The sequence below is a fragment of the Mus caroli genome, unplaced genomic scaffold (assembly GCF_978045245.1).
Source record: "Mus caroli unplaced genomic scaffold, Mus_caroli_1 scaffold_3, whole genome shotgun sequence".
NCBI classification, from domain to species: domain Eukaryota; kingdom Metazoa; phylum Chordata; class Mammalia; order Rodentia; family Muridae; genus Mus; species Mus caroli.
Genome location: NW_028227258.1, coordinates 36,670,503 through 36,958,860, shown reverse-complemented (window position 1 = coordinate 36,958,860; position 288,358 = coordinate 36,670,503). Strand labels below are relative to the sequence as shown.

At 42.6% G+C, this 288,358-nt stretch overlaps 3 protein-coding genes and 1 non-coding gene across 5 annotated transcripts in view; 1 reads left to right on the top strand and 3 right to left on the bottom strand.

Annotated features, from left to right (window-relative positions):
• The window catches only part of Synpo2 (synaptopodin 2), a 158,745-nt gene extending 75,851 nt beyond the window's left edge, over positions 1 to 82,894 (bottom strand). Inside the window, exon 1 of one of the 2 annotated variants that reach the window (XM_021158903.3) lies at positions 82,531 to 82,894. In XM_021158903.3, the coding sequence (XP_021014562.1) occupies positions 82,531 to 82,635 (105 nt within the window). In that variant the 5' untranslated portion in view covers positions 82,636 to 82,894. The remainder of the gene's footprint in view (positions 1 to 82,530) is intronic. The other variant, XM_085835553.1, reaches the window with a different exon arrangement.
• Positions 82,895 to 124,095: 41,201 nt separating this feature from the next.
• Positions 124,096 to 233,241, top strand: Sec24d (SEC24 homolog D, COPII component). The gene is made up of 23 exons (XM_021157473.3): positions 124,096 to 124,299; positions 126,382 to 126,541; positions 135,950 to 136,073; positions 147,335 to 147,483; positions 150,715 to 150,990; positions 151,308 to 151,441; positions 156,909 to 157,020; positions 162,970 to 163,097; positions 192,852 to 192,990; positions 195,936 to 196,051; positions 201,928 to 202,052; positions 207,864 to 208,055; positions 208,604 to 208,697; positions 214,692 to 214,808; positions 215,489 to 215,659; positions 218,175 to 218,271; positions 218,375 to 218,520; positions 221,941 to 222,079; positions 222,714 to 222,832; positions 226,331 to 226,510; positions 228,339 to 228,530; positions 230,073 to 230,162; positions 232,422 to 233,241. Exons 2-23 carry the CDS (start codon positions 126,424 to 126,426, stop codon positions 232,560 to 232,562), a joined length of 3,099 nt encoding a protein of 1,032 aa, XP_021013132.1. The 5' UTR covers positions 124,096 to 124,299; positions 126,382 to 126,423; the 3' UTR covers positions 232,563 to 233,241.
• Positions 233,242 to 235,831: 2,590 nt separating this feature from the next.
• Positions 235,832 to 253,004, bottom strand: Mettl14 (methyltransferase 14, N6-adenosine-methyltransferase non-catalytic subunit). Its single transcript, XM_021157474.3, has 11 exons — positions 252,797 to 253,004; positions 250,645 to 250,733; positions 249,805 to 249,892; positions 247,767 to 247,847; positions 247,340 to 247,427; positions 243,336 to 243,426; positions 241,949 to 242,090; positions 241,167 to 241,259; positions 240,242 to 240,358; positions 239,011 to 239,221; positions 235,832 to 237,438 (listed from the first exon to the last, which is right to left on the bottom strand). Exons 1-11 carry the CDS (start codon positions 252,860 to 252,862, stop codon positions 237,134 to 237,136), a joined length of 1,371 nt encoding a protein of 456 aa, XP_021013133.1. The 5' UTR covers positions 252,863 to 253,004; the 3' UTR covers positions 235,832 to 237,133.
• A 4,522-nt stretch (positions 253,005 to 257,526) lies between these two features.
• Positions 257,527 to 257,656, bottom strand: LOC115030799 (U6atac minor spliceosomal RNA). Its single transcript, XR_003836372.1, has one exon. It is a non-coding gene; the product is annotated as a U6atac minor spliceosomal RNA (small nuclear RNA).
• Positions 257,657 to 288,358: the final 30,702 nt, after the last annotated feature.

Sequence of the window (288,358 nt, the reverse complement as noted above, 5' to 3'; positions counted from 1 at the left end):
CTGCAATGATGATAATGGACTAAATCACTAAATCACTGAAACTATAAACAAGTCTCCAACTAAATACTTTCTTTCAAAAACGTTGCCTTGATCAGTAGAAATGGCTTTCTACTTTACATTCTTATTCTTTACAAAGGCCCATGCTGAAGGACTTCTGGGATGGTCATCTTTTCATTGCTCTGAGATTTAATGACCAGCAAATGGCTCATCAGTCAATGGTCCATGGAAATCTTCCTAAAGCCTAAGAGAAATGAGTAATGGACTTGAGGTATAACACATCTTCTGTAAGATCCTCTCATTCTTACACAGGCGTGCAAAGGCTTCGACTTCAAAAGCCAAATATCTTTTTTTTAAAAAAAAAAGAAATTGAACAGCCAGACTCTTAAGGTAGGACTCACTGCTCTGGGGTGTTTAACTCCAGGTTATTGCCAGTTATGTTAGACTTAATGTTAGTTTTGTGCCATTTCTGGCCATTTCTGTTTTCATTGTCATTGAGACTACAAACTACAAAGCCCCACCCTGCCTCCCAGATGATGAACTGCTGGGTGCAGAGCATTTGAAGCAACAAGTCACCTCTCCCAGCTCCATTGTGACCTAACAGAAGTCCAAGGAGTGCAAAACCAACTTTGTTTCCATTCTTGCCCCTCCCATTCCATTTTGGAGTTAGACAGCCTCCTTTTATCAGGGTGACCTAAGCAATGCACTCGCTCTGAATATGCATCCCAGTGATTCCTCCCATCTGAAGTTCTGACAGGGGACCCACCTAGGAAGCCACTCCTCTGCTACATATTCCTGTGGCCACAATCCTGCCTGGTCCACAGGCCCAGCAAATGACGATGACATGTGTTTGTGGGTCTTGGGTTGGCCAGCTGTCCCAGACATCAAGTGTATTTCTGGTAGCCTGTCTCATCCTCTGGGTAGTTAAACCACACCAAAGAAGAGAATTAGATTCTCTGTGAGGCTACCTGTCCATGAGAAGCCAAAGAGGAGCCTAATACAGGGTCAACACTGGCTCTGAGGCCTCCCAGGACAGCCAAATGTTTGATGAGAATGGAAGGAAAAAAAGCATCAGGTCTTAGGGGTTGTACGCAGGGCTAATGACGAGGAAGGCGTGGAATCACCCAACACTTCCATCATTGTAGGCCCAGGGGTTCCATTTGTTAATTGGGTATAATTCACCATCAGAACATAGCAGAACAGTCTTTACTTCAATCATCAGGCACACCATTAAAATTAGAAAAAGAATAATTCAAATGAAAAACAAACGAATTCCCATAAGCGGGGTGGGGGTGGGGGTGGGGGGAAGAAACGCTACTGAAATCAGCAATGACATTTCCAGACCTCAGAACACCTACTGCATTAGAGGTTACACATGGTGGGGTTTGGGGAGGTGAGTTTGAAGAGAAGTGTGTTTGAAGAGCAAAATGTGGCAGGGGTGGGCGTGGGGGTGGGGAGGAATCTGCTGAGCTGCACTGCAGCGTTAGTGAGTGTGTGGACCCAGGACTAGAGTGCTCAGTCCCCAGGTGTCAGAAAGCCATGCAGACAGGCACCAAGCTGCCCTTGACGATAGATCCAACGGAATGTGTTTAGAACCCGAGTTGGCAGCCAAACAAAAATCAGGAAGCCCCAAATAGTGAGATAGATATGTTTCAAGGAAAGTTGCTAAATAAAATTTAGTCTATTCAAATTAAGGCATCTTTCCAATGACTGGTCTTACATCTCTGTTTTATTTAAGATTGTATTTCTACCTTGTAAGGATGGTTTCCCTTTGTGAGTCTTGTTTTTGTTGTTGCTCTAGGCAGTTCTAGAGATTTGAGCTAGAATCTTATGCATGCCAGACAAAACAGGGCAGCCAGTAATGGCACTTACTGCAAACCTGATGACCCAAGGTTGATCCCTGAGTACTCCCCCATGGGTGGAAAGTGCTGCATTGCTACTGTCTCAGAAAGACAAAGCTGGGGTGAACGAGATGGCTTAGCAAGAGAGGTGAGTGCTGCCAAGCCTGACAACCTGAGTTCAAACCCTGGGCTCCTCTTGAGAGAGACTCAACTTCAGCAAGTTGGCTTCTGACCACATGTGTATCATGTTACCTGCTCATGCTCTGTCCCTGCAACATGCACACAGAATTTAAAAAAGTTCAAGAAAGGCAGAGAAAAAGAAAGAAAGGAAAACAAAAGAGTCGTTGGAATAGGCCAGAACTCTGCCTTGAAAATTCAGGTTAAGGTCTTAAAATCGATGCCTTGCTGATGGAATTTTATGTTTAAACACAGGGAGTTACCTTGGCCCTGCTGAATCTTGGAAGTGTCTAGGAACATGTGAGAGTCCTGTTTCCCCACGCCAACCTCCCAGCTCATTACTGCTATGCCCATTGCTTTGGCTTTGGTTTGTGTCCCCCACTGGAAGCTATGTTCTACAAGAACCAGGGCCACATCTCTCGTATCCCCATCGCCCTGTACAGTTTCTAGTACATAAATAATACTCTATAAATATTTGATGAGTAAATGATTAAACAAGGAAATCGTCTTATTCTTTAATGGTTACCAACAAAAGGGTGAAGTCTGCTCGTTCTTTAACAGGTAGCTATTTGTGCTTGCCCGTAAACACAGAACACCCAGGGAAAGGAGTTGTAGAGAGATATACAGTGTGCACTGTGTGTGTTGTTATGTTTCATAATCTTTTCTCTCGGCCGTCTCTGAAGACAGGCATCAGTACAGATGAAGCAACAAATTCAAAAAGTTCAAGTCATATAGCAAAAATGGATGGTCACATCTGCATTCAAATCCAATTTTTCAAAACCCTTTTTCATTAAGCCGCACTGTCAATACATGTGGTACCAAAATGCACATGGTACTGCATTTGATGAAATATTTCATCTGCTTACAAGTTTGTTTCAGCTTTGAAGGGAGAGATCACAGATATTATTCATTTTTCATTTGTAGCATTCAGCATCGCTACACCTCACGTCAAATTTAACATCTAAATTAGATACAGGAGTGAATAATAAATGAGTTAATGAGATATAGAGTTGTGGTAAGTTTCCTGAAGGACAGGGGACTTTGCAGCACCAAAGCTCATTTTCAGGAACTGTTGGTGACAAGCAGGCAATCCCTGGGAGATGTCTGTTTATGGCCCCACCTGAGTACACTTTGGGACTCCTCCACAAAGTCTCTGACATTTTGTCCACCAGATCTCCAGTCTCTGTTTACAAGATCCCCAAATACTGGGAGGATCTGACCCGTGTCTGTCTCAGAGGATATTTCTATCTTGGGCCATTAGTGCCAGGATACAGGCCTCTATGTCATTCTCCTTCATGACTTGGAACATCAGCTCCTTCCTTTTCCTGCAGCTGAGGTCACTTCTAGCAGTGGCTGACAGTCAATCAACAAGGTGAACCCTCGATTGACAGATTGATGACCAAACTGGCCTGGAACTCACAGAGATCCACCTGCCTCTGCCTCCCAAGTGCTGGGATTAAATGTGTTCACCACCATGCCTGACATCATAACTTAATTTTAGTCATAGTTTGACTCTCTGGCTCCTGCTTGCCAAAAGTTCAGCTGGTCTTAGTTGCTCTACAGAAATCTCAGCACAAGTTGTTCACGTCCCCAGAGACCCACACTCTGCTCTCACACCATCTCAGGCAGTCATGACCCAGATTCCTTCACTTTTTGACAGAATCCTGCAATTTTGATAAAGCCACCAAGCTAAAGTATTCTGACCTACATTTCCCTTGAATTTAAACATTAAATAATGCAGGTAAGAGCATTAGCTCCGGGACTTTCCATTCAATTTCCCAAACTCAATAGAATGGCTTATTTAGTGACCCCTTTGTGTATGATCCCATCTATCTATCTATCCATCCATCCATCCATCCATCCATTCACTCATTTTGCTCAGTTGAGGAAGCCAAGTTACCGACTTGCTAGTGTTCATCATAAACATGAATGGAATGCTTTTCTGAGAAATTTTTCATCAAATTGAGCCTCCTTTCAGTGGTGGAGTGAAGCCATTCAGGACTTAATGACATTTTTTCAATAACTATTTGCTAAAATTAACATTTGTTTTCACAAGGACAACAGAGTGGTTACTAAATGAGAGAACTTCAGTCATCAAGTGACTGGATGACTCTGATGGGAGGAGGAAGAAGTATATGATGATCCTCCTAGAAACAGATTGGTCTAGAGATGCTGGGGGGTGGGCCAATGGGAGGCTCCTATAGTTCCAAGCACTATATTCTGGGAGAGAGGGCACTCAGAAAGCCTGCACTTGAAACTCTTCATCTCTGTCTAAACAGAAGCCCTGCCTTTTCCATAAATGGAAGAATGGTCACTTACTGATTCTCATATCAGCATTTAAGTTCTTCCGGGTGCCTTTCTTCACTTACTTATATGTGATGGCAAGGAAAGCATCCTTGGAGTTTCCTACAACTACTCTAGACGACTAGATGCAAATTCCCAAATGTCAGTCAAAAGTAAACCAGGATCCAAATGTGCAGCCCAGGGAAAACCCCATGTTTAGACTCAGGTTTTACTTATGCTGTATAAGGCCATGCTGGGAGCCTCTGCTTTTAGGGAAGTGTTCTGTTCTTTCTGAGGAGGCAGGGCTGCTTCGCTTCAAATTCACTTCCCTTGCTGTTAACGCCTTCTTAACCACGGAGCAAACAAAGTGAACTCTTAGTCCAGGGACTACCTTAAAATCAGTACAATGTGGAAACCCAAAGGAAAAGAATCTGCAACTAAACATAAAAAAAAAACCCCACATTTTACAATTTTGCAATTTTAGCAATATTGGCAAATATAGCTTATACAGTGATTGCCACAGCTTCTTGAATAAACATGATTAAAATAAATTTCATGTTAAAACTGAGGCCATCTGTTACCCAAATCATCCTATGATATTTAATTTTGAACTCAAATTCTCTCATTTAGTAACAACTGTGTTTCCCTTAGGAAAGCAAATGTGAGTTTTTCATGAGTAGTTACTGGAAAACAGTTAGGTACTGAGCTAAATACTTCATATTTTACAAAACTTTTCTGAATTTTATCCTTTTCCTAAAGTTATGATAATAATATGCAGCTTTTATGCTATGGAAAACACAGAAGTCAAATAAAAAGCCCACACATAGTGGTCATACATATTGCCTGGGTCTCCACAATACTTTGATCTGACCAAAAGTTTTGCTGAGTAATATCACGAGCTCATGCCCAGTTTGGGAGATGAGAGAGGCCATATGCGCTGTCTCCAGTCACACTGACTGTGTCTGCTTAGATGGTAATCTAACTAAATAGTCATAGAAACCTTCTTCTCTTCAAGTGAGTCACTGCTAAATAAGGAAATGGATCTCTGGCTGGCAAGTGGCTCAGATGGTAAAAGCCCTTGCCTCCAAACCTGACGACCTAATTTAATCTCCAGATCTCACATAAAAAGCCAGATGTAGTGACACACTTCCTCCGTCCCAGAATTCCTAGTTTGGGGTGGGAGTTAGAGACAGGAAAAGTGACCAGAAGCTCACAAGCCAGCTAGGCTATTGTGTAATGCAGCAACAGGAGGAAGAGAGAACTGATTCTTGAAAGGTGTACATACATACACACACACAGACATACAAACACACACACACACACACACCACAGGAAGAATAAATAAATGAAGGCAGGAAGAAAGATCGGATGGACTTGGATCCTGTCCATTTTAACAAGTGAAATAAGAAGGGTTAAAAGGAGTATGCCTGGTTCTCACCAAAGCAAAATTCTAAAGAACAAAAAACAACTTCTACCTGACATTATTTGGACATTCTATTCTATGCCATGAAAGAAAATAAACGTTATCCTGCTCCTAGAAGAAACTCATAGATTATCTTTTATTCTATATGTATTAATTTGCCCCACGAACACGATTTAAACGTCTTAAACTTCTTCCAATAAATATCCAAGTGACTCCTTAGAGATTATGTTTGTTTGCATTTTCACATGAAGCAGCCACACAGATGCTGAGAAATCCGAATGACTTCGGCTTGGCATAACTCAGCAAAGTTGCTCTCATTTTATGAGTGGAACCTGAGACCCATTTGCAATACCCAGAAATGGACAGCAGCAATCCACTGCTGCTTCCTGGCCTTTCAGAGGTGTGGGTAGGGGAAGCTCTTGGAAGCTGAGAGAGAGCAATACCATTATCACATGAAAAAAAAAAAAAGGTCTTTTCTGCCTCCCCCCACACAGCCTGAGCGTTTGTTCAATGTCGAGGTAAGGTGGAGAGGAAAGCGCTTGTATACTACCAGCTAGAAATGGAGTCTGGAGAGAAAAGCGGGCAAAACTGGGTGCCAAGTTTCCTCAGAGAACTGTGCTCTGCACAATGCAAGGTAGCATGAGTCAATACTAAAGGCACCCCAGAATCTGTCAGACATGAAACCATAGACCATTGCTATTATTAGAAATAACCACATATGGCTGTTACCATGTCTCAGACTTGGAAGGAGCCAGTGACATTTCACATAGAAAGTTTCGGTACCATCAGTGTGCAGCCCATGGTGGGGTCAAGTTTTGGGGGGGGGGCTGCTTTTAAGAGTCATGAACTCTCAGAAAAGAGGCAGTCTAAACTCTTCGTGCCTTATCTGGTTTGTTGAGGTGCCTAGCCCTCGTTGGCAATCTTCAATGTTCAGAGTATTCAGGGTGACCTAGAAGGATGGGCACGCGGCATTCTTGGCACAGAAATTCTAATTTGAGTTGACATTTTAAGAGACCATTTTTGCTTTATGCACCTTGACCCATAAAAAATAAATAAACAGATAGAAGTCTTAAGCGGCTTTCTCAGTTGTATGTTTTCTATCACACTTCACTATGTAATGTTGGAGACTAAGGGGAACGATGCACAGATTGGAAATATATTCTGCGTGCAGGTGTCGAGTAGCTGACTGATTTCAGAAAGGCACTGTGGATTTGGGGGTGCTCGGGAATATTCAACCTTTTGACTTTGTGGTCAAAATGTGTTGGGCCACATGCGTAGCTACCACGGGATGCATATTGCCCATGGGCTGCAGGTTGGATGTACCCCATTTAAATACTAATCCTAACCTGTAAAAGGACTCCAAACTCTAGAAACCAAGTGTCTTCTGGGATTAGAAACTGGGACTTTGGGTGTACATGGAATTGTAGGAAGAAGGAGGGTTTCTTCCATAAAGTTACATACTCATCTGTAGAATTTCTAATTAGAAAGATGACTTATTTATTTGATGTGTTATAAATGTTTTGCTCACATGTTTGTTTGTGCACCATGTATGTGCCTGGTGCCTGCGGAGGCTGGAAGATGGCATCAGGTCCTCTGGAGCTGGAAATGTGGACAGATGGTTGTGAGCAGTCAGGTGAATGCTGGGAACTGAACCCAGGTCCTCCGCAAGAGCATCCAGCGCTCTTAAATGTTCAGCCATCTCTCTTGCCGTTCTAGACTTTCTAATTTTAATTTAATGAACAGTCCGAGGAGAATCTAGTAGAGTCAGTGACTGCTGCATGGCCAGTCACTTTGGAGGATTAAACAGCTGACCTACCCCTTCTCTCCACATTATTACAGGCAACAGAATTATGCAGTAAACAATGATGTTCGTGTAAAATATAGCTCAGCAACCTGGGATGACCATGAGGGCGGCCAGCTATGGACGGCATGATACAGAATTAGATCCTAGATCAGGGATAATGTAAGGACACAGAGCCCAGCCCTGCACAGGGCCCAGTGCAGCTAGCAGATGATAAACAAGACTCCTCTGGATGTCTAACTGGCATCCAGCAAATTCTTGATGATTAATTGATTGACTTGCTGATTGACATAATGGCCCCTGGGAGTGCCAACTTGGATGATAGGGCTTTTGAAATTAACTCTATTAATATGTCAGTGGCTTATGCAAGTCTCAACATTTCCCTGCTACAGGATCCCCCCTGTCTACGGCACAGAGGATAATCACTTGTCTGCAGCAGTTACCGGGAAGAAGGAGAGACTAAAAGAGGATGAGGTTATTGTAGAAGTCTGAGGCGCTCTCTGCAATCTACGGGGTGGCTGGGTAGTGCCAGTCTCTGTAGGGCGTCAGAGTCTGACAACTCAGCTGCCAATGTCCTGAAAGGGGAGACAGGACAAACACTGCCAGGAGGATGAGGCATGCCAGGCACGGGGACAAAGCTGGGCATCGGGGGCAAAGGACAAGCAAAAGCCAAAGAACACTGAGCAGACATCAGGCTGAGAGTCCTCGGGGGTTCTCGGCCTCTTCTCAACCCCTAGCTTGAAGGAGCTCATCAGACTAGAGGCTATCAAACGCCAGTGAACAAACAATTTCTTTGGGATATTTGCTTCAGCTTCACCAGGCTAGATGATTCCCTGGAGATTCTGAATCAGTAGAGCTCAGCTTAGGCCCAGAGCTATGCATCATGAAAAGCTCTCTGCATGGTTCTGTAGCAAGAGCCGGTGGTCCACAGCACTGGTATAGAGAGCTCACCAAGCTTCGTGCTTCTTAATGACCATGATGAGCAACACTGAGAGCAAGCATCACCTGGCTTGTACCCACCCAGTTCTAAGCTTAGATTTCTTGATATCATAAAGATTTATGATACTCAGAAACTACTTAACAAGATTTCACCATATGAAATATTTCAAGTTAAGGGGCATGTGACAGTTTAGTTTTATTGTCAAGTTGCCTAGACACACACCGGAGGAGTGTGTGTGTCTGGGCAAACTGTCAAATGAAGAACTGCCTCTATCAAACTGGTCTGTGTACATGCCTATGGTGCATTTTCTTGACTGCTAATAGACATAAGGGCCCAGCCCACGATGCGTGGTAGCATCCCCGGGCACGTAAGAAAGGTAGCTGGATATAAGCCTTGGGAGAAACAAGGAGGCAACCTTCTCCCACGGCTTAGGCACCGAGCTCCAGCACTGAGTATTGCTTCACCTTTTCCCCCTAGGACAGTCACGGTATTTACAGCAGAAACAGAGAACAAAGTAGGACAGAGTATAAACCAGATCTGGTAAAGAACAGCTATATTTACAACTTCAAAAGGCGGCTAAGATGCGTAGCCTCATCAGGGGCCAAGGCCAGGAAACAAAGGGAAGATGCAATTCTCAGGTTGGGCCCTAGGGAAGTACTTTGGAAGGATGAGCTTCATGGGCAGAAGGACTTGTTGAACACGGGATCTGGGAGCTCCCTGCATCTCATCTGGGCAGCATGGCAGAGCTGGCCCTGGTGGTGTGGGTGCAGGAGAGCTGGCAGGCTGATCAACTCAGCAACCACCCGGGCCCAGATCTAGGGCTTTGACCTCAGCATCTACCCCAACTATGAAGCCCTGAAGCATGGGAAGGAGCTGGTCCTGTGGAAACAAAGCTGCAGGATCTCCATGACATGGGGCAACAGGAGACTAGACAGGAGTTCGAGTGGGGATCCAGTATTGACCCCTGTAGCAGAAACCAGAGGCCTCGAACCAAACTAATGAACATTTGCAAGCAAAGAAGTGTGGACTCAAGGGTGTACTGAGGGACACGCTGTGACATAGTGCAGGTTCCGGATGAGATTTTACTTTGTTTGTTTATTATTATTTTTCTTCTGGGGAGGGGAGATTACAAAGGCTGATGGCAGATAGAAAGGGGAGAGATAAGTGTGATAGGAGTGCATGATGAGAAATTCATAAAAATATCAATAAAATGTTTTTTAAATAAAATAAAGCCCCGAGGGCCAGAAGAAAGAATGTGAACAGGCAACCTCAGGAGGTAGGAGGTTGGGGAACCCCCCTCCCCCAGAATGCACCAGAGACCTGGGAGGTGAGAGGCTCTCAGGATTCAGAGGGAAGGACCTTAGATGAAATAAATGCCTGACAGTAGAGAGAAGGGAACTTGTAGAGCCCACCTCCAGCAGGAAGACAGGATATCAAGTGAGGGATGGGGCTGCAATCCCACAGTCACAACTGTGACCCATAATTGTTCCTGGCTGAAAGAATTACAGAGATGGAAATGAGAGGAGCCTGAGGAAAAGAAGGTCCAGCGACAGGCTCAAAGTGGGATCCACCTCAAGGGGAGGTCCCAAGGCCTGACTCTGTTACTGAGGCTATGAAGTGCTCACAAAAATGTTCCTAGCATGACAGCACTCTAGAAAACCCAACAAGCAGCTGAAAGTGTCAGAGGCAGATATTTGCACACAACCAATGGACAGAAGCAGCTGACCCCTGTTGTTGAATTTTGGAAAAAGTAAAAGAAGCTGAGGAGAAGGGTGATCCTGTAGGAGGACCAGCAGTCTCAATTAATCTGGACCCCTGAGATCTCTCAAACACTGGACCACCAAACAGACAGCATACACCAGCTGATATGAGGCCCCCAACACATACAGTAGAGGACTTCTGGGTCTGTATTCATTTAGAGATGAGGCACCTAACCCTCAAGAGACTGGAGGCCCCAGGGAGTTTAGAGGTCAGGTAGGGTTGGGGGTGGGGGCATCCACATGGAGACAGGGGGTTGGGGAAGAGGCATGGGATGTAGATCAGTCAAAGAGTGGATGGGGGGAGTATTTGTGTAAAAATACTCCATATTTTTTACACAAAATATGGAGTGTAAAAAATAAATCAATGAATGAAAAAAGATATAAAAAAGTTTTAAAAGAAAATGGGGTGTGAGAGCAGCTGTGAAGAATTGTTAGCTCACCGGCTTGCTCCTCATGGCCTGCTCAGCCTGTTTGCTCACAGAGCCCAGGAGCTCCTACAGAGCCACACCACACACAGTGAGCTGAGTCCTCACAGGTCAGACAGGCATCAAACCAATGTCCTCACAACAAACTGGCCCCACAGGCCAATCTGATGAAGGCGGTTTCTCAGTCAAGGTTCCGTCCTCCCAGATGACTCTGCCTTGTGTCAAGCTGACTAAATAACGAGACGGCAGGGACAAATCCATCGTGGGCTTTGACCATATCCTCTCTCCTTTATTACTGGTCCTCTTCCTCTTCCATAATCCTGCTTTTACTTTCCCATTATGTATTTATACAAAAATGATCCTTTATGCATATTAATATTTATGTATACATAAGTGATACATATAGACTACACACACACACACACACAAAATCTAGAACCCACTTAAGAGAGAAAATGGCATATGCCTGTCTTTTTCTTATCCTCTGAGCCATTTCTGTAACCACACTGAACATATTTTCCTTATCCATTTATCTGTTGGCAAACATCTAGGCGGACCCTATACTTGGTTCTTGTGGATAGTTTAATAGATAACATTTAATGTTGAACTAGAGCATCCTCCGTCTCAGGGTGTTAGTTTCTGAAGGGTACCTAACCTTCCCTTCCCTCTCTTCTTATTTCCAGCCACTTAGTTTAGAAGCAATTAACGTTACCAGTTTTGTTTTCATGTGTGCAGACCAATTTAAAAGAGAGAGCTCATGGACAATGTTAGCTGGGAAGGAGGAGGAGGAGGAGGAGGGAAGCCATTGATGGGAGAGACCCAAGGCTGATGATTATTTCAGAAGTCCAGGTATGGGCAGGTTGAGGTAGAGTGTTGTCAGAGTGTCTAGAATAAAGTCTAATCCATTCATAAAAGTGAGGTCTGATTCAGAGATGGAGGACACCCAGCTGGGAGACTTTAGGAATAGTCTGGGTGGGGATCATATTGGGATGCGGAGCTGGGAAGCTGCTCAGGGAAGATGCGTTTTACTCACCTTTGTCATTTTTTCCTAAGATGTAGTGTCCAGGTGTAGAAACGAAAGCCATGGCTGTAGCTTGGAAAAGAGCTGAGGGTTAGAAATGGAGGCGTTGAGGGCAAAGAGGCCTAACAATGTAGGATTGGGTGAGTTCTGTAAAAATGAGTACAGAGAAAACTAAGGAGCCAATGGCTGAAGATCTCCCTCATTTAAGGAGGATGTGGGCAGATAGAACCTGAGGTAAAGTGGCAGAGATGAGTGTGTGTTCTCTAGAACCTAGGAGAAGGGATTATTCCAAAAGAGGGCTGTGGGACGGCTCGGTCGGTACACTTCCCCTTCAAGCAGGCGGACCTGAGTTTTGTCCATAGAACCTACGTCAAAAGGCCTGGTTTGGTAGCACATGCGTGTGATTCCAGCACTGCCACAGTAAAGACAGCTAAGTCCCTGGGCGGACTGGACTGTTGACTAGATCTGGGACAATGAGAGTCCCTGTCTCAAAAACAAAGAGGATGGTCCTGAGAAAGAACACATACTTAAAGCTGCCTCTGGCCTTCCTTGCCCACCCCCACCATGTGTGTGTGTGTTGGTTTGTATGTTTGTATGTGTATGTGTGCATGTGTATGTGTATGCATGTGTGTTTGTATGTATGTATATGTGTGTATGAATGTGCACTTGTGTGTGTGTATGTTTGTATGTGTATGTATATGCATATGTGTTTGTATGTTTGTATGTGTGTGTGTATATGTATATGCATGTGTGTTTGTATGTATGTATGTATGTATGTGTGTGTGTATGTGTGTGTGTGTATTTCTCCCCCACACAGGAAGAAACGGAGTCCCTCTACTCCGTCCTTGAAAACAGAGGAGCAGAGGTCTCCATCACAGGCAGTCCCCTGGCTCTATTCAGCTGTGCCCCCTCTCCAATACACTGTAAATGCTTGTTATAGCTCCCACAGGCTAACAAGCAAGTCAGATTGAACATCCTAAAGTGACAAAGATATTTAAATCCATTTTAAAATCTTATCGGGGTGGGAGGTTTCAGATCAACGCGTATGTCCTGGCTTTAGGGCTGTGATTTGGGGAAGGAGCTCTGGGCTCCTGAGGAGGAAGGCTCACAGAAGAGGTTGCTGCTCAAGTATCGGGGATAGAATCTGCCGAGGGCAGGATGGAGGAAGGGGAGGGAGGAAGACTGTTTCCTGGAGACCTGGTGGGAATGGGAGCACTCGGTTGGTAGGAAAGAGGAATGTGGCCTTTCTTCTACAAGGGTGGAGAGCTATTCCAAGGGAGAACAGCTTGGGAGATGTCTGCTGGAAGGTCCTTGATGGGACTCAAAGGGATGAGTAGAGTTTCAGATAAAGAGGAATCTAAAGAGTTCACGCCCAGTCATCGTTGCTACGAGCAGAGTAAAGGTGCTATTGGTCTATGTTCAAGGGAATGAGTTTACACTCAGGGGTTTGCAAGAAAACAGAGGGAGAAATTCTATAGATGATCAATTTGGGATAGAAAAGAGATTTTCCTGGACACACTGAGGTCTGGGCTTAACTGAAAAGTTACTTGGGTTAGCATCTGCCTGCTCTCTGATCTGCCTCGGTCACACCCCAGGTTCTAAAGGACTTTGGCTAAAGGTACGTCTTTAAGGACAGTTTGTGTTCTGCAAGATCCATGAAGAGAAATAAGGGGAGGGGTGAGTGTATAGTGCCTTCCAAACAAGCAGTGACATTTGGAAAGAGAACTTAGACATGCTAGACACTGGCAGCTGCTCAGTCCCATCTCCTCCCTGGTGTCCCGTGAAAGCTATAAAAGGCCAGCTATCCAACGCATCTGGAAGTGGGCAGGGCCCTGCCTGTGGTGGAGACCTCTGCTGGTGGGTTTTCAAACACAGAGTAGCTTGCTTCATCCCTCTCTTCCCCCTGCCCTCCCACTTGCTTCAGGCTTATACTAAAGTTACCCCAAAATATGAGGAGAAAAAAAGCAAGCAGCTTTTCTTTCCTACCTGACGAGGCCATAGTGGGAATCTATCATCTGTGAAGAACCCAGTGTCCCAAGATGTGCGTAAGGACTTGGGAACACACTCCTGGTGTCTCAGGCTTAATTGTGGGGTATATTTTAATTTAGTGCTTTTATTTCTTGTATACTGGACCTGTTTTTAAAACTAACACTTTAATTCACAGAATAAATAAATCTCTTGGCATACAATTGACTCACCTCTCATGCCTGCCTCAATTTTATCTTATATAAAAATCTATAGACTACACTTAAATAAACAAAAATCTCCGCGTCTAGATTAGAGCTGATATGTCAGAAGTGTCTTCTAATCACAGTTTAGTCCCAGAATTCCAGTAAACCTTCCCTGGGTATCTCCTACTTTGGCTGGATCGTGCGCTCCTAAGACTATGCTGCCCTCAAGTGGTCACACGTAAGAGCAACTCACATTTTGTTCGGATGCAAACTGGGTTTCCAATTTGTTAGGTCCTAAACCAGAGAACTCCACTGTGCCAAGTCAAGGCACTTTACTTACACCAGGACCAAGAAGCTCTGAACATGGCTCCAAGAAGTATAGGGGCAAAATGGGCGACAGCAATGACAGCAGCTTGTTTTGCATTTTGGAGCAATCCCTCCTGTTATGTGACTGCAAGGTCTAGGATGTGGGATATAACTGGCTTGACTTCATTATGCCATTAAGGAATCCTCCTCAGGGGACCTCACAAGAATTCATGACATGGTGCTCTGTAATTATGAACTCAGAGAACACAATAAATTTTCCCAAGTGGCCAACACTCTTGGAAGCTCCGGCCAGGAATCCACATGGTTGCTCTTGGAGGAGGGTCACCAGGGACCTGCCCTCTGATGAAGCTCTGTGGGACTTCTTGTAACTGGCCTCAGTCAAGGCCTCCTAATGCCTGTAATCAGCTTCCTCTAGGGTTTCCTATTTCTCCTTGTTGAGAAAGGAGGCCATGCAATTAGTGGAAGAGCAGGCGAAGGCGTCTGCTGAGTTCTCCTGTTCACAGAAGAGAAGACAGTGCGTCTGAATAGCCCAGCAGCCCGTCGTGGCACAGAGGGCCCAGATGAAAAGCAGTAAGACTTACCCTCATGTTCAAGTATTGAGGACTGTGAGGCTATTGGTCACAAGTAAATGTATCACAGACCCTGGTCAGAAGCAGTCAAGCTTTTGAGCTCCTGACTGTTCTGTAGGGGAACACTCTGAGAGCTTCTTTTCCTGTATTGGGGTATAGCTCAGTGGCAGAGCATTTATGTCACATATACAAGGCCTTGAGTCTGATCCTTAGCATCACAGGAACAAAATGCTGGCACTAAATTTCGAGGACACCGTGAAGGAGGCGTGGTTTACTCCCCAATGTTTCTATGCACTGGAAAGCACGTGCTATGTAACTGGTAAAAAGAAGAAATCCATCAACAATCTTGGAGCAAGATGCATTTCAAGCAAAGCCTTTGCTAAATGGATGTGTGCAAACTACAAGTGAACTGCTCTGAAGGCTATTAATATTTACTATCTTTATTAAACAAAAGTGCCTAGGGCAGTGGTGGTTCTAAACCTTTCAGGTCACATATCAGATATTTACACTTCCTCTCTCTCTCTCTCTCTCTCTCTCTCTCTCTCACACACACACACACACACACACACACACACACACTGATCTAACGTCTAAAGAAGCAGGTAAGGTAATTTTTTTCATGTAAGGTAATTTTTGTTGACATTTCAACCTTTTTACAGGTTTTAAAAGTGGATGGCTTTTTTCAAATCCTTATAATCAGCTTTTAAGTCAAGAGCCATGCTAGCATACCAATGACCTTGTAGAAAGAACACCCATCACTTAAACTCTCAGATTGCGGAAAATCTAAATCCACAAGTCCATTGTGCTTATTTATCTTAAGATCCTGGATACTGCAGCCGGGCATGGTGGCGCACGCCTTTAATCCCAGCACTCAGGAGGCAGAGGCAGGTGGATTTCTGAGTTCGAGGCCAGCCTGGTCTACAAAGTGAGTTCCAGGACAGCCAAGGCTACACAGAGAAACCCTGTCTCGGAAAAAACAAAAAACAAACAAAAAAAGATCCTGGATACTTTACTGTGGGGATTCCCCACACCGGACAGAATAATCTTTGTGATATTCTATTAATGTCAGTAATATTCATAAATAGACGGCTCTCCCTAGTTTGTGCTCTCAGCTTTTAAAATGCAGTGTTCCCTTCTGACCATTAGGAGGCAGTGCAAGCATTGTTAATTGACAATGTTAAGCGTTCATTATAACCAGGAAAGAAATTTCTTTTCTTACAAACTGTTTTCTACTTTAAAATCAACACTGTACATGTAAGAGATCAGAAACACACCTCCTTTTTAGTCTCAAATGTATTGGGGGAGTCTTACAGAATTTTCAAACCACGGTGAATTATCTATGTAGCATGTTCAAGTAGATGTCAAGAGTTCAATGTAATATGTAAAAATAAAAAATACGTAAGAGAAAAATGCTGCACTGGGAACTTGGTCTAAAATGTTCCTAATCTACCAGGAACACATGTTACATTTAGTTAGTAAAGATTTTAAGAGTATCGGGAGGCTATCTTAGGCCAACAAGTCTATGCCCACCCTATTCCCCCTTTAACTGACCTGGATGGGTCACTGGGATCAGTAACCTGCAGAGGCCAAGATGTCTCCAAACCCTGACAGTCTCACTCTTCTTGTCCTACAGAGACTTAGGTATGTGTATATGTATATGTGTATTTTGCCATAAAATAATTCAAATTACTAGCGGTTTGATTCATGAGTAGTCTAATGTTTTGTCACGGTGGAATGGTTGAGGAATTCTCCCTCTCCTGGAAGATCCAGGAGTGATCAGAATTGTCTGACCTTGCCTGACCTTGCCTCTGCGAAAGTTCATATCCCACTTAGAAAGGGGAGGTCTGCAAGTATGCTGTAGCGGTTGCGCATGCGCATAGCTGTCCCTCGATGTGCCTGTAGAGATCAGAGGACAGCTTTCAGGAGTTGATTTTCTTCTACCTTTACGTGGACTACAGAGCTTGAACTCCGGTTGCAATCCTTGCACTAAATGGCTGCACCATCTTGCTAGCTTACATTTCAAAATTAAAACAAAACAAAACAAAAAACTATTCATATCATATTCATAAGCCAGGTACTTCAAAAGTGCGACCCCCAAGACCCAAGTGTGGTAGTATGTGTCTATAATCCCAGCACTTGGGCGCCTGAGGAGGGAGGATCAGAGTTCGAGGCCAGCCTGGGCACCACAATGTGTTCGATGCCAGCATGAATTCATAGTAAGACCTTGTCTCAAAAAGCAAACAAAAGAAGAACATTAACACCACTGAAACAAAACACCACCACAAGGGTGGGTCTGTCACCCCATTTTATCTCCCACTCTGTCCCCCAAAGTAGGTAGGGGACCCTGCTCCCCATGAGGCTTGCAAACCCTCACAAAGTTAGCCCCCCTCTTTCCTAGAATACCCCAGGAAGGGATTTTACTAAACAGGACTGAAAATACACTCAGATCTTTGCAAAGCCCGGCGAATGCGCCTCTCCCTTTCCCCACTGAGTTAGAGGTGTTGATATAACCCTGTAGACTGCAAACTCTGTCAGGGGCTTCTGGTTTGACAGTGACCTCTGGAAGAAAAGGAGACTGGGAGATCAGCGTGGCTGGAACGGCAATGCCAGAGCCCTTGCCTCTGGACTGGCTCATCTGTCTGGTCCCCAGCAGGTCTGATCAGCATTAGCAACTTCAAGGGCTTCCTGACAATCTCCTGACCCCGGGAGCAAATTCTTTCTTCTTTAAAGAACACACATTAGGCCCCCAATGGTTCCTCTTGGCTTCATTTTCTGCAGCTGGTCTGCTTTGTTCTAGCTTCTTTTAGCCAGGCTGAAATCCCAGAGAGATTTTTTTTCCTCCAAGCCCAGACTGAAATCTCAGAGAATTCCTCCAAGTCCAAACAAGGGAATGCTCAAAGATCCAAAGCCAATACCGGGAACATGGTGCTATCATATTTACAAGTTAATTCATTGACTGTTACCTTTTTCCCACTAGAGGGGGAGGGATATCAATTTACCACTTATCTTTTTTATACAATGCATCTCCACTTTCTAAGATGCTATGGGTACACAGACACACTGAGGGTTTAAGTTGACTGTAGTTTTTAACATTGCAGTTTAAGGGTTGTTTAAACTCAAAGGGTGTAACAGCTGTACAGGCTCTGCTATTATAAACTTTAAATAAAATGCTACATGTTTTATGATGTCTTAAGGACATGGTTAATAGCTAAGGAAATTATCCAGAGAAGTGCCAGAGCCATGAGGGAAAACATAGACCCTCCCTGGACAGACAAGATCAGATGGTATTTTATAGCCCTTCTCCTCAGAAGTCAACGGTGCTCTACAAATAGCCTCAGATGGTCCGGTCGGCCAGAGAAGACACCAAACCTCAACCCAAGGGCTTGTGAAGGAATCCGAACAAGGATTAGGTCCTGAGCATAAGGTATTGAGTGGGACGTGTAAAGCCAGCATGGTCAGACTCCAGGCCCTCACACAGTGAAGGGAAGGCACTGGTCTGGAAAAGCCTGGCTCAGGGTCTGCAGACTCAGTCAGCTGCAAGGGTTTAGGGAAGCGCAGTGAACATCATTCCTTAGGGCTGTCCTTCCCAGAGCACAGGGCAAACAGCAGAGATCAATACAAAGGACAGGAGGAATGAATTAGCCAGCCACATCAGCTGGGATATCAGAGGGCTCTACAGTGAAGCTGGACCACCTACATTGTTGTTTTCTGAAATGATAATATCCACCTGTGATGCGAGTGTATTAAGTCACCAGGTTAAGCTTTGCAAACCACTCAATGCTAAGTGAAGATCTGTGATTACTATGACGCAGTAACTGGCTAAGAAGGGGCCAGATGCCCTTCCTTTGAAGACCAATTCCTTAAACACTACCATTTTCTCTGTAAATAACTCCAAGCTTTGTACGAAAGGACCTACTCTGCCACTGGCTTCAAGAATGCCAAGAACAGCATGGATCTATTCAACTTACTGTTTTGTTTTGTTTTTTTTTTTTTTTTTACAGGATGCACAACGGAGACAAAACAGACTGGCATTTGATCAACTTGCAGGCTTCCTAAGAGAACTCGTAGAGGGAGAGCTTCCCTCATTCAGCTGTCCAACTAGCTCTGGGTTGCATAGATATTTTGGGTTGCTTACATATGCCTATATAACATATATGATGCTTATATATTATATAAGAATATATACACTATAATTCTTATGTAATATATATTGCTTAAGTACTACTTATATGCAAAAGAAACCCCTCATTCCCAAACCAGGGCCATAAAAATGGCTCATAGTTTTTTAGAACCCTTGGAATTCCATAAAGCAACCATCCCTCTTCTGGAGACTCAGGAGGTCACAGAAATAGATAATCTGGCTTCTCTCTCACCCTGCAGCCCAAAGGTCACAAAACCAAACAAGCTGCCTTATCTCCCACCCTGCAGTTTATCCTCCCCAACCCCCCCTTCACAAAAAGCAGTTTCTGGGTCTGGCTTCCCCAGGTCTGCCTACTCTCCACTATTAAAACCACAACCATCTTCCACGGGGAATAGAAACTGGGTCTTGAGCTCTGAAAGGCGTCTTTGCTGAGCACCAGGCTAGGTTAAGGTGAAAAGGAAAGGCATCTGAACTTGACTTTGGAGGATTTGTGGTAAGGAATAAACTAGCAAGCAAGACTAGCATAAGGTTGGAGCCTGGAAGAAAGTGGAAGGCCATTCAGGACCGAGCGTGAGCTGTCAGCGTGGGAAAGGATAGAAGATTGGCAGAGGCTCACACGCTGCCAGCGAGAAGGCTCTGCAGCGGTGAATTCAAACGGACCGGGAACATAAATGTGCACTGTGCCATCTCAACCTTATCACTGCGCTCTCCTGTGACGCAAAAGCTTTCAGCTCAAGCATTTTCAAGACATTATCAGCCTTGTTTTCGTGGCTGCTTCATATGAGATGTGAAGGGGACTGGGGATAGAGAGTGTGGGAGAGTCTGGAAATCTTGAACAAAAGAGATAAAAGATCTCCAGAAAGCAGGAAAGCTAAGCTAGAGCTGATGACACCCAGGACAGGACCCTGGGTGCCCTTCTTGGCCTACAAGAGGAAAGCTGAACTCAGGAGGCCGGGAGGTCCCAGCTAGCACCTGGGAAACACAACACATGTTCTACATAAAGGTTAACTTTCTTTGGCAAGAAACTTTGGATTGTAAACTCCCTTGAAAGTACAGGTTTTCTTGTTTGTAACAATTTTGTTTCTCTACGGTGTTAGTTAGTTACAGTTAGCTTTTGAATGAATACATGAGTGGATTTTCCACTAGAACTGCTTTAGATAGAGTAAGGAAGAATAGAATAGCGAGGGGTGGGGGGAAGGTGATGCAAGGGTTGGGGAGGGAACAGGGGACAGAAGGAGAGCAGACAGAAAGTGGAAGGACACTAGGAGAGGAGGGTTAAGCGTGGAGCCCTAATGTGTCAAACTAAAAACCTTCCTCAGCTAATATCTTCCCTTTATCTAATTGTTTCCTGCCCTTCTCTTGTCCTGTATGTTTCCTTTTAGCGCCTGCAATATCGGGTGGCATTGGGCTGGGTGTCCTCAGAAGCCTGGTAGACAAGCTGACTGATGGAAGGGCCTCTTCCCCTGCCGATGCTGCAGACATCAGCATAGGCTCCATCCCTCCTCAGGGAGAGCCATCTTACCACCTGACCAGACATGAGGTAAATGCCCTCACACTTCAAGCTCAGAGAAGTTCTGGCCTCCCAGATTTCGCCTAGGGGCAGGGGCCCGGATGGTGGAAGAGAGGTTTCCTAGGAAGCCTCGCAAAAAGCTTATTTCAAGTTCTTAGGTCAGAGGCTCTGCAGACTGTATCCCCACAAGGAAAGCTTTATGGACTATGGATGTCACTCATACCATTTAAAATGCTAATAAAAATGTCAGCTGAGGTTGGGCAGAGTGGCACATGCCCACGATCCCGGCACTCTGAGAGGCTGAGATACAGAGGATTTGCAGGAGTTTGAGGCTAGGCTACACTAAAGCCAGCAATAGCCACCTTCCTCTGCGCATAATGGATGGAAGGAAGAAGGAAGAACTGGTGTTTGAAAAGATTAAAGATGGAAACACAAAACACTGGGCCAGGCATACATGCATACAGATCTGGTATGGAACTATTACTGCTGTTTCAGATGTATTCTGCATTTCAGGATAAAAGGTTGCTTACTCTCGTGGCTTGTATAAATATATCCATTGTTTAACTCATATTTTCCTTTCTTCCCTTTCCTTCTTATTTGTTTGTACAGGGATTCTCTAGGTAGCTCAAGGTGGTCTCAGGCTCATGATCCTCTTGCTCCAGCCTCCAGAGTCCCAAGATGATAAACCCTTAGATAGGACTAGAACCGACAGTGTGCACACTCACTGGAATGACCTATGAGCATGTGTGCTTGCCCAGGTGGGAGGGGTTTTAATACTTCACTCTCCCACTGAAGGAATTGCAAAAGGGGCCTCTTTAGAAGCAAAAGGAATACCCACTTCTATCTTGAATGTGCTTTTTTTTTTTTTCACTTTCTTTTCTCCTTTCAAAAATGGTCCCTGCCTTCCTTATATATCTGCATATCATGGGATGAAATATAGCCTCCCAATGAAGCTTGCTAACCTGGGCACACTGTAGTTCTTTAGCCATAGTCTCTCCCATGATGTCACTAAGGTCTCAACTTACTCTCCAATTCTAGACGTTGTGGCAGGCCTCCAGGCTCCCAGGCCAGAATCGTGGCTAATGGGTAGTGAGGAGAAGGGTGTGTGTCACCCTCCAGAGGTGGGACTTGCCAAACTACTGTGGATTTGCTCGAGAAACCCAAACATAGGCACAGTGCTGGAGCAGCTTGGGACAGATGGAAGCTTTTGCCAGTTCCTAATGTTGCCATTCATTCTCTGATTTCTCAGGCACTCAAGGACAGGATGAACTGAAACAAAATAGATTTCTACAACGAACACTTTGTAGCGCGCGCGCGTGCGCGCGCGCGCGCGCGCACACACACACACACACACACACACACACACACAAAAGGTCAGAGTTTTCTAGGAAGTCAAAGCGATACTGGAGAAGGAGGGATGGAAGGGTTATTTTGGAACCCTCCACAATTCCAAACATTTTGTAGCAGAATTAAACATTTTTAGAAAGTATGACAGGGATATTTTCATTATATTATCCCAGTTATCCCTCCCGCCCTTGTTTACTTTATTATTTTATGTTTATAGCTAAATTAATTTTTGCATTGCCGGAAATGTCCAGTTGTTCCCGAATGAGTGACGAGAGCATTGACCTTAACACAAGAGCACAGCGTATCCAAGATCCATTAGCAACTTTCGTGACAGAGTGGCAGTCTTCTCTCTGTCAGTAAATGGGGCTTCAAACTTTGCTACATCATGTTTTCTTTTCTAAACACTTTATATGTGTGTGTGTGTGTTTTTAATGATTCCTCTTTATTTTCTTACTCCTATCAATTTATTCTTCAGGGTAAACCTGTGGCTTTTCTTTTTAAAAACTGTTTCCCAGGGGCTAGGTTGACGCCTCAGTGGTTCAGATCCACACTGCTCTTGCAGGAAACCCGGATTTCATTCCCAACACCCATATCAGGTGGCTCACAATCACCTGCAAACTCCAGCTCCAGGGGTCTGATGCTGTCTTCCGACCTCCTTAGGAACTTGTACTCATGAGCACAAACCCCCAAAGAGACAACAGCTCACCCTCTCAGCAGAGCTAATGCTCAGACAGAGGTCACACCCAAAGGGCCAGAGAGTGGAATCAGACAAGGGCACAAACATTGCTTCTTTAAAGCTACATCACATGACTTTTGATACCAAACATCTGAGTAATAATCCTCTATTGTTTTATATCTGTATATCTGGCATTCAAAAGACAAGTGTTTATTGAACACTGACCCTGTGTCTGGTATCAGTGCAGATGAAGGCAATTTGAGAGCAGTAGCTAAGTTGAAGCCAATGACCTATAAGATGACATATTAATTAGGAACCATATAGAAGGTGATAGAGCAACCAGAAATCAGAGATAGAGGCAGTTGGGTGGTACCTCTTCGAAGAGATCATATTTGTATCAACACTCCTTTGTGTGGGAGGGAGAGGGAGGGAGGGAGGGAGGGAGGGAGGGAGAGGGAGGGAGGGAGGGAGAGAGAGCGAGCGAGCGAGCCAGCCAACTGGTAACCATCATTACAGCCAAACATAAGCAATATGGAAGTAACTATTGGTTTGAGGTACTATTGGAAAGTGTTAGACGTGGTGATAACACAGAGTGATATTCTAGGAAATTCCCAAAGACATCTTCTGTGGAGAAAGGGGTAGGGAGGGAGCAGAACCAGAAGGCCATCTTAGAAGCCTGTGGTGGTAGTGATGGACTAATGTGGTACCCAAGAGGGTTCATCTAGAAATTAAGAAGAGGATAGAACCAAAGAAAAGAATTAAGTGTGGCACTCAGGTTTCTCCCTGACACCATGAAGTCGGGTGGAAATGGTAGCATCTTTTATTCATGATGAAGACTTGGAAAGGGGATTAACACGTGTGGCAGGTGAAGATCAAGAATTCTCTCGGCTAAACCAAGATCGATGAGTCAGCCCAGGAGAGAGATGCGGTAGGGGGTTCCGTGTGCAAGCATGGCCTCTGAAGGGGCGAGATTGGAGATATAAGCTAGCAATGTATCTATTTGGCAGAATTAGGCAAAATATATGAGGGCTCTAGAAGAAACTCTAGATCCAGGTGTTAATGGGACCATGCTCCTTTTAAGGATTTGGGGGAGAAAAGCCATTCCTTGCTTCCTTTAGCTCCTGAGGACTGCGTGGGATTTTTCACTTGCGGTCTTACAGACACGTCTCTTTGCACTCCACCCCTCCTGTGTTGATAGAACTCCCAGTATCTTCCAAGGACAACTTGTCACTCGATCTTATGGTCCACTTGAACAATGCAGAGGCTCTTCATCTTGAATTACTTCATCAAACCTGCAAAGATGTCTCTTCCCAATCAGCACTCGACTCTTGAAATTAAATCTGTGGGTCTCCATTCAAACCACCAGGGGGCAGTGTGTCTCCTCGAGGTAAAAGAGCCAGCAACATTGCCAGAGACTCCAGCAGAGAGAAACTGGGCACAGGGGAGAAGCTGAGAAAGCATAGCTGGGCAGGGCTCAAAGGTGACCAGAGAAAGGGCCTGGCATTCATGTTTCTTTTGTATTTTATTGAATTTCTTTTAAACCGGAGTTGCTGCTGACTGTACTAAATATTCTTTAAACTGATATGTCTGATGATCTTAAAAGGCCTGTTGCCCTGTCCTGTACCTGCCTTGGGGTTATCGAAACATTTCTGTTTAATCATTCACACATTTTTTCTCTAGGTGAACACATGGAAACAGCAAGGGAAAAAATAACTCGTTTCATTTTGTGCCAAGTTTTTTTTTTTAACATAATAGCAGCCATCACCCCTCTCCTGCCTCTTTCTTGAGTCCACAAAGGGGCCAACATTTGAAACCTATTTAGCAATTTTTTTCTGGAGCTTATGAAGAACTTCTAAAGCTATATTTGGGGTTCGAGATTTGTCGGTGACGTGAAAGGGGTGGAGGGTAGCGGTCCTCCCTGACAGAGAAACAGAAACTTTCTCTTGGTGCAGTTAACCCAACCTGTTGTCATAGTTACGGCTGCTGTTGCTGAAATGAAACACCACGGCCAAAGCAACCTGGGAGAAAAGGTTTACTTGGCTCAGGCTTCTACATCACTGTTCATCATCAATGGAAGTCAGGACAGAAACTCAAGCAGGGCAGGGACTGGTAGGCAGAAGCGGATGTAGAGGCCATTGAGGGGGATGAGCTGCTTGCTGGCTTGTTCATCCTTCTTTCTTATAGAACCCAGGACCACCAGTCCAAGGCTATCCCCACCCACAATGGGCTGGGCCCTTCCTCATCAACCACTAATTAAGAAAATGCCCTACAGGCTTGCCTGAAGCCCAGTCTTATGGAGGCTTCCCTTAAAGATAAACTGAAACACATATCTAGAAATGTTTGAGTAGAAATATATCATTTGATAATGTAAAAGCTAGTACTTTGGAAACATTTTAAATAAACGCAAGCTTGAATGCGTGACCTCAGAACAGCGGCAACACCCATTCTCCTGCACTGCAGAGCAGTCAGATCATTCTAACGGCCAGGCAGGCGTGGGAAGATTTGCCCTTAAAGCTATCTAGGAGACTGGACACAGTGCATCCCTAGAGCTTGTTGGAGAGCCAGTGTAGATGGATTGGAGAGCTTCAGGGTCTGTAAGAGACCCTGTCTTAGAAAAGAAGGTGGCAGTCAAGGAAGACCACCAAGATCGACTGGCTTCTGGCCTCCATGCATACATGCATGTGAGCACGTGCACACACACACACATATAAAAACACACACATACACACACACATATACAAACACACACATATACACACAAACACACATATACACAAATATACACACATATACAAATATACATACAAACACAAACATACTATGAACACACATATACAAATATATACACACATGTACACAAATACACACACATACAAATATACATACAAACACAATATACACATGAATACACATACACAAATATATATACACATACACACAAACACAAATATACACACACAAATACATACATACACGCACACACACACTCCCTTCTGTGTGTGGGCCAGGATGCTTCCTGCCACAATGTTCTGAGTTGCCTTGCTCACCCTGTCTCTTCCCAGCAACAGGACAGTGACTAAGAGAAACTTCCAGGTTTTCTTCTCCTAAGTCAGTAGTCTGACTTCTAGATGGGACACGATGACCAACACATGGTGTTCTAAGATGGTTGGAGGCTGCAGGGCGAGCTCAGAGAAGTTTCTGCATTTCTCTGTTTACACAAGTGTGGGTGAGTTATGGACAGAGTAATTCCGATCCCTATCCCATTTACTAACTAGATGGACTCAGAAATTGCAGACGTGTACGTTTGGCCTTCCCACCTCCCTTCCCCTCCCTCACATCTACCAACCTGCTACAGTCTACAGGACAAAGAAAACTCCCTGTGACTAGGTAGGTCTTTAAACCTCTCAAGCAGGCATGACATTTTTTTTCAGAAATGGATTTTTCAATTAACTTATCTTGTTCACAAATCGAAAGGTAAGTATATTTTATACTTACACTCGAACGATTTAAACTAAGACAACTTATCTCAAAATATTTGCTTTCAGTCTATTTCTAAGATACTGGGTATCCAAGCTCACAGACGCTAAGTAAGCACACTGCCGATGAGCTATATCGGTGGCCCTTACAGTGTCTGAAATATTAAATTTCACTTGTACTTTCCCCAAGCCGACCTCCTCCACCAATCTGCACAGAATACAGGGATCATACCAAAGCCATATTGTGGTGTGGACAATCGGTAGATGGACTAATGGGAGGGCAACAGTCACATAGTTGTAAAGACAGGAACAGGATGGAAACCATGCTCATCATTCAAGAAGACCAAGAGCACAGAGCCCTGAAAAAAAGTTAAAACAGAGGCATTGGGAATCGCTGAGGCCAAGAAATAATATGCAAATTGCCAATCTCTGCGTGTCCAACAAGCGCCCCTTTGTGTGAGTCCAGAGTTAGCTCGCTCATTGCTTGCTTCCTGGTCTCTGCAGAAGTTCAGGTGTTTTGGCAATACACATTATAACACATTCTAGGCTTCTCCCATTGGGCTTTGACAAGTCTGAGCAGTCTTGGGTTCCAGTTCAGCCACTGTGACCTGCTCACTTGGAGATGGGAACCTGTCTTTGTTCCTTCTGAGACCTTCTCCATGCAACTGTAAATTAGAAGTAACCACACACGCTCTGTCACCGACAGGTTTGAGGGAGGACGGGACAACCAATGGGCCGTGAAGGAGTTTGAAGGTGTGAAACATTTTATAAAATAAAAACAGAATCAGGGTTGAGCTCTGTCATGGGCTACAGCCTCATGATCAACAAGGATAACAACTTCCATTCAACCCCTTGAGCTAACTGAATAGTTACTGTGTGTTTAGTGTGTTCCACAGGCAGAGGGTTTAACAACCATCTTGGATAGGGAAGCATTACTTCTGTCTTTTCAGTTTAAGAAAATAAAGTTACGATTCTGGTAAATGGAGCCGAGATTCAAGCCCAGATCTGAGACCCAAGGCTCACACATGAGCTCATGCTGAAGACCAGAGAGATGGGAAACCTCCCCCTGGAGGTGTGGTGATGGAATCTAGCCAGTTTTCTCTGCACTGAGTCTCAAGGGCCTTTTGGCTATCAGAACCACCTAAGCAGAGTTCTGCATTGGAAGGTCACGTGACTTTCCCCAGGGAGGAAGTGCCTGAGTTTGTGGAGACCTGTTATATGGAAGACCTGTTATGTGGAAGAGATTCTCCAGGATCCCCCTGGGGACCCATGATGTGCATGTGCGCATGTGTACAGTCCTAAGGCAGCTTTTAGGAGTGTTTTCTCACCTTCCACCTTACTGAGGCACAGTCTGTCTTGCTTTTGCTACTGCACTGTGGACTCCAAGCTGGCTGACCTACAAGCTTCTGGTGGATTCTCTTATCACTGCCTCTCATCCCGCCGTAGAGGTGCTGCGATTATAGATGTGTGCCCCTGCATCCAGTTGTTTTGTTTGGTTTTGCATTTAATGTGAGTTCAGGAGACTGAACTTATATTACTGGGCCTGCGTGGTTAGTACTTCTACACAGTGAGCTAAGTACATGACCTCCTTAGTTAATTAGTTAGTTAATTAATTGGCTGTTTTATGAAACAGACTTCCTTTTTTGTTGTTTGGAATATCTTTTATTTATCCCTTGACAATTCCTTACATGTAAACTGTGCATTTTGACTGCATGAACCCCTCCGTGCTGACCCCTCAGGATACCCCCTTCTTCCTCCCCCTCCCTGCTCTCAGAAACCCCATAGTTCCTTTCGCCCACCCTCTCTCCAGTTGATACTCAACCTCTTTTTGTTGTAACAGTCCCTGAATCCAACTAATCCTGCCTGACAGGATGATGACTGGTACAGTTGGCTTGATTTTACTTGGGTAGCCATAACTGCGGTGGCTAAACGGGGTTCTTGTAGCCCCGCTACCTTGAACTCATCCCCTTCAGTTCCTCATGCTTTTCTTCCCGGTGGCTTTTTCTTCCCGGTGGCTGGAATTACCGGTCTGTACCACCACGCCTGGTTTGTATTACTTATTTGTTTGTTCATTTGGGGAAGAGGTTTGTGGGGTTTTTGACGGAGGCTCATGGTGTGTAGCCCAGGCTGGCCTCAAACTTGCGATGCTCTTCCTGCCTCTGCTTCTCTGGGCACGATAGGAGTGTACCACTATACTCTGCTTTATTTTCTGTATTCTGGTTTTCTTGTGCCCGGGACCTCACTGTGACTGCCTTCCCAAGCTTAGCTAATCCTTGGCCACAGCGAAGTGTAGACCTCAGAGCGCGCCTCGCCTAAGCTATGGTAGACTCGGCTAAATTCATGTCAGCAGCCAATTGAAGTTGCTCCCTCAGGATGTGGTGGGACCTTGCGGATCTGGGTAGGGCCTACCTAGAAGACACAGATGGATGGGGAGTGCCTCTAGAGGTTACACACTGCTTTTCACTCGCCAGGAAGTGGACAAACTCCTCCACCCCGATCCTCTCCCACTGCCAGAACGTTCAGTTCAACAGCACAAGAACAAGCAACCATAAACCGAGGCCTTAGAAACGGGAACAATGCCACTCTTGCCTTCGCTCAATTGTTGCTGTCAGATATTTAGTCACTGTGACAAGAAAAGAAACAGACACAGAGCCAACCCTGAGCGAGCATATTGCTTCACTGTCCCCTATCTGGCTCTTAATGCCTACTGGATAGCCTGGGGCCGCTGGATACCCTGCGGGTCAGAAGTACTCAGATGATCCGGTCTGAAACCTACTGGGCAGCTAGCTCATCTGCTCTGCCCACTCCTTCCTACTACAAAGCCCCTGCGCATTCCTTCCCCCTCGCCCCTTTGACAGGCCTGGGCTTCCTGGTGGGTCCTGTGTGGTCTTGTGTGCCCCTCCTTGAGGAAACCTGAGAAAGGAACCATCTTGCCAATGGCAGCTGCCTCCTAATCTGTTGACCTCCTCATACCACAGCAAAACAAAACCCCAGATATATTTTAAAGCAAACCTGTCCTCTCGCAAGTAGCAAAAGATACTATGTGGCCGTTGATCTTTAACTATACTTGCTTGTTTGCGTGGGTGTTGTGCTCTAAACTGGTTTTTGTTTGGTTTCATTTCTGTTTCCTTTGCGGGTGCAGGCTATGACAGTCGGGGTTTCCCACAGGCGAAGCAAGTCCTTTAGCTTTGAGCTATATACCTCAAGACTTCTTAAGATATTTTATTACAAATTAGTGGGTTTATAATCCACTAAAATTCTTTACAAAAGCAGTACTGTTGAGAGCAGAATTGTTTCTTCCAAACTTGGTTAAATGTATCTGATGAGTGTCTGGCTTGAAAGAAGTCGCAAAGAAGTGGAAAACCGCTTGATCTCTTTACAGCTTCAAGCGAACATTTTGATAGCTCATCAAGACAGGAATTTTCATTGTAAAATGGGATAAGCAAACTTGAGGCCAGAACCAAAGAAGAATATAATGGTGATGAACTCTGGAGGAAGCAGCAGAGTGGTAGAAACAACTCAAAAACAGATCACAGGTTTTCATCTACTGCAGTAGACTCCGAAGACGCTGCTCTCAATACCTGCAATACCTGCAAGGGAACGGAATCAGATTCCCAGTGTACTTGGAAATTAACAACAGTCTTATCCTTTTATTCATTATTATTTTCTGGAGAATCTTTGGAGCTATTTTTAAATATCCTCTGCCTCTTTACCCCCAACACACACAATGAAACCCTAATGCTACAGATAAACTATACAAATTCAGAAACTCACAAACTACCATTGTAATCACCAGTTTTTTTTTTTTGTTTTGTTTTGTTTTGTTTTGTTTTTTACCTCCAAGAACCAAATTTTCACGGAGATGGGTGAGTGCCACACCCCCATCGCCAATATGTTTATGGGGTTATCAAGCGTCAAAGTCCTGAGCTCAATATCAGAGTCTTCAGCAGTTTGACACAGTTTGTCTGAGGTGAGACCCTGGTTCGCTTGCTTCAAACTCACTGCTGTGTCACATAAAGTCCCTTCAGTCCCATGCAGACAGGAGCAATGCAAGTGTCTCCCTGGTGCTTCTAGCCTCTGCCAGTTAGCTTAGTAACTTGAAATGGCATTTGTTCTTTGCCTGCAGACTGGCATGTGCCAGTTGGGTGACATCACATATATTTAGGTGGATTTCTCATACACACAAGACATAGGTATGGTAAAGAAAATAGTTGTGGCACCCAAAGAGAAAGCAGGCCAAGACTACGATCCTAGGAACATAGTATTTGGAGAAGAACAATCACTTTGGGGCTAGAGGTCCAGGAGAGGGCCGTTCCCAGGTTGAAGTCTCTGTACAGGGCTTTCTCTCTGTACTTTGCCCTATGCAGGAGCAGCTATGGGTACAATGGTGGCTCTTGGGGTATATGTTAGTCCTTGGGCAGGCAGCATCATCGTTGTGTCAGGACTTGTTGGAACAGTAAATTATCCTCCTCCTGCACTCGAGTTAGAAGCACAGGGGCAGCAGCCTGCATCTCAGCAAGCAAGCCCAGCCTGGTGATTCTGCTACGTTCCCAAGCTGTGGTGGGTACATGTCCCAGCAACATTCCCAAGCTGTGGTGTGTACAGGTCCCAGCACCGTCCTTCCCAGATGCTCTTCTTCGTTAAGAATGTCGACTGCAGGTTTTCTACACACACCTGGCTAATTGGTTCTTCCTTCTGTTTTCATGAGCCAAGATATAAACAGCTTGGATCTTGTGGGTGTAATGTGCAAGTTTTAAAGCTCTGGTCTTATTAACCACCGTCAGAGTCCTGACTTGAGATCATCCAAAACCACACGTATGAAACCTCTTCTTTACACAAACTCTAGAGGCCTTCCCCCTCTTCTTTACAGAGTTACCGAGCTAAAGAAACTTCCTGTGTAGTCATTATAAGCAATTAAAATTATACATTTATTTTAAAACCAAGCATTAATCAAAAACATTAAACTATCAAGGCACTGAACTACAAAGGTCAATTAGACAATAGTGATGATGAAAGGCCACTTGCTATTGTAATTCCCGAGTTACACTCGCCTTTAAAATCACACACACACACACACACACACACACACACACATACACACACACCACACGCGTGCATGCACACACACATACACGCACACACACACATGCACACGTACACACACACACAATGCTATGAAAGCACTTCCTGTCAAGACTAGAAACACATCCCACACTTCAGAATGAAACTAATCAAGTGCCTTAAGTTGTTTTCATCATGTTTTTATGTCCCACATGGATCAAAATTGCCTTTTAGCGAGGAGGAAAATTTACAGAGTATGATGATTGCTCTGAGTGGGGCTTTATTAATGTAATTTAAGTCCTGCTCTTCTGGGAGAAGAGGGCCTGAAGACCGCAGAATACAGATCAGAGTGTGTGGCAGGAAACGTCCCTCAGGTGGCTTTAATCAGAGAGAAGAGGGCTGGAGCTAAAGGCCGTCCACTCTCCTGCACTGAAACAGAAAATGCTGCTTTCAACGAGGCTCAGGCTGCTGACACACAAACATGTTTAGAAAATAATTCTGTACCAGATTCCAGACACGGAAACAAGGCACTTTGTCCCATCATCCTCACGGAGGTAAGGGGAAGGCGAAAGGCAGCACCACGTTAAGTGTCTCACTGCCCATAAAAGGCAACACAACGCTGCCTGCGGCCTTTCTCCTCAAATATACATTATGCCTGATGTAAGCCATTCGCCCCATCTGGCTATCAAAGAGTCATACAGAGATGACAGAAGTTTATCACCAGACACTCCTCGGTTATACTTAAAGATGTGTTACTCCTATCAATGACAAGTATCTATGTAACTGAAAAAATCCAAACACCAACAAAATACTCTTTATGACAAAACAAATGAAGGAGAGTATTTTTCAAAAAGTTATTAGCTGGGATTTCATGGACACAACACAACTGACCAATTCAAAGACACAACTGATCAATCCAAGAGCTTGATCCCAACATGTAACTGAGTTTTACAGCAAAATGGAAAACATTTAAAGCATGTACTCTCCCTCCCTCCCTCCCTCCCTTCCTTTTCTTCCTTCCCTTCATTGTGTGTGTGTGTATGTGTATGGGTGTGGGTAGGGTGTAACTTTTGTAAATTGATATTCTCCTCCTACTCTCTGGGAACTAAATTTGGGTCGTCTAGCCTTAATGGCTGGCAAAAGCCTCTATCCTCTGAGCCATCTCAATGGCCCTCGGAAAACTTTTTCTTAATTTCATTCTTAAAATACTTAATGCACTCTCTCAGGCATTTTACACGAGACATTAGGAAAGAGAAAAGAGAGTCTGCTTCATTCTCTTGTGTGACGGATTTGAAATGCAAGACAAAAATCATGAGGGAGACTCACGGGCCACGCATGGGTTCCCAGGATTTTACACTCTCAAGCAAATTGAAGAAGATGTAAAATAAATCTGTTCCCTGAGTAAAGTTTGAAGATTATGAAGGGATGGGAGATATGGCTTTAACACATGGGCAAATGAAGGATCGGAAGTGCTCAAGCACACTGGTCAGCAAGCTCCTTGCCACACTGTACAGATTCTCTCTCTGTGTCTCTGTCTGTCTGTCTCTGTCTGTCTCTGTTTCTTTCTGCCTGTCTCTGTCTCTCTCTGTGTGCATCTCTGTGCATCTCTCTGTATCTCCTTGTCTGTCTCTGTCTCTTTGTCTGTCTCTCTCTCTCTGCCTCTCTCTCTCTATCTCTCTCTCCCTCCCTCCATCCCTTTCTCCCTCCAGAGTTCTACAACTGGGCCACAGACCAGAAAAGTCACTGGCATCTCCCCCTCCTCTGTGAGCTGCATTGTGCGCTGTCTGTGCTCACGAAGCAGTACATACTGAACCCTCACTCTGGCAGGAGAATGCTGGTTTTGTTTGATGTCTTACCTTTCTTCTTAAACCCTCAAAGTCAAATCTCAGGCGCACACAACTATAATCACCGCGGTGGGATACATATTTTTATTTTAAGGCATCTGGACCTACTTAGAGATTTTTACGTGGGAAACTTTGTAGATGGAGGCCTCCTTTCTCTTCCTCCTTTCCTTCCATCTGCCAACCTCTGGCTGGCCAACAGTGGGATGCTGACACACTTTATCTCTCCTGCCTGGGAATGGGCACAGCTTGCCTTTTCTGAGTATTTTCCTAACTGTGATCAAGAAAGTGTTGAAACGAGAGAAACAGTTACCCTACCCCCTTCTTTCCTGTCCAGCTATACACAATAAAGAATGATGCATTATGGTGAGTTTAGCAGATACATAAGATCAAAATATATGTAACAGAGATTGCATATCCCCTTCAAATAGACCACATAAAAATCACTAACAAAGTAAATGCGCATTGCCTTCTTGAATAAATTCACCAGTTGTTAGCATCAAAAGAAATATAAGCGGAACAGAATGAAATTGAAAATTAAAATTATGTCTGTGCTAGTCTTGTTATGCGTTTCTGTAATTATTGGTTGGAATGTGTCCTGAACCATCATGAGAAAATAGGTCTGACTCTACCTTGAATCAGCACAAACTGGCAAGTTGTTCAGTATTGATCTGGCTACCCGAGCTGCTCAACGGCTTACTGTGGGTCTGTCGGTCTCTTTACCAATGTGAAGCTTCTGCTCTCAGCATGGGGGACCCCCAAATCCTGGAGGATGGGCTAAGAATCAGAGCTAAGTAATTGTCCCCATTGCGCGGAACTAGGGAGTTTCCAAAGATGGAGGACTTTCATTTTAAAGTCACAATAGTTTTGGGCAGATTGTGCACAGGGAATTTAATAGGTTTTTGAGAACAGACTGCAGCTTGCTTCTCACTAATTCATCTGTTGTAACATTAACTTGTGGCAGTTATACTTACTGAGTCCTTGATTTGACACACAAAAAGCTGTCCTAAACTTAGGATTATAGAGTCAAAATGAAGCTGGCACCTGGCCAAAGAAACTGAAGAGCAACAAAACTCCTTGTCTAATCTGGGGCTGTCTAACTTGTGACATCATGGCTTAAAAGTTAAACATTAACATTTTTTTTCTCTTCTAGCAATGGTGCTTAGGGGCAGTCAGGGTGTCCAGCATTTGATGCACTGTCATAAACTTCCCTATGTTAGAGCCTAAAACTAGGCCTGACGTGTTCTGCAGCCCTCCCAATAGGACTGCTTACATTTATACAAGAAAGTCAGGAAATACCAAAACTGTAAGTGGTGTGTGCCCAGACAGACGTTTAAGAGTTTGTGCTGAGAGATCTAACATCCTCACGAGATTGTTTAAACCAAAACCAAGCATGTCGGCAGAGCTGCAGTGGTTCCATGGGATAAAACGGGTGTGAGCCAGGACCTAGTGGCCTTTTCCTGTTGAAGATCTGAGAATGTTGTGGACCTATTGAAGGTACAAGCCCAGTGTCCAAAATCTAAATAAGCTAAATCAGCACGAAGCTAAAAAGGAACAAATCAAGTCTTGCTCTATGGAAAAAGAAAGAAAAAAATTATTAAACATAGAGCTCAGGAGGATGGTTCAGTGAGACTGGCAACCTGTACTCGCTCCAGGAACATAGGTCATGTGTGCTGCATGCATCTCCACCAGTGTGTGTGTAGTAAATAATAAACAGACTTTCAAATTTTAAGTGTTTAAAAAAAGAAAGAGCGCAATGAGATCTGTCTTAAATATTCTCTCTGCAACAAAAGTTTGATTTTAAACAAACTCCGGATTCTTTCTAGACATGCACAAGACACTGGAAGCCATGCACAAGACACTGGAAGCCACGCACACGACCCTGGAAGCCATGCACTATCAAGCACACATCAGTGTTTTGTTTCTCCTGAACACAGTCACCCCACGAGATGACAGCGCAGGGCAGGGGCAGCTCTAAAGCTCCTCTGGGGTACAATAGCTTAAATTCCAGTCTGTTCTCAATCTTGATAAAGATGGGTCAAGAACACTGCTCACTTTCTTTTCTCACCTAATGTAAGGCCAAACAACTCAATTTTTCCCTTCCTAAAGCAAAATTGCTCCCTCAGAGGACAGCGTTTGTTAGTATCGGTGAGGATAAAAGAACATGGGCACTATAGCCAGTCCCCAAAGGTAGAAAGCATCGCTTTGAAGAATGTTGGCCTCTCTACCCAAGAGCACTTCAGTTTCAGGGTTAGAGAGATGTGTCTGTCGTTAAGAGTGTGTGCTGCTCTTCAGAGGACCTGGGTTCAATTCCTAGACCTGCAACTGGCAGCTCACACTTGCCTGTAACTCCTCCAGGGGATCTGATGCCCTCTTCTGGCCTCCATGGGCACCAGCATACACAACACACACACACACACACACAAATAAATCTTTAAAGAGAAAACTTGAGTTTCGAGCATAGCAATTTCGCAGTTTATGAATTCTCATGTAACTGCTGCCACCTCCCTTGTCACTCACATGAGCCAAACACAAACTTTTTAATTGTCAATTAAAAACCTTATCATTTCAGTTTTCCTTCTAAACTCAGACCTCAGCGTCACCAAGCTGGGTCTCGGTCTGCTTAGATTTCCTTTCATGGTATTCACTCCAACAATGAGCTCATTTACAGCTTCTAGTTTGTGTTCTCTTGACTTCATTCGTCCTCGGGGCTTCTGTCTTGACTTCTAAGACACCGGCTAGTTAGCTTGTAATTGCTTTGTGGAGGAGCCTGAAGATATAGTTATGTGAGGTTTTTTAATTAAGCCTGTCAAATATACCATCCCCTAACAAAAGCTTTTCCAACATTAGCTCACTTGTATTTTAGATTGGATAAGCCCTGGTTTGAGGGTGGCCCTGACGTTTGTATTAGAAGATATACCACAGCTTCACAGCTTGGCCCAGGAGATGCCAGTTGTGATAATTTGAAAACATTTCTAGACAATGACAAATATTCACAGTAGGGACAAAACACCCCAGAAAAGAACCATGGGTTGGCTCAAGGGGTAGAAAAATACAATCTTCTCTTCATGTCCTCTTAAGTAATAGATATTCGACCGAATCAACTTAAATTAACTCAAGGTCACCAGGGATAGCGTCTATGTTAGTGTGAAAGAGAAGACAAAGCCCTCACACTTTAAGCAAAGGAAAATATAAATTATCTTGTTGATGTAGCAAGTCTATATTAATAAATGTTGGGCTCACCATTTCCAGGTGAAGCTCTAGGCATGTCTGTCCTGAGAAAGGCATCTACTGTTTAGCCCCATTAATGCGCATTGAGCATTTATTAAGTAAGGAACATTATAGCGCAACTCTGGCTACATGGCAAACAAGACAGACAAGATATCCATTCTCAAGAGACCTTGGATTTGCATGTTTGGGACCTGTAAGTAATACAAGGAGATGAGTACGCCACCAAAGTACTGTCGCAATCATGGTTTTTATTCTATATTTTTTGATAGTTTGACATCTTGGAAATATCTTTCAGGCTGGGGAGAGGATGCCCTGTCCCCCAGTTCCCCACAAAGCTCAGTCTTAAGATTATAAAGAGTTTGCCACCCCACCCCCAGCACTCCTAACCAATATTGAATCTATTCCGCCCGTCCTCTCATTTATTGACCAATCAGAAACCAGGCTACCACTTTCCCTTCCCCGCATCAACTTAGGCAAGTAGGCAGGCCCTACCTATGTTCTAGAATGGTTCAAATGAACCAGTCCTAAGCTGTTCCTTCTACTCTGCCTTTTCTATGGAGTGCACAATAAAGGCCTGTGTGTGTGTGTGCGCGCGTGCGCGCGCACCCTATGACTTGTGTGCCTTTGCTCTTTTCTGACTTCCCCTGTGACCCTGCATAATTAGGACATGGCGGCGGGGAACAGAAGTAATAAAAACCTTCCTTGGCGGCATTAGCTTCCCTGTGTTCTCCTAGTCACCTTCATAAGTCCCAAGCCTGCCACTCTAATCATAAGACAGAGAACATATGGGAAGGGGGCCAGAAAGCTTTCCTGTCCAAGAATTAGTCCAAAAAATGAACACACAGGAAACACATTTCATTTATAGAGAACTGCCCAGGTGCAACCAACTTGGGGTGGGAGAGCAGGAGCTGGGCTTTGCTCACTTCTTAGCTTGAAGGCAATTAGCAGTGACTGAGTGTTTGAGTCGTTGTTTTATCTGAGCAGTCTTTCCGGTTGCTGTGGTGGTGGGGAGTTGGAATGGGTCTTAAAGGAGAAAGGATTACACAGAGGCCAGCTGATGGGTTGTTGAAATGATGCACTGAACAGCTAACAGCACCTGGGATGGTTGCTCTTGGGGAGTAAGTGAATGGACGTTAATAAATCGGAAAGATTTTCCAACAGACTTGAGCAGCACAGAGGAACTGACTTAGGGAAGAGGCCATGGCTGGGAGCTTAAGACTGGGGCAGTATGCCCAGTGGTGTCTTTCCTGAAGTAAAGCAACTATGAGGAGAACCAGAGTTGAGGGGAGGCTATGATGGCCTGGGGCAGAGAGGGACACACTGAAAAATCACATCCAAGTCAGCTAAAAGTTACTTATAAGGAATGGTAGCAGCAGTCACAAGTTGACCCTGGAGAAGAGAGGTGAGTGACATGAGCCCTGATCTCCAGGAGAAGAGGGCTCTGGAAGGAGCCTGAGGTTGGGGCTGATGGGTGAGGGAAGCAGGAAACCCTTTGCCTCCATCCGCTCTCCCCCTCCCACCGCCTCTGTCCATCCAAAGTTTCTCCCTTCTTCACCTGAGGGGACATTCTGCTGAGACTCTTCAGTGAAGACTCAGGTTTCCATCAGGGCGCTTTCCCTGACCACCCTCAGGCTAGAGTGCGGAGGGTCTTTCCTCAGTCACAGCACAGGAAGACGGCAGGCCTATGTCTTCCTCAGTGCCACCTTGCCTCCAGCTCAGTAAGGAACACATAGTAACCAATGACATACTGTTTTGTTGAATAAATGGAAAAGAAGAAAGGAAAGGGGAGACTATTGCTCTTGAGTCATCGGGAAATCCTTCGGGTAATCAATGAAGCAACTTACTTTTCAAACAATTATTTCTTTTATTTTTTTTATTATAATTACAATATTTTCTTTTCCCTGTCCTCCCCAGCCTCCCATCTCTCTCTTCTTGCTCTCTTTCAGACTCATGGGAGCCAATGTACTTTTACTTTAGAAATATTTCAAATGCATTTTCTCATACACGGGTACTCAGAAACAGAATGGAAAGGAAGAGGAGTCAAGTGTGGAGAGCTGTGTGAGGACCATCAAAGCAGTAAATACTTAGAGATGAGAGAGGGAAGGCTGTGGGGCTTTAATACTACACACAAGTACTTAGTGTAAGAGCTGGCGTGTTCACAAAAGTTAACACAACATGCTAAAGCCAGAGGAGTCACTGAGCAAGTCAAGCCTATTAAGGAGCTTCCATGACAGGGAAAACTGAAGCTAGTCAAAAGAACACATGAAATTATATAATACATAATATATAATATAATATAATATAATATAATATAATATAATAGACTTTCTACTGCAAAGGCCATTATCTTTAGATTCTTAGTTTCTAAAACACCAATTATAAACATGCTAGAAAGCATCAAATATATGGCGATTGCACATTGCTGTGCAGTATCCAGCTATCTAGAATGTGCATCCTGTGGGCTGGTTGGTGGGTGACAAACTAGATCTCCACAGAGAAAGGCATGCCAGGTGTGACAGGCACGACTCAGAACTCTGAAAGGCAGTGTCTCGTGTATAAACCGTAAAGGCAAGGTTTCTCTACAAATCCTCCAAAGCTTAATGTACCGTTTCCCTCACTCTGGCCTTCCAAGTCAGAGCATAGAAGGGTTTCCGACCAAGGGGAGTCCCCTGGCTCTCCCTGCATACGCATGCCCTGAGCCTTTTGCGGTCAGTGTGAGCCACCAATCTATGACTGCGTTCTTGGACATTAAAATAAAGCTCACTCAAGAAATATTCCTAAATAGGGCACAACGGTTAAACGGGCAGTGCTATAAATATCACAGGACCAAAGTATATTTTCGTCTTTATTTCTCTGTGCCAGATGTTGTTAAAGCAACTGCTAACACACAAACTTTTCTGTGACACTCATCAAGGATGGTACATAGCTTCTTGGGGGCTATTTTAAATTGTGTGCTTTGTTTCACATAAATATTTACCCAAAGAAGGTATCTGACAGGAGGAGGCTATACACATCATAACTGCTTTTCATGGGGATGCAAGCTTTACTGTCTGGAGCCTGGTGGAGGCCTAAAGGCTCCCTGAGCAAATCTTCTTAAGAAAAGAATGAATACAGAGCCATGGAAGAGGGAGCGCATCATTGACTCCGAAGTCTGTCTTGAAGCTCATCTGAAGCTGACCTGTGATGAAGAGACTCAACTATACTAGTGTGGCCAACTTGCCATAAAAAAGGAAGGAAGGAAGAAAGGAAGACCCTTAGTGAGACCCACAATGGAGCTGACATTTAAAATCAAATTTTTAGAGTACTATTTTAACATGGAAACCAAGCATTCTGGAGTCTAGCTTATTAAACTGTGGGTCATGACACCATGTGGGGAACCACATATCTGAACACAGTAGTTGCCAAAAACTGGCCCAAGACAAGACTTCTGAACATGGAACACCAACATGCAACAAGAAGCCAAGCACAGGATGAATCTGGAGTGTTTCTGGCCGGGCTCACCAGTAGAGCATCATGCAGCCTCGCGGAGGCCTTGGTTCTCACAGAGCATGCTCACGGCACGATGTATGCAGTCATATCCCACCACAGCCACTGTCCGGGCCTCAATCACATTGGCTCTGATTCAAGACTCCTGTCTGTTATGAACTGCAACATCTTTCCTGTACATCCTACGGTACTGTAAACTCTGTTCTTATAAAAACATGATGGTTTAATTACAAACTATAAAACATCTCTTTCTACTGCCACCCGCAGCATACATCAAATTAACGTATCTTTGGAGTAAGTTGTGTAAGAATGTTTGATTTGAAAAGCTGCTGTTTGAGTTTAACCAAAGTTACTAAATGGATTTTGTCATGGGAACACAACAAAGCTTTCCAGCTTCTGACCTGGCCCGAAACATTTTTCTGCTGTTTGATGCTGCGTTTTTATGTGAAGTCATAGCCTCAGCACTGATGAACAGAGAAATCAAAATCTCCATCAATTCTGGAAATACTGAAGACACTCCCCCCAACCCCACCCCTGCAGCATCAAACAGTCAGCCAAGATTGAATCCTTCATCCATATCTATCAGATTAACATGCAAATTTGCTTTCATCTTTAATGATAAAATTACATGTATATCAGAGAACTGTTTTAAAGAAATTCTCCATGATCTTTTATATGTAAGTGGTTGATTTATATATGCATATGCCTGAGGTTATGTAACTCCTTGGGTGAAAAAACTATTTTACGTACAACAAGTTCAGGAGACTGATGTCATTTGAGTAAAAACATGGAAACCACTAATGTTACATATGATGATCCGAATGAGAATGGATCCCATAGGCTAATATAGTTGACTGGTCCCTGGTTGGCTGGCTGTTTAGGAAGGATTAGGAGGTGTGGTCTTTTTGGATGAAGTATGTCACTGTGGGTGGTCTTTGAGGTTTCAAAAGGCCATGCCAGGTGCAGGCTTGCTTTCTCTGACTGATGTGACCTCTCAGCTACCAGTCCAGGCACTGAACCTGCCTCCTGCCATGCTCCCCGCCATATCTTATAGATTAACCCCCTGAAACTATACGAAAGCCCCCCAATTAAATGCTTTCTTCTATAAGCTGCCCTGATCATGTTCTCTTTCTCTCTCTCTCTCTCTCTCTCTCTCTCTCTCTCTCTCTCTCTCTCTCTCTCTCTCTCTCTCTCTCTCTTGCTTTTCGAGACAGAGTTTCTCTGTGTAGCCCTGGCTGTCCTGGAACTCACTCTGTAGACCAGGCTGGCCTCGAACTCAGAAATCCACCTGCCTCTGCCTCCCAAGTGCAGGGATTAAAGGCGTGGGCCACCACGCCCAGCCATGTTGTCTCTTTATAGCCATAGAGTAGTAAGTAACTCAGACACTCTAGCTGTAGCTAATCTAGATTAAGCACCTAACATACACTAAACACTCCATTTAACACTGTACATGGGTTGTTTATTGATCCTGCAGCAGTTCTATTTAGGAAGTGATATTGGTTCCTCTACTGACTGAAACTGAAGCTGAGGATTATGAGTCCCAGTGCATCAGGTGAGTGCAGTAGGGCTCCAACCCAGGCAGTTAAGCTGCACCCTGGGGTGGGGGTAACAGTGGAGTCCTGCTCTCCTGCTGGAGGCAAACTTCACACACACATAAGCACTACATGTGTATCCTATAAAGAGAACTTGGAAGATTTATAGAGAATATAACACAGGGACCGATAGTAAGCATCCGGGTGGACTGCAGCATACATGACACTGGCTGAGACTTTGATTAGTCTGTCAGCTAGACACACGCACACACACACACACACACACACACACACGGAATATTCAAAAGCAGGGAAGAGGATCTAGATAAAAGCCTCAAGGAAAGAGATTCTAGTAGTGAAAAAAAGAAAGCAAGTGTGTCTGGCATATTGAGCAACAGAAAATGGAGAGACTTGTGCCTGGACACACAGGCAAGCTTGCAGACCTCAAGGGAGATCGGGTTTCTCTGCAATGACAGAGAAAACCTGCGGAAGAGTTTCCAGAAAATCAGTTATTCTCTTACGACATGCTACAGCCTGGTTATTGTTCGGAAACAGATGTTGGGTGGGAAGAGTCCGGTATGCAGAAGCCCCGAAGGCTGCAATAGAGCCTAGGCTGCAACAGCAATGAAGCTGGGAGAAGACAGCTGCCTGGTGACCAAGGAACACAGCAGCAGCATCCTAGAATCCTAAGACCCTGAGAGCCAAGAGGAAAATAGTAGCTCTCGTCCTCTCCCTGCAGATTTTTCTTCCAAGCCTTAGCAGAGCTAGCTTCAGAGTAGATATTCCAGGAAGAGAAGAAAATGTTACCACAGATTTAGCTGTTGTTAGCGATGGCATGTTGTAAGTCCAAGTTTCCTTGGAATTTTCTAGTTGGAACTGATGGAATTGTGTAGCAGGCAGGAAGAAAGAGGAGAAAGAAAGAATTCTGTCGCCCAGCAACAGCTGTGGGGAAGTCTGTTGGTCAGATTTCCTTTAAGGCATGCTTCACATTTCAATCCTGGGAGGCTGTCACTGATACACTCACAGTAAAGAGAGAGCTGTGCGTTCAGATTACAGAGAGGATCTGAACAGGGGCATCCTCACAGACGTCTGTTCTTCTGTTTCCCTAAGAATTCCCTTTAAAATAAAATGAGCTCCACATATGGAACTTGACACTTCCAAATTAAAATAAGAGTATTTAGAATCTCAAAAATTAAGCTCTGAGCACCCAGTGGGGACAGTCCTATGTGAAGGGCTAGAGAGGTAACAAATTCAAAACACATGTTGCGTACACACTGTGGCTGTGGAGACTTGAAGTATCTGTGTCCGGCTTCTTCTGTAGATGTGCTGTTAAAGTTATTCCACACAGGGGTGAGCCTCCTCTTCCTCAACCTTCTGCTTAACAACAGTAAGCTACCAACCGAGGGCAGCAGCGCCAGGCCCTGTGTTAGCATCATTAATCCCGAGGTTAGCCAGAATTCACAGAGTGGCCCTGAAAGTGGAAGACATCTTCTATCTTAATATTCAGAACAGATGAGAGATGGCAGATGTTGAGCCTAGGAAGAGAGCGGTTTCTACTACCTACTAGAAAATGTGGAAGGATCGAATTTCTTTAGTATGGTTAAGTATATAAAACAGACAGATAAATGGAGGCCAAAGCTAGTCAGCATAAAGGACATTTTTCTAGTCTCAGGAAGTGGCTGGCTTGTTGTTCCACGTTTTACCTGTAGGGAATCAGCGAACACTTTACATTAACATTTTGAAAGTTAGATCTGTCACAGGGGCCTTTAGCCGGGGATTCAAAAGTCTCACCTTCAGGTTTGCAGTGTTAGCACATTTGAACAGCGGCAATTTCCATTCGCTGATCTGCGTAGTTCACTGACCTTGTGTTGGGATTGGCAGATGTAAAGCTAGGCTAAGTATTCACCACAGGATGACATTCAAGTCAGGAGCAGACTACAGACACAGCAGTGGTCCCATGGGATTCAACCATAGTGGGCTTACAGCTGCCTTGGTTTGGGTGCCGGCTAAGCATCACTATGGTGTTCAAACAACAAAATTACCACACACTTCCTGGAATATTTTCCATCATTTTGCAACATGTGACCATATTTGGCGCATTCCATTTCTCTACAACAGTAATTGGGTCAAGGGTGGGAAAATGATTTAGACCATTTCTGATTTCTAGAGAACTTGAGACAAATATACTCTCCTCTTACCAGCTAAAGACGGGGAAACACTTAAGCAATGACACTACAATGACTGATATTTATCTCAGGACATAAGAAGAACAAGTGCTTAGATTGGTGTTACACGCAAGGAAACTAAGAAATGGAACCGAAAAAAAAAAAAAAAAAAAAAAAAGAGAGACTGGACATGAACACATCACTGATACAAAAAATAAGATCCCCTACACGAGACTGAAAAAGGACGACAGTTGGCATGCCAACACGAATTGGGTAAATCTTACAAAATTCCCCCTTTAGTTGGAGAGCTACAGGAAATTAACAGCTGCTGTGAGAGGGAAATTAGTCTTCCATAGGGATCAGCCCCTAACTCATTATTCAATACAAAGCGGTCTGCCCTAAAAATATACATATGACCAACATTAAATGGACTCAGAAGGTTGTACTTGTATATGTACACACACACATACATCAATAGCAACTAAAAAAAACACAGAAAAATAAAACATTTACATCAGAAAAAATGTATTTACTGTAACATTGTAAGGCTCTAATATGATGGGTATATAAGGTAAGAAGGTCAGCTACAAGCCAGTTTCTGAAACTCCTTTATATCTATCTGTATGTGTTTAGGATTTACCATAGTAGTTACATATGAATGTAAATATATAACACAGACATTGCCTCACAGTATCTTGAGATAATTAGGTGTAAGACCCTAGTGTGTAACTGTATTCTAATAAATAGTTTAATCTCCATCAGCAGACACTTAATTTAAAAGGAACAAATAAAAGAGGGTTAAAAATGGATATTTTATATCTGTGTGGGTCTGGCTTGCTATGAAGTGTCTCGTTTCTTTTTCTCAAGAAACAGCATAAGCGGCATCTGCCACTGGAGCCGGTGTGGGGTTTCAAGGATTAAAGTAGCAGCCTAATAAGGTCTTGGCCATCTGTTTGTTTCTTGCTTGAAGAGTTTCTTGTTTTGTTTTGTTTGGTTTAGTTTAGTGGGGCCTATTTAAAATGTACTTCTTCCCACACAAAATTAAATGCATGTTGGCAAGCTTTCTCAAAGATCAATGCTTTTGACTTTAGTGGAAGGCCTCTTATTTCCTAAGTGTGATCACAGATAACGGTTCCTAATATTTTTTTAAGTTTGCCTATGACTAATTAGTGCACAAATCCCTTCAGGAGATAAGTAGTCCTGTCCAAACAAACCCCTGGCCGTAAAATAACAACACTTCTCAAAGGTTAGCACATCAGCCGTTACTGTCCAATTTATCGTACCTACTTGCCTTCTTAGGGAATGGCAGCCAACCAGGCAAGAACATCCAGGCTTGTTTGCAAGCGCACTCCAGGTTGCCTAGCCAACCTGCTGTCATGGGAGCACACCGGCCTCTACAGATCCTGGACGCTTTGCAAGACGAGCCTCCTCCTCCTCTTCCCTGGATAAGCTCAAGGTTACCATAGCACATTAGAAGGGTGGACATAGTGGACCTTCATATTTCTAGGTCAGTGCAGTTGGAAGAATACCTAAAAGCCCCCACCCCAAGTCAATAGCAAAGCTAAAGCTAAAAAGAATTCAATCTATATAGTAAGTCGTCATCATCACGTTCATCTGTAGGACATGAACACCTTCCTTTCCCAAATATATGTACGGTTGAACCTTTTCAATACAGATAAAACCGTATCCTTAGAAAACATAGGCTCCAGAGCATCACTAAAAGTAGCCCTGATACACTGTGTCCTTCACTCTGAATAGCTTGCTGTTGAGCAAGAACAAACAAGGGTAGCAGGAACTTCATCTGGCTTCTCTGCCCAACACTTTCTGACATCCAGAGGAGATGGTGCATGCTGCACCAACAACAATATGCTATCAATCAGACTGAGGGGATTAATTTCCTGAGAAAAGGAAAGTTCCAGAAAGAGACTAGAGGGAAGACAGTCTTGGCTCCCCCCTGGTGCCCCTCGGAAATCTAACTAAGACAAATCAGGAGCTAAAGGGGTAACCTGATGATATTTCAGGGTTGAGATTGTAAAGTAAGCTCCACAGTGGGCAGAGGCATGGTGGCTGCCTGAGGATAAATGTTCCGGATGAGCGGAGCTGTCCATGTACTGTAAGGTATTGGCAGTCTCCTGCCTCTGCTAAGGCAAAGACTCCTGGACTGTGTAAATCATAATTTATAGCGTTTATATTTTATGGCAGCCTCTCAGAGAGCCTTTGTTTTATTGTATCATTTGATGATGCACCTCTTTTAAACTTTGCTTTAACTGCCAGAAAATCTGAAGGGCGAACTACTCATAGCTTAGCTCCCACGTGCTTCTCTCCTTTGCCCACTGCAAGCTCTCTGTGTTCTGTGACTGCAGCAGGTTTTTTTCGGTAAACCCAGACACTGACCAAACATGAAAGGCCATTTCTTCCTGTTGTGGTTGGCATAGGAATGGCCCTCCCAGGTTCGTAGATTTGAATGCTTGGTCATTAGGGAGTGGTCCTATTAGGAGGTATGTCCTTGTTGAGGTAGATATGACTTTGTTGGAGGAAGTGTATCATCCCCTCACAATGCTCACACCACCCACCTTACCTCCAACTGTCCCTCCCCTTCTTATCACCATATCCCAGGTCCCAACTCTGGTAGAGGTCCCCTGCCAGACCACAGGCATCCCTCAATCTCTGGGTGCCTGTTCACCCTATCCCCAGTCTCCCTCTTCCCTCTTTGTTGCTGTGTTCCAGCCCTTCAACTCCATAAACATCCCCTGCTCAACCAGAGACCACAAGAACTCTAGGTAGGCTGCTGCCCAGGGAACCCGCCTCATCCTCTTGGGTCCCTCTCCAGCTCGCCTCCCACGTTAGTTAGTCAGCTTTCCGAGACTGTGACTGAAATAGCAACTTTTAAAGAAAAATGTTTATTGTGATCCATAGTTTTAAAGAATCCAGTGAAGGTAAGCAAAGCACATTGAATTTTGTGACCCAGCAAATTATCTACCAGAAAGCAAGGACAGAAAGGAAGTGGCCAGGATCCCAATGTCTCCTTAAAGGTCACTTCTACAGTTACAACTTTCTGATACTATACAACCTCTTTGTGGTCACCTAAAAACTCCCAGTATGTGTCACCTCTTCAAAGTTCCATCACCTCCCAAGAGCATCATGCCGGGGAGCTAGCTGTTAACACTCAAGCCTTCAGAGGACATTGGTACCCAAACCACAGCATCCTCAAGTCCCAGCTTTGTTTTACATCCACATGTCTACAAACAAGCCATGCTACAGAGAAAGTCTTTCTGTTCACTCTGCTAAGACTGCATCTCTCCTGCTCACCTCCGAATGAGCACTGATAGCCTTCTCTTCTATGAGACTATAATCATGGAACCAGAATCTATATCTGGCTTGTCTTTGTTTCCCCAGAACATAGCAAAACTCATTCTTCTTAAATATTTTTATTTTACATCATTTTATTTTATTTTGTTTGTTTGTTTGTTTAAGACAGGGTCTCACTATGCAGCCTTGGCTATCCTGGAATTCTCTGTAGACCAGGCTGGCCTTGAACTCAAGAGATCCATGTGCCTCTGCCTCCTGAGTCCTGGGATTAAAGGCATGCTCTATTATACCCAGATTAAACTTTTATTTTTGAAGCAGAAAATCTGAAATGCTAATGTCAGGGAACTGTTATAAACAGTACTACAATGTTAGGAAAGCAACGGTTTTCTCAAACCCATCTAAGCAGATTTATAATCACAAACCCTAGCCACAAGCTGATTTAGAAAATCATGTATCTCTAACATATCTTTAATATAATTCACATTGCTTTTCTTAAGGAAGAAATAAACTGAAACCTTGATTTCAATAATAATTGAACAGCTGAATGTTGCTTTCAGAAACTATGTCAATGATAGGCTTTTATGACACTGAACGTAATGAATGTGAGAAAAATGTAGTGTTTGAGGTATTTAGGCCTTTTTTTCCCACTCAAAGAACAGCTTTAAAGAACATGAAAAAAAAAAAAAAAGGCAAAGACCACAGACCTAATACCCAGAACCTTCTTTACAGTAGAAAGCCAAATTTTAGAAATGATTGTAATACACCATGCAACAACTGGATTTAGGGAATGGAAAAACACCGATGTGCTCTTTCCAAGTGAGTTGAGCTTTTAAGGTCAACAGCCCAGTGGCTTGAAGTTGATGTCCAACTAGCTACTGAGACTTGGTGGCACATCGGTTCTGAAGAAATATGCAAGTAAATCCAGGTAATTCAATTATCATTTTGTCGTTGTCTTGCTAGGTCAGAAACATTTTTCCTACTTGGCATATATTTTTTAATTATAATGAGACTGAAATGATTGCAGTCTTTAAAATGTGGTACCCTTTCTACAAAATAATTAGATAAGAGATACAAATTATGTACAAAAAAATTAAGTGCATTTATTTGTGTGTATACCCTAGAGAAGAAATAAGAGGATGGATCCCCCTTACTCCAAGAGTTCTGCTGTAAGAATATTAGAGCCATAGAGATGGGATATTAGGTTTTATGTACCTACGATTATAATTTTAAAATATTTTTCAAAATCTAGTAACAGGAAGTTAGTTCAAATGCTATATTTGGCATATCAAAGTAAAAGACTGACCAAAAAAATGGGATTAGAGATATATTTTATGATCTGTATAGTGGCCTCCAAATATCCCAATGAGACACCAGGAAGGCTAGGGATGTAGCTAAGGCATACAGTATGTGCTTAGCACGTGAAAGGCCCTGAGTTAGATGCCAGACATCAAACAAACAAACAAACAAATAAGCAGAAGACATGCTAGCCAGAATGACTGCTCATTTGCCAAGTATTGAGCTCTGCATAGCCACAGAGGACACGAGCCATGTTTGCTCGGGATTCTTCAGCTCGTTCCCTTATCGAGGTACAGTGTATGTCTTAGTCCCAGGTTTGACAGGCTGTCCAGGGCCTAGCCTGGAGGATAAAAATGGGTATTGTGGAGGGTGCTCCCACGTGTGCCTCATCCAACCAAACTGGCCAGTGCCCTGGCTTTCTTAGCTCCGAATCCCCACTGCTCTTTATGCTGCCAAGGCACAGGGAATATATTTAGGGAGATAATTCCTCCCTGCTAAGAGCCATGCTATGGAAAAATCAGCCTACGCTGCTCGTGGATTTATTTTATCTCAGAGGACAGCATCTATAGGTGATGGAAAATGAGCTTCGATGTTTCTCATTAGAGGTTTACTACATGGCCCTCTTCTGCCAAGTGCAGATGTCTCTGCTCAGGAGACATGGGCAAAAGTTTCCTACAGATGACATGTGCAGTTCTAGAGTGGGGTACATCTGTCACAGAGGATTTGTTTTCTGATACATCTATAGCTGTGCATTGATCTGGGCTGAATCCACTCAGGAACGTTTCACACCCACAGGAGGCATCTGGGTACTGCCTTTGTCATTTAAATTTCAATCCTCTGATGGATGTGTGCGGCATCTAGACAGGTCCTGTCAACTGCGTATGCATCAGAACACAAATTACCCAGAACTGCACATCCTTCAAGCTGAGATCAGTGTTAGTGGAAATTTAGGATAACCATCCCCTCCAGACTTTCTTAAAACACATGCTGCCACATGACTTGGCTTTCGTGGATGCAGCCTGTTGAGGGGCCCTGTTCTTTCCCCAGAAGAGAACACTGAAAAAGAGATGTCTGGACAGAGCACAAATGCCACCATGCTATTAAGTATCAGCTCCTCTGCCCAGTGGGTCTGTGTCTGCAACCCCTGCCACATCTGAGCAGAGATGATCCAGCTCAGCTGGCCATCTTGTTTTATCTTTAGAGCTAGGAAACAAACTCAAAGGTGAGCATTTGGACTTTATCCTATGGTGGGCTCTGAAACACCCACTCCTGAAGCTACAGCCATTTTGTACACGTGGCCGAGAAGGATGCCCCTCCAGTACTGGCAGAGGGCCAAGATACTGCAGCTGCTTTATCCCATGTACAAGGAATTTATTAGTATTTCACCTGGAAGAATCACGGCGTTCTGTTAGTGCAAACCTATAATTAAAGGTATAATCATGGATTAATCCAGCTAGTTAAAATATGACTAAACTGTACCATGTGGATGATACTTCCAAAAACATGGGGGAGACTTTTTGACAGACTGACCCTATTAACTATCTGAATTCCCTGAATATAAAATACATAAGACATTTCCTGAGTTTAAAGTATATCTTATTTTTCTCTGTCCTATTATCATAGTCTTATAGTCACAATTATAAACAATTATAAAAATGCTGAAAATCCGCTCCACTGAAAAAGCCATTGACTTAATGCTATTTATTTATTTTTATTTATATACATTTATTATAGAAATCAAGGACAACTTCCAGGAATTGGTTCTCTCCTCCTATCCTATGGCTCCCAGGAACTGAACTCAGGAACTGAACACTGCTGTCATGTTTGGCAGCACATGTCTTTAACCAGTAAGCCATCTCACTGACCCTGTCCTGATTTCATAACCAAAAATCATGTGACCCTATAAGAATATGTACAAACCATCACTATGAAATTGAGAGAGAGAGAGAGAGAGAGAGAGAGAGAGAGAGAGAGAGAGAGTGAGTTAGTTTAAAGAAAGGTGTTAGGAAAAGAGACGTCTTGACCACTTCATCAGACTTAAAGTAGTCACTGGTTTTTGCTCAAGGAACTCTTGCTTGGACTCAGTAAGGACAACCACAAGCAGAATGCTTGCCACACATGCACAAAACACTGGGTTCAGACCTCAGCATCGTACTTGAGAAGTTGACCTTTGAGGGCCAGAAATTCAAGGTCACCCTCAAGTTTGAGTCTAGCCTTGTATTTTGAAGTGTTTATTCTTTGACTCAAGTAACCAGTTCAACTGTGTCCCTCTAGCAAAGGTTATCCATCTAGCTGGCTGATGGTTTACATGTGTGTGCATGTGTGTGTATGCGCCTACGCACACACAGGGAATTCAGAGTAGGGCACAAGACTTTTCTGAGTATCTCACTATTCCCTACCATCTGGCATCATTGCACACAACCTGTGGCTACAGGAGGGGAAGTAGCCTGTATAGAGACCAGAAAAGACTGTAGCAGTGGTCTATCTATGTGTCTATAGAGGAAGTGTTGCTCCCCACCACTGTTGGATGAGTCTTTCCAGACAGAGCCAGTTGGGGAAGAAAAGCCCACACTCCTGTGAGTAGCCTTTCCACTAGGCTCTGTAAGGAAGTCCTCTCAATTCATGTGTTCCCCAGAGTGAAATTTGGTAGAATCTAGCCTTTGTCTTTGGGTTTGTCTGTCTGTCTCTGCAATAATGTGAGCACTTTAAAAAAATCATATTTCACTTATTTATCATGTTTGTGTGTGTGTGTGTGTGTGTGTGTGTGTGTGTGTGTGCACATGTGTGTATGTGTTTGACCAAGTGCATGTCACAGTATTTCTATAGAGGTTAAAGAACAACTTAATCAGTCCCATTCCCTCTTTCAGCATGCAGGGTCTGGAGAGCTCAAATCATCAGCCTCAGAGGCAAGTCCCTTTACCTGCTGAGCCATCTTTCTGCCCCATTGTGAACTTCAGAAGTTGAAGAACTCTGTGAGACTCACCCTTATACCCCTTGGAGCCTAGTTTAATTTATAATAAGCCCTTAATTGATGTTTATTAACATCAAAAGTTTTTTTAGATTAATACACATATAAAAAACTTTCTCAGTTACTTTGGTATTAGATCCATGAGAAGTGAATACAGCTAAGTACAATGATTACAAAGAGATTTTTGTCTCAACTTCCAGCTCTCATCAATTCAAATAGCTGGCAGTGGCACAAATAGCTGGGGATCCAAATACAATGGGTGCTGGGATGGTCTGGCCAGGCTTGGCAGAGTGACTGTAATGTGCTAGTTGTGTTATATCAGTGCCTTATTCTCACTTAATGTAAGTATCCAAATAGTCAAGTCCTGTTGGGTTAAGTGTTCAGTATATAGTTTTGTAGGTCTCACCAAGAGTGCACCAGTGAGCCAATGTCTACACTCAAAGACTATCATTACCGGGAGCAACATGCTGACCCTGGAAGAGGGAATTTCTGTTAGTTACCACTGTACCACTGTAGAATTTTTAAACCTATACTTACTTTTATGATAGTTTGAACATTAGCCTGGGAAGTCTCATTGGTACGAAAATATATCAGTGTATGTACATGCTCATGAGAGTGTATGTATCGTGGGAGCATTGCACGGATGCATGTGAGTATGTGCGCGTGTATATATATATACGTGCGCGTGCACACAGATGCCAGAGGTCAACACCAGGTATCTTCCTTGCTCTCTCTCTCCGCCTGATTTCTTAAAACAGACACTTTCACTAAACCAGTTGGGTCTGGCCAGGGAGTTGCAAGGATCCTCTTCTCTCTATCTATACACACGTGCATACTGTCATACCAGGCATTGTGCATGGGTGCCTGGGGTTCAAACACAAGTCCTCATGTTTGCTTGGCAAGCACATTACCAAATGAGCCTCCCTCCTCCATTATTTTATATGTAAATAAGATGGCCTCGCAATTGTATGTCGTTGAAATACTTGGATAAGAATTAAGCCATGACTTTGTAACATACTCAGCTTGTCAAAACCTCGGTTAAGTATAAAAATCAGATATACTGAGTAAATAAAACTTGATACCAGTGTCCGGATTAACTATTTCCTTAAAGGGGACAATTTATTTTATACACACAATAGAGCTAAGGAACTGCAATCTGTGATGTTTTCTTTTCAAGATTGCTCTTGCTTCACATGTGTCTAATTGAGGTCCATTTCTTTATCATTTTATCTGAAACTCTATAGATGCAGCTCTGCTCTGCACATGAGTCACAGGAAAGCTATTTCCAGTTTGTAGCCAATTCTCCAGAGAAGCAAAGGAAAAAAGAAACAATTGCCTTTTAAGGAAAGCAAGCCTGTTCTGAGTGATAAGCCTATTTTCCTTTCCAGTTCAGCTGAATCTCAACAACCAAAGAAAGCAGAGCACTGGACAATACATTACCTGCTAAATGAGCCACTCTTCGAAGCACATCTGCAGGTCTGTTTAAAGTTTCTCTATACCATAAACTATTATATATATGCCGACAGTATAAATACACACACCCAGGCTCATGTGAAATGTTAGGTTAAAAGCACAGGGGTTTTTGCAAACAGACATCGAAGTGCAGTTTGGAGTTGTAAGTTGGCTATTTTGCCTGGGATTTATATTGCAAAGGATTTATATAAGCAATTGAATGAGCCTAGCCTGTCTGTGGACCTGTAATCGCAGCCACTCTGGAGATTAAAGTTTGAGTACAGTAAACTCAAGGCCTGCCTGACCTGCGGGGTGAGCTCAGGTCCATTTAAACAGCTTACTGAAAACTTGTCTCAAAACACAGCGCAAAACGTGAGTGGAGGATAGAGCTCAGAGCCAACGTGCTTGCTTATGTGAGGCTCTCATACCATGCACGCATGCATGCATGTATTCATGCAAAAACCTGTTGAATACCTACTTAAATGTGGAAAACTAATATATTTTCATTCTCATGTGCCATTCTTCACATATTTTGTAACTATTTTATTCTCCCTACATTATAGCAAAAAAAAAAGTTTCTCCAGGTAAACTGTCTGTAAGAATGTACAATGGAAATGACCCCTGACCCAATGAGCTCTTGACAAAGGATGTGACGACATCAACGACTTGATACACCAGCACCACAAAATCATCTGAGCAGTCTGAGTGACACGCTGCCGTGTGGACAGTGTACATGTAAGCACACAGAGCACACATGCACATCCACTTAGTGGAAAACTTGGTTCCACTTTGACAAAATAGTTTCTATCTCTCTTATCCAAGAAGCTAAGGAAACCCTGAAAATTTCATAAATTCAAACAATAACTTCTGCTTTATTCAGGTGAAGGACTCTGATATCGTGATTTAGTCAGGAAATGACAGTGTTTCTTAAACTCTCTGAGTCTGAACAGTTTTTTGTTTTAATAGTTGTTGTTTTTAATCAAATGCTGTAGGGCTGAAAAATTATACATTATAAAAAATGTACGTGGAAAAACACTGAAAAAAAACCTTCAGTTAATAGCAAATATGTTACAGCAAATGTTTCTTGGGTAGTCATGTAGGTAAAAACCTTGCTCTGACAAGGTTCCTAAATACAAACTTAAAAGCCCCAAATGTGGTAAGTTTGACTATATTAAAATTATTTTCACCCAAAGAAACTTTAAACAGCATAAAAATATAGGGTGTAAAGCTGAGAGGTCATTTGATATGATAATTTAATATGAAGAATGATGGTATAAATAATCAAATACGAACCGACAAGGTTCCATATGATGAATACATAAAGTATTTGTATTAACCAATAAGAACACAAATAGGAACCTTGGAGATGGGAAGAACCAATCCACAGAAGTCACAGCCAGCCAATAAAAATATGCAGGACCATTCCACTTACCCAGTGGTCATAGAAATACAAATGAAGACCGCCGTGAAGACAGCTGGGCATTCAGCAGAATGATATAAATAAATTCATGATAATATCCAATATCAGGAGTCCCGAGTCCCTTCTACAGTACTGGCAGAAATATCAAAATCATACATCATTTTTCCCTAGACCTAGACATTAAGCACATGCCGCAGACATTCCTTTTCTAGGCATAGAACTAAATTAAGTCCTTGCCCATTCACAGCAGCGAATGGGTTCTAACAACACTGCCACAAGAACAAACCCCTGGAGCAAACCAAATGCTCATCAAGAGGAGGATGAGTTAACTGCAGACTCTGAGTGGAGTGTGGTACATCAGTATTAGCTGCATACAGGTGATGCAAGGAAGCAGGAGTCACAGCTTTTGGACAAACCCCAGTACTGTCTGAAGGAAAAAGGACAGGGTCTCCAGAGACGACAGACAGCAGGAAACCCTTTTAATAAACCTAAAACAACTAAGTCAGTACTTATTCTTTGTACTGCATGAATCTTCAGCAATAAGCAATGGTGAGCAAAACTCAGGGTCATATTACGTCAAGTGAGGAAGACAGGGTGATGTAAAGGGGTGGGGCAGTCATAATGATAGACACGGGGTGCTGTCTGAGTTCTTGAAAGATAAGTTAAAATTCAAGATCTGTCACTCAAATGCCTATAAGAGAACTTTCAGATGCTGAAACTGTTTTTCATTTTTCTTTTCTTTATAGAAATTAATACAATATGTTTATTGTATTAATGTAAAGAATACTTCCCAATACCAAGCTCTCATAGTCTGTCTATGCTTTACCTTTTATGTACTTCGGTCATTGTCTCTAACACTACGCTTTCTATTGAGCATGTGCAGATGATCACAACTGGCTATTAAACACTTCCTCCCCCATTCCCTATACATGACTCAAGCTTGACTTATTCGAAGTTACATTCCTTCTCCTTTTCCTGTAACTGTTCCTCTTACATAATGGTTCAGTAAGTGCCACACCCACCCCTTTGTCACACAGGAAAAAGTCCCCAAACTACTGTCCTCTCTGCTCCTCACCCTGCCATCCACCTTTGATGTCCTGGATTTTCTGTGCCTCTTCTGGTTAGTGAGAGGACAGAGAACACCCCTGTTTCTGTTGGACTAACCTGGAGTCTTGGATTTGTCACATAGAATGCTTAACTGCTTTTCTCCCGGTTCTGCTTCCCAGTTCACCCCCACATCCTCATCAGCTGTCTTCAGCAGGCATCAGACAATGTCATATCCCTGCTTTAAATCTTTTAATAACTTTGGGGAAGGAGTTCTTAAGTGTAAGACAGCGCCCTTGAGAGAATGAGGCAGTGCTATTTAAACCTTGGTTCTTCAGGACTTCTGAGTTAATATATAAAAGCCAGTACTCGGAACCTAACCATGGCAATGGGGTGGTAGCAAGACTTCCGTCATATTCTGCCATCATTTCCTCATGCAAATGATGGGAAATGAGCAGAGGCTTGGATGCTGTCCACAGGACACACCACTGATTAGTCATACAGAATAACTAGGCTGCTTCAGAGAGAGGCATTGATCCTAAGATGCTTAGGTAAATTCAAGTTTTCCTTTTTAAATAAAAGTATTTATTTTTATTTATTTGCATGTGTGAGTGTCTGTGTGTGCATCACATGAATGTTTGGTGCCTGAGAGGCCAGAAGAAGGTGTCAGAGATCCTTTGGAACTGAAGTTAAACCATATGGGTTCTGGGATAGAACTCAGGTTGTCTATAAGAGCAGCAAGTGCTCTTAGGCACTGAGCCATCGCTCCATGCCCAATTCCAGTTTTTATAAAAGAGGTCACTTTAGCCCCAGAACAACAACAAAAATTCTCTGGGAAGGGAGACCTTTTCAGAGCTCCTGACACCCACTGACTGAGCCAGCCTTCTGCCAGTCCTGTTTCTTGCCTGGTACCGTTCCCTAGGTTCAGAATCTCTCGGTCCAGTTTAGCCATCAGGGTCTTGTTTGGATGATAACTCTTCACAGATCCGTGATGTTACCAAGCAGAATTAATTCCTTCTTGATTTGTGTTTTAGATTATGTATTGTTTTCTTTAATAACTTTGTCCTCTGGTATCATGGTTATAAATCTACCTCTTGTCTAGATGTTTACATTCTAAAGAGCAAGACCCCTGCATCTCTCTACACATCCCGGCACATGATGGGGCACGTTGATGCATGCTTATAGAATGGAAACAAGCACCAGAATCCGATGCCAAAAGCAGAGACCAGAAATCTGTAAACTGTGGCCGATTTACCCTGAAGCTGTTTCAGTGGTTATGAATCCAACCTGAAAAATTACAAGAAGCCAAAGCTAGGAACAAAACTCATAATCATGCTTTATGAAACATTTTTCTTACGAATGATCCCAGGGAATTTTTTATAACCACCAAGCTTTACTCTATGAACTAATTGTGAACTAAATCTCTGCCTAACGTTCCAGAACTACCTGCTGGCTGCTATCACCTTATACAACCGATTGTTTTATTAAGTGCAGTAGTTTGCATGTATTGGCTGGGCTCATAAGCTTTAATGGTAGATGTGTCCCATTCGACAGACAAATGAGAAGAGAATGGTTGGAATTCTAGAGAAGTCTTGAACAGCTGTTCCAGGGAGGACAGGCTTGCTCCACATTTGACCAAAAGCAGACCTCAAACCATTGAGGAGAAGTTAGAATAATACAAATTACACCTAATATTGAAAAGACTCTTTTTTTTTTCTTTGTGTCCTGCTGCCCAACGACGGTTTTGTGATGTTTTGAAAGGGTGATTATTTAGCGTTGGGTGATTCGCTGTTAGTGATGCTATAAAAAGAAAAGGCTTCCACGTGTGGGCAGATCACACCAAAGGAGTATCTCTTTAAATGTCTAAATTGCTTTGTTTGTTGATCTTATGGAATTGGGTTTTTTTTTTTTTTGCTTGTTTGATTGTTTGCTTGTTTTCTTTGTCTGTTTTTGTCTTTTGAGACAAGGTGTCCTATAGTCTAGGCCAGCCTCAAATTCCTTGCAAAGCTAAAACTAGACTTAAATCCCTGGTCCTCTTGCCCTCTACCTCCCAAGTGCTGGGAATTACAGGCATGCGTCAGCACACTTGGCCTTTCAAATTCCCATGTTTTTCATGCTTTCCATAATTTTCAATTATTGCCATTAGCCAACCAGTCCTATTTTGCATCCAGGCTTAATCTTGTCTGAGGGCTTAGCCTGTTAGTCCAAGTCTATACCTCAAGGGTGATTTTTCTATTAAGTCAGTGTGCTCACTGTGATAGATCTAGATCTCGTCCAGACGAAGAAAAGGTTCTTGGGTAAAATGAGACTTGCAAATGAAATAATGTTTATTTCATAGTACAGCTCAGCTCCTACAGCTAATGATCTCAAAAGCCCCTAAGTACAAATTTCTCTTAACTCTTTCTACTGTGGTAAGATGGCAAGACCTTCAGTTTTGCTTTTGTTCCAAACATAGAGATTTCATGCAAACTGTATAGAAAGTATTGAAATTTCTTATGTTATCATAGGAAGATGCTATAAAACTTTTATGCATATATAAAGAAGACACTAATAAGGGAAAGAATGAATGGATAGGCAGAGTGGATGGATAGGCAGAATGGATGAATAGGCAGAATGAATGGATAGGCAGAATGGGAGGATAGGCAGAATGAATGGATAAGCAGAATGGAAGGATAGGCAGAATGGAAGGATAGGCAGAATGAATGGATAGGCAGAATGAATGGATAGGCAGAATGAATGGATAGGCAGAATGAATGGATAGGCAGAATGAATGGATAGGCAGAATGAATGGATAGGCAGAATGAATGGATAGGCATCAGAGAACAAACTGATGTTTGCACTGGATTCCATAGAGAAGGAAATAGGGAAGAGAAAAGGTTGACTCACTCTCAGACATACATACATCTGGAGTTCAAAAGAGCCGAGAAGTGCTTTTGACTGGTTCATATTAATAGATGACCAAGACATTGGTGCAGTCCTAGTAAAGGCTGCTCACAGTTTCATCATAACGGGCTCACTTAGGGAATGAAATGACTTGAGCCCACAGATAGAACAAATGTTAGCTTGCTTCAAAATCTCATCACGTATTCATGAGATTTGAGTTTGGGGGTGGAAGTGTTTCTTTTTTTGTCTGATTGGTTTTTGCTGTTTTTCACACCATCCACACTTTAGTCTAACTGGCACCAAGCAGAAAAGATCTAAAGATGGAAAATAAATAGGAGAGCCCAGGGTAGACCCTTGATAGTCACTGAGGGTATTTTATGTGCATCAATAAGCCATCAAATAAGTAGATGGAAAACATACTCCCTAACATTAGGGATATTACCATTTTCTTTGAGAGAAATCTTTTAAAAATCATGCAAATTAATACTTTATGATCTAGCACCGGATGCATGAACCTTGATGGGTAAATAAGGCATGGACAACCTTAGAAAATAACGTACTTACCTTTTACACTTAAATTTTTTCTTATAGATACATGGTGTATGTTAGGCATAACCCACCCCCACTTTTACTTCATTCCTCCATACATCCAATCACCTCTCCTACTGTTAGTCCCCTAGACAATTTTACTTCTACTTTCACCCAATATGTACATACATGGTTTTATATAACTATATATAGTCTAGGAATCACATATGAGAGAAAACATATTTGCCTTCCTGAGAAAGCCTTCATTCATTAATGTGACTGTCTCAGCTGTACCCATTTCTTGTAAACACCATGACCCCCATCCTTATTTATGTCTGAAAGAGTTCCCATTGTATATGCACCCATGCTCCTTATCCACTCTTGTTGTAGTTGTGGTTTTATTGCTGTGAAGAGTTTGGAGGTTTAGTCCATTGTCATTATGGAGGGCAGCATGGCAGCATGCAGGCAGATATCATGCTGGAGAAGTAGCTGGGGATTGTACACCCTGATATGAAGGCATTGGGAAGAGAGTGAGCTACTAGACCTGGCTTGAGCATCTGAAACCTCAAAGCCCACCTCCCAGTGACACACTTCCTCCAACAAAGCCACACCTCCAATAATGCCACTCCCCATGAGTCTATGGGGGCCATTTTCTTTCAGCTTACCACAATTCCTCTGTTGATGGACACCTAGACTGGTTCGTTATAAGGCACTTAGGTTTACTGAGAAAAGAATTCATGGAAACAAATAGGTTTCAACAAAACTTTAAGAAAATGATTATTTCAGAAGATAAACGAAGCTTATTTGGGTGCTACACTTATTCCTTTAACCTAGCTAAAATGAATTATTGGATTGGGTTATATATATATTTATATGGTGTGCATATATACACACACACTTATCCATCTGCATGCTAAGATTTAGTTCCTTGTCAAATGCCTATCTATGGTAGTTGCTTAAAATCACCTTGAGTCTCTAGTCCTTGAAAGTTACTTCTGACTTAGTGTTGGGAACAAAATAAAAAAAGGTGGGGGGCCTGGGGCCCTGGGGAAGAACGGAAGGAAAAAGATGCCCACACCCCGCCAGTTTCCTTATTCTCTGGTCAGTCAGGTGTGGGAGGGCTGCTATCTACCCTATCCACTCATCCCTGGGTGGGCATTCCTCTATCCCACTCTTCAGGGGGTGGTCAAGGGGCAGCCCTGCCTGGGACCCCCCCCCCCCCCCCCGCCGAGCTACTTTGCTAAAGCCACCAGGGTTGTGGGAGACAGGGAAGAAGTTCCCAACACTGACCAGAGTGCACAGCAGAACTTGAAGGAGCAGAGCAGAGACTTTATGGTTTTAGAGCTTTATTATAGAAATGCAGGGGAAAGAGAGAAGGTATAAAGGAAGAAGAGAGAGAGAGAGAGAGAGAGAGAGAGAGAGAGAGAGAGAGAGAGAGAAAAGAAGACAAAGAGAAAGGGAAGAGGAGAGAGAAGTGAGGTGAGAGGATAAAGGAATGAGAGAGCGAGGTAGGGGCTGAGTACCCCTTTTTATGGTCTTCACTGTTGCTAGGTAACTGGGGAGGAGTTTAGCCTGAAGGTCAGAAGCTTGGGCCAGTGCTTACATGACTACTGACCATGCTTCTCTTGTGGGGGCTGTGGGAGGTGGTACCTTGGACAGGGGCTGGAGTTCCAGGACATGAGAGAACGCCTACCATGTCATATAGGTGAATTATGACCATCGGGGTTCAGACCTCAGCTCGACTGGAGACCAGCCTGCAATTCCCCACAACTTAGAGCACAGAGTTCCAGCTTTCTTAGCTCTTTCCACCAACTGACAGAAAATATCAACTGTATATATCCAAATTATACTTCCCACAAATGCACACACCCAGTGAAAGAAGGAATTTCTGGGCATTCTTCATCATAGAGAGTAGAATTCGGTGAAGCAGAATGAATGGAACTGTCCAGTGCAGCATTCCTCCTTTGGAGATGTGCACAGGCATGTTACCAGGGTAACAAGCAAATTCAGGAATGAGATGGAAAAACAAAGCCGAGGGAGCTCACCTGTGCATGCCACAGTTCTCCTCAGAGGGCTTAATTCAAAAGGAACAGCTGAGATTGTAGTGTCGAGTGTGGCAGACGGAGGGGAGCGAGCCACACCACACCTGGACAGTGCCCAGGATGCGGTGAGAGAGGAAAATAGCAACACGTGCTTTGCATAGTGTCTGGGTGAGTTACAGCACCTCAAAATGGACAGGAGCACTTCTAACACTGGAGGAGAATTAATGATCTGTGGGTCATGGTAAAACAAATTCTATAAATGAAAAACTGAATATGGGGGTTAAAAAAGAAATTATGTTCACACACCCCCACCTGTCTTAAAAAACGGAGGGAGCCAAGAACGCAGCGATCAGTCCTTGCCACTGTGTAACTGTCGAGTTATTGGTTTAGAGCAGGGCATGATGGCCTGTACTCCTAGCATGTGGGCGGCCACACTGGGTTACAGAGTAAGACTGTCTCCTAACATCATTAATGGTAATGATAATGGTTTCAAATAGCCTTTGGTATATGGACTCCAACTTCTGCTGCGAGTCAGAGATCCAGCGGTGTTCTGAGAATGACACAGATGACAGAGCAGGATCAGAGTGCCCTAAGAACAGCAATGCAGTATGCCTCTGCCATGCTCAGAATCAGACCCACTTACATGTCTGGCAGCCCTCCCAAGGGCTAACAACAGACATGATCCACAATCCCCCCTGCATCTGCTATGACCTATTATGAGACATGTGATCTATGTATGAGACATATGACCCATGTATGAGACATGTGATCTATGTATGAGAAGAAACATCCAGAACAACTAGTCTCCACAGTGCCTACTCTGGCAATGCTGACAATTTAAGCATCTCAGAAAACAATTCTTACAACCTCCAAGGCTCTTGTCCCTGACACTTCTCAAGCTGTTCTTAAGCAAGACCTGGGAACTGGCATTCACATCCCACAGACACCCCACTTCCCTACATCCCCAAACATAGAAACTCCTATGGGTTCAAATCGTAGACATGCTTTGCAAACCTTAGCTCCCTCAGGGTTGGCCCCATCACTCAACTCAACTAAGGCCATACGTAGCAATATGGCTGATGTCCACACCTGTGCCAACACCCCAGGTAGTTATAACCCTGAAAGGGGCGCTCATTCCTTCTTCTCCCCCTTACCCTCCTCCTTTCTCTTTCTGCCTCCCTCCCTGTCTCTGTCTCTGCTCCATTAGATATCTTCAGGCTGAATTGATACTCACAGCTGTTCCTTCTTTCTGCTTCATGAATGTTACATCTGAGCCTTGCACAATACTGCAGCATAAATGGTCCTAAGGAGTTGGCCTTTGGGCCAGGCTGCTAGGCCTGTCTAGGACCCTTTCCAATCATTCCGTGCACCTAAATGATATCTGCCCCTCAATGCTTTCTAACTCCTTTATTTCCTTGTATGCATGAGGCCCTGGGTTCAACATTTACAGTTTGAAAGGGGGGTTGGAAAGAAACTGTTAAGACGTTTTACCAGGGTGTGCTGATGAGCACCTATAACCCCCCAAGCTTAGAAGGCCGAGGGCAGAGATTACAAGGCCAGACTGGGCTACAATCAGAATCTCTGTCAAAGAAAGAAAGAAAGAAAGAAAGAAAGAAAGAAAGAAAGAAAGAAAGAAAGAAAGAGAGAGAGAGAGAGAGAGAGAGAGAAAGAGAGAAAGAGAGAGAGAGAGAGAGAGAGAGAGAGAGAGAGAGAGAGAGAGAAAGAAACAAAAAGATCTTAAGTGCAGTCCTGCTAACATGAAATGCAACCTAAAAGGACAGGACCCTACTGTGCCATTGCCAGAAGGTCACTACTGTGGCATCTCTGACTGGCATGATTTTCATTTCATCGTTGGTCCTTTCTGTACAGTTTGAATTATTTTTACAATGACAATGTTGTTTTATTGCAATCCAAAAGTGAGATCTATTTTCAAGTCTAGCTATTTTAAACATAAAAAAGAAATCCCTTTGTTGGGGAGAGACACAGTTTGATTTAAAGGACCCCATCTGGGGTAGAAGCCAATGGTTCCCAGTGGCTATCCTTTCGCTCCTGACACACAGCAGATACACAGGTCACTCATCTGAATTCCTTTCAAGTAAATTTAAAGGGCTAAGATGTAGGAAAGCAGCATCAAATATGTCCTTCTCTTTCCTGCACATGAGAGTGCGCCACAGACTCGAACCCCCAGGCCACTTGCAGCAAGTTTTTAAGATTAAACTGTTTAACTACGTTGAGTTACTTATTTTTATGTGTGTGGCTGTGTGCTGTCCAGGGGGCATTCGTGGAGGAGAGAGGATGACTTGTGGGAGTCAGCTCTTCCCCTGCACCTTGTAGGTTCCCAGGGATCAAATTCAGGTCTCTCGGGCTTAGCCATAAGCTCCTTCACCGGCTTCATACTGTCATAAAGGAAAGAACTGTGACATAACCCGACTCCTTTGTCCTGTTGGGATTTCCAGAGAGGGATGAGAAAATTCTTAGCTGCAAATAATACTTGACCCAGAACACAAATAAAGAACTTAGATTTATGAAAACACCAACTGTGCTTAAAGCCATGAATTGTGAATCATTTTTAAGAAAAAGACCGATTAAATTTACATATAATGAAGAGCACTTTCATTATTTAGAAAATTAATAAAGAGATAATTTATTTTAAAGTCATCTGTTTCAAAGATACTTTTATTATTTCAAGCACCTGTTAAAAGTCAAAGCAATGGGACACAATGAGTTCAATAGTGATTCACTATCATTTTCATCATTCGAAAAGTAAAATGTAGTCAAACTGTATTATATATATATATATAATATATATATATATATTATATATATATCCTGGAAATTATGAGTTGAAGAAATGCACATAGAATTTCCATATAATACTATGTAAAGAATTAAACTTTCTAAAAAAGAAGTCTTTGTTAAATTAGGGAAAATTTTGCCATACATGGACATTGCTTTCACCTATTATCTTCTTGATTTAAAAATAGACTATAACCATAACGAACAATAAAATCATCTATTCTAAATTTTTCATTTTATAAATAGAGCAGCTGAGAGCCCATTCGTCTCAGTGACGCTGTTAAAAACAAAACTGAACCAGACTCACAGTTTACCCAATGCCAGTGCACATCTCACTAAACCTGGACATACATCATGGTACCATAGAAGATCAAGTGAAAGCATGAACATAACATACAAAGCACACGGGTAACTCCTTTAATTATCCTTTGAATCATTTTCTCATAGCACACTGTCAAATTAAACTTAGCAACACTACTTTGGGCCAGCAAGATGGCTCATCAGGTAAGACACTTAAGCCCAACCTGGCCACCTGAGTTCAAGGCCCAGTGACCACTTGGTGGAAGGAGAGACTTGACTTGACTCCTACAGATTATCTTTTCACACACACACACACACACACACACACACACACACAAATGTGAATAGCTACCACACTTATCCTAAGATTAAAAGACATATTGACTCATTAGTTAATTTACTCTATACCTCAGCAATGTGTGCAACCTGCCATAATTTCCTAGTTGTGCATAATGCGGCTCGTATTAGTCATTCATGATGCCAAGAACTATGAAATGACATGGTTCCTACTTTTGAAGAAAAGGACAACAGACATGTGGCAATGCACATCTTTTAAGGAGAACCACCAGTGAAATCACTAACAGCATTGTAGAACTTCAGGGAAGTGTGCCACAGCCTAAAACCCATGATATTTAGAGCTCAAATGAAAGTTCCACTTTGTCATTGAGAGTGTCCCTAATGTCCCTGTGCCCTCCTCTCTCTGTCCTCCACCACTGGCTCCAGCCCTGCAGCGCCCTCTCAGGTCACACTTACACTTAGCGAAGAACATGAACTCGAACTCATTTCTCATCCACAAAGCTCGGGTGATGTTTGTAAATCCCCTGGAACCCTCTGGGGGTGTGCTTGTTTTTAAACTAAATACAATTTTATATCTCACCAAATTAAACATGCGGGTCTCTGGTAATCAGTTGGGACAATAAAGGTCTGATTTTATACGAATTGTATGCACAGGTAAATACCATTCCTGAAAGGGATACAAACAAAAGAACACATTCAGGAGAAAATCTAGCTCACCCCGAAAGAGGTAGCAGCTGAGACAGAAGAAGGCTGTGTGAGTTACCATGAGAGAGGCCAGGGGACCCAAGGGAAGGGCCTCACGAACCTTGAGAAGAGTCTCTATACACTTCGCAAAGTCACAGAGTGACTTGCCTATAATGTCCCAGACTAATGCATCCCATACTCCAACTGAAAGATCTGTGTGGCTGCCTTTCCCTGAAAGAGCAACTTCTGCAGAATGGGCTAGATTCTCTGTCTCTCTGTCTCTCACTCACTCTTTCTGTCTTTCTCTCTCTTCACACACCCATTGGGAAAAGGGAGACAGACAGACAGATATACACATGCTAAGTATTTACTTTGCATTTTGGCAAGATAAATGTGATTTTATTTATTATTTATTTATTTATTTTGTCACAAAGAAGTACACAGAGAGCTCAGTCAAGAGTGAGAAGAGAGCAAGGGCAGTGGGGACAAAGGAACAATTTTCCCTTCACATTGTTAAAGGGATGCAGGGGACTAGAGTAATGAGGAATAATGAGGATACTTTCCGGAACCTCTGGCATCACCGGATGCCTAAATGAATTTGTGCATCTGCTCTCAGCCCCATGTCTGTGGCTCACAGGACCCTGGTAACCTGGTCAACATGAAACTATGGGGTCATTTTGTCAAAGGAAGGGGAGCAAGAGCAACAAGCTTCCTGGAGAATGAGGACTGGTTCCTGGGTTGCCTCTCTGCCAAGCGCTGCTCCATTCTGCCTGGGGCAAAACTGCTCAAATTTGCAACTCTTCATCTGGTAGACAGGCAGCCTACAGAGTAGACCTGAAAGTCCACCACTGGGATTCTACTTCCTGTGTCCACCAAAAGTGCCCCCTTATGTTTATAATCTACAGAAGTCACATGGACCACCATCCAGGGGAGAAAGGCTCGTTTTCATGAAATGAAAAATAATAATGGAGACATCTATGGTGTTCGTCTCTCACAGGTTTGGGGTTCACCTTAGTTTGCTCTTGATTGATGAAGATAAATGACCATTCTTTGAAAATCCAAAAGCATCAACAAGTGTAGTATATTATCATCACTTAGAAAAAGCAACCTTATATAGTAATAGCTTCTAATGTCAGAGACAGGAGACAGGAAAGGGAGGGAGAAAGAAGGGTGTATAGCAGCCTCTGCCAAGGGCTCTCTCTCTCTCTCTCTCTCTCTCTCTCTCTCTCTCTCTCTCTCTCTCTCTCTCTCTCTCTCTCGACTTCAGAGAACTCTGTCCTACAGTTATCAGGGACGATTCAAGAATCCATTTATTTCTTTTTAGGGCTCCTAAGCACGTGAAATGATTTCATCCCTCCATAATGAGTTCCACGTGCTGTTTCCAACCAAAGAATGATAGGGTGTCGGGTGTCGGTCAGGTTTTGAATAGGAATGGTTCCCATAGACTCAGGTGTGCGACTGCTTGGTCCGTAGGGAGTGGCACTATTAGGAGGCGTGGCCTTGCTGCAGGAGGTGTGGCCTTGTTGCAAGAGGTGTAGCCTTGTTGGAGGAAGTGTATGACTGTGGGGGCGGGCTTTGTGGTCTCAGAAGCTCAAGTCAGCTCTTCTCCTGCTACCTGCTGATTAAGTTGTAGAACTCTCAGCTCCTTCCTCCAGCACTATGTCTGCCCACATGACGCCATGCTTCCCGCCATGATAATACTGAACTAAACCTCTGAACTGTAAGCCGGTCCCAAGTAAATATTTTCCTTTATAAAAGTTGCTGTGATCATGGTGTTTCATCACAGCAATAAAACCCTAAAACATGGAGCATCCCATAAAAAAAAGAGACGACATTCTGGAACCATTAACACCACCTGCCAGGAAGGGGACAAGGAGCTATGCCTTCCCAATACTCCCCGGAATCAAAGCTTGACTGCACAAAGTTGATTTTTATTAAAAGTCCAAAAACCACCACGGTGATTACTAACAGATTTTTAAAATCTTGACCATTTCTTCAAGTAATTATCATGTATAATTTCTAACCCTATAAACAAGTCTTGTCAACACAGCTCTCACTATAGCCATCTCACAAGCGAGGAGATGAAGCCACGCAGATAAAGTCCTCTTGCTCTAAATGCAGCTTGACAGTTACGTAACTGTTACAGACATTTACGAATGTGTGAATAAGTAATAAATCAATTTTATTGTGGTAGATCTTTTAAAATCCATACCATTTTAAATGGCCCACTCATCTAACCTTATTTTGCCTTAGAAATATATAATTTTAGTAATGTGTAAAAGGACACATTTAATCCCAGAGCTACAGAGGCAGAGACAGAGTGGTCTCTGTGAGCTCAAGGCAAGCCTAGTCTACATAGTGAGTTCCAATCAAGCCTGGGCTGGACTGTACCATTTTGGAGACTGGAAGTACAGTTCTGTGGATAAAGCAATTGTTAAAGTGTGAAGTCTTGAGTTTGGATCCCCAGGACTCTTATAAAAGTTCAACAAAGAAGTGCACATCTACAGCCCCCAGATGGCTACTGAAAGATGGGAGGTAGAGGCAGGAGAAGTCTCAGAAGCTTGTGGTCTACTTAGCCCGGTGTACACAGTGGAGAACACCAAGAGACACAGACCTAAGGTTGTCCTCTGACCTCCACACACATGCTGTGGATACACATCCCCATCCACACATAAGCATGGACACACACATACACACCCATCCACACATAGGCATGGACACACACACTATATGTAATATCTACACACTATATATATGTTAATATGTAATTATTTTATACTATAGCATATATGAAATACATAATATAATATATTATGGTATACTATTGTGTCATTCATTATATTATATATTTTCTGAATATATGATATATGACATATTATATATAATATACTACATATATTATATATATAATTTCAGCACCTATAGTCTTAAATTGATTTTAAAAAACTGCATAACAGAAGAACTCGATTAGTAACTGATATTGTAAACATGCAATATGTTTATCAAAAATGAAAAACTGAGACTGGGGGCGTGGCTCAGTTGGTAAAGTGCTCGTCCATCATTCATGCTTGAGGGCCTGAGTTCAATCCCTAGCATCCACGTAAAAAGCCAGGTACTGTGTGGTACGCATTTGTAGTACACAAGACTAACATAATCAGTGAGCCTCAGATTCCACTGAGAGACTCCATCTCAAAAACCGAGGTGAGTGACTCCCGAGAAACACCTGAGGTTGCTCTCTGGTACACACACACACACACACACACACACACACTACACACACATAAACACAAACACATGCACACAAACACACACACATACATAGTTACTAGAATACATATGTACATATACATGCATGAACACACAAACAAGAGAAGGAAAAGCTGCATCGTGTGAAATGACTATCCTAAGCTATTCTCTATGGATGTTTTCTGCTCCTGATTTTTGTCTGTATATCTGAATTGATGACAGTAAACCTTACCCATAAGGCAATGCCTGCCATCTTTAATTAGAGACACAGTAACACCCAGGCGACCCTGGAGACACTCCTGCAGTCCTAGCAGTTGGAAAGTCAGGCATGAGGATCAGAGCCCTGAAGGCATCCTTGACTACCCTGAGAGTTGAAGGTCAGCCTGCAATACATGAGGCTCTGCCTCAAACATAACAATGAGAATAATGACACACCCTTTGCCACGTGACTTACATGTGCCAAGCAAGCATCTCGGCACACGGCCCTTACACGTAAGGCAGATGACGAACTGGTCATTTGGGTTTTGCATTGTTTACCCGTGCCACTGAATAACAGTCCAACATTTTTACCATCAAAACCAGCAAACTCATTATACAAAAATCCTACTCTACAGCTGAGGAAACAGGACCAGAAAAACGTTCTGAAAGCTACAGTCTAAGAGGTGCCCAGTGGAAATGCTTTTGTTCCTCTAGTGGGTCGGTTCTCCAAACAACAGCTAACTAAGATCATCACCATTTAGAACGAGCCCTGGGATTGACACGATAGAGAATAAAATCCTTCTGTGCTCTAGGTTTGGACACAGTGAACTAGGTCTGTGAGTCAAACTCTCCTCAGCGCTTTTTGACCTGACCCTCATCTTTTGTGGGGAGAATCAATTGCAGAGGAAGAGGAAAGGTTATCAGCACAGTCAAGCAAACTTCCACATAGGAAGTTGTGAGTGTTCACCTGAAGAGAGTGATCTAGACATTGCTCAGTAGGCTGCTGCATTAGGAAAAGGCAAAATGGATGAAGAGAAAATATTAAAATCACAGGCTAAATTTGTTCAACTTAGGACCAGTATATCAATATTTTACTGGTATAAAATAATAATATGGCCAGGGTTTCCATGGGAGACCTTTATCACCACCACCATCATCATCCTCACTATTATTATAGTCTATCTTATCCATGACTACTACTATTATCTATCTTACTTTTTGTTAAATCACTGGGAGATTGGATTTCTTACAGCTGTTTCTGATGGAAATGTGTACACCCCTCCTTAAAGACTGTCGTCTGCTTTCATCCCAGGCAATTGCCCCTACAGCTCTTGCCTGATGGCTCTTTACCTGCATGGCTAGCAAAACAGCTGGACTCTTACATGCACATAGTCTTATTTACACGATGACAAAGAAATGGGCTCTAACTAGGAGTTAGCTATACTTTGATACCTGGTCTGAGAGGGACGCTGTGTAACGGGATGTTCTGTGGGGCAGACGCATGTATTTCAGATGGTCCCTGAAGTTACCTGTGTTGGTTTGAATGGAAATGGCCCCCATAGGCTCATAGGGAGTGGCACTGTGGGAAGCCACATGTGCCGTTGCAGAGTGGCACAGGCTTCTGCTGGCCACCACGCATACATAGGCAGGAAAGTTTTTGCCAAGATGAGGTTTTGAGAATTAACCAAAATTGACCAATCAGATGAGAGAGAAATTGACCAATCAGATGAGAGAGAAATTGACCAATCAGAAGAGAGAGAAGTTAACCAATCAGATGAGAGAGAAAGTAACCAATCAGGTGTAGGAATGCAAATGAGGTGGTAAGCATCAACCAAGCAAAACACAATCCGGGTGTGAGCCACGCCTCTCCTAGGCCTATATAAAGCAGCACCAGGGCTGGGCTCAGCGTCTTTTCGCCTCTACAATCAAGCTCTCCCAATAAACGTGTGCAGAAGGATCCTGTTGCAGCATCATTCTTGCTGGTCGAGTGGGACGCGCACAAGATGGCACCATTAAATAGTCACTGTTTCAAAGGATTAGCATGGGTAGCCTTGTTGGAGGAAGTGTGTCAAAGAGAGTGGGCTTTGGGGTTTCAAATGCTCTGCTCAAGGCAGGCCCAGTGTCTCTCTCTCCCTTCTGCCTGTGAATCCAGCTGTAGAACACTCAGCTACCTGTCTAGTACCTTGTGCTTCCTCATGGTGATAATGGTTGTAAGCCAGCCCCAATTAAACATTTTCCTTGTAAGAGTTGCTATGGTCATGGTGTCTCTTCATAGCAATAGAACCCTTGCTACAGCACTGCGTCATCTAAATGAGGCTTCATGACAAGTTGGAGAGAGAAGAGGCTTTGTCATGCGTGCTCTCTGTATTTGATTAAGCAAATTTTCATTTACTTCTCTAATTCAATATAATCAACACTCACAAAATAACTCTTGCTAAAACATTTCTTTTTGTAAAAAAAAATGTCTTTTAGTTAAAAATAATGCATTTCCACTTAGTTTCAACAATCTTGTCAAAGGGTAAAGCTAGAACAAGAGCTGATTCCAGTCCATCTCTGCTCCTGCTCATCCCCAGTGGTGCCCTGACACTGAAAAATAAGACTGTTTAACCCACTGGGATAGGTGACAAGATTGTTGAAACTACCAAGAAGCCTCATAGGACCAGATTTATATATATACATTCATTCTTGCTGCAGAGGAAGTTTGCTGGAAAATAAAAACTAGATGTGATTTTTTTTTCAACAATGGCTGAAGTCAGACAGTACTGAATTGAAAACTTTACAGAGTTTTAAGCCTAGTGATGAAGTTTAGAAAGATCGGCGTGGATCCAATTCAAAATGGCTAAAGTAATATAATGTGCCAACATCTCTCAGCAAATATTGTTAAGGATGGAACCCCAGGAAGTTGCTATAAATAGCAACAGAATACTCATGCATTAAAGGATACTTGTGTGAAGGTGCATATACCTTTAGGATATCTCAGTCTATGTTGTTTTTTTTAGATCTTATTTTAATAATGAAATAGAAACCAGGTATAATGGCTCACATATTCAAGTATGTGGGAAGTTGAGGCAAAAGGATTACTCTAAGTTTGAGGATAGCCTGGGCTATATAGTGAATCCTGGGTCAGCAAGGGCTAGAGCAATTCTCTGTCTCCATCTCCAAACAAACAAACAAACAAACAAAAACGGAAGTAAATGGAGCTTTGCCTTCGGTGGGAATTGAACAGGAAAAAGGATTGGATGGAAATTCTAAAAATTAAATAAATTCCTTAAGGAAAATCATCATTTTTTTTTTCAGAAAAAACTGTGCAAGCAATAATCGAGCAAGCACCTGCTTTCTCAGGAATTAACAGCAAAGAAAGATTCCAGGGCAAAGCTATGCAGTGCCTCACACCGATGCCTTACTTGCTGGCAAGTCTAGAGTACAATGGTTACGAGATGGAAGTGTAAAATTTCAACACAGTCTTATCAGTGCAATACACTTTAGAGAAACTTACATTTACGCTACATTGAAATTACATTGGTTGGCTTTTTTTAGCCCAGGCTAGCCTCAAACTCACGACACTCCAGTCTCAGTGACCGATGGAGACTGGTAAGCACCAGCACACTGTGTTGGAAATCTGTGAACCATGTTACAATGACATATACTGATACAGACAGAGACTTATACACCACACAGGCATTTGTACCTCTCCAACGTTTGAGGCTTTTTCATCAAACCCTTAATAGAAGTACAGAACTTGAGGGTGCCCTGGTTTTACTAGACAAAAAATGGATACTCTAATTCTACCCATTGTCTCTAGGCTAAGCCATGGTTCTAGTCACCTGACATGTTGCAGAATAATAAATGTGGCGTGTCCTCTAACACTGAGATGTTTGGGATTAGCTTTTAGCAAAAAAATAGATGAAACAGAAAAAAAATGTTTTTAAAACAGATGCTGGAAATGTTTCCAATAGTGATACTTTTATAAAGTATATTTGTAAGTTATCCTTTGAAATGGCCTTTCTGCAGGCCTAACTAGAAAAAAATTCAAATGTGGTCTGTTGTCTTTCAAATGTAAAACACAGTACTATTTAACACTAAAATATAAAAATGTATCCATATAATCAGCTCTAAAAGTCTTTGCACTGCTGATTAATAGGATGGAAATGGCTTTCAGAAAAGGATTCATTTTCTCAACAGGTGTCTATATATTCTCTAAGATTATCTTCATCAGCTATGGTAGTATTTAAACTCAAGTACTGAAGTAAATAACATCTTACTAGATCTTTGGTTCCCAACACCTATGTGGTAGCTACAACCATCTATAACTGAATTTCCAGGGCATCTGATGTGTTCCTCTGACTTCTGTGGGCACCAGGCATGCACATGATATACATACATACATGCAGACAAATCATTCATAAAATAAATAAATCTTTAAAAAAAAAAAGAACATTTTGCACTAGAAAGTAATAACCAGTTTTTAAATACTGTAGGTTTTACCTTTTATTCTTTTATTCATTTCTCTTCACTTATGCTAAAAGTAAAATATTATCAGATCAATACTATGTATGTATGTGTATATATATATATATATATGTTTGATGACATATATGTATGTAATACATATGTACATGTATTATATATATATATATATATATATATACACTGCTACCCCACTACTTTTATCATATATTATACACATTCATTTTATATATAAGTAAAAATATATAGTATATATTTTATATAGCATACATTGTTATATATATATATATATATATATACATATAATATATATATTTATTTATATATATATACATATATATTTATTTATATTTATATATATACATATAATATATATATACATATAATATATATATATACATATAATATATACATATAATATATATCATATGTATATATTATATATATGTATATAAACATACATATACTATATATATAGTGGGGGTGGGGGGTATGGGATTTGCTCAAAATTTTTACTTCATAAGGCTCTGTGGTAGTTTGAATAAGAATGGTCTCCACAGGCTCATATGTTTAAGTGCTTAGTTATCAGGGAGTGGCACTACTTGAGAGAGTGAGAAAGATTAAGATGTGTGACCTTGTTGGAGAAAGTGGGCATAGGCTTTGGGTTTCAAATGCTTAAGCCAGTCCCATTGGCTTTCTCTTTCTACTACCTGTGGATCAGATGCAGACCTCTCAGCTACTACTCCAGCACCATATCTGCCTTTGTGCCGCCATGTTCCCTGCCATGATGATAATGGACTAAACCTCTGAAACTGTAAGCCAGCCCCAATTAAATGCTTTATTTTATGAGTTGCCTTGACCGTGGTGTGTCTTCACAGCAATGGATCTCTGAGTGAGACAGGAAGAGTCAACGCAATTGGATATCATTCATCTGGGGGAGGCAGACATGTGAGCAAAGTTCTAGGCAGAAGCACATGGAACACACAGCAAGCCCCATGTGACAGCAGCACACAGCTCTTGTGTACACACACACACACACACACACACACACACACACGAGGCAATTCACAACCATCTGTAGTTTCAGGAGATCTGATACCTTCTTTGTTGCCTTTGTAGACCCCAGGAATACAAATAGCACAAAGACATTGATTACATGCAGGCAAAACACTCACACATCAAACTTAATTTTTAAAAGAGTAAGAAGTGCACAGTGCCGTAGGGCATGGCTGGCTTGTCATCCTTGTCATCCATCCCAGTGGCTTGTAAAGTGGAGTCAGGGGGACTGGGAATTTAAGGTCTACATTGTGTGTACAGCAAACTTGACGACAGCTTAGCCTGTCTGAAACCCTGTCTCAATCCTACTGCACGTCCCTCTCCATTTCCCCATAAATCATTTATAAATATTTTTAAAGGCTAGGTGAGGTGGCACGTATCTATAATCCAAGTACTTAGGGTTATTTTTGAGAAGGTAGCTGGTGGTAACTTTGAGGTCTGCCTGGTTTACACAGTCAGTACCAAACCAAGCTCACTTAGAGTACAAAGTGAGATCTTGTTTAAAAGAAAAAGGAAGGAAGGAAGGAAGGAAGGGAGGAAGGAAGAAGGAAGGAAGGAAGGAAGGAAGGAGGGAGGGAGGGAGGAAGGGCGGAAGGGAGGAAGGAAGGAAGGAAGGGAGGAAGGAAGGAAGGGTGGGTAAAAATTCCCAAATGTCTAAGTGCACTGCTGGGACAGACAGGCAATGGGGCCTCAGTCATCTGTATTTCTCTCAACATTCTTATCTCCTAAGCTCCCAAGGAACAGCCCATTGCGCTCTGAACACATGGCTTTTCCGACTCAAAGCTCTCAAAGCAACAAGATCAGGTTGTCACAGCAATTACCAATGCATCTGGTACAATTTTCTAATACTGTTTTCCTTTCTGTTGCCATAATAAAACACTCACCAAAAGCAACAGAGACTGTTGCCAAGGTTCTTTCTCCGTTGCTCTCCACGAACTGATGGTAAGGCCCTATTGCTTACACCACCACCTACATAACTCACTGAACCCGGAGAAGGTGAGCTGGTGCCTACATAGAGCCCTCACCCCTACTAACTAGTGTTCATGGTGCTGGAAAGTATGATGCATACTACCAAAGGAGAAAGGTAAACACTAACCCAGCTGTAAACGTGCTATAAGATGCCCTGTTATCCAATAGTGGATCAAAATTTGTAGGAGTAGCCAATCAGTAACTGATTGGAATTAAAGCCCATTCCATGAGATAGAACCCATCCCTGACACTGCGCAGGTACCCAAGAGTCTGAGAGTAAAAAGGCCACAGACCTAGGAGAGAACTAAGTACTCTTGTCTGCTAAAGAAACATAGCAATAAAATGACTCCTAGCAACATTCTGTTGTACCCACAGATAAGCGCCTTGCTCAGCCATCACCCAAGGAGCTTCTTCCAGCTGTCCAGGGGAACAGAGACCCACAGCTGGAATGAAAGAACGGAAGACTTTGAAACACACCGTCCTACATGAGATGTCTCCATCAAAACCCTTCTTTCGTGGCTCAGCCGATTCTGAAGAAGAAGAGGCAGAAAACTGTAAGAGCCAGAGGGGATGGAGGATGCCATCCTCTGGTCAAGGCCTTTCACTCACGACAGGACTGACACACATGAGCTCACAGAGACAAGGCAGCATGCCCAGGACCTACGCAGGTATAAGCCAGATGGGGTCCCAAGACTGAGAGGAAAGTAGACACAAGTCTCATCCCTAACATGGAAACTAACTGGTTAACTGCCCAGAAAGAAAGATTAATTATCTCCACTAAGCATGCAAACCACATTTAAGAGCAGGCTTCATGCCCTAGATGGCCAACATAGAATGATCTCAATAGTATTTTTGGAGGAAGTTTTTTCTTGTGTTTGTTTGTTTGCTTGTTTGTTTGACTCATAATCTATTACAAGACAAAAACAATTCCAGGGATTTTCTTTTCCTTACAAATCTTTGGCTTATATACCATGACTTCCAGTTTTGTTTTATTTTCTCTCTTTCTTTCTTTCTTTCTTTCTTTCTTTCTTTCTTTCTTTCTTTCTTTCTTTCTTTCTTTTTTTCTTTTTTTTTTTCTTTTTTTTTTGAGACAGGGTTTCTCTGTGTAGCTCTAGATGTCCCGGAACTCACTTTGTAGACCAGGCTGGCCTCCAACTCAGAAATCCGCCTGCCTCTGCCTCCCGAGTGCTGGGATTAAAGGCGTGTGCCACCATGCCTGGCTTTCATGGGTTTTCTGCATGTGCAAATGTCTATTTCTCAGCATCTATATGTGTTTCTTGTGGTTTTTTTTTTTCCTGTGGATCTTTTTTTTTTTTCTGTCTGTCTGTTTTGCTCTAATCTGGTTTGTTCATTTTTATTTTATCGTTCATTGTCATTATTGTTATTGCTGTTGTTGTTGTTGATGATGCTTGTTTGTTTTCTAATGAGAGACAAAGGGGTTTTGGGTGAACGGGAAAGTAGTGAGAGAATCTGGGCAGAGTTGAGGGGAAGAGAGACTATAATCAGAATATATTGAATGAAAGAAAATCTCTTTTCAATTAAAAAAGAAAAAATAAGTCTATGTATGTAAACAGGGAAGCGTGAGAGATTTAAAAGGTTGATGGTGTGTGTGTGTGTGTGTGTGTGTGTGTAGAAGAATAACAAAGAACCTAACCCCATGCATCCCGTGGAACAAAACTAAAAAAGAAAAAGAAAGAAACGCCCAAGTGCTTTCCAAGTTAAGAGAGAAATCAATGCAATGAGTAACATAGAAACACTGGAAAGTATGAGATTCCCTGGTACAATGCAAGTCCACAGTTGAGTTGCTCTAGTCAAGTGGTGGTGACAGACAAATCACTTCTATTTTAAGTGTAAAGGCTAAGTGGTAAGACTATTTAGGGACTGGAGGGATGGCTCAGTGGTTAAGACTACACAGTGTTTGTTCTTCCAGAGGACCTGAGTTCTGTTCTCAGCAGCCATGTCAGACGGCTCACAGCCACCTGGAACTCTAGCCCCAAGCCATCCAGTGCCTTCTCCTGAGGCATAGACACACACGTGTGTGTGCGCACACGTGCACACAGAGTTAAAAATAAAACAAATCTTAAAAAGTAAAACTATTAAAACAATAACCACAAGTTTTTTTTTTTTTTTTTTAAAAGATTTGCTTATTTAATTTATGTGAGTATTCTGTAGCTGTCTTCAGACACACCAGAAGAGGGCATCAGATCCCATTACGGATGGTTGTAAGCCACCATGTGCTTGCTGGGAACTGAACTCAGGACCTCTGGAAGAGCAGCCAGTGCTCTTCACTGCTGAGCCATCTCTCCAGCCCCAATAACCACAAATTTTTAATGGAGGTATAACATAAGAATATAATTTGTACCATTCAACACAAACTCAAAATCAGAGAAGGCAGAATTAACAGGTAAATTTATCTCCTTCTTTTGTTGCATTAAAACTTTGTATCATAATCTTTTGTAACTATAATCAACTTAAGCTTTTATAGTTATAGTGTGTTCTTTGTAAGTCTCGTGATAACTACATGTTAGAGCCTACGGTGGCAAGAACCCCTATCCCCAGCACTTGGGAAGCAGAGGCAGGAGGATTTCTGTGAGGTCAAGGCCAGCCTGGTCTACAGAGCGAGTTCCAGGACAGCCAGGGCTACACAGAGAAACCCTGCCTCGAAAAACAAAGGAAAAAAGAAAAAGAAGTAGTTTGGGGCGCTACTCAGTGGTGGAATGCTTGTGTAGCATGCAGGAAGCCCTAAGTTCAATCCGGTACATGGGAGGGAGGGAGGGAGGGAGGGAGGGAGGGAGGGAGGGAGGGAGGGAGGGAGGGGAGGAGGGAGGGAGGGAGGGAGGGAGGGAAGGTAGGAGGGAAGGAAGGAAGGAAGGAAGGAAGGAAGGAAGGAAGGAAGGAAGGAAGGGAGGGAGGGAGGAAGGAAGGAGAGAGAGAGAGAGGGAGGGAAGTAGGGAAGGTAGGTAGGTAGGAAGGAAGGAAGGAAGGAAGGAGAGAGAGAGAGGGAGGGAAGTAGGGAAGGTAGGAAGGAAAGAAGGAAGGAAGGAAGGGAGGGAGGGAGGGAGGGAGGGAGGGAGGGAGGGAGGGAGGGAGGGAGGGAGGGAGGGAAGAACAGAGGGAAGGTAGGGAAAGTGGAAATTGCACTTCAAAGAAGTAGAAAAACAAAAATAAACTGAACCCAAACTTAGTGGAAGGAAATAGCAAACGGTAGAAATAAATGAAAAGAGAACAGAAAAACATAACAAAATAAAAATAAGATTACACAAACAAACAAACATCACACTAAAGTTGGACAATACAACCCAACAGAAGGAAAAGAGCCCCAAGAGAAGACACAAGAATCAGAGAGGACCTGGTGCAGACCCTGCAGGCCCTGTGTTCGCCGCTTCAGCCTCTGTGGGTTCATATGAGCCTTGCTCAGTCGATTAAGATCGACTTGTTCTCCTGGTGCTCTCCATCCATCCTCTCTGGCTCTCGCACTCTTCCTTCCTCCTCTTCCACAGGGTTCTCTGAGCTTGGGAGGAGGGTTTGATGATAATGCCGTCCTACTTAGAGCTGTGGGAGTTTTATTTGTTGCCCTGTGCTGTCTGTAAGGAGCGTTGTTTCTTTAGTAAAGGGTAACTCCAGTTAAGGGGTGTGTGTGTGTGTGTGTGTGTGTGTGTGTGTGTGCATTATATACATGTATACATACAATACACACACACACACACATACACACGTATGAATTCGGTAGCTTCTAATGCAGTAGGTTTCCATGTGACTATTTTGAAGTGTCTTTAATGTTAGTTATCCCTCCCTGTACTCCCTAATCCACCCTAAGACTATTTTTCTGGAACATCAGAGCAGTCACACATATGACTTCACAGCAGTTGAGACTGGATTCACAAGACGCCCAGGATGTTTTTTTACTTGTAGGCCAAGGCTTACTTGTAGCTGATCTAAAGATGAGTTCCTTAGCTGATGTCAGATTCTAAAATCCTTGATCAAACAGTACTCTGAGTATTATTAAACTGAAGTGATTTTAATAAATTGTTTTCTCTCCTCTGTTGTCCACTTTCTCTTCTCTCCACCCGCCTCTGTATTTCTCTAGTTCTTCTCATCACTACCACATACTTCCATTTACAGGGAGCCCACTGTCTTAGTCAGTAATCTATTGCTGTGTAGAGACACCATGACCAGAACAACTTTTATAAAGGAAAGCATTTAATTGGGAGATTGTTTATCAATTCAGAGGTTTAGTCAGTTACAGTCATGGTGGGGAGCAAAGCAGCAGGCAGCAAGGCATGGTGTTGGAGAAGTGAATGAGAGCTTTATATCCTGGCAGGAGGCAGAGTAAGAGACTGGGTTTGGCATGGGCTTTTGAAATCTCAAAGTCCACCTCTAATGACACATGTCCTCCAATAAGGCCACGCCCCCTAATCCTTCTAATCCTTCCCAACAGTCCTGCTCCCTGGTGAATAGGTACTTAAACACATGAGCCCATGGGAGCCACTCTCATTCGATCACACCAACTGACAAAATCAAATGGGAACAAATGTGTCCCATCTTTCAGGGAGTCCCAGCATTTAGCTTGGTCGCTGTGGGGCTTCTTGCTCCAGTGGACCACTTATCTTGACATTGGAAGGGGAAAACCTCTATTTCTAATCATGACCTGCTCACAAGGCCAGGGACTCAAACACAGCTCTTAGCCTCTTCCTGGTCCTCCCCTTATTACTCTGAGACAGGATGAATGTGGAAGAGCTCACAGGACACACCAGGCTCTAGTCAGGTCTTAGGGGGCATGGCTGACCTCAGCTGTCTTCAGCAGGGCTTCCGTTTCACTTACATATCAAAATTCCTCTTGGAATGTTAAGCAATCTGGATGCCAGGGTCAACCTCAGAGTCACTAACTCAGGACTAGAAACAGGCCATAAGATTTTTTTTTTAAAACAAATTTCTGTGGTAGATCACCTTAATTTATATTTAGTCTGACCCATCTATTTGCTCATTACCTTTAAAAGGTAAGTCAGTTTTTAATTGTAAGGTTTGTTTGTAAAAGAAAACTTTCTCCAAGTCTTTATAGAGAGATTTCTCCAAGGGGGTTTGCCAAGAGACTGCCAGGGACCTGGCCATGTAAGCACATGTCCCCAAAGAGAGTTTGATAATGTGAAGACACTGACATCGTTTTTCATGAGGAAATTTGCAAACACACATACAACGGGTCTTCTGTCTAGATAGACTTGCTCCAGGGATGAGTTAAGAATCTGCTTTACTGAAGAGTATCCTTTGAGTGTGTGTTACAAAAGCTTGCTCTGCATTACAGATGTAGAGAACAATACCAATTACTTGGACTTTAAGTTTTTCAGTTTAAATGTCAATGAGAACTTTCACTAAAATTCTTCCCCCTTTTAGGGTTTGTATACTGCTCAGTGTACCAGGCAAATGTTAAAAAATACTTGTGCATCTCTCATAAGTAACTAATTTTTTTACTAGAAAGATATTTCCTGGGAATTAAAAAGCAACTAAATTCCTAATATTAATGATACTGAATTTTATACTACTATTTCAGCCAGTTAGGATTTCTACATAGGATTATAAAATAACCTAGATGTTTAAATATTTTATTACAAGCTAAAGGGCATGATACAAGTACTTGCTGTAATTAAAATTTCCATCTTATACAAATGCTCCTAGTTTTTAACTCTAAAATTAATTACTTGTATGGATTTTGTTCAGAGAGGATGTAATGTAGCCTAAGCTGGCATAGAACTCGCTGTACAGATGTAGATGACTGCCTGGATACCCCTGCCTCTACTTCCCATGGGGTTCGTGTGCATATTCTTTATTTATCTTGCGAGCTATCTTCCTCCACTTAGCTTTCAGCTTCTGTTTTCTTTCTTTCTTTCTTTTTTTTTTGGTTTTTTTTTTTTTTTTTTTTTTGGTTTTTCGAGACAGGGTTTCTCTGTGTAGCCCTGGCTGTCCTAGAACTCACTTTGTAGACCAGACTGGCCTCGAACTCAGAAATCCACCTGCTTCTGCCTCCCGAGTACTGGAATTAAAGGCGTGCACCACCACGCCTGGCTAGCTTTCAGCTTCTTTACTTACTCTCTCCTACTTGGAGGTCACTCAGCCATCATGAGAAAGACAGGCTACAGGCCACTGATATTCACTTCACCTTGGGCTCTGTGAAGAGCCTTTCCTGAAGGTGAGCCTTGCCCACTGAGTTGACTTAGTGACTTAAGCTTTCTAGCTTTCTAAAACAAGTATGATAAATATAAAAAAATCAAATATAATAAGTTTGAACCAATGATGAACACGGTCTGGGGAAAGACAGTCATGGTTATCTGAGGCTTATACCTCATTTAACTCATTTTACAACTCATTAACATATGAGGAAAAAGCAGATGGTAGGGTGTGGAGTACCCACAAAACCACAAATTAAGCAAACATTCAAAGCTTTCACTATAGCATTTTAAAATCGACCCTAAATAAACTAGGAAATTATACAATGTGGTGTGGAGGAGTGTTGGGGAATGAACTCAGAACCTCCTACAGGTTCTGCCATTGACCTACATCCTCAGCCTCTGACAAATTAGATCATTAGAGTGAAGACCTAGGTGCTTTCGTAACAATCCTCTAAAGCTATCAACATACTGCCTGGATATTTTAGGAAAGATGATTTCGGAGGAATGCTGGCTCAGTGTTCTTGACCCTCACACAGCCTGGTGATTGAGAGATTGATGGAAGATGGCTCACAGGACCCTTCCCTCAACAACTGGCTTCACAGAGTTAAGCCAGTGTATCAGAGAACTCAGAAGAAACCCACCATCCACTGTGCCTCCCCGGCTTGGCCATGGCAAATCCTGTGCAGAACCACAGCACTCAGCCACCCTTGTCCCCACACTGTAGTCAGCGGGTGAGGGACTCTGAAGCACATGCTGTTAGGACTAGTGAGTGAGTGAGCAAGGGTTTCTTCCTGGAGTTTCTCTTTCCCTATCCCAGGCAACATCTCCTCTTCCATGGTAACTGAGTCAGGGCTGGTGATTGATGAGCCTCAGGCCAAACTGCAAGTAGAACCCAGATCTCGGCTGACAGGGAGCCAACCAACCAACTACGACTGAGCAAATCTGCCTTCGTCTCCTAGGCCGTGTAATGTGCTGAATCCGGCCTTCACATTTTATCTGCTGTTGGTTCCTGGCTCCTAAAGAATTCCAGCAGAGCTCCCTTCCAACCCTTTCATCTCTCTGCCCTCCCCAACAGGAGCTCGAGGTGAGGACACCATGTCCCAAAAGAACTAAAAGAACTGGGATGTCTGAGGAACTTTCTAGATATAAGTGGCTTTCATCTTCCAGTTCTGTGCTCACAACTTCATTTCTGTACCTCTCACTAGGTGGCAGGATTCAACCACCAAAGAAAGAATGTTCCAATAGATGCTTGAGAGCAGAAATTTTCAAAGAAATGTCGGGTCTTCACAGGGAACATTTATGAAAGGGAAAAAAAGAATATAGCTACAAAGGCAGTGACCCCTATGCTTCATAGAGGCCTAGATTCATTTTAACTATAAGCATGCAACAAGAAAGTAACCTTTTATGCCTTCCAATACTGTCACAGAATTCTACAGTTCGAGGTTAACATTTGATTAAAGGTTTTTTACTTTCTTGTTTCCTAACTCCATTTTAGCTGAATGCCAGTTCGAATCTAAATGAGATTATGGGTATTATGCTAAACTGAAAATCAATCTAATGTGACAAAGATAAACAATGTATTAAATAGCTATTAGGTGCACCAGAAAGATAGCTGTAATTAGTGCATATGTAAAGTATCTGTGAATACACTGACGAGACTCAGCAGGCTGTACTTATACAGTTTATGCATATATATATATATACATATATATACTCATACATACATAAATACATACTTACATATTTAAACATGAAAGAAGAATCCAGAAATTGGGGAAGGAGGGTACATAGGTGGAGTTGGAGGAAGGAAAGAGAGTGGAGGGGAATAATGTAATTATATTTTAATAAAATAAAAATTTAAAAAAATAATAAAGTATCTATGACTCTATCTTGAGCTCTTAGCCACATGAGTATAGTCAACGGAATATACAGTTCTTTAAATCCTTAAAAGGCAAGTCTCTTAAACAGATCTCATGACAGTCCTTTATACCTTAAAGATTATTGCCCCAAACTGGCCTTTTTACGCCTGTTGCACAATAAATGTCACTACCAATTATTTGTTAGAGCCCACCAAATGTCCATGCCCAGTGGTTATGGGGACCTGAGGCCTGTCTCCTCTGTGGAGAGTCCAGCAACACATGAAGGAGAGAATGCCATGGAAGCAGTTTAAGGTTGCTGGCTGTCAGATGATAATTAACCAGCCTGCATTTCACCTGATAGGATTAGCATTCCCTCCGTTGATTGATAGCTAATTACATGGCATATGGTATACATTTTCCCACGAAATTCTTTTTTTTTTTAAAGCCACATTCTCGATAAGTTTACCAACAGCGCAGAAGACAAGCAAATGACCTGAAAGACCATCAACAGGTTGTTTTCATCCACCTCCCCACCTTCCCCGCATCCACAACAGCCTCTCTCAGTCCTCCTACCTTTGCAACTTGCAAAGGCTGCTTCTCCTCCTTGCCTCCTTGCAGTCTGAACCCCCAGGGCGCCCCTCCAGTCATGGAAATGCAGATGAAATCTCCGGTGCCCATCTTCTCCTTTCAGCTGGGCAGCATCAAGAGCTTGAGAAAGCCTGGGAAGCCGCGGTGCAGGAGAGGACGCGTCTTAAGCTGGGCTGGTGGTGCAGAGGGTGCAGGACGCAAGGCTGCCCCGCTGCCGGCTGCGGGGAAAGTGCGCGGAGGCCGAGCCTCCCCACCGCCCTCCCAGCACCTGTACCGCCCTCTCTTGCGTCACGCTCTTTGCTCGGCCCACTTTTCAACTAAAAGGACAGAGCCTCGCACTAAAAGAAAAATCCCTGTTTGGGACAGAATGGGGCCAATGGAGAGCGGGGAGGACAACATTGCTCTTGCTTTAGCAGATTCCGTGCCAGCACCTGAATAGAACCGAGATTTAATTATTCTATAAATAGTAGCCGGGCTGTGGGAGTTTTAACCTCCACAAGTAAGCGGCTAAAACATAAGCTCTCTCATTACTAGAGAGTTAGACTTTCTCAAAGAAACACTTCTATGTTTACCACATTGATGAATGAGAAAGAAGAGATCAAGCAAGTTTCGTTGCTGTTCTACCTGCTTCCCCGAAGAAAGCAACACTTTAAGGGGTGGGGGGAATAAAACAAGAGCATTTTTGAAAATGTTTTCTGAAATTGTGCTTTTCTGAACTAACATATGTTTAGAGGAGGAGAAGGAGGGCCTTCCACAGTAAACTATCTTCTAATAACTTTTTCTGTCGCAAAGTTTAAGATGTTTTCGATTTTGCTGGTATCGTCTGAGAATGCATGCATACCATGTGTTTAGATCAAATCCATGTCCTGGTCCCTTTTCCACCCCATCCTTCCCCTCTTCCCACTACTACAACTCCCTTCCAGTTTCATGAGCTCATTTGTTAGACGATGGAGTCCTCTTGGTGTCACCAATCTATGTGGGGGAAGGATAATCTAGTGGTAGCCTCAGTGTCACAGCCCCTGAGGAAAACTGGCTCTCCCTCTCACAACCGCCATCAGCTGCCCAAGCTCCACCCCCCGCCCCCCTCCCCCCCGCCCCCTCCCCCCCACCCCCGCATACAAAGATAATCAACATGATGCCTAAACATTTGTGCAGTCACCATGACATGTGCTACAATATTTCTGTCAGAGGATTCCTCGTTACCTACTGACCCACTAAGGCCTGGTGGGCCTGGAATATTTATGCCTTCCCAAGGCACATTATTGAAATGCCAGCTGAGCAGGTGCTGACGGAGCTCTGGCGTTCCAGTGGAAGGGGCGGGGCAGCAGAACCAGCAGTGAGAGAGGATGCCCTCAGACCTTCCTCTGAGGCATTTTCCACTCTGTTTACTAAAAAAACCTCTCTGTTCTGAGGCTGAAGGTGGTATGTGGAGGCACTGCTGCTCCTGGCTGTCTACATTCTCTCAGGAGGATCACAGAACAGGGGACACGCACACCAGCGACAACTGTTGGTGCGCAGAGCTCAGAGTTGCTGCCTTTCTCAGTCTTGGAGCACTCGGGCATGCCTCACTGCTGGTGCTGCTGACACCAGGCAAAGATCACAGACCGCTGGACTTACGCAGCAAATGCATTTCACGGTGCTAGAGGGGTTACAGCTCAAATGTCTTGTGTTTGAACACTTGGTCTGGTGGCACCGCTTTTGGAGACTGTGGAATCATTGTGACTGTGCCTAACCTAGCACAGGTGGGTCACCAAGGGTGGGCCTTAAAGGGCCATGTCCACTTCTGGCTCTGGCCAAAACTTTCTGCTTCATATCTGCTTCAGCATCTGAGGGGCACAGGCCACACTCTCTTGCTGCTATGATAGACTGTATCCCTAAACCTGCAACCAGAATAAGCCTTTCCTCCTTTGGGTTGCTTCTGTCAAATACTTTGTCACAGCAAGGCAAAAGTGGGAGGGTTCTGAGATCAGGGTCCCTCTAGAGATGGGTGGTTCACAGTGTGGCTTGTAGTTGGCTCTCCACGATGTTTTCACAGTATCGGTTAGAACTTTTCTTATTGATATGACCAAATACTTGATAATAGTCAATTTAAGGAAGAACTGATCCCCTCTGTATTACAGTTAAAGAAGGGGTATGACTCCCACAGTGGGGATAGGGCAGGGGGCAATAGGCTCATGAGGCAGTGGTCCTATTGTGGTCCCACTAAAGGAGCAAAAAGGAAGTGAGGTCAGGTTATAAAACCCCAAGGCCTGTCCCCACAGACCCTCTTCCCCCAAAACCACCAACTGAGAGCCAAGTGTTCAGGGTCTGATGGGGGACATTTTACATTCAAGCCACAGCATGCTATCTGTAAATCAGTCATTGTGAATAGGGCCCACTCTGATTATCTCATATCAATTAATTACCATTTTAAAGATGTACCTCCAAGAAAAGGATAGACACTACCTCAGAATGAAAGGCTGGAAAACAATTTTCCAAGCAAATGGCATGAAGAAACAAGCTGGAGTAGCCATTCTAATATCTGATAAGATTGACTTCCAACCCAAAGTCATTAAAAAAGACAGGGAGGGACACTTCATACTCATCAAAGGTAAAATCCTCCAAGAGGAACTATCAATCCTGAATATCTATGCTCCAAATACAAAGGCAGCCACATTCATTAAAGAAACTTTAGTAAAGCTCAAAGCACACATTGCACCTCATACAATAATAGTGGGAGACTTCAACACACCACTTTCACCAATGGACAGATCATGGAAACAGAAACTAAACAGGGACACAGTGAAACTAAGAGAAATTATGAATCAAATGGATCTGGCAGATATCTACAGAACATTCTATCCTAAAACAAAAGGATATACCTTCTTCTCAGCACCTCATGGTACCTTCTCCAAAATTGACCACATAATTGGTCACAAAGCAGGCCTCAACAGATATAAAAATATTGAAATTGTCCCATGCATCCTATCAGATCACCAAGGCCTAAGGCTGATCTTCAATAACAAAATAAATAATAGAAAGCCAACCTTCACGTGGAAACTGAACAACACTCTTCTCAATGATACCTTGGTCAAGGAAGGAATAAAGAAAGAAATTAAGGACTTTTTAGAGTTCAATGAAAATGAAGCCACAACATACCCAAACTTATGGGACGCAATGAAAGCATTTCTAAGAGGAAAACTCATAGCTCTGAGTGCCTCCAAAAGGAAACTAGAGAGAGCACACATTAGCAGCTTGACAACACACCTAAAAGCACTAGAACAAAAGGAAGCAAATTCACCCAAGAGGAGTAGACGGCAGGAAATAATCAAACTCAGGGGTGAAATCAACCAAGTGGAAACAAGAAAAACTATTCAAAGAATCAACCAATCAAGGAGCTGGTTCTTTGAGAAAATCAACAAGATAGATAAACCCTTAGCCAGACTCACTAGAGGGCACAGGGAAAGCATCCTAATTAACAAAATCAGAAATGAAAAAGGAGACATAACAACAGATCCTGAAGACATCCAAAACACCATCAGATCCTTCTACCAAAGGCTATACTCAACAAAACTGGAGAACCTGGATGAAATGGAGAAGTTCCTAGACAGATACCAGGTACCAAAGTTGAATCAAGATCAGGTTAATGATCTAAACAGCCCTATATCCCCCAAAGAAATAGAAGCAGTCATTAATAGTCTCCCAACTAAAAAAAGCCCAGGACCAGATGGGTTTAGTGCAGAGTTCTATCAGACCTTCAAAGAAGATCTAATCCCAGTTCTTCACAAACTATTCCACAAAATAGAAACAGAAGGTACTCTACCCAACTCATTCTATGAAGCCACAATTACTCTGATACCTAAACCACAAAAAGACCCAACAAAGATAGAAAACTTCAGACCAATATCCCTTATGAATATTGATGCAAAAATCCTCAATAAAGTTCTTGCTAACCGAATCCAAGAACACATCAAAACAATCATCCATCCTGACCAAGTAGGTTTCATCCCAGGGATGCAGGGATGGTTCAATATACGGAAATACATCAACGTAATCCAGTATATAAACAAACTCAAAGACAAAAACCACATGGTCATCTCCTTAGATGCGGAAAAAGCATTTGACAAGATCCAACACCCATTCATGATAAAAGTCTTGGAAAGATCAGGAATTCAAGGCCCATACCTAAACATGATAAAAGCAATCTACAGCAAACCAGTAGCCAACATCAAAGTAAATGGTGAGAAGCTTGAAGCAATCCCTCTAAAATCAGGGACTAGACAAGGCTGTCCACTTTCTCCATACCTATTCAACATTGTACTTGAAGTCCTAGCCAGAGCAATTCGACAACAAAAGGAGATCAAAGGGATACAAATTGGAAAAGATGAAGTCAAAATATCACTTTTTGCAGATGATATGATAGTATATATAAGTGACCCTAAAAATTCCACCAGAGAACTCCTAAGCCTGATAAACAGCTTCGGTGAAGTAGCTGGATATAAAATTAACTCAAACAAATCAATGGCCTTTCTCTACACAAAGAATAAACAGGCTGAGAAAGAAATTAGGGAAACAACACCCTTCTCAATAGTCACAAATAATATAAAATATCTTGGCGTGACTCGAACTAAGGAAGTGAAAGATCTGTATAATAAAAACTTCAAGTCTCTGAAGAAAGAAATTATAGAAGATCTCAGAAGATGGAAAGATCTCCCATGCTCATGGATTGGCAGGATCAACATTGTAAAAATGGCTATCTTGCCAAAAGCAATCTACAGATTCAATGCAATCCCCATCAAAATTCCAACTCAATTCTTCAACGAATTAGAAAGTGCAATCTGCAAATTCATCTGGAATAACAAAAAACCTAGGATAGCAAAAACTCTTCTCAAGGATAAAAGAACCTCTGGTGGAATCACCATGCCGGACCTAAAGCTCTACTACAGAGCAATTGTGATAAAAACTGCATGGTACTGGTATAGTGACAGACAAATAGACCAATGGAATAGAATTGAAGACCCAGAAATGAACCCACACACCTATGGTCACTTGATCTTCGACAAGGGAGCTAAAAACATCCAGTGGAAGAAAGACAGCATTTTCAACAAATGGTGCTGGCACAACTGGTTGTTAACATGTAGAAGAATGCGAATCGATCCATTCCTATCTCCTTGTACTAAGGTCAAGTCTAAGTGGATCAAGGAACTTCACATAAAACCAGAGACACTGAAACTTATAGAGGAGAAAGTGGGGAAAAGCCTTGAAGATATGGGCACAGGGGAAAAATTCCTGAATAGAACAGTAATGGCTTGTGCTGTAAGATCGAGAATTGACAAGTGGGACCTCATGAAACTACAAAGCTTCTGCAAGGCTAAAGACACCATCAATAAGACAAAAAAACCACCAACAGATTGGGAAAGGATCTTCACCTATCCTAAATCAGATAAGGGACTAATATCCAATATATATAAAGAACTCAAGAAGGTGGACTCCAGAAAGTCAAATAACCCCATTAAAAAATGGGGCTCAGAACTGAACAAAGAATTCTCACCTGAGGAATACCGAATGGCAGAGAAGCACCTGAAAAAATGTTCAACATCCTTAATCATCAGGGAAATGCAAATCAAAACAACCCTGAGATTCCACCTCACACCAGTCAGAATGGCTAAGATAAAAAATTCAGGTGACAGCAGATACTGGCGAGGATGTGGAGAAAGAGGAACACTCCTCCATTGTTGGTGGGATTGCAAGCTTGTACAACCACTCTGGAAATCAGTCTGGCGGTTCCTCAGAAAATTGGACATAGTACTACCGGAGGATCCAGCAATACCTCTCCTGGGCATATATCCAGAAGATATCCCAACCGGTAAAAAGGACACATGCTCCACTATGTTCATAGCAGCCCTATTTATAATAGCCAGAAGCTGGAAAGAACCCAGATGTCCCTCAACAGAGGAATGGATACAGAAATTATGGTACATTTACACAATGGAGTACTACTCAGCTATTAAAAAGAATGAATTTATGAAATTCCTAGCCAAATGGATGGACCTGGAGGGCATCATCTTGAGTGAAGTAACACAATCACAAAAGAACTCACACAATATGTATTCATTGATAAGTGGATATTAGCCCAAAACTTAGGATACCCAAGATATAAGATACAATTTGATAAACGCATGAAACTCAAGAAGAATGAAGACCAAAGTGTGGACACTGTGCACCTTCTTAGAATTGGGAACAAAACACCCAGGGAAGGAGTTACAGAGACAAAGTTCGTAGCTGTGATAAAGGATGGACCATTTAGAGACTGCTGTATCCAGGGATCCGTCCCATAATCAGCTTCTAAACGCTGATACCATTGCATACACTAGCAAGATTTTGCTGAAAGGACCCAAATATAGCTGTCTCTTGTGAGACGATGCCGGGGCCTAGCAAACACAGGAGTGGATGTTCACAGTCAGCTATTGGATGTATCACAGGGCTCCCAATGGAGAAGCTAGAGAAAGTACCCAAGGAGCTAAAGGGATCTGCAACCCTATTGTTGGAACAACATGATGTACTAACCAGAACCCCGGAGCTCTTGTCTCTAGCTGCATATGTATCGAAAGATGACCTAGTCGGCCATCAATGGAAAGAGAGGCCCATTGGACTTGCAAACTTTATATGCCCCAATATAGGGGAATGCCAGGGCCAAAAGAATGGGAATGGGTGGGTAGGGAAGTGGGGGGCGCTATGGGGGACTTTTGGGATAGTATTGGAAATGTAATTGAGGAAAATATGTAATAAAAAAAAAGAATAAAAAAAAAAATAAATAAATAAATAAAAATTATTTCTATATTTAAAAAAAAAAAAAAAAAAGATAATACCAGGAGCAAGGTGAACTTGGGAAGGAATGGCATTGATGTAATCAGAGCCTTCTACTCCTTTGATAGGCTGCAGGCCTATCCTTGTGGATTCATGTGGCATAATATTAACAGGGCAGTTTTTGAATTTATTAGATGGAAGACTGGCACTGAGTAATCTTGAGGTGTGATTATTTTAGCTTATAGATTACAGTCATTCATTAGAGAAACCAAGACTCGCCCCAAAGCTTAAAGCAAAAACCAATGGAGGTATGCAGCTACTTGCTTGATCCCAAGTTTTCTTATATAGCTCAGGCCCTTAAGATAGTACTTGCCAAAGTGTGTTCGGTTCTCCCACTTACATAAATTAGCAATCAAGAAAAATGCCCCACAAATATTCCCCCCACTCATCCAACACAGTCAGAATTTTACCTGAGGTTCCCTGTTCTAACATGTCAAACTGACAAACACAATTAGTTATTACAGACTTCTAGTAGCTGATAATCTTCATTTATGACATGCCAATGTCTGTGGGCATCTGTTTGTTTTTATGTTTTTGTTTGTCCAACTGTAAATCTATCTTATTGGTCAATAAACAATGAAGTGTTTTGCTAAGTCATGTAGGAGATATGACAATATGATGACTATGTTGTTAATATTAAAGATTCTAAGGCCTGTCAAAAATGTAGTCATTTAAATAAATATAAGAAAAGAAAAAAAAAAGATGTACCTCCAAATATAACCACATTCTGAAGTATGGGGGACAGGATTTCTACATAAAAATTCAAGGAACCATAATTCAAACCTAAGAGTGAGGAATATAGAGGCAGGGAAGATGGTACTCAAGTTAGAGTCACTGGCTTCTCTGGCAGTGGACCCAAGTTCCCAGAATCTAATCAGGTGGCTCACAACTGCCTGTGACTCCACTTCCACTCTGTCTCCACAGGTACCTTCACACACATACTATGCACACACACACACACACACACACACACACACACACACAAACACACTGTGCACACATACATATAAGCACACTGTGTGTACACACACATACAAACACACTGTGTGCATGCATGCTGTACATATACACACACTGTACACACACACATCTTTTAAAAAGAGTGTTACAAAGAGATAACTAAGCTAAAAGTTCATTTCTTTGCAATACATGAGAATATATAAAATGCTCCTTGCAGGATAATTATCAGAATGTGATACTTGAGTTTATTCTTCAGATTTTCCCTTTCTTGCTGTTCTAAGCAGGTATTCAGACTCCTGCCATTTCCCTGCCTCATGGCCATTTGCTGAGATGGAACAGAAGATGGCAATCACCATTCTTAGTTTGAGAAAGACGAGAGCTCCACGAAGTAAGTGTGTCAAATAGTCCAGACAGGGAGGAAAGGGAGGAAGAATGTCACTGAGATGAGTAATAAAGCACTGGCCCTGAGAATGGCCTGCGGGGCTCTCGGGAAGCAGTGCCCACTGTGCTGGTGACAGGGAGGTAAGAGACAGGCCCCAGAGAGAAATAGTTTCTGGGTCTTAGGAAGGATCCCGGGCTTCACCCCCTGCTGCGTGAATGTTGTGGACACTGATGCTGGATTAATGACTATTAGCCAATACCATGGCTATCTCAGTGACTTCAGTGAGAGCAAGTGACAGGTAACCTAGGACTCCGTAGAACCCCAGGAGCTTTGCAAATCCTGGTGTCTCAGTCTGTTTGGGATGCTACAGAAGATAAACATAGACTGGTTGATTTAAATGCAGACATTCATTTCTCAAAGTTCTGGAGGTTTGGAAGTCCAAGGTCACAGTGCCAACAGATTCAGTGTATGATGAGATGCTCGTCATTTGTAGATGGCTACCTCCTCCATACATTTTTACAAGGGGGAACTGACCTTCATCTCTGTTGTTTCTGTCTTCTACAAGGGCTGTAAAGCTCAGTCATGGGGGCTCCATCCTCAAGACCTAATTATCTTTTGAAGACCGTACCACTAAGCACCATCACAGTATGTGACTTTGAAAGAGGCACAAGCATTCACCATAACATCCAGGGAAGAGCGAGCCTCCCTTGCATCATCCCTCCACCAACCCAGTAGGACGGAGGACCAGAGGTGGAGATTTAAATGTTAAAGTAAACTTGTTGAGGTAGTTAAAAGATCTCTATACTTCTAGTTTGCTCATCCAAAAAGTGATTTGAAGGAAGGACTATCAGATGGTCTTTAGAGGATGTATCAGGGAGCCACACAGAAAAGACTCCCTCTCCCGTAGGAAGACATCTTACTGGGGAAACCTGAAAAGGAAGTGAGATCATTCTGAGAGAAGTGGGAGACAACGAGGAAATAAAGCGGAGTGAAGCAGGGCTATGTGGTTGGGGGGTGGGAATAAGACACAGAAACATCAGACAGAGCCACTGTGGGCTGCGACAAATGACTTTGGGATGCAGTAGGAGGGGAAGGAGGCAGGGTCTATGAAATGACTAGGTAGAGCCTGGTACAGGTGACACACCCTCATTCAACCCTTCTGCCAGAGAAGAATTCAACAGGAAGCTGATAAGGGTGAAGCCCCACAGACCTTACTTCCAGGGCACCCCCTAAGGTCTAGAAGAAAAGCCAATATATGTTTGCATGGTTGTACAGCCTTGTAAAATTGCCAAGGTAAAGACACTTACATGGATCTGATTGTAACTAGTTCCAATTTCTCCACTAATGTCATACTGAAGTGGCAAGGATGTGACTGGAATTGAGCTAAGAGGGATATGATGGGGATTGGTTAACTCTATGTGGCTGACAACCGCATACATGTAAAGTCATTGCTAGCTGTCCAGGGAAGGAATGGTGGCTCCCAGGAATGATCTTCCCGTGCGTTGTACCAACTCACTTGATGTGGGAATATTACCAGCCCAGGCAAGTGGCATCAGTGTGCATCGCCCATTTGACCCTGAGTACCCAGGCGGTGGAGAAGAGAACTAGACATTGGTATATGAGCAGACTCTGGCCTGTGGAAATCTTCACTTTCCAAACAAAAAACATCATGGAAAGACTTGGTTGTTTTGTTTGTTTGTATGTTTGTTTTACAAAGATGTGTCAGATACACAGTTCTTATGACTTTAAGGTCACAAACCTGCAGGCACGTTTATGTGATTGCTTCTACACAGGGATTCACATTTTGGGTGCAATGCAGTTATCAGACATGGAAGACTGATTCTCATTAGCCATGCTTAAAGTTAATGAAACTTGTTACAAATCCAAGGGATTAGGAGTTAGACAAATTCTCAGATAGGCACACAACCTGGGAAAGGTGCCATGAATAAGAAAAAAATGACAGTGACCTTCCAAGATGGCTGACTTGTTTCTCATCCTCCTGACCTGAGACAAAAGCCTGAATGCTTAAAACAAAGGCTTGGCAGGCTTTTTCCTTTTTTTTTCCCCCTCCACTCAGAAAGCCCACCCTCCCCTCATCCCCTCTTGTCTCCCCCTACCCTGCCCCCAACACACACACACACACACACACACACACGATTGACTGACTCAGCAAGTTCAAGGCGGGATCCCAACATGTTTATTATGCCAAACTTGTGGGCCTATCAGCCACACTGTGTTTGATCAAACTGACTAATCAAAATTGGGGAGACCCCTTCAAAGAATCTTGAAACCCCAGTCCCAAAGGAGGGATTAGATTTTACGGTTCCCTGGTCTCCTCTTCTCCTTTCTAGAGAGCTGTTGTGCACCTGATGTATTTGTTGGCTCCTTGGGGAAAAGTGTAGAAGAGGCAGCCATCAACAGGCCGTGGAGAGTCCCCTCGTACACTGAATCTCTCTCTTCTCCCCGCTACTATCTCTTGCACTTCAGAACGCTTCCCGCCTTTTAATTTTTCTAACTGGCAGAGAAAAGGAACCAGATCAAGACCCCTAGGTGATAACAGTATTATACTCATATAAAAAGATGATGCCATCCAGGCAAAATCCTACAGGAAAGAAAGATGCGTCAAATGGGTACCCTGCATCCTTTTTCTTTGCCTGGATTTTGTATATTTTTGTAGTATGATATACACTTGTGATATTTATGGTCTTTTTATTTTTAAACTTTCAACTTCCTTTTCTCATTGGGAACATTCACTTCCATCCCGGTGTTTATACTTTGTACACTTTTGTTTAGTGCTTTGGGTCTCTACCACTGAAACAACCCAACCACCAATAACAGGCTCAACACACGGGTGGCAAAACCTTTATTTTGCTACAGTTAAGTCTAAGAGTCTGTTTCAGAATTATCAGATGAAAATTGTATCAAGCAGTATGGGGTCTTACTCATTGTTCAAGGACCATGGAGTAGCAGAAAGTGTCACCAGACTCCAGAACCGGGGAAGAGCCTGGTGAAAGAACTTGGCACTCAGTCCCTGGCTTGAAAAACTGTAGGGTACCTTAAAGTATTTGCTGCTTCACCAACTGCCCTTTTCTTCTTATATTAGACCAATGTTGCCTTTAATTTTAGATTTCAATTGGTACTGGCCAGCAACTAAAGAGGAAAAAAATAAATTTTATCTCTCTGGCAATTTTCTCTTTCCAGTCCTGAGGGACTTTGAAGAATTTCCAGTTTTCAGCACTTGTGTTCAGCTGCTAAAGTAGATCTGGATGTGGGAGACTTTCTTTTCTGCCTTTCACACAGATAAGAATCCCTTAACGTCTCAGAAGAGTCAGTAGTGTTAGGCCCAGGATTTGAGTATCTTCATCAAAAGGATGCCTCAGTGAACACATGTGAAGTGAAATTGCACATAATCAACTGAATTAAGTAGAAATGCAGTAAAAGCAGATAGACATGAACAATTAGACCAATGTTGGATTTATTTTTAGACTGTCAATTTGTACTGACTAGCAACTAAAGAGAAAAATAGTTTTTATCTCCTTGATAATTTTCTCTTTCCAGTCCTGAAGGGCTGTTAAGAATTAAGCCTCTTCAAGTGAGTGCCATTGCTAAACCCTCCTGGGAGAGGGTCTAGAGGGAGGAAACCAGCCAGGCCAAACATGTCCCCTGAAGTCACAGTGGAGCCAGTGAGAGGGCAAGCCAGACTCTAGAGCCCTGTGGCTACATCAGCAGAACAAAAAGTTACACAGAGGTCAATCCAGCCACTTCCCTGGCAACACATTCAGGGGATTTTCCTGTATTTTCTTTTCCAGCACTTGGCTAGGTCTAGCTTAAAGTATCCGGAAGGATAAAGTTTCTCTTCATCTTTCTTTCTATCTTGAGTAACTACACAGCCATTTAAGAACTCTGAGCCCCAGACAAAACTTATCTGTCATTCAAAGTATAACTTCTGGAGCTCCTGTCATTCCATAGCTAGACTCCCTACTGCAATGTTTTTATTCCTTTGTGTGTGATAGTTCTAGTCATGACTAGGGTTATTGCAGACAGGATCAACTAATATGAAAATTCCTCCGCTGTAATCATGTATTATCTTTTTTTTAAAAGCCTCTGCCATTTTTAACTAAAAGGCAAATTTATTTTCAAAACTCTGAAGTCATATTTGAAAAGATCATTTGTCTGGCAAATTACCTGTAGAATTTTTTTTAATGTGTTCACATTTACTGTTGGCACATGCATGCCTGTAGTCCTAACACTCAGGAGACAGAGGAAACAGGATTACAAGATCAAAGCCCACTCTGAGCTACATTCAGAGACTCAATCTTTCAAAAGACAGACAGGGAGGGATAGATGGAAACATTTTCTTGAAAGGCATCTATTAATATGCATAAAATTTTGTACAAGTTGATAAACAGTAAGTGTAATGTTAGCATGAGATGAAATCTTTTAATCAGATCGAATTATTGGTTCTGATATCCAATCTAGGATCACAGTTCTAAAGAGCCAACCATTATCAAATTTAGATAAACAATTTGAAAAGTTATAACATCTAGACCTAGTATATTTTCAGAGGAGTACAACATTTTAACAAATGCATGTAATTTAAAAATTTTAAACCCATTAGTCACGCAGAAGAACTGCAACCAAGATTATGTCTTTTCTTATTCCAACATTAAACGGGTAAATTTGCTTGTTGTCTTTGTTTTGGTTTGTTGTGTTGTTGTAGGGAAGGAAGAAGTAGATTGTGTCACTGTTACTCATTCTCAATGAAACATGCCCTTCCCTTCTCTTAAAAGTCAAACATGGCAGAGCCTGACTTAAACAAAGAAGGTAATTTTCAGTCTAAAAGCAAGATCAGATAATGGTCATAAAAACTGATTTTACTTCATGCCACCCACCCCACCCCAGACCATTGTATCCTGCTTTAGTAATAAATAAAATCCAGATGTTAGGACAACATGAAATACTTTGCTTCATGCTCAGCAAGGCAGAGCACGCTGTCTAGTTAGTACAGCCATTTGTTTGAAATACAAAGCCTTTGGCATCTTTACAGAATTGTTGTGCTTAAGGAATCCCCAGGCTGTTAATCATTAAAGATTATCAGTCACTTTCAATAGGCAAGTAAATAGTTAATAGATAGCCCCAGGATCGGTGGAAGCTCAAAACCACAGAAGAACATGCTTTCAGAGTTCCAAAGAGTTCAAAGAGAGTTAAGGGTTATAGCACAATAAGATACTTTCATCACAGAATTAATTAATAAGAGGGCAACTGTACACGAAGGAAATAACATGGGTCAGCATATTATGTGGGTAACAATGTTTCTTATTAGAGTGGTAGAGCTCATTGTTAATAGGATGCTGTGATGTGGAAGGGAGCAAATGGCCACTGTATGGATAGGGAGGGCAGACAAACACTGTGTAATTTAAGGACTACTAATCTCAACCATGCATAGCTGGAAAATCCCTCCCCTTGCTTCATGAGATTGTTAGCTATCATAATTGTCTCTACTTCCTTTGTTCCTCCACGAACCCCTAAGAAATAGCAATTATTGTCTTACAGGGTCTACTTGCATCTCATTGAAACTAGGAGACGGGTCAGTCAGAAAAGAACTTGTTATGCAAGCATGAAGACCTGAGTTTGATCCTTAGTACACGTGTAACAAAAGCCAGGTGTGGCAACTCACATCAATAATCCCAGCTCTGTCTAGACAAAGACAGGAGGAGTCCTTTTTGGCAGTTCACACTACCCAATTTGGTGAGCTCCAGGGTCAGTAAGAGACTGTGGCTCAAAAAACTTAAGATGCAGAGCAATTAAGAAATAAACACACCTGGCTGTCAGTCCCCTGCCTCCACACTAATACAAACACACATGCACATTCACACAGGTGCTTACGTAAATACATGAAATAAATGAAACCAGATAGAAGGCAATCTTATTGTGGAATATGAAGTTAACAAATGTATTAAATGTAAATTAAAATATTCATATAGAAGCCAAAGGCACTATGATATGAAATGTAGGAAAGTGGTATGGGAAGATGAATAAATATGTAATGAGAGAAATGATTTGCTTTCCACCTCATGAACATGACTAATTTGCACTCTCTAGTCTCTCTCTCTCTCTCTCTCTCTCTCTCTCTCTCTCTCTCTCTCTCTTTCTTGGTTTTTCGAGACAGGGTTTCTCTGTATAGCCCTAGATGTCCTGGAACTCACTGTGTAGACCAGGCTGGCCTCAAACTCAGAAATCCACCTGCCTCTGCCTCCTGAGTGCTGGGATTAAAGGCGTGCTCCACCATGCCCGGCTCTCTAGTCTCTCTCTTATTCTCCCTGTAATAAACAACACAAGGCTGAAAAGATGGATTAGCAATTAAAAGCATCCTTTGCTTTTGCAGAGGACCTTGGATCAACTCCTAGCAACCATGCAGTGGCTCACAATCATGTAAAACTCCAGATCCAAGGGATCCAGTGTCATCTTCTGGGCTTGTCAGGAAACCCCTACACACATACAACCGAAGGGCTGGAGAGAGAGTTCAGTAAGAGCATGGGATGCTCTTCCGAAAGATGTGAGTTCAGCTCTCAGCATCCACAGTCGACAGCTCACAACCACCTTTAACTCCATGCTCCAGGTCGTTAGATACCTCTGCCTTCTCTGAGTGACTGCCCGTAATGTGCACACACCTATAAAGACACACATGTGTAAAAAACTTGATCTGAAAAATAAAATCTTTTTTAAAATTCCACTCATGAAGGACTCTGCCTTATCCTCACTCTCCTGTACCTGTCCAACCTCCATCACATTCGCTCTCAGCCAGCACCTGCTTAGTCACAAGCATGTCAAGCACAAACTACCAATGCTATGCACACTTTCTCCGTCCTGTATGTTTTCGCTACAGCTTTATATATTATATTCTGTTTGTTCTTGTTTCTTTGGTTGGTTGGTTGGTTTTTGGTGTTTTGAGACAGAGTTTTTCTATGTACAGCTCTGGCTGTCCTTGAACTCTTTGTAGACCAGGCTGACCTTGAACTCACGGAGATCCACCTGCCTCTGCCTCTCTACTGCTGAGACGAAAGGCATGTGCCACTATGCCCAGCATATTTTTAAATATTTATTGATTTGATTTTATCTGCCTGTATGTGTGGCCACCATGTGTGAGCCTGGTACCTGTGTTTGTCAAAAGATGGTGTCTGACCCCCTGGATTCTAGTAATTATACAGGGTCCTCTGCAGGAGCAGCCAGTGCTCTGTTCTGCTGAGGTGTCTGCCCAGCCCTTTCTTTTTCATTTTTAAGAAATATCTCTTGATCTTTTCAAAGAATCAACTTTTTTGATTATTAATTTTTATATTATTATTTTTTAACCAAAGGAAAGAGAGTGAAGAAGCAACTTAATAAAATTTAGAGATGAAAAGGAAGACATTGCAGCAGACAGTAAGGAAATTCAGAGAACTGAAGGGGCGGGGCATGCTTAATAGATCTGCGCGCTACAAAACTCGATTTAAAAATATATATATGTGAATTTCTCAATATGACTCATCAAGATTAAATTAAGGTGAAGTAAATAATTTAAATAGGTTAACAACAACTAATAAAATAGAAGCAGCAATTTAAAATTTCCCAAGTTAAAAAAAAAGCCAAGGATAAAATGTAGATGGATAAAATGTAGACTTCTATCAGACCTTTCAAGAGAACCTAACACCAGCCCCTCAAATAATTCCAGGAAGAAAAGGACAGTCCACTTTCTAACTCTTTCTATGGCGGAGATATCACCCTCACATCTAAACCAAGGAAGGATCCAACCAATAACATCAAGACACTGAAGAAAGAAAATCAAGAAGGTACACGAAGATGAGAAGATCTCCCATATTCAAGGACTGGTATGATTAATAATGTGAAAATTTCTATCCAATCAAAAACATTCTCTGCAGAATCAATGCAATCCCCATGAAAATTCCTATTCATTCTTAATAGAAATCAAAACCCTAACCTTAAATTCCATTTGGAAACATAAAAACCCAGCATAGTCAAAGCAATACTAAACAGTGAAAAAAACAGTAGAGGTATTGCCATCTCTAACTTTTAAAATTTTATTTATTTTCACTTCATGTGCACTGATTTTTGCCAGCATGTATGTTGGTGTCAGAGTATTGGATCCCCTGAAACTGGAGTTACATATAGTTTGTGAGGTGTCACATGGGTTCTGGGAATTGGACCCAGGTCATCTGGAAGAGCAACCAGTGCTCTTAACCCCAAGTCAGTTCTCCAGACTTATTCATCTCTAATTTTAAGTTGTACTACAGAACCATCTTAGTAAAACAGCACAGTATTGATGTGAACACAGACACATTGACTGATAGGATAGAACTGAGGACCCAGATGTAAGCCTACACACCTACAACCACTTGATTTTTTTTTTTTTTTTTTTTTTTTTTACAGAGGCCAAAAGCACACCCTGGAGAAAAGATAGCATCTTCAACCACTGGTGTTGGTCAAACTGGATAGAAACAGGTAAAGAAAGAAAGATCCTTATCTCTCATGATGCACAAAATTCAAATGGATCATATGGCACCTACATAATGGAAAAATATCTTTAGCTGCTAGACAGAAGCTAGAGAGCTATTATCTAGAATATACAAAAAACCAAACCTAAGTGTACTAGCTGGTTTTGTGTGTCAACTTGACACAAGCTGGAGTTATTACAGAGAAAGGAGCCTCCCTTGAGGAAATGCTTCCATGAGATCCAGCTGTAAGGTATTTTCTCAATTAGTGATCAAGGGCAGGGTTCGGGGGTGCATACCATTGCGGGTGGTGTCATCCCTGAGCTGATGGTCCCGGACTCTTTATAAGAAAGCAAGCCTGTAAGCAACACCCCTCCATGGCTTCTGCATCAGCTCCTGTCTCCAGGCTCCTGCCCTGTGTGAGTCCCTGTCCTGACTTCCTCTGATGATGAATGTGGAATTATAAGCAGAATAAACCCCCTTCTACCCAACTTGCTTCTTGGTCATGATGTTTTGTGCAGGAATAAAAACCCTGACTAAGACACTAGGCAATCAAGATAAGAAACAATCAAATATAAAACGTGGACATGGAAATAAGAAAGATGAAATGCAAATGGCTGAGAAACATTTTAAAAATGTTTACAAGGACCATCTCATCCTACATCTAACCTCGTAACTATCCCGGATCCTGTAATATTTAGGAATACACACAGGACCACCACCACCACCACCAATAACAATAATTCAATAAACACAGATCATGAATTTGAAAGAGAGCATGGGGCAAGGGGTTTGGAGGGAGGATATGAGGGTAGGCAATGAAATGGGGAAATAATTCGATTATAACCTCAAAAAGAAAAAAATAATTAAAAAAAAAAAAAGAATAAGTGGAAGAGGAGGGGAATGTTCAACATTCTCCTGTTAGTAAATTGTCATTAATACAGAGCGTCCCAAAAGAGACTTCAGAGTGCTGAGCCCTAAATGGAGTATCTATATCACAACCTTACCTACAAGGCTCAGGGACCTTCAAGAATGAGGGAACAGAGAGATTATAAGAGCCAGAGGTGATAGGTAGCTTTCCCAGTTCAATAGGGCAGTTGAACATAAGATCACAGACATTGTTTGTACAAATGAATTCATAGGCATTATCAGAGCATGCACAAGACCTATGCAAGCTCAAGCCAGACAAAATTCCAGCATAGGAGGTGGGCACAGGCATTATATCCTATTTCACACTGATGAGCTATAGGCTTTAATAGGTGGTGGGAGAGAGAAGATCCATTTTCTTTAATGATATGACCCTTAGTATGTCAGGTTGGTTGATACCAGGGCAGGTTACAGTCCCCAGAGAAGCTGGGCAACACAAACTGGTGTTATATTGGTGAGGTGAATGTGGGAAGGAATACTCAAAGTTGGGTGGGTGAAGGGATGAGGGTAGAGATGGTGGGTATGGAAAGAGTTGAGGGAGGGAGGTGACTGTGATAAAAAGATGCCATGTGAAAATCTGAAAGAAATTATAAACATTACTTTTTAAAATGAAAATATTCCTTATTTATTAAGAAAATGCTTTGGTTTTTTTGTTCCTTTATTAAACAAAACACCTTTTCTTAACTCTGACACCTGGGTTATTTTTCAATCTTTTTTCTTTTGTGGCAAAAGTTTTGAGAGTGGTCAACACATACCACACCTACCTATTCATTTTTTAATTTGTTTGGGATATCTTCTCAAAATGCCCACTTAGACAATTTTTAACCATGAAACAGAAGGTCTCTTTCTTTAGCCATAGAATTTAACATTTGAAAATTTTGTCTCTTGGTGACACTGTGACAATTAACTTTAATTGTCGACTTTACACAGTATAGAACTGCTGAAGAAGGGAGTCTCAATGAGGCATTGTCTAGTTCTTGTTATACTAGTGATGTTTGTGGGGTCTTATCTTGATTACATTCATTGAGTGGGAAAGTGTTCACTGTGGGTGGCACCATTCCCTAGTCAGGGGATCCTGAAGAGGTGGAGCAAGAGGGATGAGCATTAGGATGCTCACACTGTAGATGTGCTGCAAGTAGCTACTTCATGTTCCTGTAGCCTTATCTTCTCTGCTATGATGAACTGTTTCCTTTAGTTGTGGCTGGAAATCAACCCTTTCTCCCGGAAGTTGCCTTTGTTAGGTAGTTTATCACACTCTCTAAAAATGAAACAGAGACTCTGACCTGATTCTGTCCCCTCACCACCTTGCCACTGTTCCCCTGCTAAATATGCCTCACAAGAGTTTTGTGTGTGGTATGTATCAATGTTGAAATTTTTTCTCAGTTTCGATTCCACCTTTCCATCTTTGGTTTCATGGTGCTGCTGCTACATTCTCAAGCCCTCTTCCTGTTTTGCCAGCCATTCTGTGTTCATTCTGCCAATACCGGTCACTACACAAAGTTATTCACGACTGCTTCTGGCTCCTACTGCAGTTCATTCAAGAGGTGACTGTGGGTTTTAGACAGCGGCTCCAACACTTTCAGAAATTATCCATCACAGCTCTCAGCATCCTTAGAAGTCTGGCTTGGTCCCAGGAAAGCCCACCTTTGGATACCTATGTGTTAGTAATCATACTCCTTATTTTTGTACCCCTAGACCTTTAATAAAGGGCAATGTCTGTTTTCTGAGCTTGCTACCCCCATGATGTCTAATATTCTTATTTGTCTTTATATTTTAATAATAGTACAAATAATAAACAGAATCTATATTGTTAAAGTCACATTTATTCAGCAGGAGACTAATATAACCTGATTTTATCTTAAATTACATGAAGCTTACTTCTTGCCTAGCTGATACTAAGACTATATGGAAATTTGATGTTCATTTTGTACATGATATTGTGGAGAAAGATGCTACCATTGACAACTCCTTTGTTAAGATGTCAATAACAAGAACACACATGTTATGCACTCACTGATAAGTGGATATTAACCCAAAAGCTTGGAATACCCAAGATACAATTCACAGACCACATGAAGCTCAAGAAGAAGGAAGACCAAAGTGTGGATGCTTCAGTCCTTCTTAGAAGGGGGAACAAAATATTCACAGGAGGAAATACGAAGACAAATTGTGGAGCAGAGACTGAAGGAAAGGTCATCCAGAGACTGCCCTACCTAGGGATCTATCTCATATACATACATATATACACACACACACATACATATACACTAGGATACATATATCCCAGAAACTATTGTGGATGCTAAGAAGTACATGCTGACAGAAGCCTGATATAGCTGTCTCCTGAGAGGCTATGCTAGAGCCTGATAAATACAGAGGTGTATGCTCACAGCCAACCATTGGACTGAGCACAGGGTTCCCAAGGGTGGAGTTAGAGAAAGGACTGAAGGAGCTGAAGGGGTTTGCAACCCCATAGGAAGAACAACAATATCAACCAACCAGACCCTTCAGAGCTCCCAGAGACTAAACCACCAACCAAAGAGTACACATGGAGGGACTCATGGCTCCAGCCTCGTATGTAGCATAGGATGGTCTTGTCTGGCATCAGTAAGAGGAGAAGCCCTTAGTCCTGTGAAGGCTTGATGTTGCAGTGTTGGGGAATGCCAGGGCAGGGAGGCAGGAGTGGGTGGGTAAGGGAACATCCTCATAGAAGCAGGAGGGAGGAAAGATGGGATAGGGGAATTGGGAGCCAGGGGGAGAGAAACCAGAAAAGGGAATAATATTTGAAATGTAAATAAAGAAAATATCTAATGAAAAAAATGTCAATAACAAATTGGAACCATCTAAAATCTTTTAAAGTTCCTGGATATAGCCTTATATCATTAAGAAGCCAACATTTGGGCTGGTGAGATGGCTCAATGGGTAAGAGCACTGACTGCTCTTCCAAAGGACCTGAGTTCAAATCCCAGCATCCACATGGTGGTTCATAACCACCCATGATGAGATCTGACGCCCTCTTCTGGTGCATCTGAAAACAGCTACAGTGTACTTATTTATAATAATAAATAAATCTTTTTAAAAAAAGTGAAGGGGAGGTTGGGGGAGGAACTCTTAAAGACGGGGACAGGAGTGTGATCAACATTTGTAATGTTAATGTAATTTAATTAATTAAAAAGAAGTTTAAAAAAAAGAAGCCAACATTTATAAAAGTATATTAAAACATGACCTCTAGAGCTAGAAATTGTTTTTTTTTTTTCTCTTATGTCTTTAGATATTTTCTTCGCTACTTTTCACAGGACTGTGGATAGTGGGAACCAGGGTTTTTTTTTTTTTTTTCCTTTCTGTTTTTGGTCAGAAACAATGGTAACTCAATCACTGGATGCAACAACTAGAATCCTAATCATGTAAACCATATTAATTTTAAATCCTCCAGTGGCAAATCCTGGTGGATTTATCATTTAAGCCAGGAGACACTAGTAGCTACATCTTGCCCTCTCGTTATCCCCATCCAAAAAGCCCCCAACTCTCTCCTGCTTCCTTTCTTCCTCTGTCCAACCCAGAAATCTCCCCTACTTGTCCAGTGATTGGTCCCTTTATTCATTTGGGGGTGGAGTGAGAGGTTCACAAGAAGTCACCTGAGTATGTGACTCATTCCTCATTCCACACAACCCCTCTTGGGAAAGCAGAATTAACATCAAAATACAGGCATCACCAGAGCCATCCACAACACTTCCTCCTTTCTGTTCTAGTAAAAACCAAACTTTTCTCTCAAATAAAAATTGAGCACAACTATTACCATTTTGTAATTTAGATCTAACACCCAGTCCATCATTTTTGTCAATAAAATAGAACACTGTCATCTATCCTAACTTAAAAGACTTATAAGTCTACACCTGACTTATGTCCTGGCTTTAGAATGTATGCCATCTGAAAACAATGCTCTCAATTTTGTTCTCTCAATGAAAATAGCCTGGGTTGGCTATAAGACTATAAGTCTTTCAACCCCATCAGAAATTAGAGAATGACCAACATTAGCTGAAAATATTTAGGAAGCCTAACACTGCTTCCAGAACTGAGACAAATTATAGAGACAACTGCCTACCTAACAGTCCCAGTAAATCAGGAAGCTGGAGCATCAGTCTTCAGCCTTCTGGCTCAGGATTATCTGTCAGACCTTTGAAAAACAGGAATCATTAAGGACTAGCCTATTCTGTCTCAGCAGATCTAAGCTGTCCTAACCTGTAAATTGTGTCCTTTCAAGAGCAGTGCAGGTCTGCAGGAGAGAACAGGCAATTTCTGCCCAGTGACCACCTAGTCACACAATGTATCACCTCACCTGGAGGTAAGATGCTCAGGTGCTTCTCTGAATCTATGAATGCAAAGCTGTTAGGAGCAGATTTGTCTCAACAACAAGTGAATAAATAACATTAAATGTCACATTCTGTGGATTTCTGACATTTTTGAAAACCAACTATGTTAAGTAATCTGGACTGCTGTTGGTTAATTACCCTCAGCTATTTCTAATTAAAATATCTGAAAACACCCTAACCATGCACTCAGAGCCATGAATTTGCTATTTGGCCCTTAACTCACAGGCTTAAACATCTTAGATCAGTTTATAATAACAGTTATAAAAGGACTGGGTCTAAGTCTTGTACTTTTAAATTTTTCATGTCAATAGAAGAAACTTATACCAATGAAAACTTTGATTTTGTATTAAAATAAATTGTGTACCAAATAAGAAATTATGACTTCAACTTAGTAACAATTATAAAGATTTCTACCAAATGAGCTTATGGCTATAAAATTAATTATAGCCATTTCCTCCCTGTTCCAATTATGACCATTTCTACATTCCCTAGAAAGACAACCTATAATAACCACCTCCAGCCCCAAAGCCCAGGGAACTGGGATGACAACTCTTTAAATCTTCTTCAAGCTGAATATGGGTGTTGAGATATTTTTGAAGGGAGAGGAAGGGTAGGGAAAATGGGGGAGTTGGTTGGCCTTAAGGCCACCCCAATGGTTGTATTAGTCTCTGATGTCTGTCTCCTGACTGGATCCGGCTGAAAGTCCAAGACATCAAGAGTTCGAGCAGGTCAGTTCAGCATGTCTGATGAGGAGACTCACCAAGGCTGTATATTCTGTAATATACAAACCTCAAAACAAAATTTTAGTATCAAGATAATTTTTTTGTTTAATTCTCTGGAATCTAGTTCTTCAGGGGGTCTCTCCCTCTATCACATCTGACCCATATTACTCTGGAAGATGTAGAGACGTTAATCACCTTCTCTAAAAACGCAAAGACAAAAATCTTTCTCCCAAATCATCATATCCTTGAGCCTGTAACCAGAAAAACCTTTATAGTGACCTCTCTCCCAGAGGAATAATATAACCACAAAACTCAAAACCACACTCAATTTGAAAGTTAAAATAATCTAAAACAAATGAAGTAAACTAAAATACTGTATGTGCCTATTCTTAGGCCTTTTCTATTTTGTTAAGCAAGATAATAACCCAAGATTCTCGTGGAGCCCAAATTTGACAGAATTTGAGTATCTGTGAGTAGTATTAGATCAATATATCTTTATATCAACTTTAAAACAATTTATTCACTCTTCTATCTATACCTTCTAATAAGCAGACAGCTAGTCAAAGCAGGATTTAAACCCAGAATTCCTGTGGAGCCCACGTTAGTCAGAATTTGAGTATCCTGTAAGACATATTAGAGCAATATATCTTTATACCATCTATCTGTTCAGCTCTCTGCCTAGAGCAGCCATCTTGTTATACCATCTATCTGTTCAGCTCTCTATCTGGAGCCACAGACATTAATTTTATTAGTACCTGTTATAATATCTATCTGTTGATCTCTCTACCTGGAGCTACAGACATTAATTAATTAATACCTGTTTACATAGCAGGTAATTATCACTGTCCTCTCCTCTTGGAGTCAGTGACTAATTTTCCCTATCTTAGTTCCAAACCGCTGGTGAAATTCCCCACGTGATTCGGACAGAATCTCTATATAAGTCTATCCTAAAAGAAAATAATCCCAATTTTATAAATTCACAGTTCAATCAATCTCTGCCTTAAGAAGAAGGTAACTTCCATTTTCCTTCTCCTGACTCAGACCAGCCTGCATTCCCCACAGCAGGGGGCTCAGCTGGCTTTCTTCCAATTTCCACACTTGAGTTTACATGACTCAGCACTACCCAGCTACTCACTTAAAAACAAACAAACAAAAAACCACAAACAAACAAACAAAAAACACTCTCTCAGGCTAATAATCTTAAATTTCTAGTGGATCGTAAATTTTAAATTTCTAGTTGGATTGCCCAACACATTGGTTCGCCACCTGTTGTGGTAAATATTAAAAAGAACTCTAAGTTCCCACCATTCTCTCAGCTTCTCTCAGCCTGGGGACTCTTGACAGCCAGTTCTTATCTCTCGTGGAGACTCTCTGACTCAGCTCCAAAATCTCTCCACCCAACTCGCTAAGTTCTCACTGGTGGGTCTCTACCACCCCAGCCCCATACTTCAAAAACTCCCACAACCTTTGTGGTGCACATCTGGCAAACCCATGCTTTGCCACTGTACCTTTCTCTCTTGAACCCAGTTGAACCACTGTGTGAAGGAAAATGTCACACAAACTTAGTTCAGAAACAATGGTAACTCAATCACTGGGCTCAACTAGAATCCTAATCTTGTAAATCACATTAATTCTAAATTCTCCAGTGGCGAATCCTGGTGGAGACACTAGTAACTACATCTTGCCCTCTTGCTATCCCGTCCAAAAAGCCCCTCACACTCTCCTGCTTCCTCTTTTTCTCTGTCCAACCCGGAAGGCCCCACCAAAATCCTCTTTAAGAGCAGCTTACATTCTGAATTGCTGAGTCATCTCTCCAGCCCTATGCTGTTCCTTTAATGGCTGGAGAAAGATTACAGTATTTGTAGATGGCAGATATTATGCAGGTTGTCTAAGTTTAGTACACTATAATCAGAAAGTAACTTGATTATATGTTTACTAATAAATTATTTTAAAGAGAAGATTTTAAAAATTATTAAATAAAGGCATACATTTTATGTTTATAAGGAAAGCATGTGTAAAGAGATTTTTATGTTTTTATATGGCTTTTCTAAACTGTACCAGTTCCACACTAAGTGTCTTTTAGAAAATTTCACCCAAATCAAAGAAAATGATTTTATAAACTTTTTTTTTTGGGGGGGGGGTCGAGACAGGGTTTCTCTGTATAGCCCTGGCTGTCCTGGAACTCACTTTGTAGACCAGGCTGGCTTTGAACTCAGAAATCCACCTGCCACTTCCTCCTGAGTGCAGGGATTAAAGGTATGCACCACCATGCCTGGCTGATTTTATAAACTTTTAAGAACAAAATAAATTTATATACTTTATCTGAAACACAATGAGTATAAAAATTAAAGGTGAATGCTCATATTTCTTATTTAGTTGAAGGTTCTGGGCACCTTCTTTCTCACATTCTTTCCAACAGCAAAAAAGGAGAAAACTATTCTTTTCAAACATATTATTTTTAAATATGCTCAAAAGTCCAGCAATTACTCAAATAGAGGCAATTTGCTATGTAACAATACCATGGGGGTGGGGTTGGGGTGGAGTGAATTTTGCTATAAGTGGTAAGGAGAAGGCTCTTTGGGAAATATGGGAGAGAGAGAGAGAGAGAGAGAGAGAGAGAGAGAGAGAGAGAGAGAGAGAGAGAGAAATGGAGGAGAGAGGGAGAGAGACAGATGTAATGGACAGTTGCATGAGACTATACTTATGCAAGAAACTGAATACTTAACAGTGGTGATAGCTCTACGTGTCAGTTGTATCTTAACTATAAAGAGATTAGTTAAAACAGACAATGAGATGATATGGACAGAATAATTATTCTCATTAAAGATTCATGTATTGACAAGTCCCTTCCGGTCCATGCCAGCACAGAGGCACCTTGGCCGCGGAGTCTGCGGACACCCCCCAAGGTCGCCACAGGACCCCCCACAGGATCTTGAGACCTCTGGTGAGTGGAACACAACTTCTGCCCCAACCCAATCGCGCGGGACCTGAGACTGCATTAATAGGAGAAGCAGAAAGCCCAGCCTGATCAGGGTCACAAGTCCCTTCTGGTCCATGCCAGCACCGGGGCACCTTGGGTGAGGAGTCTGGGGACATCCTCAAGGTCTTCACAGGATCCTCCATGGGATCTTAAGACCTCTGGTGAGTGGAACAAAACTTCTGCCAGGAGGCAGGTTCAAACACCAGATATCTGGGCACCATCCCTGCAAGAGGAGAGCTTGCCTGCAGAGAGTACTCTGAACACTGAAACTCAGGAGAGAGCTAGTCTCCCAGGTCTGCTGATAGTGGCTAACATAATCACCTGAGGAACAAGCTCTAACCAGAGACAACTATAACAACTAACTCCAAAGATTACCAGATGGTGAAAGGCAAATGTAAGAATCTTACTAACAGAAACCAAGACTACTCACCATCATCCCACCCCACCCAGTCCTGGGCACCCCAACACACTCAAAAAGATAGTCCCGGATTTAAAAGCATATCTCATGATGATGGTAGAGGACATCAAGAAGGACTTTAATAACTCACTTAAAGAAATACAGGAGAACACTGCCAAACAGGTAGAAGACCTTAAAGAGGAAGCCCAAAAATCCCTTAAAGTATTGCAAGAAAACACGACCAAACAGGTGATGGAATTGAATAAAACCATCCAAGACCTAAAAAGGGAAGTAGACACAATAAAGAAAACCCAAAGTGAGGCAACGCTGGAGATAGAAAACCTAGGAAAGAAATCTGGAACCATAGATGCAAGCATCAGCAACAGAATACAAGAGATGGAAGAGAGAATCTCAGGTGTAGAAGATTCCATAGAGAACATCGGCACAACAAATACAAAGAAAATACAAAATGCAAAAAGATCCTAACTCAAAACATCCAGGAAATCCAGGACACAATGAGAAGACCAAACCTACAGATAATAGGAGTAGATGAGAATGAAGATTTTCAACTTAAAGGGCCAGCAAATATCTTCAACAAAATTATAGAAGAAAACTTCCCAAACCTAAAGAAAGAGATGCCCATGAGCATACAAGGAGCCTACAGAACTCCAAATAGACTGGACCAGAAAAGAAATTCCTCCCGAAACATAATAATCAGAAAAACAAATGCACTAAATAAAGAAAGAATATTAAAAGCAGTAAGGGAAAAAGGTCAAGTAACATATAAAGGCAGGCCAGACCTGCCTTTATATACCAGATTTTCACCAGAGACTATGAAAGCCAGAAGATTCTGGACAGATGTTATACAGACACTAAGAGAACACAAATGCCAGCCCAGGCTACTATACCCAGCCAAACTCTCAATTACCATAGATGGAGAAACCAAAGTATTCCACGAAAAAACCAAATTCACAAATTATCTTTCTATGAATCCAGCCCTTCAAAGGATAATAACAGAAAAACAAACAAACAAAACAAGGACGGAAACCACACCCTAGAAAAAGCAAGAAAGTAATCCCTCAACAAACCAAAAAGAAGACAACCACAAGAACAGAATGCCAACTCTAACAACAAAAATAATAGGAAGGAACAATTACTTTTCCTTAATATCTCTTAATATCAATGGACTCAACTCCCCAATAAAAAGACATAGACTAACAGACTGGCTACACAAACAGGAACCAACATTTTGCTACTTACAGGAAACCCATCTCAAGGAAAAAGACAGACACTACCTCAGAATGAAAGGCTGGAAAACAATTTTCCAAGCAAATGGTCTGAAGAAACAAGCTGGAGTAGCCATTCTAATATCGAATAAAATCGACTTCCAACCCAAAGTTATCAAAAAAGACAAGGAGGGACACTTCATACTCATCAAAGGTAAAATCCTCCAAGAGGGACTCTCAATTCTGAATATCTATGCTCCAAATGCAAGGGCAGCCACATTCATTAAAGACACTTTAGTAAATCTCAAAGCACACATTGCACCTCACACAATAATAGTGGGAGACTTCAACACACCACTTTCATCAATGGACAGATCGTGGAAACAGAAACTAAACAAGGACACAGTGAAACTAACAGTAGTTATGAAACAAATGGACTTAACAGATATCTACAGAACATTTTATCCTAAAACAAAAGGATATACCTTCTTCTCAGCACCTCATGGTAACTTCTCCAAAACTGACCATATAATTGGTCACAAAACAGGCCTCAACAGATACAAAAATATTGAAATTGTCCCATGCATCCTATCAGATCACCATAGACTAAGGCTGATCTTCAATAACAAAATAAATAATAGAAAGCCAACCTTCACGTGGAAACTGAACAACACTCTTCTCAATGATACCTTGGTCAAGGAAGGAATAAAGAAAGAAATTAAAGACTTTTTAGAGTTTAATGAAAATAAAGCCACAACATACCAAACTTATGGGACACAATGAAAGCATTTCTAAGAGGGAAACTCATAGCTCTGAGTGCCTCCAAAAAGAAACTAGAGAGAGAGAGCACACACTAGCAGCTTGACAACACACCTAAAAGCTCTAGAAAGAAAGGAAGCAAATTCACCCAAGAGGAGTAGACAGCAGGAAATAATCAAACTCAGGGGTGAAATCAACCAAGTGGAAACAAGAAGAACTATTCAAAGAATCAACCAAAGGAGGAGCTGGTTCTTTGAGAAAATCAACAAGATAGATAAACCCTTAGGCAGACTCATTAGAGGGCACAGGGACAGCATCCTAATTAACAAAATCAGAAATGAAAAGAGAGACATAACAACAGACCCTGAAGAAATCCAAAACACCATCAGATCCTTCTACAAAAGGCTATACTCAACAAAACTGGAAAACCTGGATGAAATGGACAAATTTCTAGACAGATACAAGGTACCAAAGTTAAATCAGGGTCTAGTTAGTGATCTAAACAGTCCCATATCCCCTAAAGAAATAGAAGCAGTCATTAATAGTCTCCCAACCAAAAAAAGCCCAGGACCAGATGGGTTTAGTGCAGAGTTCTATCAGACCTTCAAAGAAGATCTAATTCCAGTTCTGCACAAACCATTCCACAAAATAGAAATAGAAGGTACTCTACCCAACTCATTCTACGAAGCCACAATTACTCTGATACCTAAACCATAGAAAGACCCAACAAAGATAGAGAACTTCAGACCAATTCCCTTATGAATATCGATTCAAAAATACTCAATAAAATTCTCGCTAACCAAATCCAAGCACACATTAAAACAATCATCGATCCTGACCAAGTAGGTTTAATTCCAGGGATGCAGGGATGGTTTAATATATGGAAATCCATCAACATAATCCATTATATAAACAAAGCAAAGACAAAAACCACATGATCATCTCCTTAGACGTGGAGAAAGCATTTGACAAAATCCAACACCCATTCATGATAAAGGTCTTGGAAAGATCAGGAATTCAATGCCCATACCTAAACACGATAAAAGCAATCTACAGCAAACCAGTAGCCAACATCAAAGTAAATGCTGAGAAGCTGGAAGCAATCCCACTAAAATCAGGGACTAAACAAGGCTGCCCACTTTCTCCGTACCTATTCAACATTGTACCTGAAGTCCTAGCCAGAGCAATTCGACAACAAAAGGAGATCAAGGGGATACAAATTGGAAAAGATGAAGTCAAAATATCACTTTTTGCAGATGATATGATAGTATATACAAGTGACCCTAAAAATTACATCAGAGAACTCCTAAACCTGATAAACAGCTTCGATGAAGTAGTTGGATATAAAATTAACTCAAACAAGTCAATGGCCTTGATCTACACAAAGGATAAACAGGCTGAGAAAGAAATTAGTGAAACAAAACCCTTCTCAATAGTCACAAATAATATAAAACACCTTGGCATGACTCTAACTAAGGAAGTGAAAGATCTGTATGATAAGAACTTCAAGTCTCTGAAGAAAGAAATTAAAGAAGTTCTCAGAAGATGGAAAGATCTCCCATGCTCATGGATTGGCAGGATCAATTAGTAAAAATGACTATCTTGCCAAAAGCAATCTACAGATTCAATGCAATCCCCATCAAAATTTCAACTCGCAGGGCGTGGTGGTGCATGTCTTTAATCCCAGCACTCGGGAGGCAGACGCAGGTGGATTTCTGAGTTCGAGGCCAGCCTGGGCTACAAAGTGAATTCCAGGACAGCCAGGGCAATATTGAGAAACCCTGTCTCGAAAAACAAACAAACAAAAAAACAAAACAAACAAAAATTTCAACTCAATTCTTCAAAGAATTAGAAAGAGCAATCTGCAAATTCATCTGGAATAACAAAAAACCTAGGATAGCAAAAACTCTTCTCAAGGATAAAAGAACCTCTGGTGGAATCACCATGCCTGACCTAAAGCTGTACTACAGAGCAATTGTGATAAAAACTGCATGGTACTGGCATAGCAACAGACAAGTAGACCAATGGAATAGAATTGAAGACCCAGAAATGAACCCACAGACCTATGGTTACTTGATCTTCGACAAGGGAGCTAAAACCATCCAGTGGAAGAAAGACAGCATTTTCAACAAATGGTGCTGGCACAACTCGTGGTTATCATGTAGAAGAATGTGAATTAGTCCATTCCTATCTCCTTGTACTAAGGTCAAATCTAAGTGGATCAAGGAAGTCCACATAAAACCAGAGACACTGAAACTTATAGAGGAGAAAGTGGGGAAAAGCCTCGAAGATATGAGCACAGGGGGAAAATTCCTGAATAGAACAGCAATGGCTTGTGCTGTAAGATTGAGAATTGACCAATGGGACCTCATAAAACTGAAAAGCTTCTGTAAGGCAAAAGACACCGTCAATAAGACAAAAAGTCCACCAACAGATTGGGAAAGGATCTTTACCTATCCTAAATCAGGTAGGGGACTAATATCCAATATATATAAAGAACTCAAGAAGGTGGACTCCAGAAAATCAAATAACCCCATTAAAAAATGGGGCTCAGAGCTAAACAAAGAATTCTCACCTGAGGAATACCAAATGGCTGAGAAGCACCTGAAAAAATGTTCAGCATCCTTAATCATCAAAGAAATGCAAATCAAAACAACCCTGAGATTCCATTTCACACCAGTCAGAATGGCTAAGATCAAAAATTCAGGTCACAGCAGATGCTGTCGAGGATGTGGAGAAAGAGGAACACTCCTCCATTGCTGGTGGGATTGCAAGCTTGTACAACCACTCTGGAAGTCAGTCTGGTGGTTCCTCAGAAAATTGGACATAGTACTACCGGAGGATCCCGCAATACCTCTCCTGGGCATATATCCAGGAGGTGTTCCAACTGGTAAGAAAGACACATGCTCCACTATGTTCATAGCAGCCTTATTTATAATAGCCAGAAGGTGGAAAGAACCCAGATGCCCCTCAACAGAGGAATGGATACAAAAAATGTGGTACATTTTCACAATGGAGTACTACTCAGCTATTAAAAAGAATGAATTTATGAAATTCCTAGGCAAATGGTTAGACCTGGAGAGCATCATCCTGAGTGAGGTAACACAATCACAAAAGAACTCACACAATATGTACTCACTGATAAGTGGATATTTGCCCAGGAACTTAGAATACCCAAGATATAAGATACAATTTGCGAAACACATGAAACTCAAGAAGAACGAAGACTAAAGTGTGGACACTTTGCCCCTTCTTAGAATTGGGAACAAAACACCCATGGAAGGAGTTACAGAGACAAGGTTTGGAGCTGAGACAAAAGGATGGACCATCTAGAGACTGCCATATCCGGGGATTCATCCCATAAACAGTCTCCAAACGCTGACACCATTGCATATACTAGCAAGATTTTGCTGAAAGGACCCTGATATAGCTGTCTCTTGTGACACTATGCCAGGGCCTAGCAAACACATAAGTGGATGCTCACAATTAGCTATGGAATGGATCACAGGGCCCCCAATGGAGGAGCTAGAGAAAGTACCCAAGGAGCTAAAGGGATCTGCAACCTTATAGGTGAAACAACATTATGAGCTATCCAGTACCCTGGAGCTCTTGACTCTAGGTGCATATGTATCAAAGGATGGCCTATTCGGCCATCACTGGAAAGAGGCCCATTGGTCGTGCAAACTTTATATGCAGGGGAACGCCAGGGCCAAAAAGTGGGAGTTGGTGGGTAGGGGAGTTGGGGGGAGGGTATGAGGGACTTTTGGGATAGCATTGGAAATGTAAATGAGGAAAATACCTAATTAAAAAAAACTTCATGTATTAAATTTAAATTTCAGACCTCACTATCATTTGGACTTTTGAAAAGCTTGTTAATTTTTCTTTTGCTTTAGTAAAAATTAGCCAAGATATCAACCTTTGTGTAAGTATTGATACTCAATGCAACTTGCTAAATGGTTCAAAGGATGATACATCTGTCTACTTCCCATTTGATATTTTCAAGAAAACTTGAAGACATAAATAATTATTATGCTATTGTCTGGTTCTTAACTCCATTTAAAAAGAGGTTGCTTAAACACTTATGCATTCTTAAATTTGATTGATATTAGTAGCAGAAGAAGCACCTGATTTTGTGTTGAGCCTGAATTATTTTTATTTTAATGCCAAAATGTGTAAACTATCTAGTCCAAGTCCCCTGTGTGATCATAGCAAGTATATACACAATTTGACAACTGTGGCATTTACTTTGGTTGTGAGATTGGAAGGTTTTCTGCTGTGGCACCTGGTGTGTTGCTATGACATCTTACCATCTGTTTGTAAAGTTATTCTGTTAATACATCCAATTAAAAATATAGTTGTTCAGCTTTTTGTATAATCACAAGAAAACTTGGAGTGCAAATGAGCAAACTTTAAATGTGAAACCATGTGAGCTAAGTCAGAAGTTGTGCCTCACAGAACAACATGTAAATATTTTCCCGGGTCACATACATCCAGGCATGAACTTGATACAACCATCTTAAAATAGCACTAATGTTTGACCATTAAAGATCACTGTTAGAAATTTTCACACCTTACCACGTGACATTTCCAACATTAGCTTTTTTAAAAGAACCAGATACTCCATACTTAATTTGTCACCCATCACTCTTGGCGCATGTTCAGGGCACTCTGTAGGCTCACTGTGGTAGGACTATCCAGATGCTATTTTGGGCACATATTCCATGGATTAATCGTTAATTCCCCATGTATCTCAGTGTCCTTGCTGATTAGCAGCCTGGGACCTTGCTACATATTGAGAACCAGAGCCTCAGGCCAAGGCAAAATTGTCTGTAATACCAAAGAGATTGACAGGGAAAGGTTAGGCTAAGGTGAGAATTCTGCCGTGCAAATATTAACTAACAGAACTTATGTGCTATGTGAGTTTGTAGCAGAAATTAGAATAATGGGCAGACCCATCAAACTGGCCCCAGCAGCCTTTATGACCATACAACCTAGCTGTTATATCTGGAGAATGAGCATGGGGATTATTTTAGGCAAACTGAGACACTGAAACCCAGAGGTCGTCACAACCACTAAAACGCTATCCTGAACATCATCATCTAAAATGTTAAAATCTGTAAATATCACCATTGTCTCTAACACTTAAAAAACCAAAAATTGCACCCAGAGAGATTAGAGTCTTAAACACAGACATCTTAGAAGCTGGAATCCCAAGGAAAGCCTATCCAAAAAGGCAGAAGAGTCCCAGGGAAGGAACTGATGCAGGCTTGGTTATGCACAGGACCCAGTGTTAAGCAGAGCAAATGCATAGAGACCTGGTTCTATATCAGGGTTCTTTAAAGGAACAGACTGAGAAATTGATCCGTATTCAAAGGTGTTTTACAAGAGTGGCTTACAGTTTATGTGGCTTACTAAAGGAGGAAACCAGGAGATTGAAGGGTGCCTAGTCATGGGTAAGAGGTAGAAATCCGGGCTGGCGAGATGGCTAGGCGGGTAAGAGCACTGACTGCTCTTCCGAAGGTACTGAGTTCAAATCCCAGCAATCACATGGTGGCTCACAACCACCCATAATGAGATCTGACGCCCTCTTCTGGTGTGTCTGAAGTCAGCTACAGTGTACTTATATAATAAATAAATCTTAAAAAAAAAAAGAGGTAGAAATCCTACTACTTACTCTAGCCTCTCCCTGGGACAACTAGACTGTCTTAGCTGCTCCCTGGTGTCAGATTGGGCTGCCCATTCAGGTGGATTAGAGAAAGAGGGTGGAGAAAGGTGAAGCCCAACCGGAAGTTTCTTTCTCTCTTTTCTTTCATCTCATTGCAGATGGGGCAAACTGATTCCGAGATACCTCCAAAGTTGTTCAACTGCCTTCTCAAACACTGAGCAGAATGAGGAATCAAGCAAAATCCCCAAGGCATGCCCGTTATATTCCCTTGCATTGAGTTTGACCCAGCTATATTCACAGAGCCTTTTCATTAGTCAACCCTAAAAATAACAGACATATGACAGGCTTCCAAGCAATTGGGCACCCCAAGTCTAGGCAGGATTTCTGGTTAGACCTAGGTAAAGGCATGTACTTCTATCAGCCTGGTCCTTCCCGTTAGGATCATGGTTGCTTACTGCCCCTCATTTATGACCTTATCAGGTTTAAAGATGACACTAAGAGGAAAGCTTGTCAGCCTCCTTCCTAAACGCATAACCCAGGAGATGATAGGACTCACCTGATGATAACAACTCTACACAAGCAGGACAGGTGCTGTGGCTTGAGTCAGTCTCTGGACACAACACTGAGTCTACCGCTTTGTGTAAACCACTAGGTTCCGTTTTGTAAAGAAGCCGGTGAGTTTTTCTTTTTTTTTTCTTTTTTTTTTAATCAAAAAGTACAGGTACGGTAGATCACTGTGTGTTTTCTTTAAGGCTTACCTGGGGGGCTTATCAAGCCACATAGGCTAACAGTAACAGTATGGACACAAGTAATATTAACTTATTATGTGTTGGTTTGGGTTCAGATTCCTTTTATTAAGGTGATTTTACAAAGCACTATCTTCCAAGCCAAACGACTGCCATATCATGACATGTGATCAGCTGCGACAATTTACAGTAGATCCTCCTGGCTAGACGCTTCTGTGGCTGGATGTTTTTTTTCATAACTGGAAAAAAAAAAGCTGGAAATCTTCAACAAGTTACAAGGGTCAGAGAAAGTTATTTAGGGATTTACAAAATGGAAAGTTTTAATAAATTGCTAGCAAGGCTCTATTTTAATCAATGGGGTCACTGGTATACTTTCCATAACAGTTATAAGCACTGGCATAAAGAATCAAACTGTATTTAACTGCTTCATTTTTACCCAAGTTTTATCTAAATTTTACAGCCATTCAAAGTGCCAGGCTGGTGTAACTGGCCTTCTGTTCAGCACCCGCACCTGGAGGTTTCACTAATGTGGTCAGAGAAACTGAGAGCAATATTATTTTCCCTCTTGCTCTCTGTCTCAGTCAGGGTTTCTATTCCTGCACAAACATGATGACCAAGAAGCAAGTTGGGGAGGAAAGGGTTTATTCGGCTTACACTTCCATGCTGCTGTTCATCACCAAAGGAAGTCAGGACTGGAACTCAAGCAGGTCAGAAAGCAGGAGCTGAGCAGAGACCACGGAGGGATGTTCTTTACTGGCTTGCTTCCCCTGGCTTGCTCAGCCTACTCTCTTATAGAGCCCAAGACTACCAGCCCAGAGATGGTCCCACCCACAAGGGGCCTTTCCCCCTTGATCAATAATTGAGAAAATGCCTTACAGTTGGATCTCATGGAGGCATTTCCTCAACTGAAGCTCTTTCTCTGTGATAACTCCAGCTGTGTCAAGTTGACACAAAACTAGCCAGTACACTCTCCGAAGTCAAGTAGGTTCCAGGGAACCATGGGACATCTCTCAAACATATTCTGTACCTGTAGAGAGTCTCCTGCTCGCTTGTTCAGGGAGGCCATTTCCATTCTGTCCCACCTCCTCCTTCTCCACTGTTCCTTCACTTTTTAAAGACACTGCTTGGTTTAGATACAGTTCAAGTGTGTTTCCTCCAAGGTTCACATGCTGATTTTATTCCTAACTATGGCACTTTTGAGAGATGGTGGAACGTTAAGAGATAAGAGCTATGGAGGAGGTAATCCGGCCATTGCAGGTGCAGCCTCAGAAAGAGTGGATATGGTTCTGTTAGGACTTGGGTTAGCCCCCATCCCCACCCCAGGAGAGTAGGTCAGTGTACAGGTGTGATCCCGGACACTAATCTCGCCATCTACTGTCTCGCTAGATCGTCTCTTCTGTGCATGCACCTACTCTGATATTATCTGCCACAAGGCCATCCCTGGAATCTGACTGATGAAGCTACCCAATCTTGGGCATTGGCCTTTAAAACTGTGAGCTAAGGGCAAAGGAGAAGGTTCAGTCACTAAAGTGCTTGAGCAACCATAAAAGCTTGAGTCTGATCCCCAGGACCTGCATAAAAAAGCAGAGGTGACCTGAAGTCCCTTTCTGGGAAGGTGAGCATTTTTCTGGGGTTTGATGGTCAACCAAACTCAAACTCATGGTAAACATCTGGCCAGGGAAAGGCCTTATCTAAAAAATTAGTGGATACAACGTAAGGAATAACACTTGAGTTTGTTTTCTTGCTTCTTTATGGATATATGTAGGTGCATACACATATGCACACTCATTCATCATTAACAAGTTTATCACACATACATACACTCTACATTAACTAGTATATATCACACACATCAGATTAAGAAATATACATCACACTGTAGTGATGTAGTTTGGTTTCTATAAAACAAACAAACACAGAAATGTTATAGGAGTGTTTTTATTTTACACCTAGGTGTGAGATATGGGACTACTTGAGATTGTTCATAGCAGCTGACTATGATTGGTTTCCTGCTGTAACAGAGGAAGGAGGGGAGATTTTGCCAGCTGCAGATGGCTTCTGTAAGTGTATAACATTTGGAATTCTGGGGACTCTAGAGCCCTGAGTGGGGCTGTGGCAGCAGCAGCAGTAGCTGCTCCTTCTGCTCCTTCTGCTGGCTGCTGGTTGCTGGCTGCTGGTTGGTGGTTGGTTGTTGCTGTTGTTGCAATTTGTTGTAGTTTGCCAAGTGGCCCTGTGCAAAGAGATGAGCAGGAAATCAGCAGGAAGGAGTCTAGTGGTATCCATGCCTCTTTCCCCTCTAGCCTTCTTTCTCGCCTGCATAGTGTTGGGGGTTTGGAAGGGCAGGATAGGGGTGGAGAAGGTGGTAGAAAAGGAACCCATAAAGTAGCACAAAGTCCAGCTGTATCACATGCATGCTCTACACATGTGCATGCATGTGCTCACGTGCTCACATTTGCGCACACACACACACACATTCTGAAAACTGTAGAAGTTTCTGGGACAATAGTATATTTTGAAACCACAATTCTTAATAATTTTTATTTAGAACAATAATATGTGTTGAACCATTTTTTTGAGGTAACCATGAAAATAGATTTGAGGAAATAATGAAAAGAAAATAACTTATTAATAATCATAAAATAGACACTAACTTCAGTAAGATTTTAACCCCTTCTCTCTCTGTCTCCCTCTCTCCCTCCCTTCATTCTTCCCTTCCTTTCCCTCATGCCTCCCCGTTCTCCTTAACATTTCTAGGTGGGGTTTGGTTATCCAGTCCACTCTGGGCTTGAAGTCCAGATCCTCTTGTGCTGGTCTCTCAAGTTGAGATGCTATTGCGATGAGACAGAAATATTCAAAGGTAAGGCCTCTGTAGTGGTTTGCTTGATACCAGCCTCCATAGGCTCATATACTTGAATCCCTGGTCCCCCGTTGGTGGAACTGGGAGTTATGAGGAGGTCTGATCTTGTTTAGAAGAGGTGTGTCATTAGCACCAGGCTTTGAGTTTCAAAAACCTAGGACCATTTCTGGTATCTTTCTCCCTGCCTTGTGCTCAAGGATAGATCCAAGCTCTCAGCTGCGGCTCCAGTGCCATGACTGCCTCCTCAGCACCGTTCTCAATGTGATAGTTATTGACTCTAATCCTCTGAAACCGTAAGTCCTCAATAAACTCCTCTTCTCCAAGGAGCTTTGGTCACAGTGTCTTATCTCAGTAACAAAAAAGTGACTGAGACAGAATTTGGTACCGGGAAAGGGGCTTTTGCTGTGACAGACCTGCCACCTGTGTGCTGTTTGGAGAAGGACTATGGAAGATTTTAGGACTGTGGACTAGAACAGTGGTTGAATGCTGTAAACCAGGCTTAATGGAAGCCATCCTAGTACGAGCTTGGAAGACAGTGCTGCTGAGGGTCATGTGGCCTACGGAGGCCTAGATCAAGAGGTTTCAGAGAGAAACAGTATTAGCAGCTAGGTTGAAGACCATCCTTGTAATATTTTGGCAAAGAATACAGCTGCTTTTTGTCTCTGTCCTAAAAAAAAAAAATCTGCCTGGGAAAAATTGAAAAATAGTTTCATTTGCAGAAGAGATTTCAAGATAGCCTAATATTGATTCTGTTGTGTGGTCATTAGTAATCACTCTTGCTCATATTTACAGTGAAAGTGGAAGTAGCTCAAACATAAGTACAGAATGGACAGTTTGAGGAGGAAAAGAGCTCCAGGAAGGTTAATATGGGAGCCACAGCTTGTGCTGACAGAATTGGAAAGGCCTGAATTGAAATGGAACAAAGGAATGGTGTCCCCAGGGAGAGGCTCTACCCAGGTCATTCTGTGTCTTGTGAAAGGAAAAGGCTGGAGGGATTGTCTGCTCCTCAAAAGTAACAAGGCTCCTGGTTAAAAGCACTGGCTGCCCTTCCACAGGACCTGGGTTCAATTCCCAGCACCCACATAGCAGCTCACAACTGTCTGTAATGCCTGTTCCAAGGGATCTGACACCCTCACCCAGACATACAAGCAGGCAAAACATCAATTGTACATGGAAGTGGAAATTCTGGTTGTGTCACGTGACGCAGAGTCATGTGATGTTTTGCTGAGGCAAGACCCTTGGTGGACAAGTGATGTTTGGAGAGAGTATACATAGGACTTAACAGATAGTGACTGGCTGTGCAATGCTTTGTTGGTCTCCAGTCTTCACTGATCTTCATTTTGTTGAGAGAGACACGTTAGAGAACTCCCAGCCTCCTGGCTGGTTCTCATCACTGCTGCTGACTTGTGCCAACTCAGCGTCGGCCTGGCGGTTTCTGCTGGATCATACTTTGCTGATTCGTGTTTGGTATCCTGACACTACTGAGCTGGACTGCTGGTATCCTAGCAAATGGAGATTGGGATCACCCCAAAGAACTACTTCTAAACAGGTCCACATTCCCTAGTCCTATCTACCATCTTCTCTCCCTTACCTTTGGGTGGTGGGCTAGAAGAAGGGTCAAAGTGTTTGAGAATCCTTACTAAAGTAGGTTTTAGGAAAATCCAAGCTAACACTACATAAAAATAAATAAATAAATTCACTAAAAATTCATTTCGAGAAGGGGCCCAGGCTCCATTCCAAGCAGGCAGCCAAACAGCAGTACTGACCGTGTGATTCTGGATTTAAAGTCACAAAGGATGCAGGAGTAAAAGAGGTGTGACATCTTCCCTTCTCAAAAGGTAAGGAGGCCCAGGGTATAGCAGGGAAATCTGCATGGAGGGCCTGAAGGCCATCCCACGAAGCTGTGAAAGTGTAGTCTGGATTACATTCGAGACCCCAGGATGCTAGAGGTGCTAGACTCACTGGATGTCTGCCAGACAGCTGCACACAGGGAGCAGAACCAGCCCAAAGCTCCTGGGGCAGAGCCATCTAAGTCCTTTGACATCAGACACAGAGCTACAGGATTTATGAAGTCTGCTCTGTTGGGTTTCAGTCTTGCTCCAGTACAGTATTTCTTCACTGTGCTCCCATTTCTCCCTTTTGGAAGGTGACGTATAATCTATGCAATTTTACTTTGGAAGTATGTGATTTGATTTTACAGGAGGGTGTGCAATTAAGAGATTGCCTTGAGTCCCAGAAAAGAATTGGAATTCGGACTTTCAAATGGCATTGAGACTGTGAAATTGGACTGAATGCATTTTGCATTGCCATATGACCATAAGCCTGTTGGGGCCAAGAGTGTGGAATATGGTGGCTTGAATGAGAATGGCCTCCATAGGCTTAGATTTCTGAATATTTGGTCCCCAGGAACTGTCTGGGAATGCTTAGGAGGTCTACCCTTGTTAGTGGAGGTGTGCCATTGGCAGCAGGATTTGAGGTTTCAAAAGGCCAGGGGCATTTCCTGTGCTTCTCTTCCTTCTTTGTGCTCAGGGATCGAGATGTGAGCTCCCAGATACTGTTTCAGCACCATGCCTGCCTGCCTGCCTGCCGCCATGTTCTCTGACACGATGGCTATGAGCTCTACTCCTCTGAAACTGTAAATCCTCGGTAAAAAACATTCTCTAAATTGCCTTGGTCATGGTGTCTTATCTAAGGAGGTGGAGGAGGAAGAAGAGGAGGGGGAAGAGGAGAAGGAGGGGGAAGAAGAGGAGGAGGAGGAGGAGGAGGAAGAAGAAGAAGCAGAAGCAGAAGCAGCAGCAGATGATGATGATGATAGTATGGTTGCATGGTCTAGATCACTCACCAGGGTCAGGAATGGGGGCTGTGGCTTGCTTAGGGCCCTCTGTGTCTCCCTCTTTGCTTCCTGGCTACTGTGACATGAGCAGGTTTACTGTGCCAGTCCTCCTACCTGTCACGATGCTTTGCATCATCAGACACCTATAGCAGTTCAGCAAGGTGACTTAGGACTGAAACCTCAGAGACTGTGAGACAATGCAAATTATTACCCTTTAAATTTGTTTCTTTTTTAGTGATAAACAGTTGACACAGTTGCCTTAAAATTCCTAATACAGTGGGAGATGTTGGCTCATGTTAATCCTAGCACTTGGGAGGCCGAGGCAGGTGGATTGCTGAGTTTGAGGCCAGCCTGATCTAAAGAGTGAGTTCCAGGACAGCAAAGGCTACAAAGAGAAACCCAGTCTCAAACAACAACAACAACAACGACGACGACAAAATGTCTTGATAATGATAATTCTAAAAGAAGACCTGGCAGGCCTGAGAGGATCTATCTTGAGCATAGATGAATTGAGCTGAGAAGACCTGCCCACTGTGTGGGACATCATTCCCTGGGCTGGCATCCTGGACTGCATAAAAAGAACCAGACACAAGCACTGATTGCTCTCTGCTTTCCTGACTGTGCACACAAAGTGACCAGCTGCCTCAAGGTACAGCATCAAGATGGATTACTCCCTTGAGCTGTGGACCAAAGCAAACATTTTCTCCTTCTAGCTGTGGTTGTCAGAGTGTTTTATCACAGCAATAGGAAAAGTTACTCCGGTAGCTTTTGATTAGTCAAGCTTTAGGGAGCTTTTATTTCTGGTTACTCAGAAGGAGGCGCACAGTGAGGGCAAAATCACTAGGCTGCTTTTATTTCATAAAACTTTCATAGCTTTCCCAAACTCGGCTGCGGACTGAACTCATACTTTCAGTTTGATAGTGAGACATTTTTGGAGAGTGGCCTATTGGTCCTGATTTTAGGGCCAAATAGGTGTTTCTCAACTGTTTCTGTCCAAAGGTGAGCTAATCCACCTTTGACACAGGCCAGTTCCTGTTTGTGGGTGGGGCGCACCCAGTTAAGTGGGCAAGCCCACGGAGGTCCTGCAACCCCTTGCTTCCTTGAGGACACCTCAGCTGAGTGTCTCGTTTCACACAGAACCAGGCTGCCGTGGGCCTTCCTTCCTTCTGTGGTTGTGCTGGAAGACGTCATCAAATTGTCTGTTCACGCGCCAGATTGCTCTGGCCGCTGTGCACTCCCCGACACGCGTCGCTTCCAGTAAGGAGAGCGCAGCGCAGCGATTCAGTGCCACCTGTTGAACCCAGAGCGCGCCCTCCCCACCCCACCCAAGTCCCCAGCCACCAGCTCCGAGGATCTTTGACAACCTGGAGGAGGCGGGGCCTCGCGAAGGAAAAGCTTAGAGGAAAAGACCCGGAAAGAGGCGCGAGACCGCAGCGGGAGGCGCGGCCCCGCCCCCGCCGGGGCGCGCCGCGGGAGCGAGCGGGTCCAGCACGCGCGCGCGCCCGGGCGCCTGACGTGGCACTAGCAACCCAGAGCGACTCGGCGGCGGCGGCGGCGGCGCGGGGCGCGGGGCGCGGGGCGCGGAGCGTGCAGAGCAGGTACGGCAGACGCGGGGCGCAGGGCGCAGGGCGCAGGGAGGAGGGTGGGGAGGAAGGGGAGCCACAGGTACGGCGGGTTCGGGCTGGGGGTGCGGAGCGTCCACACGCGGCTGCATCGCGACTCCCCATCAACTTGGTTCTCTGGTTCCCGGAGGAGGAGAGGGCTGGAAATATTCCGAGGGAAAATGGCAACTACAGCGTTCAGCTCCGGGACATCATTAGAGGAAAACGCGAACTTGTCCCGGGTGACCGTGGAAGGGGAAGGGTGTCTTTGTAGAATCCGAGCGCTCGGGGTTTGGATTCGAGGCCGGTTTGTGCCAAGTGGCTCTCTGCCATGTCGCCGCTTGCAGCTGAGTCAGGTTTCTGCAACTTGGTGTACTGGGTGAGGAAGTTTGACGTGGCAGAGAAGGGTGAGGAAGCGAATTCCTCCCAGGACCAGGGAAGAGGGCTGGGCGGCTTCCAGTCCCCCGCTGTGAGCATCGCTGCCCCGCTCCCCTCCCGCAGCTGCTGCGTGGGTGCGCCGGTGCGGTCTTCTGAAGACTCTGGGCTGCACGGGGCCAAGCGGCTGCCACGTCTCTCTAGGCGCAGTGGGAGGAGGGAAAGTGTTGTCAGGAACAGAGTGGACTAGAGACCTTTGTCTGCCTTTCTGTCCTCCGTTAAGAAGACAGTGACCTCATCATACTCTTGGTTGCTACTCGGAAGCTGAAGGTTTAATTTGAAAACAAAACTAAATCGTGGATGTTAGTCTTCACGTTTGAAATTTGCATGCCATTTCCAGAATAAAGAGATCCCATGTCTTACTTAGAAGGTATTACTAATCTTTACCTTAAACCGGCAGCAACGAGAAAGATAGGAGAGGTACCCAAATGCTTGATGGAGAAACTGGAAAGAAACTAGAGAATCAGGGTTTCACAACTAATATGGCTTTTGGACACTTCATTTTCTAAAACAGAAAACTGAGGCCCAAAGAGCCTCTTCAGTTTACTGTGTCACAAAGCTATGCATGGGCAGATAGGAAACAAAAACCTATTTCTTTTGCCAGGCTTCAGAGCCCTCCTGTCTTGTAACAAATGTTTTTTTTTTTTTTTTTTGAAAGCCAGACATGGTGGCACACATCTTTAATCCCAGCACTGGGAAGTCAGAGGCAGGCAGATCTCTTTGAGTTCGAGGCTAGCCTAGTCTACAGAGTAAGTTCAGGACAGCAAGGACTACAAGGGAAACCTTGTCTCTGCAGAAAACAACCAACTAAATAAACAGAAGTGTCTTTTAAAAACCTCTCTAGGAGATATCTGTTTTAGCAAAACATGGAAACATAAAATATAAAGCTAATTGGCACTTGGGCTCTGAATAGAGTCAAGATGGGACTGTTATATTTGTGATTGTTTATGACTACCCACATATGAAAGGCTTTTTTTTTTTTTTTTTTTTTAGCTCCTTAAATATAGGTGCCTATGTTCTTAGAGGTGTGGCGTCATCTAAGTTAGAGAGAAGCCCTAGCATCTTGGACGGAGATGGTTGGAGCTGCCCCTGGCTTGTCCCACTATGACTCACAAAGGCTGTCATCACGTCTATGTCACGTTATAGTTGTTGGACTGTGGCTTTCCTTCTCTGAACTATAGATTAAGTAGACTAATTAGAAGGGCACCAGGAAGGTCCAGGTTGTGAAGCATCTGTCTGCAGACAGCTTGTAATCGTGGTGGTCAGTCAGTTGAACGGCATGGTGCGCTCTCAAAATGTGACCATGGAAACCAAGATGCAGAATTGTAGGAATACTAATGAGAGACTATTCAAAGCAATTCAGGCATCCAGGGGAAATGTGGTAGCAATTACTATTCAGATCTGTGCCTGTGAAATTTCCTGGGACCCCCGAAGTGACATTACTGGATTCCTAAGAGATGTCTCAAGCCATATCCAAGGGATAATAACTATGATAAGAGTGTTGAATAAAATGAAGATTATTTCCAGAACGGACACACTTACTTTTCTTCAAGACATCTGATATGTTTCTTGATTGCGTTTATATTTTTAGTAGCATTAGATATCTAAAATCCTCTCGCTAACTTCTTGCCTTTACTTCTGCAGGGTTATTCTGCAGTAGCTCTTCTTTGGAATGATATTTTCATCATGAGCCAACAAGGCTATGTGGCGACACCCCCCTATTCTCAGTCCCAGCCTGGAATGGGCATCTCTCCCCCTCACTACGGACACTATGGGGACCCAACCCATGCATCCTCTCCACCAGGTAAATTATTCTTTTTACTTATATATGACTATTCAATCCTCAGGCTTAGAGGCGTGGGATATCCTAGTTGGTAGTCATTGAGTGAAGCCGTGGTTTGACGTAACAGCATCATTTGGAGAGCCTCATACAGCAAGATACGCACTTATCTCTCAGATCTACTTCTTCAACGTAGACTTCTTCATGTCTTTCCTGTGCCTGGACCAGTGTTTTCTCTGATTCACCTGCATGCTCAGGCATGGCATGCTCATTTATAGCAATTTGTTCTCTTTCATTGAAGCCTGCATTTTACTGGTATTCCACATTACACGTGAGCATCAGTTATTAGAATCAACACCCAAACCTTTCATTATTACAGAACAAACACAAACTAGCAGTGGTGGCACATGCTATAAGCTTAGCACTCAAAAGATAGAACCAGGAGGGTAGGGAGTTCAAGGCCAGCCTGGGCTATATGGGACCCTATCTCAAGGAAACAAACAAGAGCTCCAAAATCAAGACAGAAGAAGCCCTCTTTTTTAACCTAGTTCAAGCCAGTCAGTGTACCAAAAGTTCACTTTTAGATTTTCTTTTAAATTTTATCTTAAATGTCTGAGTTTTTGTCTGCCTGTCTCCCAAACTTGTTTTTTTTTTTTGTTTGTTTGTTTGTTTTTTGTTTTTGTTTTTTGAGACAGGGTTTCTCTGTATAGCCCTGGCTGTCCTGGAACTCACTTTGTAGACCAGGCTGGCCTCAAACTCAGAAATCCTGCCTCTGCCTCCCGAGTGCTGGGACTAAAGGCGTGCAGTCACAGTCATCTTTCCCACCTCTCCCCTCCCTCCCATCCCGTTACTCGGTTTGTTCAGTCCAACCTGTCTGTCACCCAGGTCACAAATAGTCTCTTCAACCTTAGGCTTCTGTCTGGTATGGCCCTTCACCAGGTCAGTAGCTCTTGAACTGGAAGGATTTTGTTTAATGAATGAGTCATTTGGCTTAAAACCTTTAATGACCTCCCTTCGCCTCTCTTTATACAGTAAGTTCCTTAGGCCTGCATCATTTTCTCCATTTTCTTCTTTTCAGTTCACCTGCCCTATCCCATTACCCATTGCTCCACAGATACCAACTCACTGTCACTGGAGTGTGGTGCCTGGTAGCACCCTGCTCTGCCAGAAAGATGGTGCCCCCTCTGTGTTGTCTCCACAGCCCTCTATCTCATACTGCTTCATCCTTTAACAGGCAGCTCTATTTCCGTAGCTTACTTAAACTTTGTTCCCCTGTTTTATCCTCTTGACACTACGCTGGACTTTAAACCACCTTCCACACTGTTGTTCTAGGGGGAATGTGCTAAATGACAGTGCTTGCCTAGCAAGTGTGGGGCTTGGGGTTCCCCTTCCCAATATCAACTCACAAACTTTTCACATACACACACACACACACACACACACACACACACCCTGTATGCGTCTTTTTTGTTGGTTTTCTGAAGGACAAACTTCTTGAGACTTTTTGAAGTGTCTGTCCCACCAGAATAGTTTCCCCACAAATTCTATCTCCATCAGCACCCACTGATTGTGTTTTTGTAATTTTTGTGTTACATAGTAACAAATTGAACAGGTTTATGGAGTGAGCAAAGTACTTGTCATAAAACAACAGATACAATAGTTTCCATCCCTGTCCATAAATTACTTAGTTATCTCGAGGCCAATGCAATCAATACACAACTTGACAACTGCAGTTAATGGGTAGAAAGGAAGTGGAAGGTGCCAGGGAAGCACACAGTGGCACGAGGAGAGAAATAACCAAGCTCTGAGATGGGGTCAGGGACAGAGCATCCTCTTAGAGGAAGGACCTGAAAGGCAAGTGAGGGTGGGCTAGGTCGGATGTGGCTTGCTGCTGTCGATACGCAGCATGAGAGCAGTGGAAGGTGTCCTTAAGGTAATGGGGCCATATCCAGGGTGCTGCTGAAGGGACTTAAACCAGAAAGGGCCACATGCCAGTGCATAGGAGGAAAGAGCTGCAGTGGAGATTAGAGGATGTGAAGGGGTTGGTGTGCTGTGTCGGGTGCAGGGTTTCTAAGTCTCAGCACTCTTAACATCTGGGGCCAGCTCTTTCATATGCTCCTCTCTCTCTTTCTCTCACTCTGCGTGTGTGTGTGTGAGAGAGAGAGACAAAGAGAGACATGGAGAGACAGAGAGACAGAGAGACAAAGAGAGACATGGAGAGACAGAGAGAAAAAGAGAGAGATGCCCTGTGTATTTAGCAGCATCCATGGTCTATGTCTACCATATTCCAGTGGTACCTTCCTCTTCCTCTGGGAGTTTTAGCAAACCAAAATGTCCTCACATTTTCAAGTGTCTTTTGAGTGGCAAGCATCGTCTGCTGCAGGAAGCAGAGAGGTCAGGCACATTACTGTTCTGGAAGTGGGGTCAGGCTAGCGTGGTGGTATGGGTGCTACCACTCCACAAGTTTATGTTGGTAACCACCAGGTCAGAGCTTTGGGAGCACTGGCCATTAGAATTCACATATGTGACAGGAAGCTCATATTTGTTTTGTTTTAGATGAAGATCCCCCCCCCCACAATGTTCTTTGATTTTTGTTTTTCTTTGTTAGAAACAGGGTCCAGTTTAAGGTCTACTTTTCTGTGATGTTCTTTTGGTCAGAGTCACTTTGCTGATGACAGAATCCATTGTATCGGAAAGGGGTTTGTTAAAGGGTGCCAGGGAACAGAGAAAGGCAGAGCCCTAGTCTTAGGAACTTCTTATCCAGTCTACAGAGATGCATAGCCCACACAGGACCGTTTCTATCAAAAATTACTTCCTTTAAGACCAGATGGACAACCCATACCACAGAACTGGTCAGAGATCCCCAAAGAAGTGTTGCTTTGCATAAAAATTAATCCAAATTGTAGAGGACCCTAGGAATGGAGCATCTGTGGGTCCTGGAGCTCAGGACCCTATGAAGGCAGGCCTGGAGGGAACTGACACTCCTGCAGAGTGAGGGAGCCTACAATGCTCGCCGCCATGTTCAAGATGGCTTGTGAGTTTTGATGCTCTCCTGTGGTGTAAGGGTAGCTCTTTCTCTTGCTGTGGACTTCCTTCCATCCTGAGGTTCCCCTTGTGCTCTAAAGAACTCGGTCGTCTCTGTGTCTGGTCACTTCTGACGATGGCAGCTGTGTGGCCCATTGAAGACTCTGACTGCATCACCGTGACACTGCCGTCCCTTTGCCCTGGGTATGGAGTCCAATGATACACCAGACTGTGCAGTCTGTCACCAACCAGTCTAGACGGCGATTTCTGTTCTTGTCACTTTATCCCCACACTGTGTCCACACGACCCTTTGCCCACCCCTGATTAGGTCATGCTCTCTCAGACCAATGGTCAGGCTCTGCTTCTGGCTAGCATCCCGTATCTTGTGTGCTATTCTAAGAAGTCACTGTGCTGAAGGTGCATCTCAAGAGGTCTTTCCTTGCTAATTTTTCCAGGAAGGGTTAGGAGGTCCTCTGTGTGTTATAACTCTGGTCACATGACAGGGTCACCATTTCTTGCATGGTGTGGTCTTCCATGAGTGCTCTTGGTGCATTGGAAGCAGGCTAAATGCATGTTGAATGAGTGTAAAGTGTGGTTGATGTCCAGAAGTAAGAGGGAGAACCTATCTTAATGTGATAGAGACACGAGAGTTCTCTCTGTGTGCCTCTGAACTGCTTTAAAGTCTCCTGATCCATGTGGGGACTAGTCAAAATGTCCACTAAGCTGCTGCTATCCTGCCTGGGGTTTCTCTTTGTTTGTTTGCTTGCTACTGTTCTTTTTTTTTTTTCTTCTTGATACAAGCTAGAGTTATGTGGGAAGAGGAACTGCAATTGAGAAAATGCCTCCATCAGACTGGTCTGTAGGCAAGTCTATAGGGCATTTATTATCATCACCACCACCACCACCATCATCAAATGGTTGATGAGGTGGGGGTTCTTAGCTTATTGTGGGTAGTGCTACCCCTGGACAGCTGGTCCTAAGCTGTGTCATGCCGGCTTTTTGCTGTCAGGTCCAATCAAAAGGAGAGAGGTCCAGTCCTACTAGAGTCTCTGCAAGTTTTGATGGCCCAAAAGGAACATACTTGGGGCATGAGTCTCTCAAAACAGGAACTCAACTTTATGGCATTAGCCTCTTGCTTATATAAGTTCGGAACATGGGGGGGGGGTGTGTTGGGTCGGGTAAGATGACATAGGAGGCAAGGAAGGGTGACAGAGGGTATGGAGTGATTGACAGGGCCAATGGCAAAGCTCTACATCAGCAACTGTGGGGGTGAGGGGCAGAGGCAGGGCCAAACAGGTCTTGATCTGAGTCATCCCGATTCTATATCGGGAAGTGACTGAGACAGGTCTTAAAACTTGAGCCAGGCTTAGGCTGTCCCACAAGGCCACAGAAACTGGAGCCAGGCTTGGGTTTGTCCTCAAGAACCAAACCAGGGCCAAAATGGGGCCCAACAGTATAAGATAGCAGATTGATCAAGTCATGGAGAACAAGCCAATAAATAGTACTCTTCCATGGCCTCTGTTTCAGTTCCTGCCTCCAGGCTCCTGCCTTGAGTTCCTGCCCTGAATTCCCTCAGTGGTGAGGTCTGACCTGAGAGTTATAAGATGAATTAAACTCTCTCTTCCCCAAGTTGCTTTTAGCCACAGTGTTTATTGTAGCCATAGGAACTAACACACCTACTTATTTGAAAGGTGGGGGTACCTGGCTTATGTTGGGCCAGTAATTATTTAACCTGAAATGTTGTTGGTACTCCCGTGGCTTTCTACTTTTGTCCAAAAAAGCACTTTAAAAATAAAGCACCATGTGTTCATTCATACCTGAAGTCTATATGCTTTATTAAACTATAAACTGTAAAAGAGGAAGATGAGAAGGAAGTCAGGGCATATGGCCAGGGAAGAGAAAACGGCTGTGAGTGTTCGCATACCTCTGGCTTCAGTTAATTCTCAAGTCTCTAGGGGAGGAGGAAGCTTACAGCTGGGACACGGGGTTAAAAACCGTGGGTCTTGTTGGTCGTGGCAACTCAGTGATGGAAAGGATTTAAACCCAGTCGGTTGACTGCATGCCTCATGGTTTTCTTACATTGCCAAACATTATGTAAAAATGTAGTGTTGTTTTTCTTTTGATTCACAGAGGGAAAAATGCTACATGATCTGAATCGCATATGGAAGCTAAGAAAGTTGATCTCATAGATGTTGAGAACTGAACGGTGCTTCCTAGAAGCTGGGAGAATGGGTGGAGGATGGGAAAAATGGACTATTGGGAGCTAAGTTAGACAGAAGCAGACATATATATCTGAACATTTACCGGGTTAAATATATATGTATATACATATATCTGAATATATATTCAATGTATATTTATCATATATATTTAACTTGGTAAAATACCATAGAATATATCTGTGTCACATGGTATTACACAAATATATATTTTTATTAGTTAAAATAATTTAAAATTAAATACTAATACTTATGTTTTTGTACTCTATGGAAAATTGCAAATAGAACTTTGATCGGAAAGTTAACATATAGCATTCCTCACTCAGGCTGTGATGTGGACCTATGATCCTGTCTGTTTAGGAGGCTAGGGCAGGGACCCTGGAGTTAAAAGTGTGTCTGGATTGAAGAGGAAGTTCAAAGGCAAGCTTAAGCAGTTTAGTGAGATTCCATTTTAAAATGATAAAATATAAATATGGGTTGGGCTGTGACTAGGGCTATTACAGGGGCTTGCCTCCCATGTGGGGGCCTGGTCTCTGTCCTCCGCACAGATAGTCTTCAGGTCCAGGACTCTTGCTTGAACGTCTTGGTAGGCATTTAAGTCTGTAATCACAAGAACTGCTGCTGTAACCGTCATGTGTGTTCAAGGGATTGTCCAAGGGCATGGAAGTATCTTCATGAAGGTACAATGGTAGTCTGACAATGTCTTCCTGGGTGACTGCAGTCCATGTGTGTGTCCATGACTGCATTTCCTGTGTGTGTGTGTGTGTGTGTGTGTGTGTGTCTGTGTGAGTGGTTACTGTAGGAGGAAGGGAACAGCGAGTAGGCCGCAAGAATGCTGAAAGCAGGCTCAATGCAGAGGAGCTCACGGGCAGCTTGGAGGTCACAGGGTACTTGGACAAGGGTAGGGACAAAGGTCAAGTTGATCGGGCTGGGTAAAGGAGACTTCATTTTTATTTTACAGAGATCAAAGCTCAGAGGAGGTTACTTGCCCAGCACTGAACAACAGCTAGTTAGTACCAACAAGACTTAGGGGTCTCCACCACAATGCTTAGGTTATCCTCTGCCACCTTTGCTCTAGAAGAAAAGAGAAAAAAATGGCTGGAAAATGATTCCATAGTGAAATCTTAAAGTGGTCTGTTCTGGCTACTTTGATGTCAACTTGACACACGCTGACCGAGTTATCTGAAAGGAGGGAACTTGAAGAGAAAATGCTTCTGTAAGATCCAGCTGTATAGCATTTTCTTACTTAGTGGTTGATTTGGGAGGGCCCAGCCTGTTGTGGTGGTGCCATCCCTGGGCTGGTGGTCCTGGCTTCTATAAGAAAGCAGGCTGAGGGGTCTGGTTGGTTGATAGTGTTGTTCTTCCTATGGGGTTGCAAACCCCATCAACTCCTTCAGTCCCTTCTCTAACTCCTCTATTAGGGACCCTGTGCTCAGACCAGTGGTTGGCTGCTAACATCTACCTCTGTATTTTTAAGGCTCTGGCAGGGCCTCTCAGGAGACAGTCATATCAGGCTCCTTTCAGCATGCACTTCTTGGCATCCACAATAGTGTCTGGGTTTGGTAACTGTATAGGGGATGAATCCCTAGGTGGGACAGTCTCTGGATGGCCTTTCCTTCAGTCTCTGCTCTACACTTTATCTCCATATTTGCTCCTGTGAGTGTTTTGTTCTCCTTCTAAGAAGGTCGGAAGCAACCACACTTTGGTCTTCCTTCTTTTTGAGCTTCCTGTGGTCTGTGAATTGTATCCTGGTTATTTGGAGCTTTTAGGTTAGTATCCACTTATCAGTGAGTGTATACCATCTGTGTTCTTTTGCAATTGGGTTACCTCACTTGATGATATTTTCTAGGTCTATCCACTTGCCTAAGAATTTCATGAATTCATTGTTTTTAATAGTTGAGTAGTACTCCATTGTGTAAATGTACCACCTTTTCTGTATCCATTCCTCTATTGAAGGACAACTGGATTCTTTCCAGCTCCTGGCTATTATAAATAAGGCTGCTATGAATATAGTGGAGCATATGCTCTTATTACATGTTGGAGCATCTTCAGGATATATGCCCAGGAATGGTATAGCTAGGTCCACAGGTAATACTATGTCCAATTTTCTGAGGAACCACCAGACTGATTTCCAGAGTGGTTGTACCAGCTTGCATTCCCACTAGCAATGGAGGAGTGTTCCTCTTTCTCCACATCCTCGCCAGCATCTGCTGTCATCTGAGTTTTTGATCTTAGCCATTCTGACTTGTGTGAAGTGGAATCTCAGGGTTGTTTTGATTTGCATTTCCCTGATGACTAAGGATGTTGAACATGTTTTTAGATGCTTCTCAGCCATTTGATATTCCTCAGTTGAAAATTCTTTGTTTAGCTCTGTACCCCATTGTCTTGGTCAGGGTTTCTATTCCTGCACAAACATCATGACCAAGGAGCAAGTTGGGGAGGAAAGGGTTTATTTGGCTTATACTTCCATATTGCTGTTCATCACCAAGGAAGTCAGGACTGGAACTCAAGCAGGTCAGGAAGCAGGAGCTGATGCAGAAGCCAGCCATGGAGGAATGTTCTTTACTGGCTTGCTTCCTCTGGCTTGCTCAGCTTGCTTTCTTATAGAACCTAAGACTGCCAGCCCAGAGAGGGTCCCACCCACAAGGGGCCTTTCCCCCTTGATCACTAGTTGAGAAAATACCCCACAGCTGGATCTCATGGAGGTACTTCCCCAACTGAAGCTCCTTTCTCTGTGATAACCCCAGCCTGTGTCAAGTTGACACATAAAACTAGCCAGTAAACACATTTTTAATAGGGTTATTTGTTTCTCTGGAGTCTAACTTCTTGAGTTCTTTGTATATATTGGATATTAGCCCTCTATTGGATGTAGGATTGGTAAAGATCTTTTCCCAATCTGTTGGTTGCCTTTTTGTCTTATTGACAGTAGAACTCCTAGGGACTAAACTATCAACAAAGGAGTACACATGGCTCCAGCTGCATATGTAGCAGAAGATGACCTTGTCATGCATCAATGGAAGGAGAGGTCCTTAGTCCTATGAAGGCTCAATAGATGCCCCAGTGTAGCGGAATTGAGGGCGGGGAGGTGGGAGTGGATGGGTGGGTGGGAGTGGGTGGGTGGGTGGGTGGGTGGAAGAACACCCTCATAGAAGCAGGGCAGGGAGGATGGGATAGGGTGTTTCCGGGAGGGAGGGTAACCCAGGAAAGGGGGATGATATTTGAAATGTAAATAAAGAAAATATCCAAGAAAAAGAAAAAAAGAGAGAGAGACAGAGACAGAGACAGAGACAGAGACAGAGACAGAGAAAGGGAGCGAGCAAGCAAGCAGGCAGGCTGAGCAAGCCATGGGGAGCAAGCCAGTAAGCAGCACTCCTCCACTGACTGTGCATCAGCTCCTGCCTCCAGGTCTTGCTCTGTATGAGTTCCTGTCCTGATTTCCTTCAGTGATAAACAGTGATATGGAAGTGTAAGCCAAATAAACCATTTCCCCCTCAACTTGCTTGTTAGTCATGGTGTTTCATCACAGCAATAGAAACCCTGACTACAACACCCTGAGGAGCTTTTGACTGTGGGAAAGTGGTTGTAAGGGGCATCTGATTTCTACGTCCTCTGAATGTGAGGACTTAACCTCACCACCCCCATCTGTCTCAGGATTTGCTGGAGTAGCAGCCTGCTGTCCATAAAGCACTGTCAGAGCTTGCCTTGCATGCATTTCAGATGCTCTACAAGCCTGCAGTCTGATTTATTGAGTTACTTTTTTTTTTTCCACTTTCCACTTTTTGTTTTTCTTTGTGTGAGATAGCATGTTCTGTTAAGGTACCACCACATTTGGAGTTTATTTCCTTTATTAACAGGTAATAATAGCCACTCTGGGAGGTTGGAAGAACCTTGTGTTTACCCTCTAGCTTCTGTCTCCCTTCACTCATTTTAATGTTAATCTTCCATCTTTTTAAATTTATTTTATGTATATGAGTACACTGTAGCTGTCTTCAGAAACACCAGATCCTCATCAGATCATATTACAGATGGCTGTGAGCCACCATGTGGTTGCTTGGAATTGAACTCAGGACCTCTGGAAGAGCAGTCAGTGCTCTTAACCACTGAGCTATCTCTTCTGCCCTAATCTTCCACCTTTATCATCTCCCTTTGTACTTTAACATGCCATTAACTCTGCTCTCTTCTGTTGCAGGCGTGATGAAGCCATTGGGGCCTTCAGCTGCTCCTTCAGGGATGCTGCCCCCAGGCCCTTTACCTCCTGGACCCCCACAGTTTGGTCCCAATGGAGCCCATACCCCAGGCCATCCTCCTCAAAGGTGAGCTAAGTACTTGTCAACTGTCATTTGAATATGCCCTAAAATACTCTTCCAAAGGACCCTTTCAACGTGCATGTTTCTTTGTTGAAAATTTAATCTCTTGGTAAGTTTCGTATCTTTAAAAAAATGTTCACTGGAGAACTACCCTAGAAAACAAGCTTTTAGAAAAGCTTGGGACAGAAGAGTTAGTCTGTATTTTAAAATACATAAAAATGAGCCAGGCGTGGTGGTACACACCTTTAATCCTAGCACTCAGGAGGCAGAGGCAGGCAGATTTCTGAGTTCGAGGCCAGCCTGGTCTACAAAGTGAGTTCCAGGACAGCCAGGGCTATACAGAGAAACCCTGTCTCGAAAAAAAGAAAACAAAACAAAACATAAAAATGGCCCGTGTTAATGCCATGTGTTTTAGTTTGGGGTTATAGTCAGCTTATTTTGTTTAGAGTTTCATGTTGGTCTCTAGTTCCTTTAGACACCTAGTCTCTGTATATCTTACAACATATTAGATTGTTCTGGGCATGGCAGCACACATCTTTAATCCTAGCTCTGGAGAAGTAGAAGTAGGCAGATCTCAGTGAGCTTGAGGCCAGCCTGATGTACATAGTAAGTGCCAGGCCAGCCAGGGCTACATATTGACACCCTCCCCTACTCCCACTCCCTCCCATCCCCCACCCCCAAATCCCAGGTCTCAGACCAAAACAAAACACTGGAACAAGACTTACACCATTCTCTTCTCCAGAGCTGCCACACACACCTGAGCTCATTACCAGCAACTGCTTAATACAGGTTTTAACATCATATCGGATTGAGGTCAGTGGTAGAGTCTAAAGTTTTGACAGGGAAGGAATGCACGGGACAGTGAGGGACTCTGAATTGGCAGGCCTGCTGTAAAAGCAGCTAAAAAAATAATTTACAGGTTCTGTTTGTTTATAATGAATTGAAAAAGAGGAAGTCAGAGGCAGGCCTCGGAAAGCCAAAAACTATACGCCTGAGATATTTAGAGGCTGTGACCCATAGGGACTGTCACCTGGGATGGAGCCAGCAACATGCACACCTCCAGGCTCAGGAATCCCAGTGTTATTTGTTCCCAAGCTGTTGTCACCAGCCACAGTCTGGCTCCTAGTAGCGTTTACCTTGGACCGGCTCCCAGGGTGGCCCGAGGCCCCATGTCCTAGCTCCTTTCCCAGGTTGTCAGGTGGAGGGGAAACGGGGCACAGACATAAGTCTTTAGTGTCAACCTGCGTCTTAGAGGAAGGCTGTCTGTCTGTCCTTCCTGCCAGTGAGCAAAGGGAGATTCTGAAATCATCAGCTAATGCTCTTGTGTGGCTCTTGAGTTGGACACTGCTGGATATTGTTTGTTGTGGTAACTGCCACCAAGACGTAGCTATGGGACCACAGAGCAGCTTCACACAGGAGACAAAAAAAAAAAAAAAAAAAAATGAGTTTAACTTGTAAGCATGCGTGTGGCTTGAGCACAGAGCAAGGATGCAAAGGTCTTGTTGTGACCTTACTGCCTTTAGTCTCCAAAGCATGATGGGTGGGGAAAGAGGGGGCACAGTGCTGAGGACCACTGGGTACAGTATGCTTAGCACTGTGGAACACTAAGGCCAGAGGATTGTCAGGAGTTCAAGGCTAGCCTGGGCTATATAGCTCCAAGCCAGCCTGGGCTACAGAGTAAAATTCTGCCTCAGGAACCCAAGAATAATCTAACTTAGCTGTGGATCCTGTACACTGTACTGTCAATCTTCCAGGCAAGGTGCATAATGACATGGTGCATAATGGCATGCTTGTTATTGGGGAAACCAATAGCTGTTTTAAAAATTGAATTTGAAGGCTACTCTTCAAAGGACATCAATGGTGGCCTCTGTGAAGCTGGGTAAAGCCTGTTTGTTCCTGGGGACGTCTCTCTAAGGCATAATCTACTATTTTTTTTTTCTAAATGGACATATAGGTAAAATACTTTCTAGTGTTTTAATGTAAAATATATAATCTAAATATAAATTTACATTTATATTCATAAGACTGGTGCTGCCGTAAATTGACAAGGCCTGCTTGTAATAGTAGCTCAAGAAATACAGCTTGTGTTGGTGTTTGTAATACACTGAGAAAGAGAAAGTCAGGCACAGCCCGAGGAAAGCCTTGGTCAGGAAAGTCTCCTTTTGCCCGCCCGGGGATGACCGTGCATGCAGACTCCTAACTGAGCAGAACAGGGGCATCACCCTTCCTAGGTTCAGCAATACTGTAGGAGAGGGGATGAAAACACATGAGAGTCAGAGGGTGGGGAGGCCATGATGTCATCAGTAACCATGAGCATACAGGAGCTGTGGAGACCTGCACAGGACCAATACACAATTAGGTCCTCAACATTCCATCATGGATTGTGGCGGGGGGGGGGGGGGGAAGGAGGGGCACTCCTGAAGTCCTCCCCGAAGAGCTCTTGGCAGCCAGTGGTTACCAGGAATGGAGGGTCTGCCATCTTTTTCAGTGAGGTAGCCGTTGCTAAGTTGCCCATGCTCCAGGAAGCAACCTTCCACTCCTGTTCATCCACTTGACAGTAATTAAACTTACTGACTGAAAAGCAATACCCCACCCCACCCCCACACACATACCAGGCCATGAAAGCTAGTTAGGAAGAGTGATATGAACAGGAAAGGGAGGAAGGTCAGAGAGGACTGGGGAGATCATATGATCACAGTGCAGTGTATAGCTATATGGAATTGTCATAAGTTATCCTGAATTTTAAAAATATCTTAAGGAAAAAGAAAAGAGTAAGCAAGACAGGGCAACTGCAAGAAAGCAAAACAGAAAGGAAGGATGGAAGGAAGGAAGGAAGGAAGGATGGACGGAATGAAGGAAGGAAGGAAGAGAGGTGCTGACAACCTAGAGGTAGCTCCTGCCTCAGTAGCAGGGTAGCCTGGGGTGACATGAAGACGTAATCTTGTCAGTCCAGAAGAAGGAAGAAGACCCAGGACAGGTCATTGCTATAAACTCCCTTCCTGCCCTTTCAGGACTTTAGAAAAAGAAATGCAAAGATAGAATCAGTGGTTCTGAGAACAAATTTGGTCACTGGTATTGGCCTAGCTGATGGATCTCTTTGATGTCACTTCTCTGCGAATGGCATCATGAGCCCAGCAGAGGGCTGCCATCCCGAGGAGTGGCAACCCCAGGGACAGGCCATGTTTGCCAGACATGCCTCAGGGGGTTGTTGGCCAAACAAGTTCTAGTCACATGCTGCATAGACTTGTTACCCCCATGTGTAGTATGGTCTACAGGTTAAAATGAAGCTAGAAAATTCCTGGGGCTAGTGACACTGGAGCCCCAAGGTGACAGTCATCACCCCTAAACACATTACCCACATGTCTGAGGTGCCACTGGTGTCACTGCCAGCACAGAGCCCTGGGTAGGGATGCGGTGCCCACACTAGAGTGTTCTCCTTAGAGGAGTCTGTTGTGAGTCACTGTGGTGTTCAGCAGTAGCCGCTTGAAGGAGCTACTTCAGTGCATCACTTTTACTTGATTTCTTCTAGTGTTATTTTGCTCATCTTGGATCTAAGAACAACAGGATGTATACACCCTATACCCTAAGTATGTGGTAGGCACTTCCATTCAGGCTTGTATACCCTCTGATGTCTGTACAGAGACACATTTCTCAGAATCTCCTGTTGTTGACTGATTATAACTAACCTAACCCGTGTCTCTTTGCTTTCTCATCATTCATAGTTAACATCTCTAATCCACGGTCATGAGGGTTTTGTATACAAACTACCTTGCACAGCACACAGCACTCATTCCAGTCCATAGCCTCAGGACATGTCAGCAGCTCTCAGTGTCGTTCCATTGGGTACAGCATGCCATATCACTGGATAGAAAGTCCACTTGCTGCTATCTGTGGATTGCCCTCCCTTAGTCTGGTGTCTCCAGGAGCTTGGTTTCAGAATCTACTTCGACTCTCGTTGCGAGGAAGCACAATTAGGTCCTGTTCTTCCCCCTGCATGCTTTTTAACTGGGTATGACTTAAATACTGACCAAAAAGTTGGAAATAGGTGTGAAAGTTAGAAATGTCAGGAGGGAAGTCTAGCCTTTTAAGTTGGGTTTCCAGGTTGTCTGTTATCTGCGCCATGGGACACGTTTCTATACACACGTGGCAGGGCAAAGGCAAAGGGTACAGTGATCTGAGAGTGAGTCACTCTAATCTGATGACAGACTGTCAGAGGAGACCAGATGTGTGTGACCTTTCTCTCTCTCTCTCTCTCTCTCTCTCTCTCTCTCTCTCTCTCTCTCTCCCTCCCTCCCTCCCTCCGTCTCTCCCTGGTCTTCCCTTTTCTTCTCCTCTCCTTTCATTAATTCCTTCTTTTCTTCTTTGCATTTTTTTATCTTTTATCTTTTATGTTTTAAAAAAACTTTTCAAAAATAAAATGTTAACTTATTGTTTGAGAAATACACATGCACACACACACACACAAAAACACACACACACACACACACAAACACACACACCCATCTTCCTCAACTCCTCTCAGAATCACAAAGGCCTTCCTTACTTCTTTGCGCGCTCTCTCTCTCTCTTTTCTTTTTAATCTCCCAGAGTTCAGTTGGCACTGTCACTATGTCCATATGTGTAGGATCATGCACTGGAGCATGGACAACTGACCAGGGACCACTTCCCTGAAGAAGGCAGCTACTCAGCTAGGGGAAGACCTGTGAGCCCTCCCTCATTTGTGATGGACTGGCTTGGTGGATGGGCTTGATCCTGTGCTGCAGCTGTTGCATGTTCGGGTGTGCCATGGCCCCGTCATATCTAGAAAACACTGTTTCTCAGCAGTTTCCCACAATTTTAGGTTCCAAAATTTTTCTGCCTCCTCCTCAGGTGATCCCTGAGCTCTGAAGAAAGCAGATAGGCTGTAGATGTGCCCTTTAGAGCTGAGACCATCATAATCACTTTTTTTTTTCGCACTTTGACCTATTACTGTTAGTCTCTCTGTTTAATCTCTGTTCATTGTAAAAAGTATCTTCTCTGACTGAGGTCTGAGAGCCACGCTGACCCGTGAGCATAATTATAAATATATTTAGAGGGCATTTTGATACTATGTCCATTTAACCCCTGAGGCTGTGAGTTCGCTGATTATGAGGTCTTGGTCATATTTCTAGTACTGAATATTCATGTTTTCCTGTACGGCAGGCATTAAATCCAGGAGTGCTTGGTTTCCCCCATCACACTCAGTGCCACTATTGCAACTGTGATCCATTTTACCATGCTGGTCATTACCATAGTCCACTGGGTTGACAGCTGTGACAGCTGAATTAGACTGTACTGGCTCCCTTCCTCCTAGCAACCAGCATAGCAACCTCTACCACCATGAAAGCCAATAGGAAGGAAACTTTCAGTTTAGTGTCAGCTTGGTCTTTCTATGTCCTGTGACTCAGGTATGCTGTATCTTTAGCAAAAGGATCTTACTGTGAAGTTCTGCAGTAATATTACTGCCAGCAAGAGCAGTAGTCTGTGCTGTTTGGGGGAGGGGGGATGTTATGAGACTTCTGTGACCAGTAACCTGTACCTAAGATTTGCCATCAGGTAAATGCAAATTAAACTACCTTGAGACTTCATCTATCCCAGCCAGACTGCCTAGGATCAAGAGAAGAAAGGACAATAAGTTCTGGAGTGAATCTGGGGAAAGGAGAAGCGATATTCACTGTTGGTGGGAGCGCAAACTGGGATAGCCAGGAAGGAGAGCAATGCGGGTTCTTAAAAATCTAGAAATAAACAGATCTACCACATGATCCAGCGATACCACCCTCGGGCCTATACCCAAAGGTCTCTGTATCCTACTCCAGAGCTAGCTGCTTATCCATGTTCATTGCAATTCTGTTCATAATAGCCAGGAAACTCAGATAGTCTAGCTCTCCACCAGCTGAGGAATGAGTAATGAAAGGACAAAACTGCTACAGAGTGGAATTTTATTAGCTGTTAAGAAAAACGAAATCTTCAGGTAAATGGCTAGAACAGGATATATTCATTCTGAGTGTGGTCACCCGTACCCTGAAACACAAATGCTGCATGTCCTCGCTCATAGTTGGAAGCCAGCTTTGGGTCTGTTAGGAAGGGGCCCTTGTGTTTGTGTTGAGGGGAGAATAATGGAGGAGGGGCAGTCACACACAGGTTACCACTTGTCTGTGAAGAACAGGAGGGGAAATATTTAAGAGGGGAAGTAGATGGGAGGGAGGCCAGGGCAGATGAAGGGGTTGGAAGAGGGAAAGATAACACTAAGGAGCTTTGGAAAAGCCATATAAAAACCCACTGTCTTAGTCACTATTCAGTTGCTGTGCAAAGGTATCATGGCCAAGGCAACTCTTCTAAAAGATGGTATTTAATTGGGGAATTGTGTACAATTTAATCCATTTTCATGTCAGGGAGCATGGTTCCATAAAGGCAACCACTGGAGCATTAGTCAAGAGTGCTACATTTGGATCCACAGGTGGGGGTGGGGGTGGGGGTGGGGGTGGGGGTGGGGGCAGTGGCCAGACAGACAAACAGATGGGCAGATAGACTGGGCCTGCCATTTGCTGATGCAGCTTAGCTTTCCTTTCTCTTTTACAGTCACCATGTAACAGCTGGCCTGTAAGTGATGATCCCCCTGCCTCACCCTCCCTAGGATCGGGAGTTCAGGCATCTTTCCCCACAGCTGACTGTGTAATCCTTCTTTGTGGGTGGAAACACCTCATTCCTACATAGAGGCTCAGTCACAGAGATAGGAATTTTGCCAATGCAAACCCAGAGTGTTGACTTAATGTATAAATATGTACATGAGTTTTAAAACAGTGATATTTTGGGGCGAGAGGGTTGCCTCAGTTATTTAAAAGCACTTGTTGCCCTTATAGGGGACCTAGGTTTGGTTCCCAGGACAAATAAGCTCACAACCATATGTAACTCCAGGTCTGGGGCATCTAACATTGTCTTCTGATCTTCATAGGCACCAGGTATATACATGATACAGGGGAAACATTCATGCACATAAAAATAAAAACGAATAGGGGTGGAGAGATGGCTCAGTGGTTAGGAGCACAGACTGTTCTTCCTCAGGACCTGAGTTCAATTCCCAGCACCCATCTCAGGTGGCTTAAAACTGCCTGTAACCCCAGCTCCAGGGGATCACACCTCTGACCTCTGTGGACACTTGTATTTATGTACACACCCCTCTTCAAATACACAGAATTAAAATCATTATCATCGCCGTCATCATCATAAATCTTAAAAAAATTTTAAAAATCTTAAAGACCTGTTATTTCAAAAGAAATATCTGACATAATCTTAAAGTCATACACAGCCATTTGTTCCTTTGATCATGGCTGAGGCAGGACAACCGTCTTTAACTTTACAAGTATTTCTAAAGTTTTCTACCTAAGGCAGAGATTAATCTGTTAAAATTTATACTTTTAAAAAGTCAGTAGTTTCATCGTAAGGAAAAATGACAGCTACTCAGTTGCGATCCATCTATTTTGACCAAGAAATGGAGAATAAGGGGGTGAAGGAGACCCAGCTTCCCAAACTATATTTAGGAGACGACTAAGATATTGGTTGCATGCAAATAGAGGTAGGGATGAAAATAAAGCTAGGCTTTGTTTGTTTGTGATGCTGAGCCTTGGCTCCCTGGCCTTGCGTGTGCTGGGAAGTGTTCTTTCACGGAGCTAAATCCCCATCCATTCTTTAGTGCCTTTCCTCCTTTCTTTTGTGTGTATGGATAGTTGTTACACTCAAGAGAGTGCTGGGACTCAAACCCGGGTGCTGTGCAAGAGCAACAAGTCCATTTAACCACTGAGCCATCCATCCCTCCAGCCTCTCTTTAGTGTTTTTCAATATGGGAATGATAGGATTTGATTTTTCTCCTCTCTATAGGCTTAATATTTAAAATGCAGATTTTGTTTCAATCAGACCTTGAATAATTTGCTACTCTAGTTCATTTTGTGAGGCTGCTACAGAAACTAGGCCTTACAAAAAGCAGACATTTATTTCTCACCAATTTGGAGACTGCAAAGGCCAAGGTAGAGGCTACATCAGTCTTGCTGTCTAATGAAGGCTGCTTGCTGCTTCCCACATGGTACCTTGAATGCCGGAGGAAGGGCCAAGTGCCTGCCCGGCCTGCTTTGGAAAGGAGACCACATCCCATTTATGAGATGGCTCCTCTGTAGCCTCCGGATGCTGTCATGTTTCAATACTAGAATTATGGATGGGGCATGTTTAAACCTTTTTTACACATTATCTCCAAAAATTGACAAAAATATAGGAACAGAGAAGTAAATCAATGCTGCGAAGGTTTAAGATTAGATTGAGACAAACTTTTGGTAATTATATGACTTTTTAAAGTGGGTACTTGGTGGTAGCTCTGTTCTTTTCTGATATTAAATGAAACAGTGATTTAAAATCTGTATCTGAATATTTCTTTGTCTACCAAACACAACTCTGGTTTGTCTTTTCTTTGTTTGTTTGTTTTGGTTTTTCAACACAGGGTTTCTCTGTATAGCCCTGGCTGTCCTGGAATTCACTCTGTAGACCAGGATGGCCTCGAACTCAGAAATCCATTTGTCTCTGCCTGAAAAGTGCTGGGATCAAAGGCGTGTGCCACCATTAACCACAGTGTGTCTTAGTAGGAAAGGTTTCTTTCTCCTGCCTGCTGTCACAGTGCAGAGCGGTTGGGAGGAAGAGGCAGGCATCTGGTGGCTACACAGGCTCCAGCTGCGGCTTGGGTTCGCTATCTCTGATAGCCACACTGTGTGCAGTGGGAGAGTAACAAATAGGATATTTTAAGTGTTCTGATTTTTCTTTCCCTTTTGTATATAATAGCTTAGCTATGTATTTATTTCTATTCTAAATAATTTTAAAATGAGTTTTATGTTTACAAAAAGCCATATGTTTAAGACTAAGAAAGTTTAAGCTTGTCAGAAAGAGATAATTTATTTATAAATTTTGAAACTTAACTCCCAATGCATAAGAAATGGACAATAAGTAGGTATTTATGGGTTAAAGTCATATCCAGTGGTTGTACAATCTCTCATTCGGTATTTTAAATCTTTAGCCTTTTTAAAATTGACCAACCTTTAATTATATGTGCAGCTATGTGCACACGGGTGTCAGCAGAAGCCAGAAGGCATGGGATCTCCTATAGCTAGAGTTGCTGACACTTCTGAACCACCTGATATGGGGGCTGAGAACTGAACTATGGTCCTCTGAAAAACCAACAGGGGTCCTTAACCAGCAATCTCTCCAGCCTCAAATCTTTAGCCTTTGTTAAAAGTTAACAAAAACAAAACAAAACAAAACAAAACAAAACAAAACAAAACAAAACCCAGAGATTATTCATGTCACCATTTCTGTTTGAAAGGTACTTTGTTCTAACTGAAATGGCTACAAAGAAAAAAAAAGTGAGCCATGGAATTTTATATTTTAAAAAATATTGTATTTTGTTAAACACTTCTGCACATGATTTTGGGGTCTCAGACAATTAAATTCACTTCCCCCCGGTTAACTGCTGCCTCCCTAAGACCGCGTGTCGTGGGTAACGCACTTCAGTTATCTACGGAGTGACTTCGTGGGTCAGTTCCTCAGGAACTTTAGGGACTGAAGTGCCATTTCTTGACAAAGCAAAGACAAACCGTTTCTTTTTATGTAGCAGTCAATTTACCAGTCACATCTTTGGGCAGTTGTTGAAATCATTTGTCAGCCCAAGACAAGAGTCACATTTCAAGCTGAATGATTGACAGCCAGCAAAGAGAGACACGAAGAAAACTTACTCTCCAAAGCTAACTTTTGGGCCAGGAGGGCTGGCTCAGTGCTTAAAGGCAAATCCCAGCAAACTATACAACCTAGCCTTGATTCCAAAGACCCACGTGGTAGGAGGCAAGACTCCTGCAAACTGTCCTTTGAACTCTAACCTTGCACTGTGATGTGAACACACATACACACCCCAGTGTAATAAAAATTTTAATTTCCTTTGTAGTCCTCTCTCTTTATTCATTCTTTTCCTAAATATATTGAAATTGAAGGCTACTTAATCTGATTGTGGTGGGTCTTCTAAAATTTTTCTCGGAGAGGCATTTTCCTTAGAAATATTTTGGGATTAAAGCATTGACAACTCCACTTTAACAAGTTATCTGCCGTAGCCATGTTTGTCCTGTGAGGCACGTGGGATACAGAATCTACCCTTCCCTTACTTAGGGAGTGTGTGATACCGTTCTGGAATAATTAGCAACATGCACTTGAAGTGATGGCTTGAGAAGTTTTTTTGTTTGTTCATTTGAAATAACTATTCAATTTGGAAAATAACAAGATTAGGGGGTATACAGTGTTGCAGCAAGGGGGCCCTGAGACCCAGAAGAGGCTGCCCCCTCCCCCGTCACCACCCCCCACCCCCACCCGCATGATAGAGATGAGCTATGGACTTTTCTCCTCAGCCACCACCTTTCTCAAGTGACCCCTAGGCTATGAATTAGGAATGGAAGTCAAGACACAGTAACAGAGAATGGCCTCTGGTTCCAGATAGACATTGAAATCAGGCCATGCAATCTGGGAAACCTCACGTTTTACTCACAGTTCAAAGTTAGTAAGGCAAGAGTCATAATGACCCCCAGGTATTCATTAGCTTCCTGTGTTGTATCACCAGGGTGGGACCTCTGCTCTGTAGCCATTGTTTAGATCAAAACAGTGACAAAGACACACAGCAGACATAGTTTTAAACTTCATCGAGTGTAAAGCGGGATGAATTGTTTTTAGAGAACAAAAACAAACAACCAACTCCAGACGTACTGCAGTGTTGCAAAGCAGTGGCAGACACCACTGTGTATGTAGTGCCCTGCTGGATTCAGGATCTAAGACAAGCCACATTTTGTTTAAAAACCCGGTCTGAATGATCACAAAGATGCAACCGTAAACCAGGGACTCTTGGTTATTGACACTGTTGTTTTTTGTTTTCTTCTATTGATCGAGTTTAGTGTATGTGAAGTAGCCCTGGGTTGATCTTTCCTAACTGACTTCCAAAGGAGGCTTCGTGTTCACGCTAGAAACTTTTCTCTGCTTTGCCATAGGAAACGTGCGAGTGGAAATGCAGGCTGCTGCCACATGGGTTATTTTGAACTCATATCAAGATTAAATATATGATGTGCAATATCAGCCATGTTTCTTACCATACAGAGGGCTTGTTTTAGGATATGTTCGCTATTGCCTATGTTCTTTGCTTAGGATGCTCAGTGATGCTATCAATACCGTTTGTCTCTTAGATTTCCAGGACCCCCACCTGTCAATAGTGTGGCACCCTCTTATGCGTCAGGCCAGCCCCTGCCACAGTCATCTTACCCAGGTCCTGGGTCCACTTCCTCTGTCACCCAGCTGGGCAGTCAGTTCAACTCCATGCAGATCAACAGCTATGGTAAGTGTGAGGAGTCACTGTTCCTTCATGGTGCCTATTTGGTATTTTCTGTGCTGCTGGAGGTGAACCCAGAACCGTAGATGTGCTAGGCTACCGCTGACCACTGAGCTACACTCCTGCCTCATCATTTCTTCTTTTTAAAGGTAGACATAACTCGGGCATGACATGTTAAAATGCTACCATGTACATAAACCATTGATATTGTGTCTGGCGCTGGTTCCATTTCTCCTGAGCCTGTTGCCACTATTTCAATATAATTAAGAACCCTCAGAGCACTGTATGTTCATTGCTGGAGCAATAAACAACAAAAATGCTGCCGTCACAGTCACAAGTAAGCATTAAACAGAGTAATTGGTTAGGGTAATTTTAAAATTGTATTGTTATAATATGAGACCTCAAAATTAAAAACACAATGCTTATTGTTTCACAGAGAGTTTTAGTGCTGTGTTTAGGTCACTGGAAGAATCAAATCTCAGATGCCACAAACCAGAAAAGAGGAGAGAGCACAAATGGCTACTTTAGTAGCAGGATGGCTACAGGGTACACATTGAGACAATGGTTCTCAACCTGTGGGTCGGGCCCCTTCTTGGGGGTTGAACAGCCCCTTCACAGGGGTGGCCCTAGACCATCTACATATAAGATATTTACATTACAATTCATAACAGAAGCAAAATTGCAGTTACGAAGTAGCATCAAATAATCTTAAATTTGGGAGTTACCACAATATAATTCCACAGTATGAGGTACGATTAAAGGGTTGCAGCATTAGAAGGGTTGAAAACCAGTGCTTTCAGGGATATGTGTTCTCCTCTCCCTCCTCTCCTCCCTCTCCCTCTCCACTCCCCCTCCCCTTCCTCTCCTCCCCCTCCTCTCCCTCCTCCCCCTCCCCCTCCCTCTCCCCCTCTCCCCCTCTCCCTCCCTCTTACCCCTCCCCCTCACCTCCCCCTCTCCCCCCCTCTCCCTCCCTATCACCCTCTCCCCCCTCTCCCCCTTTCCCTCTCCCTCTCCCTCTCCCCCTCCCCCTCTCCCTCTCGGTTATTTTTCTATTGCTATGATAAAACCTTATGACCAAAAGTAACATCAGAAGGGAAGGGAAGGGAAGGGTTTATTTCACCTTATACTTCTAAGCAACTATCCCATCACTGAGGGAAGTCAGGCCAGGAATTCAAGGCAAAAACCTGGGGGCAGGAACTGGTGCAGAGGCCCATATAACTAGCATCTCCAAAATGCTGGGTTCTGCTGCAGCTGGGCTCTCTTCAGGGACTCTGCCCTGCCACATGGTACCGAATCTCAGCTTCTCTCCATGACCCCTTCAGTCCTGGGGCTCCTACTTCAATAGAGGTTGCACCTTGATCAGTGTTCTTTCCTGGTCAGTCATTGTGCCAAACCTCAGTTGCTCTCCATGACTCCATCCTGGCTTCAAAGCCACTGTCACCTGGGAAACTCTGACATTCCAAGTTTGGCTGCCAGCACAGGATACAGCCTTGGTTTCCTCTGGACCACAGTCTGTGTGCTGACCCTGAGGAAACACTTCCCAGAAGATTCTGCCTCAACGAGGTGGGTCTCTTCTTAATCATAGCAGGTTCTCTGGCCTCAGCTGACCAGCATCAATAGTTTTTCCAGCAGAGCAAACATTTTCTCCTTTAGTCCAGTGGTTCTAATCTCTTGTTCATTACAACCGGTTTTTCAGCTCCAGCTGATAGCACGGATTCTTAGCATGAAAATATCACACAGATGGCCCTGGTAGTGTCTTTGCTTTTCTCTGAAACTTCCAAGTCAGGCCTCAATCGTTTGCACTGCTCACAGCATATCTTCTAAGTTCCAACAGAACAGCTCATTGATCTCTGAGACTCAAAGGCCTTCTCAACCCAAAGTTCAAATGCTATGATAATCTAAAAAACCACACGGTCAGGTCTGTGACAGCCATAACCCTAAACATGCTTCCAGTTTATGCCTTCGTTGGAGTTTTGTTGCTATAATAAAACACCATGACCAAAACCAACTTGGGGAGAAAAGGGTTTATTTTGTCTTACATTGTATTGTAGTCAATCATCCAGGGAAGTCAGAGCAGGAACTTGAGATGGGAATCTGGAGACAGAGACTGATGCAGAGGCCATGGAGAGTGCTGCCTTACTGCCTTGCTCCTCGTGGTTTGCTTGGCCTAATTTCTTACAGACTTCGGGTAGGAGTGGCACTGTCCGTAGTGAGCTGGGCCTTTCTACATCAGTCATCAAGAAAATGTACCTCAGGCCAGTCTGGTGGGGGAAATTTTCTCAACTGAGTTTCTGTCTTTTAAAAGAACTCTAGCTGGGTCAGGTTGACATTAACGAGCCAGCAATACTCCCTTACTGCTCAAGCCTCGTTTGTCAGAAGTATTGATAACTACCTCCCAGAATATTTCTGGCCTTTTTACCAGTTTCCAAATGGATGTCTGAGGAAGCAGCTAAGTTTCACAAAAGGCTAAGCCAGGAAACCATCTGGGTCTCCAGTGTAAATGGAGAGCCTGCCAGTGGCCCAGACCTTCTGCCATGTTACTTCTATCTGCTTCTGAACGTGTTTGGTCAAGTCACACTCAGAGTGCAAATACTTCATTGAAGGTGCAAATTATCTGAACGATGCTTGTTCTATACATTTTTCTTTTATATTCAAGATTTTATAGGAGATATAGATGTTTTAAATTAGTGTGTGGATCACATAAAGTTAATGCACTTGGGTTAAAATTTGTGTTGTTAAGAAGTCTCTCACTGGGGTCGGCTCAGGGGTTAAGAGCACTTTCTGCTCTTAGAGTGAACCCAAGTTCAGTTACCAGAACCCACATGGCTGTTCACAACTGTCTATAATTTTAACTCCTTCTTCTGACCTTCATTCAATGCGAGCACACATGTACACACATGTGCATGTGTGCGTGCATGCACACATACACACACATAAGCACATGTACATACACAAATACTAAATCTTTTTAAAACAGAAATCCCTTACTAAAACGAGAAGTGTTGCTTTTATGCTGCTCTTCTAAAACATTCTATTTGGGAAAAAGATGGCTCCAAGTAATATATCATTTTCTGTGGGATAATTTTATTTTGTGGTCACCATATATACATGAATATGCAATCCTTAAACATGCCCTTTTGATTTGTGTATGGAAATTAAACATCTATGTCATATGCTTTGTAGGCATCAGACCTCTGAGAAATGTGGCTCTGAGCCGTGGTCTTCTCTCTCCCACAGGTGTAGGCGCGACTCCTCAGAGCCAGGGTCCGCCTGGCCCTCAGTCAGCAGGCACCTTCCAGGGGCCTCCACAACCTGCACAGCCATCTATTCTGCAGCCAGGACATCAGGTTCCGCCGCCACCCCCCACGGCCCTGAACGGCCCTGGTGCCTCTCCTATGTCTCCACCAACTCACAGGCAAGATGGCCTTCCTGTTCCAGCTCCTCTGAACGCCCAGTATCAGCCCCCACCTCCACCAGGCCAGACCCTGGGTACTGGCTACCCTCCACAGCAAGGTAAGGTGGACAGGGTGAAGCAGGGGGTGGGGGGATGGGGGTGGGGGTGGAAATCACCTGGGGGTGTGCTTAGAGGAAGTCAGATTTGTTTCTGTGTCAACTGCTGAGGGACAGTAGTCTCTGGATAGCATCAGAAGGGCAAGTTAAACGGAGAGTGTAAGAACTCCCTCTTAGCTTCCTGCTTTATTTAACAAGACAAACTTGGTGGCATGCTTGATTCAGCAGTGTGATATTGTCAGTGACTCTTACACCTGGGTCTGGACACTGTCATTTATTCTTGTTTTTTTCTTTTTCTTTCTTTCTTTTTTTTTTTCAAGCAACCAACTATGGACCGCAGATGGGAGGTGCACAGATGTCTTACCCAGGAGGCTTCCCTGGAGGTCCTGCCCAGATGGCTGGGCCAGCACCACAGCTCCAGAGGAAGCTGGATCCGGACTCCATCCCCAGCCCTGTGAGTGTCCTCTGTGTCCCACACAGACGCTCTTCCATTTGTTAGCATTGAGTCCTCCAGGGCCTGTAGAAGGTCTGGGACACTGGCCACAGGAGGAGGCTTCTGTTCTTCATCCTCGGGCTCAGAGCATTCTGAGGGCTAAGAGGGAGGGCTCGGCCTCCTGATCAGACAGATACAGAGAAGGATGAAGAATTTTGGCTCTTTTTATACTTCTATAAACTTGAAGATTTGTGATAAAGTATCAAATGTTTATAACAAACTTTATAATACATTGAAAGATATTCAAGGTGCTTTGCTCCCAGTCAGTTGTTTTTTGGAAGGTTCTGAAAACTTTCTGAGGTGTGTCCTGCCTGGGGAAGTCAGCCTTTGGGGTGTTTTGTTCCTAGCCTGTGGTAGTTTGAGGAGAATATCCCCTAGAGGATTATCTGTTTGAACACTTGGTCTCCCCGCTGATGGCACTGTTTGTGGAGGGGTAGGACGTGTGGCCTTATTGAAGGAATTGTGTGACTGGGAGTGGGCTTAGGCAGCTGAAGTCCTTTTCCTACTGCAGTCTACTCTCTCGGCTTTGTGCTTGTGGTTCAAGAAGTGAGCTTTCAGCTTCCTGCGCCTACCGCAATGCCTGCCACATTCTGCCACACTATTCTTGCTGTAGACTTGCTGATGGACTCTGACCATCTGGAACCATAAGAGTAAATAAACTCTTAGTTCTATAAATCGCCTTGCTCAGCGTGTTTTATCACAGCAACAGAAGGAGAAATAATACATGGCCCCTTTCTGCCGTGCCCTCTGCTTGCTGTCTGCTGTGAGGTGTACAGACACGAACACAAAATGTCGCATACATGCCATGCCGGCTGCTCCTCCACCAGGAGGCTCTGCCCAAACGCATGGGACCAGGCAGCCATGGGCTGAGTCCTCTGAGGCAGCTAGATAAGCCTTTCTTCTGTTAAGGTGCTGCCGCCAGTGACCAAGTGTCTTTACTAAAACACAGTTAGTGGATGATTAGGGCTAGGACCTTGTTTCCCTGGGCTGATTTTAAGGGCCCGTGTGATTTCAGGTAACCTCCCCTCCCCAACTCTTGTCCTCACCAGGTCTGTTCCTGTTACAATCTCATCTACCTTCAGTATCCTTGCAGATGGATTTCCCAGTTCCCTGGTCTGCCAGGTTTCCACCTTCCCCTACCCTTTCCCAGAGCTGACCACAGGTCATGTGACCACCAAATACCCCTGAGAGCATTGCATTTCCATCTCCTTTGAAAGCCAAAGCAACTGCTCTCTGCACCAGGTCTTTCACACCTAACACTTTTCTTTGACTTCATCTCTTAACCGTGTGTTTGTGTTTGCAGGTGAATTTGCATGTACCTTTGTGTTGGTGTCTTTGAATTTGTGTGCTGTATGTGAGCATTCGGGGTGTGTTTGTGAATGTGAATGTCTCTGTGTGTGCATGTGTGTGTGTTTGTATTTGTTGTATACAGGTGTTTGTGTGTGCATGAATATGTCTATGTGTGTTTGATTATACATGTGAGCTTTTTGTGTGGGTTTGTGTGTGTAGGGGGTTGTATGTATGAGTGTATGTGTGTGGTTTGTATATATATGTATGTATGTATGTATATATACACATATATATGTGTGTGTATGTGTGTGGTATATATATATGTTCATATGTGTCTGTATGTGGTATGTGTATATGTATGTACATACATGTCTTTATATGTATTTACGTGTGGGTATATATATGCCCATATATATGTGTTTGTGTATGTGTGTGCTATGTGCATATATGTATGTATATGTGTGTGCATGAGTATATATGTATGTGTGAGGTTCTTGTTATTGCCTGGTACCTCTCCCCACTTAGGGGTAGGGTGCTTAATCTTTGGAATGATCTTTTCTGTGTGGACATTTAGTCTCTATTCGTGATGGATATTTAGTCAACATTATTCATCCCCAAGAACAGTCAGCTGACATCAACGGAGACATTTTCAGAATTCTCATTCTTGGGCTCCACTCAGACTGTGGGTGGTGGGCACCCTGATGAGGGGCCATTACTCAAGGTGCTCTCATTCTCAGGGCTTCCAGCAAAACTGGATCCTCAGAAAGACCTCTCCCCTGAAACCCAGCCCTGTTCTGTCTGCCAGCTCCTTACCTGCAAAGCTGCAGACTCATCAAGGACTCTTATACCTTCCTTTAGTCCTCTGATTAATTCTGTCTCTGTTCATCAGCTCTCCCCGGTGCACGCCTCTACCATCCAGCTGCCTGAGACTCTGAGAACCTCCTAACTAGCCTGGAAGTCGCTGTGCCCAGGCTATCCATCCAATTTAAGTCAGAGCAGATCCAAAGCTCACCAGTACTCCTTCATAGCTAACAGTCAACATTCTTACCATTCCTCACACAGTGCTTCATTGTTGGCCACTCCTGACTCCAGCTCCCCTCACTACAAGTGCACACAAATACTAATGCCTCCGATGTGGTCTCTCCTTGCCCTGTGCCTCTGTTTTAGTTGGGCTAGCTCTTCAAACATGCCTCGTTTGGGCCTCAGCTTGACTCCTGACTTTTCTATTACCTGCATACATTCTCCTGTCCTAGGCATATGCAAGGCCCAACTCGTGTGGTCCTTTTTTCCCTGTGTCTTTACTACCCACTCAGTATCCCTGGAGTGATACTGGGGCTGGAGTATGGTGTCCCTTCATGTCCTGGCAGAGGGCACGTTATTTGTACCTTTATTTATCTGCCACCTTTCTTCTAGACTTGAACATCTAGTTTGTCCACTGCTGTCTCTACTACTAAACAGAACCTGCTGTTCATGCTCAGCGAATGGGGGCGAATATTAATAAGAAGAAGCAGGCGCCCTGGTTCATCACGAACCTCGCAAGTGCTTATGTGCAAACCAGCTCCATGTATTTTATCTTGAAGAGATAACGTGATGCCAGATGGAGCCTGCTTATTTTCCTATGATGAAAACAACACATTTTGTTAATGAAATAAACTCTTTTTTGTGGAAAGAAAGATGTCATTCTGCAATCCCGAGTGAGGCACCTAGGACAGTAGACCTTTGACTGGTGGTCTTTGCCACATTATGGCGTGCTGGAAGCTGTACGACTGAAGGTCTCCCTCACCCCTTCTGCCCCGCAGGAGGATTATTCAGAGGTTGTGTCCTTCCCTTTCCTTTCACCATGCACGATTCAAACAGGTCTACCTGGAGCAGCACCGCTAACTGGCCACATCTTAAGTCGCTTCTCCTGATACGTTTCGCCCCAGAGCAAGCTTCCTTTGTGTTCTCTCCTGATTATGGTTCCACAACACTCACGGGAATGATGCCCGTGGCACATCTGAGAGGGAGAGAGAGATCTGTGTCTTCCGAGGGCGCTCTGACATCATTGCATGTCACCGTGGTACCTCTGAGCCCACACGTGCAGGTCACAGCCCAGTCACTGTTGGAGTTTTTGCTTATTGTCCCATTTATTTATTTATTTATTTATTTATTTATTTATTTATTTATTTATTATATGTAAGTACACTGTAGCTGTCTTCAGACATTCCAGAAGAGCCCACACGTGCAGGTCACAGCCCAGTCACTGTTGGAGTTTTTGCTTATTGTCCCATTTATTTATTTATTTATTTATTTATTTATTTATTTATTTATTTATTTATTTATTATATGTAAGTACACTGTAGCTGTCTTCAGACATTCCAGAAGAGGTTATCAGATCTCATTACCAGTGGTTGTGAGCCACCATGTGGTTGCTGGGATTTGAACTTCAGACCTTCGGAAGAGCAGTCGGGTGCTCTTACCCACTGAGCCATCTCACCAGCCCTGTTGTCCCATTTCTGATGCTGTTTTTCAAGAGTGTGCATTTGGGGTAAACCAAAAGCTATTTTTAACAGTGGCTAGAACTAATTGACATGTCTTACAGTTTCCTGTGTCTTATTTTGAGGAGATGTGGGTTTAATTAATAATGACTATTTATAACATTGTTTCTTTGGGGACAGGGCTTTGCCAGTCATAAATGGATAGTTTGAAATAAGGTTTGTGGGACTATGGTTCTACTGATTAGTGACTGTGTAGGTTCAGTGTTCTGGGCACACGACTGTGTCATGACGGTGATCACCTTAGACTTTGTTGGTTGGGATGATCATGCCAAATGCTAACATTTAATAATGGAAAAGTTACCCTTCCTTTGAGTAACCCAACTAGCCTGTGGTAAATACAGAACGTGATTACGGTGATTCGATGTCTCTGCACACTTCCTTTTTGTGGGAGCATCTTGTCTGTGTCTTGCTGTGGTAGTGATGTCTGGAACACATCCTATATCTTTGTGTTTGTCACTACTCAGATTCTGAGGATGCCAGACGGCAGACAGATACAGGTTTAAATTCAGGCTTGGTCGGTTGCCAGTATTCTTGGAACCCACGACGCCGCCTGCACCATCTGTGCTGGTTGAGACTGGAGCAGGGGAGGAACACTTCGGAGTTGGTTCAAAGTTGGCGTTTATAGGGAAGGGGAACTGTGTGTATCTTTTCGTTTTTATTCCAGCCTAGATGCTCTCTATGGCTGTCTTCTTAGGCTCATTTTTGGGCTTATCTCTGTTGTTGCTTTCTCCACCCCACCCCCCACCTCTTTTCTCTAGAAAGTGAGAATCTGGAGGCGGGGAAAGGGTGAGGAATGGAGGACGACAGTCCCTGGGGTTACTTCTTGGTACCCTACATTCATTCTGTTTAATTTTGCTTGTACTTTTTTTTTTTTTACCCTGGACAGTTATTACAAAAAGGAACAAAAATTAAAAAGAAATCTGTTCTGGTCTTCATCAGCAGCTGTTATTAGTAGAGAAGTAAATATGTTTTTATGTTGGATGGCAATAGATACTCCACAATACCTTAGATTCCCTGCATGGGTGGGGCGGGGGACCTGAAAGGCAAGCGGAGGAATTCTTACTCCTAGTAGAACTCTTAGTGGAAGGTAGGCAGCTTTAGCTCAGATACTATATATAATTTCTTCTCTGTTTAATGCTTTTTAGAATTTTTCTTTTGATTGCAAGAAGTATTTTCTTTAAAAAAAATGTTTCCAATTTCTTTTCTTTCTAAAGTATTTTTCAAATGCTCATCCATGGTTATAATAAATAAGATAAAACATCATGAAATGAGGATCTCTGAAAGGCCAGGGTCTGAGCTAAGAGTATTACAAAATAGAATTTGGAAATTTGATAAATGTTGGTCTCAAATTGTAAAAGTAATTGGAGATAAGACTGAAGACATGACAGATTGATTTCTCTGAGGAAAAATAAAAGGATTTTTAAAGGACCCTTCTCTCTTCCCCTTTCTCTCTTTCTCTCCACCCCCTTCCCTTTTCTCTTCTCTTCTTTCTCTGAAGAGGGAGGAGGAAGAGGGAACAGGAACAAGCCACTGTACCCTTCAACTGCATTCGGGAAGAGTTGTTACTGAGTTTAATTCCCTCTTAACATCTTGTTTGTCAGATTCAAGTGATCGAGAATGACAGGGCCACCAGAGGCGGACAAGTCTTTACGACCAATACCAGGGGCCAGGTGCCTCCACTGGTCACCACTGAGTGTGTGATTCAAGACCAAGGTATTTATTTTCATTCACTTCTTTTGGGGGGAAGGAGGAGAATGTTTAAAATGTTTTACTGTTTTAAAAAAATGAATGCCCTGACTCCAGTCATCAATACTATTGTAGAGAGAAGAGATCAGTTCCCCATTAGTCTCCCAAGAACCCAAAAGGTGCTGTCAATAGAGTTATGTTCCCTGCTATAGTAATCCAGAGAACTTCACGTGGTGAACAATACAATGTATCTGTTTTCACTTTAATTCAAATCGTGATTTATAGTTTAAGGTAATCAGTCCCTTACTAGGGCTGACTTTGTGTTGCACGCTGGGCATCATGAGTGGAACTGAGGGGCTAAACTCTGCCAGCCAGCTCACCGCTGTAGCATGAGGACATTGTTTTCAACAATTCGCCTAACATTTTGGTTCTTGGTGGATCTCCCTCATTTCACAACTAGAGTCCTGGCCTCTCAGTCCTTTTAAAATGTTTTTGTTTTACCCTTTCTTCCTTCCTTTCTGTGTGTGTGTATGTATATATATGTGTGTGTGTGTGCATGTGTATATATGCATGTGTGTATATGCATGTGCGTTCATGTATTTTTGCATATGTGTGTGCATGTATGTATATATGCATGTGTGTATGCATACATGTGTATATATGAATGTATGTGTGTGCATACATGTGTATACATGTATATGTGTTTGTGTATGTGCGTGTATGCCATAGGGCACATGTGTAGGTCAGAGAACAGTTGTAGGAATGTCTACTGTCCTGTGGGTCCTGGACTCTGAACTGAGGTTGTCAAGCTTGGAGGAAGATACCTTCACCCACCCTCAGCCCCACTCACTCCCCTCAGCCCCACTCACTCTTTAGGATGCTTTCTCAGCTTCCTCTGGGCACTTTATGTTAGAGGGCCCTGGACTTAGGTAGTCCTTCTTCATCTTTGTTTGGCCACAGTCATTGCTGTAGTGACTTAGCTTACTTCCATATACCATCTCTGCTCAGAGCTCCTAAAGGGACATAGCCAGGCTGGACTCAATTCCCATCTAACCATCTACTCAGACTTGATGTATGACAGACTGCCTAATACATTTTCCAAACTAGACATCTTCTAACCCAATTACGATCTCCACCCACACAGCCCTAAACACTGGTTCCTGTCCTGTCCTTTGCAGCCTTTCAGTTTTCAGGGATAGGGGTTTCACATTCTTCTCACTCCTCAGACTCACATCTGCATAGCACATGCATCATTCTTGTGAACAGCTAGGTTATTACATCAACATGTGCCCAGATTCTATCCCTTGTGCTCTATCTCTAAGGGGCTTGTCAGAGACACTACTGTTTCTCTCTGGGCCCCTCTAGCAGCCTCCTCCAGGGTTTCCCTGACTCTGGTTCTCCACACCAGAGCCAGGGACCAAGCCAGGTCATAATACTCCTCTTCCCAGCCCCAGCAGTGATGCCCCATTTTATTTGTAAAACCTCAAGGACTTAGTGAACTTCAGGAGTCTACATGATCTGATCCTGTTCCTCCTCTGAACACTGCCTTAGCCCTGTGTAAATAGTCCCTGCCCCTCCTCTGCTAGGCTTCCTGTGTAGGTTTGCCTGAGTGAGCTCCTTGTCTCCTGTGTGCCTGATCAAATGTTACCTTAATATTGAAGTTGACCCTGCAAATATTTAAAATTTCCATCCGCCTCCTACTCTTGGGTACTCCTTAATCAAAGAGGCTATTTTTCATAGTGTCTATCATGTTCCAGTGACTCAAATAATAAAGTCGTGCTTTTTGTTTCTCTTATCCATGACCCCTTCCAAAACATAAACTCTGTAGTCTACAGAAGAACCTGAGGCAGTGCCAAAAATGAAGTAGATAATCAATAAACATTGATTATATTCTCAGGTGCTAATAGGTTATATATAAGTCTAAATGTTTTAGGTCAGTACTTTGGCTGGTAGTCAAGGCCTTCCATATTAGTTCCCCAGGAGGATGAGGCAAAAAGATGTGAAGTTCAAGGCTTGTCTGACCTACAGTAAATTCAAGGCCAGCCTGGGCAATTTAGTAACAGCCTCAAAACACAACTAAGAAGGCTAGGGACGTCTATAACTCAGTAGCAGAGTGCTTACCTAGCATGGCGTCAGGCTCGCTCTAGGTGCTAACTCTAGTACCAGTTAAAAAAAAATTTAAACAGTGCCTACATAGTGCATTGTCAATAAAGATTCTTTTTATTAATCCTTTGGGCAGTTCATGTACGCATACTATTTTGATCATATATTCACCAACTTCTCAGATCCAGCCACACCTTTGCATCTTTCCCAAATTCCTGTCCCCCTTCCCCAAATGACCTAACATAATTTGTGCTGCCATTATGCGCATAGAGCATTCGCTGGAGTGTGGTAGACCTGCCAGAGCCACTGCCTTAAAGAAAACTGACTCCCCTTCACCCACACGCCATCAACTGTCAATAGCCCTTCAGTTAAGGGCAGGACCTTTGTTCCCCATGCTTGAACATTGAGATGCTTGATCGTGTGCAGGTCACGTACAGGCAGCCACCACTGCTGTGAGTCCATGAGTGCAGTGGTCTGTCATGGCCAGAAAACCACTGCGACACTTAGATCCTCACAACCAAATTGTGACTTGTACAATTTTTCTTCCCCCTCTTCTGCAGTGTCCCCTAGCCTTGGGTTGGGGGCACAGGTGTGAACAGTTGTTCTATCTGTGGCTGAGCAATCCAGTCACTTATTCTCTGCATTTGCACAGTGGTGAGTCTCTGTGTTGGCTGCCATCTGTTGCACCAAGAAACTTCTCTGATGAGGTCTAAGAGCTGCACTAATGTATGAATATAGAGATCTAAATTTAGAGGGCATTTGGCAAAATGATAGTCATAGTCTTAACCCAGGGCTTATGAGATCCCTAAACATGGGTTCTTGACCATAGTCACAGTGCCAGACATGCATTTCCTCCTGTGAATTAGGCCTTGAGTCCAAGAAGAAAGCAGTTGTCTGCCCCTATAACATTCATGCCACTATTGCAACAATGAGTCTATTGTGCCCTGCCATTTGTTACAGTAGCTCAGTGGATCCACAGTCAGGTAAGACTGTTGATAACATCCCCGCCCCTACCCCCTACGCCAAGCACCCTAAAGAGTACCTTCTGGTTCTGTGAAGCTGGCCAATAGGGAGGGAGCTTCCCACTCAGTACCATCTTGATTTCTCCATATTTGTAAGCAAAGTATATGATGTATTCATAGGAGCTTACCATCAAGTTCTGGTGGGAACCAAGGGCAATGACAATAGGCACTGGACTTTTTATTTGTCAACCTATGGCTTTGGGAGGAATGTTTTTCACGTAGGGGACTTATACAATTAAATTATTTCACATGAAAAATATGAACTTTATAAAATAGGGGTTTTTCAATATTGTTTCCCAAACATCCATAATGTTAATTTCCTTCTCCGCTCCATCCTCTTGTCTGCTTGAACTTCCCTCCCCACCATCCCCTTACTTTTTCATATCACGTGTGCTTTGCTGCCTCCTATCCCTTGAGGTTTTTCTTCTATTGCAATGATAAAGTCCATGACCAAAACCAATTTGGGAATGAACGGGTTTAGCTGGCTTACCCTTCTATATCACAATATCACAGTCCATCACTGAGGGAATTCAAAGCAGGAACTCAAGCAGAGTAGGAACCTAGATGCAGGAACTAAAGCAGAGGCTGCAGAGAACTGGTCTACTCAGAACTGGCCTTGCTCAGCCTGCTTCGTTATAACCATCCAGGATGACCTGCCCAGGGATGGCACTGCATCCAGTGAACTGGTCTCTTCCACATCAGTCGTTAGTCAAGAAAATGCCCTGCAGCCTTACCTACAGCCAGTCAGACAGAGACCAAAACATTAGCCAGGATAGTTCCTTTGCCACCAGTGGTTACATTCTAGTTCCCTGGAGTCTAACAGGTACCGCAGGTTAAGCAAGCAATGTAAAGATTTGACACTGAGATCTATATATGAGTGAGGACATATGATGTTTATCGTCATGGATCTGGGTTACTTTGGATAATAACTCAGTATATTTCCCAGTTACATCCACTTATTTACTGATTTCATAATTAGTTTTTATGACTGAATGAAATTCTATTGTATGTAGATATCATATTTTTATTATTTGTTCATCAGTTGACAACTTTTGAGCTGTTTCCATGCCCTGGCTATTGTGAATAGAGCAGCTATGAATGTTGATGAATATGTATCTCTGTAGTAAGGATAGGATAGCTGGGCCAGGGAACAGCCATACTGATTTCATAGTAGCCATGCCAATGTGTACTCCCACCAGCAGTGCCCAAGAAAGGGTTCCCCTTCCCCCACATCCTCACCAGAATTTGTGGTTGTATTTTATTTTATTTTTTGGTAAATCTTAACCATTCTGATTGAATTAAGATGAAACCTCAACGTAGTTTCAATTTGCATTTTCCTGATGGCTAAGGATGGTGAATATTTGTGAAAATATTTCTCAACCTTTTTTTTCATCTTCTGAGAAATATTTATCCAGTTCCTTGGCTCACATTTTAATTTGGTTGTTTTGTTTTCTTGGTGTCCAGTGTTTTCTTGTATATTATGGGCAGTGATCCTTTGCCAGATGTGTAGCTGGCAAGATTTTTCCCCATCTGTAGGCTGCTCTCTCTTTGGTTGGTTGACATTTTCCTTCTCTGTACAGAAGCTTCCTAATATTATGAACTCGCACTTGTTGATAATTGGTCCTATTTCCTGGCTGACTGGAGTTCTATTTGGAAAGTCCTTGCTGGAGCCTATATCCTATGTGCACTCCTTACTCTTCCTTACCTGAGCCTACATCCTGATGTGCACTCTCTGCTCTTCCTTACCTGGGCCTGTATCCTGATGTGCACTCCCTCGTCTTCCTTACCTGAGCCTAATTCCCAACATGTTCTCCCAACTCTTTGTTTTGCTAGCTCCTGAGTTTAGGGTCTAATGTTGAAATCTTTGATCCTTTGGAATTGATTTGTATTGCAGGTGATTGGGTCCTTCTACGTGTAGATATCCAGTTTTCCTAACACAATTTGTTAACAATGCTATCTTTTTTGAAGAAAAAAAAACATAATTATTCTGATGACTAAAATATTCTTCATGGATGTTATTTTAGTTCTCCTGTGTGCCTTACAATACATATATTTGGTCAGAAAATCTAATGTATATTGAAAGTGATTATGATGATTTTAAAAAGTAACATTTCTATTACAAGTAGATTTTAATATATAAATTCAGTTTACAAACTTAAGAAAAAAATGAAATAAATTGCAATTATATTTGACCAAGTCTCACTTGATTGAATGAAATGGTCTACAGATAATTGCATGCCCGTGGCAGATGTCTTAGTAGAAGTGGGAATGAAGAGGTGATTGTCGGACTGAAGAGATGGCTCAGCAGTGAAGAGCACTGCTCTTCCACAGGACCCAAGTGCAGTTCCTAGCACCCATGTTAGGCGGCTCCCAGCAGCATGTAATTCTGGCTCCTGAGGATCTAGTTGCCCTCTTCCCGCCTCCATGTGCACCAGTACAGATGCTTAACCCCCATCCCCCACCAGACAGGCACTTCCATAAATAAAACTAAAAAGAAATATTAATAAAAAGAAATGATTGTGAACCTAAAACTGTATTCTTTCTCCTCTTTATGTCTTTGTTTTATCTTCCATAAACCCTCTCATATCTATTTTTGAACTATGCTAAGGCACAGTTTATGGAAAATACTAATAGTAATAAAACATTTCTTTTCTATCGCTCTAGTAAAGTTCAGTAGTCTTGCGCATGTCCCTGGAGTGTAGATCACAGAATTTTACAATACTACACTTTTTTAGAAACAATGGAAAATGTATAGATAAGGATGAATTGTTTAGATGTACCTTTGTTTGAGTGTCTTAGACCAGATATTTCTCCTGACCAAGCTTTGTCTGTGTGACCTTGAATGACCCAGGCCACTCGAGCCCCCGCTACATCCGCTGCACCACGTATTGCTTTCCGTGCACGTCCGACATGGCCAAGCAAGCTCAGATCCCACTGGCTGCCGTCATCAAACCCTTCGCTGACATTCCGCCCAACGAGGTAAGAATGAATAAAACAGATTCGGTAGTCTACCTAACTACTCCAAAATGGCCTTGATGGACTTTTGTTATATGTTATGCCAAACTCCAGGGAAGTGGATTAAATGTATATGTAAAAATAGCTAGTCAAACAATTCGTCTGTAAATCGGAATCTTATAAGTGGTATTACGCAATGCCCTGAATACTAGTCATGATGGTCTGAGTCATATTTTGATCCACCTTAATAGTGCACACAAAACATGTTGTCCAGGAGCAGGTGGTGTAGTGACAAACCATGCAACTGTCAGGGAGGCCTTATGCCCATTTCAGGGCCCTGCCATGGAGGTGTTCTGGTGAGAGAAGTCCTTGATCTTAATACATCTGCTTTAATAGTACTGTGTCAGAATGCGCATAAACTAAATGTTAGAAACACAGCAGAGATAGAGCTATATGTGTACTTGTTTGTAGGGATATACCCAATATTTAGTTTAGTAGTAAAACAAAGTAGAAAAGTGGCTTATATGTAAAATCCGTGGTTGTAGGTTGCTGCTACTCTTGATCGAGCATTAGGTTGCTGAAGTACTCGATCATGATATCTGGGCGGACAGAATTCTGTTCCTCACGGCAACCATTCCTTTTATAAATGTCCTCAGTGATGGCTACTCAAACACTCAGGGAGGGAAGGCCCATAGCAAAGAAAGTCTCAGCTCAGTGAGGCTTTGTTGTGGCCGCTCACAGGAGTTCAGCCCCTTAGTGCAGCCATTCTATTCCAGTAGCGTGCTTGAAGTTAGAGTTCCCACTCCCCGCTCCAAGGACCCTGAGCCTCAGGTCTAGGGATCCTTAGAAGGAGGCTGATCTATTATAAGGAGCAACATCTACAGAGGGGGAAGATCCTTTACTGGAGAGAATGGATTCTCTTTCCAAGGGAGAGGAAGAGGTGAGGAGGAGAGGCGGGGGAGGAGGGTGCTCACCTGAGGGAAAGAAGAAAGATGGCTCCCGTGGCTCCCGTGCATACAGTGGCCTTCCTATGTGGCAGGATCTCTTCTCTTGAGAATGGGCTGACCTGAGGACTGGGTGGGGGGAGGGGAGGCTGGAACTGACCTTAGAACCCCGGAATCCACGCACAGCTCAGGAAGCACATTCAGCAATCGTGGTCTCTCCTGTCTCGGTCTCAGCAGTGCTATACAAGCCTTTAAAACTTCGTTAAAATTATTTTATATTCATGAGTTTTTGGTCTATGTACAAGTATTCAAGGAGATCAGAAGAGGTTGTTTTTATCCCCTGTGATAAAGTTACAGATGGTTGTGTGTTGCTATGTGTGGGGGGAATAGAACCCTGGTCCTCTGCAAGAGCAGTCAGTGCTCTTAACCACCGAGCCATCTCTCCAGCTCTATCAACTTAAGGAAGATAACATAGGCCTGTGTGTACTGACGAGGGGATCCTGCTGTGTACAACAGAGGGAGCTTCATTAAAGTCTGTTGTAGCTATTTCCAACAACTTATGGAAGGGAGGAAAGAAAAGTGTGATAGTTTCATGTCATCATTTAAATACTACTACTAGTTGTTGTCTGTCACGTGTCTATTTTATTTATTTATTTATTTATTGATTGATTGATTGATTGATTGGAAGCATCTTAAGGTGAATTGTCGATGTCCAATATGCTTCACTCATCACACATTATTAACTAATGTCCATGATCTGCTTACTGAGACAGAGTTAGTTTATGAATGTATATCCTTTTGTGGTCTGCTGATCAAACCCAAGATCTCATGTTTAAGAAGTTCATGTCTTCGCATGGGGGTCAGGGAATAGAATGTGGTGGTTTGAACACAAATGCCCTCTGTTGGATGATGCATAAGAGTGCTTGGTCCCCACTTGATGTATTATTTGGAAAGGATTAGGTAATGTGGCCTTGTTGGAGGAGATACAGCCTTTGGAGTAGATGTGTCACTGGGAGTGGCCTTTAAGGTTTCACAAGCTTATGCCAGGCCCAGTCTCTCTCTCTCTTGCCTGCTGCCTGAAGATCAAGATGTCAGCTCTCAGCTGTGGTTACAGAGACATGCATGTCTATTCCCCACTATGATGATAATATAACCAACCCTCTGAAATTGTAAGTGAGCCCCCAGTTAAACGATTTCCTTTAAAACAAAAACATGACTTAGGGCCAGCGTTGATTACATTTCAGCAAATCCGTATACCTGTGTAACCTCAGTGCCTACCAAATTTAAGCTATCATGGTTCATCTAGAGAAGCCCCTCACGCCGCTCAGCCATTCCCACCCTTCACACCACCTCCCTTCTTAGGTATCCACTGTTCTGACGTTTTCTATGACAGACTTGAATTTCTCATCTAGTGCCTTCTATGGCTAAGGTTACAGAGGATAGAAATGCTGTGAAAGTGTTTTCTCTCGCACGGCACAGTGAGGTTCACGGATCAGCAGCCTTTCTTTTTGTTTCTGAGAAGTGTTTTGTTGTACAGATATGGCAGTCTGCTTACGTAGGATTTTATTGGTAGACATCTGGGCTTTTTCTACCTCATTAATAAAAGTGCTGTGAATATGTTGTACAACTCTCTCCGTGAACATACGCTCATTTTTCTTAAGCTAACATCCACGAATACACCTCAGCCTCCTGAGGTGATACTCAGTGGATTTATAAGAAGCTCACTGACCCATCAGTTTGCTCACCTTGCATTAACATGCCAGGGGCTGCCCTAGGGTTAGTGATGTCTTTGCTTTAATGCTAGCAATCAGGATGAGTATGTGGTAGACTCTATAACATAGTCTTTATTTCAAGGTCTTTGATTTGAGCAAAATTTAATTTAATTTTAAAATTGTACACTGACTATTATGCCACTCGTATACACATCATTAATAATTATTAATATTTGTTATATTGTGATTTTAAGGGAATGATCACATCCTAGGTATATGTAATTTCCACTTTCCTGAAACCCATTAATTGCTTCTCCTCTTTTCTCTAGGGACAAACATAGGTACACTTGATGTTTGTCCTCACCTTATGACAATATGTAGCATTATTCTTCACATAGCTGAGAGGATGACATTTGAATTATAAAGTGCGAATGAATGGTCACAGGGAAGGATCCTCTTTGCTTCCCTTGCTGCCGTCCCACCACTGCTTTTCAGACAGCTCTTACCTGGTTTTTTTGAGATTCCTTTTACACATACAATATACATACTTCTAAAATATACATATAAGTATGTGAATTCACCCCTTGACTAAGTCAGTATGTAAATTACTATATTTGTGCTGGCACAGCTGTGCCCTGCTCTCAGCATTTCAGTTTTTTTTCATTAGTGTGTTGTGCCCTGGTCCCATGCTGCTGTTTGCAGAGCTGCCTCACCCTTCACAGCAGGGAGGCACACATGTAGGAAGAGAAACAGTTACCACCATTAAGGCTTAGGAAGAGAAGCATCCTAGCTGCTGTGTGTGCCAGTTTGAGACTCGGGCTGATTCTAAAACCGCTGAACTCTTACAGCACGAGTCCTTCTGTTGAGCAGCTGTGGTCTCATAAATGTGCCTGGGAGAAGTGGGTTCTCTCCTCCTTGGGGTGGGGTGATGAAGATGGACTTTTCCTGCCTTGCCTTTGATATCTGTAACTTTCATAATCAAGAGAAGATGAGTTTCTATCTTAAAAGCTACCCTAAGAATATGCAAAATAAGAAGTTCTGTCGTGTTTCGTGGACATGGGATTTCGGCCCCTGACAGTGTCCTTGTTGGGTATCCTGTGCCCACTGCAGTGAATTTGCCTGATTTTTAACAAGGCATGAGTAAAACTACTTAGTCTCCTCCTGAGATAGCTAATGTGGATCAAACTGATTTAAGTCTGAATATGTGCTTTTTGTGTTTTAAGTCAATAGTTTTAACCGAACACCATCCACCCTCAAGGCTTTTGTGCCAACTTGAGCTCCAGGAAAGTCTGCGAGCTCCAGAAGCCAACGGGAGGTGAAGTTGCGCTGATTGCTGACTTTTAGAATCTGACCTGGGGAGAAGCTGCACTTGAGAATGAAAATATATTCTTTCAGTATTTGTAGGCAGTGGACACTGAGCCGCTAGCTGAATGTGTCCCACAGTGCTGCCCTCTCCATGCAGGCTCGTTCCACCAGGAGCTCCGCCCTTTTCCTCAGAGCATCAGAAGATCACTTTGAGTGGACAGATGGGAGGGATACACTACCCCTGTATGGCAGTGTCTCTTTGATGAAGAATTGCATACAAAAAAAAAGTTCATTTTTCCTGATTGAAATAGAAGTAGGAGAATGGGGGTGTGAACGGATGCTCAAGCCCCAGGGGGTAGTTCTCACAGGGCAAACTTTGAGAGAATGTCCACTCCATGGGCTGGACCTAAATGTGGAGAGACACTGACAGTGGAGAGACACTGTTGAAAAACTGTGCCAGCCAGCCTGAGTGATTATCCCCATTTCAGAGATGATGAAACTAAGTCAGAGTTAGGTGTGTTGCAAAGGTCAGCAACTAAGGTGCCAGAGTTCTTTAAAGACATAATTCTCACTTTCATTCTCTCATATTCCCTCTCTCCCTCCCTTCCCCCTTCTCCCTCCTCCCTCCCTCCCTTTCTCTCCATCCCTCCATTAAACCCATATCCACATACTCCGATGCTTCTCATGGAAACCCAAGATTTAACATGCTCAAAAGTGAATTTCCACTCTCTGTGCCTGTTCACTCTGCTGGGTACCAATCAGCATCACTGTCATTTATCTATTGGCTCAGGTGAGAAACAAAAACTCAGTAAATATAGTTGGTAGTAAAAAATGAGGGCCAAAGCTGGTTTTGTGTTTTATTATTTGTTTTTTTGAGATAGGATTTCACTATGTAGACTAGGTTGGCCTCGAACTTACAGAGATCCACCTGTCTTCCGAGTGCTAGGATTACATGTGTGAGCCACCATGCCCAACCCTCAAGACAATAAGTTTTAAAATACCTTTCTTGGGACTATAGATTTAGCTCAGTGGCTAAGATCACTGGCTGGTTTTCCAGGGGGCCCGGGTTTGATTCCCAATACCAAGATGGTGACTCAGAACCATCTATAACTTTAGTTTCAGTGTATCTGACGTCCTCTTCTGGCCTCTGTGGGCTCCAGGTATGCACCTAGTTCACAGGCATACATTCAGGCAAAAACATCCATATACATAAAATAAAGATAAATAAAAAAGACTAAAGTAAAACACCTTTCCTAAGCAAATGGATTGTATGAATATATTTTCCATATGGCTATCATTCAGAATTAGTTCCCCCTGTAATAGGTGACTTGTTGCTTTTGGATTTCCTAAATGGTTAGATATTATTTGGTGTGGGCTAACATGACCATCATCACCACACTGTGTAGAGTCTTTTTGAGTAATCTGGTTTGGCATCTCTCAAAAGAGTTTATGTAGCCTGGCTTTTTAATCGTCGGTTCTGTTGTTTGACAAAACCTTTAAAAGTATGCATTGTGTTAGCAACGGCCCGTAAAGCTAACCCTTGCCAGGCGGCTATTATCAGAGACTGTTCCTGCCAGCATTTACTTTGGAGATGGCTGCTGCTTCCAAACACAGGGCTGGTTCATCACTGCCTAACATGCCACACTGCATACCATAAAACCTTAAGTTTTAGACTGTGTTTTAAGAAGAGCTCATTTCTATGTTCAATATTGTTAACCCTGAAGTGTGTGTGTGTGTTTTTTTCATCAAGTTACTGGTTATGTTTACAATTTTGTTAAATCTTTTTACTTTTGATGCAGTAGTTTAAAAACTGAGGTGGAAATCCTCTTGGTGTCAAGTGTGAAGAGACTGAAGGTCATGAATAATTCCATTTGGATGTTTTTCTATGAAACGTGAGATCTTTACATTTTGTGCATCCCTCTAGGTAGATGGAATGAGTAATATGCATTATAATTCAGACGGCAGAGGCTGCTATTCCATCTGTGGCTATTTGTGTGTACGTTTTAATCATCAGTGGATATAACAATCAGGTCAGTGATGAGCTTCAGTCCACACTTTGCTGATATTATCTTTGTTACGTTACGCTAGGAACTGAAGTAGACTTTAGAGCGAGGGAGAAAATTCCAGCAACTCTTGACCAGGGCAAGAGAAATTTGCAAACACACAGCTGCTTTTTTTTTCTTCCATTGCGAAAAGGGGGTTCTATAAATCTACTCTTGTTTGTAGAGTTCACATTTAGGGAGCATTTTATCTGGGATGTGATTTAATACGGAAGCTCGTCTGCTGTTTATCACTCTTTTAGTCCTTTTTCCAAGTGAGTTCATATTCTTTTTTTTAAAGATTTGTTTATTAATTTATGTATGAGTATACTGTAGCTGTCTTCAGACACACCAGAAGAGGGCATCAGATTCCATTACAGATGGTTGTGAGCCACCATGTGGTTGTTGGGAATTGAACTCGGGACCTCTGGAAAAGCAGCCAGTGCTCTTAACCGCTGAGCCATCTCTCCAGTTCCCGAGTTCATATTCTTATGACTCATTGTATAAGAAGATGATCGCCTTGAAAAGAAATTGGAATTGTGTCCAAGAGCTGGTGAATGTGTTAACAGACAAAGGAAATGAGCCAGGCACCAATGTATTCCACAGGGAAGGTCTTTACATTCATGTGGAGGCGACCGATCATCATGGTCATGCACTGACTTCCCAGCCAGACCTGCATGCCTAAGATGACAGATTTTGGCAGGGCAGATACTCTGTTTAATACACCAGAGGAAAAATGTTCTGTCTCCCTAGAGCATAGTTTATGTCAGGATGACCGTGCAATCCATCCTCCTTTCGGGAAAATTACAGTTTGTAAAGTACATGTCACCCTCTTCCTCCCCTTTCTTGTCTCTCTCTGTTCTTTTATGATGAGGCTCTACGGGTTTAGGCTGTTTAACATCAGTACTGTCCCAGGGCCAGGGATGGATGCTGCTGGAACTCTGGCTGGAAACAGTTCTTCAGGCTCCACTGGGCTGGAAGGAGCTAGCTGAGGGAGGTTTTATTTGGTTAAGTATGAAGAAGGGCATTCCTTTTTCTTACTAAGGGCAATGGGCCCTTTGGTTCCTCTGAGCTTATGAATGAACTCGTGTGTGAAGCCAGATTTTCATATTCTCTGAAGACCAAGGTAATCCAGAATTCATCAGTGAATAAGGAGGGTCTCCTTGGGGTTGTATAGACAAAGTTCAACTCAATAGCAGAATTGTGGTTAGTTCCTAGGTCTTTAGGCGTCTAAAGTTGGATTTTCAGCATAGCTACTCATAATTGGGTCTGTTGCTAGTGAAGTATAAGTTCGTGCCACATATTGGCCATTTTGTTTCATACTTGCAAATGACTACAGTCTGCTTATAACTTTACCTTCCTACAAATTCTGTGGACAGCAAAGACATCATTTTGGAATCTACTTATTAAAATGTATTTGCGAGAACTGGCTTAGCTCATTCTCTTATTAGTGAGAAATGCTAACTGGAAAGGACAGACAATAAGACAATTATGAAGACTCTTAAGACGTCTAAGGAAGTGTTCAAAATTGACTCTATTCCTCAAACCAAGTGCAGAAAACTCCGCAAGGAGCCCAGAGATGATTGCAGGAATGGAGATTCCTGGGTCGGGGCAGTTACAGGCTGCAGGACTAGAAAGCAGTTGCTGCCTATCACTTATCCAGTCTCTGCTGGGTATCCGGCCTGTACTGCCTTATGTTTATATAATTCATATGTTATTAGAAATTCATGTGGGTAAACGTGCAGCTACTTTTACACATAGATATCTATGTTCTATCAGTAAACGACGACAAAAAATTGTGGTCTCTCTAGTTCCTTTTAGAATTTAAAGGAGACTTACACTGAAATTACTTTTGAACAGATGTTTCAAAATCCCGAATTGACCTTAAAGGCATGTGTTACGATATGAAAGTCCAAGCTTTACTGCAGTAGTTTGCATATGTTGACCACAGGGAAAACGTGGAAAGGTAAAGGGCCCGCACCAAGAGAGAAGACTAAGAGCAATGGATAAAGCATCTAGGGGCCTTTAATGTATAAAGTTACTTTGAAACTGAATCTTAATCTCCCTGCGTTTTGGATCAGTCTTGTGACTCTGCTGGGGACTGGTCCGGCAGCTGAAGAATGCAGTCCCCCCCCCCTTCCCCCCCCTTACAGAGCTGCGCTGTCATGCTATAGCAAACTGTGGTGAATCCACATTTGTCAGGGCAAAGCTTGTCTGAATTCTGTTTAAGTTAATGGTTTAGAAGCAAAACGTACTGAGCCAGTTTTCTCAGTCGCAAAGCTATTCTCCAGAATTTTTCATTTTTTTGTTAGATGAAGAATGATCTTAGGAGAAATAAGCGTTAAAGAAAAACCTCCTACCATGCTTTAATGTGCAGAGAAATAAGTTTGTGGTTTACAGCCTGGCGGCTGGGGGCGCTGTGTTCCAGAGGCTAGACTAGAGATGAGCTTCTCTGTTAGGAGCGGATACAAGCCACCTGAAGGGGAGCTCCCTAAGGCAGGCTTGCTTTCCTCCTCCTCCTCCTCCTCCTCCTCCTCCTCCTCCTTTTCCTCCTCCTTTTTCCTCTTCCTTCTCCTCTTCTTCCTTTTCCTCTTCCTTCTTTCCTCCTCCCTTTTCCTCTTCCTCCTCCTCTTCCTCCTCTTCCTCCTTCTCTTCTTTCTCTTCCTCCTCCTCCTCTTCTTCCTCTTCTTCTTTCTCCTCTTTTTCCTCCTCTTCCTCTTTATTTCTCCTCTTTCTCATCTTTCTCCTCTTCCTCTGCCTTTTCTTCCTCTTTCTCCTCCTCCTCTTCCTCTTCATCTTCTTCCTCTTTCTCCTTTTCTTCTTCCTCTTCTTCCTCTTCTTTCTCCTCCTCATTTTCCTCCTCTTCCTCTTTTCTTTCTCCTCTTCCTCTTCCTCCTCTTCATCTTCTTCCTCTTCTCTTCATGGACATGTGTTGTGGATTTTTAAATTTTTTTTTATCTTTTTAAAAAAATGACTTGATATTTTTTATTGATTATTTAGAAATTTCACATAACACAACCTGATTCCATTCACATCCTAGTCCTCCCAGCTCTACCCCCTCACCAATATGACCTCCTTCAAAACAAAAGAGGAAAAAAAAGAAAAAAAACAATTACAAATCCAGTTTCCTGTTGCCCATATATTTACTGGAGCATGGTGAAACTTACAGTCCCTTAAAGATAACCGCGTCCTTCCCTAAACAGCAACAACTATGACCCACTTGCTTAGAGAGAGACTGGGGGGTATGTATTGATCAGAGGTCTATTTGGGAATAGAGAGTTGTTTCTCTCTCTCTCTCTCTCTCTCTCTCTCTCTCTCTCTCTCTCTCTCTCTCTCTGTGTGTGTGTGTGTGTGTGTGTGTGTTACAGGGATGGAACAAAGGGCTTCAGGCTTGGTCGTAGGCACCCTTACCTGCTGAGCCATCTTGCCTGCTGCCAAGCGATTCATCTTCCAGATCTCAGCTTGGTTAGCTCCTCAGGAGAGCTTTCCACCCCCGCTGCCCCCTTCTCTGCAGCCCTCCTCACACACTGAGTTTGAGTTTGTATATGTGATGAATGTTCTTCTGCGTGCCTTTGTAAGAGTAGAGACCATTCTGGGGTTTTCTCCTTATTACAGTCTCAGGGCCTAAAAGACCATTTTAATACTAGATACTATTTAAACATTATCATTTCATGGTATCTCCTTCATGGGGAGATACTCTAAAGTTCAAAGTCAAATAACCTGCTAAGGTTCTCACTGTTATGTGCTCAAGCAATTGCTGTGTATCTCTTTTTGTGATGTGAGGGCTGCATCTGAGAAGTAACGTTTCTCGTGTGGGTGTTTTCATGGAAAACAACTATGTGGGGATGCGTTACACATCCTCTGCCTTTAGTCCCCTACCAGGAAAGAGCACTGTGATGTCTAGGGTGGCTGTGGCTTAGGGCATTTCTTTTCAGTAAGAATGTTTTAGGCTTTGCTTTTATCCCAATGCCACAGCATTTGTTTCTGCCATTGTATCTCATTCCATGAAGGTACACAATGTTCATACATGTGCGCATGTGTGCATGTGTGCAGGTGGGGGATGTTATGAGAGATACACATGAAGTAGTAGCTAAAGTTCTCATGGTTTGGGAAAATAAGACCACCAATCACTTTTGTTTTCAAAGCAATAAAGACTCTTGACTATAAACAGGATATCAGTACCATGGTTAAAACTTCCACAGTTCATCAAATCAAATATCTAATCTAGTCAGTGTCCAAAGTTAAGCAGCTCTCTTACACATGTGTTTTAGGCATATTTATTTTAGTAGTGACTTAGGTTCATAACAAAGTAGAGATGAAAATCTAGAAGCCTCCCATGGCTTCCTGTTCCCGTACACGCGTAACCTCTCCCCATACTAAACCAGATGTATCTGCCGCTCGTGTGTTAGCGTGGATGAGCCAGGAGTCATGGCTTCCGTCAGCTGAAGTCTGTGGTTTCTGGTGGGGCACAGACTCTGCTTATGCTTTCAAGGTGTGTGTGTGTGTGTGTGTCTTTAGTGTCATCTGTATCCTTACTGCCCTCAAACACTGCCTAATTAATTGACTTGCTTATCCCTCCCCACCCACTGGTTGGTTTTCCCTTGCAGTTTCCTCTGGCCAGGATGTTCCTTACTGGAACTGCCAGCATTTAGCCTCTTCAGCGTGACTAGTTTTGTTTGGGATCCAATGCAGCAATTTCCTAAAGATGACATTTCCCGAGTGGCCGTGATGCAGGAGTAAACCAACCACTCGTTTATTTGAGCATGGAACTTTCTCATGGTACCATTGACTTTCTCTTAAAAAACAAAGTCTTCAAATGACAATATACAGAGGAGCTATCAGTATACGCGTGGTGTAGACAGATTCCATAGGGCCCATTGACTCCCAAGATCACTGTCCGTAACCCTTAACTGGGCTGTGGACATAAAATGAAACTTATTACAGTCTCTGTGCTGAGATGAGACTTACAATTCTTCTTGGTTTACAGCATTTAATATTTCTGTGTCCTTTATAGTTAGAAAAGGTTTTCTAAGCTCTTTATCTAAAGAATTAAAATACATGATGTCATTCTTTCTTACAGGAAGGTAGGGAAAATGTATGTTACCTTATACTTATTGACTATTATTATGTTTTTATAGAAATTAAAAGCTATCTTCCTTATTATAGATCATTACAGTTTTCTCTAGGTGCTTTCAAATTGGTCACATATCTTTTTATATACTTTTTTTTTCCCTACACTTAAGGATCTTCTTTTCAGTTCTATCCTCGGGCTGGCTCTTGGCTAGATGCCCACATCAAATCATGAAGGGAACTTGGCCTGACTCAATTCTGACAAATGCAGAGGCAGCCCGGCCTTAGGTCAATTGTTTGGACTTCTGTTTGAGGATGAGAAACTTAATAGAAACTGCGCATCCTACTAGGGAAGAAACGCACTTGATCCCAGGGGCTTTCAGTGTCTCTAGAACATTGTGTGTTGTCTTTTCAATTAAGCGTGCCTTTTCAAGTGGCCTGCATTTGAACTCTTAAGATAACAGTTCTCCTTTAGAGATAAAAGCACTACTATACTTGGTCAAGGTTTCTGAGAGGTGGAAGGGAATGATATTGAACAACAGCGTTCCTTCCTGTGTACTGCATTCATTGTGCAGAGTTTACCCAGAAGCTTCGAACACCGGTTCCAGCAAGAGCAACAATGTGGATCTTCACAAATGCATCACTTAGCTGGCAGGCTAACCTAGTCCAAGCAGACCACTTGTTGTCTGAGGGATATAATCTTTTATAGTCCAGTCCTGTGCCAGTGCTGCCCTTCAGGAAACTTGATTCTGCTTCCAATTGTGCTCACATTTAAGATTATTTATTTTAGTTATATGCATATGTGTATGTTCATGTATGAATTTGTGTACATGGATGCACTGCCTGCAAAATCCAGAATAATTAGATCTCTGGAGCTGGGGTTCCAGGTGATGGTGTGTAAGCTGTTGATGGAGGTACTGGTCCTCTGTAAGAAGTGTGCAGCACATTCTTAAGCACTGAGCCATCTCTCTATCTCTCTCTCCTTTTTAAATTCACTTTACATCCTGATTGCTGCCCCCACTCCTGGTCACCCCCTTCTCCAACCCCTCGCCTCTCCCCTTCTCAGAGAGTAAAAGCTCCCTCTGGGTATCCCCCACCCTGGCACTTCAAGTTTCTGAGAGGCTAGGCACTTCTTCTCCCACTGTGGCCAGACTAGAAGAACATATCCCAAAGCCAGGCAACAGCTTTTGGGATTGACCCTGCTCCAGTTGTTCAGGACCCATATGAAGACCAAGTTGCATATCTGCTACATATGTGCAGGGGCCCTTGTATGCTCCAGCCTTTGTATACTCTTTGGCTGGTGGTTCAGTCTCTGAGAGCCCCAAGGGTCCAACTTAGTTGACTCTGTTGTTGGTCTTCCTGTAGAGATCCTATCTCCTTTGGGGCCCTCAATCCTTTCCCCAGTGCTTCTATAAGTAAAAGTCCCCACGCTGCATCCACTATTTGGCTGTGGGTCTCTGCATCCAATTGAGTCAGCTGCTGGGTGGAGCCTCTCAGAGGACAGACTTGCTAGATTCTTGCCTGCAAGCAGAATCATTAATTGTGTCAGAGGGCTTGCCCATGGGATGGGTCTCTACCCGGGGTTGGTTATTGTTTGGCCATTCCCTTAGCTTCTGCTCCATGCCTGTCCCTGCATTTCTTGTAGACAGGAGAGATTTGGGGTAGAAAGTTTTGTGGATGGGTTAGTGTCCCTATCACTCCACTGAAGTAGATTCGTATTTATCATCCTGCACAAAGCTCAAGTCCAAGTGGATCAAAGACCTCAACATAAAACCAGATATACTAGATCGAGTAGAACAAAAAGTGGGGAATAGCTTTGAACGCCTTGGCACAGGAGACAACTTCCTGAACAGAACACCAATGACTCAGGCTCTAAGATCAACAATTGATAAGTGGGACCTCATGAAACTGAAAATCTTCTGTAAGACAAAGGACACTGTCAATGGGACAAAACAGCAGCCTACAGGTTGGGAAAGAACCTTCACCAACCCCACATCTGACAGAGGGATACTATCCAAAATTTATAAAGAACTCAAGAAGTTAGACACCAGCAGCCCAAATCACCTAATTAAAAACTGGGACACAGAACTAAACAGAGAACTCTCAACAGCAGGGTCTCAAACGGCAGAGAAGCACTTAAAGAAATGTCCAGAGTCCTTATTCATCAGGGAAATGCAAATCAAAACAACCCTGAGATTCCACCTCACACCAGTCAGAATGACTAAGATCAAAAATTCAGGTGACAGCAGATGCTGATAAGGATGTGGAGAAAGAGGAACACTCCTCCATTGCTGGTGGGAGTGCAAACTTGTACAACCACTTTGGAAATCAATTTGGCAGTTTCTCAAAAAACTGGGAGTAGGGCTGGCGAGATGGCTCAGTGGGTAAGAGCACCCGACTGCTCTTCCAGAGGTCCAGAGTTCAAATCCCAGCAACCACATGGTGGCTCACAGCCATCTGTAACGAGATCTGGCGCCCTCTTCTGGAGTATCTGAGTACAGCTACAGTGTACTTACATATAATAAATAAATCTTTAAAAAAAATATTTAAAAAAAAAAAAAAAACTGGGAGTAGTTCTACCTCAAGACTCCTGGGCATATACCCAAAAGATGCGCCACCATACCACAAGGGCACATGTTCCACTATGTTCATAGCAGCCTTATTTATAATAACCAGAAGCTGAAAACAACCCAGATATCCCTCAAGGGAAGAATGGGTAAAGAAAATGTGGTACATCTATACATAGAAATACTATTCCGCTTTCAATAACAAAGACATGAATTTTGCAGGCAAATGGATGGAACTTGAGAATATCATCCTGAGTGAGGTAACCCACACCCAAAAGAACATGCGTAGTGTATACTCACTTACAAGTGGGTATTAGCCATAAAACACAGGATACCCATGCTACGCTCCACAGACCCAAAGAAGCCAAATAAGGAAAATCCAAGCAAGGATTTTGAATCCTTGAATCCTTGAATCTCACTTAGAAGGGGGAATAAAAGTGTGTGGGGGGGAATTGGGTGGGAGAGGTGATAGGGAGGGAGGGGGATGGGCGGGATTCAGGATCAGGTGTGAGAAGAGACTCAGGAGGGATGGCCAGATGGCCATGAGAATGAGTGGAGATCTGTAGCTGGAAGGGGTGAGGAGGATGGGGCATCTAGAAGACATGACAGAGACCTTGGATAGGGAAGACACCAAGAATCAATGGAGGCGACCTTAACTGTGGTCACAGCACTGGGGATATAGAACCTGAAGAGGCCACCCAGAGCCATCTCTTTATCTCATGTGCTGCTGTTTACCTCCCCCCCCCCCTGAAGGCAGAGTAACTTAATCTTATACTTCCAGAAAGTTACCTTTTGTGAGTTTGAATAATTTTACATTTTTCCCCTCAATGGTGCAATAGAGCCAACTACAAAAATTCTTTAAAATATAAATGTGATCTTTGAGTTGTATGTAAACGATAAATGGTGTGATGTTTAATATCACTCAGGGGAAAAAAAAATCTTCAGGCAGGCACGTCAGTGTGTATTCAGAGGCTGCCAGAGGCAGAGGCTGTTTGGGATTGTTTCTGGGACTTCAGGCTAGCTTTATGGTAGAACTGCCCTCTTGTTCATGAAGGCCCTGGCATCTGAACTATTGAATATTGCCATCCTTATGGTCAGCTCCAGCAGGGGCACCAGGTGCCAGAGGATTACCCAGAACTCCTATGTTCTTGAGGGTCTCCTTGTGGAAGAACCTTGAGGCTAATGTGGCTGTGAAGCAGCACCCAGAGAAAGGCCTTCTGGTTTCAGATCATGTGACCCTGTGCTTGGCGACATCAGAGCTGGAGGTCTTGAGCCAGAAACAGGGACTCTGGGATGGTTTCTGAAGATACTGGCCCTGGATGAAGCCCCTGGACAGAGCCTGTGATCTGGAGTTCAGGACTAGTACGAGCACTCCATTTGAAACTTTTAAAGATTATGCCACCCAACGCTGAATTCATTCTAGTGGCAGGGCTTGCTGACGTCACTGGCAAACCAATAGTCCGGTGTAAGGAGGAACAAACCTGAACCCCGTGCTGCCAGGCTACGTGCCTGGGTGCAGAGTCAGGAAAGTTGCTCATCGAGCTGTTCGGGAACCAGGGTGTCCACCAGTCTTCTGGGATAGAGACTAACAACACACGGTCTAATGTTTACACACTCTCCTCAAACAAGCTCATGCCAATTTGTGGAAAGAAATAATACTGAAAAAGAGGGAAAGTGACTGGAGGTGGGGGTGGGGAAGAGAACTCGTGTGTGTGTGTGTGTGTGTGTGTGTGTGTGTGTGTGTGCGTGCGTGCATGGGGCTAAAAGGTAAAGAATGTGCTTAGGGATGGGGAGAGGTGGGGGAGGGGTGGGGCTCATGCAGTTTTGCCCCTTCTATGGTAGCTTGTCTACTGGTGATGGCATTGTTCAGGTCTTGTTTAGGTAGCCATGTTGTTCCAGCAATATTGTGGCTGGTGTTTCCCTCTCATTTCTCAGAATTATTCTTTCCCAGAGATGGGCCTCATACTTAGTTATCCAATACTAAGTGGTCAACCCTGAAATGTTATGCATACAAGCAAAACTAAATGATCTCAGTAGTTTATAGCTATATATTTATATGTGTGCATATATGTGTGTGTGTACTCATAGATATATGTACATACATGGATATATAAAAGTCAATATATTAATATATTGATTAATTATACATAATTAATCAATATATTAATATATTTTAAACAAAGGAGTTGATGAATGTGAGAGAGAATGAAGAGGGGTTTGGGAGGGATTGGAGGGAGAAAACGTGGGAGGAAAGGAAACGGAGGAATTGATGTAATTATATATTAATTAAAAATTTGAGGAAAGCGTCTAGTGAGGCAAAGGCAAGAAATAAGAAGCGTCAGGCAGGCGCTCACCCACAGTATCCTGGCTGCCATTGGCCAGGAGGTGACTAATCTTAGGCGTGGTTGCTGGGCCTCGTATCAGCATCAGCACCAGTACTGTGCTGTTCTCCTCTCCATCACAGTGCTGCCCAGAGCCATGACTCAGCACTGGGCACTGTCCACTCTGTTGTTGCTGTGTCCCTTGATTGCCAGGGTACAGAACAGGAGGTGGGTGCCGCTGTGGGAGTGCTGGCCTCTTTATACCCTTGGCTTTTAGGTTACTGTGATGTTGCCTGCTGTGCTGGTGCCTTTCAGTCTCAACAGCATCTCTGTTTTCCTATGTAGAGTCAAGGAGAAGTTGTCAAAATAGTAGCAACATTTAAAATACAGTTTTTCCTATTAGTAAGTTTGATAAATTGCCTTAATTTCTATGAAATATATATCTATAATATATATTAATCTATCTTTTATTAATTTGTTTTAGAATAGTTTTAAACTGTTGGATAATTTTAATAAAATGTATAAATTAATTTTATGAAGTACTAGCTGCTCTAAGTTTGGCTAAATGTTACTAAAGTTAGACAAGTGGTTGTGACCATTATCTTGGACATTACCCACAGGGGAACTGTTTTCAATTTCAGTCTCATGGTGCCACCTAGTGGACACATTCTATAAAACAATTTAAAATTTTTGGCTTCCTGGGTTTATTGTTTAGCAGCTTTCTGTAACCCCTCTCTGTCCTAGGGTAGACAATCTACAGCAAAACTTATGTGCCTAGAGTTTTATGGACATATGATCTGTGTCAAGGCTTGCCCTCAACTTAGAATCTTCCTCCCACAGCCTCCCTATGGCCCGAATTACAAGCTTATGCCCTTACTCTCAATGTACTTTGTATTTACAGTGTTTGTAACAATGCAGAAGCCCAAACAAAAGCCCAAAGATCTCAAAAAATTGCATGGGTTTTCCTACACAGGGATTCATCCTCTTGAGCATCTCATCTGAGTTTGCTTTGAAGATGGAATCTGTGACTGGTTTTACATCTCCTTCCATAGCTTTTCTTGGTGGCGTTGGGCAATGTGTTCTTTCTGCCCATGCCCTGGCCTTAAAGAAACAGCACATTCGTGCTTGTCTGTCACCTGACTGCTCCATGTGCGGGAAGCATCACTCAGGCAGATAGTGGCTCAGAGACCAAGGCAAGACTGTCACCACTGCCTGAAAGAGCAAGAGCGAGCTGATCATTAAAATAGGGACACTCGGTCGGAGGACAGTGACCTGCCCTGCAAGGAGCGCCATCTTGGCTCCGGGACTCCGCCGAGCTTAGTCTGTACAGGTCAGAGTGAGGACCACAGAGGCAGACAGCTTCTGGGACAGGCGGGAGCCACAGAGCCGCTGAGGCAGCACCCTTTTGGGGCCGCAGACTTCCGGCACCCTCCCAGCCGGAGGACAGAGACCTGCCCTGCAGAGAGCACCATCTTGGCTCCGGGACTCCGCCAAACTTAGTCTACAGGTTAGAGTGAGGACCACAGAGGCAGACAGCTTCTGGGACAGGCGGGAGCCACATAGCCGCTGAGGCAGCACCCTTTTGGGGCCGCAGACATCCGGCACCCTCCCAGTCGGAGGACAGTGACCTGCCCTGCAGGGAGCGCCATCTTGGCTCCGGGACTCCGCCGAGCTTAGTCTGTACAGGTCAGAGTGGGGACCACGGGGGCAGACGGCTTCTGGGACAGGCGGGAGCCACAGAGCTGCTGAGGCAGCACCCTTTAGGGGCCGCAGACATCCGGCACCCTCCCAGTCGGAGGACAGTGACCTGTCCTGCAGGGAGCGCCATCTTGGCTCCGGGACTCTGCCGAGCTTAGTCTGTACAGGTCAGAGTGGGGACCACAGAGGCAGACAGCTTCTGGGACAGGCGGGAGCCACAGAGCCGCTGAGGCAGCACCCTTTTGGGGCCGCAGACTTCCGGCACCCTCCCAGCCGGAGGACAGAGACCTGCCCTGCAGAGAGCACCATCTTGGCTCCGGGACTCCGCCGAACTTAGTCTGTACAGGTTAGAGTGAGGACCACAGAGGCAGACAGCTTCTGGGACAGGTGGGAGCCACAGAGCTGCTGAGGCAGCACCCTTTTGGGGCCACAGACATCCAGCACCCTCCTAGCTGGAAGACAGTGGTCTGCCCTGCACAGGAGCCCTCTGCCTCAGGAGCAGGGAGCACATCTTGGATCCAGGACTCCACTGAACTTAGGAACTTAGTCTGCACAGCTGAGAGTGTGTACCACAGAAGCCTACAGCTTCTGTGACCTGCCAAAGCAACACAGCATCTGGGAAAGGTCCTGTTTTCCGCCTTCTTCTTCGGCCAGGAGGAGGTCCAAACCCCAGATATCTGTACACCTTCCCTTTAAGAGGAAAGCTTGTCAGCAGGGAGTGCTCTAACCACTGAAACTCAGAGGAGAGAGCCTGTCTCCCAGGTCTGCTGACAGAGGATACTCAGAATCCCCAGAAGAACAACCTCTGAACAGAGACAACTATAACAACTCCAGAGATTACCAGATGGCGAGAGGTAAAGGTAAGAATCTTACTAACAGAAACCAAGACCACTCACCATCATCAGGACCCAGCACTCCCACTTCGCCCAGTCCAGAGCACCCCAACACACCTGAAAAACTAGACCTGGATTTAAAAGCATATCTCATGATGATGGTAGAGGACATCAAGAAGGACTTTAAAGAACTACAGGAGAACATGGCTAAAGAGTTACAAGTCCTTAAAGAAAAACAGGAAAACACAACCAAACTGGTAGAAGTCCTTAAAGAGAAACAGGAAAACACATCCAATCAGATGATGGAAATGAACAAAACCATACTAGACCTAAAAAGGGAAGTAGACACAATAAAGAAAACCCAAAATGAGGCAACACTGGAGATAGAAACCCTAGGAAAGAAATCTGGAACCATAGATGCAAGCATCAGCAACAGAATACAAGAGATGGAAGAGAGAATCTCAGGTGCAGAAGATTCCATAGAGAACATGGGCACAACAATCAAGGAAAATGGAAAATGCAAAAAGATCCTAACTCAAAACATCCAGGAAATACAGGACACAATGAGAAGACCAAACCTACGGATAATAGGAGTGGATGAGAATGAAGATTTTCAACTCAAAGGACCAGCAAACATCTTCAACAAAATTATAGAAGAAAACTTCCCAAATCTAAAGAAAGAGATGCCCATGAACATACAAGAAGCCTACAGAACTCCAAATAGGCTGGACCAGAAAAGAAATACCTCCCGACACATAATAATCAGAACAACAAATGCACTAAATAAAGATAGAATACTAAAAGCAGTAAGAGAAAAAGGCCAAGTAACATATAAAGGCAAGCCTATCAGAATTACACCAGATTTTTCACCAGAGACTATGAAAGCCAGAAGATCCTGGACAGATGTTATACAGACACTAAAAGAACACAAATTCCAGCCCAGGCTACTATACCCAGCCAAACTCTCAATTAACATAGATGGAGAAACCAAAGTATTCCACGACAAAACCAAATTCACACATTATCTCTCCACGAATCCAGCCCTTCAAAGGATAATAACAGAAAAAAACCAATACAAGGACAGGAACCACGCCCTAGAAACAACAAGAAGGTAATCCCTCAACAAACCTAAAAGAAGACAGCCACAAGAACAAAATGCCAACTTTAACAACAAAAATAACAGGAAACAACAATTACTTTTCCTTAATATCTCTTAATATCAATGGACTCAACTCCCCGATAAAAAGACATAGACTAACAAACTGGCTACACAAACAAGACCCAACATTTTGCTGCTTACAAGAAACTCATCTCAGAGAAAAAGATAGACACTACCTCAGAATGAAAGGCTGGAAAACAATTTTCCAAGCAAATGGTCTGAAGAAACAAGCTGGAGTAGCCATTCTAATATCAGATAAGATTGACTTCCAACCCAAAGTCATCAAAAAAGACAGGGAGGGGCACTTCATACTCATCAAAGGTAAAATCCTCCAAGAGGAACTATCAATCCTGAATATCTGTGCTCCAAATACAAAGGCAGCCTCATTCATTAAAGAAACTTTAGTAAATCTCAAAGCACACATTGCACCTCATACAATAATAGTGGGAGACTTCAACACACCACTTTCACCAATGGACAGATCATGGAAACAGAAACTAAACAGGGACACAGTGAAACTAACAGAAGTTATGGATCAAATGGATCTGGCAGATATCTACAGAACATTTTACCCTAAAACAAAAGGATACACCTTCTTCTCAGCACCTCATGGTACCTTCTCCAAAATTGACCACGTAATTGGGCACAAAACAGGACTCAACAGATACAAAAACATTGAAATTGTCCCATGCATCCTATCAGATCACCATGGACTAAAGCTGATCTTCAATAACAAAATAAATAATAGAAAGCCAACCTTCACGTGGAAACTGAACAACACTCTTCTCAATGATACCTTGGTCAAGGAAGGAATAAAGAAAGAAATTAAGGACTTTTTAGAGTTCAATGAAAATGAAGCCACAACATACCCAAACTTATGGGACGCAATGAAAGCATTTCTAAGAGGAAAACTCATAGCTCTGAGTGCCTCCAAAAGGAAACTAGAGAGAGCACACATTAGCAGCTTGACAACACACCTAAAAGCACTAGAACAAAAGGAAGCAAATTCACCCAAGAGGAGTAGACGGCAGGAAATAATCAAACTCAGGGGTGAAATCAACCAAGTGGAAACAAGAAAAACTATTCAAAGAATCAACCAATCAAGGAGCTGGTTCTTTGAGAAAATCAACAAGATAGATAAACCCTTAGCCAGACTCACTAGAGGGCACAGGGAAAACATCCTAATTAACAAAATCAGAAATGAAAAAGGAGACATAACAACAGATCCTGAAGACATCCAAAACACCATCAGATCCTTCTACCAAAGGCTATACTCAACAAAACTGGAGAACCTGGATGAAATGGAGAAGTTCCTAGACAGATACCAGGTACCAAAGTTGAATCAAGATCAGGTTAATGATCTAAACAGCCCTATATCCCCCAAAGAAATAGAAGCAGTCATTAATAGTCTCCCAACCAAAAAAAGCCCAGGACCAGATGGGTTTAGTGCAGAGTTCTATCAGACCTTCAAAGAAGATCTAATCCCAGTTCTTCACAAACTATTCCACAAAATAGAAACAGAAGGTACTCTACCCAACTCATTCTATGAAGCCACAATTACTCTGATACCTAAACCACAAAAAGACCCAACAAAGATAGAAAACTTCAGACCAATATCCCTTATGAATATTGATGCAAAAATCCTCAATAAAATTCTTGCTAACCGAATCCAAGAACACATCAAAACAATCATCCATCCTGACCAAGTAGGTTTCATCCCAGGGATGCAGGGATGGTTCAATATACGGAAATCCATCAACGTAATCCAGTATATAAACAAACTCAAAGACAAAAACCACATGGTCATCTCGTTAGATGCGGAAAAAGCATTTGACAAGATCCAACACCCATTCATGATAAAAGTCTTGGAAAGATCAGGAATTCAAGGCCCATACCTAAACATGATAAAAGCAATCTACAGCAAACCAGTAGCCAACATCAAAGTAAATGGTGAGAAGCTTGAAGCAATCCCTCTAAAATCAGGGACTAGACAAGGCTGTCCACTTTCTCCATACCTATTCAACATTGTACTTGAAGTCCTAGCCAGAGCAATTCGACAACAAAAGGAGATCAAAGGAATACAAATTGGAAAAGATGAAGTCAAAATATCACTCTTTGCAGATGATATGATAGTATATATAAGTGACCCTAAAAATTCCACCAGAGAACTCCTAAGCCTGATAAACAGCTTCGGTGAAGTAGCTGGATATAAAATTAACTCAAACAAATCAATGGCCTTTCTCTACACAAAGAATAAACAGGCTGAGAAAGAAATTAGGGAAACAACACCCTTCTCAATAGTCACAAATAATATAAAATATCTTGGCGTGACTCTAACTAAGGAAGTGAAAGATCTGTATGATAAAAACTTCAAGTCTCTGAAGAAAGAAATTATAGAAGATCTCAGAAGATGGAAAGATCTCCCATGCTCATGGATTGGCAGGATCAACATTGTAAAAATGGCTATCTTGCCAAAAGCAATCTACAGATTCAATGCAATCCCCATCAAAATTCCAAATCAATTCTTCAACGAATTAGAAAGTGCAATCTGCAAATTCATCTGGAATAACAAAAAACCTAGGATAGCAAAAACTCTTCTCAAGGATAAAAGAACCTCTGGTGGAATCACCATGCCGGACCTAAAGCTCTACTACAGAGCAATTGTGATAAAAACTGCATGGTACTGGTATAGTGACAGACAAATAGACCAATGGAATAGAATTGAAGACCCAGAAATGAACCCACACACCTATGGTCACTTGATCTTCGACAAGGGAGCTAAAAACATCCAGTGGAAGAAAGACAGCATTTTCAACAAATGGTGCTGGCACAACTGGTTGTTAACATGTAGAAGAATGCGAATCGATCCATTCCTATCTCCTTGTACTAAGGTCAAGTCTAAGTGGATCAAGGAACTTCACATAAAACCAGAGACACTGAAACTTATAGAGGAGAAAGTGGGGAAAAGCCTTGAAGATATGGGCACAGGGGAAAAATTCCTGAATAGAACAGTAATGGCTTGTGCTGTAAGATCGAGAATTGACAAGTGGGACCTCATGAAACTACAAAGCTTCTGCAAGGCTAAAGACACCATCAATAAGACAAAAAAACCACCAACAGATTGGGAAAGGATCTTCACCTATCCTAAATCAGATAAGGGACTAATATCCAATATATATAAAGAACTCAAGAAGGTGGACTCCAGAAAGTCAAATAACCCCATTAAAAAATGGGGCTCAGAACTGAACAAAGAATTCTCACCTGAGGAATACCGAATGGCAGAGAAACACCTGAAAAAATGTTCAACATCCTTAATCATCAGGGAAATGCAAATCAAAACAACCCTGAGATTCCACCTCACACCAGTCAGAATGGCTAAGATCAAAAATTCAGGTGACAGCAGTTGCTGGCGAGGATGTGGAGAAAGAGGAACACTCCTCCATTGTTGGTGGGATTGCAAGCTTGTACAACCACTCTGGAAATCAGTCTGGCGGTTCCTCAGAAAATTGGACATAGTACTACCGGAGGATCCAGCAATACCTCTCCTGGGCATATATCCAGAAGATGTCCCAACCGGTAAAAAGGACACATGTTCCACTATGTTCATAGCAGCCCTATTTATAATAGCCAGAAGCTGGAAAGAACCCAGATGTCCCTCAACAGAGGAATGGATACAGAAATTATGGTACATTTACACAATGGAGTACTACTCAGCTATTAAAAAGAATGAATTTATGAAATTCCTAGCCAAATGGATGGACCTGGAGGGCATCATCTTGAGTGAAGTAACACAATCACAAAAGAACTCACACAATATGTATTCACTGATAAGTGGATATTAGCCCAAAACTTAGGATACCCAAGATTTAAGATACAATTTGCTAAACGCATGAAACTCAAGAAGAATGAAGACCAAAGTGTGGACACTGTGCACCTTCTTAGAATTGGGAACAAAACACCCAGGGAAGGAGTTACAGAGACAAAGTTCGTAGCGGTGATGAAAGGATGGACCATTTAGAGACTGCCGTATCCAGGGATCCATCCCATAATCAACTTCTAAACGCTGACACCATTGCATACACTAGCAAGATTTTGCTGAAAGGACCCAAATATAACTGTCTCTTGTGAGACGATGCTGGGGCCTAGCAAACACAGGAGTGGATGTTCACAGTCAGCTATTGGATGTATCACAGGGCTCCCAATGGAGAAGCTAGAGAAAGTACCCAAGGAGCTAAAGGGATCTGCAACCCTATTGTTGGAACAACATGATGTACTAACCAGAACCCCGGAGCTCTTGTCTCTAGCTGCATATGTATCGAAAGATGGCCTAGTCAGCCATCAATGGAAAGAGAGGCCCATTGGACTCGCAAACTTTATATGCCCCAATATAGGGGAATGCCAGGGCCAAAAGAATGGGAATGGGTGGGTAGGGAAGTGGGGGGCGCTATGGGGGACTTTTGGGATAGCATTGGAAACGTAATTGAGGAAAATATGTAATAAAAATATTAAAAAAATAAAAATAAAATAAAAAAAAAGAAGAAAAGATGGTAGACACATTTTCAAGAATGCTCACTTTAAGTTCAATACATTTGGAAGGCTTGCATGGCAGAAGGGATGTAGGGGAATGTTCACTTTGTATCATAAAATCAATAGACTGAAACCCCACTGAGCATGCTCATCTGATTAATAAAGATGGCTGACAGGATTGCATCTGGGTATGTTCAGTTAATATTACAAAAATGGTGGCTAGGAAAGTATCTGGGCCTGCTCAGCCCATGGCACAGAGATGGTGGATGGCAATGTGTCTGGGCATGTCCATATTTCTTCCTAAAGGTTCAGCTCAAAAGAGAAGAGAAGGGGTTCACGTAGGAGCTGCACCCTGCAGATGCTCATAGGAATGAATGGTGGTGTGGATCTGTTTGCTGCATCCCTGTACTGCCTCCTCTTCTGCTGCCAGCAAGCCTTGTCCGTTCTCTCCATGAGTTCCCTCTAGCTGGAACTCCGATACATGTTGAATTAATTAATTAATTAGGAGAATATGGATGTCCTCCCCAGGGTTAACTGATGGGACTGAATACATTCTCCAAGCATGAAACTATAGTATCAATTTCCCCTAATGATGTTTGTGGTGGCATAGTTAAATTTCCAAGGAAGAGCCCACAGAGAGTCATTGTAAAGACCCGGGTTCACTTCCTGGATACGGATTGTAACAATGTCTTCTAGCTGGTGACTACAGATGGTGTCTCTTCTACCATAAAGGTGTCTTGTTTGTTTTCCTTGCTGCTTCATAGGCTATTTGCTGTATTAAGTACAGCAGCAGAAAGTCCCACTGGCTGCTTTATGTTGTGTTTAAAAAGTTAATTAAATTGCCAAGTTGTTAAGTTGTTAAATTTAAAGTTTCAAAAAAAATCTATTAGCAAGTTTCTTCCTGATTAAAGCTGTGAGACCCATGTGTTTGATTTTCAACTTGGTCCTCTCCAGCAATAAACATTAAAAATAAACCAAAAAAAAAAAAATAGGGACACTCACAGTACTGTATCAATGACAAGCTGATCGTTAAAATAGGGACACTCACAATACTGTATCAGTGATATTAAGGACATGTTGACTGACTCTGTAATACCCGGTTCTTTAATGTAGAAAAATAATCCAACGTTATTTTGTTTTTAATCAATGATAGCATATTAATGCTGAGTAACTTTTTATTTATTTAAAATGTTCTTTTTCATACGATATATTTTAGTATGAAACTCCCCCAGATCCTCTCTACCTCCCCAGCCAATTTCATGTTCTTCATCTCCTTCTCCCTTTCAAAAAAAATAAGCCCAAAACATTAAGAAGCCAAAATAAAAACAAACAAAAACCAATAACACAAAAAAATTTACTAAAACACAAAGTGCACACATCAAAAACACAGAATTCGTTTTCTGTTGGCCTGCTGTTCCTGGGCATGGAGCCTGCCCTGGAACATGGTCGATAGAATCAGAGACACTCCATTGGAGAAAACGAATTTTTTTCTTTCTTTACTAGCAGATATCAGTTATAGACCGCTTCTTAGGGGTGGGGTCTCGTGTCCACTTCCCCTTCTCAGAGCTGAGATTGTGTCTGGTTTGAACCTGCGCAGGTCTTGTGTGCTGCCACAGGCTCTGTGAACTCAGAGGTGCATCCATCCTGTTGTGTCTGAAAAACAAAACAAAACAAAACAAAACAACAATAACAATAGCAACAACAAAAAGCTGTTTCCTGGCCGTCATCCATCACCTTTGGCTCTCACAATCTCCCCACCTCCTCTTCCACAGAGATTCGAGAGCCTAGGGGGAGGGGTTGATGGAGATCTCACATCTGTGTGGGGGTGGCTGAGTGCCCCCGTGTCTCCTTAGTCTTTGCACAGTGTCCAGTTGTAGGTCTCTGTGTTAACAGTTCCCGTCTACTACAGGAAGAGGCTTCTCTGATGAGGGCTGAACAGTGTTCTGATGTGTGGGTAAAGCAGTGTGCTATCAGGAGTCATTTTGTTGCTGTGTCCCTTTATAACAAGCAGTAGGTTTTCCTGTAGGCCCATGACCTATCTAGTGTCAGGTTCCTGGCCACCTTAGCAGTATCGGGTATGGGTTCTATCTCCCAGATTAGGCCTAACATTCAAGCAAAAAGTGCTCAGTGATGTGCATAAAGTTTGTGCTGCTATTGTGCTCGTATATCTTGTAGGCTGATTGCTATTGTAGGTCCTCGGGTTGGTAGCTAGGCAACATTAACGATTACTTTTCTCCCCAACTAGCATGCAGAGAGTAACTGAATTCTAGGAGTGAAACTTCTACTTAGCACCAGTGCGATTTCTACATATTTGATATTAGTTTCTTTAGCAATAGGGTCTAACCATCAGTCGGTGGAGAGTAGCCAGTAGACCTGGCAATAACCTGCGATGTTTGCACAGTCTATAGGACCCTGTTGGCCAACTCTGAGTGGTAATTTTACGTACACAAAAAGGATACATTTTGTTCAATGAAGACATTTTAATAAAAATAGTATCACTAGACTATTCCACACCCTTGATAGCCCTAAAACAGGAGATTCAAGTTCATCCTAGTCCTTGACCTTCCATGACCCTGTCACTTACATGCTGATAAACTCATGCGACATGGCAGCAGAACTAATAATAGAAAAGGTGGGGGGGGGGTGAGCAGGAGTGGACTAGAGGCCAAAGGTAAAAGCGTTCTTAGAAGACACTGCTGGGGCAGGTGTGGTGCAAAGCCCTGGCTAAGGAAAGCAAGCAGCTTAGCTGGCTCTGGAGAAGGAGGAATTTCACACACGCACACAAACATGCACACACATGCACACACACACATTTCTGCACACACTAAAATTAAACATAGAAGAAAAGGCAGCTTAACTCTTTCCGAGCTTATGCATACTACTGTGGAGCCATCAAATGGACACATGGAGGGAGAATAAATCTTGATGGTTTTCAACACAACCTGAGAGATTAAACAAGACTGTGCCATTTAAAAACCCTCCTCTGTCGCCCCCAAATAAAACATAAACAGTTAAAAAGCTTTTAACATTCTTTGCTGCCACCCTGGTTGTCTGAAGACCTTCCCTATCGCCGTCTGCTTTCCGAAAGACGGAGCACAGGGAAGCCTAAGTGTTCTTAATAGCGAGATAAAGTTCTGACTTGGCTTGCTAGGCATCCATGCTTAGTTCTGTGAGTTCGGATCTGCCAGGACTGGAATGTTTACATGGTGATCAGTGATAGTTCCCAGACATTTTAGGCAAGGTCTGCCTTTGGGCAAATTGTAATACCAAAAGGAAAGGCAAATTATATTCTGTTCCCACTGGCTTGTCTAGGAAATAATTGTGTTGTATTTGTTTCTGAAGTATTTCTGAGAATGTATCGTAGTCTTTGAAGTCTTTAGAGACAAACGGATGAAAAAGTAGAATCTGGCCACAGCGAAGGCAAACTGCAGAACTCCTCCTTATTAGGCTTCAGAAGGTGTCCTCAGTCCCAGAGGTAAACAGCAGAAGCAGTAACCTGGGCGGGGCCATTTGCCGCCATCTTCCATACTCTCCCCAGTCCCTCTAGTCACTTTGTCTTCTGTCCTTTTGTTTGGTGCCTGCATCTTCCCACCCCCTCTGGTTCCTGGGTCATTTTTTATTGCTACTGGCTAAGAAGAGCAAACTCCGGCCAGCTTATGTCTTTCCGATGAAAGGTTTATGTAAAAACATTATTGTGTACATCCATGTGTAGGTTTGAAGCAAATTCCTAGATGCTTAGAAATGCCTCTCAGTTTTTAACAACTAGTTCATAACCGTATTCTGGTGTCCTGGAAGGTAGGAGATTTTCTCTCCCCTAGATCATTTTTTTATGAGAACATTTTGCAGTGACTGAGAAGTTTGTCTTCAGAAACCCCAGTACAGTTCATACTGTCCAGCTCTAACTGCCCCCCCCCCCCCCCCCCCCCCCCGCCGCCGCCGCCGCCATTAGAGACAGTTTTTCATGTGCTAAGTGCCTTTTAGAGATACAAAGTCGTTCTGGATAGAAACAACGGTAACTACCTTTCTCCAGCCACCCGTGCCAAGACCATGTCTGTACACGCACACATTAATCCTTGCCCTGCCAACTCCCCTCCCTCCCCGTCCCTCTGCCTCCACTGCTCTGAGACCTCAGGGTTCATTTCTGAAACCCCAGTGGGTTAGCTTGTACTTGGAACCTCTGGCAAAGGCAAACGTTAGGCCTGGGGTTTCTAAGCTTTTAGGAGAAAATGGCCTGATGATCCCTTATCCCCACCCCATCTGATGACCCTTATCCCCACCCCATCTGATGACCCTCCCCCCACCTGATGACCCTCACCCCACCTGATGACCCTCACCCCCACCTGATGAGCCTCCCCCCCACCTGATGACTCTCTCCCCACCTGACGACCCTCCCCCCCCACCTGATGACCCTCACCCCCACCTGATGAGCCCCTGGTCATCAGGCCTCCATTAAAAACATCCTTCTTTATTTACAACTTTTTAAAATTTATTTATTCTTTATTTTTACCTTTAAATTTTTAGCTGACATGATCAGCTCCATAGTTCTCAGGCATTTCTGAAAAAGGTCTCCTTAAACAGATGTGTAAAAGCAAGAAGGGTCTTGGATTTTCTTGCAAAGCCTGGAAGCATTAAGAAGTGAGAAACAAGGACCCTTTGCTTCCAGTCTGCTTTTCTATATTATGTTGATGAGAAAGATGCTTGTAAATCAAGTCTTTTTCCCTCAGTTCTGTCAAGCATGACCAGCCACAGTGAGTGTACTAGAAAGCTTTGCCACTTAATAAAGTAGCCAAAAGGCATAATTAGCCTCCAGCCCAAACTAGGGGGACATTTGTGTGTATTTTTAAAATAGTTTCATTTTTATAAATTTCTTTATTAAATGTATTCATTTTATTTTATGTGTAAGTATTTTGTCTACATGTATGTATGTTCAACAGGAGTGTGTCCTGTGCCCATGGAGGTCAGAAGAGGGCATCAGGTCCCCTGGAACTGGAGTTATGGATGGTTGTGAACAACCATAGTGGTACTAGGAATCGAACCTGGGTCCTCTGTAAGGTCGTCAAGTGCTCTTAACCGCTGAGCCACGTCTGCAGGCCAAATAGTTTTATTTTAAAAGAAGTCATTTGTATAAGTCGAGGAAACCGCATGAGCACTATGGTACCATACATAGAGACCTTTAAATCACCATCTCATTTGTTTGTTTGTTTGGAGTGTCTACAGTTCAGCAGGATGTGTGCTATAAGCATCAGGGCATTTGAACCTAAGCTTAATGAACTATTTACACTATTATAGCTTATATATTCTCTCTCACACACATCCATCATGCATACACACTGTCATGAGCGTGCAGGAACTATTATGTTTACGAGTGAGATCTGTCTGTAAATGATATGTAAATTTAAAGTCTTTGCTTGGAGGTTATGGACTGTGCTATCATCCTTGAACTCGGATGGCCGGGGAGGGTCTTCACTGCCGTGACAAGTGCTCAGTTAAGAGTTTATCAATCAGTCCCACTGGAGGATTTATCAATCAGTCCCACTGGAGGATTCTGATAACACCCGGAACCCCTGCACGCCTCATTCATTTCATGTGCTTCCTTCTTCCAGACCCCCCTGTACTTGGTAAACCATGGGGAGAGTGGACCAGTGAGGTGCAACAGGTGCAAAGCCTACATGTGCCCGTTCATGCAATTCATCGAAGGCGGACGGCGCTATCAGTGCGGATTCTGCAGCTGTGTGAACGAAGGTAAATGGTGCTATTAAATGCATGTTGTGCCAGGCATGGTGGCGCACGTCTTTAATCCCAGCACTCGGGAGGCAGAGGCAGGCGGATTCCTGAGTTTGAGGCCACCCTGGTCTACAAAGTGAGTTCCAGGACAGCCAGGGCTACACAGAAAAACCCTGTCTCGGAAAAAAAAAAAAAAAAAAAGATGTATTACACTCCCTAACGGAAAGACAGACAGAATTCTCCCCCCAGCCCCCGCACCCCCTGTGGCACTACTTGAAATTTCCTTATGGAAACTATTGGAAGCTATTACTAATGGAACTAGGTTCCTATTATCTGTCTGTAGCTGCAGGAGCCCCACATGGAAATCATGCAGAACCTTTGAATAAAACTGAAGTGTGTGATGGGGGAGCCGCGTCTCCTTCCACAGTGCCCCATTTGAAGGCAGTACGAGACATTAAGATAAGTTCTAGAAATGTCTCTTTCATCAGTCCTGGGTTGCTCTTGAATAGAAGCTCATTAGTATTTAAGAAAAGCTGGAGGGCAGCCCTGTAGGACCAGTAGTCTCAAACAACCTGGACCAGATATCTCTCAGACACTGGACCACCAACCAGGCAGCATACACCAGCTAGCCCCCCAACCCCATATACAGCAGAGGACTGTCAGGTCTGGGTTCAGTCAGAGAAGATGTACCTAACCCTTAAGAGACTGGAGGCCCCAGGGAGTTTAGAGGGGTCAGGTGGGGTAGGGGTTGGAGGGTGGGGACATCCTCGTGGAGACAGGGGAGCAGGGAGGAGGTATGGGATGTGCAACAGTCAGAGGGTAGGCTGGAGGGGAATAAAATCTGGAGTTTTAAATAGATAGATAGATAGATAGATAGATAGATAGATAGATAGATAGATAGATAGATAAGCTGAGATATATCCGAGGGCTTTCTCCTTTTTATATAAATGTTGAATCTTAAGGAGGTGGGGCATTATTATGATTTTCTATGTATTTTTGTTTCATCCTAGCACAAAATCCACTAATGTTGATGTTATTAGACAGTGTGAGTGAAGCCACAGTAGAGAGATCTCATAGATAAAGCGACTGTCCCACTAGCCTGAGGACCTGAGTTTGGTCCTTAGCACCCATATGAAAGATAAGCAAAGCATGGCGATGCATATTGGTAGCCCCAAGGGTTGGAGATACTGAAGCAGGAGAAGTCCTGTGACTTCCTGGAGGACCAGCCCATCTAAATGGTTGAGCTCCAAGCCCCAAAGACCCTGTGTCAAATAACAAAGCAGATGGCTCGTGGGGAACACCTGAGGTTGATCTCTGGCTTCCCTTGTACAACAGCTATGTATGTGGATGCGAGTGCATGCACGCACGCGCGCACACACACACACACACACCCATACACCATGTGGCTTCAATTTTGTTTGATGATAGATAACAGATAATATCAAATTTTAATGAGCATGTAAAATTAATTTTTAAAAAGTTGCACTGTGTAGATGTGTGAGCATGAGTGAATTATACATTATGCTATATAGAAATTACCATCTCACACGTTATATGCCAGATTACTCAGAAATCTGTAAGGCACAGACGTGTGACTAAGTCCCCATCAGGGCCCCTCTGGTTTATTCATGGAGAGAGACTGTTATCTTCCTCTTCTGCAATCTTTTCAAGATACTGAATTTGTCAAGTTCAGAGTCAAATATGTAAATATAAACTCTACAGAGCTCACTTCTAAACCATGATATGGTAAGGACATAGAATACTCAAACTTCTGCTAAAGTTTTTGAAAGTCCTACTTTAGAAAATTCATCCTTTGTTATAATTTGCATGTTCACAGCTGAGCTTAAAGACTGCTGAGTGTTGGTGCAAACCCCAAAGGTGCTGCTTTTGTAGGTTTTTTTTTTTTTTTTTTTTTTTTACAAAGGGAGATGCTGTTCTTAGCAAAATACTTAAAACAAAAGCATTGGTAACTTTCCCACATACTGTTAGCAGAAGTTTCTCAGCCTTCCCGGGCCATCCCCAGGCAACGGGAGCTCTTTTGCAGACACCAGACCTTATTTGTCCAAGTGTTCAGTGTGTGAGTCATCCGTCTTGCGCTGCCTTTGGGTGACTTCCAGAACTTGGCTACAAGTAACCTTCTGAGACATTTGTATCAAATTAGACTTCAGCCGAGCTTGCCCAAGTGCAGTCTTTCCCTAATACAGTATTCTGCATGAGTAGGGCCAGATGCTAGCAGATTATCCTGTGAAAGCCCAGAGCTGAAGACACCACTTAAGTAAGGTGTAACAAAGACCTAAGTATAATCCAAATGATCAGCATTTGTTTCTGTCCTATATGTTAAAGATTCCAATAGAAAGCTAACTTTAAAAAAGAAGTCATTAGGTAGAGGCAGATATTTGGGTGTGTTAGCTTGTAATCAGCAGCACCTTTTTCTAGGGTTTCCAAAATTATGAATGTTCTTTGCTACTAAGAACTTTTATATGTGCAAGAGGTTTTTAGCAAAGTTGTCATTCCATTTCCATGAACGTGAATATTGTGATCTGTGGCTCTCTATATGTATAAAATATTTCATTATTAAAATATTGCAGTAATACAGTATAGTGTGAAATAGTAATGAAGTAGTCATTGAAAATTATATATAAAATTACATAGTTTTATGGATAGGATTCCAGGCAGATTGATTTGACTATAAAAAAATCAAAGTGTATATGTGGCAAAACTATTACAAACATAATTAAAAGGCAAAATTTTAGTGGTTTACAACATACACAAGAGCCAAAAAGTTAGTGAGATTAAAAAAGAGAAAATTAATATTTTTCACATATTTCAAAGACAAATGATAGATACTGAGAACAGCTTGTCTTCTTATCATAACTCCTTTCCTTTAGGATGCATTTTGGGGATTTATTGGGTTGTCTGCTTATGAAAACAAAGGATTTCCTGCCCTGTTTTGTTTTCCTTAGTCCCACCATTCTATTTCCAACATCTGGACCACATTGGAAGGAGACTGGACCACTATGAGAAGCCAGAGCTGTCGCTGGGCTCCTATGAGTATGTTGCTACATTGGATTACTGCAGAGTGAGTGTTGGCGGGACTTAAGTGTTTCTGTGATGCTGTTGACTTTCAGCGAGCGGCTTCTGTATGTAAAGATATGTTTGACTTGGTTCACAGACAGACATTTCCAGGGCATGTGGAGATATGTCAGAAACAGATCTGACCTAAGTCATTAGCATGAATGGGCTCCTGAGCTGTCTCATTGTAGTATCGAAAAGGAAACGATTCTTTCTGTCGTTTTGTTTGTTTGTTTGCTTGCTTGCTTGCTTGCTTGCTGTGGTTTGGTTTCTGAGACAGGGTCTCATTTAGTTTGGGCCTTGACCTCGCTGAAGATGACCTTGAACCCTGATCATCCATCTCCCAAATGCTCCACTCAGGTCTCTTCTTTTGGTTTGTTAATGACTTCTCTACCTAGGCAGAAATGTAACCAGTATTCTTAGAGGGCTGCCGGCTTCCTGGCTTTAATGTATCCTTCAGAGACTCATTTGACTAGCAGAATGGGAATGAGTATGTGGCCTTGCTAATGTGCTCTTCTAAACCTTTGGGTTCCACTGACAGCCTCCACCTGGGAGGAGCCGACCAGCTTTACTCTTTAAGCTAAAGATGAAGCTTGACAGCGCTTCAGAAGCCTCAGGAGTGGTCCTGAGGACCCAGCTCACGGGGAACTCCTTCCTTCCTTCCTTCCTTCCTTCCTCTTCCAGAATTGAATGCCTGCTAATATCCCGCCGCCTTCTGGAAAATAGCCCCTGACCCCAGAGTTCCCCCAGACATGTTTTTGAGAGAGCAAGTCCACATATTGAGAACACATCTCAAGATTTATCCAAATTTTTGCAGTTGGCTAAATCATTAAAATTTTCAATTAACACATCATATTATTATTTATTGACTGTTATATGATTGTTTTAAATTAATTTACATAGAACTAGTTATTAAAGAAAAACCCAATGCTTTATTAGTTTGAAATGTGAAAACTTTTAACTTATTTGGTGAAATATAAAACATTTTTTATATAGATGTGGTCTGACAAGAAAGAGATAGGTCTTGAAGTACAATTTACATTCCAGTAGTTTCTTTGTTTTTTCCTGTGATTGACTGAAGGGGGGATCAATACACAAAAGTAAGCATTTGTTGTTCAAATTAAATATAATAAAGACACTATAAGTCATGATGGAAAGTTCTCTTACTGTGCCCCGTCCGTAACCAGAGTATGAATCCCATCATGTACTGAGGCTCAGGTCTAATTATCAACCTTGTCCTGTTTTCAGTAGATTCACGGTGAGAGCCAAGCCTATGGCTGGAAACAAAAGCAGCTTTAAAGTCTGTTTTATAGCAGTATTCCAGAAGTGTGATAATTGGGAAATCTTACCTGGAAAACAAGAAGCCAAGTAATTGTAGCCTTTGGCTCTTCAACTTCGTCTTCCTTTCATCTAAGAATTTATGACAAATGCACACTGTTTTCAAATTTACTTACAACCTAAGAGTAGTAGAATAATGAGTGCACCTAGGGATCTGGATAGTGAAAAAGAGTTTATTTGCTTTGTATATGTATATGTATGCATATTTATATGTATATATGTATGTGTATATTTAATGTCATATACACTGGGAAAAGAATTGCAGAATCATGTTTTCCTCTATTCATTTTAGTTAATCTTAATGTCGACTTTAGGTAATACAATTAGCATTTGTTCAATACCAAGTGTGTCTCAGATAGGTGCTTTTTACATCTGTGTTTGGTTATTTAGCCCTCACAGGGAGCCCATGTGTTGTGTACCATATTGCATGGGGACAGGTGTGTGCAAAAGAGAAAAGAGAGAGACAGAGAGAGAGAGAGAGAGAGAGAGGAAGAGAGACAGAGACAGAGAGGAAGAGAAGAGAAGAGAAGAGAAGAGAAGAGAAGAGAAGAGAAGAGAAGAGAAGAGAAGAGAAGAGAAGAGGAGAGCGCTTAAGCTGCAGATAAGCACAGAAAGTGATAGTGCTACACTGGCCCCGTAGGCTCCCAGCCCTACCTCCTGCTGGCACAACAGGAAGTGAGTAGACAAGTCAGCATAGAGTTTCCCTGAAGAGAAACAAATGTACTATCAGATTTTCTTCCTGAATAAAACTGGAGGTTTGGTTTTGTTGTTGTTTTCCATTTTAATTCATTTTGACATTTTTGGGACACTTTGCATGTCCAATTTGTCTTTGTCCTGTAAGGACTCCCCCAAATAAACTGTATGATGAACAAGTTCAAAGAATATGCCTGAGAAGAAGTGCGTATAGTTAAAATACGAACCTAAGTATGAAGTGTGATGCAAGGGCAGTCAGAGTGCTGGAAGAGGACCTGTCAGAAAGGCATAGCAGCTAGCCAGGAGCAGCTAGCCAGGAGCAGCTAGCCAGGAGTAGCTAGCCAGGAGCAGCTAGCCAGGTGTGGTGGCACACCTTGAGTCCTAGCCCCCAGGAAGCAGAGGCAGATGGATTTCAGTGAGTTTGAGGCTATCCTGGCCTATAGAGTGAATTCCAGGACAATCAGAGCTATATAGTGAGACTCTGTCTCAAAACAAAACAACAAAGTAGCATAAAAGAGCCATGTGTAGGGAACTGAGTGTGTGTGTGTGTGTGTGTGTGTGTGTGTGTGACTGCAGAGTGGGCAGAGGTGGGTCACAGAGGGACAGATGACTCAGCACTTCTCAGGGCCTGAGGACTGACTGACATGACCTCCTGTGAAGTCAAGTCTTTTACAAACACTATGTCAAATAAAACGTTTACCACCACTGTGCTGGCTCAGGTCCAGGGGCCGTGACTCTGTACAGGAAGTGTTTTGGAAGTGGCAGCCATTTAAATTGAGAGGATGTATTTTGGGGAATGAGAATTACACTGAGGAAGTATTTTGAGACGGTTCTGTCCGTTTGATTGGTCCTGGGGTTAGCATTGTGTCTGTGAGCTTTTAGTTTTAATACACATTGGAAAGGAGCGTTATGGGGAGTCTTGACTGACTTGGGAGGCTGTGGAAAAGCTTAGGTTACTTTAATATTGGCGATACTGAAAAGAGAGGAGGCATTGGTTTCTACTGCCATGCCCGCACACGCACACACTCACTCACACACAAACACACACAAACACACACACACACACACACCTCATATACTGTTAGGCATGAATATCTAAAAGTGTATTATCCTCTTGGATATTTACCTGTTCTCTTTAATGAGTGTGTAGTGTCCTTTCCTGCCTGTTCTGATTGGATTTGGTTGAAGTCAGTTTTGTCAGATGTTAAAACAGCGGCACTTGCTAGCTGTTTGGAGCCATTCGCTTGGAATATGTTTTTGCATCCTTTTTCCCCTGAGGTAATATCTTCCTTGATGCTGAGGAGTTTTGTTTTGTTTTGAAATCCCATATGTTAGTCTGTATCATTTTCTTGGGTCTCTCCTCCCATTATTATTTCAGTTTGGGTTTGCTTTAGTGCAGTGGTTCTTAGCCTTCCTATCACTGTGACCCTTTAATACAGTTCCCCAGGTTGTGGTAACCCCCAACCATAAAATTATTTTTGTTGCTACTCCATAACTGTAATTTCACTACTGTTATGAATTGCCGTGTAAATATCTGATACACAGGATGGTCTTAGGTGAGCCATGTGAAAGGGTCGTTTGACCTCCAAGTTCGAATTCTACTTTCATATCCTGAGATGTTTTCACTAGTTCATTCAGCTCTTTGTCTTTTTTGGTGTCCATGAAGGCATTTATTCATATCATCCTTTAAGGTTCTTGAGGGTGTTCATAGCTGCCACTTTGAAGGCCTTCTTGTATACCTCAGCTGAACTCCTTTTCCTAAGGCCTATTGCAGTAGAGTTGCTGACTTCCAGAGGAGCCATATTGGCTTGGCTGTTCATGTTTGAGTTTTTGTGCCAGGATCCAGGCATCTGGCATTATGATGTTTGAATTGTTTCTTGGTGTAGATGTCTGGTCTTGCTTTTGTTAGGTTCATTGGTTGCTGTCTCCCACTCTGGATACTAGGCAGGCATGGCAGATGTGTGGTTCCTGGTAGAGAACGTTTCTGATGGTCGGCATGTGACACAGGAATGGAGATGCTCTAGGAAGACAGGCAGAGATGGGGAGTAGGAAAGGAGCTGGGAGACCCGGGTTCTGCACCCAGAGGAAGAATTCTTAGGGAGTGGAGGTTGGATAGGAGCTGCAGCAGGTCTAAAAGTTAAGTTCGGAGGACTAGAATGGAAGACAAGAAAGATACTGAAAAATCGCCTACCTGTGTCTCAGCCCAGCCTGGGGGGCGGGGTCTGGCAGAAAGTGTTCCTGCAGGTTGGTGGCTGACACAAAGGGAATGGAGATGGCTACAAGGGAAGGCAGAGAAGGTCTGAGGGAAGAGCTAGAGGGTTCCTGGGTCCACACCCAGCAGCCAGAAGAACCATTCTTAAAAGAAAAATAAATGGCTGAGGGGGACCCTAACCGCCAAATCCTGCATCAGGTCTGTCATGTTGTTTGCCGTCAATGATAGAAACCGGAAGGCCATGTGGTTAGGAGGAAGTAGAGGTTAGCTTTACGCGTGCTGAAAACAAGCCTTAGTGACTGAAGGATTCCTAAGGAGAGAAGCTGGCTAGAGTTACGGGGAATGACTCACCGTGAGTGTCCAGGAGAATACAAGAATAATAAACCACCATTGGGATTGCCACAAAGAGGTGTTGCGTTAACTAATGATAACAGTTGCCAGTTTCACTGCTGGAATCCATATCATGGAGTGGAGGAGATGAGACTTGGAAGTTATCCAAGCTCCCCCATTCCTTGGCTGTTCTAATTTTGGATTGGAAAAGTGACATTTTCAGATTGCTTTTTAAATCTTACAAGTTCTTATTTGAAATGGAGTATTTTACTAGAGCCGTATTATGTCTAACCTTATAGTAGATAAGGACTCAATCAGAGAGCATTTATAATTCTCACCATCTAGCTATATAGGAGTTGAACTACATTTTAATTTTAGAACATTTTAATGCTTTATTATCAGAGGAAACACTGTTGGTCTTGGGTCTTTACTCTCTAGTGGAGGTCACTGATCATATTTGCCTGTGGCTTTCTTTTCTAAACACTTTATAAATCCCAGTTGAAGGATCGTTTCCTTATGAGCTGTTTGGCCACCAGCCAGATTAATAGTGAGTGCGCACTGTCCTGACAGCTGCTGTATGTTACAGTGACTGTTGCAAGGACATAGGGAAAGGGGGCCTTTTTCTTTACCACAGATGTGAAGTAGGTTTTGGAAGTATTTTATAATGTACATTTTTAAGGTATGCAGTTAAATCATAATAGATATTTCCATATCTGTAGTTGAGCATGGTTATTATAGGTTTTATCCCTGTAATCCCTTAGATGAGAGGATTGACTGTGTGTTTGAAGCCAGCCTGGGCTACACACCAACACCTTGCCTTAAAAAGAAACAAATCATACATATATAACCAAAAGAACTCATAAGAGAATAGATCTGAAAATCATGATATTCCCATTAATAAAGCTTGGTTACAGCTTCCAAAAGAAATGTATACTCCTTTGTAGCATTCCTTCTCAGGGGCCCAAATACATTCCCTCTGTAAGGGAGCATGCTACATGCAGGGCTGGCTCAATACTTGACTTCCCTTCAGCAGTCATGGGAGGAGAGTCTCTAGAGATTAAAAAAAGCAAACTATTTCTGTTAAATATAATAGAAAGTTCATGTCATAACGTGAAAAATAAGCAGGCTTTTTAAAAAAAATCTTTTTATAGCAGTGGGGTATTGGGTTTCCTAGAAAGTTATTTGATCCACAGATGTTTTAGCCTAAGTATTGAATGAAGCATCTGATAGTCTTCAAGCATTTGTTTATGTTTGATTATGAGGTATGCTTGCCTTGTATCGACTTCTGTGATGTGTTTGCTTCCCTGCAGAAGAATAAACCTCCCAGCCCACCAGCCTTCATCTTCATGATTGATGTCTCATATAGTAACATAAAGAATGGCCTCGTCAAGCTCATATGTGAAGAACTGAAGACCGCGCTGAAGCGGCTACCCAAGTAAGGATGCTTGCTGTTGGCCTCCTGTGAATTACACCGTGTCACCGAGCTGAGCAGACTGGCTGATTAATATCGTTTGCTAATGAGAACATTATAGTCAGTTATAAATCAAACTACACCATTCTTTGGGGTATTTAAAATGTCAGAGTGGATGTTTATAGAAAGAAAAGAAAATAGGAGAAAGAAAAACAATGGTAGATAAATGAAACATCTCAAAGATAGTTTATAAATTACAGGAGAATCCCAACTGTAAGTGTGTGTGTGTGTGTGTGTGTGTGTGTGTGTGTGTAGGGGAGAAGTTTGGAAGCCTGTTCCACAAAAGCTGGCAGTTGCTGATAGTGGTGGAGTCCAAGGGTCCCAGAAAACTGAGCAGTTGTCATAGGAGAGAATGGAATCTTTTTTAGCCAAATTCCCCTCTGCTCTTGTGATGCGACCAAGCTCCACGCTGCTGCTTGTGTGTCCTGGCTTAGCAGTGTGAAGGAAGCCCCTGTCTCTGTCATTTCAGAGGCTCCCCATTCACCTGTAGCTGAGCAGGCGGCCACAACCTGCTGTGGTCCCTTCACTGCTGAGCTGCTTTTAAAAGGCTGACTGGCTGGCCTGTAGCCTGCTTCAGGATGGAAAGGAGAAATAAAACTGATGGCAATTTTAACCGTAAAAATCTAATTGTATGCGTGCATAGCTGACATTAAATTTGGCAGGAAAAAGAAAACAGATTTGCTTCTAAAGGTGAGTGAGGGGTTGTACATTTTTTTAAAAAAATATAAATAAAAGAGAGATTTGAAAAATTACAGGAAGTAGCTAATAGCATCCTTTCATTTTTCTCTATGGTCTCTCCTACTAAAACTGATATCATGGCTAGGTTTTTGTTGTCTCTGTGTACAAGCTAGCTGTTTGGGGCTGGAGCTAACACCTAGCATAGAGACAGCAGAGTAGGGGATGTTGCCTTCCTGCCAAGAGGCCATGAAGAGAGGATGGGGAGGCCAGGACCTGCTGTGCACCCCACACCTTCCACCTTCTCCCCATGGTGCTGAGCCATGGGGAGCAACATCTGGTCTGGACAGGGGTGTTTGGGTAAGGAGGCATTCTTTACCCATGGCGCTTCTTGGCCTCCGAATGCCTACCCCTCTGTAGTCTTTCCACCAGAATTGATGCTTTGTCTATGAGAAACTTGGACATGTGGGCTCTGGACCACCCCAGAGTGGTTTTGTTTGTGTCTGTTAAGATGAACTCATAATATTGTTGAGCTGGTTTGTAACACGGGGAGGATGTTTGAAAAACACTGAGGTGACTTCAGACTGGCCTGAGGTGAAAAGCAAGCTGGGACCAGCTGCAGGTGGTGAGCAGAGCCCCCCCCCCCCCCCCATGCCTCGGAACTGCTGTGTCTCATGTTTCCAGAGTGACTCGAGAAGGATGGACTTTTCTGCTAGATAGTATGTGCTTCTTCGTGGGACTCTCCCATGGGCTGCTTTAAGTTCAAGTCTGAGTTTTGCATTTAGTTTGTAAGAAACCGAGCCACCACACCAGTTTCTGAACACGGACTCTCCTTTTATAGTCCCTCACTAAGCCTAGCCTGCCTTCACCAGCAGACACTCCCCAAGCCCTCGTTACCAGGGCAGTGCTGTGAAGTGTGCAGCATGGTGGTCTGAGATCTGAAAGCGCACATTCCACGTTCTCTGTAACCACACCCCCTGAAGTTCCTATGTGTGACTTTGGCAGAAGACTAGAGAGACAAGTTGAAGGCTACAGCTAGTTGCTCTCTACTCTGTTCAGATCTCTCAGAACTACACCTTTTCTAGCCAAGTGGCTTCATTTTAAAAAAGAACCCTGGTGGCTTTCTGTCTGAAATTTGTCCTGGTCTCTGTGCCCTGTCAATTTGATTTCTCCTTTTGTACTAAAGCAAGCAATATTTTATTTTTAACATGTCAGACAACAGTCTGCGTGTGCTTGGGGTTCTAAAATGTTCCGAGTCTTCCAAAAAGAGAAGCTCCTTTCCCTCCTGTTTGAATTGTATCTGGCCTTGTAAAGTTTCTAGATTTCCTGACTCTTTTGGAACGAGGAAGAAAACCTTTAAAATCACTCACTGCTTATTCATATCAAAGTATTGGGTTATTTTGACTTTCTGTCTGTTTTCAATGTTGATAAATTAGAATATTAGAGATGGGCTGGCAGGATGGCTCAGCTGGTAGGCACTTGCCTTTATTTCCCTTTCCTTTCTTTCATTTCAAGTGCAAGAGCCTGAGTTCAGTTTCCTGAATACACATAAGAATGCCACACCCCTTGACTGGCAGCTAATCTGGCATAATGGTCGAGATTATGGCCGAGGAGAGGCTTTGTCTCAGAGGATGTGGATAAAGTCCTGAGGATGACATCCTGTGGTGTCTGCTGGCCTTCATACATGCCCGTACACACGGAAATGTACACAGTCAGTACGAAAGAAAGCAACTGCTTAAAAAGGTTAAAGATCCATGAGTTCGGAATTTTGTGGCTTATCTGCTTCCTAATGTTTGCAGGATCACCCTGCCAGATTTATGCCATTACACAGGCTGGCTGCAGTGTGGGAGGGCGGCTGAGAAGCAGGAGAATAAGTAAGGCCTGTGAATCCCCGACATCTTCATGAATTACAGAGCCCTTCATGTCCCCATGTAGAATCCTTTATATACCCTAAAGAATTAAACAAAATTATTCATGTGACCCTCAAAATTATACAGACCTAGTGTGGAAAGGCAGAGTTTCTTTATAATTTATATGTTACAGGGTTGACGACATTTTAGGGCAGTTATAACATCGAAGGAAGGTTTGGTTTTTTTTTTTTTTCTTTTGACACTTTTGTGTTTGTTCCTTAAAATAAAAAGCATCGAGTCTGTGGAGATGAGTGATAACGGATGTGAGATGTTCTGATTAGATGCTTTGTAAAACTGTTAATTTAGGTTTTCAATGATCTCTATGGATCCCAGCCTGCTCTTCCCATCCAGAACGTGCCCAAATCCAGGGAGAGTGAGTGGAGTCAGTCTGGAGGAGTGTGTGTGTGTGTGTGTGTGTATGTGTGTGTGTGTGTGTGCATGTGTGTGTGTGCATGCGTGTGTGTGTGTGCATGTGTGTGTGTGTGTGCATGCGTGTGTGTGTGTGCATATGTGTGTGTGCATGCATGTGTGTGTGTGTTACTTTATTTGATTCCATCTTAACTATGAAAAGAGAATCAGTCACTCATGATTTATCAGACGTTTTTACTTATGTGATGAAAGGTCACTGGGAGACAAGGTGAATGAATGATGTGCAGGTGAACTGTTTGTCAGATAAACTCGTGCCTTGTAGCATTTGTTTATTGCACACATCAGTATTTCTAGCCAGGCTGATTTTAACCCTGAGTTGCACCATCATGGCTTGCTTTGGACTTCTATTCCAAAAGCAGCAGAGAGAAGGCCGCCTTTATTTTGGCTCGCAGCTTAAGGATATACAACTTCATGGCAGGGGACGCAAGGGAAGTTGGTTACATCGCATCTGCAGTCTGGAAGTAGCAAGAATGAATACTGCTATACAGTGCTCTGGAGCCTCTCCCCCTCCTCCTCTCCCTCCCTCTTCCCCCTCCCCAGGAATTGTTTTTAATTATGAGTATGTGCACATGTTCCCAAAGGCTTCTATAGAAAAGAACTTCAGATTCCCCTGGAGCTGGAGTTATAGGAAATTGTGCTTGACGTGGGTGCTGGGAACTGAACTCAGGTCCTCTGCAAGACCGCTACATGCTCTAACCACTGAGCCATCTCTCCAGCCAAGCTTTGTCTGTTTTTATCCAGTCTAGGACACCCCCACTCTTCCCGAGAAATGTTGTTCCCCACATTCAGGATGAGCCTTTGAGCTAATCTAGAGACTCTGTCAGACATGCCCAAAAATCTGTCCCTGGGTTGATCCCCAGTCCACTCAAGGTAACAACCAGGACTAACCATTACAGGATGTGATTTGCCATCCCAAAGTTCAGCATGTTTTACCAGAGTGTAAGTCATCTTCAACAAAACTCCCGTTCTCCATGGCAGCAGACTCTGGAGTGGCCCAGGGCTCGGGGCAGGGGGATAACTCTAGGACTTTCCCTTCCATTACTGTAGGCTGCACTGCACACTCAGAGTCCAGGAAAAGTGCTGTACTGGGATTTGGAAAAGGAAATGACTTCTAGCTGGCGGCCTCAGGAGATTTCACAGAGGAGGAAGAATTTATGTTGGCTCTTGACAAGCTAGACTTTAATAATGGAGACAGAGAAAGCCCAGGAGCAGCACAGCATGGTCTCTGCAAGATGTAGCTTAGGGCAGCACGGCATGCAGCTGCTCGTGTGAAGTCACGCAGCTCAGGGCATACATGTGTGTCCGTGTGTGTAGTTACACAGGTAGTCCATGAGGAATCTGACTTCTGAGAGCATTGCCGAGGTCCCAGATGGAGACATGTGCTCCCTGCTTTTGCCACAGGTTATAAGAACCTTTTAAACTTTACCCATTGATCAAAAGCACAAGGAGGAAAGAAGCAAGATGGAAAAGTCAGCCCTTGTCAGCCTGTCCTCCAGCATCTGCAGTGGGGCTGAGGGTTCCTTCTGAGAGGTTTCTTTGTGGACACTTCCACAAAGTGGACACCTTGCACTTGGGACTCTCATACACACACACACACACACACACACACACACACACACACCACTACCACCACCACCACCACCAACAACAACCACCACCACATGCACACATGCATACACCCCCCCACACACACACACATACCACACACACATGCACATACACCATGTGCCCCCATGTACACACATACATACCACACACACACACACATACATGTACATGTGCACACACCACACACACATGTACACACACACATATATTGCCCCCCCCCCACTTCTCATTCATTGATTATTATTTGACAGTTTTTTTTGGTTTTGTTTTCTTTTCTTTTTTGAGTCAATCTCATGTAGCCAAGGCTGGCCTTAAACAGCTTAGAGATTTCTTCTTCTTCTCATGGCCATCACAAGTAATCTTACTTATAAGTGCAATTCACTTGCTATTATATGTTTCTGTGGTGTGTTGTTAAGATCTAGCTGTGGCTACACTGAGGTTTTGTAGGAATTACAGTACACGTGCCAGGCAGGAGCTGAAGGTCCTTCCCAGATGGCAGCAGCTGTCCCGTTAGTAATGTCATCATCTCTTCCCTCCCGTTGCTTCAGACGTCCCATTGCTCCCATACATTTTATTTATATAAATGCAATAAGCCCAGGCTGTTCATGGAAATTCTAAATCTAATTTCCTGTGAATTGAAAATACACTAGGCATAGTGTTGCACATCTTTAATCCCAGCACTTGGGAGGCAGAGCAAGTGAATCTCTGTGAGTTCAAGGCCATCCTGGTCTACAGAGTGATTTCCAGGACAGCCAAAGCTACAGAGTAAAATCCCATCTTGAAAAGACCAAAAGTAAAGAAAGAAAGAAAAGAAAAAAAAAATACACGGGCAAATAAGAGCAAATGTTTTCATAATATCTAACCCTTGACCTAGAATTTTGAGAATGTTTTTCTTTGTTAACCTGCTTATGTTTGAAGTAATCCCTATCCCTTCCTGCCATGAAGGTCAAGAGAAATTAAAACCAGAACTGAAAATATGCATTTCATATGTTCTATAGAAGACATTGATGTTGTATTTAAGGAGAAGCCTCACCTCGCGGGTAGAAAACTGACAAAGACAAAAACGCTCTCCAAGTCTCAACTCATCACCTTAGAGCCAGTCCTGTATCCCTAAGAGCTCCTGCCTCAAGTTAGGTTTTGTTTTTCCTCCTAGGGAGGAGCATGAGGAGACATCTGCAATCCGAGTTGGTTTCATCACATACAACAAAGTTCTCCACTTCTTTAACGTGAAGAGTAATCTGGCCCAGCCTCAGATGATGGTGGTGACGGATGTCGGAGAGGTCTTTGTTCCTTTGTTGGATGGGTTCCTTGTCAACTATGAAGAATCTCAATCTGTGATCCACAAGTAAATATCAACCATCTTCCAGTGAGATGGAAATCAGATGTGTGTTTGAAGTCACATTGTGTTGCAGTTCAACGACAAGTACAACTCTTGTCATTTAGGGTAGATTTATCTCTTTCTGGTGTCCAGACCATTGTTAAAATATTCACTCTCAACTCTTTAAATCCTTTCTCCTTGTTGGAAAGGGATGAAAGGGAAGGAAAGGGGCCCGTTCATTGTATGTGCATACTCATATTAAGACAGAGTATCCTTTAAAGAGTTCTGGGTATTATAAATGGGTAATATAGTGAATCAAGAAGTGTCTACAAAGAAGGTAATTTAGTAAGTGTCCTATTCAAAGCGTAGGTTTTGGTAGCAGACCATGCTACAATATCCTTCCCTAAGGAGTGTCTTTATCGGATTGTCCATTCCCTGTGGGTAGCAGTTACCCACACATGCTGTTTGTCAAGTAAATCCTGTATGTGTTGAGGTTTGAAACATCAGTGATTTATTTTCTGACATTTATGACAGGCTTGCTGAGCACTAAAACCCTTTCCCTGTGTTTTCCTCAGTTTATTGGACCAGATTCCTGAGATGTTTGCTGACTCTAATGAAAATGAGACAGTCTTTGCCCCGGTCATCCAGGCTGGCATGGAGGCCCTGAAGGTGAGCAGTGACCGACTTGATAACGTTTGTAACGGTGAGACTTAAAAAGGAGGTTTCGTCTATGCAGTAGAGCTTTCATCAAAGCCCTAAGCTGTTAGGGTTTCTAAACCTTCCCAGGTTTCAGGAGGAAGGGGACCCAAGCCACAAGCACTCTCAGTGTTTAGACCCAGGCACTGTCAGCATCAGAACAGCTGATGGTGTCTGGATTTCAGCTCAGTCCCTCCCTTTGGCTTTTAGATGAACTTTTTATGGTCTGTTTTTAAAGTTGGTTCAGTCAAATCAGAACTGTAGGATATGAGGAGGAAAATTCCCATAATGTCCTCTCCTTGGGGTTTTCGAACTCACAAAGGCAAGGCCTGGGGTCAGTTTGTGTCAGGGAAGTGACTGCTGCACATGGCCTTATTGACTGGCGTTAAGTAGGGGAGACGTTGTCCTTTGCCCATTGGGAAGGCTGAGCTCAAACGACATTTTGTTATCATAGGACCAAAGATGGCAGTGTTGGCCTTGACAGCTCATGCCCGAAGTTTTAAAACCATGTTGTTAAAATTAAGTCCACACCAACTTTTAAGATGGAATGAGTGACAGGAACAATCCAAGCAAACAGGGACAGTGTGGTCTAGGCTGGTGAATAGATCTCACGTGAATGTTGCATCTAATTGTATAGTCGGACCCTAGAGCCTGATTCTTGTCTAGGTTTCTGATTTCTGAGTGTTCAGGTGTGGCACCCAGGAGCACTTGCTCATGGTGTTGTGGCTGTTCTCCAACTGTCATACTGGTTGGAGATTTAATGTAAAACTCACAGTATATTCCACATCTCACATGGCTTGCAAGTAGAGCCCGCCCCACTGCGAGCTTTGGGGATTGTGGCATTCCACATCACACAACCATGCAGACCTATGTGGATTTTTATCCACTTTGAAGATGTGTGTTTTGTTGTCAGTGGCAGTCTCTCCTCCAGTGAGGAGAAGGCCATAAGTAAATCTCTCTACACATCTCAATTCATAAAGGACTCTGAGCATCATTCTATTACTTTAAATTAAGACTGGAAGCCACATCTTATGTATGTGCTCATGTCTGAGGTGTTATTTGCCTAAAATGTAATGTCCATAACAATAATAATATTGAAGCTGCTTGTGCGTTGCTTACTATAACATAATAACTATAGCATAAAGTGTTCTCCGCTATCCGTTCATGAGTCTGGTTCACTGTAGTTCATGTGTCTGTGTATCATGTACATCACTTACATTGTTTTATTCATGTTTATTGTTATGTTAATGTATATTAATATTATATTAATACTGAGGTATATGAGAACTGCCTTAGTGTTATCGTTCCTGTGATGAAACACTGTGACCAAAGCAACTTGGGGAGGAGAGGGTTTATTCAGCTTACACTTCCATATCACTGCTCATCATCAAAGGAAGCCAGGACAGGAACTCAAACAGGGCAGGAACCTGGAGGCCTGAGCTCAGGCAGAGGCCATGGAGGGTGCTGCTGACTGGCTTGGTCATCATGGCTTGCTCAGTCTGCTTTCTCATAGAACCTAGAACTACCAGACCTGGGATGGCCCCACCTACAATAGACTGGACCCTCTCCCATCAGTCACTTAAGAAAATATCCTACAGCTGGGTCTTATGGAAGATTCTTCTTAAAGTTCCCTCCTTCCAGATACCTCTAGCTTGTATCAAGTTGACATACAACTAGCCAATATAGAAATGCTGATGTTTTAAATGAGAAAACACTTAGTATCTAAACATAGCAGTTCACCTTACTTCATGAATACAAAGTCAGGTCTTAAGTAGCTGAAAATCAGACTTAAATTAGTATAATTTTCATAAAAAGCCTCTAAAATTCTCACCTGTAGTTGTTACTCCCGGGACAAAAGCTAACACGTTTGAGGATGTGCAGAGGAGAAACTGCTGTTGAGGAGGCTTTCACTCACTCATTCATCCTTCTCAACCAATAAAATAAATCATTAAGTGCTTGTGGTTTGCAAGATGATTCAGAGGCTCCTGTCCTGCGCCTACGTTTCATGAAGGGTGGCCCGGGAGACTTTATTCTGTAATAGAAGACACAGTTCTAAAAGCAGGGAGTGGGGAGGCCAAGGGTAACTTGGGAAAGTTCAGGACTATGGTTTGGTCAGCAGATCAGGATATTGTATACAGAGAGCAGAGATGAGATCCCATCCGTGATGGGCAGGGAGTGGAAACTGAAGAAGCATCAGAATGGAAACCTACTTTACTGCATCTAAGTGAAGGCATCTCAGAGCTGGGCCCCATTTGATTGACAGCTTTCCTTTCATTCAGATAGATACCAAGTTAAAAATACACACACACACATATATACATGTACAATTATATCTGCTACTAATTATATTAATTATTAGATACCACAAATATATATTCTATACCTATTATATATATGAGGTATATGTATATGTAATTCACACATATATAGAATATGTATGAGTATAATAAGCATAAATCAAATAGAACAGATAAAAATTAGCAAAAAACAAAAACCACACAGGTAAATTTGTCACAAAGATAAACAGTGATGGTGTGGAAAGTCCTGTATATATTCTCAAATGTCCTTGAAATACTCAACTAAAGGCTTTATGTTTTTCTGTTGTGCCATGTGCATAGCATTTTCTAAGCCCAGCCTTCCCCACTCCCATGAACCCTATTATTTCCTTCAGTCTCTGACACATGCATAAATCAATTTTCTGGGAGACCAACATTAGTAGTATTAACCAACCAGTGCCTCCTTTACTGTCAGTTGGGCCGAAGGTGTGCTGGAGAGATGCTTGAGTGGTTAAGAACACTTGCTACTCTTGGTGAGGACACAGGTTCAGTTCCCAGCACTTCCATAGTGGTCACAACCACCTGTAACTCCAGGGGATCCTATGCCCTCTTCTGGCCTCCATGGGTACTGCATGCACATGATGTAAGCAAAACACTCAAACGTAGAATAAAAATAAGTAAAAATTTTAAAATGAGTTGGGCAAAAAGTTGTAGATACATGGGTGTCAATGATTATTTCTGGAAACTATCACAGTCTGAGTAAAGGGGTTAAATCTACCTTTAGATAATCCACAATTGATATCAAAATTCAATTTTAAGGTCTATCTCAACACTCCAATCACAGACAATATGGAACACTTAATGAGGGAAAGACAGGGGCCCAAAGTGGGAAATAGAACTATCTTGTCTTCAGGAAGTCTTTCATTTACAGAAGCGTGCAGCTTGCAAGAGGATGGGAGACAGTGTCATGAATCCTCCCTCTAGAGTGGGGAGACCATGAAGGAGGCAGCTGGCTGACATTAGCTAATAATACTAATGTTGGTCTCTCAGAAGGGAGACTGTTTATTATATTGGAGGTAAACTTTGCACAGAGTTCTTGAGACCTGCCCCTCATAATCAATTTCTACTGAAATCAGAAGGATTAATGCCATTCATCTCATTTTGGATGAGTCCCTCTTGCAAGCACAATCAAATTTTGGCAAAGACATCAAACTTTGTAGGGGTGTAAAACCATTTGCCAGATATAAAATGCTTTCTAAGTCTGTAGTCAGTGAAAGTGTAGCTTCAAAATGAAACAACTGAATAAGAACAAATATAGCTACGGTGTACGTCTTTACATATGTGTGTGTTGTATTTCTGTAAGTTTTTTTTTTTTGCCTGTGTATGTATTGTGGGATATGTATACAAATGTGAGCATGTGTATTGGCACAAATGTGCAGGTGTGCATTCAAGTGTGTGTGTCCATATGTGTAAGTATGTGTGTGGTGAGTGTGGTGTGTGGGTGGGTGTGGTGTGGTGTGGTGAGGTGTGGTGTGGTGGTGTGGTGTGTTTTTGGTGAGTGTGTGTATGTGTCTAGGCCTGAAGTTGACCTCAGGAATCCTCCTAGATTGTTCTTTTTTTCCCTTAAGGTAGGGTCTGTCCTGTCCTGAGCTGGAACCTTGCCAATTCTGGCTGTTCTTCTGTTTCTCCCAGTTGAGTACTGGGATTATAGGCCTCCACTGTACCTGCCTCCACTGTACCTACCAGTTTTATTTTTTTATGGGGGTTGGGGGTCTGGGCTAAGGTCCTCACATTTGAATGGCAAGTACCTTATCTTTTGAGTCATCTCCATAGCCCCAGGCACTTTATATTTTTACAGTGCTGACTTTTTTGTTTTTAAATGGGCCCTGAGTAGGACAATCAAGTATGCTTATTATGATTAACTGAGCCATCAAAGTCTTCCAACTCTTGTTTTCTATTACTATGTCTACTAACTCACGAATGGTATGAATGAAACACAGAGAAGCTAAGTGGTTTTCCTAAAGCCACTAAGCTAACACAGTGGCTAAGATTCCTAGCTAAGATTCTAGTTCCTAGCCTGTAGGAACTAGAACCTGTGATCTTAACACCTACGGTACAAATGTAGGAGTTCTGTGATTAGACACCATGGGTACAAGAAACTCAGTGAGTCCTTTAGGGAAATTGGGTGGCTCAGACAATATATTTTTGAGAGCTCCATGTGAGTGTGAGAAATATTTTTAGTTTGATCCAATTAACACAGGAAGTCTCCATCTGATGAGATTTTTCTCGTTCCTTTTTACAGTAAAAGACAGACACTGTCTCGAAAGCAGAAACAGAAGGGGAAGGTCATTTACATTTGAGGAAAAAGATGGTGGTGACAGTTTGGGTACAAATGCAGGCTGTTGCTTTCGTGGTGATTTTAGTGCTGAAGAACATTTTAAACCGACTAAAAAGCAGTAGGCAGTTGGCAATGCTTGCCCGGTGTATACTCACTGCACACAGTCCTGAATGGGTGGAATTTTGCCAGCATCCCCTCTTCCCTCTCCTGCCTTAGTCTCTTTCCTTTCTCCGGTATCTGTTCTGCTAGCAGGTCATATGCACATGTGTGTATATAAAACACAGGAGCCAAAGGTGAGAGGAAACGTGTTGTCCTTCTGAGTCTGCCATATTTAACTCAGTATGATGATCTCCACTTTAGTCCATTGCCCTGCAAGTGATTTCATTACTCTGCTTTATGGCAGAGTAAATCCCATGTGTGTGTATTCCATGTCCTTTGTCACCTACTGATGAACACCTAGACTGATAGGTATCACTGCGGTGGCCTTAGGGGGACTTTGTCTGTATATCCAGAAGTACTATATCTTTGTTATCAGGCGAGACAGTGTCACAGTTAAGAAAAGAAACTAACCCTTGGCCCTCTTTACCCAAGAGTGAGCCTGATTGGATTTGAAGAATCCTGGCCTCATCAGGTCTCTTTGAACAAAGACCATTCTCTACATGCTGAACAATACAGCAAATACGGTAACAAAGGGACAGAGGAACTTAATCGGTCTTTATAGGAGTCTTACAAGAGAGGAACTGACCCAGAACAGCACACAAAGCCACAATCCTATGTTATTAGTCTCTGTTTCCATGTTGTTGTTTTCTATAACTCCATTTGTTGATTTCAGTATCTCTCTGCTTCCAGTGAAAGGCAGTAGGTGAGGCCACCACATCTTACCCACACGTATGTTGTCCAAGTCTGTGGCATGCATGGGTCACCAAGGAGAAACAGAGCGTGTATGTCAGGCAGTTCATCAGATTGGTTATACTGTTTTCATCAAAGGTCACTTAATTCTGTAAGCAGGTTGACTATGTGGTCGTAAGTGACCTTCAAGCGCGTTATTAGCTTGGTTACAGGTTGGGTGAAGTCCGGTTTGTAAAGGCGGTCTACAGGCAGCGTTACTCAGAAAGCTCATCCCTGCATGGTGGTTCTGCTTCCGCTCCACACACACTCTTCTCCACACTGACTGGCTGATCTGTATTCCTCCTAACAACGTACAAGAGGTCCCCTTTGTCCTCTTCCCCAACAGTACTTTGTTTCTCTGTTTCCGTTGTTACCTTGCTGACTGGAGCGAGGTGCCATTTTTCACATGTTTATGATGCTCTTCGAACAGAATCTTAACCCACAGCGTTGTGTGTGCTTCTGCAGGCAGCAGAGTGCCCGGGGAAGCTCTTCATCTTCCATTCCTCTTTGCCTACTGCCGAAGCACCGGGGAAGCTCAAGAACAGAGACGACAAAAAGCTGGTGAACACAGACAAAGAGAAGGTACGTGGGGACAGCTAGCCTTAGAGGTGTTGCTGAAGCTCTTCATGAGTATTTTCAACGGTAAACCACTGAAGGATTTCACGTTGCTGAAGCAGCTGATATCCAACATACCTATAGATGATCAAATGGCGTCTTCCATGTGTGATCTATGAGAGTGTTAGGGAAATGGAGGTGGGGGTTGCATGAAGAGGAGAAAAGTGGAGAGGGAAGACAGGTGCCCCATGACCTCACTCACCAGAGGACGAGACACTCGTCATGAAGCAAAGGCACCCAGTGCTGAAAGAAGCCTTTGCCCCAACCTGAGACAGGATGGCCGCCATGAACAGCCTCTGACGGAAGATGCTGACAGAAGATTCAGCCTCTGACTGAATGCACACACCTTAGTCACACAACACCATCCAATCTATAGAGCTGCATGCAGGACAGTAGATTGACAACAGGGGTAGGGACAGCTCCAGTAAGGGTATTGGAGTATAAAATAACCCGAAGGCAAGCAACTGTTCTATTTCATTTGCCCAGTCTACCTATACAGAGGGGAAACATTACATATTTTTCTCATTTAAAATTCCTAATTAAAAAAATTAATAGAAACTTAAATTTTAATACAAAAAATATTGTATTAAATGGCTTTTAATACATTGTTGGCTTTTCTTTTTATTTTCTTTCATTGTTTTCTTTAGATACTTTTCCAGCCCCAAACAGCTGTCTACGAATCTCTGGCCAAAGACTGTGTGGCCAACAGCTGCTCGGTGACTCTGTTCCTCTTCCCCAGTCAGTTTGTGGATGTGGCTTCCTTGGGTCTGGTTCCTCTGCTCACGGGAGGAACTCTTTACAAATACAATGTTTTCCAGGTAAGCGGCAAGCTGCTTGTTCCTCTCAGTTCCTTTCTGGTTTGAGTCTTGAGTCTGTCTCTGTCTTTCTCCTTGTCTTTCTCTGGTGCTGTCTCTCACCCAGCCCCATGTGTGTGTTTGTGTGGTGGGGGCTTGAGTATATGTGGGTACACATGTGTTGCTTCAGATGGGCAGGGCAGGACTTTCAGGAGTCAGTTCTCTCCTGCATCTAGCTGGGGTAGAATCTTCCTTGTTTCTACTACTCGGGCACTGGGCACTGCCCTAGGCTGGCTTGCCTGGCAAGCTTTCTGGTGGCTTCTGTCTGTGCCTCCTGTCTTACCCTAGGAGTTTGTGGATTACCGCTTTGAGCTACCACATCCAATTGTTGTTGTGTGCCTGTCTCCTGTTTACATGAGTCTCAGGACCAAGCTCAAGTCCATAGGCTTGCGCAGAAGTGTTTTAAAGGGCTGAGCCATCTCCCCAGCCCAGTTTAAGTTTGATGCTTAGATCATGGGGTAAGAAAGTTATGTCCTATTGTGGACAACTAGCAAAAGTAAATTCAAGCAATGTGAAACCACGTGGGTTTGATTGGATTCCCACGGATTTTAGCTACACATTGAGCTCACATTAGCCAAGTCATGTACTTTGCTGTAGGGGAAAGTCTACTTTATATTAGAGATGCCTAAGAGAATATTTGAAGACATAACTGCATGTTTGTTTTCATTTGATGAAATCTCAGGCAGGTTCAGCTCATTATACCCTCGACTCTTCCACATTGGACTAACATGCCTCCCCTGAATTTGGCCAAGGCATACACCCCAGTTTAGGATAGGCACAGTCACAAGCTTCTCCTGTGGACAGTTGTGCCGTGACGTCAGTCTTACTAAATTTAGACACAGAGAATGGGCATTGCCTTCTCCTGAGGAGGGGCCCGGCCAGGTCACAGGGCAACTGATCATAGAGCGGGGTTTCCCTACCATGACAAATGCTCAGCCTGGTTTTGCCTATGAGTGATAAAGCAACAGCCAGTTGTATATTTGTATTAGAAGTTAACTAAGATTGAAGTAAGACCAAAGATTGAGAATGAAATACATTTTTCCAAAAAGCTTTAAGAACCCTTTGAAGGCTTCTAGATAAACATATGTATACAGATACACTTGAATATAAGGTCATAATGAAAAAAAAAATCAAACATTCACCTGGGCAGAATTCTGAGTATTTGAGGCACAGTGCAACTGTCTCAGCTCATTCTCTGGTGAGGAATATACACTTGATCAGAAACCTTAAAGTCCTGGCTAGGGTAGCGCTGGGGTCCCACATGAGTGAAGCTATCGTCCCTGAAGTGAGTTAGGTGCAGAGCGGTCCAGGGCAGTGTTGGCAAGGGCACTGATGTCACCGCTATTGATTTCATCCCCTTATGTTTCAGTAGTGTGCTAGTTCTACATAACTTTCGATATGAGCCCTTTACTTGTTTGTCAGTATACCAAAGCATACTATTGATTTCATCGTGCTATTAAAAAAGAAGTGCTGTCATAGTCTAATAGGAGAGACCTCTTGCAATAAGGAACATAGTATTTTATAATCAGTGTTAGTGCTATTTTGGATATGAGCTTTTACGTGCATTGTTGTAGACTGAACCATATCTTAGCATTTATGTATTAGCTTTAAAAGTAAACATTTTAATAGCATCTTCCATTAAGTAATATTGCTGGGTGTAAACAACACAGCCAGGCATCTGGTGTGTACCTGAAGTATCTTTTATGAGTACAGTCTGTGATGCCTGTTTCCTTTCCTCTTCTCTTTGTTTGGGGGATTGAGAACAAGAGTCTGTGTGTATCTGTGTGTGTGTGTGTGCGTGCACACACGCACCTCTCTGTGCCTGTCAAGCAGAAATGTTGAGAATCTTATAAAAGTCCATCTGACCAGGTCAGAGGCACATCATTGGCTGCTGCTTGTCAGCAGAGTCATGTTTTCGGTGTATCTCAGCTCAGTAGCACATGATCCAGGACTCCATTAGTATTGCTTAGGTGTGGGCGGTGAGCAGCTTTCGTAAATAGGCTTTAAAGAGGAGTCAAGAAGTCCAAGAGAAGTGTTTTATCCTCTAGACCCTGTATGCACTCTGAGCTTCAGACTATGAATATGGTCAAATAAAAGACACCCCCTCACCTACACCACTACCCTTACGGCGTCTTTCTGCAGCTTCACTGACTATGTTAAACCACGCAGTGTTCCCTGTGTCTAACACTAGACCCTTGAGTGACTTGCTTATGCTATTGCTTCATTTGCAAAATAAATGAATAATCTTCCCATCCAAAGGTTATGAAGATGAATAAATAGGTGAGGGTTTTATTTATTAAAACTTAAGAGTCACACTGCCAAAGATTATGTACTTTCATAAGGTCATAGATGTACATAAGATATCCCTGTAAGTATGCTAAATCAAAATATAAAAAGTGACATTCAATGAGTTAAAAGTAACATTATTTGGAGTCTTTTACTGCCACCTGGTGGCCACTGATCACACTTTGTCTTGTAGATACATTCGGATAGCCAAAGGTTTCTGAGCGACCTCCGGAATGAGATTGAGAAGAAAATCGGCTTCGATGCTATCATGAGGGTTAGGACCAGCACAGGTAATCCTCACACACACCACTTCACGTCTTCTGCACAGTTACTGTGCCGTAGAAGAACATCGAGATTTCAAGAGGCAAATCTCCCTTTGTCCCTCTGCTGTAGGTTTCAGGGCCACTGATTTCTTTGGTGGAATATTCATGAACAACACCACAGATGTGGAAATGGCGGCCATCGACTGCGATAAGGCCGTGACAGTGGAGTTCAAGCACGATGACAAGCTCAGTGAAGATGTCGGGGCCCTGATCCAGGTGACTAAGCCGCCAAACGTGCACCTCTCTTCCTAACAGAACTCTTTCTCCCAAGTCCTTAGAGTATGCGCGTGTGGCTTACCCATAGGTAGTAAATAGGTGCTACTTATGTGGCACAGCGGTCGATGACCTGGCCACCGAGGTGAAGGGTCAGGCAGCAACAAACTGCCTTCTGTGACATGGCTGTGTCCAAGGTTCTTGTAGTCAGGTGACCCTCCCCTAGTTAGTTCATTTTAGTTAATTTGCCCTTTTAAAGATACTACCTCCACGTTCTTCCCTATGCAAGAGCACACCAATTGGTTGTCCACTGCCAGACAGCCAAGCCAGAAAGCATACATACAAGTAACATTATATGTTACAATGTTATACTGGGGAATATAAACATGAAGAAGCTGCTGATGGTTGCGTCTGAATTGGCTTAGGTCTTGGAAGAACTTGTTAGGGAGGCATTAACCTTGAGTTACTGGATGAAAGTAAAGAGCTCCAAGTACTGGGCACTGAACAAGCTATGTTTGGAAGTCAGGGATAATATCGAGGCTGGGCATGGGCCAGATACCTATAAGGTATAAGGCTTCATAGTCAAGAATGGATTTTGCTTTTGCTTTTTCATTTGATTTTGTTTCCTGAGACAGGGTCTTACTGTGTGGTCCTGTACACAGCTTTGCAGACCAAGCTGGCCTTGAATTGAGAAAGATCCACCTGCCTCTGCTGGGATTAAAGGCGCCCAGCTGGTTTTCTTTTAGTTAATAATTTGAAGTGCTTAGAAAACAATAATTTCATATTACATGAAAAGCACATCTAATCTAGATTTGATGTTGGTAAACTTTTATTGAGAAACAGCCCTTGACAAGGGAGCTAAAACTATCCAGTGGAAAAAAGACAGCATTTTCAACAAATGGTGCTGGCACAATTGGTGGTTATCATGTAGAAGAATGTGAATTGATCCATTCATATCTCCTTGTACTAAGAGCAAATCTAAGTGGATCAAGGAATTCCACATAAAACCAGAGACACTGAAACTTATAGAGGAGAAAGTGGGGGAAAGCCTCGAAGATATGCACACAGGGGAAAAATTCCTGAATAGAACAGCAATGGCTTATGCTGTAAGATCGAGAATAGACAAATGGGACCTCATAAAATTGCAAAGCTTCTGCAAGGCAAAAGACACTGTCAATAAGACAAAAAGGCCACCAACAGATTGGGAAAGGATCTTTACCTATCCTAAATCAGATAAGGGACTAATATCCAATATATATAAAGAACTCAAGAAGGTGGACTCCAGAAAATCAAATAACCCCATTAAAAAATGGGGCTCAGAACTGAACAAAGAATTCCCACCTGAGGAATACCGAATGGCAGAGAAGCACCTGAAAAAATGTTCAACATCCTTAATCATCAGGGAAATGCAAATCAAAACAACCCTGAGATTCCACCTCACACCAATCAGAATGGCTAAGATCAAAAATTCAGGTGACAGCAGATGCTGGCGAGGATGTGGAGAAAGAGGAACACTCCTCCATTGTTGGTGGAATTGCAAGCTTGTACAACCACTCTGGAAATCAGTCTGGTGGTTCCTCAGAAAATTGGACATAGTACTACCGGAGGATCCAGCAATACCTCTCCTGGGCATATATCCAGAAGATGTCCCAACCGGTAAAAAGGACACATGCTCCACTATGTTCATAGCAGCCCTATTTATAATAGCCAGAAGCTGGAAAGAACCCAGATGCCCCTCAACAGAGGAATGGATACAGAAATTATGGTACATTTACACAATGGAGTAGTACTCAGCTATTAAACAGAATGAATTTATGAAATTCCTAGCCAAATGGATGGACCTGGAGGGCATCATCTTGAGTGAGGTAACACAATCACAAAGGAACTCACACAATATGTATTCACTGATAAGTGGATATTAGCCCAAAACTTAGGATACCCAAGATATAAGATACAATTTGCTAAACGCATGAAACTCAAGAAGAATGAAGACCAAAGTGTGGACACTGTGCCCCTTCTTAGAATTGGGAACAAAACACCCATGGAAGGAGTTACAGAGACAAAGTTTGGAGCTGTGATGAAAGGATGGACCATCTAGAGACTGCCATATCCAGGGATCCATCCCATAATCAGCTTCCAAACGCTGACACCATTGCATACACTAGCAAGATTTTGCTGAAAGGACCCAGATATAGCTCTCTCTTGTGAAACTATGCCGGGGCCAAACAAACACAGAAGTGGATGCTCACAGTCAGGTATTGGATGGATCACAGGGCTCCCAATGGAGAAGCTAGAGAAAGTACCCAAGGAGCTAAAGGGATCTGCAACCCTATAGTTGGAACAACATGATGAACTAACCAGTACCCCGGAGCTCTTGTCTCTAGCTGCATATGTATCGAAAGATGGCCTAGTCGGCCATCACTGGAAAGAGAGGCCCATTGGACTTGCAAACTTTATATGCCCCAATACAGGGGAATGCCAGGGCCAAAAGAATGGGAATGGGTGGGTAGGGAAGTGGGGGGGGGGGGGATGGGGGATTTTTGGGATAGCATTGGAAATGTAATTGAGGAAAATACGTAATAAAAAAAAATAACACACACATGCATATGTACATGTAATAACAATTAGTGAGATAAGAGGCCATGGGTTTTAAGGAGAGAGCGGAGGAGTGAATGGAATGGGAGGATTTGGAGAGAGGAAAGGCAAGGGAGAGATGTTGTGAAAGGGAGGGAGAAATCTCAAAAAAGAAAACAAAAGGCCCTACCTCCAAGTGAAGTCTTATTCTAAGGTGCAGGGCTGGGGGGTTAGAATGTCAGCATATAGGGGTCACAGTGTAGCCTCTGGGATTCTGCTAAGCATTATGTCATAAGCAAGTGGGATAGGACTGTCTTTGAGTAAATGTCAGTTAAAGAAATAAAATAAGAAAAATCGATTTAAAGCTCCTAGTTCTCAAACATCAGCTTTACACTGGAAGGGTGGAGAGATTGACCTAGGATGAGCAGAGTTCTAATGCTAGGTTTTGAATCACAGGCGCCTAGGTGGTGGCTGTGTTCCAGCAGATGTGAGTGCACTGTAAAAATAGCTATGCTCTTTCATGGGACGTGATCTTGGGCAGAGCTAGGCATGCATGCCAACTTTGTTTCTGGACGTAGGTCCATGGTAGTAAAATCTGTGAAATGCAAGTCAGTGTGAAATGTGCACAGATATTTACACGTGACTGGCTTGATCGCTTAAACCATTGAAATGTTACAGTGAATTAATTAGCTTTCCCCCAGTTATCATTCAATCTTGAAAAGTAACAGAGACACTGGGAATTTTTTAAAAAAGTTCATCTGCACATATGATTCTATACACTCCAGAGGGATTAAATTAGCTTGGCTGGGTCTGGTCAGTAATACCCAGGTCTCCATGTTGTTTCTGCAGTGTGCTGTGCTCTACACGACCATCAGTGGTCAGCGAAGACTCCGGATTCACAATCTCGCCTTAAACTGCAGCACCCAGCTAGCGGATCTGTACAAGAGCTGTGAAACAGATGCCCTTATCAACTTCTTTGCCAAGTCAGGTAGCGTCTTGCTAATCTCATAGCTCGGCGAGTCAGTTGAGACTCATTGGGTAACTAGTTAGAAGCTGGAAAATACTACAAGAACCGGTGAAATCGAAGGTTGGAGAATGGTCATCTCCTCTAGCCATAATGGGGGAGACCAGACTCTCCGGGGTCAGGCCACACAGATTTAGCCTAAGTTTTCTTGCTAGTGAGGCGTCTGAGGTGTAATGTAGGAGTGTGAGTGTGTTCTCTAGCACTGCTGACTTACACCACTCTTGATTATCTGAGCCCTGATGACTACGAAGCAGGATGGGTGATTTCTTTGCCCTTCTGAAAGCCTATACTTAAGGTATGGAAAAGAGCCTTCCAGCCTGCAGAAGTCAGGACCTGGGGAGATAACAAACTGCTCTGTCTTTTCTGTGTATGGAATTCTATTTCTAGTCGTTTCAAGATAAATATGGGTCGCTGTAACCCTTTGCCATAAGTAGACCAGTGTCCCTCTTTGCCTAGATCACACTAGTCAAAAGAGGAGCAGTGGAGAGCGTTATCCTTGTTTGGTCCGAAGATAACAGCAACTGGTTCCTTGTTATTATTCAAGGAGATCGGTTTCTAAAGCTTTCTGTCTTTTCTGTTTGCGGTTCGATGCTTCTAGCTTTTAAGGCAGTTTTGAACCAGCCTCTGAAGACCATCCGGGAAATTCTAGTTAATCAGACTGCCCATATGTTGGCGTGTTACCGGAAGCACTGTGCGAGTCCGTCGGCAGCAAGCCAGGTGAGGAGGTCCCTGCTGTCCTGAGCTGTCAGCGAATGCAGAGCACGCATGCAGCTGCTGTTCCAAGATGCTCTCAAGGAGAGCCTGCAGCCAAGGAAAGTGAGGGTGTGGCTAGGGTGGGGTGGGGGGAAGGTGACCCTGCACTTATGTACCTTTCTTTATAGCCAACATCAAAAAAGAAACTTGGGTTTTACAGGGTCTGACCAAAAAAATGAGACAGCCACAAATACACTGTTTATAAACAGAGAAATGTCACAATATGCTCGGATTCCCTTTTGTATACAGACCTAGGTATTTCGTTGTAAAATGTGAATACTTAAATATATTTGAGGCATATAAATAAGGTTGCCATGAATTGATGGTATTAATAACAGTGGCTCTTTCAAAGGTAAATATGTTATAGCATAGATGATGGAATTATTTTCACTTAAAAGTTACATAGACCTGACTGCCCTGCCTCTCTCTGTGTAGACCAGGCACTCCTTGAATGTGTGGCAATCCTCTTGTCTCAGCTTAAACAGTATTAATTACTTTGAAACAAGTGTCTCTGGGCATCATGGAAGTGGTTTGAACATTTAGGTAAACCTCGAGCCATTTGCCTTGCTTATCTCCTCTCATCACCGGCTTCCCTGTGTCAGGAAAGTTAGCTGCCACTTTTCACTGTGCGATCCTGAAGAGCTGGCTGATTTTGATTCAAAACGAATTCTGTGAGCAACTAGTGGAAATTTTTTTTCCAATTCTTTGTTAAAGTAGTTACTCCACATTTGAGGAAGCTGCCAGCAGGAAGAGAATACAGGCCATCTAAATTTACCAGCTGAGAGAAGAGGGCAAATGTTTGTTAGACCACACTTTACAGGGAAGTCCCCTTTGGGCTACCCGAAGTGATTATTCACCCATTCTTTTAATTTCTGTGTTGACAGTTATGCATGGCTGGTCAGTTCTCTTGGTTATATGTCTGGGGAGGGAACAGAGAACGGAATCAGGGGTCCAGGTTATTGAGGCCTACCTCAGCACTATGAGACCTGACTCCAAAAAAAAAAAAAAAAAAAAAAAAAAAAAGGAAGGAAGGAAGGTAAGGGGATAAGAAAAGCAAGGCAGGCAGCCAGACAGGCAGAATTGGGAAGTGTGCTTGTTTGAGTCATGTGATCCCACCAGGTGCTTATGGACTCCATCTTGGATGGAGTCGAGTCATGAGCACTTTGCAGCCATCCACACTACCCATCTTGGATTTCTGGAAGACATTCTTCTGCCTCTGGAGTAGCTCTCCTTTCAGAAGGATCAGTTGACACAGAGCAGGTACAGTTAGTGTCTTCTCTCAAAGTTTATTTGCTAATATTAAAATGGCTTGCCTTTAAAGACCTTAAATGAAAAAAAAAAAAAACGATCTTGCTTGTTTAAGGGGGAAAAGTAAAACTTGCTATCTCATTCTGGTTTAAAAGCTAGAAGACTTGTATCTACACCCAATCACCTGCTTTTATGGCTTAAATGTAGAGCAAACCATTGAGACACTTGTTTTACTCAGGGCAAGGCAATAGAGCGGATTCCTGCTCTCTGAAATTGCGATTTGTCCTTTTCCATTTGAGCCTTTCATGGCACCCTTCAACCACCAATGAAGCTAGGGTCCTGGAGATCCAGTCATCTCCAACACCCACCTCCATATACTGGTAACCTGAGGACCAAGCCTTCAATACTGCGTCTGTAGAACACTTTCCAGATCCAGACCCCAACACCAAGCCAGACCATCAAGACACATACCTTGATTGTGTAACGGACCTGTGTGGACTGCTTTTGCAGTTACCAAAGCCACTGGGCTATGACATTTAAGGAGGAACCACTCAGACTCAGGGGCTCTGCCGTGAGAAGCATCAGAAGAATGTTCCAGTAACTGTTCTGGTTTACATATGTGGGCTCATTAACTTTAGGAACGCTAATAAGCCACTCGTATTATTTGAGAGTGAAATGTTCCTCACAAGGCAAACGAGGGGCTGAAGAGCTGGCTCAGCAGTTAAGAACACTTGGTACTGCGTTTGATCTCCAGCAGCCACATGGTGGCTCACAACCATCTGGGACTCCAGTTCCAAGGGATCCTGTAGTCTCTTCTGACCTCTGAGAACACTAGAAATTCATGTACCGCACACACATACATTGGAGCAAAACATTTGCACACTTAAAATAAAGTAAATCTTTTATTTAAAATGCCAGTGAAGTCCTCTTAAAAAAAAAAAAAAAGACAGAGACTTTAACTACAAAATTGCCAATGTTTTTGTTCATGACTGCTTTGTTGTTAGAAAATGCAAAACATTTTCCAAACTCGGTCAAACCAGGGTTGGATGGATTTTGGCTCTCCCCTAACCCTTGCTCTCCAGGGTAATTTCACTAATTTCAGGGGAGATTTTACAGTAATAATCTGTGGCTACACACTTTCCTTCTAACCTCAGGGACATTAGTAACACTTCCTTCTTGTTTTCTTCCACTCTAATGATGCTTTCCTCCATCAGCCTTCTTTCCTGTTTCTCTTCCTTTCTTCCCTCTGGTCCGTACAACCCAGCCCTCTCTAGCCAGCCTCTGTAGAGCTGTCTTCATAAGTGCCAAGCTCACCCTGCTGTGGCACTTAAAATGATGGATATATAAACAACCTGAATATTCCTGGTTAACTTGAGGCAGTGAGTAAAATTCCAGGATGTTGGGAGGGTAAATATGCACTTCTGTCTGTGAAGCCAAGAGCATGTATTCTTCATACAAGTTGCTTAGAAATGGCACTGGGGCCGCTGGCTCTGGATCATGACCGTGTCCCAGTTCCTGCATCTTCTGTTTACTCACTCTGGTGCCTTGAAGTGAGATCAGATGTTGAGGTAAAACACTGTGGAATGTGCTTGCCTAAATCAGCAACAATTTTCTGATACTGTTATACTTCTTACTCAGCAGAATATGAGAAGAGACTTCTGATATGAAGGTGTACATATGAAGGAAGGGTATAAGATGTGGAATGCATCCTGTCAGGGTCCTGAGGGGAGCTTTTCTTGTCATTGAGGATTGGAGGATTCTGATAATACACGCCAACCCCCCCACACACATACATATATACACACATACACATACACTCATACATATACATACACACACTTTTTTTTTCATTAGAAAGGTAGATAGCTAAAGGGCTAGGAAGATTTCTGTCAGCAAGGCCCAGGCCTCACAAATATGAGGACCTCATTAATCTCCAGAGCCGGTATCAAAACCCTGGGCACAATAGAGGGGTGTGATCGTGTCGTCTCATGCTGGGGAAGTAGACACAGGAAGGTCCCTGGGGCTCACCATTCTGCTAGCTGGCTTTACTGGTGAGACAGTCTCAAAGGAAATGGAAGTCCATGCTAGTATGATACCGGAAGTTGTCTTCTGGCCTGCCTGCCTGCAGACACACACACACACATATACAGGTATACAAAGAGAGAGAAAGGTAAAAATAGGAAACAGTCATGAAACAAGTGTTTTCTCTTTCAGCTTATACTGCCAGATTCCATGAAGGTGCTGCCTGTGTACATGAACAGTTTGTTGAAAAACTGTGTGCTGCTCAGCAGACCAGAGATCTCCCCTGATGAGCGGGCTTACCAGCGGCAGCTGGTCATGACCATGGGTGTGGCTGACTCCCAGCTCTTCTTCTATCCACTGCTCCTGCCAATCGTAAGCATGGGCCCTGGAGATGTCCGGGAGGGAAGCATGTGTTGGAGTCAGCACTGTGCAGCCTGGGCCCGTAGCAGAAGCTCTCCAGCATGCAGCATGCTCATGTGCTCAGCGTGGCCGGGGAAGGGTGTAAGGAGTCCTGCTTCACTGGCTTGTTCAGGTCCCTTTCCTTTCTGCATTATTCTCAAGGTGGTAGTAATCCATTAAGTAGGCCCTTTTAGAAGTCTATAAACAAGTTGGTGCCAGAAGACTTCAACCGAATTCCACATCTTAGAAGACCACTCACTTCTACATATGCTGGGGGAATCTTGTGTGGGCGTGTGTGGTCTGTCTTCCTATAATGTGTGACTAAGAGTCACCGTGTGCAGTCAGAGGCTAACAGATGAACACATACTTGAGGGTACTCATGCCATGCAAGAGTCTAGCTGCTGGTGTCCTCAGTGGCTCCCATGGCAACGCATTTCTCTCTATTGAGGTGTGGTTAACGTCTTGAAAGCCCTGCACTCTGCCTGGTGGGATGTGTACAACTCCTCCTTGATCATAGTGCTAACAGACAGTAGGCACTTGTAGTTGTTGCTGGGAATATTAAAAAGAACGGCAAGTTCCCGTGCTACACCCAGGTTCTCTCTGCCCCTGTCTCTAATCCTCTGTCTCTAAGCTAGCCCCCATAGCCCTTCCCAGCTCCAGTTCACTTGTCTCAGTACCGCCTGTACCTTCTCAGCCAAAAACCCCCTGTGGTTGGCGGTCCCACATTCCACTAACCCAGTAAAACAAAACTCTAGAAGCTTATAATTAATCAGTCAGATTTATATATCAATAAATTCTCAATATACAAGATGCCCACACAATAAATTCAGGGCCAGTTGATAATGGTACATACAAGCTGCCCACCTAGTTTAGACAAGTTACGCCAATTATTCTATCCCTATATGATATTATATCTACCTGTGGCTATATAAAACCATGTGGAATCTGAATCATCCTGTTCGTCCTCAATCTTGCTTCCTTTTCTTTCTTCTGTGTTGCTCCCTGTCTTGCAACTCTTAGCTCCACCTCCCTTTTCCCTGTGCAATCACAGGCCTCCTGCTGCACTAATAGTTAAATTAATTAGACAGAGAAAATCCTGCCACAAGTAGTGATGTGGCCAGTGATAAATTGTGTTAGAAACAAAGGATATTATTTCGATGGATATGAGGGTAAGAAATGAATTATTTCAAATGATCGGTTGCCACATAAAATTGGATTGTCAACAGTGGGTGAGTCAATGGGTTAGAAACTGAGTCCAGCCTGTGAGAAGCACCTCCTTGCCTGCGTTCTATCCCTCAGGCCAGTCCAGGGCATCACTGGCCCAGTGTTAGCCTTCTCTCCCCCTTTCTGAGCTCTGTCCTCTTATATAGTGACAGCCATACAGGTCTCTTTGCAGATCCTCAACACCCTACTCAGGCTCTTACCTCAGGATCTGCGCATATGTGCTTCTGTGTGTCTGGAATGTTCTTTTCATTTCTCCAGGCTCAGCTCCTAACCTCTTCTCACCTCCTTAGGTAGCCTTACTCACGACTACCTTTGCCAGCTGCCTTCATAGCCCCGCCCCACACTGACACTTATCCTGGTTACCGTTCACTTCCTGTACAGCTCTTAAAGGCACCTACAAGTATGCACGTCCTATTTTATGCAACCGGCCTTTCTCCCTCAAAAAGACCACTAGCTGCACAAGGCAGAGGTTCTTGTAAGTTTTAATTAACTATGGGGAAGGGGAAGAGAAAGGAAGGAAGGAGAAGAGAGAGGAACAGAGGAACAAGTTCTGAGTGTCTTGACTTTGCCCAAACAGCACACGTTAGATGTGAAGAGCGCAGCACTGCCACCAGCCGTCCGCTGCTCCGAGTCCCGACTCTCTGAAGAAGGAATATTCCTGCTGGCTAATGGTCTGAACATGTTCTTATGGTTTGGAGTGGGCAGCCCACCAGAGCTGATTCAGGGAATATTTAATGTGCCATCGTTTGCACATATCAACACAGATATGGCAAGTATTCTTCAGTTTTTGTGATAACCCTCAAATATAAATTTTGATTTTATGTGCAGTTTTATGATACAAAGGAGAAAAACAGTGTGTGTTTATATAGCTCGATATGAGAATCGTATTTTGATGAATAAAAATGAGAAAGGGTAAAGTAATTTACTGAAGTGTTAACCTAAACAGGGCTTCACTAGAAACTGATAATGCAGAGATGGAGAGATGGCTTGTAGTTAGGAATGTTTGCTGTCCTTGCAGAGGACCTCACACACACACACACACACACACACACACACACACACACACACACACACACTGCAGCAGCAGTGTGCTCCTGATGAACTAGTGAAGCCAGAGGCAGGTTCTTGTGGGTGATAAGGTCGGGGGTAGAACCTGCATTTAGTTTTCAACTCAGGTTTCTTCATCCTTGCTGATGAACTGCCTGTTTGAGAACATTCAGAATCCTTCATAGATATTTTGCTTCATACTAAGATTAATGAGGCACAAAATAAAAACCACACAAAACAGATTGTGTCCCAAATCCCACCCTAAACCCTCTCTTCTGTTAGTCATGACAAATGAAATCATGTGTTGATAAAGAAGTGAATACACATATCTGTTTTCAAAATATCTTAGGAAACTTGGCACTAATGTCAGAGCTAACATTGGCACAGACTTCCCTGTAAGCCCTCAGTGCACATGAGATTGTGGGTCTCTCAGCCACAGGGAATCCTGGGCCTGGGCTTGTATTAACACACCTCCTCACTAGTTTTCAAGAAAATGAAACAAAACTAAGACCCTAATAGACTCATTTGGCACTCTGGGATATATGTGTGAGACTTGTGTTATGCATAATACTATTTCTTGAATCAAATGATTCATGATGATTCCATAAAATCTACACAAGGGATGGAGTAACAGTGATAAATATTCTGCCCTCCTCAGAACTATGAGATACCGTGGCTGTAGTTTTCCCTAAGACTTGAAGCCTTACTTTATGGGGTGCTTCCTCACCATGGTGGCTAACTCACAGGCAGAGTGACTGCATCTTGGTATCTTCTCACTGAGAAGGCAGCATTAGCATCCTGTCTTTCTTAACTGAAGAACTCCAAATGCAGCTGTGCTGTTTACAAGCTAAACAGATGTCGTGGAAATGAAAAGGGCAGAAACTCTTGGAGGAATCAGCCCTTGTGGTTTCTTTAACGGTGGAACACTGTAGAATTTGGTAAAGAAGGGAAAGAGACATTCTTTTCACTCCCGATATGACATTGAAAGAGCTTAGTCACCTTCGTCTTTAGACCATCTCTTCCTAAAATACACCGCAGCCATGACCTGTGTCTCTGAAAGAGATAACTCGTTCATGTGTGCTAATAAAAATGAGTGGTTTATAGTTTAGTTTTCCATGTTTTCAGTTTTCAGGTAAATGAACTGAGCCAATAAATAGTCTATGCGGCACATGAGAGATGCCTCTAACATTCCGGGGGTCTCATATTGCTGCTTCTGTTCTAAGTGTCTCAAGTTGTACTGAAATTGTGGTGCTCTTACATTTAGACATCGCTGCCTGAGGTGGGAAGTCCACACTCTCAACAACTCAGAATGATAATGAATAATATCCAGCAAAAGAAGCCATACTCAATGAAGGTAAAATGAAAATCTCCCCTCTTCCTTCAAGACTTATTTCTTCAGAAACCTTTTAATGCATGTTCATAGTTGATCATATGTCATATTCATGATCTTTGATAGCAAACGTCCACCTCTGAGTATGTCTAGATACTTCTTAAGCACAAGCATAAACATCAACAGCTGTGACCATGGGCTTTCTTACTAGACACCAACTTCCCGATCCTGACGTCATCCTTCCTTGTAGTGCGGAAGTAACTGCTGTCATCGATGTCCTTTGCAATAGCTTTCCTTTAGTGCCTCATCCTATGTAGTCATAGAAATATCCTTCAGAACATTTCCAAAGTGGTTTGTTTTATATCTGGAAGACTTTGCAATTATAATTACCCTAAACCATTTTATTATTTTGTTTGAATAATGTCCTGAATCCAAAGTTAGACTTTGTTGCCAAGTCGGAGCTTCTCTCCACCCATCTCTGTAAGCTGTGCTGGAGCCCCAGCTGCTGTGCACCCATCTCTGTAAGCTGTGCTGGAGCCCCAGCTGCTCTGCACCCATTTCCTCTGTAAGCTGTGTGCTGGAGCCCCCAGCTGCTCTGCACCCATCTGTGTAAGCTGTGCTGGAGCTCCAGCTGCTCTGCACCCATCTCCTCTGTAAGCTGTGCTGGAGCCTCCGGGGTTTGGAGCTTTCCAGTGGGGACACTGTTGAACTCCTTACTCTAAAGTATGAGACACTTTGGATGCCTGCCTCTGCATGGCCCAGGCTACTGTTTTCTCTTGAAGTGCAAACTGGATGCTAATCTCAATTACTAATCTTCACCATAGAAGTAACTCCTGCGTGCAGACATCAGCTCTCAGTAGAGCTGAGGTAGCGGAAATCTAACAGCCTCACAGTCTCTAGACATCTGGGTGAACAGTTGACATTCAAGAACTGTTTCCATCCAGTATGGGCTCAGTGCACAGGCAGGGTCTGGGGCTGGAGAGAAGCCCAAGTACTCCACACATGCTGGGGGAGTGTTAGTCCTGAACTAGAGCTCCAGTCTCTGGAAATTCATCTGCACAAGTTCTTGCCTTAGTCAATTTTCAATCTCTCTTTTTAAATTAAACTTTAAAATTATACGTGTGTGTGTGTGTGTGTGTGTGTGTGTGTGTGTGTGTGTGTAAACCTGAATTTGAAGCATGGGCATTCTCTCTATGACTCCTGGCCTCCTGGCCATGCCGCACATCTCTCCTACTATACAGATGATGCGGGTGCTAGCTGCAGGTCTTCTTGTGTAGGCACTCCTTACGGTCTCACCAATGAAGGATATCAGGGCCCAGGCTCTTCTTCCTTATATAGGGAACGGTGTTAGCATTTCCACATGGACTCAATATACACTATATGGAGAGATTCTACATTTTCATATTACATCTTACATATCTGTTGTTTCTTGCATTTACAGCACAGGCCAATTAGAGCTATAAGCACAAAGCAGTCCGCGGAGCTGTGGCTGCACCGGGGGCAGTGGGTCTGTTGCCATGAGCAGTGGTGCTTCTGACTTAGTCTCTCTCTCTCATATGTACTCCGTTTCATCTCTATCCCTATTCTTATTCTGGCCACCACCCACCTAGACTTATGGCACTCTAGTTAGTTCCCTTCTTCTCACTAATGTACTCACTGCTACTTGTTGGCTCCCATTTCCTCTGCCGCACGCATATCCTGTGTCCTGCAAAGGGCCCAGACTCACTATTATGGGGATTGTCTCTAATCCCTTCCCACGCTTTTAAATGTCTGTAATAAGTTACATGCTGACTGTCTCTATATCGCTGCTATACAGCACACTGTGTACCAGTCTGGAATGTTCTCTGACCTGCCCTGTCCTTTGAGACTTAGGTGACAGTGATTGCCAGTGTGAAGTGTTTTGTCCCATGGCATTCTATTTATGATAAGTTTTCATGTTGATTTGCCACTTAATATTGTCTCTGGGGGTTAAATGCTAGTGTCTCTTTCCTCTTCCAAGTAACAGGCACAGAGCTGGAGAGATGGTACACACTGCCCTTTCAGAAGACTGAATTCTATTCTCTGCACCCACATCGGGTGACTGTAATCCTGGCTCCAGGGATCTACACACGGGGACACACAAACACACACACACACACACATACCTTTTAAAAACCCACGGAAACAGACATGCTCACATCATCCAGGCCCCACACTGCTACCACATTTGGTGGGATTGAAGCAACGAGACTGCTGCACCTTACTCACAGTGTGTTCCTAACCAGCTGTTGTCCGATCTCCTAGCTCATCGTGGTTAAACAGCGAGAGCAGCGGGAGATGGCTTTCCGACAGTTCCTGGTGGAAGATAAAGGGCTCTATGGAGGATCGTCGTACGTGGATTTCCTCTGCTGTGTTCACAAGGAGATCTGTCAACTGCTTAACTGAGCCCTCGGCTCTCCCTCTGGTTGCATTCCCGAGGAGACAGTCTCCGACTTGGTGCCTAATTTTCTGATGATAGTAGGCTAGTTTTCATTTCTTGATCACTTTCAGGACAGCTTGCCTGGACAGCACACAGACCTTCAGCTCGGGTGCTCAGGTGGCAAGCCCGTGGAGGTGTGGGGGGTACTGTAAAGGGAAGAGTCCATTACTGGCTGTCCAGCTTCTAATTTCTAAAGCTGACACAATTTGCATTTCATAAATACATAGTTTACAGAACCATTCGCAGCCTCAATTTTCTTTGTGCTTGTTATATAAATTATTTTTCAAACTGTATAGATTCATGATAAAATTATCTTGGTTCCTCTCTCTTTTACCGTGAGAGGAAAAGACTTCATTTTTATCTTATACCTAATTTTTTTAAAACCCCATGATGACATTAAACAGAATTTTTTTTTCCAACATAAAATCTGCACAGCAGACTTTTAAAAAGCCTGAAATCTGTCCGGTAGAACAATTTGTGTTCTCCTTTTTTCATAATTATATATTGTCTGTTTAAAATATTTTCCAGTTGTTTTGTCTATAAAACGGTATCTATATTCTTAATGGTTCTTTGTACAATTTTGATGGTTTCTACCTGTATATAATGGATCTTAACCAATATCAATAAATTACTTCATGTACTCTGGCTTACTGTGTTTTATGTCTTTTGAAAATTTAAACAGAAATAAGGTTATCACAGGAAGTACATAGCAAAAAAATCCCACTGGATGGCTGAGAACAAACCTGGAGCTCTGTAAAGGGTTTCGTAGTATAGTGTCAGGCTGTCAGAAACACTCCTTGAAAAGAGTGTTTATAAGATCCTCAGTACAGACACCGCCAGCTGAGCTGCTTGTACCTGGGAACTCTGCTCTTGGCTCCTGGTGTTACATTTCCTTCAGTATACAAAGTAATAAATAGTTCTCTCAAAAACTTTAAAAAAATGGTTAACTATGTCCTTGTAAGAAAAGCAAATGGAAACTGGTCACATGAGACCATGATTAATGAATATATATGTAAACGGAGGAGAATGGCAACTCTTCTATGGGTGCCTTCCTCAGCTTCATCACAGACAGGATATATGTTAATTGCTGCAGCACAGTGGAGTATGCAACACCTCCCCAGATCCTCAGGCTTACAGCTATTTCTATGCTTGTTCCTAGCAGCAGACTTCCTCTTGTTAGCTTCCTTTACATATGAAGTCACCTTACAGCAGCTCAGCACAGCATCTGTAGGTTGGTGGGTGCCAGAAAATTTAGACTAGCAGATACATATACAGACCTAGTAAAATGCACTTGTGCTAGCCGACTAGTGGGACGTTCAGACTGACTTGGAGTTTCACAAGAGCTGAAGGTCCAAAAAACTAAAAGTGATGGAGGCATCTGTGGAAAGCTGGTTATTTGAAAGGAGTTTGCCATTAAGAGAAATGGGGTGAAAGCAAATGTGGCCTCAGTGCAGAAGCAAAGGGACTGAGGGACCATGCTGCAGCCCAGCATGGAGACTAGGCACAGGATCTGGATCCAGCACGAACTCTGTACTGCTTCTACCGCAGCTGTGACACTGGGTTTAAGAATGGTTTCTGGAGTCCAGTTTCTTGAGTTGTTTGTATATATTGGATATTAGTCCCCTATCGCATTTAGGATAGGTAAAGATCCTTTCCCAATCTGTTGGTGGCCTTTTTGTCTGACAGTGTCTTTTGCCTTACAGAAGCTTTGCAATTCTATGAGGTTCCATTTGTCGATTCTTGATCTTACAGCACAAGCCATTGAAATTCTGTTCAGGAATTTTTCTCCTGTGCCCATATTTTCGAGGTTTTCCCCCAATTTTTCCTCTATAAGTTTCAGTGTCTCTGGTTTTATATGGAATTCCTTGATCCACTTAAGGCTTGAGCTTTGTACAAGGAGATAAGAATGGATCAATTTGCATTCTTCTACATGATAACCACTGGTTTAGCCAGCACCATTTATTGAAAATGCTCTTTTTTTTCCGCTGGATGGTTTCAGTTCCTTTGTCAAAGAACAAGTGACCATAGGTGTGTGGGTTCATTTCTGGGTCAATTCTATTCCATTGGTCTACCTGTCTATTGCTGTACCAGTACCATGCTGAATTTATCACAATTGCTCTATAGTACAGCTTGAGGTCAGGCATGGTGATTCCCATAAACAGCCACCAAACCCAGACACTATTGCATATGCCAGCAAGATTTTGCTGACAGGACCCTGATATAGCTGTCTCTTGTGAGGCTATGCCAGTGCCTGGCAAATACAGAAGTGGATGCTCACAGTCATCTATAGGATGAAACACAGAGCCCCCAGTGGAGGAGATAGAAGTAGTACCCAAGGAGCTGAAGGTGTCTGCAACCCTGTAGGTGGAACAATAATATGAACTAACCAGTACCCCCTAGAGCTCATGTCTCTAGCTGCATATGAGGCAGAAGATGGCCTAGTCGGCCATCAATGGGAGGAGAAGCCCTTGGTCTTGCGAAGATTATATGCCCCAGTACAGGGGAATGCCAGGGCCAGGAAGCAGGAGTTGGGGGGGGGGCATAGGGGACTTTTAGGATAGCATTTGAAATGTAAATGAAGAAAATAATAATAATAACAACAATAAAAAGAATGGTTTCTGTATGTCAGTTCCCTGCTCATTAACCATTCCTCACCATCCTCTCTGACACTCGACTGTCCCTGTATTCCTAATACACACTACCTTTCCCATTTAGGCTACCATTAAATAAATAGCCAGACAGTTAGTTAAACCACTATTCTTTATCAATTTTGAAAAAGAACAAACAAAAGTTGGCTTTCAGACCTCTGAAGATGGTCATTCAGTGAAAACTATTTGGTCTGATGGAAGGGACATTCCTTAAAGCTCTAAAGAAGCCATCACTGAACAAATGGGAGTTCCTACCTTCACCTTACAGGTCAAATCTGGCCCATAGTTTTGCTTTTAGATAATTTATAATTACTGAAATTAAAAACACCATCACAGCAAATATTGTAACCACCTGTGATACCTAAAGGTTGTCTGTACTAGAAAGCACCAATTGGTTGGAGAGCCAAATTCATCAAGCATTTAAAGTGTAAGTCCTTCGAACCGTATGTTTCATGGCTGTCATGCCCATAACTGACCAGTAGAACAGAACAGCCACTCAAATGCAACCCAAGGGAGGAGTGTCACCTTAGGTTGGCCCCTTTTCATTTGGTAACAATAGTAACTGCATTTAAGGAAAACAAACTTAATTCAAAGGTTTAAATTTTTATTAGAAAAGTTATAGCAAAATAAAAAAGGAGTTACCCAGAACAATATTGGCATTATCTCATCTGGCATATCCAAATCCATCAAACAGGACTTAAGGTGTAGAAAGGCAATAGCACGAAGCTTCCCACAGCCAAGAGATCTGCCCATCAGCCCTGCGGCGACTTCTGCACCACATAGTTCTAATCAAAGGACACTGTAGTGCCTCTTCCACGCTGTATTCTTTTTTTTTTTTTTTTTTTTTTGGTTTTTTGAGACAGGGTTTCTCTGTGTAGCCCTGGCTGTCCTGGAACTCACTTTGTAGACCAGGCTGGCCTCGAACTCAGAAATCCGCCTGCTTCTGCCTCCCGAGTGCTGGGATCAAAGGCGTGCGCCACCATGCCTGGCATCCACGCTGTATTCTTAAGGGTTTTCTGGAATTGCTTTTACCTAAATTTTCTTTAGTAACAACTTTAAAGATGTCTGTCATTTCCTCATCATCAAGCATTTATTTTCTCAACCGTTTAAACCAGCCCCTCCCCCCAGCAAATCTGTTTTTGCCTTTGCTAAGAAATCTGAATTGTCTTAGAAGGTCAGCCCAAGTTCAGGTTCACACCACAGCCCTCCGACCTGGACACATACATGCCTTGTCTTGCTTCTGAAGACACATGGTCATGTGCCATCTGTAGCCGCTAATTTACATTATGGTAAGCTTTGGTTTTGTTTTGAAATATCCCATGCTCTGCCTGCCTCTTCCGTTACTACCCTGAGGACTGCAACCACCTCAGGTTCAGATCTGGAAGAAAGTGATTTCAGTTCCCCTCCCGAGTTCTCGGTACTCAAGTGATACTTCATGTTATTTTTTAGAATTTAAAAGTAAGGGGAAAAACTTCTCTTTTTAGTGTTTCAAGAAGAAAACATTAAAGGCCCAACACAGAGTGACCACCTCTCTAATTCTGTTCTACTCGGGTTCCCAGCCTCCTACTGCCGTGCAGCCACGACAAGGAAACACAGCACCCACTCCTGCCATACTCCTCTGAGATGCCGAAGCCTCTGCGCACCTATTTCCAAGAAGCCAAAGCCTTGACTGAAATCAGTCAAGTCAGGTCCGAGTGTTGCATACACATGACTCACCTTCCCTGAGCAAAAGTTCAGTCTGTGACAACTGTAAGTACCTGGGGTGGGGGTGGGTGGCTAAGATCTTTCTGGCAGCATGAGAAACTAAAGCAAAGTACAAGCTGGGAGTGAGCTCTGAAGCAAGGCTCCACTGTGATAAATATCAGAGGGGACACTGCTAAGTGTAAGAGCTACCGAGGTGTAAAGCCGCCTCTGTGCGTGCCTCCACGGCCCCCCCTAAAGCCACCTCTCTCTCCTCGGAAATTGGATCGGTTTCTTTCCCGACCACGGCCAGCAGATGTTCCCCCCCTTCCTCCACCTCTGGGAGCTCCACCCCCACGGTCAGACTTGGACTTGGGAGGAGGTGACTTCGGTCGAAGCCTCTCGATTTCCTCTGTACATCCAGTCAAGTATGAGTTGGGGGCGCTGAAATACGATGCGTATGTTTCTGCATTGTAGTTACTGTTTGTAAGCGTTGGTCCAACTGTGAGCCAGCCTGAAATAAAGGGGGAAAACAGAAAATATTTTCCATCTCCTTCCTCTTTTGGTGGTCCTTTAGGGGCTAGTTCAAATCCTTAACACACTCTCAAAGATGGCTCAGTTACACACACAGCCATCACCTCTGGTATAGAATATACAACATGCATGGTCCTATTGTAAAAGGCTCATATGCACACACCTTGTTTCTCGTTCTCGATTATAGCTTTTGTTACATATCATCCTTATTGTTCCTCATCTATGTATTATGTGGTTAAAATACCACTTATAAAAGATATTTTAATACACAATGTTTGGGTTGGGTTAATAAAGTATATACATATATCTTTCCTACTTATGAAAATGGGACGACTGTTTTTCTCATTTCTCATTTGAGGAAAAAATGTGCTTTTCTCTTATACAAATATCCTCAGTTCTTAGGTCCAGGAATCCTAGCACAGCCATGTTGCCCTCCTCATGCCATCTTTCCGTGGGCAATGGCTTTTCTCACAAGAAGATACACTCACAGCTAAGGCTATGAAAATAAATGCACACCACCATTAATAACTAAGCAAACAAAAGCACAATGAGGTATCATCCGCTGCAGTCAGAACGGCTATGATCCCAGGAAAAAGAACTAGTATGGCTGGAGAGGCTGAGGAAGGGGAGCTCCCACAGCTACTGATGGGAAGGTCGATCACAACACTTATATGGAACACATTACGGAGGCTCTCAAAGGACTAGAAAGAGGACTTCATACGATTCAGAGACCCTACGCCTGGGGTACATATCTAAAGGAACTAAAAGCAGTCTGTAGTACTATTCACACAAGCAGGCTATGGAAATGACCTAGGTGTCCACTGATGGAGGAATGGGTAAACTGAATGTCACACATATATTCTGTAAGTGACTGTAATGGGACTAGAAGGCTTTATGTTAACTGAAGTGAGTCAGGCAAAGAACACACACCACAAATCCTCGTTTACGGTAGAAACAAAACGTGCACGTGAAGGATGCAGAGACTGCAGCACTGGTTACAAAGGCCGGGTAAGAGCGAGGGGAAGAAGGCCGCAGACCAGACAGTGAGGAATCCAGGACATAGCAATCCACAGCTTAGCTGAGTAATAACTGAATACTTCAAAAAGCATAGATTTTAAATGTCCCCAATACAAAGGAGGTGACAGTCAACATTACCCTGGTGTTACTATACACAGGCATGGAAACATCACAATGTACCCCAAAATTCGGATAATTAGGAGGTGCCAAAAACTAAGTGGAGCAGGGAGGACTTTTAGGCAGAAAACGTTTCCAGTGTACTATTACAATGGTTGGACACACGATAACCAACTTATATAAATCCACAGACACCGCCAATGTCAACTCTAAGATCGATTATGGACTTTGTATGGTTATGTGAGAAACAATGATAATTCTTTGCCTTCTCAGTTTGCTAAGATAAAATTGCTCACATGTGAGCTAGAAAAAAGAGGAATTAAATACATAAGACTTCTATTTTACACAGGCTACGCCCTATAACTTAAAACCCACATCTCAAGGAAAAACCTGTCTTTTTTCACAACTGAGGTCTCACCTGGCCTGATAGTGCTATCTCTCCCAAAGAGATGAAGACGTCGTCTACCAAGACAAAAATGCTCTATTATATGAAAAATTTCTACTGGTTTTTCTATATTGCCAATCTCAGGTTCTTCTGTGATAATTAAGTCAATGTCAACATTAGCATGAATGAAGTCCCCGTCTGTGCTTCGCTTCACGGTTCCTTTGATCCCCATCAGGCAATGCTCCTATAACAAAGCACACCAATGGCTCTCATTACCACCAATCAGGATCTCACAGCAGTTACCAATTCTAAACAGTTCTAAAACAAGCTTTACTTCTATGGATTGTCGGGATATAGTTTAATGATAAAACTATGACAGGAAATCCTAGAAACTGCCAAGAAAATGGGAAAAACATTTTTCCCTTCTACAGTCACTCAAATACTTTTAAAATCCTACTTCACTTCCAACGCAGGTATGCAGGATTTCCCACACCACGTAATTTTGCACTTCCCACTGTAGTTCTGTTCCACATGGGTTCAGCTATGACCCCATCTACCCTCTCCACCTTCAGGTCATACACTTATCACCTATAATATATCAGCTATCAGTGTGGGGTTCCAATGGCCCTCCCGGGCTCACACAGTTAGGGCAGGTGCTTAAATACTCTAGCATGTTTACAAAAGGCCGACAGGAGGACACACTGGTGAGTAGGCTGCAGGGTAAAGAGGATGGGATTCGAGGCTGGCTCCAGGCACACGCTGTCATGTAAACGATCGAGTCCAAGGAAAACTTAGGAAGACAGATGCGCCCTCTAGTGGCTTCCTAAGTGTAATATGCAAAAGCTCTTTCAGCTTACACTAGTGAGACAGAGTCATATGCAGCAGAAGCCCTCAGTGGTTCTTGCATAGAAAGACAAGGTGAGAGCAGACAAGCATGACTCTAATGGTTAGCTACTGAATTCTGCTGTCATTTCTTCCTCCTAAGCGTACAGAAGGGAAGCTTCTGAGAGTCAGGTGTACCAGAGCATACCTAACTTGGAATTATGTCAGTTTACAAGATACAGAGAGGCACTGTCTAGCACAGTGTGCACTGGTCCAGCACTGCGAAGGAGACACTTTTACGGTCTCTCGGGTACACTTCTGTAATGCTCACACTACTTTACCAGCATAAAAGCACTGCTGCTGAAATAAATTTCACAGTATGCAGTAATATAGAAAAGTTTAAGAGAATAATAATAAAGAAAACAAGATAAAAAGACAGCACCTTTGTTCTCTGGAAAACTGCCTTGGGATCTAGAGTCTTTGTCTTTCCAGGATTGTTTTTATTGGTTTTAATCCAACAAATATCTTCACATCTTCTGTAACCCCACTTTCGCAAACACTAGAAATAATTTCAAAATTAAATCTTAAAAAAACAAAACAAAACAAAAACTTAATATAACCAGAATTAAGAAGTTTTATATAGCCACGTTTTTATTGGACCAAGAACAGGGTCACAGACAGAGGAGTTGGAGAAGGGACTGAAGCAGCTGAGGGGTTTGCAGCCCATGTAGGGAAGAAACAGTGTCAACAGGCTAGAACCTAGAGCTCCCGGGGACTAGATCACCAACCAAAGAGTACACATGGAGGGACTCATGGCTCTGGCCACATATGTGGCAGAGGATAGCCTTGTTGGACATCAGGAGGAGGAGCAGCCCTTGGTCCTGTTGGGATTTGATGCCCCAGTGAAGGGAATTCCAGGGTGGGAAGGTGGGTGGGTGGGGGAGCACCCTCACAGAGGCAGGGGTTGGGGTATGGGACAGGGGGACTCTGGAGGGGAGACCTGGAAAGGGGATAACATTTGAAATGTAAATAAAGAAAATATCCAATAAAAGAAATAAAATAAACTAGAATAAAAGTTTTATAGAGGGAAACCAACAATTTCAGAGCAGACACAAAAGAAATATAAGCATAATACAGATGTAAATACATCATTTAGATATTTGCATGTTACTTTTCTTGTCACTGTGACTAAATATCATATACAATGTTATATCACCTCAATGTGATATAATTCTTGGTATTTTTAAGTTGTCAATAAAATGAAGGAGGCAAAAGCACACTAATATAAAACATTTTATGTTCTTTTCCTAATTAACTTCAGAATCCACCTGAAGGAAAAAAAGAACAAAATACAAACAGCAACTTACTACTCTCCCAAGGTCCAGTCCTTCCCCAGAACCGCACCAGAGAAATATAAATGACCGAGGTGCTGCAATCTCGTCGATTTCTAACTTCATAATCTAGAAGAAGATCAAAATAATATAGCACCAAATGTGTTCCATTTATCCTAAATCCAAACAATAACTACTGAGACTCAATAGGGTCTCTACAAATGAATTCTTCAGATATTCTCGGAAATAGCATAGAAAATAAGCTCTATGCCTGAAATTATTTAGATATGCTGTTTGTTATTCTATCAACAATCAACACACATACATGTACAAAAAGACATATACATATACTTGTTTTCTTAGGCGTTCAAGAGAAAGCGTTCATAAAAAAGTACATTTACAGAATGATGGAACTTACTACAGAGCTACTAAAAGCAGAGTTAGTCAGAGGTTATAAGAGCCCAAAGTTCCTGACAAAGTGAAATGTCATATGCCTACAGCCACAGACAGTCTGGGGTGACTGAGGAAGGAGGACTTTTGTCCAGGTATCTGCACGACTCTTCGCTGACCTGTGAGGATTCCCAAGTCTCCTGCCTTCCCACGGTTCACACTTACTGCCCTCTAGTCCAGCCCTCATGCCACTCAGATGATCTCACTAACCTCATTAAAACCTTCAAAACCTTAATGGCTGTCAAACAGAAGACTAAGCTCCTAAGAAACCATGGCGAAGTGTACTCATAACCCCGCTTTCTAGACAAATAAGCGTGTACTCTCTGGGAGGTAAATACGCCATTACAGTGTGTAGCATTTCACCGTACATCATCCCAGGTCCAGCATTTCTCATTCGCAGTGATGCCAGTCTCTCTATAGTATTCTTCCAGAGGAGGCTCCAGGAGAATCACATCAAATTTGGGTGTCAATTCTCTGATGTCAAAGGCTTCTATGTCTGCTTGTAAGTACCTAATAAAAGGGGGAAAGGATTTTGAAATATCTCTGGTGGTAATGAAGGAAATTCATTACCCAATATTATTTGATAATTATTGCTAAACATTATTTTAAAGATAGTCCTGATCTAATTACTAGTTAGTTTTTTCTAGTACGTCTTTTGTTTACTGCAGACTTTATATCACTAATGTCTTCCTTAGGACATGGAGATATTTACAACAAAGGAAAAAAACACGTATACCCAGAATAAATTCTTCACTTATATTTACACTGAAAATCTACACTCATGCGATATCTAACCTATTTTAATTTTTATATTATATATTATTATGAAAAGAATATTATTATTTAATTAGGTTAGAAAAATGCCATCTAAGTTCCAAATTCCTCCTTTAGGAATTCAGAATTTCTAAATATGAACATGATTTCACTTTATTAGCTTGTTCATTAATAAAAAATATTTATATTAACAGTGTTTTTACACTACCTAATGAAAATTACTACTAGCCTTTGATTAAGTTATTTTCACACAGTATGAAAGTTTTAAGTTCAAGGATACTTTAGCAGAAAATATTTATTATTACTGGGGGTGGTGTACAGGCCACGATATTCATATGGTGGTCAGAGAGCAACTTTGTGCAGCGAGCTCTCTCCTTCCACCTCTATCCAGGCTGTGAGCTTTGAACTCAGATCATGAGGCATGCAGCCCTGGACAAGAAGCTTTCTCACAGCCGTCTATCTCACCAGACCCAATCCAAGATACTTTTTTCTTTTGTTTTTAAGGCTTGGGGGCTTTTAATGCTTAGACTGAAAAGTCACAAGCTATAATAAAGTCATCTTCATCTCTGAAGGCAAGGATTTTCCTGTCATCCAGCTCACAGGGAGAGCACCAGACGTTCCCCCAGAAAATTCTACTGAGTGGAGAGGGCCTGCCCAGGAAGTACAGTGATTCCCCAACGCTGAAGAAAAATACAAGACATGTATAGCAAAGCAATGCAGTTTTAAGTGTTCCCAGCCCCAGGCATTTGCAAGGCTGTTTCAAGAACCCCCAGCCCCAGAAGAGGGCATCTCTACTTTATAGACTGTGAGTCAGAATTCACAAGCCTCCTAAACTACCTAGAAAGTTCAATGACAAGCCACTATAAACTTAGCATCAGTTCCAAAATAATGTATTTTACTAAAAATAAGAAAGAATAAAATAATAGAGTAAACAGACTGATAATGTAAGTCAGAGTTAGAAAGAAAAGGCATTGAACTTACATGGGAGGAGTATTTGACTTAGCTATTAACTCATCCTTTAGTCTGATGAGTTCCCTAAGTTTAGGGTATTCTTCAAATCTGTCAGCTAAACCTAAGGAGGAAAAAATAGTCAATTCTCAACTTCAGTTCAACTGAGGTTAACACTATTGAATACAAAGCTATGAGTCTCCTTTGCCGTCACTTTAAGTTAGAATTAGTAGTTCACTTTTACTTGCTTTCCATACATAACACTGATAAGAAAATAAATGATATAAACACCTTAACTTAAAAACTAAAAGTATGGGGGCAGGGGAGACGGATCAGCTGTAAGAGCGCTGCTGCTCTTCCAAAGGACCCAAGTTTGGTTCTCAGCACTCGCATCGGATGGCTCATGACTTCCTGTAACTCCAGGTCCAGAGGATCTGACACCCTCTTCTGGCCTCTGAGGGCACATGCATTCATGTGAACACACTCAGGCATATACATCGAATTAAAAATAATAAATATACTTCGAAAAGCTCAAAGCCATTAACAGGAAGAGTAAAAATAGAAACAAATCATAAAGCCCCCTCAAGTGGTGATTTAGATCACATTTAAAATAAAAACATTTGAAGGCTGCAGAGCTGTCAGGTTTGAATACAACCATCAATCCCTTATCATCTACAAAACAGAAGGTAGAACTGCAGCTTTCTGAAATCTATCTTCCCTGATGATCTGATGAACAGATCTGTGGCATACTGTTTGGTACATGGGAATTTACAATCAGCCTTGTTCCTTGTTTCTTGGCATTAAGATCTTGGAAAAAGCAGAACTTTTTATCATGTTATCATAAAAAGTATTCAGTAACTTTTTTTTGTTTTGTATTTGATTTTTTGCTGCCACAACATAAGGCATTATAGTTAATTCAAATCTCCATTTAACTCACAATACATCAATACAACCTTTTCTCAATTTATAATAATTTTACATATATATATATATACATATATATATATGTATATATATATATATGTATTGGGAAAACAGGCATCTTAAGAAATGAGTTTATATTCAAATATAAGTATGTAATATATTCTAACTTTTTAATGCTATCTCTTATTCTACTTATAAAAACATTAAAATCTGAGCCTGGTGTGGTAGTTTATTTGTGTAATCTCAGCCACTGAACAGGCTGAAACCAAAGGATCTTAAGTTGGGGGCTTGCCTGGGCCACCAAGCAAGTTCACAGTCAGTCTAGGCAACATACGTAGACCCTGTCTCAAATGATAAAATAAAATAGGGCTTGACACTTGCTTAGCATACACAAGGGCCCTGTGTTCACGCCCTAGTACTAAGAAAAACAGTACATTAAAAATCACACTTAAATTAATTCTTCGGGAGTGATAATGCTTACAGATGACAAAATTTAATTATATCACATTTAAATTTTTGTGCTACAATGACACTATTAAAAATCTAAAAAGATAATTTAGCAAAATGAGAGATAATATTTATAAATCGTGTGTGTGTGTGTGTACAGAAAATACAGCTTTTTAAATTCAGTAAGAGAAAAAAGGTACAATATAAGCAAACTATTTGGTTGCTTCTTAAAAGATATTCTAAGTGGGCCAATATGTCTATAGGATGCTAAGCTTATTGTCAAGAAAATATAAATCAAAGCCTCAATAGAATATGGGCCTGATGGCAGAGACTTATAATCATTGGTCCTGACAGGCTAAGGCGAAAGGATGTTCACTTTAGGAGAAAGTTTTTAGACCAACTTGAGCTATACAATAACTTGGCTAACTTAAAAGCCAAAACCAAATCAAATCAAACTAAGACAAAAAACAACCAACCACAAGCAGATCCTGTGTACCCACCTATCTACAGTTAAGACCTTACTGACACCACCCACTCGGGACACAGGACTTGGGAGCATCAAGCTGGACCTGAGCTGGACCTGAGCTGGACGCTTCCTCCCTGGGGATTGGCCTCACAGTACTCAAAGGTGATATTCAAGCTGCCTGCCAAGAGAGAGGAGCAAAGGGCAGTGCTACCCAGCCTTAAAGCCTCTGAAACACAACAATGACTGGCTGACAACAACTCCCCAGTGGTACAGTAATGACCTGACATGCAGGGAATAACGAACAGCCATCTAGTTGGACTTAAGGCCTTCTTGCTAGGAGGGAATTCTTGCTTGCCTAGTACTGTAAACCTAGTCAACTACTGTGACCAGGGGTCACAGAGAGAGAACCCACTACTATCATTTTCCTAAACTAATATAATTTCTAGCTGTATTCTAAACTATCCTATACTCACAGGTAAGAGTGGCTTTCACCCCTATATCAAACGAACTTTTTTTAAACAAATGGAGACTATGACAGCGATCTACAACTGGTCAAATGGCAGAGAAGAGGGGACTAAGGGATGCCCAACTCCAACGGATATATCTACCATTACAGCTAAGGCTCCAACTCCAAAAAAAAAAAAAAAAATCATGGACAGCCAGAGGGTCAGCACACCTGGCCAGGCTGTTCACCTATGGTTCACCTACTGTTAGGCAATAGGGAAAGGTGCACCTGGGAAATCCCAACACTCTGGCTGCCTGACCAAGCCCAGCATAATGACAATACAGGCTGACGTGGACATGGGAGAGTCTACTTGGTACTTGGTACCCGTGCCTGAGACAGAAAGAATTAGTTTCCTCTAGAAGTGAGCTACCACTTATGTGCTTAGCTCTGGTCACAAGCACGTAAGAGCAACACTAAAGGACTACACATGCATATACTTAAAACAATGACTAAGGAGAACATGAGTGGGGGTTACAGGAGGAGCTTGAGGAGTGTATATACAGTGCTCGTAACTGAAGTTCTCAAATAAAACCATATTTTAAAAACACAGGGCTGGAGAGATGGCTCAGTGGTTAAGAACACTTGCTACTCTTGGAGAGGAAACATGTTCTTCCCAGCACCCATATGGTGGCTCACATCCATTACCAAATATGACTCCAGTACAGGGGGCCTGAAGCCCTCTTCTGGCCTTCAATGGCACCAGGCATGCAAGTAAATACACAGACACAAATGCACCAAACACTCCTGTCCATAAAATTAAAAAAAAAAAAAAATCACAACAACAACACAACAAACAACACCACCAAAACCAAACAAAAACCAAATCTACACTGCCATACTTAGCATTCACTGGAATGGCTATAGTAAAAACCATGGACAGTAACACAGAAGGTGGAGAGACTCGAATCTGCATACTTTACTCATAGGGAAGCAAAATGGCATGGCAGGTTTATAACCTTGGGGGTGGTACCGCCAAAAGTCAAACACAGAATCAACACACTTTAAAGAATTACATGACCCATCAATTCCATCCTCTGGTGTTTGTTAAAGAAAAATGAGTACATGTCATACATGAGTGCCTACAACAATCTATAACCACAAACCTAAGTGATTAAATAAAACCCATGTATATGTGCATATATTCACTTTCACGTGGTCTATTATTTGAGAATGAAAAGATGTACTGAATATGCTACAGTATTACCAACCCTTGAAAACACTGTGCTAAAGAAGCCATCACAAAAAGCCTCCTGTTATATATGAGTTCAATTACATGAAATGTCCAGGATGGCCAGACTTACAGAGAAAGAAAACAGATTCATGGTTACGCCCGAGGGAGGGGCAGGTTAGAGGAAGGAATGCGGTCCCACTGCTAAAGGGTACAGAGCTCCCTTTGAGAAGCAAGCGTTCTAAAACAGACTGCTAATGGTTGCTAAGAAGGCTCTGTATACATTCAAAGAACACTGAATTATATTCTTTTAATGGGTTAATTATAAGGTATATAAATTATGTTTTAAAAAAGTACAGAGAGGCAAAGCATTGTTTAAAGGCAAGGGAGGTAGACTAGAAACACTGAGACCCAAGGGTGAAAGTCAAGCCTGAAAAAGGTTTGGTTATAAATAATCTACAAAATGCATAAATCACATGCATGCAGCAACACTTTACAGCAGGATAGTCCAAAGAAAGCTGACGTACCTACATCCCTGATGAAATTCTGAGGTCTATGTCCAGTGTCTACAAAATGTTGGCAGTAATCATTATGGGGATTTAAGCTCTGCGTTCCCTAAAGAAATGGTCAAAATTAAATAAGCAGTTTGTACTCTTAAACACTGACTGTTAGGAAGCTGTACAAAGTATGAAATAAAAAAAAAGCACTAATATTTGAAAACACTAAAAATAACATTGAAAAACTAAAACATTATCAACAGATATTGATATGAATACACCATTATTATAAGCTAAATATCCAAATAATCAGAAGAATATTTTATGAGTAATTTAAGATCTTTGCTTTCATACATGGATCTCTCAAAAACTGGAAAAACTCCTAAAGAAAATGAGGTCCTTTACAGCACAGAGCTCAAATGTGAAAGCTCTAAGACCTGAAAACTCTTTATTTTACCTTAAGAAAGGTACTGGAATCTTTGTAAATCTCTTCTTCATATGGCAAATTTTCTTCCTCCTGTTGCATTTCCAGTTCATCCTTGAAAAGGGAAGATCAAGAAAAGATTTAAAATACACGCATATAGGTGTGGTAGTACTTCTTTAATGCCAGCACTCAGGAGGCAGAGGGAGACAGATGTCTGAGTTCAAGGCTAGCCTGGTCTACGGAGCAAGTTTCAGGATATATATGTTTTATATGTGTGTGCGTGTGTGTACACAGACAGACAGACAGACACACACACCATATACATATTCTTGTTTATTTAAATTACTGCATCTTAAGTGTGCTTTAATCCCCTCAGATATGTTTATATTAACACTGTGACTTATTTATTTTGTGGGTATCAGTGTTTTGCCCTCAGAAGTCAGAAGAAGGCCTCAGATCCCCTGGAACTGGAGTTACAGATGGTTGTCAGGCACCATGTGGGTGTAGAGAACTGAATTCAGGTACTCTGCAAGAGGTCATGGTATGAACACATGAGTGCTGGTACATATAGATAGGTGTTGGAAACCAAACTCAGGTTTTGCTAAGTGGGTAGGGTGCTGGGAAGGGGTTATACGGTGTGATGGTTTGTATATGCTCGGCCTAGGAGGTGGCACTTTTAGAAGATGTGGCCCTATTGGAGTAACTGTGGCCTTGTTGGATGGAGTAGGTGTGTCACTGTGGGTGTGGGCTTAAGACCCTCACCCTGGCTGCCTGAAAACCAGTGTTCTGCTAGCAGCCTTCAGATGAAGATGTAGAACTCTCAGCTGCAGGGAAAGAAAACACACCAAAACCTTTATACAGCTGTGAACCTCATCATGTAACAACAACTGGCCTGGCTAGGTATGCATATGGTGCAATTATGGCATGAATATTATGAGGGTAAACAACCAATTTCTGACTGAAATCAAGGCCTACTCCACAAGAGGAAATGAAAGTCTGCTACTGTAAATCTGACCATGACTTAATGTCTGGGGAGCACATAAACCCCACAGATGAACCAAGTGGACACCGTATCAAACTGCCCTCTAAATAGGTTATTTCTACACTCATAGATTAGTGTAGCTCTCACTATCATTAAAGAAACTTCTTTGTGTAGTTAATGGCAGTTAATACAGACTCAACTGATCTAAGTGTAGTGTCCGTAGAATACTCAGTCATAAATGGACATCTATATTACAGCCTGCCCCCAAGGCTTAGGGAACATAGGAGAAAAGGGGAGAGGGGTAACAAGCCTATAAGAGACAGAGGTTGTAGAGGGTCTAGATGAATCAGTATCTTCCGGACATGACAAGACTGCTATATCCATGAACTTACAACAGTTCTGGTGGCTTACAAAAGATCAAGCTACTCAGCACTCTACCGTAGAAGGTAGGGGAAAGGGCTCCTGAGTCCCCCTATCCCTAGCTGAGGAACTATTAAGAGCTGAGTGCTACTTTGTTAGGGAGGACCCTGTCTTTAGGGATATGGTTCCTGGTAGATAACCATGACCCAGTGAATAGCTGCTACACACTGTCTATGGGCAGCACACATTAGGCTCTGGGTTCTAAAGAATTAATACAAGATTCTGTTTTGAAAAGTCAGGTTTAGCTTGGGTTCCTTTGGCAATGGTTATACAGCTGCTGTGGAGCCCTGAGCTGTCAAGATGCTTTAATTATTCTATCTTGTGCTGTTAATAGAACAACCCCACTCAAAAGTGACTGTCACGGCCTCCCAAAACCTACTACAATCCTACTGCTTAAAGTTTATAATATATGCATCTTTTTGATGTTCTGAGAGAGTATTATTGCCAATATTTACCAATAGCTACACTGTGCTTTATATAAATAATCATATGTAAGTCACATACACTTACATAAAGTGAGCAAACTGATGCAGGTCTTTAACTGAAAACATAAACGTTACTTATAAGGAGTTTAGCACATCTTAACATGCAGCCCTCTAAATGAGATGAATCTATTAGAATGATTAGTTTTTTTCTCAGCCATGCATAAAACCTCTCATTTCCACTTGCCTTATATTCTTCTACTTTGTCTTCATCAGTCTCTCCTTCATCCAGACACTTCCGTTTTGAGTTTGGAGCAGATGTATCATAGGAAGCCCTGAAAATTAAACCGCAGCTATCTCACCAGAGAATACAAAAGGTGTACATGGGTCTGCCTGTATTATTAACAAGTTATAGAAACAAAGCCAAATGTTTCCTGATTAAGTATCTATTTACTCAGCTTACAACACAGCCAAGAGTCAGAGGCAATAATCTGTAGCTTTATTTATAAGCAAGCAGCCAAGTGAAGAAATAAGCGAGTATGAAGACTGTATGAAAGAAACTTTGAAATCATGTATCATTTATACTAGTTTACATATATTTTATACTAGCTAAACTGATACAACTGATAACCTAGAAAATTAAAATTACAAAATGTTTTTTGAATTATCAGATAAATACTACTTTTGAAATATATTTTCTTAAAATTATGATTCGACATTATTTATAATATGTAAGCTAATTCTTAGTGTAACACTTCACTTCCACCCACTTTATAAATAGGAACCCAGTGTTCTCAGAAAATATTTCATAATTTCAACCTGACATTAAAAACTGTTTCCAAAATTTCCATTTTCAGTTTTCTTAAGAACACACTCGAATCTACAACTGCTTATTAAAAATCAACCCTTTATGGGAGATTCCAGTTCTCAAGAGGTTAAGGCAGAGGTGCTCCAAGTTTGAGGCCAACATGGGCTATATAGCATGAGTGTCTCATTCCCCCGAAGATCCCCCATAAGTCACAAGAGAAACTGAAACAAATGATCTTTTCCCACCGTGAACCCGCACTAGCAAGGTTACTCCGCATACCTGCAGGTCTCTCTGGTTTCAGCAATCTCCCTCTGTTCATCTTTGCTATTTAACACAGCACCAATGCTGTCCGCACTCTCAGCTCCCAACTAGGAAGCAAAAACCCAAAGTTAGGTCACAACGCATTGTTCACAAGCCCAACGTGTGTTGCTAATTCCAACAAATCAAGTATTTTATAAAAGCAACACCTCCCTTAGCACACTATCAATAGGCTTGCAAGACCAACTGTGAGTGAACGGTAAGAAAATCATGTTAATTAAGAATGACTTTGTCAGCTGGAAAGTATTTTACGCATTTGGTTAAATTTGAAATTAGGATGATTTCCCTGTACCCAATGGTGAATGAAATACAAGTTGGCATTAGTAGCAATAACACAGAAAGCAAAGCCTTCATGTGAACCACTTTATGTACTACATGTATCTCCTGCTCTCATTGAGATGCACTCAGCTTCATTAAAGCTAAGCTTTTAATAAAATCTACTAACAGCTTAAACCCAGTAATGACAACTGTAAGTGGCCGCTGGAGGAATTCTGTCGAATGCAATAAATGTAGACAAAGGCTGAGCTGAATAGAGCCGATTCACAGAAAACCTTCCAAGTCAGACTAAGGACACAGGACAGCAGGAGGAACTCTGCAGTATTAGGTACAAAAACGGCATAAGAAAATCTGCAGTTAGTGGTCCCATTAGCTCCACAGCAAGAAGGTATTCAAAATATCAGTGCTGCCAATTAGCAGCATAAACAACAAAATACTCTGCACCACTTCACATGGCTGCCCTCATTTCTTCGGTGAAAACTCTCTTCCAATAATGAAATGCTCATCAGTTTCACCTCCTCCAGAAAAATCTTCTCGACTTCTTGGTCAGAGGAGAGAACACTCACTTCCTATAGTTAGAACATTGTCTGATTCTCTATTTGCAATTCTCATCTCAGAATACGAGTCATTCCTTCAGAAAGTTCTCTGAGGAACCCAAGATTTAGCAATGAGAAATGACAGCACTCTACCTTAATCACTGAGCCGCCTCTCTCTCTAGCCCACCTTCACATTCTCGAGACTGGGTTTGAAGGAAGTTTGTATTATTTTCTTGAGCTCCTGGTGAAAAACTCATTGGAAATCTAAAATTTACTCACTCAAGCTTTGAGCATTTCCCTCCATTACTTGTATTGATTTGTATGGTATAATGAAAACAGCCTGAGATTTTAAGTAAAACAACTTGTAGTATGTATTCCCTGCATGTATGGTCTATTAAATGGCAAGCACTTACATCTTCACTCACTAGCTTCAATGAAAGTGAAAGGTTTGAAAAGTAATCTTTAGAGAGAGGAATCTTAGAGAATTCTCTGGTGAGGGCTGGCTAGGGAAAACGTTAAAATTTGGAAACCTAGTCCTAATGTAATAGTGAACGTAACACCTCCTGTCTCTAATAAATTACTAAGTAAGGATTCAAACGTTTGGTTGAAGACAGATTGTGTTTCAAGTGCAGAATCTAAAATTTGCTCTAACTTAGGTTGCTTCCAATGAGTCTTTCGACAGGATCTCAAGAAAATAATCAAACTTCCTTCAAAACCAATCTCAAGAATTCGAAGCTGGGCTAGAGATGGCTCAAAGATTAAGAACACGCACTGCTCTTCCAAAGGATCTGAGTTCAAGTCCCAAGCACCCACACCAGGAGGCTCACAACTACCTGTAGTTCCAGCTCCAGAAAGATCCAACACCTCTGGCACTGTGCTCACGTGCACATATATATACACACAGAGAGAGACAAACCCCACATAATTTAAAATAAAAACGAATCTTAAAGAAATGAATCTGAAGCTGACTTGGGAGAAAGGCAAGACATGAAACACTGCTTCAACAGGGACGGTGAAATGTAGGGGCTAAAACTGCCACTTGCTCTTGTGGCAACTATTAGCACTCCACTCATCGACAATTCCCAAGTCCGTGCCCGACACGGTGGGTCCAGAAAGCCCAAGCCTGGCAGCCGTTGGTTTTCTACGTAATGACTCTGACAGGCACTCCAGGAGACTAGGGAATAAAAGTCCCGGGACAAAGACCTTGACAGATGCTGATGTGAGAGTTCACCAAAAAAAAAAAAAAAAAAAAAGAGGCGGCCGCGCACGCGCACTAATGCCCCCTCCCACCCGCCGCACACCTGCTGAGCAAGGAGCTGCCGCCGTAACTTCTGCCGCTCCCGGATCTCCTGCAGGCGGCTGTCCATGCCCCAGCTCCCGCTGCTCACCACCCCGACAGACTCCGCGCCCGCCAAAATGCAAATCCGCCTGCCAAACCAGGAAACACCGGGTCCCGCCCCGCAGAGATTCTGACCCGGAGACTTTCACGTCCCTCAGAAGGGGGTTTCCGGCGCGCCTAAAACAGGCTATGCCCGGACAGGAAGTCCCGCCTCCAGGACGCCGAAGTTATGGTGTCACACGACAAGACCCAATGGGGATGCAGTGGTGGTTGAGGGCGGGGAGCCGCTTTTGGCTCTCTTGTTGGCGCTTTAAAGTCTTTCCTGGAGGGTTAGGCTCGGTTTTTTTTTGTTTTGTTTTGTTTTTTTTCTTTCCCTGCTCATAAAAGAAGTTTTTCTTTTTCCCGTTAACCAATTGCCCTCCTGCCAGTCCTGGCTTTTTAACTTTTGAGGGATGCTTGTGGGTTTCTTTCACTGCAATACTGACCGGCTTGTGAAGGACTGGATCGCCGCTCAGTAACCTTGGCAAGTTAGCGAGCTTTTGTAAAAGAACAGAAAGAGGGTCTTGGGGGCTGAGGCGGGAGGACCCAGGAGTTTGGAGCCTAGGCTATGTAATGAAATCCTGTCATTCACTCATTTACATATAAATACATACATACATACATACATACATACATACATACATGCAAGCAAACATAGCGGTAGTTACGTAGTGAAACCCTGGCATTCATAAACACATAAACAGAGCGGGCAGCGGTAGCAAAAGCCTTTAATTCCAGCACCCGAGAGACAGAGGCAGGCAGTTCTCTGAGTTCGAGGCCAGCCTGGTCTACAGAGCAAATTCCAGGGCAGCCAGACCTACACAGAGAAACCCCATCCAAAAAACAACAATCAAGCAAAAAATTCCTTGCCTGATAGTAGAATTATATGACAAAAACGTTAATTTTCAAAAAGTCTTCTGTAAATTATTTTGACTATATAGTGTTAAAGTATATCTCTCTCAGACTCAGCTATATTATTTGATAATTATGACTGCCGGGACTAGACGTTTATTCACTGAGCATTTCTTATAGCAAGTACTGTGCTGGGCTCTGGAGTCTACAAAGGCTCAAAGATCAAAAAATATATAAACATGCCAGCTCCTTCCTTCTGTCCCATCAGCTCTAGGCTGTGTAGTTATTCCAATACATGTTATCCATTTAAAATAACTATGTGAACTGGGATCTCCTGCATGAAGCGGGGCTGAAAACCAGTGGATCCATACTATCTTACAGTATTTATGAAGCCAATGGGATCCATCAGAGAATGTTGGATTTTTTACAAAGGGATATGACTTTTAAAATCTCCCCACCACTGAAGTTTTAAAAAATTAGACTGCATCAGTACACCTGTAGATTCTGACATGCCTATTTGTACATCCGTTCATCTCAGGGTAAGGGTCACAAGTGTGTGCGAGTGGGATAAGAGGGAGATGAAAATGAAGCCCATATGTAATTCAGACTCTTTGGGGAAGCAATTCCATTTGTAGGCAATTTGTTTAAAAGACTGATGATTCATGCAATTTGCACTGCTGCCTCCAAGCCCCTGAGGAATGGTAGCTCCAAACCTGTATATCCAGCTGCCTATTGCATACCTTAGATATTGTATACCTTAGAACACTTCCCATCATTTCTTACATGTGTTAATTTCTTCCAAAAATATGTGATGAAAGTTAATTCCCAACATCAGAAGGTGTGACTTTTAAACATGATTTTAAATTTTTCCTCTTCGACAGTTTTATATATGCATTAAGTTCATTTGGATTATTGTAACCCTCCTCCTTCTAGTCTTCTCCACACTCCTATTGCTCACCCCACATGTCCCTTACCCATATTCATGTCTATAGGATTATTTACTTGTTTTGGTTTGCTGGTTGGTGATTTGTCTATCTAGATTTGTTCTGTTTTGAAACCCACTGAGTTTAACTCATATTTAACTTATATATAAGACAATGGGTTTGGAACAATCCGCTGGGGCCTGTTGAGCTTCTCAGTAGGTACATAACTAGAAACAGTGACTGTCCCTTGCCCATAATCTGTTGATACAGCCAGTAGCTCATTAGGAGAGTAGGGCCCCATGAGCCCTTCCCCAATCCATGATTGACTGTTGATAGACTCAGTTTTGTGTGGGCTCACTACAGTCACTACAGGCTGTGAAGTTATGACTTCATTGGCTGTGCCATGCCCAGAAATCATGCCCTATCTCCAGGCCTTTCATTCTTTCTGTTCTCCTTTCTCAGTGATCCCTGTGGCTTGAGGAGTAGCATGAGTGTTCTAATTAGAGCCAAACACTCAAGAGTCACGTATTCTCAGCACCTTGAGCCATCATGACTCTCCACCTTGAAAGGAGAAGGCACTTGTAAGAAGTGATTGCGTCATGAGGATGCCACATTCTTGGATAGATTCATTGCTTTTTATAAAGGGGTTTGATGGAAAATGTTATCTCTTTCTTGCATTTCTGCCTTCTCCCATATTGGTAGTTTGAAAGTCAAGGGCTCCCTTATTGGGAGATGTGGCCTTATTGGAGTAGGTGTGGCATTGTTGGAGGAAGTCTTAGTCAGGTCCTGGTGCCTGCAGAATGGATGTAGAAATCTCTGCTTTCTCTCCCATTCCAGATCTGCCTGAACCATGATTTCCACCATGAGAGTAGTGGACTAAACCTCTGAAACTGTAAACCAGCCCCAATTAAATGTTTTCTTTTACAAGAGTTGCTGTGGTCATAGTGTCTTCTTAACAGCAATAAAAACCCTAACTAAAACAGAAGTTGGTACCAGGGGCTGGGGTATTGCTGTGACATATCTGACCATGTTTTGTTTAGAGAAATGTGGACTTCAGATTTAAAAAGCAGCTGAGGAGTCTTCAGCCCTATAGGAGGAACAACAATATGAACTAACCAGTACCCCCAGAGCTCGTGGCTCTAGCTGCATATGTAGCAGCTAGTCGGCCATCAATGGGAGGAGAGGCCCTTGGTCTTGCGAAGATTCTATGCCCCAGTATAGGGGAATGCCAGGGCCAGGAAGTGGGAGTGGGTGGGTTGGGGAGCAGGGAGTAGGGGAGGAGATAGGGGATTTTCAGAGAGGAAACTAGGAAAGGGGATAGCACTTGAAATGTAAATGAAGAAATCATCTAATTAAAAAAAGAGACTTTTCCCTCACTCTAAATAAATAAATAAATAAGTAAAGCAGCTGAATGCTTTAAGCAGAATTTATGGGCCATAATCGTAGGAAAATGGAAGACAGTGGTGCTGAGGGTGATTTAAGCTGTGGGGGCCTTGGCTTGAGGTATTTCAGAGAAGAGCAGATGTATGTGGCCTAGGAACTATTCTTGTGATGTTTTGGTAAAGAATGTGGCTGCTTTTTACCCTTTTCCAAAAAGTCTACCTGAAGCTAAAGTAAAGAGATTTTGGATATTTTAAAGAGACTGAAATTTTAATGTGTTTGAATTTATAAAAGACTGTGGGGCATGCTTACATTTATTTTTAAATTTATGTTTATTTATGGTTTTAATGTGTGATCTTGAGACTGAATAAGGAAGTAACGGTGTGGCTTAATAATGATGTGTTTGTGTGTCAAGCTGACAAGGGGTCAGTTGTGCTGTCTAATCTTATGTAATCTTGACATACAAACCAGAGTTATCTGAAAGGAAGGAACCTGAATTGAGAAAATGCCTCCATAAGATCTGAGCTTTAAGGCATTTTCTTAACTAGTCATTGATGGCAAGGGACCAGCCCATTGTGGGTAGTTCCATCCCTAGGTTCTATAAGGAAGCAGGCTGAGTTAGCCATGGGGAGCAGACGAGTAAGCAGCTCCCTCCATGGTCTCTGCATCAGCTCCTGCCTCCATTTTTTCTCTCTCTGCATTCCTGTGCTGAATTCCATCAATGATGAGCAGCAATATAGAAGTGTAAGTCAAATAAACCCTTTCCTCCTGATCTTCTTTTTGGCCATTTTTTCCCCACAGCAACAGAAGCTGTAACTAAGACAAATATGATGTTTCTACCCTCTGGAAGATGCAGTTTTCAAGTTACCATATTAATAACCAACAAAAAATACAGGCTGCATTGCAATCTTTGCTTTCCTAGCTTTTAGAACTGTGAGAAATAAATTACTGTTATGTAAGTTTCCCAGCCTGTTACTTCCACACAGAATTAAACAATATTAATACAAATATGAGCTAAATGTAGTGGTTATTCTTACTCTCAAAAGATATCAATTCTATTCCCCCCAACATTTCCTATTTCAAATAATGAGATTAATAACACATCATTGTCTAAATGAGAAGCACTCCAATTTCCATTGGCCTCTGTATCTGTTCTGTGTAGTGCACACACACACACACACACACACACACACACACACACAGAGAGAGAGAGAGAGAGAGAGAGATTAATTTTTCCTATTATAACCTGATATTGATCCTGTTTCATATCTTTTTAAAAGTTATTTATTTACATCTCAAATGCTGCCCCCTCCTGGTCCCCCCTTGAAGAGTTCCTCCCCACCCCTCCCCTTCACCTCTGAGAGGGCAGTTCTCCCATGTCCCCCCCAATCCTAGGGGTCCAGGTTAGTTGATGCTGCTGATCTTCCTTGGGGTCACCATCTCCTCGAGGGCCTTCTGTCCTTCTAACTCTTCCACAGAATCCCTGAATTCTGTCTAGAAAACACAATGGTTAGAAGCCACAAAGTAGGTGGCAGTGCCCTAACTATATGTGTGTTGTCAAGCCCATGGGCCTCTTCCATCCTCGTCAAGGGGAATGGGTGGGAACCTTCTCTCCTTTCACACAGCGCCTGTTTCACAACCTAATTAGTCTAGTCTTATCTGCTCTGTCTGAGTCTTCCTGGCATATGTGGGGAAATATAATTCTATCATTTAAAACTTGCCTTAAATAAGCTGTCCCAGTGACACAGTTTAGTGAACCACTATGAAGAACATATGGTGTCAGGAGAAAGGCAGGGTGTGAGTCACTACAGCGGGGTAGTGAGAATCCTGAGTTAAACAATATCTGCATGTCTGTGGACATCCCCATCTCCGTATCTCCATATGTACCATCAGTCCTCTCTTAACCATGAACTGAAGTTTACCCAGGAATACTCAAGGGCATGTCTTAAATGATACACACTTGCTCTACTAAATGATACACACTTGCTCTACTAAATGATACACACTTGCTCTACTAAATGATACACACTTGCTCTACTAAACAGACAAGTAACCTCACAACTGCTGTAGTTTGTGGTCCTCCAGCACTAACACCCATTTCTTAAATATCACACATTAGGGCCAATTGATTCTATGTACCTTTTTGTGATTTTAGGATACTTTGGTTTGTATTTGGAGATAGTTTTCTTGACCACTAGAGGAAACAAAGTACAGGGTTATCTAGCATAAGCTAAAATAAATTCTAGAGGGTAATGATTTTAAAATTCAACCCATTGGTAGAATAAAAGGGCATACTTTGCAGATAAATGTCACACCATGAGATTGTGAATTCTTTTTTTCTAAATTGGTACACCAAAAGGGAATAAAACAGAAAGAGGGCTTATAGTTTTGTTCGTATTAATGTCCTTGATGCAAATTATAGTATGAGATCAAAATAAGAACTTCAGAGTCCATAGTGTAGGCTAATTCACAGATTTCTCATAATTCACTTTGTGTAGCTTTTCAATAGTTTTAAGAAAATATTTACTGTATATTTCGTGTATGTATGGGTGTGAGTGTAATGTGTGTGCATGTGTGGGTTTATACATCTATGAAGAGATCAAAGAATGGTGTAGGATATTCTGCTGTATAGATTTCCACCTTACTCTGTTGAGACAGGATCTCATTGAACTCAGAACAATGTGTTGGGCAGCCAATCCCAATGATCCTCCTGTCTCTGCCCATTTCCCAGTGCTGGAATAGCAGGCATACAGGGCTATGCACAGCTTCTTAGGTGCATGATGGGATTTGAACCCAGGTACCTTGCTAGCTTTTATAGTTCTAGAAGGTGCTATATACACTAATAGAAGAGAAAAAGATCCACGAATCTTACCCATCTGTGAGCCCTGTGAGGTACAATAATGACCAGACCAGCAAGACATGCCCACTGGTGCAGTAGTGACACAAATGTCATGGAAGTAAACAGCCACTTGCTAATTTAATTTAAATCCACACTACAAGTGAAAACCTATAGCTTGTACTATTATCATAGCCAAGAGCCTGTGGCTAGATTGGTGATAGACCCTGGATGAGAACCTACTACTATTACCCTGCTAAAAGGACACAGTATTAAACTGACTCCTGGTGACTAATCGTTATACTCACAGATAAGTGGATCTCTCAACCCTCATGAGAAAGGCTTCTTTTTGCAGTGGATAGCAATTAACACATAGACCCACAAGTGGTCAGTGTGCAGAGAATAAGAGTATCAATTGCTCAGCCCTAAAATAAACATCTCTATCATACTTCCTCCTCCCAGGGCTTAGTGATTCTGGTAGAACAGGGTGCAGGAAAACCATAAGAACCAAAGATGGTGAATGATTACAAGAAAACTGTTTCCAGAACACAACAGGGCAGTTGCATATATGAATTCAGCAGTTGAGATGGCATGCACAAGACCTTTGTAGACTCAGGCCAGACAAAATCCCTGTATTGAGAAAGGAGGGCAGCACCAAGTCCCATCCCCCCAGTTGAGAAGCTATTGTCATTTGATGACTGCTCGAAAAGAGAGAGGCAGTTTTCTCTGAGATTGTGGCCCCTGTTGTATAGACCACCATACAGTGAAGGTCACACATCCAAGAACACATGGGCATCACAAACTGATCTTGATGGAGTTTCTTTAAAATGGGAGTGTGGGGGGGGGGACCACAAAGCTGAGTGGCTGTGGAAGGGGAGGTGGGTCTGTGAGAAGTCCTAGGGAAGCATGAATATGATCAATATGTGTTACAGGAAATTCTCAAAGAACTAATAGCAAATGAGAAAAAGTGCCTTAAAGGCACTACTCCTGCAGCAGCTACCAAGGTCATTAGGATGGAGGACTTAGTAAAACTAAACATTTCACTGAAAGGAAAGCAATGTGGCTTTCAAACAGATCACTGTGTGCTACACTGGAGTGTTTCTCTGAAAAAAAAAAAAACAAAAAAACAGGTATTGAAATTCACTGAGGGATGGGAACAGAGAATGGTGGCTAGCCACAGAAACAGCACTTCATCAATGGAGCATTTCAAGAGTGGCTCATTGTGACAGTGTGGGTTTGGAGGGAATATCTTCTGTCCTTTTGCCTCCCTTCCTCTGTCCTGTTTTCTCCCACGGATGGAAGGCCTTCCCAAGAGACCCATCCTTTGTTCTAGGATTTTCCAGCATCAAGGATCATGAGCCAATAAATTTTTATTTATTATGAGTGGCCTAGTCTGTAGCAATCGTTTAAAGCAGCTCAAGATGGACAATGACTTAGTATCTCTTTCCATTACAAAATACTAATTAATAACTCAGTAAGGACAGTAAGGCAGCTACATACATAACTTGCATATAGGAGTCAGAAATCTGTCCAATCTGTGTAATAATGGAAGTAATTTATAAACTACTTCTTGGGGCTCATTCTGATGTCTAAAGAACATGTGGCTCTGTGTTGTTGCCCATCAGAATTAAAAGCCTGAATATTTAACACTGCCTTATGCCTTTGTGACTCGGTTCTTACTTAAAAGTTGAGTATTGTCTCTTCTCTAAACCGAAGTTTGAAATGGCAGAAGCAATTAGAGAACAACATGACGTCAGTGGTGAACAATAATGAAACCTGCATTTAAAGAGATTTCACAATTTAAAGTCATGCTTATTTTCAATGATCTGGTCTGGGTTTTAAATGCTTGTACAATTCTTGGGCCTAAGAAGAAAATAAAAGTTGTGTTCATTAGCTTACAAAGTACTCCTGAACTTTGATCTAGAGAGAAGAGTTATCTAGAGATTTGTTACCCGAGAAGTACTGTAGGGTATCTTGTTATTTTGTCTTTATTATGTATTGGACCTGGAGAGATAGTTGTGGTTAGAAGTACTGGCTACTCTTTGAGAGGACCTAGGTTTGGTTCTTAGCACCATGTAGAGGTTTACAACCATCTATAATTCCAGTCCCAGGGGATCCAATGTCCTCTCCTGAACTCAATGGGCACTAAGCATGCATTTGGTGTGTGTGTGTGTGTGTGTGTGTATGCTGTTGTGGTTTGAATGTGAAATGCCCCCCAAATTCTTTGAATACTTGGTCCCCAGCTAATGGCATTTCTTTGGGAGGCAATAGAATCTTTGGGAGCTTGGGCTTAGCTGGAGGAATTGTGCTGCTGGGAAGTGGGTCTAGCAGATAGTGGTGGAGCCTTGCTTCCAACCTGTGCAGCCTGCCTCTTGGTTGTTGCCTTGTGTGGTGGTTTGAATATGCTTTTCCCAGGGAGTGGCAGTATTTGGAGGTGTGGCCTTGCTGGAGAAAGTGTGTCACTGTTGGGGCAGGCTTTGAAGCTCTGCGCAATGTAGAAGTTGGTGTTTTCCTAGTAGCCTTCAGATGAAGATATAGAATTCTCAGCTTCCCCTGCACCATGCCTGCCCTGAACACTGCCATGCTCCTGACTTGATAATAATGGACTGAATTTCTGAACTCAACCCCAATTAAATGTTGTCCAAATAAGAATTGCCTTGGTCATGGTGTCTGTTCACAGCAGTAAAACCCTAACTAAGACACCATGTAACAAGCAGCTACTGAATGTTCCTGCCCCCACTGCACCCCCCCCAAAACTAAACTATCCCCTCCATCATGACCCCACCAAACAGTGAACTAAAATAAATCTTCCTTTAAGTTGTTCCTTGTCAAGTATTCAGTTATAACAGTGAGAAAAGTAACCAATGAAGCAAATTCATTTTGAGAGAGTGTGATCATTGTTGTGGTGGACTTGACTATATCCTTCTTAGGCCTTAAAACTGCTTTGTGGAACCCAAGCATAGTGGTGCAGGCCTTTGATCCCAGCACTTGGAAGACAAAGGCAGGCGATCTCTGAGTTTGAGGCCAGCATGGTCTACCTAGGGAGTTTCAGGACTTCTAGAAACAACAACAACAACAACAACAAACTGCTTTGTGGGAGGAATATGGAGAAGCTTGGGCATGGAAGGCATGGAACCCCTAGACTGCTGTAAGTACAGCTTAACTCATAACTCAGAAGGACGTGTGGGAGGGCAGAACAAATACAAAGGGAGACGGAGGAAAAGAAATAAAAGTTCTTATAAATTAAGAAAAAAACTGTACCCACTAGGTTCCAAGGGGGAACAAGGACTCTACTGAGATTTGTACTAAAGGCTCTGCCCTCCCACATCAATCATTAACAAAGAAAATGCCCCACAGGCTTGCCTATATGCTAATCTAGTAGAGGGATTTTTCTCAATTGGAATGTTCTCTTCTCAGATGACCCAGCCTCATAGCAAACTGGCATTAAAAAAAAAAACCAAAAAAACAAAAAACAATCAAATCTAAGCAGGACATGGCCCTACAGCTTTTCTGCTGCAGCATAGATAACACAAAGTCCTGTCTGAAGTCCCTTCAGTGTTCTCAGCATCTCCAATATTCTTGAGCTCTCTCTCTCTCTCTCTCTCTCTCTCTCTCTCTCTCTCTCTCTCTCTCTCTCATAAATTAAGCTTCATTTACACAGGTTCACACAGTGGCTTCTCAGGAGCTCCTCCAGGACATCAGACCCTGCTACTGTCTGACTGCATGGCTCTATGGAACTTCTGAGTAGCATGCATGACCATGTAACTCCTGTTTTCTGCAACCCTAAAAACCAGCACTATATGGCTATCTGTAACAGGAAATCTAGTACACTCATTCTGTATAGGGTAAACATTAGAATGAAATAGTTTTCTAGACGTGCTTTGACCTTGAAGAAGTCACTGTAGAGAACGGTGATTGTTTGCTATTATCTACGTTGTTTTTCTGAAGGAGCTTTACAGCCTTTGCATGACGTTGGTCACAGGACAGCCCTGGCACACCTGGAATGTGTTGCATTATTGAGTGCTGAGAGCAGTCACAGTAAGGGCTGAAGTTGCAGGGGCGTGGTGTTTTCCTTCAGGAAATGTATAGGTTAGATTAGGGGCTTTGGTATGAGGAACTTGTTTTACTCCAAAAGCCATCATCTTTGTAACAATCAATCATAAGCTTTTGTGCAGCCCTTTGACATTCAGTCCACTGAGGCTGGGTCTCCCTGCTGCCAGCAAGGCCTTAATTCGTCCTTGAGTGACCCTCTTTCTTTGACCATTCCGTGAGACTCAGAACACTGACAATCAACACTGTCAAGGTCTGCTCTGTCAGCCTGAGATGCAGCCCAGTCCCACTTCATATGGTCTCTGCTTTAATTCTTGAGTTCCCGCTCTTTCTCCCTTCATGCTGGACTGTGATTAGGTTCTATGAGCCAAAGAACCCCTTCCCTATCCAAGTTGCTTTTGGGGATTGTCTTCATCATCATGATAGAAAGCAAATTAAGACAGGCAGGACTATCCAAGGTTGTTGGAGCCTACATGATGTCACCATGCACCTCAGGTGATGGATATAGATACAGGGTTTGTCCTGGTGTATGTGTGTGTGTGTGTGTGTGTGTGTGTGTATCAGTTTTGTTTTGTTTAACAGGGGTTCACAGTTAAAATGTTGCCTCACATCTCAGAGTAGGCTTTGGACTTTCGAACAGTGTTTGCCTGTAATGGGGGCTTTTGAAGTTGGACTGCATAAACTTTGCATTTGAGATAAACATGAGCCCATGGGCTCTGGGGCAAACGGTTACAGTTTGAGTGTGAAATGGCCCACATCAGCTCATGTGTTTGAACACTTGATGTTCACCAGCTGATGGCATTGTTTGGGGTGGAGATTGCTGAATTGCTACGTTGGATCTAGCCTAAAGAAGTGGATGTTTAGAAGGAATGGGCTTCATGTGTTGCAGCCCAGCACTGCTTTCAGCTCAATCTCTCTGCTTCCTGGTTGATACCCTGAAAAAAAAATCAGCGACTGCACATCTCTGTCACCATGAGCCAAGCTGTACCAGGCTCTATGTCTTCCCCACCATGATAGATGTATGCCCCTAGACCATGAACCCAAATAAACCCTTAAGTTTTTGTCAGATTTTTGGACACAGCAATGGAGAAAGTGACACACAAACAGCCATAAAGATGAATGGAATGCGTAATTCTAAACAGTGTGTACCTTCTTATTATAATCAGCACAAATACTGCTCTAGCCTAAAGAGTTGAGTTTCACATGAATGCAAACGGCAATCTTGAAAGATAGTGATGTCAACTTTGGCTAACACCCGAAATCTGTTTCTGATTATGGAAGAATGTATCCAAAGGCAATCACAGGTCACCATGCAGCGCAGACTCCCACTGTTCTCTGGGCATTTGGAGCAAGCAGTTCCTGCTTGTTGGCCAGACATCGGCTAGTCAGAATCCCTTCTGATTGGAGTTAGCCTCACCGATTCTTCGACGATCATTCCTAGGAAAAAGGTACAACACACATGAATGCTACTTCTAGTGAGAATTGAGAAGAGCATGGCGGTTTGCCACAGGAGCTTGGGGGGAGTCAGGGTGTCATTTTTTTTTTCTCATCCTTGATAGGAACTGGCTTCCAACATAAACTTCCAGCAGTAATTGTTTTGCTGTTCCACTCCCATCAAAACTGTCATACCACGAGCCAAAACCCAGCTCATATTTGTAGTACTTTATTCAGGAAACTGGAAATTGAATAATGAAGAAATTCTACTATGCTTATACTTAGTCTAGACTGAAAATTACTGGAAAATGATGGAGTCACACATGGATAAAAGATCACACATGTGTGTGTGCATCTGCCCATACATGTTGCCAATGTGTAATTCAGAAAAACATGTTTAGATATGTAGGAAATACCTTTGCACTTTGAATCGTACATATAGGACTTGCAGTGCTCTTGACTTATTAAATCAGATTAATGCTTTTCTGCTTTCTGTTTTATGAAGCTGCCCTCTGCTCCATTCCTGGGCAAAAACATGAGCAGCCTTCCTTCAAGTTTGCACTTTGGGTTGTATGTCTAAAAGCGCGTGCACATGCATATGAAGGCTGTGCGTTGACACAGTGTCTTCCTCCATCACTCTCACCTTATCTTTTGAGTCCTGTCTTTTACTGAACCCAGTACTCACCATTTTGCCAGACTGACTGGTTAGCAAGCTCTAAGGAGCTGCTTGCCTCTGCCTTTTCTACTGTAAACACCGGTGCAGTAGAGACACAGTGCCACACCCTGTTTCGGCTTCTATTTCTTTTCTCCTCCTCTTCTCCCTCCTCCTCTTCCTTTTTTTTTTTTTTTGGTTTGTTTGTTTGTTTGTATTTTAATGGGTTCTGGGAATCCAAATTGAGTCCTAATTTCTGCATTTTGGGCCATTCACATAATTAGAAAACAGATACTTGGTTACTTAATCCTCTATTCTAGAATCCAAAGATGAAGTTTCTTTCTGCTTTTACTACAGAATTCAGCCTTCTCTTCCTTCCCTATCTCCACACTGGTTATGGGTGTGACATGGGACACGTGGGTGTGAGGGTGTGGGCCCTGAGGGTCACGAGCCTGATGCACTCCTCCCTGTGCAGATGCCCCTGTTCTGTCTAATCAGGCCTGCAGCCCACCTGGGCCTGAAGTTTGTGAAGTAAGAGGATTTAATGGAAGCGGATTGTTTTGGTTTGGCTACAAAAGCTTCCCACATTCTCAAGGTTGAAGACTTGGTCCTAATTTTTGATGTTATTTTGGGAGATGGAAACTTTGAGGAGGGGGGCGCTAACTGGAATTAGGTCACTGTGGGCATGTCTTTGAAGCTTGAAGCTTATCCCTGGGCCCTTCCCTGCTGCCTCTCGGACACCAGGCCAGCCCTGTTTGCACTACTATCAGCTTTATCTCTCAAGCTCCCAAATAGTATATTAAGCTTGGAAAACTCAGTCATTTTTCCAGCCCAAAGTTCCAAATACCTTCCATAATCTTCCTTAGAATAACATGGCCACGATCTGTCACAATCAATAACACCCATGATCCTGGGACCTATTTCTAGTTTAGTTTTTTTCCCCTTGCTGTGATAAAGATCATGACCAAAAAACAGGGGAAGGGTTTATTTCACATCACACTTTGCAGCCCACCATCAAGAGAAGCCAGAGCAGGAACTCAAGGCAGGCCCCTGGAGGCAGGAACTAAAGCAGAAGGCATAGATAGACACTGCTTGCTTAGTTTTATTGCTTCTCTGAGGAGCTCATGGGTGGCACTGACCCCAGTAGACCAGGCTCTCCCACCTCAATCATCAATCAAGAAAATGTACAACAGGCTTGCCCACAGGCAAAGCTGACGGGAGTGTTTTCTCAATTGTAGCTCCCTCTTTCAAAATGATGCTACCTTGTGTCAAGTCGAAAAAAAGCTAACCAGCACAGAGGTGCTATGCTTTGTTTAACCATCTATCCAGCAAAGGCTATAGTTTGCTTCTCGTTTATTCTGAATGGACCTACTCAAAATATTCATTTCCGTGATTTTTGTGAGAACCTGTCTTTACTTCCTTAGGCTATACGTGTATTAATTGTGTAGCTGAGTGTCTGGTCTCTGAACAAAGTAACATGCTTCCCAGAAAGCATCTATTTTATATCGTCACCATCATTGTATGTATAATCTATTCTTCCAGGCCCTTGCTGGCATCTGGTCTTCTATTTTTATTTTATTCTATGTCTCTTGATATATTTAAAGTGATAATTCATTTGGTTTTGATTTACATTTCCTCAACGCTCAGCCATGTTGAGCATAATTGTATAAATTGATTTACCATCTGCGCATCTCTTTTTGGCAAATCATCTTTTAAAAAACTGTGCATTATTTATTTTGTTTTACATGAAAGAGTGTTTTTTTTCTATCTGCATATACACCATGTGCTTACCTGGTACCCACGGAGGTAAGAAGAGATATCAGATCACCTGGAACTGAAGTAACAGAGGTTGTGAGTCACCCTGTGGGAGCTGGAAATGGAACCTGCATTTTCAGATACTCTTTTACCACGCAGCCATCTCCGCATCTTCCTTAAGTGTAGCATCCGTGTTCTGGCTACGTTGTTTAGAAACTTCACTGCTGATTCTAAGGATTTTTTTTAAAAGTTAGGATTAGGTTTATGTCCAAGTAAAAGGCCCAATTTCATTTGGTTTAAACATCTTAAAGTTTATTCTCCCATGTAAAAGAAACCTAGGAATAGGCACCTGCTGGTTCTGTGTTTAAAAAATTCTGTCTCCTTTACTGTGTGCTGTTTCTGTTATTGGAATTGTATTTTGCCCCCACTCTCCTGGTGGCTTACAGAGTTCTGTTCATCCTAGGAAGGGGAAAAAAAAAAGAGGGCAAAGGTCCCTCCCATCAAAGACCATTATTAGAAATATTTGTTGCATGCTTTACATGTCTGTAGGGTAAAGAAATGTTAGAAAATTACAGCCGTTGCAATTATTATATATTCATTCTAAAAGTGTTTAAAGAATTATAGTGATATAGAGAAGAGTTCTGTTCTCCATAATTACATCTTCCAAAAAGAGCCATTGTTAGTACTTTGGTATATTTTCTACTATTATTTTCGGGATTCTTTGAAGTACAATTTAAATATCTCTTCTTTTGAATGCACAGGTCTGCAATTAGTGAAACATCCTTTTGTGCAGCGTCACCACAACTCAGTTTTGCAACACTTCCATTCTGAGTTTCTGTGTAAATTCCAGTACTTGCCTCTTTGATGAACGCGTGAATTTTATCCTTCTCCCTAGCTTACTATTTTATTCTTTTGGGGGGCAGGGATGGGGGTTAAGCCAGGCTCAGAATATTTCTCAGAGGGAAAGTTTTCCCTTGGAGGAAGGGCGGGCTTTACTTTTGGGATCATGCCTTTGGTATAAAGTAACAGTTAACATTTTACATGTGGAAATCAGCGTCTCCTCTCTTCCCTCGTCTTCCATATCCAGTTCATTCCCTCGTCATGTCAACACCAATTCCAAAGCATTTCCCTCACTTCTCTCTATCTTCACAGCATCCCCGAGGTTCAAACCACCATGATTGCTCATGTAATCAGTCTCCCTTCTCATCTCATGTGACTTCTTAACCTAACTACTTCCAAAGGTCTCCCATCACACTTTAAATAAAATTCAGTTTCTACCACAGTCTGTGAGATCTTGCCACAGTTTGGCCTATCTGTGTCTGATAGCAGGATGCTCCAACTTTCCTCCTCACCCTGGTGCACTAAACTCACACTCATTTCCCAACTACACCAAGGCCTCTCTCTCTTCAGGTCCTTGTATGTGCTGATCTCTCCTCTAATGTGTGCAGAGTTAACATCTCTTACTGCATCATGCTGAGTATCCCAGGATGCTCCCCTGCGCACTGCACTGGGAGCAGCCCGCTTCACTCTCCTCGCCCTGCATCTCCTGCCTTTACTAAGTTGTCTGTTTACTCTGCCTCCCTTCCCTGAAGGGAGTCTGTCAAAGAACTGCCTCCGCCTACCATTTGCCCTGCTGCATCTCAAGCACCCAGCACTTTGGAATCACTAAATGTTCGTAACATATTAAGCACTTCTATCTTTTTACTATTAAATTTTTTTTGAGTCCACACCTGCATTTGCAATAATGCTAATTGACAGAAGATAATTTATTTTTATTTCTGACAAATTCAAAAAACATTTGTTTTTGAGATGGGGTTTCTCTGTGTAGCCCTGACTGTCCTGGAACTCTCTCTGTAGACCAGGCTGGCCTCGAACTCATAGAGATCCACCTGATTCTGCCTCCCAAGTGCCAGGATTTAAGGTGTGCTCTACTACTGCTCAGCTGGCAAACTCGGTTCTTTAGTTTAGTCACATCATTTATTAATGGTGCCTGACAAATGTAACATAGGATAAGTCATGTTTCATACATATCTTGATTCTAACTGCAGAATCAATAATGGCAAAGGTACCATTATTGCGTTTTTGCCTCAAAAAACATGTAAATTTCTATCTCCCACTTCACTAATAATTCTCTGGCATCTCCAGGCAAATCCAGACCAATTTGCACAGCTTTGCATCATGTTCTGTTAAAGGGATACAGCATGCACCTTGCTCGCCAGGATGCAAAGTAAAATGGCTTCTATTTATTACAAGTTCTGAAAGATTTTTGTGTTTATATTACTAGTGTGGAACCTCACAGTTGTTATATGATGATGTCAAAGACCTTGAGTCTCTCTCTCTCTCTCTCTCTCTCTCTCTCTCTCTCACACACACACACACACACACACACACACACACACACACACAAAGCGCCACTTGAGGGATTATATTGCACATGTCACTAATTTGGGGCATTGTATTGCAGTTAAATTCAAAGACAAATTTAGAATTTAACCAGAAAAATTGTCTCAAGTCATTTAAATGTGACTCTTAGATATCTCAGTAGGCTCAAAGCTTCAGAAAATCAATGAAGTATATCATAAACTTAATAATATATAGAGTTTGTATGTAATGTATAAACAGAATTTGGTGTGTTATGTAAACATAGACACAATCTTTACTTGAAACAAAGACCTTTCTGGTCGTATTGGGATGTATTTACTTGAGATCCTGTGAAAGCTTACAGAACAATACAAGTAGAAAAGGGCTTGTTAACTGATTCTTAAGAGATATTGTATTAGTTAACAGAAGCCTGGTATCACTGTCCCCTGAGAGACTCTGCAAGTGCTTGACCAATACAAATGCAGATTCTCACAGCCAACCATCAGACTGAGCCCTGGGATCCCAATGGAGGAGTTAGGGAAAGGACTAAAAGAGCTGAAGGGGTTTGCAATCCCATAGGAAGAACAACAGTATCAACTAACCAGACACCCCACCCCAGAGCTCCCAGAGACCAACCAAGGAGTACACATAGAGGGACCTGTGGCTCCAGCTGCATATGTAGCAGAGGATGACCTTATCTGGCATCAATGGGAGGGGAGGACCTTGATCCTGTGGATGCTCAATGCTCCAGCATATGGGAATACTAGGGCACTGAGACAGCAGTGGGTGGGTGGGTGGGTGGGGGAGCACCCTCATAAAAGCAGGGGAGAGGGGATGGGGTTTGCGGAGGGGAAACTGGAGAAGAGGATAACATTTGAAATGTAAATAAATAAAAACCAATAAAAAACCAAGTTTCTATTTCTGTGAAGAGGCGCCATGACTATAGGAACTCATAGGAAGGACAATATTTAATTGGAGCTGGCTCACAGTTTCAGAGGTGTACTACATCATTGTCACGGCAGCATGCAGACAGACAAGGTGCTCGAGTAGAAGCTGAGAACTCAACATCTTGGATCTGAAGGTAGCAGAAGTAAAGAATAACTTGAGCTTCTGAAACCTCAGTCCTCCAACAAGGCTGTACCTACTCCAATAACAGCACACCTCCTGAGAGTTCCATTCCTTATGGACCAGGCATTCAAACACATGAGTCTATGGGCGCTATTCCTATTCAAACCACCACAGATACCATTCATTTTTCTGAAAGATGCTGGAAATTGTAGTATACACTTAGTTTAAGATTTGGGCCAGGTGTGGTGGAACACACCTTTAATCCCAGTGCTTCGGATGCCCAGACAGTGGTCAGAGCTTTATAGAGATACTTCATTTCAAATGATACAAAACAAAAAACAAAACAACAAAAACAAAAACAAGCAGAAAATATTCATATATAGTTTTCAAAAGAATTTGAAATGTCAACAGCGTCATCTGTTACAGTGAACACTTAGGATTCACTAGAATGAAAAGTGGATTTTACTACAGAAAATTAAAGTTTTTGTTTGTACATAGACTTTAACATTTTGGGATTATTGAAATAACTACCTGTCCATCCTTCCGTCTTAGCTCCAAACTTTGTCTCTGGAACTCCTTCCATGGGTGTTTTGTTCCCTATTCTAAGGAGGAATGAAACATCCACCCATTGGTCTTCCCTCTTCTTGATTTTTTTTGTGTTTTGCAAGTTGTAGCTTGGGTATTCTAAGTTTCTGGGCTAATATCCCCTTATCAGTGAGTGCATATCAAGTGTCTTCTTTTGTGATTGGGTTACCTCACTCAGGATGATATCCTCCAGATACATCCATTTGCCCACCCCGGGATCCATCCCATAATCAGCCACCAAATGCAGACACTATTGCACATGCCAGCAAGATTTTGCTGAAAGGACCCTGATATAGCTGTCTCGATACATGAAGCAGCTGCTGATGTGACAACATACTATCTCAGTAGTTTTTTTTAATTATTCTCTAAAATAATGACAAAGGAATGGTGTGGTAAGTATATGAGCCAGTAAGCTAGTTATTTATTAACTCTGCTTGCTTTGTTTTGGCATAACTGACAGCACATAGGTTTGCTTGCACATCCTCAGCACTAACGTGGGGTGGCTACCCTGTGCAGTGCTGTACTGTGTTACCTTTAGGTCCAATGGCTAATCTTCATTGTCAGCTTGAGCAGGCTAAGAAACATGATAGGGGTTAGCACTTTGCGGGTGTGTCTGTGTCTGAGAGGGTGTTTCCAGAGATGACTAACAGAGGGAAGAAAACATGCCATGCATGTTGGGGGAGGCACCACACACAGATGGGATCTCATATGAAACACAAACAGAAGAGGAGAAAGCAAGCTGAGTGACAGCGTTATTCTTCTCTCTCTCTGCTTCCTGTTCTGATTAAGGTGAAAGAGCAGCTTTCTGATGATACAGCCAGAACTTGGACCCACCCCTGCGCCTTCCTTACAATGTTGCTTCATGACCATCCATGGCTACAGTACCAGAGGATGCAATGCCTGCTTCTGATCTCCCTTGGCACCCAGCACCTAATGTAATAATGTACATTCAAAGCACACGCACCATAGAGAAAACAATATCTCTCAAAGCCTAGGGAGAAGCAGTGACTATATTAAAATGGCCATCTCGGATGAGAAGGATGAGGCAAAGGAGGTTGAGAGGACTGGGAGTACAGTGATGAACTATAACAAAGGAGAGCCATAGATTTTAGGGGAGAGTCTCTAGTCTGTGCACCTGAGAGCCCTGTGATCATGGCTAATGCATGTAGATCCTAATTTTCAGGAGGAATGCTTAAGTAATGTTTCCAACAAAAGCATGTACAGATTTTAAAACAGATTCTGGTAAGATTTAAATGCCCTTCTAGAGAGGGCACATAGATACTGAGGGATACAAATCTTTACTTGAAATATATTTTCCCACCAACATATTTGAAATTAAGATGCCTGATGCAGTCTAGGTAAAAGTAAACAAAATAATTAAAATCTGGTTGTTTAATACTCAGAGAGAGCTGTTCTGTAAGTCTAGAAAATACAAAGATGCTTTATCGAAAGGTTGCTTTTGTAGAGACTCATGTCATTTGCCTGATAGTGGTTTTAAAAGCTCTAGTTAATTTTGTTGCTGTTATTTTATTACACACACTTGCAGAATAAGCCTTTAGTTAAAAAAAAACGCCATCATTGATTGTGAGCACAATATTCAGCAAGCTATTGATTTTGAGTGCTTCTTCATAGGCACACTGTAGTGTGTTATTTGATTGTATTTGTGTTAGTGGTAGAAACCATAGGCTCTTTAACAAGGTCTTGTAAGTATTATGCCATTTCTGCCTGTGTTATTCTTAATAAACCACAGCAGTGCTAACTGTACAATTAAATGAAGGCCACGTAATACAGACTGTGGGTCTTAAAGACTGCTGTTTGGCAGTTGAGCCTGATATGGGGACTTCCAATGATGCTTCTCTTGAATTAAAAACAAAGTATTTCCCATAATGATGTTTTCTGAACTTTTCTTTCTTTTACATTTTAGAAGCAACATGTTCTTCAGTGAATATTAAACAATTACTTTAAATAATATTCTTTAAATTATATACTGCCTATACCAAGATATTTGGAGCTAATCAGAAGGGTTACTAGCAGTGTGGCTAAAACACATGCATTTTAAATGTTTCCTCTTTATGAATTTTATGATTGATTTATTCTATACATCTAGTTTTTTGCCAGTTTAAGGAAATCAGAACACAAATGTTCTGATCCTATTTGTATGTTTCTTTCCAACATTTTTATCCCCTAGAAACATAAAATATTACAATATTTATAAAGATCCGGAGAAAACAAGTTGCCTTAAAGAGAGGCAGCTGCCTTGCCTATGTAAACTGTGCCTGTCACTCACACTTTGGCAAAGGGAGAAGCTATTCCAGCCCACTTGACCATCATTTGTGCCTTAGAAGTCCAACTGGAAAGATCTTAATTAAGGCTTTGGAATCGTTCAAAGGAAAGAACCTCCTTTCTAACTCCTAGAAGTGAAATGTTTTCTGGGACACAATGAGACTTCCTCTTTGATAACACTTTAAAAAAAAAAAGATGGTAAAGTCCATGGTCACCAAGAGTTGTATTACTTCATTGTTACTGTTACTTACGACTACCATTGCTGGTAGGTATGATTTATGTTAGGAATTACAAAATCAATGTCTGTCCTGATTAGAAGAAGTTGGGCAGGCATAGAAAGATGACAGGCAAGTAGGAAGCAAGTAGGAGGTGTGGTCCTGATGGTGGAAGTATGTCACTGAGGGGTGGGCTTTGGTATGTCAAATGCTCAAAGCAGGCCCAGTGTCTTTCTCTTCTCACTGCCTACTGATCTGGAGTAGAACTCTCAACGACCTCTTCAGCACCAGGCCTGCCCTCATGCAACCATGCTTCCCACCACGACAATAATGGGCTAAACCTCTGAAACTGTGAGCAAGTCCCAGCTAAGTATTTTCCTTTAGGAGAGTTGCTGTGGTCATGGTGTCTCTTCACAGCAATAGAATGCTGACTAAGACAATCAGTTTTTCTAAAATTTCTGCCTTGAGATACATCCATTTTAAAAGATGTTATTATGTACATCGACATATAAGATATACAATTCCAAATAAACTGGAAGGAAGTTCAAATGTAAGCAATTATTGTGAGTTAGAAATACTTTATGTGACTTTATTTTTCTCCCAGTTTTTCCTATGATAAAACTGGTAAAAATTTTTATAAATGCATCAATCTCCTAGATACAGAGGAGAAAATATTTAAACTTTATATTTTCAAAATGTTTTGTTTAAAAAATGAGTAAATAACTTAAATTGCTTTAATACTTTAGTGGTGGCTTACCTAATCTCCTTGTGAAAATCAGACTTCTTGTTTGTGGAGTCAAGATAAAGAAATAGAAGACACAGCAACATTTGCCTGCCCTGTCATTTGCTGTGTGGTGTAACTGACTACTCCATACCCTTCCTATAGTCTTTTAGCTAAAGACTCACAGATTTCTTCTCTGAGACTAGAAAGCATCTTCTAGTACTTGGGGAGTTAGTTTGCTAAAAAGTAATGTTGCAAAATACAGAAGAAGCCACCATTTCAGGGTGACACTTTAAAACTTCCAAGTACTTCAGTTTGGAGTGTGTCTAGTTGCGTTCCATGCCTGCTCTGGTTGTAGCCTAAAGAAACAGTTGGTGGACATTTTGTGCTTAGAGCGTGTGTGCACACTTAACTTTCCTATCCAGAATGAGAGAGGGTGGTTTGGGGACTGGTGTGATCGCAGTGCATTGTGAATAAGTATGGTATGGTACTTTTTAAATCTATCTTTTATACATGTAAAAATTTGTTATGATCCATAACTATATGAGAAACCACTAGAAAATGTAGGAACTGAAGACAAATCCTACATCTGTTATCTCAGTGTGGTCCATCTGCAAAATCTGGCTACAGAAGCCCTTCCCCAGAGGGCTGAACTTTGGCACAATGACAGTCTGAGGAACCATTGTGTGCATCCAAATACCAGGCCCTTTAGGCACTTGGGCTTGTCCCTGCTGTCACTGTGGAAGAGATGATGCAGCTATGAATGCCAGATCAAAGACATAGAAGACATGCGGAACCAGGGAGTATAAAAGAAGATCCTCAGAGACCAGATGTCTTCTTCCCTGGGAAAAAGGTCTCTTTGGTATTGAAGAAGATATTGGAGACTGTCACCTGCTCTCAAGGTGATGTTGGACAACGTAGGACAGTTGAAGAGATTGAAATCATAAGAGGGGCCTTGCACCTTTCCCCTTTGATGTTCAAGACCTCATGGATAAGACTGTCATTCAGAAATGCCATGTTATGAATGGTCACAACTGTGAAGTCAGAAAAGCCCCATGGAAGAGAGAGATGCCTGATCAGTCAAACAGGTTAAAGTGGTTCTGGAAACCACTTTCTTGTGGGTGTGGTTTTGGTGGCACTGACAATTTTGGTTATGGAGGAAACTTCACTGGTCAAGGTAGTTTTGATGGTGCAGCCATGGTGGTGGAGATGGCAGCAGTGGGAGTGGCCATAATGGATTGGGTATCTATGGAAGCCATTTTGGAGGTGGTAGAAGCCATTATGCTTTTGGCAGTGGCAGTGGCAGTAGTCGAGTTTACGAAGGGAGAAAACTTTGTGGGCTGAAGCTCTGGCTGTTACTGTGATGGAGGTCAAGTCTTTTCCAAGTCACAAAGCCAGGGTGGACCAGTATCAGCCCTGTCTGTGGCAGTGGAAGGTTCTACTTATGGCGGCCGGGAAACAGCTAAGCAGGGTAGGAGGAGAGTGGAGAAATGACATGGAAGCTCCAAGCTGCAACAGATTTCTGATATCAGCCAAGCACAGTGCTAGCAGAACCTAGCTGCCAGAAAGAAGACACATTTTAGACAACGCTTCTGTGCCCTAGGACTACAGCCAAAAATCTGTAAGACTGTACTTTGGATGGGCTACGTAACAGGTTATTGTAGCTTGCATTCTGAAGAAAGTGTAAAACACTCCCCCAAAGGTGTTAATGCAGACGTCTTCACCTATGTTGTGGATTGCTAAATGCTGTAGCCTGATCATGTCGCTGAATAAACGCTTCTTTTAAAAGTAGAAGTATAGTATAATTAATCGTGCACATTTTTATGTAGTGCTGTTTTTTTTAAGTATGCAGAGCAAAGTGTCCTTTCAACAGAATTCAGGCAAGTATGAGCATATCTCAGGGTCCTGGCAAGGCCTTAAAGAAGAATTGCTTAGTGGGTTGAGCTCCGTTTGCACTCACAACAGCCCAGATACCCACAGATGAATTCTGGGGAGAAAGCATAGTAAATAAATATAAAAATTTCTTTCATTGCACAGCTCAGAGCTTCTACTCAAAGCCAGGTTGCCTTCCACAACTTGGTCATGAGTATATCAAACATCTGTGGTAAGGACTGAAGAGCAGATTCGTCAGGGTGCTAACACAGAGGAGAGCAGAGATGGGCAAGATGCAGTCAGCGAGATGACTGAGTTTATGAGCCCAGGAGGAGGTCTCTGTGAATGCACAGAAATGCTCAATATGGTTGAAGGACAGCGGGTCCTGTAATAGAGGACAGAGAAACATTTTGTTAATATGCCATTCTCTGACTGGAATTCTAATGGCCTTACAAAAACCAGGTTCATTTTGGAAGCTGTAGGTCAAGGTTCTATTCTAGTGCAGTTGGAGCTACAAAGACCTCCTCTCCTGGGACTACAGCTAACTGATACACTTGACACAATGACAGAGACATGCTTAGGATTGTACAGTGACAGCTCCCAGGGAGGCTGGGACTGTGCCTGCCTTGTTTTCTATCACTAACATTTAGCATCCCACTAGTGCACAGGGATGTTAGTGAGCAGGTGAAAATAAATGCAGCTACATGCTGAGTGAAACCCAGTGCCCTTGTTTACAGTGGGGCATTCGGAGGTCACTGCTGATTGGCAGAAAAATCACTGAATTCTGATTAACATCAGCGTGATCCTGCAGGCTGCTCTAAGCTCTTTAGAGGACAGAAATCCACCCAAAATCCTGAAAACAATTAGAGGTTTTACTGCAGACCATCTGTAATCTCTCCAAGTGTGGCGGGATGCTGTGGGCCCAGGCAGCAGTTTTAGGGAGCTGGGCAATGATTAGCCCAAGGAACATAGAAGATGAGAAAGCTCTTTGGTAGAAAATTAAGAATGTGAGAGTCAGAAGCATGCTGGAATTGAGCATGATAAAGTGTGAGTCTAAGAACTAAATTCAGTCCCTAAGTTTTAGTCACTTTAGATAATAAAAATGCTACTGCGATGCTCAAATTCATACAGGTAATTGTCTTGAGAGTAAGTTGGCAACCCACTAATAGCTTACTATTTACCAGGCTTGGCACACATTAACATTTGGTTCTCTCAACAGCCTTGAGTTAGTTACTAATAACCCTTGTGAAGATGGGGAATGCTGAGTTGAATGAACTCATCTAAGGACTCATGACCGGCAAAGAGCAAAGGGAAGCTTTAAACACAGGGGGCCCAGTTTGCACTCAAGCTTTGAACTCGAGTTCAAACTTTGGTTTGTGTCTCCATGGAGCAAAAGGCACGATCCCTTGGAATCACACTTCTAAGACTGGATTGTGAGGACGAATTAGCAAGTACATTGCTGAAGTTGTTCCTTTCTGGGGCTGGGGAAATGGCTCAGTGAGGAAAGCATTTGCCCAAAAGTGTGATTGATTTCAAATTGTCATATACCGCAGTGGGAATGTGTAATTCCTGCATTCCTATGAAGATGGAAGACGGAGGTGGGAGAATCCCCCAATGCTCGTGGGCTAGATAGCCTGGCGTGTGGAGTGGCTGACAGGAGAGCTTTTCTCAAACAAATTGAAGGCAAGAACTAACACTCAAGATTGTCTTCTGACTCCACAAATGTCTGTTTGCACTATACATATACACCCCAAATTCACTTCAAACACATCATATGCACACATAAGCACTAAGAAAAAATGCATTTCGTTTGCACCGTGGACCATCTCAAGCATCCACAGCGAGGCAGCAAGCACTAGGTGTTAAGACACAAAGGTTGTTGTGTAAACTCCGAGTCAGGTCATAGCTCTGCCAAGGGACCTTAGATAAATCACCGACCCACTCCCAAGCCCCTTTCATAGGATTAGACTGCAATGTGGTTATTACAGATGAGATTTAAAATAGCAGTCATGATAGTTCAGTTAAGACATGACTCCTGAAAACCTAGAATTATGTTATCTCAACAGGATCCTGTATTAAGGCCCTGCTATTGAACTTCCTTGGATGGGCCCCCTTTTGCTGATCGACTACCAATTAACATTGATGTTGTTCTTGGATCAAATCCTTTTGTACTACAAGGCAGATGTATAAAAGAAAAGGATGCCTTGCTACTGATGTAAATGGATTGAATTTTATCAGATTAAACTCTAGGGAACCCCAAGGGAAGTTGTAAAGAGTAAAAGTTGTAAACTAGGCCACAGTTAGCACTTGCAGTGAGAATGCAGTGGGGCTGTAGGCTTCCTGATCACGAACATCCTCCTATACTGTGTGGTGGAGGAGGAGGGCCTACGGACAGTGCCCACCCAGACAAAGTCCTTTGTTGTTCTTTTCTTGTCCAGTGATGCATGGTCCCTAAGCACTTTCTTTTTTTCTTTCGGCTCTAAAAACTATCCTATTTGTGTTAGTACTGCTTTAACATTCATGCACCACCAGGGGCACACAGGGAAAACTGTGGCTTTAGGACAGCACTTATTAGATGCAAGGGGGACTTTGAATCTCACTCTTGTCCTGATCTGCCAAAAGGTTTCTATGCACTTGAAAGCAATGAAGCTTTAAAACTTTTATCTTTAGTGGAATTAATTAATTTACTGTCATATTGCCTTTTTGCAACTTGAAAAGATAATAAGAGAATTCCATAGACACCGTGTTTCTTTCTCAGTATTTTGAACAAAAATGTCACAATTTTTTTTTAAACCAAAGCTGCCCACCAGCTTACACAGCAATAGGTTTGCAATGCTTCTTAGACTTTTTTTTTTTAAAGAAAACCTCAAAGTAGAAAGGAATATGTGGTGATTATGATTCTCATAATACAATGGGATTCATTTAAAAATCCACTCAATCTTGGAATCAAGTACTTTTTACTTTTAAATTTCTGGGCACTATTCAACTGGAGAATGCCTCTGTAGTTTTCCTTGAAAGACAGAACAAACCTCTGCTTTTGTTTCTACTCCAGGTCTCCTGGTTGGCTCAGGACCACTGGCTGCAGGCTGAAGGAAGCTGGTGCAGGGCAAAAAGAATGTATGGATTGTGTGCAAATGTGGAAGGGGAAGGCAGAAGAAAGCCCACTGTGGGGGATGTTTATACATCTGCCTTGTAGTACAAAAGGATTTGATCCAAGAACAACATCAATGTTAATTGGTAGTCGATCAGCAAAAGGGGGCCCATCCAAGGAAGTTCAATAGCAGGGCCTTAATACAGGATCCTGTTGAGAAATTTTACACCACCTATTTCTGTCCATACTGTCCTTGTTATAATGCTGGTTTTTGAAGAATATGCTAAATACATATTTTTCAGTTGCTTCTTCATTAGGAATATCATTTTTCATGTATATACTTTAAAAAAATTCTTGACATTATTTATTCTAAAACCATTTATGCATCCACTTATCTTTTGGCTGTATTGAGAACTCAGGGTGTTGTACATGATGAACTCCAGCTCCAGCTTTTATTTTTCTTATGTAACTCACACTCCGTAAAATACCACAGACATCAGGAAGTCAACAATTCTCATGTTAGAAATTTAAAAATCATAAAAAGATTAAATTCTTTATTAATAATATTAATTATAATAATTATAAATTATTTATTAGTAATAATTTATAATTATTAAATTATAAAAGATTACATTATTCTTAGCATTTGTAGATAATACTTTTAAATTTTAAAAGTTAACAGAAAGACTTATACAGAATTGTACAGTCCTGGCATCATCTCTTTTGTCTTTTCTTTGTACACATTTTTCTTCCAATTTATAAACTATTCTTTTAAAATTTTTACATTAAAAAACTTTAGAAATGATCTATGTAGTCGTTTTTTGAAATATTCTAAATATATTTTTTACTTTTCCTGGTATTGAACATTGAATTTTTCCAACTGTTGCTTCAAAGAATGCTACAATGTAATTCTCTTGCTTTAAAATCGACCCCTTTTCTGCTTTGATTCTGTACAAACTAGGAGGAGCCACACCATTACTTTGTCTTTATTTATCATCAGTTTTCAGATAAAGAGAAACAACTCAACCTACTTAGTAAACATGGTAGAAACAAAGAGAAAACCCAGCTTTATGGCGGGCGATACAGGATAGTCATGATAAAAACCTGGCACCTACTGAAAGCCCCTAGTGTCCTCAAGTCCTTCAGGCAATGTGGCCATACATACATACATATATATCATTTAATTAGGCTTACGGTTTCAGAAGGTTAGAGTCTGTGATGGTGGGTTGACTCACATCTGAAACCACATGAGGGAGGCAGAGAGAGCACACATGATATTCCCCAAGTCACTTCAAAGCCCAGTGACGCACCTCCTCCAACAAGGCTACACTTCCTGATACTTCCTGAACAGTTCCATCAACTGGAGTCCACTTTTCAAACATACGAGCCTATGGGGACCATTCTCACCCAACTACCACAGTCCCTCAAGAATAAGAGATTATTTTGTATAAGTTGCTCAACACTACAATTAGGAACAAAATTGGTTCATACTTTAATTCTGATAAACTTCATTTCAGCTAGTACTAAACTTGGATACCCTTAAGTATAATATTGTTTCTGTAGAAAACAATGTGTTCAGAGACCTAAACATATTTACAAATAAAAATTTAAGAATATGATTTATTTGTTAGCAAATTAATTCCATTATCAAAAATTAAATCATATTTACTTACCATCATTTAATAATTCATATATTGACAAGTTCTTCTTTGATTATATATATATGACATTAGATTTGGTAGGTATTTTGCTAGATCTGGCTATTAGAACTATTAATATGATATTTGTCTTAATTTCCCCTTCATTGCTGTGATAAAAACAATGACCAATATCAACCAGGAGAGGATAAAGTTTATTCTGCTTACATTTTCACATTACAGTTTGTTTTGGGCAGAAACTCAAGGAAGGAACTTGGAAGCAGGACAGAGATCACAGAGGAGTGCAGCTTACTAGCTTGCTCCCCATGGTTTGCTCAGCTGGCTTTGTGGGATGTGTGTGTGTGTGTGTGTGTGTGTGTGTGTGTTTAAGATGACAAAGCAGAAAGACTTCACCCACACATTTTATAATAGTCCTTTCATGCCCACACTCCAGATTATATAAAGTGATTTTCACAGGAAAGGTAAGGCCTTGCTCAGAGAACTAACCCTCTTCTCCATCTGCTTGCTTTCTTATACAACCCAAGGGTACTTTTCCAAAGGCCGTGCCACCCCAGAGGACAGGGCCTTCCTTCATAAATTAGTAATCAAGGAAATGCTTCACAGGACAGTCTGATGGAGGCAAATCCTCAGCTATGGTTCCCTCTTCACACACGACTCTAGTCTGTATCAAGTTAACAAAAACAGATTATCAGAATGATCACAATTTTTTATGTTATGTTAACCATGAAAATTAAATAATCTGTGAGAAAAAAGGCCCTACACAATCTGCTGGATGTTTGTTAGCCTTGCTTTATATTTCTTCATAACTTTTAATACCATCTGACTTATAATTTATATATAGGTATACGGTGGTTTGAATGAGAAACATCCCCCACGGACTCAGGTATTGGAACACTTGGTCCCCAGTTCATAGTGTTTTTTTGTGAAGGTTTAGGAGGTGTGACTAAGGTTCAGGAAGTGTGGCTTTGCTGGGGAAAGTACATGGAGGAGTGGGGGGGCTAGGGAGGTAGGGAGGTGGTGGGGGGTAGGGAGGTAGGGAGGTGGGGGGGGGGTAGGATCTGAGAGTGCCACAGACTCACTTCCCTTCTAGTTCTCTCCCTGTGCTTTGTGCCTAGAGTTCATTAACTGTGAGTTTTCAGTTTCCTGTTCCGCCTTCCACACCTACCTGCCACCATGCCTTCCAAGCCATAATGGACCCTTAGCTCTCTGGAACCATAAGCCCAATTAGGCTCTGTCTTCTATCACAGGGACAGAAAAGTCACATATGTAGGATGCAAATGTGTGTAGGCAGACAATATATACAAACTTTTGTATTTACTGTGTGACACTTTTTACTAGACTCGAAACACTATGAAAACAGGACATTTTTTGTTAATCATTTTGTTTATATTTCAAATGATATCCCTCTTCCTGGTTACCCCTCCACAAACCCCATCCCATCCCCTCTCTCCCCCATCTCCTTTAACTAGGACAATTCTTTTTATCCATGGCTTTACTTACTGCCTGTTATACAGCAAGTGCTTAATAGATACACCTAACTTTAATGAATAAATATTAAGTGGTACAGCCTGTTTTAAAAATATCTTTGAGGCTAGTGAGATGGATCAGTTGCTACTTGCAAGTGAGCTTTGAGTTTGACTGCAGAATCTTATAAGGTGACAGGAGAGTTGACTAGTATTGTCCTCTCATCCTCACGACAACACCATGGGACAGGTGTTATTATATACACATACTCACATGAAATAAACAAAATAAAATCTCTCACGGTTTTCAGAGGTCATATTTTTATCATTCCTTAAAAAAGGGTAAAGTGTTAAATCTTTGACTAAGTGAGTCTGTGCAGGAAATAAATATAAATCTCAATTTACGGGAAAAGTAATGTAGTCTTAGTTTCTTTGTAAACAAATTAAAGAGTTTTAGCTTAAATACAAAAGAGACTGAACTCATTAAGCTAAGTAGCATTGCTAATGATTTTAGAATGTGGTCGACTTGATGGTCAGGAAAATGCACTAGTGTGTTTTTCATTTAACACGGGCTAGACTCACCATATTCTTCATAAGCAAATTAAATGTTCCACATTATAAAATTATTCTTGGACAATAGTAATTCAGATGCTTCCAAAGGAAGCAAGTCTCAGTGAGTGGATAAAGAACTTCTTTTTACTCTTGTTGGCTTGTTTTATGCTATTATTTTTGTTGTTGTTGATCAAAAAAGGCCTCTGGTAGCCTGGACAATTCTCAAAGTAGCCATGCAACAGAGGATGACCTGAACTGCTGATCCTCCTGCCTCTGTGATCCAAGACTGAAATCACAAGCATGTGTTGCCATACCTCAGCGTATACTCTTTTATAAAAAAAAGAAAGGACGTGTCAGAATAAACCTCTGTCTTGGTTTTATACTTAACACCCCTGGGTCACGATAATGCACTTGTTGCAATGTTAAACAGAAGTTCCCAGGCAAAGTTAAACGAGAGAGCAAAACAGATTTCAAACATGTGTTTATTAAAATCCACAGCCGAATTCATTGTTAGCAGCTGGACCTCCAAAGCAGAACAGTGAGCTTAAATACTCAATAAATGAAACAACTTCCTCTTAATTTATAAAAGAAACTACAAATTAGATTTGGAGACAATAGGCAAATAATCTGTGGCACCCATCGTGGCTACAGTCAGAGTCGCGTCTTTGTGAGTCACTGGAAGGTGAACATTGCTCTTCCATTCTGTCTGCTGTGTCCTTTCTCACTCCAGCCATCCCTCCTTAGGCCTGGCTCCACCTCTGCCAACACAGTCATAATACTGTGTATACACTTGCATATCCAGCTCCACATTGGAGATAAAGTTATTGTCCTCAGGTTTACGTTGTAACATCGTTTTACTAAAAGACCTAGCTAGGTGTAATTATTTCACTGAAAGTTACACTAGCTTCTCATCACCACAGAAGGCCATATGAATAAAAAGTGCCTCACTTTTCTTCTTCTAAAATGCCCACGGTGTAATATAAATAATTACTTTTGCCATGTACAGAAATGTAGGAAGAACTTTTGAAGATAGTTTTGTCTCTGTAATTGCATAGAAAGATGTTTTTAAATCAAAAGGCAGAAAACATACCAAAACCAATGAATCAATAATTTCAGTGCTAGAAAATAATCTCAAATATGAAATTTGTATTGCTCCACATGTATTGCTCCAAATTGCAAAATGAATTTCGACAAAAATTAAACAAACAGGGTCTGTTGGAAAAATAACAGGTATGTCACAGAATCAATGGAATGTTTGCAAAAGCTTAGTTTTGAAATTGGTAGGAATTAAACTAGCAGTCTGGAGAAGGTGGTCCAAGCTTCAGGGCCTCTTAGAATCTGGGCAGTCACTGAAATGAACTCCAAATGGTTAACTCCCTCCTTGGTTTTGGCCTACTTATAATTCAGAGTTTTGAGAAGAAGGGGATTCAATTATCCTTGTGTACTAGGGCCAGTAATAGTCCAAGAAATAATGAATGCAAAGTAAAGTATAACAAAGTCCGTTCTCTCTCATCCAGGCTTCAGTTCACGTCAAGAAAGCAGTCTGTTCCGCAGAGTCATCCAAGGATCCCAGTTCACTCTGTTTTACTGTGACGCCACCCCCGGATCTTATCCACACAATCCTCAGCTACTCACACAAGGAGTCAGACAACCTCATTTCAGAAAGAATGCAACCAGGAAGTTACGTTCACAGTCTCCGTCCATTTCCCATTCGCTGACAGCCACATGTGCATAGAACTGGACCAAATTTAGTAAGTGTGGTCTCCGGACTACAACCCAGGGACACTCTGTTTTCTAGAGATGAAAAAAGAGGAGGCTGGATGCTAGGGATCAGAATGGAGGTGAAGGCAAGGTAGCGTATTACCTAAGGGGCAGAATTTAAGGGGACACTCACTCTCTGGTTGTCACTTCTATTTCAGTCTTTTATGCCAAGCCCCTCACTCTCCTTTCTCTCATCCTGCTCCTACCGTAGGCAGCTGGCAGCCTCTGCTGCCCTTTAGTTGTAGAGAAGGATGTAATATTTAACTCGCAATCTGACTCAGGTTACAGGCACTGGGGAGGTAGCACTTTCCCCCAAAGAAATTTGAGCTAGTGTAATATGATATAGGTGGTCAGACAATGATAAGCATTGATTACAAACAAATTTATGATTTCAAATTTTAGAACTTAGCATTGCATTTTGAGATGAGTTCTGTAATAATTATAGTTATACCTTCCTCTAGTTTTTAAATGCTCAGTTTGTTTGTGAGTCTTTGTGCATCCATATAATATTGTAGACACCAATTTTGGACAGACAGTCTCCTTCCTATATGGACATTTCCATTATGATGGGATTCTTGGAACTCAAATGTGGAACAGATGATGTGAGCAGATGACATATGTTATTAGCATTGTTGGATTTATGTTGTGTCTGCAATAGATAAAGACAATATAGCAACAACTGAAGATTACAAAGGGAGCCAGCCAGTGAGATAGAAGCAGATACATTGAAAACATAAACAATTAATTTGATAAATTGAAAACTGCTCTGTTTAACTAGAGGTCATTTCAACATCTGGAGTCGATAGAACAACCTCCATAATTTATGTTTAATGTTGCCAGTGATCCAGGTGCCCCTCCTATGGCTTGGGAATAGTCGATTACATTCCAAAAGTGCCTAATATTTTAATCAAGGATTTCTAATTTTTAATTTTAATTACAAACTTAAATGTATTTCATCTGTATAGGTGTTTTGTCTGCATGGATGTATGTGACTGGTGTCCACAGAGGTAAGGTATGGCCTGGAGTAACTCCCCTGGGCCTGGAGTTACAGACAGTTGTAAGCCATGATTCGGGTATTAGGAACCAAACATGCATCCTCATGAAGAGCAGCCAGTGATTGTGACTTCTGACCCATCTCTCCCCACGTAAGCAATACTATTTTAAGCCAAAACAAAAATCACAAAATAAAATATAGTATATGAAGGGTAAAAATGTTTAGACTCTGAGAAGCAAAGTAACCAGTGACAATATTTAAACAAATAAAATATGAATCCAGAAATAAAAAGCAGCAGCCGAGGGAACAAGCCTGGGATAGGGACACTGGGATGGGGACATGGCTCCCTAATGTGAGGGACGACTTGAATTTGAGTTCTTAGAACCTGCATAGAAAACTTGGACACACTAGTTCAAAAGCCTGTAACCCCCATGCTTCTAAGGAGAGGTAGGGATTGGAGACAAGACAGGGGAATTCCTAGAAGCTTGGCAACCAGTTTGCCTGGCATATACAGGAGGAAAACAACAGAGATGCTGGCTCAAGACAGACAGAAGATGACGACCAACCCCCAAGGCTGCCCTCCGACCTCCAGAAGCACACGTTGTATGTAACTGCATTCAGACAGAGGAATGAATATGGGCCTGGTGTGGCTTGGTGGTGCAAGTGGTTAACCTCAGCGCTTGAGAGGCAAAGGCAGGTAGATCTCTGTGAGCTGGAGACCAGCCTGGTCTACATAGCAGGTTCTAGGTCAGCCAAGGCTATGTAGTGAGTCCCTCTGCTTCCCTGCCCTCAACCCGACTCTTTCTGTGGATCAGCTCCATGGCCCCACCCGATCTCAGTAAACAAAACACACCCCACACAGTACTAATTATTTCACATAACTTTTTGAGATCTTAACACCAAACAACTTCCATATATTCCAATCAACAGCTCTTAGAAGACAGGGAAATTTATTTTCTCATGTTTCTGACTGCTTAATGGAATTAACACAACACACAGAGAAACACATAAACACACACAGGGGACACTAACACACATGCATGTACATTTCGATTATAATTTTGAATATGCAAATTTTAGAAAGTCTATTAGGAATTTTTTTTCCTGGATTGTAAAAAAAAAAAAAAAAAAAAAACCAAAAAACATCAATTTCAGAGAGATTGAAAATTGGCAAGCCTGGCTATAAAACTCCCAGCAGGCACCTCTGCATATTGGGTAAGGTAACAACCAGCTTTATTTCTCTCACATTGCCATTTATGAAACTTTGCATGGTTGTTGAAGTCTGTCTGCGGTTGTAGTTAATCTATTTTATCTGTTACCACTTCTTACTGGGAATACGGGTAACATAAAGGAACTCTCCGAGGCGGTTTTAGACACTAAGTACTGGAAAATTATTTAGCATCCATCTAATTACCACACTCCTCTCTGTACTCAGTCCATTGAATTCATTTAGGGTCCGTCCCCACTGAATGGCTAGTACATCCACTGTGGCCCATTTGTGGAGAGGCTTACTCTGAACAACCCGCTCTGCTTTATATAATGAAAGGGGTGAGCAGAGGGAGTTTGCTAGACATATTTTTCATCTGCTGTAGCCTTAATTATTTAGTGGTTGGTTGGCTGTTTAGATTATACAAGCTTTCACTTCTGCTCTCTTGTCCTACTGCTGACTGTTTCGTTGTCACAGAAATCATTAACACATCTGCCAGGGGTACTTTGGGGACAGAATGCAGCAGCCGATCTCAGTGTCCATTATTTCCGCTATTTCTTACCATGCTCATGAGAACCCTGAATGGCAGGGAAGATTGCAGTGCTCAAGTGTAAATCAACTGTGGAGGATGCTAGCATCCCTATCACCCAGGCCCTCTCTTGCTCTTCAAGGACCAGGGAAACTTGTCTTCACATTGCTTTAAAACAATAAAGAGAGTCATAAACATTTAAGAATGTATTGGATGCTGCTGTATTATCCTGCAAAGAAAAATAATCCTACCAATTACTTATCCTATAAAGGTTTGTAAGGTTTTCTTCCTTTTAAATTTTTCTAAGCCTTGATTTCTTTGTTTTTCTCAAGAGGATAAGGTAATTTTTTTTTTCTGTAACTGCTAATCTTTGGGTAATTTATCTTTCAGTTTACGTCCATGAGCACACAGCATTTCCAATCCAATATACAATAAAACTTACAGTGGGGAATTTCTGGGGGAAAGCTGTATGAAAAATAATTAAACAGGAAAAAGCTAAGACAATACTTCCTTTGAGATCCATTTTATATCAAAATTTTCTTTCAGAGTTTGAAGAATCAAGTAAAGTTTTTTCTGCTTTTTTTTTTTTTTTGTACTACCTCACTCATTCTAGACAAAATGTCTTAGGGCATTTATTGCTGTGACAAAACACCATTAAACCAAAGCAACTTGGAGAGGAAAGGGTTCATTGCATCTTACAGTTTACAGAGCATCATCTGGAAAAGTCAGGACAGGAATTAAAGGCAGGAGCTGAAGTAGGGGTCATGAGGGAATGCTGCTCACTGGCTTGCTCTCCCTGTCTTGCTTGCTCTCCGTGTCTCACTTGCTCAGCCTTGCTTTCTTACAACACACAGGACAACCAGCCCAGAGGTCTCACTGCTCACCACAAGCTTGGACAAGCTATGTCAATTGTCAATCAAGAAACTTCATCATAGGCTTGTCCAAAGGCAATGTGTGGGGTTGAATTTCTTCCCTCTTCTCAAATGACTCTAGCTTGTGTCAGTTTGGCACTCAAACCTTGCTATCTCAGAAAACAAGCACTGCACCACCGAGCTACGTCCAAGTCCACATTCACTTTCTGTTTTGAAAAAGGTCTCACTAAGTTGTCTAGGCTGGCTGTCAAGTCTAACTTGAAGCAAACCTTCAAGTTGCAACCCTGATGCCTCCTCGAATACAGGGTTCAAAGACAAGCATGTGCCACGAGGCCCAGCTCAAGTGAAAATTTGTAGCTTCATATTTGTGA

What these genes read in the sequence shown, in the direction of transcription:
- Sec24d (XM_021157473.3), top strand. Translation starts at nt 126,424, where the DNA reads ATGAGCCAACAAGGCTATGTGGCGACACCCCCCTATTCTCAGTCCCAG. An exon ending in GCGCTGAAGCGGCTACCCAA is followed by an intron (nt 202,053 to 207,863) that starts GTAAGGATGCTT and finishes TTTTCCTCCTAG; the next exon opens with GGAGGAGCATGAGGAGACAT. An exon ending in ACAAATACAATGTTTTCCAG is followed by an intron (nt 215,660 to 218,174) that starts GTAAGCGGCAAG and finishes TTTGTCTTGTAG; the next exon opens with ATACATTCGGATAGCCAAAG.
- Mettl14 (XM_021157474.3), bottom strand. Translation starts at nt 252,862, where the DNA reads ATGGACAGCCGCCTGCAGGAGATCCGGGAGCGGCAGAAGTTACGGCGG. An exon ending in GAAACCAGAGAGACCTGCAG is followed by an intron (nt 249,893 to 250,644) that starts GTATGCGGAGTA and finishes TTTAATTTTCAG; the next exon opens with GGCTTCCTATGATACATCTG. An exon ending in ATTCCAGTACCTTTCTTAAG is followed by an intron (nt 247,428 to 247,766) that starts GTAAAATAAAGA and finishes CCATTTCTTTAG; the next exon opens with GGAACGCAGAGCTTAAATCC.